Raw genomic sequence first — 288358 nt, 5'->3', positions numbered from 1 at the left:
AAAGTTACCAAGTTTCCTCAGTATACCAACAATTCTAGCTCTTCTCCTTTTGGAGAAAATCAAAGATGTGAAAGCTCTGAAAGCCTTTAGCCCAACGATCAGTCTTCAAGACCTCTGGTTACAGGATCTCCTAACAGATCGGCAACGTGTGCTCACTGGAACTCACGAAAACTAAGTAGAACATAGACTCTGTCACAGGGCTTAGTACAATCAGTTTCGAAGGCAACAGACACAGACAAAGTGTTTACATTCCAGGTTAGAAGTGATTCTATTAAACAGCGTTGTCTGAAGATGCAACAGGACTCTGCTCTATAGTATTTCTGAAAATTGCTCACAAACAAAATTTAAAAATAACATCTTTCTAGTCCTAATGCCTATCCCCTAACCGAAATGTTTGTGATTCCACAGTTCCAATGAACTCTGGAAATGCTCCCACGCCTCTACACTATGAATATTTGTCACTACCAAACCAGCTAAACCCCAACACTGGACAGACTCCAATCACTGTAAGATGATCTTGTGTGTAGTTAACTGCATGTATACAGTGTACCACAAAACTGTGAATGCAGCTTGTGCAGTAGTAGCTATGCACCAGTGTATATAATTTCTTCTCACTTTTCAACTGTTGTATGTAAGAAAGGAAAAAGTCTCAAAGCTCATGGTATCAGGCACACAACACTTCACTATAGAAGTCCAAAATTGTTACTGGACACATAACACGCGTCACATTGAAGCCAGCAACAAGAAAATAACATACCCTAACGAGGGCAAAAATGGAGAACATTTGTACTAACAGGTCATGGGAGTGCCAGAATGAATAGCTTGCCTTCACAGAAACTTCTAGCTAAGAGAAGCCACCATATTACATCACAGCAGTTACTCAAAGCCTTTTCACAGTCTGCAGAGACTCCGCAGCAAATAAAGTTAAGCATTATTTTATGTAGCAGCACTAATAGATAAGGTTTAACAGAAAGTGTTCTCTCAGCCACCAGGCTACTCGAAATCTGAATAAAGAACATCAGGTAACTCAACCAGCTGATAACTGGAAGAGATGTAGAAATGAATAAGAAAATTATTATAGTTCCCTCACCCCTGCAGATGAAGATAACCAATCTCTAGCACACACAGGGTACACAAGAAAGCTCTATATTTTTTATTTCTGGTTCTTTCAGGTTCAGATATGAGAAAACAGCTCAAGTTTGTGTCTGACTTAATGCACATACTCCCCCCTCAAAACCTCAACAGAAGGATCCGCAAATGACTTCAACGAAAAGCACACAATGAGAACACTGTTCACTGTCCTCCTTACATGTGAAAGTGAGACCTCAAAAGTGTGGTGAACAAGAGTTTTATATAACTAACACTTCAAACGGGGATGTTTCTGTCACCCCATGCAGAAAGAATACAACAGAATGGAAAGCAGTTCATGTTTATTAATGTGAAAACAGCAGCACACTATAGAAGAGGGTTCATAGTAATCTCTCCATTAGGCATCACTTCCACTTCAAAAATAAAAACTCCTAATTCTTTCCCATGATATTTTTATGGTAAAATACAGAAAACAGAACTTCAAAGAAATCCACCTCGTGTTCTACTGAGCATTTTCTGAAACTACAAACGTCAATTATGTGGATAACTTTCTGATATTATACAACTTGTAGGACCATGGTGACTACGCAAGATGTACATGCCTGTATTTATATATTGAGTAGAAAAGACAGGAAAGAAGTTGCACTCACTTTCCAGTGCAAGTCTACAATAATCACACAGACAGAACAACATTTATTAACAGGAATGGAATAAATCCACACATGAGTAAGAAAAGATCATAAATAATACAGCTGTAAAAAGGATTAAAAAAAATCTCAGACTGAGGTAGTCAAGAATGTACAATATGGATGTTTGTACAGAGCACCTGCACAGCAGTTTCTCAAAAGCAGTTTACTAGGAGAAATGTGGTAGACTAGTAGGATGGGCATGGATTATAATGGGTATGTCTTCCATTAAGAAATTAACAAAGATCACCTAGTGATATATACAATCTTTTCAGTTGAAAGTACCACTAAACAGAATCTCAGCCAAGAAGTCTATTCTACTTTGACTTCTGATCACTCCAACTTCATCCTGACAGAAGTCAGTTCCCATTTTTCCCCAAGCAGAAGAATTTTGGTAGCATGTATAGCAACTCTTTTCTGAACTCAGAACCAGATTAAAATAAAACAGGGGAAGAAAATGCTTTGAAGAAACACAAACATTTTAAACAAAAACAATCATTTTTCTAAATGGTTTTATTTACATTTTTCATATACAAGTATGTTAAATGATACATTCTGACTAGTATCCACACCAGTGTGAAATACATGAATTAAAGATACTGATGTATCGCATATGATGAAATGCAAAACAAATCAACCCTAAGCTTTGGTCCCACCCTCTGAATCCTCATACCGCATCTGGTTTGTTACTGAGACATCTAAAATTCAAAGTGTTCATATCGGATAGAAGTTATCTGAACAAATATATCTAGTTTCATTTCTTTAGAACGCGGAATAACACAGGAATCTTACTTGCAAGATTTGCAAGACGAGAAATACACATTAACAGCCAAACACTTTACACACGTTACTAGCTTTGTATTTATTGTTTCTAGACTTGGGGTATTTGTCACAACTGTCTTGTGCTTACGATTTTTATATCTTTAATTACGTCAACCTTTCAACCCCTACTAACAACAGTTCAAATTGACCAGGATATAATGCAATATGCTCAACAATAAAAAAGTTAAAAAGGTGTGGTATGAACTGGCCTGAAACATTCAGGACAATTACAGATCAAAGTTTCCAACTGGAGCAACTGGAACTAAAAAGTCTTTAGATCATTAAAAGAAATGTAGCAAACACATGAACATGGTATAATCAATATGCCTAAGAGGATTTTCAACCTGGTGATTTCTCAAAGGAAATTAGCAGGGAAAGAGGTGACAACTTCAAACTCTTGCTTCAGAACTACTGAAACATTTACAACACCGATAAAGTAAAAGTTCTTTCAGGTGCATGAAAAGCATTATCTAAAAGAAGGTTCAAACAGTCAAAGAGACAAAGAAAATAGTAATAGACAGCTGGGCCTAGTGGATCATAGGGTGTATTACATCAGAATTTATTTTTTACATTTCTGTAGCACCTCAGAGGCAGATGCCAAAAGCACTTTAATCACTGCAGTGTGCCTCACAACAACCCTGTGAGGTAGGTAGGTATCTGTTTTAATAATGACAAAGCAGGTTAAATAACTTACCCAAGAAGACACAGCAAACCAGCAGAGCAGGCTAGAATCCAGATCATGTGATCTACAAGTTTAACATTATGGCACATGTGGAAATGAGACTTATATACTCCTTTTTAAAACTGTGCAAGAGGCACTGATGTGAATTGATTCAAGCTTTCTGGAAGCAGATTTTTATGGGAAAGGTATCAAAGAGAAAAAAGTGCTTTAAGCAAACAGAGAAAATGAGAGTCTGAGTAAGAAGAGTGGCATTACTGAACCACTTTCTAAATTTTAGTAGGTGCAGAACAGCAACTGTTTTACTTCCTAAAATATGTATCAAAAAGAGACTACAGTCTGTCAAATTCAACAAATGAAACTGTGCTCACAAGTCTTGGGCATTCAAATGGTATGACCCCAAAATGCCGTGAGCTGGGAGTTATTTCTTCAAATTCTATTATTTCTATGTCCTGTAATTGCTTCTTTGGGTGTCAGAAGAAATAAGAACCAGTGTGAGAATCAAAATGTTTTGACCAATTCAAACTTTAATAGTAGAGTTCTCATTAACAAACTGGCAAAGCATGCTCTTCCCAGTTAATTTCCACATTCTAGCAACTAAGAAACCAGCCATAATAGAGACCAGAGCATATAAATTAGTGCTTGGCACATCAGAAGGAAATGTGAAGTACTTAGTTACTTCAACACAGTCTGCATATCTACAGCAGTAAGTTAGACGATATACTACATGCTGAGCACTGCTTTACACTATATTCCAGTAGGGAACAAAGTCATACACAAAAAGGAAAACAGTCAGTGAGCTGTATAAACACTGTCATAAAAACAAGAGGTAATCACAGCAGTAAGGCCTGCACGTAGAAATTTTACATCACAAAATGAACTGGCACACGCAAGGGAACAGTTTGTGTTCGTGTAGATTATAAACAATGATTTCTATTTGAAGACTGGAATGACTAAAAAGAACACACTCCTCAAGTTAGGGAAATTTAAAGATTTCTAAAAGAATACAGCCGCTAAAGGGCTAATTCAGTTTTTGTAAGGCCATAATCATAACCCTCACCCTAACTCATCTTCGAATAACAGACCACCGCTATGCAATGATATTCAGCTCAGATTTATGTTGTGCAGAGAACAAAATTCTCTAGTGAAAGACAATATGCCAGAAAACCACCCCCAATTTCTTCTCCCTTATTGTCTTTCTGTGATTACAAAGAGAAAACATTATCATGTTAAAGAGGAAAGTGATATTCTTGTTTTTACATCAGCAAAAACAGAGGACTGAAATTTAGCAATTTTCAGATTTAAATACTGAGGCAGTGAAAGTGAATCAAAAGCAATGCTAAACGAAGATTTAACCCAGGTTTAGTTTCCCAACTGAAGGCTGGAAAGATCTGTACTTCTGAACTATCCAAGAGAAACTTTCTAGCAGAAGACTACTAAGATTTCCAAGGAAAAAAGCTTTTGAAAAATACCTTCCCTATATTCCTTGTACATCTTCAGGCTGTAATGAAAGAAGCCTCAAAACAATTCCTCTACCTAAGGTAGCCTTGAAAAATTAACTCAAGCCTTAATTTATGTTCAACCATGCTGTTAAAAGAACATTTAAGAAAACACTTCAATTTGAATTTCCTCTCAGACGGGACTATACATAGGATATGCAACTTAAAACAATGCTGACAACAGTGCCCAATCGTGTGAGTATATTTTTTTAGACAGATGAATTTCGAAATAAAGTTATTTGAGCTTATAGCTATAAATGGTTACATATACTAAAAAAAGGCAGAGATGTTGCTTTTTAGTTAAATTGGTCACGATGTGAGGCTTGAGAGAAGTTACTGGAACCACGAATAAAAAGCTGAGTCATAACTGAGATTTTAAATATTTGCCTGTTAAGTTGAAAAATATTATTTTTTAAAGCAACCTCTTATATTTGTTTCCAGGATAACCACTTTCAAGTGTAACCTCTACCACAACTCTGAAGTTCATGTTTTTCCATTGTTTTGAATTACAAATTCATACATTTAATTTCTCTTGTATTTGCAGTGTAGTCATAGGCAGGCAGACACACACACACGCACGCACACAGGGGCACACATGAGCTAGTGATCTTTATGTCAGTTCTTTCCTTCTCAAATGTACTTGTGTCACTCGGTTACCATACCTGCTGGAGAGAAGCTGACCTCCCTTCCTTGAAGAAGCAGGTAAAAAAATCATACCCTAGACTGTTTTAAGTTTTGACACTGTAAATGTTTCTAAATACTAATGGATTATAAATTATTTAAAAAGGTATCACAGGAGGCAATGTCTGTCAATTCAGCTCTGAACACAGTTCAAGACAAGAAGCTTTACACTGATAATGGTACTTTCTAACGAAAGATCTACAATGTAGGCTTTCTGAGGTGGTCTTATTCACCAATTAAGTTTGAGGCATAGGAAAGATAAAGGTTTAAATAAGCACAGAAATCAGATAACTTAATGTCATCATCAAGTTAGACTAGCTTCCACAGACCAGATCCTGTAGTGAACATTGCGGGGTACAAGAGGCTAATGGATTTGGCTGCAGGGTCCCACATGGAAAAATACACATCTGTATGTGTTAGTGCATTCACAATCTCCCAAATATGTTCAATCATTGACATCCCAACCACCACTATAAACTACTGAAAACAAAATAGTGAAAATTATAATGTTTAATTAGGTAATATTAAATTTAGGTTGCACTATTTTGCACCAGAACATCTTACTATAAACTGCAATATAAAAATTTGTTAGATTCCCATTATTCCAATTTTATTTAATCTTCAAAATTTACTGCCAAAACACATTTGGGTATGGTATTTAATATCAGATCTGATCAGTAAACAATGCAGTATTGTGAGTCAGATTGCTGCTTCGCAATTTTCAAATAAAATGGAAGAAAAATTAGGCAGTTCATTTCTTATCTACAGAACACAAGTCCACACCCCTGTAGTTTAGCATATAGAAGACCCATCTCTAAAGAAAAATGTGCATCTAAAAGATACCCGCAAAAAACACATGTATTGGTGTTAACTATCAGCTACAGAAAAATGTTAAAAAAATCAATTCAGACTATAAAGTGCATTTCATAACATGTCATTAAAGATTCTTTAATCAATTAACTTAGTGGGAATTTTTATATAGTTATGTAAACAATCACAATTTTGGGGGGATTTTTAGAAACTAATGAGTTGTACTAATATATTTGCCCAGTATTTTCACTCCAGAAATCAGCTTCCAACCCACCCCCCGACCCCCAAAATACTTTTCACAGAAACACCCGATTCCCTAAGAAAGCAAAAAAATTGAAAGATCCAAACATCCACAAAGTCATTCAAATACGTCTGTACGTATAAATGAAAAAAAAAGTCCTCTAAATAAATGACACGGGAGGCAATAAATTGACACGACAAGTAAATAAAAGGCTAAAGCACTCCAATACCATTGAAACGGTTTTAATGTTGTTGCAATTCCATAATGCAACAATCATCAACTTATAAAAGACCCAATACTTTAGAATTCATTTTAATCACTCCTTTGTACCTATTTTACAAAATAAAGGCAAGGCATATTCAAAATCCCCCTTTGCCTACATTATATGTGCCTATCTTATTTATGCTTATGAAAGTGTAAACTTAAACACCTATTAAATGTTATATAAGAAAGAATGTAAAAATATTAACCTCTGCTTCAATGTACAGTTTCCAGAATCTGCCAGAACTGGGGAACTGGGCAACAAGGCGTTCATAGGTCTTCCGTGCTTTGTCTATAGGTTGATTCTAAAAATTGAAAATCAAAACAGCATTTACAATATTATGATTTATGTAAATGAATTTGTTGATTTTACTCCAGAACCAAATAGTGTGAGTGGACCATAGATAAGGAAATGTAATCCTATGTCACTAAACCTGTGCCTCTCGAATGAGAATGCTCCAAGCGTCAAGGTCATATGGATTTTCTTCTAGTTTCTTTTCAGCTTTCTTCACTTTTTCTGGGACATATTCAGCAGCCTAGAAAAATTAAAAAGAAAACATAAGAGATCACAAGTAGAGTTTGGGAAGTTCTGTCTCAGCTACAGAGTCAAGCTAACAACAACATTCTGACAACATTTCAGATCTCAGTTTTTATGCTGGAGCTACTAAATTGCAATTTTATCTGGAAAACAAGTTGTTCCAGTAAGATAACACACTCTCTTACCACAAAATGTTCTACATGTTTGGTGATCCAGCAAAAAGCTAGACTAAACTGAATAAATGTTTCTAAAGCTGTAGAACAAATTTCAGTTTGCCAGAAAATTTATTGCACTATGAATTTCAAACAGTTTTAATGAGCTGAAATTTTTAAGATGCAAAAACCAAATTCAGACCAATTTTTCCATTACAGACCTCAGCCAAACAAATTCAGGTTACTGCACGAGTCATTCTGTACATGCAGGACAGTAAGTATGTTACATCACAGGTTACAGATTTCATAAGAAAACTAGGAGATGAGAGTTCTAGTAGCAACATACACACATTATCCAAGCACAAATTTTAAATTTCTGATCTGTCAGTCAGTGTATTCTTACACTTGCCTTCCTGTAGCTTTGGCACTATTTTTTTTTTTCACTCAGATTCAAACTGGAGTTTAAAATCTCTTTTTGATACTATAAGCTTTAACAAATCCAATGTTAACATAGTTACTATTACAGTATAGGCTTAAGTGTTCTTTTAAAGACTTGTGGAAATGTTTTAAATTTATGATCTCCAGAATTTTTTTTCTAGATTTAACACTGTCAGCACAAGTAGATGAAAGAATTACAATCTGATGACCCCATACAGACAAGTCTTAAAATACATGCTTGTTCCAACCCTAAATTGTTGTTCTGACCTGTATTCCAAACAGCTTATTTACTAACTTTCCATACTTGACTCATTTTCAGGCAGATGTTAGTGGTCCCAAATCACATGATCAAGTAAATTCTTGCCTTTGTGAGATGTAACAATAACCTGTAAATTATTACTACAAGACCTTTCTTGTGAAATTTTACAAGTTAGCTACATAATTACTGTTAGAATATATAACTGTATTGTAGACCGCAGCGTGACATTTACTGTACAGAAAATTCTAAAGAATCCTGTCGGTTGCAAAAAGATTATTTCATGCAATCATTTTAATTCTTAATATTGGATCTAGGTCAATATATAGCTCTGAAGATTAAAAAGAGCAAACAGGAGAGAACACACTTATAATGGGAAGTGAACGTAACTAGACATGTAACACTACAGAGGTGTGACTTCTAGTAAAATTAACAAGCATCACTCCTGAAAGGAAGCAAACATTACAAGAACACAAATCCAAGGTATTATTAATGGATTTTATTGGAAGACCATTTACAGCGGCATTATTCGAAGATAAGCTGCCAGCGAAGCACTATACAAAACAGTGATTTAAAAAAAAATAAAAGCAGGGGCTAGCAAGTGCAGTAAGCCTGAGTTACTTAGTCACATTAACTTGATTTTCAGCAGTGCCCTGCCCCTTTGCTGTTGTCAGCTTCTGCAAACACACTACTATATAATAGTTGCTTATGTTATACAGAGCAATTCAACTTGATCATTTTAAAAAGTTACCATATTTTTGAATGTTTTTCAGCACTACCAGTTTTTGTGTCAGCCCTACCAGCAAGATAATTCAAGGCATATCCCTTAAAAGATTTTAAACTAAATTTACTTATAAAATGAACAATCAAAAATGTTGTAGAACTGTTCCACTGATATATAATAGCTGCCACGCATGAAAGGGAAACAAAAACAAAAAAAAAAAATCAGTAGAAGGGGCTTTTTGGGAGTTTAAAGACCATTATTATTTTCTATTCAGTTTTTGAGTCATTCTTAACATCAATTGATCAGTGCAAACCAATGTAGCTTGGAAGGCAAGTATCAAGTCTCACAGCAAACTAAATTATAAAACTAATTTGACTAAAAAGTTCAAGTTTAAATTTAGGAGCTCAAAGTTGTCAGCTCAAAAGTAGTACATTTATAAATGTCCACATGAATGTTTTTACATTCCTAAGTCCATCAAAATTCTGACTCTGCAATACTGCATATGTTACAGTTCAACTGATACAGCCTTGAGATGCAGAACACACTATGAAATGAACTAGAGGTTTTATTTCCTCCAAAATGACATGCATAAACATATTTCGGTTACAGAAGACAGTGCTGAACCTGAAATTTCCAAAGTTTAAAGACTATTCGTGTAAGTTGTCTCTACAGATGACCCAAAGTTGAAGTGTTGTTTATTCAAATAAAGCACTAATTAAAATTTGCCCAGATCAGTGATAAGCATTGCTTCTCATGACTTTTCATTTAAGTGAAATCTACTTGTCTCAAATATTCAACCAAGCATATATTATTTTGCATTCAATTAGATAGAAATGCCTATCAGGAGTATTATTAATGTCAGCTACAATTAAAAAAAAAATTAAAATCACCCTACAAAAATAAGGGAAGCATTTGTTGAAGCACAGGGTGCTGCACTGTAGTGACTTTCAAACAGGAAGCAGAAGAACAGGGCACTGAAGCAAACCTCAACTATTTGAGTAGTAAGCAGTTCAGTTGTACTATATCAAACCTTTCCACACGACACACAAAATAACTCAGCTGTACTGACACTCCAGTCAAACAGTTAAGGCTTCTGGGAATTTGATTTTACCAATGCAGATGTATGGCAATAAACTTAGGTTGAAACAAATTAAGCTAATGAAAAAAAAAATGCTGATAAGATGCATATTCATAGCAATGCTACATTGATTTTGTGTATGTGATACAGTACTCCTAATATGCATAAAAAGATTAATCAAATTTTCATTCTTTTATTGGAAAAAATAAAAGACTAATTTCCTAAATCAGCAAATTTCACTTAGCTGCAGCAGTTCTCCACATAATTATATAAGACAAAAATTACAGGTGCTCTACAGAATTGAAAATAACTATATGATCAGGGTTCTAAACAACTGCTTGGAATTGCTTGTACCTTATGTCATATGTAAGAAAACAATTTCTTAAGGCCAGTGAGCACTCCCTCTCCTGTCCCTAATCCTTCTCCAGGTTGGATAAGATCCATCCACATTTGAGAGGCAGACAGCACTGCAGTGTCCTGGAAATAAGGCCCTCATTACCTTGCACCTTCACAAATAATCACTCCTAATATATTGGAGAAATCAACACTTAGGATTTCCAGTTTGGATCATTTTGGCAGAACTAGGCACGTGAGCAAAGCTGCATTCAGTTACACATCAAACCTGTGAGGATTAACATCTACAGCAAGCATGCAGTGAAAGAGAACAAGGAGCCTGACAAGCTAGCTCAGCTGTAGCCTGAAAGACACTTGACCCCAGTTTTGAAAACTGCATGTTAACTGCACTCTGTGCCTAGGTCTGCTGTTACCACAGTTCAAGGGTATGTGGCTTTTGATTATGTATTTTTAATTGCACTGCTTGCACAACAGTCAGTATCCAACACTGTGAATATTTAATTCTTGGGTGTTTGTTCATTGCCAAGATCCTGTCCCTAGATAAGTATTCTCAGTCCCTCCCTGTGGTTAACAGAGGCACTTGAGCTAATCTCATCCTGTAACAAGCCAGTTCAGGGAGTTAAATCAGCAGAAAAATAATCCTATTAGAAAAGTTCTTAACTTTCTAATAGTTCGGCTCCCTAATTTCAGGATCAGATGTGATGCACAATAAAGGATGCAAAACCATACAGGACTTCAGCAGTCCCAAGTTAGATCAGCTTAAACTACCACAAAACTGCACCTAACCAGACAGATACTGGCTTTTAAATTTGCTGTCTGAAAAGAAAAAAAAAGCTGCAAAGGATTGTTGCATACAAACTGGAAAATACTTCTTTCTCTCTGCTTTCTGTGTTCCGTATACCTCCCATATAATAGGGCTCCTTTCCCACAAATAACCCTCTGAAGGTCAAGGAATTCTTTTAGCACTTAAGGCTCCATGTCCATGATTATCTGTATTATTACCATCTAGTTTGATTCACAGCTTCCTTTTATTTTTCATACATAGATAAATAACAATGGATTTTTAGTTTCATAGATAAAGAGTGTAAAATTATCTTCATGACCACAGTTTCCAAAATCTGAAAAGGCCCAAACCAAGAAGTCTAGGAGCTCCTTCCTGCAAAATACATTAAATTTGGATTTTGTGCACTTGAATTCTATAGAGTATCAGAGGGAACAAGACCAGGACAAACAAAGTTGACTTTTAGTATTTAGTAAAAGTTATTTATCAATCACCTTCAAGGAAAAAAGAATTGGTTTATACCTTACTGCTAAAAGCAACGATCAACCGGTTCCCCATGCCTCTGAGAAGGAACCCTCATGACTCTGAAGTGTGTAATAAAATACCAAACCAAAGACCTCTTTCAATTATTCGCACCACCTAATGCACCCAGGTGCTTAAAGTATCCTCCTGTTTCCACAAAAGGGTCTTCTGCTGTGAAAAGGAAATTATTTAAACAGCTGTTCCATCTGGGAAGTGGTCAGTTTAAGATGCCCTAAAAACTGCCACTAATTATGAAACAACTTCTACACAACTTCTACAAACAAGATGTATAGGCCACTGTACAAGAAAAGGCAGAAATTTTAATGGCTAGTTCAGTGAAATTGGTTCAACATTAAAGAGGAGTTTTACACCCATTAAGACAGAGGCTACTGTTTGCAGGTTTTGGCTCATTGCTGCACAGTTTAACACAGCCTGGACTGTAACACACCCAACGAATATAATTTAAACAATATTAACACGCGACTTGACAAGCACTGTTAGTTGTCCAGTTAGGTTAACTTACAGGTCTGTCTACCCCAAGGTTTTTTTAGTTATAGCTGTATGTGCATAGAAAAAGTTTTTAAAATCCTTTCTTCAGTAACACAATCCTTTACTACACTATAGTTACACCTTATCAATCCTTGCACTTTCTTAAATTTATTTTCAACGTCTTGCCTTCTTCTATTCTACCACTAAATCAATTCAACTGTGAACATAATCTTTAAAAAAGCTTTGTCCATTAAGACTAGGTCACTCTTAACAGATATAACCCAGTATATTCATCTTAAAATAATACTAAAGGATACTTTTGTAAGTACTGTCTCTCTCCCAACATAATATAGGCTGTTTTATATCTCTGAACAAATCAAGAGTTTTGGATTGGTAATGATTACCATTCTTTCCTCGTGAGACTATTTCCCAAATGTTACCATTTAGACACATTTTCTGCTTTAACCTCTTGGTATACCTGAAACATACTGACCACAGAAATGCAGCTAGAATATAGTGTTTACAACCATGTAAAAATTGAAAAAGAACCCCCACATTACTAACTTAAAAGTTCTCCTGCACCAAGGTTTATGGTAATTCTGTTTACAACCTGTTCCTACAGTAAATGTAAACAATGATAGTAAACCCAAGTTTACTATATATCATTTAAAACAATATGCTCTTAGAGGAGATTCTTTCAAATGGCTCCTCTTGACATATTAAACCCACACAATCCTGCAAGAACTTCTCCTTTCATTATTGTGCTCAATGACACCTATTTTTAAAATGTTAATCTAAAGTTAACTACAATAGCATTTACTATCACATATAGAATTCAGAAACTTACATGATGTACTACATCAAACACACACATGGCATGAATGAGAAGCAGGAGTAGGAAGGGATAAAAATACCAGTAAGAAACTGGAACAGACTGCTTTAGAGCTCTCTTCCATATTCACAGAGACAATACAGGCTTTTTTTTTTTTCCCCCACAGCTCAGTCTTGGACCAGATTCACAGCCATGTAAAGCAACACGCATCGCAGACTGGGGTGCATATCTTTGAAATAGCTGCAGAAAGTGTGAAATGTATGTTCTAGCCTTAAAAGATCAGAAGGTAACTAACGCAGGAGTAAAGCAAATCCTGCATCAAGTCTTCAGATAAAATTGATGCCTGCAAGTATATATTTACTAAGTGGATAAGAACAGTGGTTGTGCCATGGTAGAAAAAGACACAGAACAAAACAAGTTAGGTCTTACTAGAGCTCAAATGAAACTCGATGTGTATATTAAGGTTCAGAAAAATGTAAAGACATACAGAGGTGCAAGTATGTACTCTTTGTAACCTTGTCACATGAAGAGACTGGAAAGAGCTTGTCAGGGAATTTTCTGACGAACAGTGGCAGATGTAGCCTTTCAGTCTACATATGCGGATTTCTATGATACAAACAGGGCTAAGTGTTTGTTATTCTAAAAACTGACCTTGGAAATTCATGTAGACCTTGCCAGGAGTCTGTCAGGGACCTAACAGATTTTAAGGCCTGACATAGTTCAACTGGTTCTGCAGAAATTAACTTGGGTCCAGCATAGTTACCACAGTGCAAGAATTTAAAATATAATGTAACAGTGGTGGCTTCATCACATTTCCTTGTGCCCCTGCTGCAGTCTGTTCTACAATAATGATGCAAGGAGACAACCTAAATAAGGTAGCTTATGCTCCTGCTCTACACAGTAAAGCAGTCTAACAAGGCCTGGAGCTAAGCTCAGTGTAAAGGCAGTAAAAGCCACATTTCAATTGCAGTGCACCTGGTACAATAAAGCCTCAACTCCAACTGAGACTTCAACTTTACAATAGGTTTAGTCTTCCACCCTCCCTCCATCCAACTTTCCACTTTCTGTTCTTCCTTCTCACACTACTACAACTTTGTACTTGCTGGAGACGGCGTGGCAACTTGTTATTCACCTGGCTGCTTTTGGAAGTCCCCCCAAACCCTAACATCTGGGAAGCAAAATGTAGACATGCCTGCATGTCAGTGAGTCAGAATTAACAACTCTGATTTGTCAAAGATCTTTAACAGCTGCACCATACGCTATCACACATACACCTTATGCACAACGGATAGAAATTAACTGTACAGTCACCCCCTTATACTCATCTATGTGACTGTCAATGAAAATGGCATCCACAAACTCAGAAGCTGGTTGTGGAAGCAACAGATGAAACCTGGAAGAGGAAAGCCAGACCCAATCCCTGCCCAGCTTCAGCTTCTTACAAAAAGAAACATTTATAACCATAAGAATATTGCGCATGTAAAGCCAGACTGCCTTCCAGATAGCACTAGGTTACAATATATTTAGCAGCTGCACTGTAGGGAAGGGAACAAGGCACAACAGCCCCAGTCACAATACTTTCACAATACTTTACTGCTCTTCCTTACACCGACATGCAGTGAATTTAGGTCTATCACACTGACAACCACAGTCAGACTGGCATCAACACTAACTTAAGGTACACCTGCCCCACCACACGTTGGATGCATGGTAGCCTGGGGTGTGCAAAACTTCATGGTAGTATCAGTAAAAACACTGATATCAAATTATGGCCTATCTTAACATAAGGAATAAGAAACAGAAGTCTACCGGGGTAGGAAAAAAAAATGTACAAGACAACTTAGTGAAACTGAAGAAAATTGATGGGAGATAACCAACCAGAACAAAATTAGAGACTTCTAGGAAACCAGAATCCAGAGGCCTTGATAAAGAGGATGGAGTAGAATAAAATTAACCTGACCTATAATTATGAGAGTGGGTTTTTTTGTTTAAATGCACCCAATGTAAAGCCAGTAATCACAATGAGTAAAAAAGATGAATCCTAATACGGACCAAAAAAATACAAGCCATATGTTAAAATACATACTTTACACAAGCTGCAAATAATGATTTGCAATTTTTTGAATGCTAAAACCCTCTGTGACACAGAATTGTGATATTAAAGCTGTTACTGTCTGTATCCTGAAGTAAAAGCTATTCTGCAAAGTAATTAAACCTTTTGCATATTAAATTCTCCCTTGCTAAAGAAAATAAAACCTTAAGTCAGCACTGCTCTTCTTTAAGTTAAATAGTAAAGTATTACAAGCTACAGAAATACACTACTTCACCCAACAGTTTAATTATGCAATTAAACATCAATGTAATTAAAAAAAAAAAAAAAATTGAGTGGGTAGCTTAAAGGTGAAACATACTACACACATCAGGATTATCAAAATTTTATTGTAGCATATGCTTACTTCTTTGTAGCCATCCACCTTATGATGAAATAAACCATTCTGAAGAATCCCTTGCTTAAACATACTACAAGTATATTTATTAACTTAACCAGCTTTGAGCAAACGGGCTGGTAATTCATAGGATATTTTCCTAATGAAAGAGAAACTGGCTATTTTACATTCTTGAGCCCTTGTCTTTCCTACCTCCCTCAGAACCGGTGATCTTACAAAAAGTTTACATGCCACCCTTTCAGAGTACAGGCCCAGACACACAGAAACATAACCTGTTTTGTAAAGAGAGCGACATTCTACAAAGCTTCTTAAGGGAGCACTAAGACATAAGCTTAATTTTAAGTATTTTTGTAGGCTACATTGCCCACTAAGGCATGCCAGTGTTACCAACTGCTCCTCCCTCAAGTAGGAACTTCCACACTCACTCCTCCAATTAATACCGGTTTTGAACATAGCCTTAACTATTAAGAAGAACTGTTCAGAGAAATTCTGCCTGTAAGTAGGAAATAATTCAAGCTAATACAAAATTTAAAAAGCTAACATACAACATTCAGATTTTGCCTGCCTAGAAAACTAGAAGTTGTGATAAATATTTTGATATATTAAAAAACCTAAACCAAACCCAAGTGAAACAATAGTTATTTCCCCCAGCCAAACGCAAGAATGCTGTGCCAGAGATTCTGGAACATTTTTATTGGTTTTATTTTAAAGGTGTTTTAATAATGCTTTATTCTGGAGAAGAAACGTATTGTTAAGGAGCCACAAAACCTTATATGTTAAATGCATATGTTCAGCAAATGCCCACTTCACAAAACGCTTCAAATTATCGGTGTAAACGGCTTATCCGGGTTTCATTGTTCCTCCAGAGCGCGTGTATTCAACGACCACGAATAAAAGAACGCGGGGGAATAAAAACTCACCGGGGTGTCTATTGTCCACCCCGACGTGAACTCGGGTCTGCTCACCGGGAACGCGAGGGCTGACACAGACATAGTTTGGGGAGTACTACCGGTTTGACCGGGGCGGCCGCTGGGAGCGGCCCCGCGCTCCCACTCCCCCCGCGCGGCGCTTGGCTGACGGCACAAACCCGCGTTCCTCGGCAGGGGTGTGTGCGGGGCAAGGGGAAGGGAGCGCGGGGCCGCTGAGGGACCGGCAGGGCCCGGGGGGGCAGGAAGCGGCACAGGCCGCGCTCCCCTCAGCCCCGGGGCGGCCTCAGCGCGCCAGCGGCTCCGCGACCCCCACACGTTCATCCCCGCCGCTCCGCCGAGGCCTGCGTAACACGGCCGCCACCAGGGACCCCCAGGCCAGACCGCCACGGCGGCCCTGACCCCCCCACGCTGTTCCCCTCAGGGAGCGGCCTGCGACCTCACTCTCCTCCCGCTCACCTGGTCGCCCGCGGTTCCCTCTCCGGACATGGCGTGTTAAAACAGGGCTGGGGCACAGAGGCCCCAGTCAGATTAAAAACCCCTTTTTAAAAAAGCGCCCGGCGCCGCTGCCGCCGCGGGCGCCTCCCCCAGCCGCGCCAACCGCCGCTGCCCGCCTCTCCGGCAGCGACAGCGACAAGATGGCGGCGCGGCCCCGAGCTCCGGCTGCGCGCGGGGGCGGGAGGAGGAGCTGCGCCGCGCGGGGGGCGCTGGGAAGAAGCTGGGGCGGCCGCTGAGTGGCCGCCGGGTGGCTCGGCGGGGAGAAGTGCGTCACGGCAGCGCGCGGCGCCGGAAGTAGTCAGTGAGCGCGGCTCCGCTGGAGGCGCCTCAGGGAGGGTCGGGGGCGCCGGGGCCCGTCAGCCGCGCATCTGGGTCCGCGCCGTTTCCTCCCCGGTTGTGTGTGGGGCAGGCGCACTGCCCGCCGCGTAGAGGCAGGGCGAAACGCTGGAGCTCGCTCCGGAGCCGCGATCGGCGCGCTCCATGAGGGGTGGCTGCACAGGGCCCTGCGGCCCGCTACAGCCGTGCTCATGGCGCCTGTGAGAGTCGCAGTGTGGGCGTTTTCTCACAGCGCTTGGTCCTCGTTTTCTCGTGGGCCGTTTATTGTTGAAATCCCCTTTACTCTGCCCTGGTGAGACTGCATCTGGAATATTGTGTCCAGTTCTGGGCCCCTCAGTTCAAGAAGGGCAGGGAACTGCTGGAGAGAGTCCAGTGCAGAGCCACGAAGATGATGAAGGGCAATGCTCCACTCCCTTATGAGGGAAGACTGGGGGAGCTGGGTCTCTTTAGCTTGGAGGAGACTGAGGGTTGACCTTATTAATGTTTATAAATATGTAAAGGGCGAATGTCATGAGGAAGGAGCCAGGCTCTTCTCAGTGACAACCAGTGATAGGAAAGGGGCGGTGGATACAAACTGGATCACAGGAGGTTCCACTTAAATATGAGAAGAAACTTCTCAGTGAGGGTGCCAGACACTGGAACAGGCTGCCCAGGGGGGTTGTGGAGTCTCCTACTCGAGACATTCAAAACTCCCCTGGACACCTTCCTGTGTAACCTCATCTGGGTGTTCCTGCTCCAGTGGGGGGATTGGACTAGATGATCTTTTGAGGTCCCTTCCAATCCATAACATTCTATGATTCCATGAAAGTCTAAAAGACAGTGGGCAGAAATGAGGAGGTTTTGGTGACCTCTATCCTGACCCTGGGGACTCATCTTGGGTTGTTTGCTTAACGAGGTGTTGCCTCTGGGACAGTCACTTCTTGGCGGGGAGCCAGCAAAGTAATGTCAGCAACATCTGCTAGCGGTAGACCCATCTCTTCCAGCTCACAGGAGCTCTTATTACTTCAGGAGGAGGCAAATTCAAAAGACATCAAGGATGTAGAAGGCAGCTCCCCTAAAGATATTTAGTTTTATTTATGAAGTAATCACCAGTCTGCCTGTGAGAGAAGGGCTTTGAATTGGCCACTGCAGAGAAACTGCTATATGAAACGTGCATTGAAGGAGGCTTGGCAAACACCGCGTTGAAAGCTGACTTAGCTGCCTTCACAACAGCTGTGTAAGTGTTCTTAAAATTGTATAATACAGTAATATTCATTCAAAAGTACTTAAAGTAACTTGATACTAGTACTTTTCAGGTTCCTTTGCACTTCATCATCCCGAAGTTACCTAAATCACAGTACTGTGTGGACAGAGGACATAAGAAAAGCATAATATGCAACCTTTTCTTCTTAAGCTTGACCTGCTCCAGCCCCTGCAAAAAAAATGGGAGCAGATAGTCAACACTTGACCAGTCTCTGGAGTAATATTTTTCTCCTTAGTATTGAAGAATTTTGATTCTGTTATTCTTCCGAAGTGAAATACAGACATGGCTATCAATCTGTCTTGATAGATAAGCTGTCCTCAATTTCCTTGAGAATAGTGATTTTGTGATACCAGGCTGATTTGTTCTTTCTCATAGAGTATTTCTTCTGTGGCACAATAGATTGCATTTTGAAAATATTTTACACATAAATACAATTTCTAAAGAATTGCATTTCCAATTCACCAGTGCAATGTTTTTCCATTTCCTGTGTAGGAATCAATTCATTATAAGTAATTGGTGAAAGCAACACTGGCGAAACTTCCAGTTAGATAATATGTATGTTATTCTAGGTCTAAAGGATGTCAGCTTCACTAGTGGCCTGGTTGAAATTTTATTCTAGTTCTTTGGGGTTTTTTGTTCAAGTATGTTCTCATTTTAGCCGTTTCTGAATTTGTGATTGCCTTGTTCAGTTTCATAGAATTATGAAAGTGTTTTTGAATGATGACAGCACCAACATCATCTTGCTTGTCTAGCAGAATGAATTAGTAAAGAGCAAAGTGAACAATGCCTAATGTCATTTAGACTTTTGCTCCTTATCTCTTATAGCCCCTCACCCCACATAATAAATTGATGTGCGGTCTCTTAAACTGGTGTTGCTCTTGATTTCTGTAATTCCATGCAGAGGACAGACCGTGGGCAAAATCCTAGCTGCTGTCAACAGAACTATTCCCTTTCTGTCAAGTGTTGCTGTGATAACTTGCATGAACTGCAGGTCTAATACATGGTGTTAACTCTAATGTGCTAGTTGGAGAAAACTAAAAGGAGCACTAATATACAGAAATAAAATTAAATTTTAAATTCTTCTTAATATCTTGTACCTTACCAGTTCAGCCCTGATAGTTTGACTTGTTTTGCAGTTAAATGTGAACTTTTTCACAACTGTGTGGTAATGGAGATGTTTATGTTTCAGTGTGAACCTCACAAGAGGCAATATTACTTACAAAACCTGTGTGTAAATGGTAGGTTATATTTCAAAGTCACTTTGAAAATGTTTCCTTGTCTTAAATTTAGAGTTTAGATATAATAGTGTTAGCTTAACTCAAGTTTTGCCTTGCTGTAACTTAAATTTGGGTCTCATGTAGAAGTCTACTGGCTTGAGTTCAGTGGTTTTTGTGTTGACTCATTTGACAGGCTGATTTGAAGCTTTCTGGCTGATGGTACTGGGCAAATAATGGGGATGCAGCAGCTCAGCTTACATCTACTTAGCTGCTCATTCTTTGTGCATAGCTCAAATGTTGTTTTAGAATGTGGCTGTTCCTTCTCTTCCTTCTAAAGCTGTGTCATCTTGAGTGGAGTACCTCCAGGCTTCTAGCCTGAGGTAACTGGAGCAGTGAAGACATGATTACAGGGCTGTCTGCTTGGCAAGGCTGCACTTTAATTTTCGGATGATATATGATATCAAAGCAACAGGACATTGCTAATATGTACTGTGCTGTAGTGATTCATGCGTAGCTCAGTAATTGACATGAAACTTAATGGCAAGCTATGAGTTAACAAGTAAACTACTATGGATTGTACTGCTCTGTGAGTGTTGCAGAAATTGAAAACAAATCTGAAACTGGGCATTAATTGAAGACTATACCTACAGTTCAGTGGTACTTAAATAATTCTGCTTGGAAAAAAATGCATAAAAATTACATGTTGCTTAGGAAAAACAACTAGAAGAAAATGAGATCTTAAAACAAATAGGTGTTGAACCTTACAGGCTGCCAGGCTGAGATCATGGCAAAACATAAAGTGGAGCAAACTTGAAACAGCTTTTACAGAGTTGGGGCAGTGGTTATCAAATAGAGCTGACATACCTGTCTTCCAAGTGATTTTAGCTGCCGTAGCAGATTATTTTTTAATGGTAGTTATGAAATCCCAGGCTTTGCGCAACCCTTTTAGCACAACTCTATAACCACTAAAAATATTCTTCAGAAACCTTTTTTTCAAAAGGATTCACTCACAAGTGTTATTATGTCTGCTTAATGCTAGCGAAAATGTTTACAGCTCTTCGATTTTTACTGCACTATTAATTTCTATGTGTTAATGCTGAATGTCAAACTACCTGAACGCGGAGGATGGTGGAGATTGTCCTCCCCACTCTGTCATAATATGGTCAGAGGCTGTGGGCTGTGTCACCCCTCCTCTAAAATAGATTTCAGCATACGTTGACCTGAAAACAGAGCCCCTGTATTGCTACTGGCCAGGGTGAATGTGAGCCCTGTTGTTTCCTCAGCTGAGAGTTCTGCAGTATTTGGGTACCTCATAGAGCCCATAATCTGTCCTTTTATTTTTGTAAATTGACAGCACCATGGCAATTCTGTGAACTAAAAAAAGAAGGTAGTCTAAATTTCTGTTCCCATAGGCCATAATTAAGAATTAAAATCCTCTTTCTGCCAGACTGGTTTTGCTTCCCGTTTGACATCCACTCGCTGAGAGTGAGGTGTGTCTCACTAATTGGTTGCATCAACAGCAAAGATGAGGAAGGAGGCAAAACCCAAGCTTACAGGTTTTGCTGAGTTTGTTTTCCTGGGCTGTGTACTGGTACTGCTGGGGTTTGCAGTGAGGAGTGAAGGAAGCAGCTGGAGGGGATTTGGGCAGTGAGAAGGCAAGAGTGCTCAGCTGAAAATGGTATCCTATAAAGACCTTTCAGCTGACAGGAATGTCAATGTGTGAACCTATTTGCATCGGTATGTGACTGGTAGGAGCTGTGGCATCATATCTGTTGCCCAAGTAATACTCTCTGAAATAGGATTCTTTCTGGGCATTTTGTCACGCTGATCCTTGGGTTAGGTGCAGCACAGCACTATAGAGAGCCTTTCTTGTTCTAAATACATGATTTACAGGTGCTGAAGTAGGATATTGGAGTAGTGAGCTTCTTGCATAAGGCTCAGACTGATACATGCACTGTGGGATTTAGAATACAGAAGGCCTTAATACGCCAAAACAATGCCGCCCAGGTATTGGATATGTTGCTGCTTCTATGCTGCCAGCTCCAATAGTGGTCTTGTTTATCATCAGTAGTTGGGGAGGAGATGTCTTACTTCATTCTAGCTCTGCCTTCTTTCCAACTCAGGCCTTCTGTTGTCACCGTTCCGATTTGATTGCTGCAGGCAAGCGGCGCAAGAAAGCCCTGGTGGGTGTACACTGTGTGTGTGTTACTCCAGCTACCCGTGTTTGAGGTGCTGGTAATTATCATCCTGGTAGAGGTTTATCATATGGAAAATGCAGAAAGTGTCACGTGTCGTGAAAGGTAGCCAGTTCATAGGAACAGAACTATAAGTTATGTCAGCAATAGCAAAGGATGAAATTCTGTGTCTTCTGTTAGCCAGTGAATTGGGCCTCATGATCATGGTCTGCTATGAAATTAAAAAGAAGGGAATTGGTGGCATGTGGTGGTAAATGATATGGGTGTAATGCAATCTAAGGAAGTTTCTTTTTTGGAGAACTGAGAGAAATTTTTCAGGTTTTGAAATTAGTTTAAGGAGTGAAGTCAATTTAGAAATTCAGTACATAAGCAGAAAACAAAAGTGAATGGATTAGTGAATAACCAGGATGAATAGTGGAAACTAATTGTAGTGGACTGCATAGTTGCAGTAATGTATTTGAATAATGTAATAAGATGTTAAAATTATGGGTCGAATTCTAGCCTTCTCGACATGAATTAATTCACTTGAATTTGCTCTCATTTAATGCTGTTTAACAGAATATTGCCTAGTCTGTTTTTTCTAAGCAGCTTTTCAGCTCTCCAAGAAACCAGTGAATAATCCACCTTTAAACTGAACAAGTTTTTAAAGGTCTTGTTCTGGTTTTACTCTAGCATTCTTTCCCAGTATAAATATTAATAGTTGTTCTCCTTTCTATAATACTACTTGCTGTTGTATATTCGTCAACATTTATTTATAGTACCTTGTGGATTATTTGGAAAATTTACCATAATGAAATGAAATGTGCAGCTGTATCTCTGTCTCCATTTAAAACTGTATTTCAATGATGAGCCCTTAAGCAGTGAAAATAGTGCTGAAAGTTTTCTAAGCCAACAGCTGGATATCCTCAGAGGCAGGGTTAGGTTGTTTTTCTCTCAAGATTTGTGGACAGATATTTATGGATGTACCATTTATAGTCTACATACAGTGTGTCCAACATGTCCTGAATGCCTTGGGTGTGCAGATCAGTTCTTCAGTACGTGCAGTCAGTCTCGCGTGTCCAGCAGCCGTTTCTGTGGCGTTCCTGCATGCCTACCACCAGGCTGCAATAGTGTCCCCACGGGTCTGGAGATCTGCCTGGACAACTTTTCCAGGCAGAAAAACAGAAGAAATCTAGAAAAACTCAAATTGCAGAACAAGATGGTGTTGGTCATGGTGTTTGTTTATTTGGTTCTGGTGGTTTTAGGTGGGTTTTGGTTTGTTTTGGTTTTGTGTTTTGGTTTAACAACAAAACAACCCAAATAAAAACAAACTTGCAAAAAAACCCAAACCAACAACAAAAACAAACCAACCCCAAAACAAAAACAAATCCAAAATAAACACCCAAACAAGTGAAAAACCAAACCAACAAAAATCCAACTGAATAATGCTGTTTGTGAACTGGGTTAAAGTGGAGTCCAAACCAAGCCTTGCAGCTGGAGGGATAAAGTTGAAGTGATGTGTACAAATACAGCAGCACAGCTCACTAATTGCAGTGTTCTCAAATTTTGAGCATTTGACTTTGTAACCTAAGTCTTTTCAAAGTAGTTAAAATGTATTTAATGATCACTGCCATGGCCAGGTCTCTTCTCGCAGCTCGTCCCTTTTGGCTTGTGACCACCTGGTGTCCCCAGCACGGTGACTCACCCGGGAGGTGGCAGACAAACACCGCAGAGCAAGGGGACAAACATCGCTGAGCAAGGGGACAAGCAGCACGTACCTGGCAGCCACCCAGCAGCGAGCGTGGTGTGGCGGTCACTTTTGGTCTTTTTGTGTCTAAGAATACAGGACTCTCTCCTGCCACGTTGCTATTTGACGTCAGAAGTGGCTTTCTATGAATCTTGCTGTGAGTCACAGCTTGCAATGGCGAATCATTCTAGAAGTATTTTAACTCTTTTTTTAGAAAAAGTCACATGCATCCTGGTTTTAAAGGCATCATATGAAATGTAATAAAAAGGGCAGAAAGTAGAATCATATGGAAGGAAAACAGAGGCATCAAAGGATGATTGAAAATCAAAGAGGGAATTTGTATTTAGCATATCAGACATCACCCAACAAAATAGGATAACAAAGTGAGGTGGGACAGAACATACTTATTTGTAGTTGGTGTTGCATGCTTTTGCATACTAATATTCAGCCTCAGTTGTTTTCTAGTGTACACTTAACTCTGATTGTAAATATATAGACAGAGCCTTTTAAAAGCATGGTGTTGATTGCAGTTGTTTCTCACTTAGGATCAGTGATACGAATTCCAGTGTTAATCGTGATTATCTGATACAATACTGGCGTGCTTCCAAAAATGTGATTAACAGGAAATAAAAATTTATTATCTGCGCATAGTGTTGCTTGCACTCAAATAGCTTCTACTTAGCTGAATAATCCAATTATCATAAGATGAGAGTGTAAAAGTAAGTTTATAAGACATTAGATGCTATTCATGTTCGTAATTTGTTGGAATACATAAATACAGAACATGACAGGTTACCACCTCAGGCTGTTCTGGGTAGAACTCTTGTTTTCTTAAATAAAAGTTGTCCACAAATGAAGAAGTTCACCCTGCTGACATAAATCCTACCTGTTCCAGCGCTGTGTTTGTGCAGCCTAGAGAAACAGGAAAGGTGGAACTGGTCAACCAGTCCACCTGTAACACGGGGGTGGGGAGGTTGCTATGTGACTATAGTATTTGATGTTTTACATGAAAGCTGGGCTCCAGGGAACGCAGGTTTACATAAGAATCAATCTTTCTTCTTACTTGGTTTCCTTCTATTACCAAACAAAGCTTGTTTGTGTGATCCAAGTACATCGCAAACTCTCCAAAACCTGGAAGCAATGTGAAGGAAACCAAAGCCCGAGGTTGTTTCAATCTCCTTCTTTTAGACAAGTTTGATTTACAGATCTTGGAAATAGCAGTAACCTTCTGGTGCTAGGATAGCAATTGCCCTCTCCTTCCACATCCATAGTCTATGGCTTGATCCACAAAATATCCCTTGCCTCAGTTCACCGTCAAAACTTATTATGACTGTACTGTGTGTCCCACCTTAAGCTACACTTCTGTCTCTAATGCAGCTATTGTCAGCGTTTATTTTGAAGAAATAATTAATATTTCTGACTTCTGAAAATGTCCTGTACTGGTGATGTTACCTAGTCCAGACTGAGACCTGCATGCTGCACTTGGAATTACAGCTCCCTTTGAGTTTAGGCCTGTGTAAATTTACCTTGACAGATTGCATACTCTTTGAAATAAGGATTGTATTTTCATGTTTATCTCTGAAGCATCTGGGTACCATGGTGATCTGATCAGACAAGCAGACAGTTAAATATGCACCTAATGTTAACTGACAATGCCAGGGTCCTTTTTCATATGAAGCTGGGCTCCATGTTAACAGAGCTGTGTTCTCTAGTAAAAATAGTGATTTCAATTATTAGTATGTGCTGTTTTCAGTAAATTAATAGGGACACAAAGCTAAGGAGGTGCTTTTACATTTTCTTTATTACCTAAGCTTGTGTTTAGCAGTGAAGTTACTGCATTTAAACCTCGGTCATGATACCTCAGGCTCAGCCACCACATGCTGTAGTAGAATTTGCTTTGGTTTTGTATTTCTGAAATAGCATAACGCTGCAGTTTGAAATCTCAGTTAAAGGACATGTATCAGTCCAAATATAAGAAAAAAAACCCTTCAGATCAACAGTCTGAAAAGTATTGTCTCTTCTAGACATGTCTAATTACATATTGATTATACTTAAATCTTACATTGCAGTTCATTTCATCTTGCATTCATGCATTTGTTATTTTTTTTCCTTGTGTTATTTTGACAATTTTTAAATAATAATACATGGATGAGTGTTGACTCTGGAACCCGCATTTCATTTTATTAGCATATGGAGGGCAATGAGGCAGAAAAGGGAATGTCATGCTTGTTTGCTAGCTCTTGTTCCAAGTAGTAACTTTCCAAAGACTGTCTGGGGACAGTTCCTGGGGAAAATTCCTCCCTCATTATGGTGCACATCATGCCATACTGTTTGTGAGTTGCTGTCACTACACAGAGAAGCAATTAAAACCCTCAGTGATGAACTACAAAACAGACCACAAAGCAGTTCTTATATTACTACGCTTTTAGTTGCATATGTGTGTATGTATATGTAAAATTACCCCAAACGTAATAATCCTACAATGATTTAATTCAAATATGAGTATGCCATGGATTTTTATTATATTTGTTTGCCCCTTTGTTTCTCATCGTTCAGTCTTTCTCTTGCCACTCTCTTGCAATAGTTTGTCCTGGTTTTGTTCCTTGAAGCTGTAGAACAAGAGCTGCTGTGTATCAGGAGTATGCGTCCGTTCTGCTGTATGAAAACCAGAATTTCAATGCAATTTGATAGAAAGGAATGTATCCTACAAGTTTCCTGTTTATTTCTGTAATATATTAGAAATTAGGAGCTCAGAAGGATGTGTGTAACCCTGCACAATTCAGGAATGCCATCCACACAAACATGACAGTAGGTTTTGGATTATTGTCAACAGTAAATACCTTGTAAATCCAGGTGCCCATTGCAACAGCTGTAGCTTTCCCAGTTGCAAACATATTGCCAGCAGATCTGAAACTATTTAGCAGTGGTTGTTTTCACAGAATGGTAGAAACGTGCCTTTGGGCTATCATTTGGATGGTGAAAGTACTAGGGGACTTTCTCACAAAGCTGTATATGCATGAGAAGCTCTGGACCTACTGTGGTTAAACATCAAAATGCACTTTCTGCCATATGTGCTGGTGTTCCTGAGTGGAAATGGCCAAGGTAAGAATCACTGGTCTGCCAGAACAGAATCAGTTCAGTCCATGGACCTATGTCAACTGAGTCTGACAAAGTTGCTGCTAATGCTTTGGTGGACTTTGGCTCTAAAACAGCTTCTGAAACTCCCATTTCTGTCTCCTTATAGAAATGTTGCACACCTAAAGCGCAACAGGTCTCTGTCCTAGTAATGAGGGTGAACAGAATCCGTCTCTATTTTATGTAACAGCCTACCCCTCCATTAACTTGGCTATTGCTAAGAAATTAAGTTCAGGGGCCTCCTTCATCCCGTGATCCCCAAGATGAACAGAGAAGTTATTCCATAATTCCTCTTGGGTGCAAGCAAGAAATAACACAGTATGCTGTGGTCTTGTATGTCTCACAATACAGAGCCAGGCAGCACTCTTTGTCTGCGTGCTGGTGCGATCGAGGACGTGGCAGCAGCACGGAAACTGTCAGCAATGGGATGGGATTACACAGGGATATCCCAGGCTGCTTGAAAAGCGTGTGATAACTTGCTGCTTGGCTCACATACTGAGGACAAATGTTTAGGGAGTATGATAAACTAACTAATGACGGTGTGAGTATCTGATAGACGGAGGGATGGCGTGTAATAGTTTCTTCTGAGTTAATTGCTCATCCAAGGATGTAATTGTGTTTAGGAAAGCTGGAAGACAGCAGGTTTGGCTGGTTATGTTAGAGTAGTTAAAAGACAATGCATTGTGTATGTTGTCTAGCTCAGTGTGCTTTTTTTCAGTGGTATCTTTATCCTCCCACTGTGTTTTTTGTTTCTTCTTTTCCTGTATGACTCACTTTTATAATATCCTTTTGTTATAATTACTTGCTGTTTTTCATAATGAATCCTATTCCTTCCTTTTGCTACTGTCCTTTTCAGCTCTGCTTTGAGAATTCATATGTTTATAAATTCATTATCTTTTCTGCATTTTTCTAGCATAAACTAGCTCTCTGTACTAGTTACCAGTGTTAAAGAACCATGGCTAAGCTATTTACCAAGTCATTACGTGCCTCTTCTGAACATATTCAAGTCTGTAGGGGGAAACAGTGCTGGATGCACCAGGAGAGTGAGAACGCAGTAAGAAAATGCAAGTTTATACCAAGAGGTAATGAGGAAAAATGCCTCTGTTCAAGATATAGTGGGAAGCGACCCTTACAATCATGACAAGTTTTGAAAACATATTTACTCATATTTTCAAAATCCTCTGAAGAATACTATGGATTAAGGACTGTTAAGGCTTGTTTTGTCCTGTCCTTTGTACTTAAAAGTTTGAGCATCTTTAATACTCAAACAGAAGCACTGCTATCCAGGAGAAGTAACTAGTTAGATTAAGTACATTTTAGATGTGTATACAGCTTTTAAAAATACTTATCTATGTGTATATATAAAATTGAGGAAACAACTGCCATTTCTCTTTCCCAGCTGTATTTTATTTGTACTGATGTTTTTGTGCTGAATTGTTTATTTAACTTGTATTAAAAAGGAGGCCATATAGCATATGATGGTAACAACATTAAGCCATTTATGAAGCCCAGATATAAGCTGTCTGGGTAAAAAGGTAATTTCAGTCTTGAGTCTGAAAATACGTTTTTGTTTTTTCCAAAATCTGATTAAAAGATGTCATAATGTTAAAATACGTTTTGGTTAAGACATGCCTTAGGAGCTGTTTGGGTTGATGCTGTTGTTTCTGTATACTCAGGACATTGCTTATACATTTTTCTCATGTTTTGGTTACTTGACATAGGGTTATAGAAAATAAACTGAACTGTTACTAAATGTGGCACATAAGTTACATACATCTAAGGTGATCTAGCGTGTTGTCTCAGAGCCATCTGACAGCGTTCTGGTAGCACTGCCATCTATTTCAGTAAAACATCTGAGTGACAGTGAACAACAAATGACTAAGAAATTCCAATAATGTAAGAAGGAGGGATGAAATGCAGGCCACTATTTGGAGAGAAACTATTATACCTTTTACTTTAGAAATAATATTTTTTTTCTGATTTCACAAATGATTATCTGAATATATAGGATTCAATTGAGGTAGCTTCTTTTGTATTTCAGAAAGATTTCTAGTAAATACATTTTGTCATTATATTCTGAGAATAAAAAAGTAAAGAAATACCTAGGCACTTGTAAAATGATAAAAATCAGGGAAAGGTTTATGTTACTTTTCTGTGATCAGTACTTGTAAATAACTATATAACATCCTTCATAGGAGTTGACCAGATTTTTTTATTGAGCGTAAATTGGAGATTTCATTAGCTGATTTTCTGAGTAATTCTTTTTAGGGACTGATGCAGTTTGTTTCTGTTAAGAAAGGACACATACAAAAAAAAAGACTGAAATAATGTTTAGAATGCAGTGTCTAAATGTGTAAGAACAGAACCTGCCACAGGCTAAAGCAAGGGCTTGAGGGAGCATCACCAGTTTACAAAGTTATTACTGAAGGAAAGAGTAGTTGTCCCATCCACCCTCTGCCCCCTCTGCTTTCTCTTTATCCAATTTTGTAAATAAAAAGCTAAAATCTTCAATGTGTCAAATCCTGACTCTCTGTATGGGAGAAATTATCTCCTTCAAGCTGTAAGCAGTCTTGAAGCAGCACTGACGTTTACAGTCAAATCCATCTCTAATTGAAGAGTAACGAATGCCTAACATTGGAGTGTAATTTGAAAAATACTGTAAAAATGAACAACAGCCAGACCTGGAGTCACCATTACTAAAGGAAGAGAAAGTCCAAACCCAGCATCTGGAGACTTGATGCTTTCCGCATGCTGATCATTTCGCATTGACTGTTGGATCCTGATTTCTTCTCCTTAGACTGTTCTTGTCTTTGGGTTAAATTCTAATCCTGGAGAAGTTAATTGTAAAGCTCAGAGAGATATTACTAGTGGACTGCTTTAAAGAATCACTTGTGGTAATTTGCAGAGCCTTGGCTGCAAAATGAGGTTATGGCATATTTGAGGGAGCTGTCTTGTTCTGAGTGCAGTGCTGTGTTCTGCACATCAGATCTGTCAGATTCTGTCAGACTGTTACGTTTGTTCCCCAACTGCAAGAATGACATCTTGTTGCCCCTAACAATTACTATAAGAATGTGAACAGGGGCTGCAGTTGTTCCAGAGCAAATTGTATTTTTGACACCTATTGACCCTTAAAATCATTTTAGAAACTGTCTGTCTTTGTAAAAAGCACAAAGTCATTATTGAATTGGCTCTGCATTCTCTGTCTGTTTCCTAACCAGAAAAAGGAGAAGAAAGTGGGGGGGGAAGAGTGTTAAAATAAAAAAAGGCATTCAGCCCAGACTGGTATGGCACCTCTAGGCTGTTTGAGTAGGGGGAGAAGGAAACAGCTTTTATAAACAAGATTCCAATTACAAAGAGCAAAAAGGTAAGGGCAGCAGAAGACATATTAGCTTGTTTGCTTGCTATACTTCTTAAACTTTCCTTACCAGCTTTTGAGAATCCCATCGCATCCATCTCTGCTATTCATGAAGCACCTGCCTGGCTTTTTTCACTGTGTCTTTGCTACCAGTGCTATTCTTGCAGCTCACCAGTTCTTCTTTACTACAGGCAGCTCCGGTAGCAAGTCGGCATATGGAATCCAGAGTGTGGTTTGGGAACCGTAAAGCTTCTCTAGTCTAGGGGATACTGACCTGTGATATTTTCCTTGCAGGATCTTCCCTATTCTCTCTAAAGACTCACAAGACTTTTTTTTTCCTGGTTTTTGCCTTTCCCCCCCCCCCCTGCTTTATTTCATTTTCTCCGTCTTTTCTTCCTTACAGAACATTTGATTTAATAAATTGCATTCAGACAGGATTTTTTGAAAAAGTGTAGAAGATACTTAGGAAAAAACTCCAACAGTCATACTCTGGTTGTGTCTCTGGTATAATTTGTGCCAGTAGCTGTGTCACATTGCTCTGCACAGCTCTAGGATTTACACGTGTCATGGGTGACAGAGTCTACTTCATATTCTTTTTGTAGATGTCAAGGTAAGAAATAAACAGCCTCCTCCCAGACACTACTGAAGTAGCTTTAGGACTAAAGAATAGGTGCCATGGTACTCATTAAATCGTGCCCTGGTTTCCTCAAGTATCCTCGTGTAGGAGTTGTTACTGAGGCAACACAAGGCCGGCTGTGCAGCTCCCCTGGGAACAAGTCACTGGGGTGTGTCAGGTGTCTACATACACATACACAGTGGCTCTGGATTCAAAATTGCCTTTTATGTTTGTTTTACTTAAGTTAAGCAACTGAGAAAAGCAAATGGGAATGGATTTTTTTTTTTTTAAGGAGTACTTAAAAGTTTGGGTTTGTTTGTTTGTTTGTTTTTATATTTGGATTTTATGTTACTTTTCTGAGCCCTGCTTTGAGTGGCAGAGAGTAGAAATGCTGCTCATCCACTGACCTGAGCCTGCATGAAGCTGATGAGTGGGTGGCTTTGCCAAATGCCACCCTGTCAAGTCTGATAGCGAAGGCTGAGCAGAATCACACCCAGATCGAACTGGGAAGAGTGATTTATCTGTTTTGTATTGAGACATTTCTAATGGAGCACTAGTGTTTTGTCCGTGCTGGCTGCACGAAGCTGCGGAACAACGCAATGAAGGATACAACCGTGTTGTTCTGAACAGGTGCAGTTGTGATAGTTGAAGTGGTCTGCTGAGGTCACAGCTTTTACATTTGGCTGGAAATATAATAGATTAGATAGGAAGCAGAAATCATTTCAGTTTGCCCCAAATGAAAGCCCAATCCCTAGAGACAGGCAACATATGCAGTTCTTTCATATTAGGTCATAAGTTGCATATAGTTGTTTGTCTAACCTTTTTGGCATTTTGTGTCTGTACAGTAGACGTTAATGCACCTGAAAATAGAAAGTCTGAACCTTATATATTCATCCTCGTTTCATATTTTCAAGCATGTGTATATATTTATATATGTATGTATAAGAATATGCATACAAATTTGTATTACAGGCTCCTTTAGCAGTAATCCTGACTCATCCATTTGCATCATGCACAGCTGACCAGCATTTATCTGCTCTGTTCCCCAGAGTCCACTTTGTACATTAACATCCATGTCGCTCTTGCTGGTAGGATGGGCAGGGCTGGAACTGGAATTACAAGGCACCGACAGGATTCCTGCCTATTCCATCTCTTAGAAAAAAAATATTTGTTCCTGTCCTTCCTTGAAGTAGGGTGTGTGTAGAGACTCTTCTATGGTGGCTTCCATTTGAAAGTCCTCTTGAAAATCCTTTTGGAAGTGTAAAAAGCAGTCAAGCCTTGCAAAGTTGTTGCCTATAGAGATGTACTTCCAGGTGTATTTTCTGCTCACATCCTGTGTTCCCATTTATTTATAGTGGCTAAATGTTCTGATAATGGAAACCCCAGACAGGTATAGTGGGATCTTCATGCCTTGGTGCTTGTTGGGTTAGCCAGTTTCAAAATTACTTGTTTTGGCAAACTGCTGTATGTTGCCTAACACTTGTTCCACGGGTGCCACAAACAGATCCCAGAAATGAAAGGTTCTTTGTGAAGCACTCAGCTTTCTGTTAGTAGGATTTGGAGGAGTTTTGGAGTTAATTTGCCGTGGTGATGAAGTATGAGGTCATATATTAATTTAAGACCACCTTAAAAGGCCTGGGAGGAAGCATATTTCAGTGAGTGCTTTGGCTGTGGTGTGAATACCTGTTAGGAAAGGGCTCCATCCCAGGCCACTCTTCTACCTGCTGCTGGGTTTCCTTGCCAGCTTAGTCTGTCAACTCATCTCAGACTGTAGCCAGATGATAAGATGGCATATAGGCACTCTGAATGCAAAATCAAGATTAAAAAATGGAAGAAAAATAAAAGTCGAAGCACAGGAAGTGCTAGAAAAAAGGAGAGATCACTCTAAAGACTGGATTACTGCTGGTCCTAAGCTTGATTAGGCTAACAATTCGCTTCGTTATCATAACTGTATGTTTAAAATACTGAAACAAGAAGAGAGGATACTAACACATGTGGGACCATCCTTGTGACTAGAAGGATTAGTCAAAACACATGCAGAAATTGATACAATAAGGGTTTCATCTTAGTGGGGTGTCCAAGACAAGCCCCCATATCTACTGAATGATTTCTGCATGGCCTGCTGCATCCTGTGACCTCCATGCACAGGTTTTATTGTACCAGCGTGTAGGTACAGGAGAAAGATTAGCTCTGAAAAACAAGTTTTAAAATAATTACTTTACAGCAATTTTGAAAGATCTTTTTTATTCCATTTGACCATGAAATTGAAGTGTCCTGCTGATGGCTCCAGCATATTTTTTAATTGAATAATTAACATGGATAATAGGCATTCAGCAGTGTTTTTGTTGGTAATCACTGGATTTACTAATCTCCCAGAAGGTGGGATGATTCAGAATCTTTTAACGCCCAAAATAGAAGATAATTAAAACCCAACATACACAAATTGAAATAGAATTGAGTACAAATGCTGAAGACAAAAAATTAGAAAATGAGCTTGAGGGAAAAATTGAGGGGGGGAAGAAAAATAATAGTCCTAAATGGTAATGATAACAAGGATACTTATGAAATCCCATTTTAAGTATTTGGACTTTTCTGTACCCTGCCACACTTTGCAAGTGACCAAGACTTCTTTCAGAAAAATCTTGTCCTACCTTTTCGCCAGGACTTTGCTGCATGGTAGGTGGGCTTGGCTGGGCTGAGCTCAGAGCACTCACAAAAGCCACATGGCCACATGTGACGGGCCTTAGGAAAGGCTCAGGGTGGGCACACATCTTCATATAGACTGGGTCAGCTGCTGAAAATGATGGATGTAGTAACTCTGGAGAGCCGTGTCATGCTGAGAGGAAACTGTAAGGAGTTTTGTGGGAAGGTTAACTCATATAATCAGTGATATTTCATTCCTAAAGAAAGTAAAATGAACAAATCCATATCCTGGGTGTACTGCATCACACATCTATTAATGGTGACTAGGAGCTGTAGGCTCCAGGGCCACGCTAACATGTAGAGTTGCGCAGCATAGGTTAATCTTTGGTGTAACACCTTTCATTGCATTAATGCAGTTTTGGATGTAGGCCACTACTTATGTCCTGTGTGTCACTTACTACGTGTCACTTAGATTCACTCGACAACAGGGGGGCTGCCGCTTGCCCCTGGAATGAATGCTCACAGTAACAAAGAATGAACACAAAGCCGATGACTTCATCTCCCAAGTGCAAGAGGTATTCTTTTAATTAAATTATTATTGTTAACATTAACTTGTCCCTCTCTGAAGAGGGTGACAAAAGAAACTGCAGGTGGCAAATGTTAATCCTATCGTTTACTTGACCAGAAGATGACAGTCATGCTGAGGTGACCGGGCGTAGGATGGAACCCAAACAGAATAGGAAGTGAGTTACTAATCTTATTTCCAGTGTCCATGAAACAAGGCTATTAATTAAGCTGTATAATAAGTACTCTTTTTACAGAGCTATAGTGGACACTTGAGACTTCACTGTTGACTTCAAAGAGCTAGTGATCAAGTTCACATTGGCACAAGCAGGGCAGGGCTGGATTTCTTTACACTGTGCTTCTCTGCCAAATTCTGTCTACTAAAATTCATGAGTGTGTGTTTGAAACACTATTTGCATGTTTGGAAGAAGCATGCTGTACAAAGGCAAACATTTGCCAAATTGGAGCTGCTCTTTTGTTTGTGGCAAAAATCTGTCACGAAATTGGGAATCTTGACAGAAGTCTTGTCTGCTCCTGCAGAAATTGTTACAGCCCATACCACTGACAAATGGGTCCAAGGGAGATCCAGTACAGCAGCGGGCAGGATGTTCCCACCAGCATAACCTTCAATTGTTCTGACTCTTCTCAGCCTTTGATGCCTTCTGGGTAAAGACTGAACATGGACCAGTTGTTGCTCATCCGAGGAACGATGAAGGCCACCTTAGTGCCACTAAATGATTCCAGGTTAGATAAGACAATGGCTTTCATGAAATAATCCCGACACAATGAAAGGATACTTACGTTATTATGCAATATGGCAAAGCAGCATGCATGTGAGCTGGTTTGGACATTTTTCCATGTCACTATATCATGATAGCTCGGCAGTCTCTCAGTGAGTCTTCCCAGGACCTGAAAAACAGAAACGTTGCAAGTCTAATACTGTATATTGGCAGAACTTTGAGGAAACGTTAGTCTGTGTCTTTTGGGATCATGCTTGACTCTAGCCAGTACTACCATTTTCTGTCTTGTGTCAGTACTCTTCTGCAGACAAATCAACAACACAATAAAGCAGAAGTAGCTTAACAGAAAGAAAAATGGATTTGGAATGCTGGTTTTGATGAGAGGCCGGACTCTGCCTGGCTTTTGCGCATCAGGTGGTAGAAGAGCTACCAGGAGCATCGTGCGCCTTTCACACAAGTAGGTGTGAAAGAGCATATTCATTTCTCCTGCTATGTGCACCTCAGGATGAACATTGCCAGAAAAGGGGATGGGCAGGAAGACAAAGATCTCTCCCCCATTTAAATCTCCACAAGACAATGGCTGCAATGCCTTCTCATCAAAAGTGGCAAGTCTTAAAATTCTCTTCTAAGTTTCACAGCAGCTGTTTTTTTCCTAAATCTTGCTGTTCTTGAAAAACACTTGACAAGTTTAGTTTAATTATTTCTTTTTGAGCAACTGTTATAGAAGAGAGAACAAATAAGTGAATTTTAGAAACACAAAGCCTGGAATTTAAACTAACCTTTCATTTATTATTATTTTGATATCTTTTGGATGTCTGGCTAACATTTCTAGGTCTATACATGGTATCTTCCACGTACCTTTTCATATCAAGTATTTCTGGAGTGTCTTCACTACTTTTTCCTCAAAACTCCATTGAGTAGTATAGTATTTTACCACTGCAATGTCATGGTTGTGGTGGTTGTTGTTTTCCCCTTTGGTTTTGAGCGTAAATTAGCATTATGCATTAAATACTTAACAAAGGTCTGATTCTACAAACTTTTGTTCTCAGAAGATTAGACTGGGAATTCTTAGGCAGTGATTATTCATGTGACTAAGAGTTGATAATGCAAACACATTTTTACAGGACTAAAATGATATGCTCTAAATATTTTAATGTATTTGATATGCAGAGATTTGTGAATGAAAACTGTTATAATATTTAAGCTTTGTTAATAGAATGCAGATATTATCACTGTCTGAGCATTCCTGCGATCTGTCTTCTGTACATTCTCTTCCTGAATTTTCCTTCTTTTAAAAGTTATAATCCTAGAATTGATGGTTTTGAACCTGAATTTTAAATTTCAGGTCTCTATAAACTAACTGGCAGAGCCATATTACTGGCTCTGAATCTTTGGGTTGCTCTCTGTGCTCGAAAAATTCATTTGTTTACTGATTTAAAGTACGAGTGTGATCAGGGGACACAATGTAAGTGGTAATAGAACTGCATTACGTCAACATTAAGATGAATTGTGAAACAAAAATGTACAATTCAATACATTCAGTTCTAAAATAGAGAATGAATAGTGCCCATATTGAGATAATAAAAAGAATAGTTGGTTAATAATCTGTATATACAAAACTGGAAATAATAGTGTTCTATCTTATTTCAAAGATACTTTTAATATATTAATCTTAAAGCATATTGTTCATCCACACGCTGATGGAAGTATTGGAAATTCCAATCTGTGCTGCTGCACCGGAGTTCAATTTTATTGTAGTTGCAAGACATTTTTTAATGGATGAGAATCTTTGTATTTTTAAGCTAACTATTAATATGTTGAACAGCTTGTGATTTAAGAACATATTTTGGTTTCGTGTATATTTAATCTGTTTTCATTTCCATAAGCCTGCATGTCACTTGCATGGCATATTCTAGGACTGATTGATCGAATGACATTGAATTATGATCTGCTGTCTGAGCTGGCTTCATTACTCCAGTGACTTACTACTTTAGAATGCAAAAATGTCGAATTAAGGTAACGCTATCCTCTCATTTGCATATGCCAAACATGATGCTTCATTGCTTGAGAGAGAGAAGACTCTCCATGTGCATCCCAAGGATGACTGTGCCCCAACCTGCAAGAAAGGAAAAGGAATTTGTGCCTTGAAGTGTCTCATCCTCCAGCTCTGTTGGCAAAGAAGTGAGAATTTCTTCTTCTCTTGTCCTGTGGTTGGAGGAAAATATAGGATAGCCTTTAAACTCCTGTGGGAAGTAGGATAGTGAGCAGCATTTCCCTGGGCTTTGTTAAACTGTCCCTGACTTGAAGGAGAAGGGGGGAAAACCCCATCCCTGGCACCGTTAATAGAAGCTTCTTAGTACTGCTGCTTTTTTACTTTGACTGGTTTTGCTGGTGAATGGTTACCTTTGGCAGTATGCATTGGCTTGTGCTACTAGCAAACGTTGGTAAAAATATTTAGCATATAAAAATAAGAAATCACTTATTTGTGTCAGATGCAACTTAAATTCTGGATTGTCCCAAGAAGAGACTGAGTACAGGTGATGATATGCCATTAGAACTTTGCTTGCCATTAACTTTATGTACCTCCTTCCTCTTCCAAATATTAAAATTGAAGCTAATAGAATCAGTATTAAACGTTTGATATTGTTCAGTTTCCCTGGTTTATTTTGTATTTTTATATAAGTTATATATCAAGAAAAATCTATTTTAAAAGCTCTTTAAGAACTCTTTGTCTTCCATCTGGCACGAAAAGCATGTCGAGAGGGGAGGGGAAAGAAACAGAGTACTGTCTGAGATAAATTTGATAGTAGAAGATGGAATAAACCAGGAGGCACTTAGACTAATTTAATTAATGCCATGGTGAATTTAAGAATACGCTGTCCTCACAAACATAGATCAGTAGCTGAATTAAGGAGGCAGTATTAGACTGCACCTGTTGGGTTTCAAACTGAATTCAGACCTTGTTTCAGTATTGCAGTTGGGACTGGCAGTTGCTGAAGGGATTAAATTATTTAAAGCCTTCAGCTGGCTAGTGTAGGCTAGCAGTAGCTTATAAAACACTTAATCTATTTTTTTAATCTCTTCATATGTTTGCTTTACTTAGACAGTAAAACTATACATGACACACACCTGCCACATTCTGAAGCTTCTTTGTCAGATATTTTAAATTTATCAATTAGAGCAGCCTTTAAACTACAACCATTGGGTTTCTTTGACAATATACTTCTTGTTAGTCTGTACGTTTTCTTTGATGAGTTCAAACCTAAACATGAAGTATGCAAACATAAAGTTATTTTTCCATCATTTCTTTTAAAAAAGAGGTTCCCTGCTAAACGCAAATGCTGCTCTCCAGAGAGTTAGTGTTGACTGTTACCATTTGGTTTGTGATTTAAAAAAGAAACTAATTCCAAACAGTTTGGAGCTCTGGAGCTATTTTTGCAGTGCATTAGCCAACTGCTTACACAGTAGTACAGTAACCCAGTTCAAAAATAGGCAATACTGTTCAGCTTGTTATGTGACGTGACACTTGTTTCTAGAAAGCAAGCTAAGAGTAAGTAATGAGTAGTTACAATATGGATTGGATAGAAAAGCAATCTGGATAGCTGTGCAACACAGGATTAATTAGGTAAATCCTCTTAGGTTTGATTAGCTGTTGCTTAGATCTACAGTCATTGGTTGCTCCTATTAATGTCGTCTTTCTGTCAAAGTTTATTACTCTGGGTTCAGTTTTGCATTGTATCTTTTTTTGTATCAAAGTGAAGTGCCATGGAATTAATGTACAGCCTTCCAAATAATAAGCAGAGTAGCACCTGGAGTCAATTGAAATCAATGCTGCCATTCTCTTCAGAGTCTTTTTAATAATAAACTTTTTATATGGATAATTCCTGTTTATTTCAGCAAATGATGTGTTGCATCTTTTTAATTTGGCCTTCACTGTTAAGTCACAAGGTGAGTAGGCACATAGAGCTGCTAACAAGGATGAGTAAATGCTTATTCATGGAGATGAGGTGGTTCCTGCAGTACGCTCTTAATTAAAAGTGTCTGTTGTTGATATGTCTGGCCAACCTTTAAACATTGTCTTCTTTTTCATTACATCACAAAACTGATTTTATTTCTGTAATATGAGGGTTTGGTAGGGCAATCAGAACAAAATAGCTTAGATTTTTTTCTATATAGTGTAAACTTCAAAAAATTAAAGTACATATGTTGGTGTTGTTTCACTAATTAGTGTTCCCTATCTCACATTCTATCTCAATTTTTTTAACTAGAGAATATGCCATTCTTCAGGAAAAAAAAGGAAAAAACAAAGGAGAAATAAAAATTCTTACTGCCCGAAAGACACAGAAACTAACAGACAGACACTTCAGGACTGTAGCGGGTTTGGCCTCGTCAGCTAAGAGGGGAAAATATGCAAAAAGGCATGGGAGGAATTGAGCATTTCAGTGGGTAGCAATTGGAGTTTCATCAGCGCTGGATTTCATACCGTTGCACAATGCTTTGTACATGTCAGGGAAAGGCTTCACATTCAATATGATACATGTAGCACCAAATCTGGGTAACAGTGTCTCTCCGTTTTCACTCCTTCTGCAGTGCAATTTGTTGGTTAGAATTTATTGCAAATATTTGTTCAATAGTCATCTGTGTGTTGTTTCTTCTATAAAAATATGTTATGTCTGAACTTCTGTTTCACCTTGAATGACCTAGGAAACTTACCATCTTCATCTATGATCCATCTAACATCATCTATAAAAGCGGACTGGGTTAGCCACTGTCCTATCCCCAGACCAAACCAAAATAAAACTTAATTATAATAGAAATTTAACTCTGAGAATAAAATGCCCTTTAATAGAAAATCAGTTGAATATCACAGTTGTTTCTAAAACCTCAGGAAAAGACAAGTCAGAATGCTAGTTGGAAGAAGAAAGTGGGGAATGCAGATGATTAAATGGTGTCTGTGGAAGGTGAAAATGATCATATGTGATTAAATTTAACAATGTTGAATTTTTACAGGGGTGGCTGAGCTGACTGTAAAGTTTAATATCATCTCACTCAAAGAAAATAAAAACTTTGCTGATAGTACATCTTATTTTGTAATTCCTGACAAAGCACTAAGGGCACTCTGATTTCCCTTAACTGGAAAGCAAATTTACTGTAAAGCTTTCTGATGAGGAAAAAAATGGCATGATTTTTCCATTTGTTTCTCTTGGATTCCTCGGCTGGTTTTCAGCCCTGCCGTGTTGCTGCACTGCCAGGGACATAAAGCAACAGCACAGCTATTGTGGGTGCATCTGTGGGTGGTTTAGCTCTGCTTTGAAATGGCACAAATGAGAGGAAATTCTGCAGGTGACTGCAAAATCGGTCCCCATATGCCTCTGATTCCATGAATGAAGGGGACAGTTTGAAAAACATTGAAAATTTTAAGCAAAAATGGTACTATTACTACCCACCAGCTTGCTGCTAGAGAGGGAAAGAGAAGCTTAATCTCCAAAGCCTGAATATCTTCCCTTTTTGTCTGACTTCTAGATGATGGTGAGATGCAGCTCCCTACAGCCACTGTGATGGGTGAGTGTCATTCCCAACCTGCTAATAAGCATTTCAGATAATTGAGCAACATGATGAACATGTGATTGGCAGCAGCAACCTTTTCCTGAGCCACCGCTTGGTCAGAAACTGGGATCGAGGCATTTCCAGTCAGCACTCTGTGCTGTGGGATGGGATGGGATGTACTGGTCGGTCTCAGGAGACAAACTCATTTCAAGTAGTAATAGGGGAGTGACTGTCAATGGAAGAGGGAACAGCTTTAAAACAACAACAACGCAAATAAAACCAAACCCAAACCAACCAAAACCACCAAACAAACAACAAGCCATAAACTAAACCTCACAATTTGCAATACTTGAGCATTGCCATTTCTGGGGATGGGATTATATTTGTAAAGTTCTCTTACAGAATAAAATATTATGAGAGTTTTTATTTTGATTAGCACTCTAGATTAGGTTCAGCAAGTTTTGCAATATTTACCATTCTTTTTTGGGAAACACTGATTAAACCTGGTTCTCCAGTAAGAAAGACTAATTCAACTAAATGGGAAGGATTAACGTGTAGTGGTTTTGTAGATATTTGTAATAAATAATGTCAACATGTTGCAATGTAATCAAACTGTTGCATTTAAATTGTGCTTTTTTCCAATATGCTTCAGCTCAATCACTCTGAGGGCTGTCTGGATGTGTCCTAGGTAGAAGAGTCTTTCTATAGATGTCTAAAGTAAACCTTTTAGTCAATGTATTATCCACCTCAATTCTAGGTACCCATTAGCATCAACTAAGTGAGACCACTATACAGAGGACTGCAGAGAGTCAAAATTATTCGAAGGTACCTGGAAAAAAAAGGTGGACTTCTCATTGTGATTTCTGGAAATAGGAAGCTGTGAGTTTTCTGTGGACTGAAATGAATTATTATTAAGCAGCATTAGTTATATTGCCTGCTGCAGATTACTTTTAATGGTAAAAATATATGGTGTCTAGCTCAGATAAAATAATTTGCTGAGCTAATATTGATTTAGGATTAGAGTGAAAAATATATTTCACTTTCTTCTGTTAACCCAATTCCAAATAAAGATTTAAATTAAAAGGTTAGAAAGAGGTCTCATAAATAAATCATTTTGGAAGCCTCACAACTTCATTATTGTTTGTCTCATAAACGTCAAGCTTTAAATTTATACTCTGAAAAGAAACCAAATGAAAAGTATTACTCAGAAAAGAGCTTTGCCAAAGATGTTTTAAGTAGAAAGTTTGATTCCACAGTTATTTAGTGAAGGTAATAAGCTGCAGAAGGCAATGTAAAATCATTGTAAATAATGTAAAGGCAATGGATGCTAGAAATGACAGAACTGAGTCCATGAGAGCAAAAGGCATTTCTGAGGCTACTGGTGAAAGATGCACTCGCTGAAATGAAAGGGGGAAAGGAGAAATGAGCAGGTTGCTGCAATCAGGTGACTCCATCACTGATCACAAATACAGGTAGGAGCTGATTTCTTTCCTTAGGTATATAAAACAAATCAGTTAGAGGACATGAGTTAACCAGCTCATTTTTAAGCACCACTTAGTGCAAAGGCAACAGACAGTGATTAAATTAATTTTAAGTGCCTTATGCTAAGCAGTGCACTGTTAAAGAACTAGATAACTAAGCAATCTCCTCTTGTATTTTTAATTAAAAGTAATATTTTGAGCTTGGAACTGAAACATGAGAAAGTTAAAGAAGTAATTATTGAATTAAACTAGTGCTTTTCAGTATCATCTGCTGAGTGCAATGCCAACTCATATAAGCAGCTAGAGCAATCTTTCACACATGTAATAGATACAACTTTTTAATAAAAAATGAATGAAGAGTACCAATACCCTGCTGTGAAATACTTACCAGTTTCAAGTATAACACATGAATTTGTGTCTGCTAAGAAATGTGTTTAAATGGTAAAGAATGTTTGGTGACTGATAGTTACATTTCGTCTGTTAAAACAAAAATATTTACACTGCTTTGAAATTCACAAGTAAATAGCTGTCATCATGCCAGACTAGAAAAAGCTCATTTCCAAGTTTTTGTGGCATGTAATGACGAATGGAACGACTCTCACCATCAGTTTTTGTTGCTGTTGTTGTTCTTTTTTGTATGTGTTTTGCTTTGTCTTTTTTTACTTTTCTCATTAAATTTTGTTCTCCGAGTCTTGACTTTTGAGTCATGTTAATAGATGTATAATCATCACTTGAACAAATGGGAAAATTATCAGAGGAAAATCTTGATCCCATCCGTGTAACTGATGGACTTTTTTTTTGGATTTCAGTGAGACCGGTATTGTATTTCTTGGGCTTTACATGTTATAAACATTTTTACGTCTTTCAGGAGAGGGAAAATGTTGGCAGCCATACAATATCGAATAACACCGACGCTGGCAAACTTTCTTCCTTCAGGAAATCAGGACTCCTGAGGCAGGCGGGCAGCTGGCGCACTGATGTGATTCTGCCTATGTAGTGCTGGCCAACACTGTCTCCTTTTTCCCTTGTCTATCCCCTTTTTCTGTCTGAATCCATCTGGTGTCTCCTGTCTGATACTTAGATAGCCAGCTCTGTAAGACTTAATTCAGAAGCCACCATTTTATTTTATATTTTAGGTGACTCCTGACCATGAAATTCTAGCCCATAACTTGGGCTACTGTGCTATTACTGCCTCTTTGTCTACTGAAATTAATGCTAATGTTCTGCATATTTCTCCTGTTAATTAGTAATTTAATTTAAGTGTTATATGATTTTGATTTAGTTTTATGTAGTAGTTATAACACACAAAGCACCAGGACATGTTTGAATGAAAATGGAGCTTTTAGCATTATTCCATTGATCTTAATAGCTGTGTACGTAAGAAACTTGATAAATAAAATATTCAGTGTGCAAATTTCCTTCAGTAATCAATAAGCATCTGGAGCCATATTCATCCTAGAGATAATTTTACTGACCATAATGGATTTGCACCAGGAATTAGTTCAGCCAGCATTGCTTGTGTTGTGTGTAACTGTCCATTAGTTCCTTTCTGCAGTCAAATGGCAGGAAGTTTATGCCCAGCCCTGACTCAGCCCCTGATGCTGTTGATCCCCTGAATGAACAGGTGAATAAAACCAGATACAAAACTGGCTATGTGCGTGTGCACTGTGTACTTATGGCTCAATAATAAATACCCTAAAACACATTCAAGGAATTAAAACAGCGTTGCTTTTACTATATAGAAAGGTTGGTTGAAAAGTCCCTATGTCTTGATTAAGTGCTTTTTTTCTGCTCTTTTTCATGCCTTAATGTTGGAGTATTTCAGTTTGTGCCCCGACACTTGCCCTTTTAGCTATGACTTTGAGCTGCTTTTAGGTATTTTTGTGAAACATGAGTGATAGGTGATGTATTTCCTCACAGGATACACTTCTAACACATTTTGAGGTATTATCCAGAATAAGAATGCTTGTTATTAAATGTGCTACATGCACTGTGGATTACAATGCTGTCTTTAACACTTATGAAATTGAATAATAAATTCAATTGAACTGATTAACAAAGCATAATTTTAATTAAAAAATCTGGCTACTTTCAGACTTGTATTTTTTAAAAAAATATTTCATAAAAAGCAGATAGAAAAATAAGTCTACAAAGGTGCTTTTTGTCATTGAAATAAGAAAAGGATACATTAATTTATACTTATTTAATTGTATTTGTCTAGAATAGCTGTACGCCTTTTCCTTTTTAAAATATGGCACAAGATGTATGAATGGAGGTACTTTAATCCCTGGCAGATGTACTATTTATGTAACACATGCCAGTTCATTATCCCATTCTAAGAGAGATGCAGTTTCTTTTAAAAAAAATAGTCTTGAATTGCAGTGCACATATTAGAACTGTAAAAAGTGTGTTTTCTAAGTTCAAGTACAGCATTGGCAAAAATTAACCTATTTTTACAAAGATCCCCAATTTTCTGTTTTCTTGAGATCTCTAGTCTGTTTTAAGTAGCTTCGGAGGCTGATGCTGTGGCCTCTTCTTTGCCTCTGTGCCCTGATGGCAATTCTTCTATTACTTGTGATGTCCTCCAAGAAAAGCTACAGCAAGATCATTTCATCGTCATTGTGAAACTCTTGAGGATAATGATAAAACTTTTGCACGTTCAGTAGAATCTCACCACGATCTAGAAAGGCTCAGTCTTCCTGGTGTACCAATAACATTTGATGCTTTGCAGTCTCTGTCCTTTCATTTTCTCACCTGTTGTACCATCAGAGTTAATTTTAGTGTTGAACATGACATGATGACTGTGACCATGTATTTATTTATAGATACAAACTGGCCATTTTCCTTTCTGCTCCTGCTCCGTCATCTTCTTTTAAACATCAGATCATGCATGTGTACAGTTGTACTCTCTGTTCCGATAACAGAGAGTGGTAATTATATAGAAACATGATAAAGCCAGAAAAACAACCGATTTCCTGTCTGCCTTCACTCCAAACCTAATTAAAATGTTACATGGGCAGATATGTCATCTTCAAAACGGATGCTGTGATATTTTAGTGTATTTTACACATTTGTTGTTTAACCAAAAGCCTCTGTAATCTAAGTCTGAAAACAACATGAGCTTTAAGTCTTATTAACAACAGTATGCTTTAAAATATATATATATATACATATTTATAAACATTTTCCAATGATAAAAATGCTTATAAGCTTAAAACATGACAAGCTAAAGCGCCGCCAACTGCACATGCAGTCAGCCAAGTAGAAATGTTACCTTATCTTCTCCTCCATTGTTCGTGGAGAGATTGCTCAGAGGTTACAGTATTTTGTGGCCCACAGTGACGATCTGCTGCTATTGTTCTTGTGATGTGATACTTTCTGCCAAGTGTCTCATTACCAGGAGTGGACATGGTGTATTTCACTCGGTCAAAACAATTCATTAAATAACTGCTGAGCAGCACGTTTTCCTTTGGAACAGATTTTGGACTGTTACTGGTTTGGAACAGAAAAACATGAAAAAAACAAGCACAAGTTATTTTTTTTAGCACTGGGAGAAAATTCATTAGAATATTTGTATCTTAGAATAAAAACATTTATAGGAAAACATGTTCTTTGCTGAAGAAGGAAACCTTTTTTTCCTTATAATGGTTTGATCTAGTTTCATAACTCATGTAATTAAAACGTGCCTTCTCTGTTGTTCATTCCAGGATGAGGGCCTCTAATGTGGTAATTTAAATCTTTAGAAGATATTTTAACTGGTATTTCATTAATGATGTCTCATGGGGGAAAAATAAGGAAGACCTTAAGATATCTGCTTTTAAAAAGCAGGAAAACATACGGATAAGCTCTTGAAGTATTAAAGTATTAAGGGAGGGTGTAGGTGAACACTTGGAAGCCACGTGCAAATTGATTCGGGTAAAACTGCTTCTGAGGAAGGATTTGTGCCACACAGATTAGTGGCAGGACCTTATACCAGTGCAACAATAGGGGTTTTTTTGTTTGCTTTTTATTTCTAACGTGATTGGCCTCCAGCTGCTTTCCCGGTGAGGTTGAAGGCACCCAGGTAATCCCGTCTTCTAATGTTTAATTTTCAGTTAGGCTTGGATGCAGTTCAGTGCCCACCAGAGTTAAACTTGGTTTCACTCCTTTCTGCTGTGGTTTGTTGGGGAGAGTGGTATATTCTCCATTAACCTAAAGCTTCTTCTCTTTGTCATAATAAAACATCAGCCTGAACTAGGAGTCAGTTAATCAAGCTATTTACTTTAAAATCCTTTGGAATATGTCCTAAAAACACAGCCCCAGAAACCTTTATCCAAGTAAATAGTTTTGCCGGAGTCAGTAGACATGCTAATAAGCAATTGCTCACTTGAGTAATGCAGGATTGTGTTTGAATTCTGTAATCTGACTGACCGCTGATGTTTAGTGACGTTTATTTGTAGGAATGATGCATTTTGGAAAGTGAGGTCAGCTGGAACATTTGTGGTGTTCATCTGTCTGCAACCCTGGATCTTGCAATGTATAAGTCACTAAGAAAAGAAGTGATTGCTCAACTGCAAAAATGGAATGGTTGGTAATAGTAGGGGATGGTACCCTATGAATATTCTCAAGGGTGGGGTGCAGAAATGATGCTTATTTCAAGACAACAGTAAAAACGTACAATATTTTCTGTTAAAGATTTTACGAATTGTCACTATGTCATCAGAATTTTAATTTGAAATAGTTTTTTATTTAAAAAAATCATTTTTCTCCTCCATAGAAAAAGTGTTTCATGTTTCAACATGTTTTTTACTTTTATGTTAAGGAAAAAGACTTTTTCCCGATGTTTTTATACCACTAATTTGGTAATAGATTATTTTTTTCCTATTTGGCTCCAAAATCAAGTGTAGGTTTTAACGCCAGTAATTTTGAAGCTTTTTTTTGGATCTTTCAGTGTGATTCTCTGTGTTATAATCCTGACTTTTAATTGACTGCCTTTCTCAGATTATAACAGATTCTCACAGTTTTGTTGTGTACTAATCTGATATTGTAAAATATTATATTTTTCCTTGCCAAGTACCTCAAAAATAGAAACCCACTGGATTTTTGTACACATTTAGCATTTGTTAATCCTAACAATCACTTCAAATTATTTTCAAGCAGGAGAGAAGAAAAACATGAACATTAAATCTGCGAAAGAAACTCAGACACCATGTAAGCTAATAACTACATGAACATAGCTAGTTAGAATCTTGCAAGAAAATTTACCATGTCGAACTACAAATTTACATTATCATGATACATTTAGTGAAGATATACACCCTTTTCTTGTGGCTCTCCTAAAGTGTATGCATGAGGAATGATTGACTACTGTGGCTCTTAAAGAGAGGAAAAACAAACTGAAAATGAAACATATAATATCATGATACATGATCCAGTAAAGACATTTAAACTACATGGCATTGCTCTAACTCTTTGTGGTCCTCTGTAAAAATGAACAAGAACTTACCATAGTTTAAGACACAGTGATGAAGCATCTGTCAAATCTACACGTATTGATGTAATACGAACATAAGCAGAGAAATAAGCATTTCACAGCATCCCTGAATAAAATCATCTGTGACAATTAACAAGGTGCCATTTTTCTTAAATATAGTTATCCCAGTTGGTTGTTTCAACAACCATAAGGCTGAAAACAATTATTTAAAAGAAAAAAAGTTCAGCAAATCCTAAACTGAAGTAGTAATTATTCATGTAATTTCAAGCTGAACCCTTGATATTTTTCCAGTTCTGTGTATTCTCTCCTGCTTGATACATAAATGTCACTCTTCTGTAGCACAGTCATGCGGCCTTTCCATGGTGATGTGAAACACAAGGGGATTAGTGTTTTAGTTGGGATGAATCTGAAAAGATCCTCTTGTGAATCCCGACCATGGTTCAGGTGCACTGCAGAGCAACCTTTGAATGAGCAAACTTGATTCTTTTTCAGGTGAAACTAAACCAGGAGATGTGGTCCAACTGTCTGCAGGTGTTAGGTTGTGGTTAGCATGGATAGCAGGTCCTCAGCACCAACTCTGCAAATCCACTTCTGTTGGGTTGCGTCAGAGGAAAACATCAGAGGTTTCCTGCAGTTTGGTTTAATTTTCAATGAAGAAATATACCCTAACAATTCTTCAAGGCTGTTTTTTTTTTTTCCTTCGGTGAGCACTTAGAATTTCTTTGGAAAGCTGTAAGTCCTTGCACAAAATTGGCTGTTCACTGTTTTTCTTGAGGAAAGCAGTCACAGAATCACAGAATCACAGAATGTCAGAGATTGGAAGGCACATCAAAAGCTCACCCAGTCCAATCCCCCACCAGAGCACGAACACCCAGGTGAGGTTACACAGGATTCCTTACAAAGTGAGAAGAGGTAGTTCATCTCAAGTAGACTACAGCCAGCTTTCATCTATTTGATAACCAAAAAGATTTTAAAGATTCCTTCTGCGCTTCCTAAGTGTCACCATTTCAGTCACCCCATCATTATCTTCTTGTGCAGACAAGTTATTTTCCCTAGAGTTACCATTAAGACTTGGTAGAATTTGCAATAGCAATGTCAGGATGGTGTGTGAGGTTCCTTAGAACTGGCTTTTAAGGTTCTGAGGAATAAACAAGCAGAAAGACAAACAGAAGAACACTTTTTGGTCTGCTTTTCTTCTTTGGAAGAGCCACAGAAGTGGATCGCTCCTCCTGCAGACCTTAGCAGATCCCTAAGGAGCAGTGATCTCGTCATGAAAGGAGCATCGTCAAGAGCGTGTTCCTCACACAAAGCCCCACAAACCACCGCTGGCCCTCAGAAAATGTTGTCTGTCCTTTGCAGCTTTTAAATCTTATGGAGGAGCCAAGTTGTTTAACTCACAAGTTAAACAGTAAGTAATAAACAAAATGCCTACGCCTCACCCCCCTTTTTTTGGTCCTGTATTACAGCTGTTTGGGTAAAGACAGAAGTGTTTTGATGCAAAAGGAAATGAAGTGGAAAGAAAAGCTGAAATCTGTGTTTGAGTGTCTGTGCTTATTCTCAGGAATGTCTTAATGTAAACTGCATAAGGAAACCTGTGTGGTATTTTAATTGAGGAAACACAATGCTGCTCAACTGAACTTCTAGTTGTTGCGAAAAGAGCAAAGTGTATGTTTGCTTTAAATCTGAATGTCATTTTCCATTTATGCCCAGCAACAGAAGGTTGGATTTTGGATACGTCTAGAAAACAAATCTATGGAGAAGGGATCTGGGGGACTTTGAACCATGTTCAACTGGATATGATGGTAATCAGTGGAAAGTGTAAATTTAAGTTTTTATGCTTTAAAAAAAGCACTTTTTATCAGTTTAACTCTGGTCTCTTTACAAGTTTCAGCAGGAATTTTGATCTTTAAAAGTTTTTAATCCAAATGCATTACACCGAATGCTTGTTTCTCATCATACAAGTCATACTTCAATGACAGTTATGTCAGTTAAAAAAATACTTCAGATAAGGAATTGAGAGGATAAAAAAATAGTTAACTCTTTGTCCACTCTTATCTCTGTTTTGGAAGGATAAATGTTGTAAACATAAAATATTTCATAAAAAACAGCAAAGTAATACTAGAATTTGAAATCCTACCACAAACTAAATCCCTGCTTAACAGATACTGCTAAATACTGTGGGAAAGACCTTCCTTGTGTTGACCTGTACTTGCTGCTCGCAGTCTTCAGGTGAGGTGACTGCAGCCTGGACACCTTCAGTGGTCACAACAATGTGTTAACAACCAACACGCTTCTGCAGTGTTTGGATTTCATCATTTCTACCCGGGAAACTAAAGGGAAGTCTGCACAGCTCTGTGTACGAGCTGACGAGGAAAAACTCTGCTTTGTTAGCCCTGACGTTCGATGCAACTCACCCAAGGAAACCCTGTCCTTTTTAGCTGGGTGAGTTGAATCTGCTAAACGGGAGGTTCAACCCCAGCACCACTGGAGAGTTGTCACTGGATGTATGGATGTTGTAAGAGACCATTCTCTCCTTTTTAGTAGCAGTGAACTTTTAGGCTGCTCATGGTTTCATGCAACTGCACCCTATGTTATTAGTGACTGAGCAATGGGAGTGGTGGATGGAATTACAGCCCCGTGGTCTTGCTGTCCTTATCTTTGTGGTTTTGCTCTAATAGCAGAGGCGTGTTCAGGACTCCAGTTTGATCAAGAATTAAGAGTCCAGCTGATATAAACAACTCATAAGCTGATAAAAACAACTCACGCTGGCCGTAAAAAGTGTTTTGGTGATGTAGCTTGTAGCAGTTTGATGACTAAAACAAATTGTTCTAGCCAAAGCATTTTCTGTCTGTCTACACTTGGGATTTTGATAACAAAAATAGCACGAAATGTCATTGGTAGGTGTGCTGCCAAAAGCTTCTAGCCTGCATTTGTCCTCAGATCATTTCTTTTTGCTGCATAATAGAGCTGTGTCTGTTGGAAATATCTTCTTCTGTAACTTATGCTGCTTCTTTCTACTCTGAGCACTCGCACCTGACTGCTGCTTCTCCTCTGCAAAGGTGTAGAAACGAGGAGGAACAAAGAGCCTATGGAGGTGTGTGTTTCAGTGCTGCAGTTTATAAATTAATCTAAATGACATGGGCCTCCTTCCACTGGGTTACTTAAGTACTTTGAAACAAAACACTCCCCTCCAAATGGTATCAGTAGTCCCCATTACTTACAGGTGTAACAGGAGTTTCTGTATTAACCCTTCAGTCGCCTGCCAGCACAAATATACCTGCCAAGAGAAAATTGGGGCAAGGAAGTGTTTACTGTTTTACAGATAACAAAAATATCATGTGAGGGCTTCTCAGACACAGTTGTGTTTAACCTTCGATAGAAATGTTTATCAGAGTGTTTAAAACGTGTGTAGCCTTACCATGCGTTGTGGGCGGTTAAAAACTCTTCTGTGGCCCAAGTGCACCTTACGAGCAGTTAACTTCCCAGGTCCCTTCCCATCCAAACTATTCTGTTACTCTATGATTCTGTGGCTGCAGGAGGAGATTCAGCCCTTCAGTTTGCGATGGCACCAGCCAGACCTTTCATGCCCTTTGGGCCCCTTCAGTCCCGAGTGTGATGGAATTTGCGCTGAACACAAGGAAGCCTTTAATCCAAATGGCTCCCCAGAAAGGACAAATAACGGGTCTTCAGAGAGATGCTGTGCTGCACAAAAGCAACTGAAGGAGCTTCAAAGAGATTTGAGAGTTTGATTACACGCTGCTGATACTCCTGTTGCAGGCAAGTCTGGCTTGATCTAATTAACAAAAGCTGGAACGTGTGGACAGAACTGGCAGTGGTGAAATGTTTTGGGAGGCTCTGTTGTTTAGCGAACATCTGGAGAGAGACCAGTATAACGAGAGATGTTAATCACCCCAAAATCACTCCCTTCTTTTCTAAACCTACATTAAAATCTCTTTCTGAATGCTGGTGGAAATTGTGCAAGTATTTCAGTGGAGCATTGGATTAATAATTTTCTGGTTTTAGATGATCAGCGTCATTCAAGTTTACAACTATAGGAAACAATTATTTTGCAAATATAATAGGTCCAGGCAGGATCTCTCAGCAAAGCATATTTTAATAATGATTTTGCAAGACCGGGTGTTCTATCTAAAGGTAGGCACACCTAATAGGGCAAAAAGCCCCTGCTTATATCTCCCCAAAAATCACAGCTGCAATTTCCCTCCCCTGTTCCCCATCGGTTGGGTACTTCAGGGTTTACAGACTACCCTGGCGCATAAAACACCCTTCCCCTTATCAATATGTATTCCTGGTACTTTGGCTACACTTTCCCTAAATTAACTTGTAAATACAGGTATCAGTATGTATACAGGTATCAGTATATATTCCGGCCAGAGACTGTGTTTTACATTAAGGATTCATAGTCCGATGTCTCTTGGTCCTTCCCCCTAAATTAACTTGTAAATACAGGTATCAGTATATATACAGGTATCAGTATATATTCCAGAAAAAGACTGTGTTTTACATTAAGGATTCATAGTCCGATGTCTCTCAGTCCTTCCCCCCTGCTGGGGTCAAGTGCCAGGTCCTCAGTTATTTAAAAACAACAATTCTTCATTAAATGTTCCTTACACAACCATATCTGGATTGTTGTGGTTATCAAATGATAAAAAATTACATGGTGAGGAATTTTTTTCCCTGTAGATCACAAGCATTTAATTTGGGGTGATATGTATGCCAATTTATGTTTGAGGATTAAATACACTTAAAGATTGAATCTGCATATACTTAATGCTTTATATTGTTAAGTCTTTATTTAGAGTTTGTATGGTTAAGCAATCAATAATGTTTGTCAACATCTGAAATATTTTAAAATAATTATATGTTAATAAAATGTATATCTGAATAATTCTGTAGGACGTTGTTTTTAGGAGACGTGTGAAGAGAAGCTTGATTAATATTTATAAAATTAGTAAGCACAAGATGTGATGAGTGGCTCTTGAGAGCTGTAATTTACTAACATTGACACCTACCTATTTTTCCCCACCCCTAAAATGTCTGTCTCATTACTTACCAGACTCAGTATTGGTGGTGGTACAGTAGTAACTTCAATGTTACGGTTTAGTCCTTCTATACAATGACTCTTGTCTTTTCCAATTAATTAATTCAAATTCTGACTTGGCATCCTGACAATCTTTACTACAAGGATTGGACCTAAATAAAGGTTAAAATCATGCAGGCACGCGTTGAAAATACTAGAACAAGTAGCAAGAGAAAAATAGGAGAGTACGTGTAGTTGTGCAAGTAAATAAAGAAATTGTTGGTTATTTTTGGCAAGAGGTGGAGAACCACGTGATGTCCAGTTGTAGCTGTAGCCAAGGATTTATCTTGGGGCCAACTACTTCATAAGCAAACAGTAATTCCTTTTTGGCCCCACATCAGCTGAATACTATTTAGGGTCAAGAATGCTGTTTGCAGAAGTTGACCAGTCCTACAACCAACCACTAATATTTAAGTGATGTATAATATTAGGGGCATGTTGTTACTGAGGGTGTATCCTGTTATTTTGTCAAGAGTTGAGCAAGGCACAATGCTGGACTATAACGTGGGGCACAAAATGGTTATGTTTGCTCCGTCCTGTTACTCGTAGAGTGAGTGGTGTGTTTGATGGTATCTGGCTAAAGCGGCAGGGACTGCTCATCAGGGAAAGATGGCACACCAGATCTAGAAGGTTGGTGCTTCACAGTTATTTTTTCAGGGCTGGGGAGGGGTGTCTCTTTATCTTATAAAGCAAGAGCATGGATTTGGGGTTCATGTGTTCATTCTCACGTTGTCATCATCCAAACCGCAGGTCTTGAGAATCAGGTCTTTTCAGTGACATCAGTTTCCTCATCGTGCACGTTATGTGAATGTTACTGCAGTTGGCAGGCAATGAGATGGGGAAGAAGAGCTCACCGTTTGGTGTTTGATGATTAGGATTGTCAGGGGTTTTGCAGGTGCTCCTTAGAGAGCTCTCACAAAGCATGAGGTTGCGTTCTTGCAGATAATGACAGAGCGGGGCGGGCAGAGGAGAGTTAGCGCCAGGAGCATCTCAGATTGTCCCCGCACGGCTTCCCGGGGGCTGGTGCAGGGACAGGGGGTCCTGCCCGGGCTGAGCTGCTGCCGGGGAGGCGATGGCCGCTCACCTGCCTCGCCTCGTCGGGGCGAGAGGGCCGGGTAAGCGCCGGGCGTTACTCACAGCGCCGGCGGCCAGCAGCGCAGCTCCACCGCCGGGAGAGTTCGGTTTGTGCGCCCAGGGGCTGACGGAGCGCTCGGCCGCGGGGAGCGGAGCGCTCGCAGCGCCGGGAAGGCAGCGCAGGGCGGCGGCCCGGGGCGGCTCCCGGCTGCGGCGGGCGTCGCTCGGCGGGGCCGGGCGGGGGCGCTGCCGCCGAGGCGCGGGGCCGGGCCGGGCGGCGGAGCGGGCGGGCGGCGGGAGGGCCCGGCTGGCTGGGCGCGGGCCCGGGGCACGGCGGAGCGGGGCCTCGGTGCGGCGCGGCCCGCAGACCCCCTCCGCAGCACTCGGCGGGGCCTCGTCCCGGCGCTGCGGGGCGATGGGCGGCGGCGGGCGCCGCTAGGCCGCCGCGGGCAGAGCAGCGGTGGAGGCGGGAGGAGGTGGAGGAGGCGGTGGCCGGGGGCGGGCTGGGTCCCTCCCCGGGAAGATGAGGCGGAGGCCCGGGCTGCCGAGCGGGCTGAGCTGGGGCTTTTCCCTCCCAGCCGCCAGGACAAGATGGCAGCGGCCGAGGCGGCGGCGGCAGGAGCGGCGGGGGTGAGAGGCTGAGCCCGGCCGGAGCGGCGCTTCCCCGTGGCGCTCCCGGACATGCCCAGGGCGGCGGCGGCGGCGGCAGCTCCAGCTCGGACGCCAGCGCGGCCCGATCCGTGAAGGTGAGCGGCCGGGACAGCAGCGGGGCCGGTCCCGCCGGGTGGAGAGGGGCGCTGCCCGCCCTGGCGGCTTTCGCCTCCTTCCCATGGGGGGCTCCGGGGCGCGGGGCCGGGCCTGAGCTCCCCTCGCTGTCCCGCGGTGGGTGCCGCGCCGCCTGCGCTCGGTGCGCCCCTGCCCTTGCCGGAGCGGGCGGCGCCGCTTCCCCTTCCCGTCACCCTCGACGGCGCCTGCTGCGCAGCGTCCCCGAAGTTTCCCCTTCCCCGCTGCGGGGAAGCGCTCGCCCCGACCTCCCGGCGCGGCCCCAGCTGCCGGGCGAGGCCGCCGCCCGCCGGGGGGAAGGCGTGGCTGCCCGCCTCGCCCGTTACCGGCGGTGGGGCCAGGCGGGCTCCGTTCCTGCCCCACTCCCCTCCCGGGCGCGCCGCCGCCACCTCCCTGTACGGTGTGCTCGGGTCGCCCGGGCGCGGCGGCCGCTGCTCCCGTTACGGGTCGCGCTCTTCGTTGCCCGCGCCCCGGTGGCTCCTCGTAGCCCCGGCCGGACCCGAGCCGCGAGAAGAGACCAGCGGGACTCGCTCCCCTGCGCTGTAGGGGAGCAAGTGGTGCGGAGGGGCCGGGATAAATAAAAACAACTGGAAAGGAAGTTGGCGCTGTGAAATTTGGTCAGTTCCCAAGAACGAGCTCTGTAAAAACAGAGGGGGTTATTGCTGGTGGCTTTAACACAATGGTGATTGCAGCAGGGATTGTGCTGGGTTTGTTCTGGTTCTTGTTTTGTTGCGGTGTCAATTATAAAACTGGCAGATGTGTTCGCATGTGTCTAACGCTATAGGAAATAGTGGTTTTCTTTTTTTAAAATTTATTTGCATCAAGCCCTCAGTCGTCAGTGCTATGTGCTTGTATACATACAAATATCTTTCTTTTGAGGGTATACTTCAGTTACTAACTGTTGCGTCTGACTTAATACATCGGTGCCAAAACTGCGATGGTTTCCTTTTTTGTTAACTTGGTAAGTTGTTTTGAGACTCCCAGCCTTGCCTTCCCAGAAATTATGTGGCTCTCTGATGCTTTCGCATCTTCCTGCTTGCGTATAACCTTGTTTATTTCTGTTATTTTAGTATCTTTCAATTGTGGGAAAACATATTAACATGAGAGGCAATTGTATTAAGTAAAGCTGCAGTTGTTGATAACACTGCATATTTCTGTGATTATGCCCCCCCCAGTATTACCTCCCATTGCATCATTTGTGAAAAGTTTGTGCTCTGATTGATTTCACACAAAGTAGGAAAGCTTGGCTGGACTCTGAGGACTTACTTTTTGACATAGCAAATTAGCTCTGTTATGGAATTATTGTTAAAGGTTTCTATCAGCTAAGTTTAAAACTCACACAGTAACTGTCTAGTAAGTGTGGCAGCCAGCAAAGAGATTAATTAAGCATCTGGAAAATAGGTCAAGACTGTATTATGAAGTGGCATGGTGAGATCGCAAATAAATAGAGCAAAGTGTTAGCGTGGACTTACCAGGAGAAAACTGATACTGATATAACAGCGGTGGATGCTTTATCTGTGCTGCCGCAAACCATTTATGGTAGCACACAGTGAGATGGTGTTTATAATCATGTAAAACAGGAATTAGAGAGAGTTTTCGTTTAATGCGTGTATTAGCAGTGACTTCTGTTGTTGTGCGGGTTCTGCTGCTTGCTCAGGGTGTGGCATGGCTTGTGCTTGTAAATGATTTTTTCCCAGATACGTTTGCCTAGGTGTTCTAATTCAGGTTGTGGCGCTGATGTGTGGCTCTCCGGCTTTGAGGACACTTTAATCAGAGGAATTCCATCACACGGGGTGAAGTTTCATTAAAAAAATCGCTTGGGAGGCCGCCCCTAACCTGGGGTCTCTGCCGGTGCCTGTAATTTTTCTTTGTTTGAGTCTTTGTGTTTGCATGTTTCCTCCCTCCTATCTTTCAAACAACTACGTACAGAAACGGGGAAATGAGACTGGCTCCTGCATAACGAGATGCCGGAGACAAAGACAGGGTGTGGGGAGGGAGAGTTGAGCTTTCAGCTCGTCTTACAGAAGTTGACACAACTGATAGAAATATCAGAATTTGCGTGTGCTGCTTTTCTTGTTGCGTGCTTCCATTTACAGCAGTTGCTTCAAAACAAACGTTGTTTTGGAGGCGTTTTCCAAAGAACGTCTGTCGGATTGATTGTGTCTGTTAAAGGTGGTGGGAGGCAGAGGGTCAGCTTACTCAGCTCCTGGGTAGAACAGAATTAACTGTACTTAATTCTCCTGAAAATCCCAACCTAAACATGTAGGAACGTCAGGCTCCGCTTCCCCGAGCTTGTGTGTTTAGGGACGTGCCTGTCTGTACTATTTTAAGGGATTGTACTCTTGCTGTTTTTTTGAATTGTTTTCTGTTTAACAGTTTGTATTCTCTTTCTTGTATTTTCCACCCTGCCAGTGTGCTGATTGTAGCAATAAAGATCCTTTTGACAAAGCGGTGCATTTCGAAACAGGAATTTTGTAGTCGGCTTTCTTATGTGTGTCAGGGGGAAGAAAAGCATCAGTCATGGGCACAGCGCTGTCGTTCGAGGCTGAACATGTATTTTGGAAGAATGTGAAATACAGAAGGAAAACCTCTTTTAGTTGAGCTAAATGTTTCTGTTGCCGTGTGAGATCTGTGAGGTATTGTGGCATGCGACTGCTGCGCACGTATAGAATAGTTAGTTTAGGCAGTATTGCCTTTTGCACAGAACTTTGTAGAAAAAAGCAGAGAACATCTATACTTTTAAAATATATTTTGCTAGCCAGGCCTTAGCTTCGCAGAATATAACGATTTAATTCGTATGCAAAAGCATTACAGCTGAGGTGAACTGCTTCATCGACTGGCACAAGTATGAACCGGTAGCGCGGGCCTGAGAATCAACTGGTGATTCTCGATTGAGGGAAGAACCAGGGAAGTTGGGTGTCCTGGTGGCGATGCCAATGCTCCTCAATTACGTGTTCACTGCTCGGTTTTGTGAAATACTATCCGCCTTTCACACCTCGAAAAAGCTTGTTTGTACCTTTTGTGTTTCTGAATTGCTTCAATTCCGCAATGATGTTACAGGAGAATTTTGGAAGTCTTGGCATGGGATTACTTTGATGAAGAAAACATCCTTAGTGCTTCTTCATTGATGCTATGAAGCTCCTGTAGATGGGTTATGTAAACTCACAGCTGGTCAAATACTTGTATTCAGCTGGTCTAACAATTAAATTTTTTTGCCTTTGAAAATAAGGCAGGAGTTGAGCTCCATGCTGGGGAGCTTTTACTAAATTAATGTCTCTGTTCCTAAGAGTCAGTGAAATATTACTTTTACTTCTTCAGATCTCTTGACTGAAAATTGGAGATTGAGTGGAAAATACGTATTACTTTCAATCCAGGTCTTGGAAGACAAGCTCATTCTTTGGGTGGATCTGTAGGTATCTGAAACTATTTCAGAACTCTGGGTTGCACATGAACCCAGATATGAAGAATTCAGAAGGCTGAGCACGGAGCTCATTTGAGATGGCTGGTGGGTGTGCAGTGCACCTTGAATGACCATGCCAACTATATTTAAAGCAACTTTCAATAGCAAGTGCTATGAAATAGATTAGCAGTGGGTTACCTTTTGTGACTTCTGTGGGCACTGAACACCCTTTATTTGACCTGAAGTCACCTACAATGAAGCACAAAGCCTGGAAAATCCCGTTACCTGTCCTCGGCTTCCCCTGCCTCCCTCTATAGACCATTTGAAGTTAGAGCCTCTGTTTCTTGTACAGATTTCTAGAGAAAACGAAGTTATGTCTTTCTTCAGGGGCTTTAACTTTTGGATGACAGATGAACAGAGAAACAACATGTAATTGTGAACGTGGGTTTTAGTCTGTGACTTTATTTGATCGCGTAGTGTTTCCTACAGGGCAGGTCCTCTCCCCTCCCCCTTGAATTCTTCAGTTGTTTTATTTCAATTTAGCTAACTTTGGGAAAGATGGTAGGAGTTGGTGCGAGTCTTGTTTTTAGATGCAGTTTGGCAATAATCTTTTTACGGTTTTATATTACTTTTTTCATGTTATGTCACTATTTTCATACAGTGTCTTAATATTCCCCTTCAATTTTGAGAGTGGGTAACTTTTTGTCAAACTGGGATTAATCTCCAGTTTAGCAATTTTGCTTGAAAATGGAAGAAGAGCCAGATAACTGGAGTGATTTTAAGCAAGTCAGTTCAATTAGTTTAGTTCTGTTTTGTGTGGTTTTGTTTTGGTTTTTTGTCCTTATTCAGTGACTTAAAATCAGTTTAATTTCAAAATACCTCTTCCTATGTTATTAACTTTACACATTTCATAATCCCAGCATTATATAAACTTTCTTTTTAACAGTCTTTTTTCACCTTGTGTTTTCAGGAAAGGTTAGAAAATATTCCTTTTTGGGAGTATGGCAGTTTCTCCAGCTCTACAATATTTGGGTATAACAGGATGAGGCCTGGAAAAATGTTAAATTTGAGTTCCAAGACACTGTAATAAAATAACATCCAGTGAAATATCTGAAGACAAAACAGCTAAGAGAAATATTTTCCTATACATTTAGTATCATCAAAGCTACAGCAACTATATCAATATTAAAAAAGGGAAATTGATTGTTATGTACAGAGAATTATTATTGCATGTTATGAGTAACACTCCTATCAAAAAAAGTCTTTCTAAGATCAGTAATCTTAAACTCATATCTCTTTCTACTCTTACTAAAAGAATTTCTCAATTCTAGACAACTATTTGAGTGCTTTTTAAAGCATGGTACAAACTAAATACAGTTACTGCTTTTCATGTAAAAGTTCAGTTATTGCCAAATGAAGATGCCTTCATATTTGTATAAACATTACTTGCCAAATACTTACAAGACCACAGTAGCTGCCCATGCAGAGTAAGTGGTGGAAGAATTTTGGGACAAGAAAGCTCAGGTTCTAATACTTGTGCGGAGTCCAATTAAATCATCGTTAAAGGAGGAGACTGTGATGGATGCCCCATCCCTGGAGACATCCCAGGCTGGACGGGGCTCTGAGCAACCTGAGCTGGTGAAGATGTCCCTGCTCATGGCAGGGGTGGCACTGGATGAGCTTTGAAGGTCCCTTCAACCCAAACCATTCTATGATTTCTGTGCTGGAGATTGTACTTTTTTAGGTCACAACACCATATTGTCCTGCAGCTGTGTCTGTGTGTCCACCAGGACTTTTAACTTCCAAGACATGAGACTGGAGAGAATTTAAATTGCTGGGTGAGACAAGATTTTTATCACCAAGTTTAAGCTTTGCTGTTGCCTTGGGGCAAGTGGTGTCAGGTACCTGAGAAAACTTGCTTTGGGTTATTTTAGGAGTTTTGCTTCTGTTTTACTTAACTCTGGGGAAGAAGGTAAACTGTGAGATGGAAGAAGGTGAACCGTGAGATGGAATTTGGTCTCCTCACCTTGTCTTGAAGTATGATAAAGGGAGAGAGCAAAACTGCTCCCTGGGCAGGAAAACTGCCTAGAAGTACTCAATCCGGGACTGTGATGACTGGTGCAGCTGTGCTTTGTGTGTGGCTGGACTGTCTTCGTTGCAAAGATGTTTGCTGCTTTTATTAGTGTGACCAAATCCCTGCAGACCTGCTCCCTGGGGTCCTTGGATGTGAGCTGATGGCTGAACCTTTCCCCGGTGTTGACCGAAACAAGTTCCTGCCCACAGAAAGTTGCTTGCGTGGGCTCGATGTCCGAATGAGAAGGTTGTCATATAAATAAGAAAGAGCAGAGAGAAAACAAACTTCAATACTGATAATTGATACAAAGTTTATTACAAGGGAAGAAAGAAGCTTTATTTTTCTTAGTGATTATTTAAGCTCGCTCTGGAAGGTAAGAGTAACCACTAGAATCAGGTATTTGTAGAAATTATGTGTATGCACAACTTTACCTGAAACCTTGGCAATTTACTTTTACAAAAATCATTTTCATGTGTAGATACAAAACCACATTTCTTCTCACGTTTTTCGACAGTCCTCATTGTTTGCTCCTTCATTTTGGTCCTTTGTCAGTGTTTACAAAAATGGTGTCTTCACCTTTACCTTATTTCACTAGTTTGAATAAATTGTCCTCATTTTTTCCCTCTTCTGTATGGTGCCTGTATTGCTACACAACAATTGGTGGAACTTGCACAATTTCCAGAAGGCTTTTTGTTTCTTGTAAGATGTCTTTCTGCCTTTTTGACTGAAAAGCTGTTAAATGTGCATCATTGCCTTGTAAACCTCTTCCTTCCTGTGTTTTCCTAGAAACTTAGGTCATCTGCTACTTCCTACCCCTTTCCTTTCAATTATGTTGTTGTTTTGGAATGATTAGAATGCTTATTTGTCTAAAATCTGTCTGTTCTAGTTGAGAAGTTTTTCCACAGATTCTTTTTGAAGATTTAAACTATTTATAGGGGTAGAGGAGGTTCTCACAAGATCTTTATTTTTCAGCACTTGAATCTGTTTAATAAAGGAATTTTACTGTTTGGAGTCTTACTTGTGAAGGCCTTTGGAAGGAACAGGCCTTCTTAAGAGGAGACAAACAGCTTTTTTCTTATCTATTAATATCAACTTATTCTGTGAGTCAATAAATTAATTGCTATTCAGTCTAATAAGAACAGATTGCTCTCATGAGATTCTAAAGGGTTTTTTGAATACCTTTTCTTTATGGCTTTTTAAGTGATGCTGTGGGTTCACTCCTTCCCTTGACCGGCAGCTGTGGGCCCTGCAAGAGGACATGGAGTTTTTCTCAATAAATATTTTGGGAGCTCTTTGAGACTAAATGTGTTTTTAAAACTCAGTTTGAAGAGATGTCTAAACTTTGTTTTATTTATTAAAACAAGAGTGAATGTTAAAAGTGTATTCTACAAAGGTTATTAGATATGGAAGGGAACACAACAGAGGAAAAACTGTGGTACATTTATCAGTATTATTCTCTAGCTATTGGGCTCATATGCTGCCTGTAATCTTGCCTTTCCTTTTGCATGTTTTTTTGTATAGTTAAATCAGTCATTTCCTCCATGTAGGGGAGAGGGAGACATTTCTTGCACTGGTGGCTTTGGGAAACATTGTAATATGGGTTATTATAGCTATTGGTTTGTTAGGAGGCAAAAGGCTGAGCTTTCTGTGGGGGAATGTGCATTTCTAATGTGCTCATTTTTGCCCATAGGAACCGCTGCTTCCTCCACATCTTTAGAAATCTGAAAGGAATGGTAAACATCTATTTTCCCCTCCTTTCTTTCTTGTTTTATGTATGCCATGTCTAATTTATACAGCTGTTTTCAGTAAGCAACCAATGCTATCATCATGATGTTGCTTATAATGAAAGCAAAACACCTGTTACATAAAAGCAAAATACTAAAAACCCAGTTTTAAGTAAGGAATTTATATTCTAAAAAAAAAAAAAAACCCAGCTAAGACTTTGAAGAGTTTTCATTCTGTGTGTGTATATACAAAAATACATTTCAAATATGTACTTACTGGGGGTGTGTGTGTATAAATATGTATGTTTGTGTGTATATAGCTCAGTAAGTGTATGTTTGAAAGTTGTTACTGGGTGTAGCTGAGGTGACTGACCTGCCAAGTGCAGCAGAAAAAGATGCATCAAGAGAAGTGTGTTGGTTTGGGTGTCTTAATTCTTTTATAGTTAAGTCAGATTGAAAACAAAAGAAGGCTAAGGTTCTTATTTACTGTAACTTTTTTTGTTGCAGAAGAAATTTGAATATGATCTAGGTAGTAACTGCTCGATAACTAAGTTCTTGTTGGTCCTGTTGGAAGAACGATTGTGATTTTTCTTGTAAGTGGGTTAAGTTTTAACGCCGATGTTGCTTGCTGCTGGGTAATTCTCAGTGTGTAGAAAGCAGTTTCATACACCTGAACTGTGCCCTCTTGGTGTAGTAGACCCTGATTTGCAAATTTTTGCATCGCCGGTCAGACTCGATGAGCTTGACAGGTTATTTGTGTGCACCCTGTTGCAAACCTAATGTGCGAGTGCTGTGGGGAGAACGGTAATTTTGCGTCGCTGTATTGATGCGTGCTTTGTCCAGCTGAAAATCTCCTCTTATTAGAGGGTCAAAGAGAATTTTGAATGAACCTTCTCCACCTTGAGTAGTTTAGAGGACTTGATGAAGAATCACCTTGATATAAGTAGGACCCCTCCTTGGGCATGCAGTTGTTCTGGTGTACCAGCCATTCTGTGATAGGGAAGTAGCAACGAGGAAAATAGACATCTAGATTTATATTCTTATAGGAGCTGCATTTGATATTGTCTAGAGCTATTCTAAAATGAAACTGCTAAATAAATTTCTTAGCTGGGTTGGTCCGCTTCTAATTCTAACAAAAGCCCAGCAGGTTAAGAATGCAGAATTAAGCAATTAAAAAAAAAAAAAAAAAAGTAAAGTAAAATGATTGGAAATAAGAAGGAAAAATGATGTATGTATTTGTTTAGGAAGTGTTGCGGGATTTTTTTCAAGTGCAGCATTTGAACAGGTGGTTTACAAACAGACAGTTTGAGCTAAACCCCTCTATCAAATTTTATTTTTACTTTTGGTAAGGTAGTGAAATCTTCTGGAAATACGGACAGTGATGGAAAAAGCGTGGCTTTGTGTGCTGCCTCTCTACTCACCTTGATCCCTCTTAACGGCCTGAAAGAGCGACAGACAGTAGCAGTTGTTTGAATACATCCTTTGGCGCTGGACCGTCGTGTAGAACTCAGAGGTGTGGGCTCTCCTAAACACCGCTTTTAGGGACTTCTGCACTGTGTCTACTGTTTTCAGGTTCAAAAAGAATTAGTCTTTTAAAAGAAGAGATTAGGCTGGCCACGCTGCGGCTGGTTGAAATGTGCTGTTTGTGTTGATGGTGGCACATTCTGATTCGGGAAGCCCGCTCTCGTTCGGGGCTGGTGGCTGATGCTGCTTGCTTTTCAGTTGCATAACAGCTTCTTGCCCAGCAGAAAAATAAATACTTGAAGTATTGTTCCGTTTGTCTTTTTAACTGTGATTGCAGTCATATTGGCATCACAAGATTTAGCTTTTGATATTTGTGGAAAATATGAATATAGGGATTGTATTCTTCAGTACTGCTACTGGTACAAATGACAGCATTGAGTCATAAGAGTTCACTCTGATATGTTATATAAAATATGTTTGTGTTCTGTGTATGGTGTTACTTCTTTTTTCCAAGTATTAAGACAAGGGTGCCAATTGAGACTAGTTCGCATGACACTTAGATGAACTTATACTTTCAGGTTTTGGTATCAGTGCAACATTGTTAGTGTCTGATTCAAAAACTCTCAAATGTTGCACAAATCTAAAGTCAGCCTTGTAACATTTTTCTCAGGCAGGTAGTAACTGCATTCTACAGTTGCAAAATGGGATCATTTTGTTGTTTGCTTCTCACCAAGACTCTCCCCAAGCTTGGAACCAACCTCTGGCCTTTCAGCGTCAACCTTCGCCGCTGATCTCTGCAGGACTGAGGTTTCATGTCAGGCGAGGGCTGCCATCGGCTCAGCTCAATTCTGTTGGCGTATGATGGGCCAAAATTCCTGAACTCTGAAATATCTTACAGGTTTTAATCAAAGAACATAATCACTGCTTTTATCATTAATCTCCTGGTTGCTCCCCCTGGAAGGAGCCGTTGGCTGCTTTGGTGGGCGTCAGAGGTGCCTCTGCATCCCGCTGTCCTCTGTGGAGGGGTCTGTGTGCATGCAGTGTTGCCTCCGTGGGTATGTGAGAAAACAATTCATGTGGCACATGTCACTTGGGACACCCCGAGGGTTTCTCCTTTGCTCTGCTCCATCCCTCCCAGGGGTCAGAGATCTGTTTGCAGAGCTGGTTTCAAGGTGGCTGCAGGAGTGGGCTTCCCTGAGCTTGTATCTCTTGATGCTTTGTACTTTCTGTGGGTATGTTTTCCTGTATAAATTGCGAGACGCCTCGGTTGCCAGTGCTTTGTTATGAGTCGTACAGCTGGAGTAAGGGAATTCCTCAGGGTGAACAGTTCACGGGTATGAAAGCACTCACATCGGTACAGCGTGTTCAGCTGCATGTCCAAAATAAACAATAACACAGAGGTGCTGCTACTACCAGTAATAAGGCATCTTCTGGGGTGGAAAGACAGGGCAACTAATCCAGCTTTGTATTTGCTAAATAATTGGAGAAGTTGGGTGGGCAGCACCTAATATCAAAAGAAATTTATTTGTTTATTTTAACCTGAGAGAAATCACAGCAAGTGTCAACATGATGCATAATGTAAGTAAGACATTTTGTAAGTGCTACTGCTCAAATTGTGCATTTGGTGGAAGGGACTGAGCTTTTAGAAAGCCTCCCTTGATGCCCAGCTGCTCTTTGAGAACCGTGCAAGTGTGTTGAAACTGGTTCTTGCTGACTGAGGCTTGAAAGAAGTTGGAAAACAAGTTTTCTTGAGTTAAATTGTAACTATGCTATTAGGTGACTGCCACTGGCTGGGCTTTGCCTGCTGGGCATTTTGCTAGAGCAGTGTAGTGAATGTGCTTGTTGGGGCATTGAAAAGGGGCTGTTTATTTTGCAGAAGAATTAAGGGTGTAGTGTGGAAATTTCTCATCAGCTCCAGCGTGGTGGTTTTACTAACTAGTTACTCTGCTAAACCCCCCCCCCCCCCGTCCTTACTCTGTCATGAGGAAATGTCAGTGTATAGTTAATTATTAATGGTGGTCAGGCCTAGAACAGCCTGTGCCTGTCGAGGTTGTTACAGCCTGCCAAACTGATCATGTTTATGAATTCGCCTTGGACTGCGTGAGAAGGCTGGAGACGTGATTTTAAGAATCTAGTAAAGAGCATTGTTACAATTAGGTGAACATTAGCAAGACGTTACCAGAGATGCTCCATTTCACCGAGCAACATCTGCGTGGTTCTCTATTCAGTTTCTACAGAGAGAAGCTTGACTGGGAGGGGCAAACTGTGAAATGGCTCCTGTTTATAGTCAATCATTTGTGAAATTGTATTTATTTATTTAAAAGAATAAACAATGAATTTACCCATTTAAAATGTGTTTACTTCCTTACTTTGTAAGTACTTACTTTGAAAGCACAGAATTCGGTCTTAACTCTGATCAAAATTCATGCATTCTGTATAATTTAATAAGTCAAGCGCAGACTTCCCAGTTCTCTCTGCTTCAAACTTAGAGCCAAGAAGACTTGTTTCCTTTGGAGGGACCCTATCCAGAGATAATAATCATGGGTATGTGTCTTGAGCCAGGGTTTTGTTGCCACATCCCGTGCAGTGTTCACTTGCAGCACTGGGCATGTGGGGTGGGATGCAGCAATCTTGGTATTGGAGCAAAGCAAACCAGAGAACTCCAGAGCCAACTTCAACTTGTCTGTGCCGATGCCCAGGAGTGGTCAGAGGTGGTGGTCAGTTCTGATGGTTGTTTCATGCTTGGTGAAGGAGAGGGCTTTAAAAATGTGTGTGGGGACACACATTTCTCTGAGATTCAAACTGAAAATCGAATCTGAAGCTGCTCCAGTAGCCAGAGGCTGCCTGTGGTATGTCCTCTGGGCTTTGAGCTTTTCTGTCCATCTGATGGTTTTGCTTACCCCGCTTTGGTTTCCATCCTGGAGTGGGCTTGTAGTGCACACACTTGGTTTTTATTTTAAATGAACTTTAACTGGAAGATGTGCACCAGCTGCTCATGAAGGTTGAGGTTGAAGAACCTTCCCCAAAATGAACACAGAATGGGACTTTTTTTAGCACCGGCTGCTTTGCTCTGCATGTCCCTTTCTTATTGTGCTGCTGGAACTGTTAATGGAGATGTAGTCTGACAAGCTTCAGTTTGTATGAGGAAGCGGGAGCCATCTCGATATGTGCAGAAAGATGTATAAACTCAGTGAAGTGATTTGTGAGAAGGCAGGGGAAAGAAAGATCCACTCCGTGGTAGGTGAAAATGTGCAGTGCGTTATTTTCTTTTACCAGAAGACTTGATAAAACAAAACAAAACCAACCCTGCAACACAGTAACTCTTCACTGTTTCCAGTGTAGCTACACATGGGATTATATTGTAATCTGAATAGTAAAAAATAGTAAAACCAAACCAAAACTGAAAGTCCGAAACAAACCACCAACCCTAAAAAACCCAACCAACCAATCAAAATAAACAAAAACAAATGAAAAAAAAAATGTAACCCCCTCTCACAGATAAAAAAAACCCTCAACAAAACAAACCTCATACCCAATAAAAACTAACAAAAAACCAGCCCAAAAAGACTAAACCACCACCATTCCCCAACCATAAAGAAAACCCCAAACCAAAAAAGCCCCCACAACATGGCAGTGCTGTTGTAGTAGAGGGTGTTATGGTGTTTTCCCTTTTTCTTTAAGGTGTTTTGTGCAGCTCTGCTCTCAGGGTGTCGGGCTGGGTTTTCATCTGAGAGGGGGGAAAAATAAATTCTATGGAAAAACTTAGTATCTCATAGCAAAGACCTCCTGGAGCGGGTTGTATTGAATAGTTGCATGCTGTCCTGGTGTATTTAGTTGCATGTGTGTTAATGTATAGTAAAGAGTGAGCTTCGGTCTGCAATGTCTTCTGAGCACTGCAGATGAGGGCACAGCAGAGATCTTTAAGTGTCCCAGGATGCTGCAGGACTTTTATTGTTCCTTTTTCACAGGAAAACCTGTCAAAGTGTTTTATTCATTGGTTGTGTGAAGATACTGTAGTTTCTCTAAATAAGGTTGCATCTGGAAGTCCATGCTTAAGAAAAGACAAATTAATGGGTGTAAGGGAGAAGCATTTAGGAAAAGGTAAGAAATTAGATACTTGTACAAGAACTCTAAGACTGTTTTTACTTTTCGGGAGTAAACTATGACTTTTTTAGTTCAGTCTGTCGTGGTTGCATCAAAGTTTGTTCTTGCAGGGTATTTAATCTGTTGTATTTGTTTGGTTTTTAGCAACTCCATGAAAAAAATATTCTCATAATAAGTCAATAAACACATCTTATCTGAGAACAGACCTGTTAGTGTGGTTGGAGTTCAGGGTCATGTAGATAAGCCTGTAAGAAATTACACAGACCCCAGAAGACGATAGCCCAGTTTCGTACAATTGCAGTTAATGTTAAAGAGGAAGCAGGGACCGTGTCCTTCTAGTCCTTCTGGACTGGTTTGAATAGCAGGAGCTGTAGAAAACTTATAGGTTTTGGAAGCCCAGTGGTCCCGACAGGCTTGGTGGAGGATCTGAGTGGTCTTCTGGCTGTGCTAGAGGACTCTGCTCCCACCCACCGAGTTGTTGTCCTGTCTTCCGAAAAACGTCTTTCACCGCAGAGTAGGTTTATCACATGCAGTTAGGGTAAATGATCAATTTAAATAAAATCATTATAGCAGAGAGGGTAAATCCCATAGTCAGTAATATGCTTATGCTGTGCGCTGGGCACTTTGTAACGAAGTACGTTATTTAGGAGAGGACTCAAGAGCTTGGAGAGTTTTTGCCTGTGTTTTGAGGTTGAGAGTTAGCCTTAAAACCTTGGTGTGGAGCAGGAGACCAGTGACAGTCCCATAATGGTTGGTGGTGAGAGAGCCTGGCTGGTGGCGATCTCCAGCTTTCCACATATTCTGGCTCTCGGCAAACAACTTTGGAAAGGAAAAAGCTTTGAAATTTGCTGCTGGGGCAGAAACCATTATAGGATATAAACTGAGGTGATGGTATGATTATTTTAATCACTTTTAAGATGTTTAAATGCTAATTTCCATAAATCAAATCACAGCTTCAGAATAATTATGCCGTACATTTGGTTAGTTTTCGTTTGATCAGAGTCATTGCAATGTCTGGTTTAAGTTTTATGTGACTCATCTGCAATTTAAATACCTATTGCCAGAATCTTCGTGTGCTTCGTATGAAAAAGTGGTTTAATTTAAGTATTATTAGTATTGAATCCCTCTCTGAGAGCTGATGTCCTGACATGGGGTGAATTTGGGGAGGCAGTGGGACTAATCCTGTGCAGAACGGGGCTGCTGTGCTTGGGGTTTCCTGGGCTGGCAAACTGCCTCCTCTTGTGCAAAATTCTGCTTTGTGACCCATTTCTGAGGTGTGAACATTCTTTCTGAGAGGCTGCGATGGCCTTGGGGAAGGCAGAATCAATCAGGTTGAATCTCTGATCTCAGCCTTACTGGGAATTCAAAAGTTAAAATTATCCATAATCTTTTATTCTAACTTTCACCTCTCCCTTAGCAAGGAAGTAATTGTCTTGGCAGAAAAAAGTGTTCAAAAATATAGGAAAAATATACACAGAATATAGAAAACAGACATAGAAAAATATATTCTTTTTCTTCCCTTCACATTTACTTGAAAATGAATTTTCTGTGGGAAGTCTGTCCCTGTAAGATGTCTATGTACAATTATCAGTCCAGGCTTCAGAAATGATCTTGATCAGGGGCATATTTTGTAGGTCTGTAGACCATTATTCTTAGTTAATTTAACAGGTTACTTTAGACTGCATGTTTTCTGTGGCCCGACTCATGAAATTGGGATGACTGAGAGTATGAGGCTAATATTTAATTTCCAAATCTGAATTAAAGTGGGGGAAAAAAACATGGTACCTCTATGTTTCAGTGACACAGTTGTAGGGGGTGAACTGCAACAGAACAGTATATAACCTAGAGAAAGCACCTGCCTTTTGCGAATGGATTAGATTACTGTACACCTTAATTTGCCTGGAAAGTTGAACATGTGCATGCCCCTAAGGTATTTTGGGCTTCATCATAGGGCTTGATTGCTTTCACTTTCATCGCTGTGAAATTCTGCGTCATTTGTCCGTTTGTTCTCAGAAGCCTGTGGTGACAACAAGTAGGTCGGATACCTTGTGTAACAGGTAGAATTGGCTCACAATAAAGAGCTTTTAAGTTATTTTACATCATCATTGATAAATATTTGAGCTGGTTATTTAACTTACAGTACTGAATGCTATGCTAATTTTATATGTAGGAATGCTGGGGGTGTTTAACTGAAAGCTGAGCTTTTAAGAGCACAAAGTGTAGTTCCCCTGCTTGAAAAATGATGAGCAGTGGCCTGCTGCAGGCTGTCTGTCCTGCCCTGTGCCACCAGCAGAAACACTGTCACCTGCGTGCTGAAGTGTGTGTGCTGGTGACGCACAAGGACCTTGCTTTTGACCCTGGGAAACTAAATACGCAATAGCTGTAGGCTAGCTCATTTGGAAAATATACTTGTGTCCTGATGTTTTTAGAAGAGGAAGATGCTGCAAAGCTTGGAAATGTGAATGCAGGGTTCTCACTTGTTCTTTCTTTTTCTCTTCCTCTGTAGGTATGGCCTCACAAGTCTTGGTCTATCCACCATATGTTTATCAAACCCAGTCAAGTGCCTTTTGTAGTGTGAAGAAACTAAAACTAGAACCAAGCAGTTGCGTGTACCACGAAAGAACCTACCCGCAAATCTATGTGAATGGTAAAAACTTTGGAATTTCTCCCCACAGGGTTAGTACATACTTTCAGAGTAAAAACCCGTTTGACAGACCTCGAGGACAGAACTTTTTGTTGCAGTCAAATGCTGTTGCTTTAAAAAATATTGCAGGTGCTACAAAAGCGTTAGCGGCGCGGGCGCAGCAAGCTCAGTTGGAGGCACCTCGGACTGGGACGCAAGGAAGCCAGTCAGATATCCTGGAAGGACCCCAGCGATGTGGATTGAAGCGTAAGAGCGAAGAGCTGGATAATCAAAGCAGCACGATGCAGATTGTCGATGAACTGTCCATCCTGCCTGCAATGTTGCAAACCAACGTAGGAAACCCGGTCACGGTTGTGACCACGGCTGCGACTTCAAAACAAAGTGGTACAAGCGGAGATGGCGATTACCAGTTAGTACAGCATGAGGTATTGTGCTCTGTGAAAAACACTTACGAGGTTCTTGATTTCCTTGGGCGAGGGACCTTTGGACAAGTAGTGAAGTGCTGGAAAAGGGGGACAAATGAGGTTGTTGCAATCAAAATCCTGAAGAATCATCCTTCGTACGCACGCCAAGGACAAATAGAAGTGAGCATATTAGCGAGACTGAGTACTGAAAATGCTGATGAATTTAACTTTGTGAGAGCCTACGAGTGCTTTCAGCATCGTAACCATACTTGTCTGGTTTTTGAGATGTTGGAACAGAATCTATACGACTTCCTGAAACAAAACAAATTCAGCCCTCTGCAACTGAAAGTAATACGGCCTATTCTGCAACAGGTGGCCACTGCACTGAAAAAACTAAAAAGTCTGGGTTTAATCCATGCTGACCTCAAACCAGAGAACATTATGTTGGTGGATCCTGTTCGGCAGCCTTACCGGGTTAAAGTAATAGATTTTGGGTCTGCCAGCCATGTATCAAAGACTATTTGTTCAACCTACTTACAATCTCGGTATTACAGGTAGGTGTCTTTTCCTTTGTTTTTGATTTTTAATGCAACAGGGTTTTGGCATTTATTAAAGTTGATGGCTTAAATAATTACTCTTCCAGATAACTAATAATTTCGAAAACATAAGGACCATCTGAGAATGAAGGCCATACTAAGATTGTGGTTGGTTACTGGTTTAAATATGAATACTTGCTTTGAATATTTTTATACTGTTGTTTTTTTCTAGGAAGTATGTTTTGTGTTGTCCTGTGAACTCATCACTTACTGTTATTTTGAGACCTCTGAGACTTTTTAAAAGGAGAATAGAAAAAAAATTAGCTTTCGCTTGCTTGTTTGGGATGCCTTTCCTGCCTTGCTAATGTGATGAGTTTTTTTCTGTAAGCAGCTGGACAGTGTACTAGAAGTGACATATTTTTATATTCTGTTGCCAGAGATTATGTAAATGCTTCTGTTTTTTCCTCCAGCACTTGTAAATGTTTTGCCTAGTTTTTATAAACTCAGTTCTGATTAAGCGCCTTCAGCAGCTGTGGACTTCAGTGAACTTCTGGCATTAGTGATAGGATACTCACATGTTTAAGGTGATACCAGGCAGGCATTTAAAGTGATTTTGGCACATGGTTGCATTCTCCATTGGCCTCAAAATGGAGGTAGATTTCTGGTGTTCTTGAATCCTTTCTTTGTTTAGTTATCCAATTTGTATGACATGTAAATGCTATTAGTATTTAGCATCTGAGGTCCTTTTGTTTTCTTTATAAGCTGAACCTTGTCTTGATTGAAGACTTTTTTCAGTTTTACTTTGCATCATTGGCCAATAGTGCATCCTGGGTATTGCCTGTCTCTGCAAATTCAGTAAAAAGCGAATAAACTAGGACAATGAGTAATTTGAAGAAAACTGTAAATATTTTACAGCTATTCATGTTGGAAATAAAAACTTGTGCAGCACAGTTTTAGGCTTGATGGAATTAGTGATTGGGGTTCATGCCAGAAGAATCTGTTATTTGACTGTAGCTTGTAAACAAGAACATTTCATGTGTAGTGCTCATATAAAATATTCTAATTCATCACCTGCATTTCTCCATTTCTTAATTACAAACTGCAGCTAAGGGTTTAAAAACTACACAAAGTTCATCAACAGCAAACTAAATTGGGAAACCATATGGATTGATGCATATCTACATTATACAAAAATGTCTACGAGAGGAAATAAGCAATTAAGTAACTCAGGAGTAAGTAAGTAACTCATTTTGGTGTAATAGCTGTACACCACTCAAGATACAGTATTTTCGGGCCCCTCAGGACATAAACATGCAAGTCTTGAAAAGGTGGCATGAATTCTGTGAGGTTCTAGACAAATGCAAATGTCTCAGCATCACCTGTTCTGTACCATTTCTTAATTCATCAGATACTCAAGATGTGTGGTCTGAGAATACATATTTTGGCTGATTATTTATTGAAGCAATTGCAGATTATTATGAACTATTGCCATTTCTCCCTCCTGCCGCCCAGGAATGGCCACAGGGGGCAGCTGCTGAGAGCCAGGCTGGGTGGTCCTATTGTAGTACTTGGTTCTCAACTAACTAGTTTCCAATTGTATTTTCTGTTTCAGACGGCTTGTTAAACATCGTATTGCTATGCTTGTTCAGTTGCCCATATAGAAAATGTTAACTGTATTTTTGTTTTACTTGGGTTGATGTTCCTTTGCACCTATATATGGAATTTTGACATGCTTACTAGGTTGAGCAGGTCTGTATGCTGGGGAGATCAATGTGCAACTCGTTGCCACCTTGTCTGCATTTTGGGTACTTATATTACATTACATGCACTGAAGTGTGATTAAGCGAGGTTCGTTGTGGATCTAGATTAAAAAATACTATCTTTCTTTTTTTTTCCCCACCCCCAAGAATAAAACTCGTGGGTGTAAATGCTTGTCTTGGCTCAATGATGATGAATGATATTAATATAGATGCATATAATGTGCACCTAAATTTTCCTAGTTACTGAGTTGCACTTAAGTGCTTTGTAAATATTCAGGCTATTCAGTAGAAAACAATATTCTTTTATGTTGTATAGTTTTATAATCCTTCTATAAAGTAGAATATAAGTCTGTACTTTTTTGAAAGTAAAAAGGATATACAAAAAGAAAGAAGGTTAGGGTCTTACCTATATGAATAGTATTGGTGTTATATTGAAGTTAAATATTGGTTGAGATAATTTGAAACTGACTTAATTTTGGAAAAAAATACTATAGTTCATAATTATTTTCAGCAAAAAAATCACTTCTAAAAAGATTTGCTTCTGCAAAGGTTTTTAGCATACTGGATTTCATTGTGGATGCAAAGCTCCCTACCAGTTGTGCGCTCGAAGTCAACTTTGTGTAGCTTGGCATGCACTTTCTCAAACTTTAGTGCTTTGGAAGCACCTGACCAGTGTAAATAATATCAGAAAATAGGGATTTTATCCTAAAGGTCTCAAAATAGATGATGCCAGGGAAATATGAAGAGAAGAGCCTTAAAGAGGAATAAGAAGGGCCTTCAGAGAATATATTGTATTGTGGTGGAATTTATTTTGCAAGAGATTGTGCTTCTTGTCAATCAAATAAGGAGCTACTTCATAAAATATAACTGTACTTAAATGTTTTTTGTATTAGAAAAGGGTGGGAGTGCTAGTGCAGGTCTGACTTGTTTGACTATGACATGTTGAAACAAACCATTTAAATAATTGAGCAGCAGTTGGGACATTGAAAACTCTCCTTCCTTCCCCTTAAGCTCCATGGTGCTGTGTGTTTGTTTACATTATTTAGCAAGAAGACATTCATTTAGATAGATTTTTATTTAAAGCTTCAAGCTAAATTAATCCAATTAGAGTTCAGATTGGAGATGTTTTTTAAAAAATGCTTGTTCCCTACTGCACCTCTTTTATTAGCATGATCCCATCTCTATTTCTTGTATACAATCTTTGAAGATCGTTCCTGCTCAAGCTGTATATGTGTTGTCATGAGCTTTACCTGTAATGAATGAAATGCCTTGGAACGACGGTGTAGGATGAGAGTGGCTGCCAGGAAAGTGCAAGAGAAACCCTTGAAGAAGTTTTTTGGAAGTGAATAAAGAGAAAAGGATCGTGTTGATTAGTGTGGTGTGGGGTTTTTTAATTTTCTAGTCTTTTTTTTTTTTTTTTTTCCTTTTTCATGGGACTGTCCTCAGGTAATTATCGTGAGAGTGGAGAGTGCCACGAAGTCAAATGTTACGGGTTTTATTTTGAATGATAGTATCAGTATTTAACATCTGTAAGAGGAAGTGAGTAATGAAGTGGAAAAATAAGGACTAAAGGGATTAGGATTTAGGGCAGGGAATGTAGTACAGCCAGGTGGATGCATAATGGGCTGCCTTACCTTAGTCTATAGCAGAAGAAGAGGGGACATAATGATGAATATTGGAGACATTACAGTGCTTTTCTATGAGGAAAAATCATTAAAAATTAAGACTAATTGAATTTTAAAAGGGTGTAAGCAGCAGAAAAATGGAGACAAGCTGGATGGAGTGATAATAGTTTGATGTTTTCCTGTTCCTGCTTCAGCTTTGTCAAGCAAAGAGGAAGGAAGAGTATAAAAAGAGCAACAAGTATTAAAGTACTTTTTGACATTTCATTACCATTTGGAAACTCCTAGCTGTTATGTATTGCTAGAAATTAGAGTATGGATATGAATAAATACTAACCACACTGTCTTAAGTCACAGATTATTTTTTGTTTGTTTTAAAGATGAAATGTTATTCCAAACACTCCCTAAAAGACAGTGTCTGTGCTTACATGCTGTTTTTATGTTGGTCTGGATTTTAATAGCTGTGGGCTAGAGAGATCTGGTATTTGAAGCCTTTTCTCTGCTGCTGGCCTCACACGTTAGGACTGTTGACCTTTTGTGAGTGATCTAAGTAGGTAAATAACTCGGCAGTGTATACATTTTGAAAAGAAATAACTCTTACATCCGCCGGAGGTGATCAAGCTTTTGTCATATATGGAAATGGTATGATAAGTATGTCGATGGCCTTCCTTTTGCCCCAAATTGCGAAAAGGGGAGTGTTGCATCCAAAATCAAAAGCTGCCTTTCCCCTTATCACATGGCATAGGCTGTGGAGAAAGGGAATCAACATAGTTATCTCATTTCTAAGTGTGTTGTCTTGCACTCATCTGGTGAGGCAGAAAGCCTTCCCAGGGCATGGTGTTTCCTTCTGGAAGTCATTGTTCTTTGCTTTGCCTCTCTCCTGAGGTGATACGTATTTAGGGAAGTGGGTGTGAGAAGAGGGGCTTCGAAATGGCTGCTCCAAGGAGCAGTGACCTACACAAAGAGCCAAGTGATCCGAAATCATAGAATAGAATCATTTTGGTTGGAAGAGACCCTCAAAATCATCGAGTCCAACTGTTAACCCAACACTGGCATTAAACCATGTCTCTGAGAACCTCATCTACATGTCTTCTAAACCCCTCCAGGGATATGGTGACTCAACCACTTCCCTAGGCAGCCTGTTCCACTGTCTGACAGCCCTTTCTGTGAACAAATTTTTCCTAATATCCAATCTAAACCGCCCCTGGCGCAACCTGAGGACATTTCCTCTTGTCCCGTTATGGTCAAGGTTGTCCTGCCCATCTGCTTCCAAGACCCAAGTTACTTTCCTTTCTGTTGCCATGAGAAGCAATGACATCAGTGTTTTGTGTTCAGAGATAACTCTTTACGTCTGCTTTCACAGAAGACCTCCCTTCTACTACTCCCTCCTGGAGTTTTTTTCCAGAGAAACATCTGTTGAAACCTGTGTATAGTTTCCACTTTTTGAAATAGCCGTCTGTAACACCGGCAGTTAAGGAGCTTGATTTCAGAGTGGATAAAATTGTATTTAAAGGACACATAGTTCCATCTAATGGTTACATCTATGTGGCAGGGTTTGGTAATGGTGAAGCCCCAAACTTCTCCAGTGCTTTTCTTCTCCCACTTGTTGCCTGACTGTAGCACCAACTTAATTCATAAACCATTTTGCTATGTTTGCAGTGCACATTTCGCATAGATCATTAAGGGAGATCTATAGCACCGTTTGTGTGTGCTGAGCTTCACGATGTCTCGGGCTCACAGTTGCTGAGGAGGAGTTATTGCTTAATTGTTTTTCAAGTGGAATCATCTTCATATTGATTAAATTTGGGGTTGTCTTTCTAAAAGACAGGATTTTGAAAACGAGACTTCTGTAAACCTTATAAAACATCACTCAAAATCCTTCTAATACCATGGACTTAGACATAGCTATCGCAGGTGTAGGAGCGAGTGTGTTACTTCATTGTGTGCTCCTTACACGCAGCCTCCAAAGGGAGCTGAAGTCGCTGCTCTGGTTGCCTGTGTAGCTGCCCCAACAGTTACATTTCTGATATTTCGCCTCCTGTCTCCCAAGAAAACTTCTGCTTCATCACATTATACTGCTGTTAAATACAGTTGGAAATGTTACTGAAAATATATTTTGAGAAAGAGCACTCAGTTTCCTGATGGAAGGATACTTCTCTTGGCATCCAGTGGTCCATATGCTGTTGGGCAGAGGCAAATTCACTGGGAAAACAAAATGAATGGGAAGTGATAGAATTGATCTCCCTGTAAAATGGGGCACCAGCTGAGCCTGCGGTACGCTGGTGGACAACTCGAGTGATGCTGGCAGAATGGAAGGTGTCTGGTTATTAAAGGACGCTTGTGGCTTGGAAATGTTTTTCAGCTCCGCTGGTGACAGCAGTAAAATACGATCCCAGTTATTCAGCGATGTGCCCATAAGGAAAAAGCAAATGATGTGAGTAGATGTGCTCAGTGGAGTCAACTCATTCCCAAATCGGACAGTGATACCCTCCCTCCAGCCTTCCATCTAAGGATAGTTGCTAATCAACAGAGTTGTTCCAGACAAAATGCCAAATGTCACTAGTGTTGCAGCGGAGCTCAGGGAGATGGAAAAATCGCTGTTGGATGGATTCCTGTTGGACGAGAGCAGGCTCTGCCCCCTCGCCTCCTCTCGCCCTCCTTCCCATGACGGATCAGAGAGGATGGAGGAAGACTGATAATCGTTGTGTCCCGTGGTCCATTGCTTTCGCTCGCCCAGTCGGTTCTGCTGCAGCTCACAAGAGTGATTTGATCCGGTGTGGTCTCTTCTGCTTTAAATGGTTTTGGAAAAAGAACAAAGTGGTTGAGATCTGCGGCTTAATTATGGCCCATGGGCTGGGCTGCTGTGTGCGGGCTCTGAGCCTGTTGCACTAGGACAGTTTTTATTTATTACTTTTTCAGCTTCATACCTAGTTTTGGAATAAACCACCACCAATTTATGCTGTTCCGCCACCCCCCCTCACCCCGTTTCCAAATTTATGAAATTTATTTGGTCTGTTGTTCTCCCTCTTTCTTATGCACATTCCTTCAAATTATAAAGAAAATCTTGTGGCTTGGAGAGGCTTGTTTCCACACTGGCCTTTAACTTGATTAAATGTCATCCTTGTCACTCCAGGGACTCCAGAGAACACGAACTGGCAGTACCTCCCTATAGTGTTTTTGTTAAATTGAATGTTTCTTTTTGTAGGTTACAATTGTTGACAGGATGGGTTATTATGACCCATCTGTTGTAGCTGAGTAACTTGTCGATTTTTCTTCTCTTAACATCAGATCAACATACAATTTACATATGTTTAAAATAATAATAATACAGGTTAATATGAATTTTCTTTATAGGGATGGCCAAGGGGAGAAGCCATGCAAAACTGACATCTCAGGAAGCAACTGCTTTTTCAAGTCCATCCATTACTGTCACATACTTGAAGCTTTATCTGGAGTGGGATGTGTTGGTTTTCCTCCTTTCACAATGCCTAAAATTCTTGCTTTTTTTTTTAATTTCAGGGTTTAGATGTTTAAACGGGAAGCAAAGCTCTGTTCATATATTGAGTTTTCTGTCATGGAAGCGACAGAACAGGCTAAAAATGCCTCTGTAAACAACTTGCACTTCAACATGCTAGCAGATGTTATTCTATCACTTTGAACTGTGCATCACTGAAGTGTATTGGGATATCTTAAAATAGTCAGGGGTGGTGGCCAGAGACTCGAGACTACTATAGATGGTGAGGCTGTTTCGCTGTTGCGGTGAAATAAGCCAGAAGTACATGCTGCCGAGGGCAGTCGCTTGCTCAAGGTCAACGTGTTCAAAGTCAGCTGCTCTGCTTGCGAGCATGGTTACTGTCAGCAGTATGTAGTAGGAGAGAGTCCTGATAATGTAAGGAATTGCCATTACAAGTTAATTGGGACACTTAACAAATCTTTCCCCCTTTAAAGTTGCAGGGCTGTGATCGCTGGTTTATTTTCTTATCTGAGCAAACACGATGTCAGGATCAGCTTTGGTGGCTTGTGTCTGTGAACAAATTGCTTTATTGATTTGGCAAGATTTTGCTTTGCACTTCTTGCACAGTGTTCATTAATTAATTGACTGCCTATTTTAAACTTCCGTTTCACTGTTCTAGGACCTAACCAAAACCATTATAAGTACCCTCCAGGAACAGCAATCTTAGCTCTTCCTAACTTCATGTTTATATAGCTATTCGATTACAAAGGTAGTTTCAATTCTCTTATTATTTTCTAGTTAGGTTAATGTGGTCTGTAATATCTTATTATTCTCTGTTCGTAGGAGCAGAAAATAAGAGTAGATTTTTTTGGTAGTGGTGTGGGCTTTTTTTGTTGGGGATTTTTTGTACATGCTGTGGAAAGAACTGCAGGGTTACTATGAATTTGGAACTTGTTTTTTAAATTCTCTCTGAAGATGGGAGCGGATGAAATGGCGACCAGCCTTTGAGTTGGCTGTTTTTCTGAGCTAGAGATTTTCCAAGTAATGTAAGCTGGGATAACACATTATGCATTTGAAGGTACCGTGCCCCTGCTGGAGATTGTAGTAATGTCAGCCCAGATTTCAAACTAATAGTGATGATAGGATCAACAACTCAAATCAGAGTTCAGATGATGGTTCTTTTGGTCTTGCTTCAGTTTGAGCAGAAGAAGAATTCTTCCATAATCTTGAAGGTGAAAGAGCTCTTGGCTCTTGCTGTATTTCTGTATTGGCTAAAGTTTTGGGAAGCAGCTTTTATTTTTCGCACACAGAAATAGATCTACTGAAATGTGATCCTTTTTTTCACTGCATTGATATTTATGTCGCAAAGATTTGTTGATCTGTGTGTCCGTGAGTGTGGATATATCTGGTATCTTAATTGGAGAAAATATCAGCGGTAGCTACAGTGCTATGTTTGTAAATACTGTGTCTAACTGCTCCCACTGTGCCTGTTTTGAAAACATGGCTGTGTGTATTTCTGCTGTAAGAGCAGGTAGTATTAAAATGTGATTAAAACCAAAGTCTGTATATCAGCCTCTGTCTCTTCGACCTGGCATCCTTGTCTTCAAAGAAAGCCGTTTTGGGGGTCAAGGCTGCTTTCTGCACCAGCTCACGGCATCAGACATGAGTGAAGAGGATGAAGCAGACACGTGGAGGAAGAAATCTGCCTGGTTGGGTCCACAGGGATTGTCCGAGCTGCTGCTCTACTGACACAGCCTGTGAAGGGGAGAGGATGGACCAGAGCTGGGGGCTCGTCCCATCAGCTGCAGGACACAAACTGCCTCAGTTCCTCTGAAAATCCAGCGGGTTGAACAACTGCAAAGAGATAACGTGGGTGTTTTTAGAACATTTAACACATGTGCTGGTTCAGACCAAACCCAGCAATAAAATACTATCGTGATTAAAAAACAGTCCAGCAACAAGAAAAAACTCTTTTCTATATTCTGACATGAATTGGAAAGTGTTAGAAGTGTCTGACATAAAAATAAGTGTCTGGGATGTAATTAAGTAAAAACAAAATTTGTACGAAAGTAAGTTGCCCAAAATATCCTTGTCAATTTTTCTACAATATATTTTTGAAGGTACTTGGTCCTATGGTGCTAGCTAGTATTTTTGGAGGGAGTTTTGTCTGTATTGTTAATAAAATATCTTCTAACAAGTGAAATTGGATGAGGGGGTTGGGGGACTCAAGCCAAAAGCATTTCACTGGTAAGATTTTCAAGCAGTTGCTCTTTGAAACTATGTTGTTACCTTAGGAGCAAGTGAAGTGTCATTTTGCTTAAAATTCTTGGTTTGTTGGTATTTGGACAGCAGCAGCTGATTAAAGGGCAGGCAGAATGTAATTTAAACCAATTGATTCTAGAAATTGATTTGGAACAGTTTTTTCATTCTTATTACTTTCTCTCAATAAAACTTACTTTCCAGATAAGTTTGGGATATGTGCATTTCATAACGTTTTTTGAAAACTGCATGCATTACATCACTTGTGTACAAGGTTTTTGTATAAATGTAACGTTATAGGAAGCTTTCAAACTGCTTATTACTATAGTTCCATCAGCTGAAAAACTTCATGATTTATAAAATTGGTTGGAGTTGTTAGGGTGTGCTGCAGGTCACAAATTGGTAGTGGCATTTAATGATACTCACCAAAAAGGTCTGATGTCAGCAGTGTTGTTGGCAGTAACAGCACTGCATGTTGGGCCGAGTGCCTTTTTTTGAACCTCGGTAATGTTTACATTTCTGAGCTGTTAATTTTCTCGCTCTTGATAATTAATCTTTCACTTCTCACCATCCAGTACTGTTTTAGCTGAAGATCCAGCGCGTATTTCTGTATGTAAGGTATGCTATTTGGCTATGCGTGTTTTGTTAGTAGAGTTTTTAACACCTTGAAGTTTTCATCAGTGCTTCCACACACCTGTCTGCACCCCCCTCACCATAGAACAGTGTTGAGGTGCATTTAAAACATCTTCTGCATCTTCTACAAGGCCAGGTTTCTGAGTTCAGTGAAGCGGCTCTGATTCATGGGGTTTGGGCTTTGTCTTATGGTACCACGGGTCTTTGGCTTCTCTGGAGAAGTATGTGACAAATGAATTCTGCCTTGGCTGCTCCCAGTGGGTGGCAGCAGGGCTGGAGAAGACCTCCAGCTGCTCCTCTCTTTCTGGCCGTAGCACAAGAGGTTGCAGGATGGTGTCTGTGCACTAACGCGCTCTCTGTTCCCATCATGAGACAAACACTGGGCACAGTGTTGTGTGGAGTTGCAGCTGGTTTTGGACACTTTACCTCTCTGGAAGAGTAGCTAAAAGTAGAGCAGGGAGTCGCAGCATTTTTTGGTAACAAGAGCTGTGGAAAGTAGAGCAGGAGGATATAATTTGTAGATTATACAGAGTGGCTTCTGACTATACTTTTGTTTTCATCTAGCCTTGAATTGTTTCAACAATTTCCACTGAGAAAGTGTTCTTAAATCAAAAGCTTTCCTGTACATGGAAAGTAGCTGTGAAAGCTCTGTAGTTAAAGTCTCTGTCCCTCTGATTACGCTGAGTAATTTCTGTAGAGACTGGCACTACCGAAAGTCAAGTGTTGAACTGATGTTGCAGTTTGTTTATTTATTGCTCTTTCTTTACTGGTCTCTCTGTGTTACAAGTAGATGAACTGTACAAGTTGCTTCTCTTGTTGAGTTGTCACATAGTCCCGTTTTCTCATGACCAGTGTCACTTATGTCCCTAGTGTTGTCTTGCTTAGTGTAATTTTCCAGTGTAGCACAGCATTTAATACAGGCAGCAGTTGCTTAGTTGTTAAAAAACCTATTAAAAAAGTTAGGAAAATGGCAGATATTTAACTAGGGAAAAAACTGCAACACTGTAGGGTGTTACATAGAAGGGAAATCTGGAATTAGTGTGTGTCCTTAGTGCCCAAGTACTCCACCCCACGTGCTGTTTGGGGAACTCGGTTGGTAAGCCCGGCAGTTGCCTTCCTGAAATAACAGCTTCAGGATTACCTACACCTAATTAGCACTAATTTTATTTTGCTTCGTCTCTGGTTCTTCTGAGGTTATGCTGGCTATGTTTATTAAGCATTTTACATATGAGAAGCACCTTTGTGTTTCTATCTGTAGCATCATTATTAGCCTGTGTACAAATTATATCAAATTATTTTCTGACCCCGCTCCCTGTTCTAATGTAGCAGTATGTGGTGTAAAATTAAAAGAGAAACCTCACATCTTAGGCTGATGTTTGATGTAGATTTACTATATTGGATAGAGGTGATGCTTATATGCGTCTTCCCGCTTTGTATGGTTTTTTTGACACGTCAGCATTTTCATTTTGCGTACACAGAGGTTTGAGTTTACCTGAGACCACTCTTGAAGACTCATATGAAAAAATGCTGTTATAATACCTGTTAAAACATTTAGTTAACAACTAGCGTATAGAATCATAGAATCATTTCAGTTGGAAGAGACCCTCAGGATCATTGAGTCCAACCATAACCTAACCTAACTCTGGCACTAAACCTAAGAACCTTCTCTAAACGCCTTTTAAACCCCTCCAGGGATGGTGACTCCACCACTTCCCTGGACAGCCTGTTCCAATGCCTGACAATCCCTTCTGTGGAGAATTTTTTCCTGATATCCAATCTAAACCTCCCTGGCGCAACTTGAGGCCATTTCCTCTTGTCCTATCACTTGCCACTTGGGAGAAGAGACCAACACCCTCCATGCGAGCATATTCCCCCAAGATAAATAATCTGTATCAATTTTAACCATTTCACAGAAGACAGTGTTACATGAATCAGGAATACCCAATTCAGAACAGTAACCTCAGCCTTTCCTCTCCCTTACTGGCAGAATGAAACTTCTACTAAAAGTTAATTACTTTGTGATCAGCACTGTTCCCCTTCCCCATCCTGGGCACGTAACAAAACGTATCTCTTAGAAAGCTAGTGGGTTAATATCTAGTTGCTTAAATTACGGGAAACGCTGTACACAGAGTAATGTGTGTTAGCATATTCCATAGTTTAATGGTAGTCATCTGAGCGAATTCATTCTTCAGTTCGTAAGTTATAGTGATGTAGCCTAATTTTTCTTCTGCACAAGGCTGCGTCAGTGTAGTTCCTCTTAAAGATTCTTTGAATGGTTTCTTTCACTTCTTCATTAATCTTTAGAGGGTGTTTACAGACAAATCGTTCAAGTTTCTCTGTGTGTGTTGCATCTGTAACTTTCCAGTGGTGAGCTGTGGAGGCAAGCGAAAGGACCTGATTTGGAGACAGACCATGACCAGTTTGGAGGGGACATTTGGTTGCCTCCAGTCACAGTTCTGAAATGAGTAATGCAAGTCCTGCAATAAGCAATAAGGTGGTTGCTGGGCTGGCCTGATTTAGTGGGGATTTTTGAAAAAACTTCAGACCTGACTTCAGAGCTTTTTTGGGTGACTTCTTCATGTGTGTAAGTGTGCATTTGTCCCAATACCATCATAAGTACTTCAAGTACTTCAAACCAAATCTGACAGCAGGTAAAAGCCTTGAAGGTGTCACTACCAGTGGTACAAACAGCAGCTGTGGAGCAGAGGAAAGATTCAAACTAGCGATTCCTGCAAGGCGAAAAGGAAGAAATTGTTTGTTATCTTTGCTGGTTTACAGTACCTGTCTGGCTAGTCAGCATGTGTGTAGCTCTGGACCGACTGTTTGCTGCCCTTGCATGTTGCAGAAGGCATAACAGAGATATCTAGGTTTGTTCATTCTTGTTTGGGAGAAGTGGCACAAATCTGAAAAAAACAGCAACAACAAAGTATAATTAAGTCCAGTGGTTGTTGATATACTTGCTCACATTTGTGTGGCATGACAGCAGATTGTCTTCTTCAGCAGAATCTGGCATGAAGACCTGTAGAGAAATGTGTGAAAAGCTTCCTGACTTCTAAAATGGAAATCATTTCCTGATGTTTACTAAGAGCCTGTGTTCTTAGTTCTTCCTCCAGCTCGTTGCTCAATGTTTGCTTCTCATGGCCGGCACTGCCACTGCAAGAAGAACAGAAAACTATGCGGGCAGAGAACTTTATTTAAAAAAAAAAAAGGACAACACAAAAAAAATCACACTCCTAAGCACTCCCCCCCAAACAAACAAAAATCCAACAAAAAATCTCCACCCAACAACCAAAACAAACAAAGAGCCTAAAACCCCCAAAAGCAAAAGACATCCCCACCCAAAAATGTACTGGGGGACGGGAGGAGAGTGCGTGTCCTGATATGTCAGGAGAGCTGTAGCTGTATGTACCTGTACTTTTAGGACTGCCTTCTCAGAGCAGGGTGTTGCTGTATTTAATTTTTCTCCTGTTGTGTGGTTTTGTTTTGGACTTTTACCCTCCTTGTAGGTGAAAATATTTTGCAATGCCTCACTTGCTTTAAGTAGTCTGTAGTATTTTGTGCCCAACTTCTCTAGGTCCGACCCTATGAGAAAGTATCTGAAACATGAAAATTGTTCTGAAATACACTCTAGTGCTTGACATCTGAAGGCCCACCATGTGGGATCCTTCACATATTTCCCTGCGCACTGTCCTGTAGCCCCACAGCATCTCGAGAAGATGCCTCTTTGGAGATACCAGCACTGCCAGGTATCCTGAGGAGCTCAAGTTCCTGCTGTTCCACTCTGAAGGAAAAATACTTTATGCTTGTAAATTAACTGGTTTTGGAGGGCCGTATTTACCTTATTGATATACCATAATCAGTGCAGTGCAGTGATTTGGGAATCCTCCCATCACTTGGAAGCGTGTGGGTGTACCAGGGTAAATACCCGGGGCTCAGCATCTCCCCTGTCAGCCCTGGGAACCGCTCCTTGTTACACTACAGGTGGGCAGCTCTCCCATCCCAGAGTCGTTGGCTAATCTGTGTAATTATTCTGAGTATTTAAGTGTCTTCAGTTTAAGTAGCCAGCTTTGCTGCCTTAATAACATCTTACGCAACCGGGCCCTTCCCACGCTCCTTGCTGGCTCAAGGCGACGTGGCACAGTGGGATTTTTAGCTGCAAAAGAGGTAGGAATGCAAAGGGAGCAGTTGAAAAGAGACTATGTGCAATTAAGTGTATTTTGTTTTGCAATTCCAAAAATATAGGGTTTTTTATTCTATTTACAGCTTTTTTTTTTCTTGCATTGGATGGACCGTTACATGCTACTAGAAAACTGGTAGCTGAAAGGGATTAATACCCATTTCCTTGGGTATTAATCTATGATGTGGTTAAACACAGTCTGTTTGTATTCTTTATGAAAATTAACTTTTAAACTGCATTTTAAAGAAAAAAAAATACCCTTAATTTATAGTCAAACTACATTTCCAATGTTATTTTTTTTCCATTAGTCATAGTATTTTTTTCTTCATTGGGGTCACATGTGACTTGCCTAAGAAAAATGTGAAAACTTGTTGTTTGTGGAATTTGCGTGACTGACAGATGCACACTCACAAGTAAGGTTTTTGATACATTTTAGGAAAATAATAATAACTAGTAGACATACGTTCATATGAAACTATAAACATATTTCAAGTAAATCTAAATGTCAGTACAATATCCTTCCCTTTGTAAAGGGGGATTCTTCCTTTGCTTAATCTCATTATTTCTCCTATAGCAAACATAACCCATTCAGTGAAAGGCAGGATGAGGCAAAGGGCTGCAGAATACAGGTGTGAGCCTCTAATAACCTTCTGGAGAACATAAAACCAGCTCTAGATGATCCAAAGTCCAGTCGCTATCTGGGCTCTGATAGTAACTAAAAGCCTAAATAAAGCCAAAGCAGCAAAGAAGGTGCATTTATGTTGATAGTTCCTAGTATTAATATTGATATACTCTCCTAGCTGTTGGTTATTTGAGCTCCTTAGCTTCAGCAGGGTGGACCTTTTGTGTCTTAATAGCACATTAGGGGTTGTTTTGTTTTACAGAGGTGGTTTTGGGGGGGGTTAAGATGCAGACTTTTGGCATGGCCGAATCCAGCAGCACAGCTCCACAAGTGGGTCGTGTTTTATCAAACAGATTTTGTATTTGTTGTATAAATTGCCCTGATCTGGAGCTTCTCTGTGGCACGGCTGGCAGTTGTACTGCATGGGTGACCAACGCTTCAAAATGAGATCGCTGACATTGCCAAGCCAGGCAAGAGCCCAGGAAGATAGGGTAAATTGTGTCAGAAAGGTGGTTTAATGAAATTTCGTATGCAGCTGTGTTGGAGTACAGTAGAGCAGTACTTTTTGCTGGTACAGAATCAGGGAACTGTAACTTGTTTTCTGAGTCCTTTGTCTGCAGCCAGCACATCAGCCTGTCCTGTCCCTAGCGAAAATGTTTTCTTTGGATTGTGTTCCTCCTGTAGTTTAACCTCTTTGGTTATTCCCCTTTGGCCCTTCATAGGGACATTATGGGACCCTTCATTAGAAATGCCTGTGCTGTGTCTCCCAGCCGCTGTTGTTAAAATCAGGAAACTGAGTGTTGCTGGGAGAGGGGGAAGGAAGTAAACTTCAAAATTCCCCAATTTGGAACAAGTTGGGGTTTTTGTTATTGTTGGTTTTTGGTTTTTTTTTTTTGTTTTGTTTTTTTTTTTTTTGTTCCTGTTATAAAATGTAACATTAAAACAGATTATTTTTTCTGTGAAGCGTAGTAGGAGTGAACTATGACTCCACTTTTAAGTTTGCTTCTTTATGATTTTAGTTAGATGCTACGAATAGGAATGAGATTAAAAAAATAGAAAAGAGGGCTCTACTTGTATTGATGTGGCTTTTGGTGATTGCATGAAAGTGGAGGGCTCAGGAGTTCCTGCGTTACCATCTCGCGGACATGGGAAGGGTCAGGGAAGATTCTGTAAAGCACAGTCCGGGGTGTGGTTTTATGCAAGAAATGTTATTCTGAGGTTCGGTTACTTAGAAGGGGGGTGGTTAGTTGGTCGAGAGAGGTTTTCCTGCCCCTCTACTCTGCCCTGGTGAGACCACACCTGGCATATTGTGTCCAGTTCTGGGCCCCTCAGTTCCAGAAGGACAGGGAACTGCTGGAGAGAGTCCAGCGCAGGGCAACAAAGATGATGGAGTGGAGCATCTCCCTTATGAGGAAAGGCTGAGGGAGCTGGGGCTCTTGAGCTTGGAGAAGAGGAGACTGAGGGGTGACCTCATTAATGTTTACAGATATGTAAAGGGTGAGTGTCACGAGGATGGAGCCAGGCTCTTCTCGGTGACAACCAATGATAGGACAAGGGGTAATGGGTACAAACTGGAACACAAAAGGTTCCACTTAAATTTGAGAAGGAACTTCTTCTCAGTGAGGGTGACAGACACTGGAACAGGCTGCCCAGGGAGGTTATGGAGTCTCCTACTCTGCAGACATTCAAAACCCGCCTGGACACCTTCCTGTGTAACCTCATCTGGGTGTTCCTGCTCTGGCAAGTGGATTGGACTGGATGATCTTTCGAGGTCCCTTCCAATCCCTGACATTCTCTGATTCTGTTCTCTCCTGGCACACTCCTCCATGTATTAATAAATCTCCTACGTATCACGTGTGTGAAGAAGTGGGTGGAGAAAATGAGCGTACGTACCTGGGAGTGTTGCTTTTGACAGGGAAAATGTAAACAATTTTTGTGACAAATGTTTGCTGAAAATGCAGAGCTGGGTTTGCTTTCCCCAAAAGAGGTCTGGGAATTGAGTTCTAGATGGTAGCAAATTTTCACCGCATCAAAATTGAATCATCTTTAAACTAAAAAAATAAAATAAAAATTTGAAAAATTAGATGTTAGTTTCTTGGTTAGCTGCAGAATGTATTTAGCCTCCCAACCTGTGACTGATGTACGGTCTGATTTCATTAGAACAGGTAATCCCGTGTCATGCATCTCTTGAATGTTCTTTGCAGCAGTTTTTTTTAGAGCTCTTTGGAAGCAAATTCGTGATGAGCTTGTTGTAATAGTCGCACACAGGATAAAGAAATAGCTTATAGGTTTGTTCTGGAAATGATGACTTGACAGTAGCCTCCGGCAGTGGAATTTAGCTATCAATAGTGTGTTAATCCAGTTAAGTAGAGAGCCTTTCATAGGGAAATACAAGTCATGTGTTCCAGCTAAATAATTACCTCTAAAGTGATCATGCAACTTGTAAACATTGCCTCGATATTTTTGTGATTTCTTTTTTTTGACACAGTTATGACACAGCAATAACTCCTTATTAAAGCAGTAGCACATGTAGTGGCTCCGAGTAGTATTTATTTCAGAACATTCTTATCTGAAGCCGTGTTGACATGTGTGAGCATTGACTTAGTCAGCTGGTTTTTGCCTGTTCCTGTGAACTGTTTAGAAAACACTAAATGTTATGACAATTGTAATTATGTTTGCATTTATAGACCGCTTTTTAAATCATAGCAAGCTTGTGTGGAGACACACTGATGATTTGGAGACACACTGATGATTTGGAGAAGTGTATGAAGCCAGCGCTCCGTCCTTTACCTGCCTGATAAGTTGGTGTCCCCAGGGGTCTGGTGTCACCGAAGAGCTCCGCAGGACACAGTCCAGCCCTGTCCCCTTCCCCTCCTGAGGGTATGGGCAGTGGTTCCACAGTTAAGCAGTGCTTCAAATCGACTAGAAGGAAGAAGATAGCTCGTTAAATGCATGATGACTTACATCAGTTAACCCCTGTTGTAACGTCAATCTGTCATTTCATATATTTTTAACATAGGTTATTTGTTTTTTTTCTACTCTGAACAGTGAAACAAAGAAACTATGATTTCGCTTGTCTCTCATTTCAGTGGGTATACTGGCACCAGTGGGGGATAAGAAATGCACAACACAGTGAGGTATGTGCTTATTCTGTAGAACAAAGCCTGTTTTCGGTAGCTCTCTTGACGTTGGTAGAGCTGGTAACAGCATGCCTTGTTAATATTGCCATGCCATTCTTTATTAAAAGATGCTGCTATGGATTCCTTAAAGCTTCCAGATGTAAAACATTTGAGCCCCATCTTTTTGTTTCAGATGTTTCAGGATGACTGTATTTTTTTGGTTCCTTCTTTTTCCCCTGACGAAACTAATCAACCAAAGTTGTACATGGCCTCCTCCCAGCCTTGGCAGATAAAATCTGATGATGCTTGTTAGGTTGGTTGGCAGTTGATAGGGATTCTACTTTTGTCGTGGTTAAAATAATAAAAGAGATTTAGAAATGGCATCTTTGAGAAGCCTTCACACCTATGGTTTTATAAGTCACGTAAACCTGTTTGCATCGGGTTTAACTGCAGTGGGTCCAGAAATAGACTCCACTGTTATGGTTGTAACTTGCAAAAATGTATATGATCACTTATTCTAAGGAACTGTAACCACCTGGGCGAAAAAAAACTTACTAATCGTAATGCACTTTATTGCTAATTGATGCTTATTAAGACTTAAAGTGAACACTGTAATATTACATCCTTGGAGAACATAAAGTATTAGCAGTAGTAAGCCTCTGGAGCAGGACCAGTGTGCCTTGTATTTCAGAAGACAGTTGCCTGCGGTGTCCAAGTGTGGGTGAAGACCTCTTTCCTTCGGACTTCACCAAAGCAGCTTTTTAGGTACCTGCAGTACCGTACCAAGACTTGATATCATAAAGCATTGACATACTTTTGGTAGGCTATAGTGATTTTTGTCTTCACATTAAAAATTCTTTCAAAAAATGCAGTTTTGGGGGTTTTTTTGGATGCCTGCTGGGTTTGGTTATTTTTCAGTTACTTATGTTTGAAAAAATAATCTTTCATCTTGAATCACAGAATAATCTGATTTACCTAAGGGCATTTACAGCCTCAGAGCCAGAAAATAATAATGAAAAAGTTTGTCACTGTCATCTAGTTTAGTTTTAAAATGACTAATGACAATATGCTTATTTATCTTTATGCTCTAATGGTCCCCCTTCCTTGTAAGGTTATGTTAGTAGCCTCTAAGTCTCTTCTATTTTGATGTAGATTTGATGCTGTTCTTGTTTCTAACTATTTATTCTCAAGAGGTTATTTCTGTATAAGCCTTCAAGTATTCAAGCATCTCTGCAATTATTTTATAATGGATAATTTTGCACTCGTGTCCCAGCAGCATCATTAACCTGTATGTTGTTTATAGAGCCTTTTCGAGGCTGGTTGACAGCAGTTCTTCCTGGGTAATTCTAAATAAATTTATAGGTCTGTCTTGGTAGTGGGATTACTGCCAAGGTTTTCTTTAGGTATATTGCTCTGCTTGTGATAGTTTATCCTACCCTATCCATGGATAATGTAATTTCTTATTCATGTCCAGTCAATAAAAAATTGACTCTTTACTGCCATCAATCTTAAAGATTTCACAAGGAGAACATTCCAACAAACTGACTTTGAGGAAATTCAGGTTATGCAACAGTCCCACAGAGCTAATGATAATGATCCTGTCTGATTTCACCTATAAACTTTGGCCAAAAAGAGGTACAGGAACTTCATGAATATAGAGGAAAACCACCAAAATTTCCCCCACTGATAGAAGCATCTGTGTGTGTAGGGACTGTTCAGGGTGTCTTTGCCCAGTTTTAACATATGCAGGCTACACTTACATTTCTACGTTGCATTTTTTCACTTTTAGGAAGCAGTCAATGTGAAACTCCCAGAAAACTTAATGAACTTGACTCAAGAAGAAACATTAACTCTGTTAGCGAAGGGACAGCAAGGCCAGTGTTGGGAGCCTTAGTAAAAAGCGATGATGTAACGCAGGGCTGGCCTCTGAAAGCTTGTCCTATCAATTTGTGGTATGACAACACAATCCAAAAATAGTTCTTGAGGCTAAGAAAAGGCAGCACTTTGATTTGAGGGTTCTTTTATTTTTTTTCCCTTGGAAAATTCATACATGCTGGAAACAAAACAAGCACTAATTCCCTGCATCTCCAAGGAAATCACAAATACCTTTTTAGAAGAAATTTGCTAACTGGACTTGAGCTTTCATCTTTTCAGAGAGCAGGAGGTCCCAGTTAAAACTCCTACCATGTGGACTCTAATAATACGTTAGCCTTTAGGGCAGTGTTCAGGGTTTGAGCAAAGGTTATGTTACATGCAAAATAGTCAGGCTTCCCAATGGTTTTATTTTTTCAGTTTTTGTTAGTAGTTGGCATGTTTTGGTTTTGTACTTCGGTGCAAGTCATTTGAAAGTTGAAAGTAGAATATATTCTTGATTTAGTGTTGTACTTAGATGGATTATGGATTTTGTGTGATATATATGTCAGTTCTCAGTTTAGGTGATACTTGAGAGTGCTTCATAATCTTTATTGGTATTATATTAATGCATTTTTAATAGTTCAAATGAAAGGATGGTTGTGTTCTTTGAAGTAACTACTGCTATTTTTGAAGTTCAGGAAATGTTTATTGCTTCTTTATTTTTTATTGCCATCAGACTTTCTTGCAGAGTCTTGTGAAATTCTGTGCACTGTTTTCTCTGTACATTGAGAAGAGCAGGCAGTGGAGGTAGCTTACCTTTCATTTACTCTTGGAGACAAAAATGACTATACGATACCAACTCACGGCACTGAGCAGTCAGCATTCTGCAGCCCTATTTGAGCAGGAGCACGTCTGTAAATGAGGGGAAAGTTCCCTGTCTGTTTGATCCTTGCTGCTTCTGATAATATTGTCAACAAGTGTGCCTTTTCCCAATGTGGATATCTGTCTATACTGGGAACAAAATGGAATTTTTAGCCATAAATAACAAGCTGCTCGCATTATTAGTGTCCTGGACGGGACTCAAAGGGTTTACTCAGATGAAAGGCTGCCATTATTATCCAATTATTATCTGCATCCCCCTATTATCTTTTTTCATTAAACTGCACTACCTGTTTTTAACTCTTACTTGCTCCGACAGCAAAATTATAACATTCTGCTTGATTTAAAAGAATTCCCAGTATAATTCGGTTGTCCTGATTTCCTCCTCTTTTGTGTGGTGGTGGAGGGTCTGGTTGTAATATTAGATACCAAGCACTAACTGCCTTGAAAAGACTATCAACATTTATGTAGTGAGAAGAATAAATGGGGGAAAAAAACCACCCTATGTGTTTGAATAAAGTCTGGTAGGTTGTTACATGTGATGTTGCTTTGAAAACCTTTGCAAAGCGAAGCTTGCAGAAATGCTGGTTCTTTGCTGTAGTCACATTCCTGTTGCAGCGTGTTGTCGGGGTCTAATATGTGACATCAATCTAGATGTAATAGATACATAGATAAGCAGGCTATTTTAGGCTCTGAAGCTCCTCTAAGAATAGAGTGGCTCACCTTCCAACAGGAAAGGACAAATAAATTAAAATGGGATACCAGGGAGGGAAAAATAGGAAAAACAGAGAGGAAAAAGTATCTAAGGAGAACAAAACCGGGAAAAACCAGCGGGCTGGTGGGGTTCAAGGCTGGGGTGATACACGTGGAGGGACTGTTGCATATGGATTCTTTAAGCAGGCTGCAGCAGCAGTGGCAAGCAGGTGATGTGACATGCTGGAAGGCTGAAGTCTCACTGTCTGGTCTACCAAAATAGACTTGTGGAATTTTCCTCACCAGCAGTCCATAGGTTCAGTTCAGTGGGGAGGAAAAAAATAACCTTCTACGTTTTCTAATGTAATTTCTTAGTTTTGTCAGAACATCGACAGATGGTTTTCCATAGCGCCCCAAAGCTTATGTTCTTTGCATTTCCCCATGGTTATGTTAGTGGGGTCACTAAACCCTGGGTATGAATGTGACTTGTTCTGCTGGTGTCACATTTTAGACCAGGGATCAAATCACAGAAATTTGTATGGGAAGAACTCACTAGGTCAGCCAGTCAAGTTCACTTACCAGTGCGCCATAAATTACTATAGCAGTATATGAATTAAAATTAAGGTAGTTGAACATCAGTGGATATTGTATGCTGAGTGGTTTTCTGTATGGAAGCAACAGGTCCCAGTAAAACATGGTGCCAGACGTGTATTTGTTGGGTGTGAATCTAACAGTAGATTTAGAACCTAGAAGTGTTTAAATCATTTTATTCACCAAGAATGCTCTACTAGTGTAACCTTGAGAAAGCAGATTTAATTTCATGTATGTTAACCTACTTTCCCCAGTTGCTGCTCTATAGGTTTTCTGTCATAACCTTCTTGTAGTGTTTCTATTATTTATTTTTTTCAATTTAGCAGCTGACATAGCTATTCAGTGACTATGTAATATTTTATGTAGGGGAATATCCAAAGTGAAGTGGATTCTGGTGTTCCATTAATGTAGTGAGGAGGACATGGATCTCCTATGTGGAGCTGTGGCATTAGTACTGGACTTTTTGCTAGACGCTGCATTTTTTTTTAATTGTATATGCTTTGAATATTTGAATTTTAAGTGATAAAATGTCACTGTTAATCTAATTTAAAAAAAAAAATTTAATTTCTCCCACAAGTCTTTTGCTTCTTTGTCTTTTAAAATACAACAACTTTAACAAGCCTGTCTCTATTTATCCTGATATCATGTTGTCAGTGTTTGATTCTTGACTTGGCAATGTTTTTTATAATCCAGTATCACTACATAAATTTTCTGTAATGAAAATATTAACGTGAAAATATTGACATTTTTCTAAAATTACTTTTTTGTTTTTGTTTTGACAGTTTTTTTCTTGGAGGGCAGGATTGTGTCATGGACAACCACCTTCAGTCTAGAAGTCAGGGTAGCAGACTATGAAAGCCTTATTCCAGTACTATGTAGAACATTCTTAGGAAGGTAAAGATAAACATACTGGTTCGTGCGAATGATCTGGAGGTCTGAGAGAGGTGAATGACATGGCATCACTCCGATCAGGAACATTTGTGTTGATTTTTGGTGAGCTTTCTATAACTGAAACAATGTAATTTTACATCAAAGTTTATTGGTTTGAGTTGCAAAATTTCATGAGAATATAGTTGCATGTCATCCAGATGGGCGCACATCAGGAGTAAAAAAAAAAAAATAAGAATTTTTTTTCATGATGGACAAGGATGTGAGCAGATTTTCTTTCCTTCTCAGGTGTCCTGGGGTGTACTAGAAGGGGGGTGGTTAGTAGGTCTAGAGAGGTTCTCCTTCCCTTCTACTCTGCCCTGGTGAGACCACATCTGGAATATTGTGTCCAGTTCTGTGTCTCAGTTCAAGAGAGACAGGGAACTGCTGGAGAGAGTCCAGCATAGGGCAACGAAGATGCTGAAGGGAGTGGAGCATCTCCCTTATGAGGAAAGGCTGAGGGAGCTGGGGCTCTTGAGCTTGGAGAAGAGGAGACTGAGGGGTGACCTCATTAATGTTTACAAATATATAAAGGGCGAGTGTCATTAGGATGGAGCCAGGCTCTTCTCGGTGACAACCAGTGGTAGGACAAGGGGTAATGGGTTCAAACTGGAACACAAGAAGTTCCACTTAAATTTGAGAAGAAACTTCTTCTCAGTGAGGGTGACAGACACTGGAACAGGCTGCCCAGGGGGGTTGTGGAGTCTCCTTCTCTGGAGACATTCAAAACCCGCCTGGACACCTTCCTGTGTAACCTCATCTGGGTGTTCCTGCTCCGGCAGGGGGATTGGACCAGATGATTTTTTGAGGTCCCTTCCAATCCCTGACATTCTGTGATTCTGTGTGTGTCTATATGTTGTGTTCATTTCCAGTGAAGCCGTGCCTACCTGAACAACTGTTGTGCAACAGGTGTATGCTAGAAAATTATTTCAAATGGTTGCATGGTTTGTTGGGTTCTTGGGCTGAGCTGCAGCCCTGCCAGCAGGCTGGTGTGTCATTGCCCTGTGGTGGAGGGAAAATACTTTTGCAAGTGTTGCTGCAGAATGAAAGAAGTTTTCCTTTGTGTCTTCAGGGTATATTTCCCTTTAGTCTTGTTTTGTTTTTCTTTTCTTTTTCCTAATAGCTTGGGTTTTTGTTTTGAATGTTTTCCTTTCTATGGTGTTGTTCCTTTTCCCTTCCCTTCACCCTGTGAAGCTGGTGAAGGGTTAGGGGGGAAGCCGTATGAGGAGCAGCTAAAGTCATTTGGTCTGTTCAGCCTGGAGAAGAGGAAACTGAGGGGAGACCTCATCATGGTCTACAGCTTCCTCACAAGGGGAGGAGGAGGAGCAGGCACCGAACTCTTCTCTCTGATGACCAACGATAGAACCCGAGGGAATGGCAGAAAGATGTGCTAAGGGAGGTTTAGGTTGGACATTAGGAAAAGGTTCTTCACCCAAAGGGTGGTGGAGCACTGGAACAGACTCCCCAGGGAGATGTCACGGCCCCAAGCCTGACAGTGCTGAAGAAGAGACTGGAAAATGCCCTCAGACACATGGTGTGAACTGTGGGGTTGTCATGTGCAGGGACAGGAGTTGGACTCGATGATCCTTCTGAGTCCCTTCCAACTCAGGACGTTCTGTGATTCTTCACATCCTTCCTTTCCCTCTGCCCCAGTAAAAAGAAAGCAAAGAAAAGAGAAAAAAACCCCACACCTACCCAAATATGATTGTAGCACGTAGGGAGGCGTGTCAGAAAGAACGTGCTGTACGATAGACTCTCTCGTTTAATTAGATGTGTAGGCTGTTATTGCAGCTTAGGAAGTTTGTATGACTGCTTGTAAAACTGCAGAAGAGAAGGTGTCTATGTCTGTCTAATAAGAGACATGCAAAAGAAGAATTTAAAGATCTTGCTCTAATAAAAAGAAATGAAAATATACCCTGGAACTATCACTTGTCCTGTGTGACTTGGGTGTGCCATCCCACATGTCCCGACATGTCCCGATGCTGAAGGAGCAGAGCATGGCGTGCAGGTGAGGGTGGAGGCAACACTTGTGCCACCTCGTTTGCAATCACCAGCTCTTTCAAGGATAAAGCGCTGAAGATGGTTTCACAGTTAACTATCAAGCACACAAGCAAAATACAGGAAAGATGTTGTCAAAAGACAGATATTGGTAAGTAACCTCATTTGATGCTTTGGATATTGACACTTTGCTATCCAAAGTGTAAATAAAATGTATTAAATTGCAGACTTTATTTACCAATAAAGCACCTGAAGAGTTTCTCTCTATACGATTTTCTTCATTATATTGCTATGTCAGTATCTGCTTTGCTTAATTTTCATGTAATACAAAAACTGCTTAGCATTTCAAGTACGTAAATAAATCACTTGGTAAGCTGTAGTCTTTCTGAGGAAAAATACAATTATGAAAAGGCAGAAGCATAAACATCTTCTGGTTTTAATAAAATCAGCATCTCATTTCACCAGAAATAGTGAAGAAGTGGAAAAGAATCTGTTGAAATCACTTCTTATTTTATTATTCTCAGCTGAAAAAAAAATCAAAAAGGAATAACTAAGTGTTTGTTATCTTTAGTACTTCTGCTAAGTAGGAAGATAAGGTATATTAGGTTAAAATTTTGATGGCTCTTTCAAAACGAAATTCTTTTCCAATATCAGGAAGGAGCTCTAGGATATTTTGCTTGTAATTTTGTTTTATTTAATGAAATTACCTAAGATCGATTTGTTATTTGTCTGGTTTGATTTCCTGTTGCCTTTCCCCACCTTCTTCAGTTGTGAGCCCTGTGTTCAAATGAACTTCTTTTGCAGTGATTGCTTCTTTTTGTAAGTAGTTACATATTTTGGCTGGTCTCTATGTAAGTTTTTTAAATCCTGTCTTCTTCAGATCAGATCAGGGTTCAAAGTTGAAATGACATGTCAGTCTTGTACGTTACACACAAGGGTGGAAGGCTGTGATGTTGAGAAGGTCTGTTCCAGCTGTTGAACATTGCATAGTTCTATGAAAAAGTTTTATGATGCTAAAATGAAGTTTTTTCTACCAGGAAATGAGAATTCCTTTCACACAGCACTGCGGACGCCACCAGGGCAATACCACAACCGTAGAGGTTGACAGGAGATACGGTGCCTCATTTCCCCCTGTCCTCACCCTCACTTGCCACGTGAGGGTCTGGTAGCTCACCAAGCTCCTTCAAAGCAGGAATGAAGTTATGAATGAGGGGATAACTTCTCATATCTTCTTGAACGTATTTGTTCTCCCTGTGTTTTGTGATATATGGTGACATAGCCCTACACTGCAAAGTGGTATTTTTGATTCTTTCCTGACGCCTCAAAGACACAGATGCACCTATCCAGCTTAACTAACGTTTCCAGACTCTACTTCTGAGCACTTACAATTGTGCTTTCAGTTTAAATCCTCTTACCTTCTTAGAGCTTAAAAAAACCCCCAGAATTTACTAGTTATGTACTTGCTAATGCCTAATAATAGCAAAGTTGAAAGAACACTAGAAAACTGTACAAGAAAAGCCAAGATTTTGAATGTAAATCTATAATGCAGTTTTGCATGAGGAGGAGAGCTGCTTGTCTGGCATAGTGTACCATACTTGCATTTCAAATACCAAATAGAAGTTAAGACATGACACTCCTAATCTGTATTCTAATATCTCAATGTGCTTAAAAGCAAGACACAATTCAACTATGAAAGTATTCTTAAAAAAAAAATCACCCAAGTGAACATCCTGTCTGTAATGACTTTTGTTAACGAATCCTATAAATTTTATTTACATAATTCTTATTCTAATAAAATGACATTATGAATAAAAAATATTTTGACCATGAAGAAGATTTCAGAGACTTTTTAGTCCGGCTCAAGGGATTTGCTTGAGTAACTGTCGCCTTTGTACAATAATAGTGATTTTAATATGTAGGAAGTGAGATAAATATATGTTGTCAGATTGGTGCTATTTTGTTGCTGGAGAAAATTTACCATAGTATAAGGTTGCACTTCTGATGCAAGTTTCTTCCAACTCTACACAGTTGATGGTTGTTTTTATTGTACATTATATGAACCTTTATAATGTAGAGCAGTTGTGGATGTTTTTTCTGTTGATCCATTCTTCAATACTCTTAGTATTTTTAACCTCAGCAGTGGCCCATGATTGAAAGGATGATTGTATTCTGGCTTAAAAAAAACCCCAAACTTTTATACTTGCATCAGTCTTTAATCTCAAAGGGGAGAGGACAATTCCTTAGTCTATAATGAGGCAGGGCATTAGAAACATGTGCCTGCTTTTCTTCCATTATTTCGTATGTAATTTGAGTAATGTTACTGCTCATTCATTCTTTCCTGAAACTCTGTAGTTCTAACCAGTGTTTCTTCTTGTACCTAAGTCTCTTCAAGTCTTTAATTTATATTGTCCTTCTCTGCATCTTTTCTATTTGATGTATCCTTTTTCAGATGGGGGTGACCAAAACTGAACACAGAATTCAAAAGTGAACACACACTATTCAAGGTGAGGGAATGTCACTAGTTTTGTATAAGGCATAATAATTTTGGTATATCTTTGCCCTTTAAAAATAAATACTGATGTCCTGATTATTTTTGTTCCCAATTATAAGAGATTTTTCTCCAGTAATCTGTAAAGTTGTCTAGATGGGTTGGTTTAAAACCTATTAATTCTTGTGGGTAATGAATGAACAATGTACATTGATTTTCACTATGGTTTACTGTACATCATATATGTTCTACTGCTCATCATTGTGTTGATCTAATTGCATATTTGAAATTCCTTCTGAAGTCCATCACAAATGTGCTAGAGAGCCAACTGTTCTTTATATCCTTCATCACCCACAGATTTTGTCATGACATCGTTCATTCCCATCTCATCCTTCAGATTATTGAAGTGCACTTGCCTGTGGGTTTTTTTCTGGGTATTGCCACCTTGATTTGGGTCCCTCTAGCCTGGAGTCTTCCCGGTGTTCTTGCACGTCTCATGGAAAGCTTTGCAGCCTTTACATTCATGGTAAAGATTGGTAGTTGAAGAAAGGGGATTGTACTTGAAAACACTCATAGAATGCTCATTACCATCTCTCATTTACTTCTTCACTGCACCTGATCCTTCTCTTAGACCTGCTTTCTTTAGAAGAATGACACATCTCACAACCCATATCTGGTGATTCCTTTCATAAAGTATAGGCTTGCATTATGCTAGTGATAGTAATGGTAGTGGGGTAATGTTCTCAGCTTTGCATCTGTTTTAACTCCTACGAATTGGATTTGTTTACATGAGTTCCCTTGATCCATAGGATGACCTTGAAGAGGTCATTAATTAAAAAAGATAAACATCCTACCCTTCTGATGACTTTTTTGCATTAGTATTAGTTATAATGAAGACAGCGTGTTGTATTCAGAACAGATAATTATTAGGTATTGTCACAACCAACAGTGGTAAATAAGGGTAGTAATATTTGCCTTATATGAGGACAGTATAAATTCTGTGTTGTATGCTTAAAATAGAAATGTTATCTCTATTTAACTTCAACTATATTAATATATAGAAGCCAAAATTTATGGAGGGCCAGTATTAAAGTTCATATTCAGTATGTTTGAAATTGCAGAGTTAAAATGGCTTGATAACAGGCTTATATGCTTATTTGGAAAGAATTTTACTGCAAAACGTGTAATGAAGAGGTAAGACTGCCAAGGCTCTACCAGCATTCCCAGTGTCCAGCGTCTTTGGAGTAGGCAGGAGCATGTGGGGAGAGGGAGCAGCTCCATGTTCCTCACACGGCACTGTTGTCTTCAGCTTCTAGAGTGAAGTTGGTATGGGTGGTGGCTGAAGGGTTTGGTCTTGGAAAGAAATCGCATAGATGTGTTGAAAGGAGTGGGAGACATGAGGGGAGAAAGGCTATTTATATCGCCTTCGCTCATCTGGTGGTCAATAAAAAAAACAACAGTGGCATGTGGTAGACAATGGATACATTGACCCTTCCATACTGCCAGAAGAGAGAAATAAAAGTTTTTCAATCATTAATCTCCCTTAATTTCCTTGATATGTGAGGAGGTATGTGTAGTGTGTATATAAGACCCTCAGTGGGAACATATTTGGGGAATTATTTATGCATTCAGTAGCATTTTTCATAAAATTAGCAGTTCTGGGAAGCTGCTGGTTTCATTCTTTCATACTGTTCTTCAGTTTTTACTATGTACATTAACATTTTTAGCTTTTTCGTTTAACTTTTGTTCTAAATTTGATTTCTAACTGAAAACTTCTAGGTAATGATCTTTTGAAATGGCTCGACTTCTTACAGTTTTTGTCATGAGATTTTTTTTTATTTTGGCTATTTCTTGCTCTTTATTCCTTGTTTCCCAGGTGTAAAGGTTGGAAGAACTTTTCTGTTACTATGCTAATATTTTGATTTTTATTTAGTTTTTACCTTTTAAAAATTTTCCCTTCAGGAATTATTTCACTTTTTCTTTTTCAAATTTGTTTATTATTGTTGCTTTGTTCTAAACTGACTAACATGCTGAAGCTAAATTATTTTATGAAATGTTCTGGTCTTTAAGCAAGTTGACAGAACAAATTGTATGGTTTCTTTCCTCATGAGCTTACAAAAACATCTAGGGTAATATATATATTCATGGTCTGCGATGTAATAAATAGAAATGTGCCTATCAAAACAACCAGCTGAAGCAAATAAACATTTCATCTTATTAGATATTTCCAATTGAAAAATCTACTTCAAGAGTTGAGCTCTGCTATGTCAAGAGAAAGGAAGATTTCAGATATGTTAGGCTAGGAATTGTTGCTTAACAAAGTGAATCTTTGCAGTGTAGTAATATTGCATTTTAACTTCTAAATGAGGTTTTCTGTTAATGTTTGTAGTTAATATTTAATAACATTGATAAGAAATTAACATTGATAAGAAGGAAATAGATGCTCTATCTGTAAAATTGTGCTTTTAATCTAAGTACATTTAAGTAAGATTTGGTATCCTAGAGAATTCTGGTGTTCTCCTTGTTGATGTCTTGGCGTGGGGTAGCAGATGCTGTTTACTGAGTTGGGGACCACAGTAGCTTCTGGTGCATTGAACTCCGTGTTATCTGCAGTAAATGCCAAGCTGTGGGGTGTGTGTGTGTTGTTTTCAGAAAGGGAAGTACTAAGTTACACTCTTTTTTGAATAATCTGGTGCTAAAGCAACTCAGTTTAATGTCTCTGGTTGTAGTTAGGAAAGGGAATATCTTAGTTTTAAACTACATGTCAAAATATTTCTTGTATGAAAAAAGAGCTGTGGTCATCTGAAAAAAAAATAATTAAGAATGACTCCCTCCTGTTTAACCCTTTCCTCCCCAATAGATTTTAACGGCAAGTTTGAAAGAAGAGAGAGAGAAAAAGATGCTTTTGAGCATGACATTAACAAAATGTTTATCAAAAATGTTTGAGCTTGTTAAGACCAATCTAAACATAATCAACCCCCAGTACAAGTTCTCCTTTAACTTTACCTGCTGTGGGAGATGTGCTCCATTTTAAGGTCCGGCATGAGGCCATGGTAGGAGAAGTTGAACCTGAAAACCAGCAAACGTGGCATTTCTGTGGAGCAGCAGCTTTTCATCTTCCTCACTCCAAGCCAGCCTGAAAATGGTTTTTGTTCACAGTGCTGTAGTAAGGTGCGGGTAGCCCTGCTTGGGAGCACATTTATTTCCTTGTCTGTTCTAGATGGTAGATCTGGTGTTGGGAATCAAGGAGAACCGGTTTTGCCTCCCCTTAAATATGTCACTTTTCCTTAAACTTATTAGCGCTTCTGTTGGTGTTGCAGAACTACTTGGTGCCCATGAAAAACTAACAGATTACTATATTTGGAAATACAGTAAATATTATATATTTTTTATTTTGTCATCATATCTACCCTTATCCTCCTGTTATTTGCAGTCCCGTCCCTCAAAAGAGACAAGCGACAGACTGACCGACTGGAGCTATTTTTATACGGTGCACATATTAACTGTAGAGTAAATGTAAGAGGTTTTAAAGAGCTTATTTTAGCAGAAGCATTTGTTAAAGCCCCTATATCCATAGGCTGTGTGTATATTCATTAACTATTCAGGGCTGTAACATAATACAACAAAAGGAAGCGCGTTTCAACAGAGATCTGTAACAACCGTTCGCGGGCTGGCCCCCAGCCAGCGGCTGAAGGCAGACGTTTCTTACGGCTATTTCTAGCCTTGCAGCATCTAGATATATTAAATTTATTTCTCGGATAACGAAACCAGCTAATACTTACTGCAGTGTCATGATCCCGCATTACAAAAATACGTTAATGTTTGATCCCTAGAAGTTTATTGTAATCAAATCTTCGAAGGCAGTGGAAAACTGAGCTGCTCCAGTTTCACCGCCGGTGTGACAAGATTTATCCTTCACATAATTGCATCCAAAACGGTTTGTGATAAGGATGGGAAGAACCGAAGCACTGGCGTGAACGGCAAGTGCATAAATATGTAACAGAATATCCTGTCCTGTAGACTTTCTTATCTGTGGAAAGTCTGGAATTTTCCCTGTGGCAGAAGCGCGGGTGGTTTCACTGGTCAGGGATGTGGGTCCTTCCCCGGTGGTCATGGTGCATCTTTGGAGCTTCAGCTCTTGGTCTACTATATACCTACAAAATAGCTTCGCTGTCCCAGTGTAGCATGAAAATAGGAATTTGGTCCCAATCTAGTACATGTTGGTGAATTAAAGAATACTTTGATAAAAGGAAATGCTAGAGGAGAAGGTAAATGAGATATGTAGGAATTTTCTGTGGTCAGAATTTCTGTTTTGTATGTGGAATATCAGCATGATACACTTCAGCCCATGATGGTGTAAGATGTTTTTAAGCTTTTAAACAGATGAGACATCATAGTTTTCCCCATGAGCATGTTGCCTGCTCAGCTGAATGCTACTGTTCTACCCAACTGCAATGGGAATTACCCCAATAATTTTTACCCCTTCCCTACTGTTCCATGACATGTTAAGCTAACAACAAATTGTCTATTTTAAAAGTAAATAAATCACTTTATAGTGTAATGCTTTAAATAATACTTTATATCTCTAGGCATCTTTCTACATTAGCATGCAGATATGTTTTAATTATTTTTCATTTTGTTAATAGCTTGAATGAACTGGAAGGGAAGTTTTGAAAAGAGCAAATGCAATTAAAGTGGATATCTGTGAAATACTTGAGTTTTGTTCCACAGGAACCAAAATGTTAAAAGCCCCTTTAGCAGCTCTGTCAATACCAATTTTTATGTTTCTTTAGTACAGAAATAAGTTCAAATGCTGTTGGTTAAATAATTCATATTTGGTTTAGCTGAAAAATACAACCTGGTCTCTTTAGCAAGTACAATGATTTTATTTAAGTGATTTTAAAATTGATGACATTGAACTGATTTGAGTGCATTAAGGGATTTGCAGTTATGTAATTAAATTGATATTTTAAATAGCTTTAAGTGTACTGTCCAGTTGGGAAGCGTGCAAGTGGATTTTCAGATAAAACTTTGTTTGTTTTTAAGATAAATGACTGTATTGCTTTTAGAATATAGTTGCAGACATATGACATTGAGTGGACGAATCATTCGGGACATACTGGAGGAAAGGCAAAAGTGTTGAATCAGTGATGTTCTGTTTTTCAGGCATATCAATTATTTTCATGTACATAACCCACTGGTACTTGTAGAAAAAAAATCTCAGAGCTGCAAAAGTTTACCATGGATTATCTAGATGAAGAAAAATTCAATTTCTGATTGTGTGGTTTTACTGAAATAACTAGCCTGTATTTTCAAGTGACAGATTTTTTGTTTGTTTGTTTTTATCATGTTGATTGTTGAATTACCTTTTTTCCCTAAAGAAAAAAATTCAGTAACCATGTTTCATTTGCAGAGCACCAGAGATCATACTGGGATTGCCGTTTTGTGAAGCCATAGACATGTGGTCCTTAGGGTGTGTGATTGCAGAGCTGTTTCTTGGATGGCCGCTGTACCCAGGAGCACTGGAATATGACCAGGTAGTAGAATACATTTCACAAGCATATGCACATTTTCTGCAACTTAAGAATTTCAGGTCATTAAATAATGGATTTAAAATGTTGATAACAGCCCATATTAAGTAGTATTTCTTCAAATCCGTTCAGTGCTTTTGATTAAGTCTTACTGATTGTCCTAGAAACATACATCCTGTTTCTAAACCAAACCATATATTGTGTTCCTTTTCTGAATTAAAGTTCAATTTGTCTTTTTTTTTTTCCTTTCATTTTTCTATCTTGCAAAATAAATGTTAGCATTGAAGCTGCGTTTTCTGATGGAAGCCAAAGTTTGTGGCCACTCTCATTGCATTGTAATCTCTCTTTCACTTCCCATGAGCGGGGTTGACTCTGGAATGTCTGTTCGGATTAGTTGCCTTCTGAATACTCCCTGATGCTTTCTGGAAATCCAGCACAGCTCGAAGATTTGAGAGCCACTGATTCACAAGGAACAAGAATTGCTGTTGCAATAATACTGTATATATGGAATGGTAAATCTTGAAGCTGTTGAAGTTGTAACTTTGCTTTGTTGCAGTTTTCAGCATTGGCATTAGTGAGCTGATTAAAAACAGAAAAAAAGTTTCTAATGAAAGATGTAGCATGTTTTCTATTTAAGACACTTAGAGAAGTGTCTAATTTTCTAGCATAATGTGGAAAATTGGGAGGAAGATAATCAGCATTCTGACTGTCCCCGCATGGTTTTGGACTTTGAAAGTGAAGAAATCTCCTGAAAATCCCAGATGTGACAGTGCTGGCTCGTTACTAACTTGTACATCTTTAGTTCAACATTCAGATTAGGAGCAGTTCCTCCAGCATGTTGTGAGGTTATTCAAATCCTGATCTTCGTGTCATGGGCTTTTGGCTGCCTGTGCTTACACATCAGACCTATTTTTCTAAAAATCCTTTTGCTAAAACCACTGTCGGGATATATTGATTTTTGTGTTGATTGTGGTAACATTTGATATTACAGCTTCTTTCATTCACACAAAATTCAGTGGTTTGTGGCTAGAAGTAGGCTGTGAGTGGAACATGGCTTGAGGCCTTGATGCATTTTGAAGACCTTTGTGCAAGGTATTGCTTTTAAAATGGAGAACAAAAGAGGAAACAACTATGTCGTTCATTATGTTCTTTAAGAAAAAATCAACGTATTGTTTTTGGAATCTGTATAATGTCTCAAAAACTTCTAAGAACTTGGCAAATTTATTTAGCTCTTATTTTGAAAGAAACCGTGAGAGAAGATCTGGACTTTCAAAACAAAAGTGCCAAAATATGTAATTTCCAGAATTACTTTCACTTTTGCCCCTGTGCCGCTGCATTCTGAATGTGGAACGCGGCTTTGAACCACATCTTCAGTCACTTACGATGCAGTAGGGATTTGAATGGCAGAGAATGCTGCCCGTGCCCTGATTCTTTCCTCAAATTAACTCATGATTCATCATGGTGGCAGCAGCCCGGACTGTGAATGTGTGCTAGCGCGCTTACGTAGCTGTCAGCCTTTGACTTCTGTGCAGAGAGCAGTAACAGTGGAGAGCTCAATCTCATGATTATGGGGATGTTTTTTTCAGAATAATATAGAGTCTCATTTGAAAAGAAAAGACCTTTTTTCCCCCACTGCCGTCTTGTCGTGTACAAAGCCCAGGCGGACGAAGGCAGTTTAATACGCTGCGGAGGGCGCCGACCTTCACTGTGAACGTTGGTTCATCTTTTCTCAGGTTTAGACAGCTGGGTCCTTGTGACAGCGTATTCCTGTCACTTGTTTCTTGCCATTGTAGGCCCAGGGCCAACATGGCTCAACCTCTAAACACTGCCAGACAGTTCAAGTAAACAGCATTGTCGCCCATGACAGCCACCTTCCACGACACTGTACTTCATGCAGAGGGCTACAAGGAATTAGGGGCTAATCTTGATGTCCTTAAGATTTTCTGCTTGCTTTATGAGTGAGTGCTGAGTTTAAAAGGCATCTAGTTAAAGACAGATCATTCAGGTTTGCTGGAAGCGTCAGTTAATAACTCATCCATCAACTTGTCTGGTCTTCATGTCCGAGAAGTCGTGTTGGATGAGGAGCTGTAACCTTCTCAGCACCAGCAGGAATTACCTAATTTTAGTCAGGCTTGTCATTGAACTCAAGCAGGCCTGCAAAACTTGCTTCAGAGACATTTGATTCAAGGTTTTCATCAGCGTACGTGAGTACAGCAGTCGTAGGAGATGGCTTCCAAGGAAATTCCTTTCCTCCTGCTTTGTGGTGCGTGTCACTGAGTAAACGAACAGGCAGGGGCTTTGTGCTACATTTCCCCCTGTCCCCGTGGCATGTGGCAACCAACACGCTACCCTTGAAAGGAAGCCCTTTGTTATTATATTCATTTGTGATTATATCCAGTAACAGCTGTACTCAGTGGAAAACAGCCATGTCTTCTGAGCTGTAATACTCATTAAAAACAGGCACAGGTGCTTAACTGCTGAATTATTGAATAAATGCATTGTCTTCCCCCCAGTTTCTAAGTCTTTATAATATCCTTATAAAACAACTAAATGATCTAGAAAGAGTTCTGGTCAGAGTGGGATTCTCTTTATTCTCTGCTGTAGGGAATTCTGGAGGATACCAAATATCAAAAGTTGGTAGCATTGCATTTAGTTCCTCCCTGCTTTGGTCTGTCACTTATTTTTTTGGCAGAAGCCTCACATGTACCTTTCTAATACGTCTCGTTTGTTTCCATTCTCAGGTGCTCATAGCTCTTGAGTTCTCTGTCTTCCATTGAATTCGTCTTATCTCCCAGTTTCTGGTTCAGTGTATTTCACTGTTCTCTTCTGACTTTTTTTTTTTTTCCCTTTTTTTCCAATCTCTCTTATTCCCTGGCTGCTCCACCTTTTCCAGGGTTCTGGCCCACACCAGCACCTCCTCCATGGAGACATGTGGTGTGGGACCTTGCCCAGCACCTTCAGCCCTCGCACCCCTCTGACCTTCAGCCCTGGATGCTGGAACCTGTACTCCCTCCATCCTGAACTGCAACAAGCTCAGTTTTCAGTTATTGCCAATTATTCTTCCAATTCCTCTTTCTTGAAGGTGGTTTTTTAATTTTTAAAGAAGTATTACTTCTGGGGTAACTCCCCACTTGTACAGTGAGTTAACATTGCATGCATAGTAATTAAAAACACATTGCAATATGCTGTTTCAATAGATTTCTGTTGAAGCCCTGAGTCTTAACTATTTTAGGTAATAATTTGTATCACCAACTGTGACAAAGGTAATGAAAAATGCGTAGTAAATTGTCTTCTACAATAAATATGTGTTAATCATTTAAGTGGAAAACAGCATCTGACCATTTCAGCCATAAAACTAGTCCATTCCCATCATGTTCTACAGTAGGTTTTCTGAGATGAGGACAGTGTCTGTTGCTGGAGGACTAGAGGTTATACATGCACTTCTTTTTCAAGTGGAACATTTGCTTGAAATGCGGATTTGTCAGACGTGTAAAAGACTGAAACATTGGCAACAGCAAATAGGAAGGATTTTTATTGAGTTGTGTAATGAGAGTATGCCAAAAAAATCATCAAACTCTGGAAGCAAAGCACTGCTACTAATTTTCCTGTTTAGAATGAAAACATTACATTTAGGATTTGAATGGGTTGAGGAGGTAATGACAGCCACCCTCCCCAGCTCCTCATTTCTGTGGCCGAACTTTAAAAGCTTGCTTATATAGGTCACTTCAGAGGTATATTTATGTATGGCTTTCTCAGATAGATGAGAGAGCAGTATCAAGCGCTCCGTGTTAGGTTTCTCCCCTGTGTAAGATGTAGTTTTCAAACTACAGTGCTCTGAGGGTGGCTCATTTTGCCACTTTTTTAGATGAAATAACAAGTGTTTAACTGTATGGATCAGGTTTTGAAAATCAGAGGTAAATTATTCCCCGTGTTGGTGTTTGTTTTTTTTTCCTTCCTCAGATTCGGTACATTTCACAGACTCAAGGTTTGCCAGGAGAGCAGTTGTTAAACATGGGGACGAAAACTGCAAGATTTTTCTGTAAAGAAACGGATGCACCATATTCTAGTTGGAGACTAAAGGTAAACAGTATAATGCAGTAAAAAAAAGGCATGTTATTTTGTAAGCAGAGGAACCAGAGAGGCCAAGATTCACTATGATACTGTTAGCTCCCTTTTGCATCCCCTGTGATTTTTATCAGTTCCTGCTCTGTATCTCTTCCCTTTCACAGAATGGTTGGGTTGGAAAGCACCTCTGGAGATCATCTAGTCCAACCCACATTTGTTCACCTCCCCACCCCATTTCCCAAAACTAGCACTCCAAGCTCATGCCCACGTTGTCTCCTACTGGTTGTGTGGTGGCCAGTGAATGGGTGCCAGATGGAGAATTCAAATTAAGCCTCCTAAGTACTAAATGATTTTGTGGTTGTGGGGGTTTTTTTTGTTTGTTGTTTTTTTCCTTGCTCAGTCACTGCTTTTCACTTCACTTTAAATAATTTGTCTCCGAGGCACGAACCGCTCTGTCAAAATTTGTTCAAAACTGGCTTCAGGATCAGAAGTTCCTAGGAGAAAAAGGGGATTGAGAAACAGAACAACTGCATACAGCTCATTTACTTCAGATCTGCTAAAACGGTCTTTGTTGGCTGAAAGCTGCAATACAATGAAAGCAGACAAAATTTTTAAAATGTACTTTTACGGCCTGCACACCTTGCTTCTCTCTAGGGAACGTTATTGCACACTGGCCGTAAGCAGAGCTTTAACTTCCTATGCAAATAGATCTATATTATTTTTTTTTTCCCCAAATTGTATTGGTTCATGGTGCTTCACTGAATTTACAGCAGACTTGGGGAGTCAGGAGGCAGTTGCTGTTGACAGAAAACTTCTGCAGTGATAAACAGCTGAGGAGCTCAAAGCACAAATTGCATAACTCTCCACAGCAAGTCGGTAAATCCCCGGAGCGCTGGGCTGAGCGGCTGGGGCTGGTGCTGCCCGAACGCTGCCAGGTCGGCTTATATAAGGATTCTCCAATTACACCATCCTGATTATTCCAGTTTTCTGGGTTTTTTTTTCAGGTGTTTGATCATTAGGTGCAAGTTTACATCTGGCTTCTCCATATCAGAGAACCTAAACAACTTCTTGATGCAAACAGCCTGCCCTGTTTCCAGAGGCTGGCGCCTTGCAGAGGTTAATTGTCTTACAGAATCACAGAATTGACGGGGTTGGAAAAGACCTCAGAGATCATCGAGTCCAACCCTTGGTCCAACTCTAGTCCGTTTATTAGATCATGGCACTAAGTGCCATGTCCAATCTCAGTTTAAAAACCTCCAGGGACGGCGAGTCCACCACCTCCCTGGGCAGCCATTCCAATGCCTGACCACTCTCTCTGTAAAGAATTTCTTTCTAATATCCAGCCTAAATTTCCCCTGGCAGAGTTTAAGCCCATGCCCCCTTGTCCTATTGCTCACTGCCTGGGAGAAGAGACCAATCCCCACCTGGCTAGAACTGCCCTTCAGGTAGTTATAGAGAGTGATGAGCTCACCTCTAAGCCTCCTCTTCTCTAGACTAAACCACCCCAGCTCCCTCAGCCTCTCCCCATAGGTCTTATGTTCAAGTCCCTTCACCAGTCGTGTTGCTCATCTCTGGACCCCCTCCAGCACTTCAATGCTGTTTTGGGGGAAGAACACGAGTTTTGGTATGGACTATTGGCCATTACTTGCAATTTTTGTCAAAGTTAATTTTGGAAAGTTTTTTTATAACTGTATGTTAAAAGGCCTTTTCCCTGCCTTGCCTCCTGCAACACGAACTCTTAAAACCAAACCTGCCTCCTGGTGCTGTCTGTGCTGAAGGAGGAAAATTGTAACGGAAAGTGGTATTCCAGCTCATAAATCACTGTTGGGTGATCACATTCATTCTCTAGGATTTAACTGTTTGTTTTGTACATCAGTATTTAAAATACTTACACCAACTGTTGTGTATGTGAAGGAACAGAAGTATCAAAATAACAAAAGAGAAAGCAAAGAGAAATCAATCAGAGTCTCTCTGGATTTTGGTTTGTTTTTTTACAGTGATATGATGTTGCCTCTGTTGAGAGTTAAAGGTCTGAGTTTGAGGAAATGTGTAAAATACAAGTAATAGAAAACCTGTGATATATAAAAATATGAGCACACAAGAGAGTTTCATTATATAACTTTTTGCTGGGCTTTCAGCACTTACTGTGTGATTTAGAAACCACCTGTTGTAATCCAGTACTGTGATCACTCACATGTGAAATTCAGTAGTTTTTGTCTTTTGATTTAGAAAATGAAAGTGGTCAGCAAAGCAGCATACAAATATACAATTGAAATATTAATATTTTTAATGGGTTTATTAGGCCATTAAATACAAAAAGTTACTTTATAGTTGTACGTATCCTTTAGTGTCAACTTCTAAACTCAGCTTTCCTTTTCTCTTTTGAGACATTGGAAGAGCACGAGGCAGAGACAGGTATGAAGTCTAAAGAGGCCAGAAAGTATATTTTCAACAGTTTGGATGATATAGTGCATGTGAGTATTAAAGCGTTCTTCCTTTGCAAATGAAATGTGTGATTTTAAAACATTTTACTAGTTTGAAATAAACACCTTTTAGAATATTATTTGTTATCAGTCACATCTCTTCTTCTTTGTGTATGTTGCTGAGGAAAATGTCTGGCTATGTCAGTCCTTTGGGCTTTTAATAAAGATCTTCCTTTGTCATTGCTAGTTTTAAACAATGGTACTTGTCTTTGTGGCGGGGGGACACCCTTTAATTTTAAGTATAATGTATACTTTCTCTTCTACCTTATCTGCCATTCTGGGAAAAAAAAAAAGAACACGTATGGATCCTGCAATCTTAACTAGAATAACTTCCAATATAATTCTGCTATCTTAAGAAGATAATTCTCAGTACAATTATTGTTTTCTCACTTTTCTTTAGCTTTATAACTCTCCAGTCAATAGCAAAAGGAAATTGTTAATTCTCTTCCATATCCTGGAAATATTTTTACAAGATTGGCATTAACACATTTGAAATTCTTTTTTTTGAAGATTACTTCTGTAGTTTAAGTTAGATCACATAAAGGTCTTTATCCCAAATCTTTTTAAATTGCAAGTCCCAGACTGGAATGAAGCCTTTATGGGTTTTTAGCTGAGCGGGGAGCCGTGTTTGTGAAGAACGAAGTCACTGATGCCAAGCAGGCTGCACTGGGATAAGCTGGCAAATGCGCTGTGCCCCAAACATGATTGAATATTAGTATTTTATAGCAGGAAGCAGTAACAGGAAGAGTTAAACCAACATGCACTGTTTTGTTCAACGCCAGGTGAACATGGTGATGGACTTGGAAGGAAGTGACCTGTTGGCGGAGAAGGCGGATAGGAGGGAGTTTGTCAGTCTGTTGAAGAAAATGTTGCTGATCGACGCTGATTTAAGAATCGCTCCAGCTGAGGCCCTGAACCATTCTTTTGTTACCATGAAGCACCTCCTTGATTTTCCTCATAGCAACCAGTATGTAACACACAAAAATTATTTTTTTTAAAATCTCCGTTGTAGTGATTCATATGTATAATAGTGTTGTTTCATCTGCTACCAGAGATAAAAGTGTTTTGTCATTTTTTAACATCTTAAAAAATTCTTCCAAGTGCTTGCGATATTAGATGCATCTACTTGCTCAAGGAAACAGAGTAACTTTTCTTTCTTTTCTGGAAAGTAATATGTAGAGCAATAGTTTTTTAAGGTATCATATGCCCAATTGATAAAATTCCAACACTGCAGAAACTTGGGCTTGATTTTTAGGAGTATGAGAGCTAGGGGTGGCATTTCCTCTTGAGGTAAATGTCTCAAATACCTTCTTTTATGCATTGGTTAGTATGGAATATATTGAAAGTTTAGTTCTGGAATTGTGTATTTCACTGTGGGTTTTCTAAAGTGAAAGCATTTCAGTGGAAGAAAGAGCTGTCCATCCATTTAATTTATTATCTTTCCTGTTTCTATGCAGCTGTTAGAAAATTGTATTAGATGCAAGGGGCAGGAAAAGGTATTTTTCTTGATTTTAATGTATATCATAACAAAAGCTTGACATGAACATAGTAATAGCGATATTTCTTTTTTCCGCTTCTGTGTATGATGCCATTCTGTGAAACTGGAAACTGCGGTCTTCAACCTTTTTTTTCCTTTTCTTGTTTTGTGGAATTGATTTACACATTTAGCAACATGAAATTCTAATTAAACCAAGTTATTTTCTGTTTTTTTTTATAGAGTGAAGTCCTGTTTTCATATCATGGATGTTTGCAAATGCAGATCAAATTTATACGACTCAAGTAATCGCAATAAAATGTCACTTATGAGACCAGTTGCCTCAGGCAGTGCAGCTAATCTGACTGCGAGTTTTACCAAAATCGGCCCAGTTAGAAGTCAGGTAAAACCTACTTTTTAAACTATAAATTCATTTAATGCAGTTTCTCTAATTAATTTCATAATTGAAAAGTATGGTAAGTGACAAGATCTTGTGTCCTTTACTCTCATTTTTTCCTATTGGTTTCATAAACAAACAGTTTAGAATTCCATATGTTTCAAGATGAAGTTACAAGCTGGGATTACCCTAGCAAAGCACTGCTGTGTTAGAGTGCCCTCCGGTGGCCAAATGGGATTGTTTCCTGTGAAATATATTTAAAATTTTAATTTTTATTAGTTATTTTAGCAGTTTATTATATAAGCTGGTGAGACAAGTGTGTGAGGGATTGATTCGTGGTTATAATATGTTATAATATGATATTGAATCTGTTCCCATAGGCGTTAACTGCATCTGCCCACTCAGTTTTGCACCAAGGGATCCCGCTGCAGGCAGGAACAGCTCAGTTTGGTTGTGGTGATATTTTCCAACAGGCTTTGATCATATGTCCTCCGACTATTCAAGGTATGTAATGGTTACAGTTCCTGAAATATAAGCATTTATGTCTGGTAGCGGTATTTGAGTTTTCCATTATATCCACTTAAGCTATACATATTAAAGAACTTAATTATGTCATTAAAAAAAATTGTGTGTGAGTCATATTCAGATACATAGCACCTTTCTGAAAGAAATAGTAAATCAGCATCTGCAGAAAATGATTTAAGCAATCCAGAGCCCAGCTGCATATACCACACACACATAAATATGTGTGTATATATATATATCTGATAAAATAGAGGGAAACAATATGGAAGCTGAAGCAAGAAATGAGGATATTCTGAAATGAAATCTGAGAGGTAAAAAGAGAGATGAGGGGAATGTGATGGGTTTTTTGGTTGTGCATTTTATTTGTTTCTTTTGGTGTGGTAGGGTTTTTTTTTGGTTTTTTGGGGGGTTTGTTTGTTTGTTTTGGGGTTTTTGTTTGTTTTGTTTTGGGTTTGTTGGTTTGTTTTTTTGTTTTGTGTGTGTGTGTGTATGTGTGTTTGTTTGTTTGTTTCCCGAGCTATGTCCTTAGGTATCCTAGGGATGAGCATAAGAAAATATAACAGCTCTTGTGATAAATCTGTTTGCATAATAAAGTTGGGTTTTTTTTAATTGGACATCCAAGTGAATGTTTCGGAAGACATCTGGAAATTTGGAGCTTAATTTAAGGATGTAGCTGCCCTAGGTAAACAGTGTCACATTTACTGTTCTATGGTTACAATGAAGCAGGAGAGCTAGGTAGAATTGCCACAGCTTTCTGATGGCTGAAAAACACCTAAGTCTTTGAGAATGTTGTTTGCATTGTGCTATGAGGAGGAAAGGGCAGCTTGGCTGAATTCTCCTGTATTACAAAGAATAAGATGGGTTTAACTTTTGTATTTATGGAAAGAAGTAATTGTCAGATGGTTTGGTTATCACAAACATCTGGAAGACTGTGAGGTGGAAATGCTGGCACAGAAGTATTTCTGCAGTGTAGGAAATGACCAAGTAAGGATATGCATCTCAAAAAGGACACATGGTAATGCAGTTGACTTCTGTTTCCGTAAACAAATGCATTTGCATCAGACAAACGTAGGTCTTATTTTTTGAGGAGTCTTTAAATCCTCAGTTCGGTCTCAGACCTTAGGAAGCAAAACTTGTTTTTCTGTTATAATGAGCTTATCAGAGAGGAGCTGATGAAAAACAGCCTTTCTCATCCTAGTGATAGTCATTTATAGAGAGAGACAAGTAGTTTGTATCATTTGCTTATTAAATTAGCCAGATTATAGTCTTAATCTCCAAAGATGCAATTTATCTGTCTTGGTGATGTTCAGATTTATGTTGCAGAGATAAGATCTTGAAATGATGGAGTTTATAGGAAGTAGGCTTTTTGTAAAGAATTATTTTCAAAGTTCTCTTTAGTTCTCACTCCACAATTAGAAGTTATAGAAATCACACTGGATTCACTCTGGGGGGGAAAAAAATCCCCACCGCACTTTTAACCTAAACTTAGAGCCCAGGAAGTCTGTATCTCTTTAGAGTAAGACAGATGCAGCAGACTTTATCAGTAGTGTTATTTGTGGTGGCTGCATCTGCCTTGGGTCCCAGACACTCGTGAAAGCTCAGAGTATTGACTGATTTAAATGTGTAGCTTCATACACATTTCCTTCTGAGTTCCTAGTATGGCTAAGTGATTTCTGATTATAATTGTATCTATGCTTTATACACTGACATACTTCATAGCATAAAAACCCTACTGTTTTGATTATACCCAGATGAATAAACTGATGACAGGGAAGGAAACAGTACAGGCAAATACTTTATCTGTGATCTGTATACTCTATTCTTATTATGATGATATATTTCCAAATTTAAGTTCTGTTACAGCTTGAATGAAGGAAATATATTGTTTTAATCATGAGGTAACAAGTTGCGTTGCTGGCATGGAGGGAAAGGGATATTAATGGTATCTGGCACTGCTTCAAGGTTTCCGTGCTTGGCTGCTTAGTCGAATATCTGAAGTTCTGAAGCTCGCTTCTTCTGCCAGAGTTAAGATGTTGCTGTTCTGGTTGGATGCATGGAAAAAATTAGTCAACAGCATTTCAAAATTAAAATCTTTGGACTGCGTGGTTACAACTTAGTATTGTGTTATGACATGAGAGAATTACATCAGATGAAGATTTCCTTTCATCCTTTATTGTAAAGATTAAAAAAAACCCCAACACAACAACAAAACCAAAATCAAACACTTTAATCTTTAGTTCAGTAGTTCTTTAGTAGTTACCTCTGAACACCCATTGCTTAGTCTTGACTAAAGCACAAGATGCAAAATGTATTAGGAGATGAAATTAGTATATTTGCCTAGTCAGTATGTTCTTCTAGCATAGCTGTTCGTTGCAATATTGGATGAAAAAATTTCCTCTTTCACTTTAGTTTAACATTTTTATCTTAAAATGTTTTTGTTGGTAGTAAACATTGCAGTGTTGCTATAAATTCCTGTGACAATAGAATCTCTATAAAGCATGAAATTTGTCATTTTCCTATTATGCTCTTGTGGTAATATTCCGGTGATGCTCTGGTTTGCATTATTTTAATGAAAGGAGGAATGGGATTATGGATTCTACCAAAACAATTTTATGGCATACATGGAAAATTTTACATTGTTTCCCACAAAAGAGATGGTAACAAATAGGGGCATTATGTATGTGGCATTGCCAGCTATCAGAGCTATAAGGAATGGATTTCAGCTGGCTGGAAACACAGAGCATGAGATGTGCAGAAGTCAGTTGTGAGAAGCTTTGAAATTCAGCTCTGCTTACTTTTGTCTGCTTCTTTTCAAATGCTTTTAATGTAATTTGTGATAAAGACTAGAATGCTTAGCTTTGCAGAACTTTCTGCCAAAGTTGTTCCGCTTTCTAGTAGTCCTTTTCCAAACAGCAGCTATTGGCAGTTCTTTCTGGAAATTACACCATCAAATATTTGTGCAGATATGTAATGGCACAAAAATATTTTAGGTGTTGATTTATTTGGTTTGAAAGTCTGAATTATGGAATTAGATCATAGACACATCATGAAAAAAATAGCCAAATGTTATAAAATTATCCTTCATCACAGAATCACAGAATGTTAGGGATTGGAAGGGATCATCTAGTCCAGTCCCATGTTTGAATTTTGCTTAGAAAATACATGCAAGTCTCACGTTTTGCTTAAAGCCTTAGGTGTGTGTTTTTCTCCCTGCCAGGAATTCCTACAAACCATAGTAAACCCGCCAGTTTCTCCCTGAGGGTGGACAATGCAGTTCCACTGGTGACCCAAGCTCACGCAGTTCAGCCACTACAGATTCGAGCAGGAATCCTTTCTCAGGTTGGCTTACTTTAAAGTAAAAATCTCTTCTGTTTTATTATTAGTTATGAAAAGCTTTTGCCCTGTAGAGTCCTACTGCAGCCCCCCTTCTGTTTTGTGCTGAGCTACAGCAGCTCATGTAAACTGAATTATTCCCTGTGTCACGAAATCTTCTCTGCGTCACAACAGACGTGGTCAAATCAGACCCAGCAAATCCTGGTTCCGGCGTGGCAGCAAGTAGCGCCGGTGGCAGCTCCGGCGACATCTCTGGCTTCTGATCCTGTGGCTGGCCCACAGAGGCTTGGGGATTGGGGGTAAGTCCACGTATTTTTGGGCAATACCTTAATGGCTTTGGTTTAGCAAGATCTGTGGATGCTGATGCAAACAATTTGCAATTGAAACCTTCCTTTATTTTTCCTCAGGAAGATGATTACCCAGGGCACGCATTACAGTTCGATGATACCGCAGCCTGTTTTAACACATCAGATAACCTTGTCAGCCCCTCAGCCGATTAGCGTGGGCATCGCGCACGTCGTCTGGCCTCAGCCTGCAGCGACCAAGAGGAACAAACTCTGTCAGAACAGGTCGGTAGAATATTACTGACCTTCAGATACAGTGGATCTGTAGTTATCCTTCAGTGGGCGGGAGAACAGGCTGTCAAAGTGGCGTGTTTGTTAGCGACAATTGTACTTAAATAGTCTTTGGGAAAATTTGGTCTTTGTGCCCTAAGTTTTCAGTGTTGTTTTGGTAATAAAGAGCAGATGGAAAAATACTTGTTACAGTAAGAGGTTTTAATTCCTGTTGATTGGCACGTGCCTGTCATGACATTTAAGTTGTCGTTATAGCCTTTGGGAAGGTATAAGGATATATTGAGGTAGCTCTGATGGGATATTCCTAAGCTTATGTGCATGAGGATATATCACCTTTAGACAACTGAAAATAAAGAGGTAATATATAACAGGGTTGCAGTAGGCCTTGCAAACACCTTAAGAATAGTCTATCTTTCACTGGTGGCCAAAAATACTTTAGCTGCTTGCTGAAGAAAATATACCCCACTGCCATAAGAACTATTTTCAAAGGTGCGGGATGCTCAATAAAGGGGAAGGACAGGCCTACAGAGGGCAATTGCAGCAGTCTTGTTTTACATGAGGATTTTACCTGGATGCTACCAGCTTTTATTTTCAGAGAGAATCTTTGCAGGAAATCTGGCCAAGTTTAGTTGGCTTGTTTTTCACCCCAAAGGTGTGACAGGTGTTTATTAGAAAAAAAAAATTATGAGAAAGTAGGATTTTCAATGTATTGTATTCAATGTTGTTGCAAGTTTCAGTATTATGTATTACATAGGTTGGATGTGGCAACATAGCTTCTTTTTAGCATGTTTCTTTTTTTTAAAAAATTAATGTCTGAAATCATGTATGTGAAGTATTTATGACTATGTTTCCTGTTTTATGTTTTGCTTTGTATTAGTTTTGAAAATTAGTGGTTTAACCTACATTGCTTTCTTTGTTTTTTTTTTTTTTTTTAAATAGGACAGTTTTCAGGTCTGTTGGTAGAGGGGTCACTAAATGTCAAACGGTGTGTTTTCTTCACAGGAGCAATGTGTTACAAAATACCAATATCCAAAATTCAGCCTTTATATCTCCAAAGATACTTAACCTGAAGGCTGTAAAGAGAATAAGTTGTATAGAAGCACAGGACAATCATAACTCAGAAGGACAGGAAAGTAACTGTTGCGAAGCATCGGTCAGGCTGGACCCTGATTCATCTCTTTCAACCAAACAGCGCCAGGCGATCTTCATTGCCGGTTCCCCCAGCCCAGCGGTCAGCGTCATCACCATCAGCAGTGACACGGATGACGACGACATAGGACAACCACATTCACTGAGAGAGTAAGAATCGATGTTTATTTTTAGTAAGGTGTTACTTAAATATAGAAGTCTTAGCACAGCTAATGTATTAAATGAATATGAATTTAAAAAAAAAAAGACAAAGAATGCACTTTAATCAAATTTCACTAATAAGTTAACTCTGGAGCGGTGTATTATATGAAAGTGAAAACCACTTCAAAAGCACCTCATTCATCTATATACATCAGGCATTTTCAAACCAGATTCCTTTTAGGTCCAGCATCCTCTTTTTTTCTTGGTACTGTCATATCCCATCTCTTTGTTGAAGATTAGTTTTCTGGCTTTCTATAATCAATGTTATCATTCTAACAGTAGCACCCAGTAGATAGTATTACTTACATACAGGTAAAAAATACTTCTCTAACAGCATTTGGATATAAAAGCAGATGCTGAGCATTGTCTCTCAGAGGAGTGTTCTTTCTCGAAGCCATCAAAGCAGCATGTGTCATTTTAGATGAGGGCTTAAAAGTTTAATGTTTTACTTTATTTTTACTTCTGATGATTTTGAACTGGAGGAACTTGTGTTTTAAATCTAAATATTGTCAAATGTTTCAAGGCTCTGAACTGTCGTAGTAGAATTGTTTATCTGCTTGTTTTAGTATTGATTCAGTTAAAAAAAATAATTTAGAGGGTTTCAAAAAAAATGCATGTTTAGCCTAGAATTCCCAGAAGAACTCTGGAAAGATTTAAGACCTGCTTTGGAAGTAAAAGAAGCGATGTTGATTTGCATTTAAGGGACTTCTAATATTCGATCCCTTTTTATTCCGTAATTACACCTAAGTCAGTGGTGTACGGAGAATGAGTGAGCGGTGGTAAGTTTGCTGACGCTGTGTGTGTGTGGCAGGTGCAAAGGCAGCCTGGAGTGCGAAGCCTGCCAGAACACCCTCAACATCGACCGCGTCTGCTCCCTCAGCAGCCCCGACAGCACGCTCAGCACCAGCTCCTCGGGACAGTCCAGTCCGTCTCCTTGCAAGAGATCCAACAGGTAAAAAGCCGTGCTCCTTTCAGTGAAAAGAAGGATGCAGCAGGCTCAGTTTATGATAAAAAATGCGAAGGTTTTGTTATGTTGCCATCTGGTGATGCTAAATGATGTATTTAAAAATTATTTGCCTACCGATGCACAGCATAGACTGTTCTTTTACTGTTCCTAACAGATCCGTCTTGTTACCCTGGAAGTTTTCAGGTTACTGAATTAATGGTGTTTACTCAGAAAAGATAAACACATTGTATGCAACTTCCTTTACAACAAAATTCTTCTAAGGTTGCAAAATTAAGTAAGCCAAAGCAGAATGTGACAAATTTGAAGTTACCAGAATATCTTTAGTTTTTGCATCCTCTTGTTCTCCCATTGTGTATTTTGTTTTGTAATCTTTAATGAACATTGCTGCCCTTTTTATTCTACTAAACCCTCTATTCCCTAACATAATCATAAGCTTCCCTTATGTGAGTTCATATGAGCAGCTTTTAAATATTTTTATCTTCACTGCTTGATGTCTAGATTAAGCCTTTGCTTTCACACTTTATTTAAAATTCACTCTTAGAAAAACATTCAACATAACTCTGAAAATAAGTGGCGTTTTTGCTACAGTACCTGATAGTAAAGCATCTGTCTGTGTGACACTCACAAGATATGGACCTGTGACACAGTCAGAAGGTCCCACTGACTTGGGATGTTCTGGTTGGGGCTTTTCCTCTTATTTCAGTCCCTTCCCTTCTGGTCCTTATATGTTGAACCTTTAGTTGTAGCTGTGGGTATGTCACGCTTCTACAAATCAGGTTCCTGGCTACGATTTTGGGGACCAAGAAGCATTTGGAATACATAGTTGCTGGTATTGGTGAAAGGTTTGAGTTAATATGATTTACCCATTGGTTTTATTTATATTGTCTTAGTTTAATCACCATGCTATAAGGACCTGTTACACTAGCTATAAAATCACCAGAGGACTTCACTATATAGAATCATTTTTATCCACCTCTGAGTGGTTTCACTTCCATAAATTTTATGTGGTAATTTAATAAAATGCATCTGTATTACAAAAATGTGTTTTTTCAATGCAATGCTTTTGTTTTTCGATAGTATATCAGATGACGAACAGGAAAGTGGATGTGATACGGTGGATGGTTCCCCAACTTCAGACTCTTCAGGACATGACAGCCCATTTGTGGAAAATGGCTTTGTAGCTAATACCAATAAAAACAAGGAAGCAAGAGCATCAGTTAATCCTGAAACCAAATCAGCTGTTTGCACAGTAGTTGTACCACCAATGAGAATTGGGAACAGGTTACGTTTTGATGGACAGATGGTGAATGCAGGTAAGTTAGTTCAGGTGGTTTTTTTTTCTTTCTATGCCAGTAATTAAGAACAGAAATTTGAAAATTTATTCAATAGCTGTACATATGAAGATTCTGACTTACTCATATATCTGTTAATCGGTAATAAACACTTCTAAATTGTGCGGGGTTTAAGACTTTAATTAGTGTATTATTTTATTATTTCTCCCTGTGTGCTGAAGCAAATGAAACTTTGTCTAACTTTTGTTAGAAGAGAATAATGACAACAAAAACATAACATTGTTCATTTATATCTTGGAAGATGGTACGTGCCAGCCACTGAAAAAGGGTCGGTCTGTCCTGGGAAGAATAAACCACTCTTCTATAGTAGGAAACCGTCAGCAAAAACTGACATCAGCATTCCATCAGCAACACATAAACTTCAGTCAGGTATGTGTACTTACCTCTAAGAAGTATTTTTTTCTGCCTTGAGGTTCCAAACATGCTGAATGCTCACAATTTCAGTTGCTGTAAATGGCAACTGCAGGTTTTCCACACCTTGATTGCAGAAGTGTTCAAATCTTGAAAATGGATTTCGACTTATTGGGCAAGTCATAAGTATCTTTCACTTTTGGTCATTTTCTTTTAAGCAGCTGACTTTATTTTTTAAAATGATAGAAAAGCCATACTGGGAAAATTATCAATGCCTTCACAAAATCAAAGCACGAGACACAATGAAAAATGTGTTAGCATGTTTTTTTTTACCCTACATCCAAATGCTGAAATGCTCATAGTGTGCAGTTAAACTAGGGTTTTATTTCAGTCTTGTTCTTTTAGTAGTGTGCGGAAAATACTTGTAATTTGAGGACTGAGAGATGAGATAGAGCTTAAGAGAGCCAACTGTTTCTTACCCTTGCTGCTGGGTAGTGAAGCTGGAGGGGGAAGAGGTGGTGATTGTACTTCAATCCAATGTTGGAAGATACCCAAAGCTGATATAAAAGCTACTTCTATCATTACTCAAAAATATAGTAAATGTCTACTGTGGCTGGGAACTGAAGTTGACACATGACATCAAGTTTAAGCCCTGTTCAATTAATCAGTTTTGAGCTGTAGCTGCATTGAGCTTTTGATTAGATATGTGGAAGTACATTTAATACAAGAGCAGCACCTGTTTGTATAAGTCTTGCAGAGTAACTGTGAATAGTAAATTCTGAGTTAAATACTAAACGCAAGCATGCTATATGTAGATAAGAGGATTTCCCAATAATGACTTCAATATTTTAGATTGAAAGAAACATTTGGGTGAGTGACACCATGTCCCCTTCAGCATAATTATGCAGAAGGATTGGTTTAATTAATTCTAAGCAAACCTTAATATGATCAGTGTAGTATTAATTTTTAATCTCCTCAATGACTGCAACTCCTCAGCCTCTTGGCAGAAAATGTTGAACGTTATTTTCATTACAAAAATTTATGCTGATCCTTCCTTCTTTGGTAGATGCCCCATGTAGTTTGAAGTCTGCATCATTTAATGGGAGTAATTGATTCTTAGTCTTTCTCTTTGTAACTGTTAATGATTGCCGCATCTTCCTGTGATCATAGCCCTAGACTTCTGTTTGCCTAGTTGTCTCAGATATTTTCAATCCGTTTATTATTTTTTCTGCTCTCCTCTAAAATTTCTCTCCTATTTGTCCTCTTTGTGCCTCATTATGGTGCCCAAACTGAATGCAGCACTTCCCATTGATGCCAAGCCAGTGCTGAGTAGAGTGGAATAAGCACCTTGCTCATGTGATACATGGTATTTCTGTTAAAACAGCCCAGCATGGCATTTTATCCTTTTTCTTTTTTTTTGCAAGAGCATTAAAATAACTTGTGTTCTGTTTATCATCTCTTTTTGTCAGATTTCCTGTCTGTGCTACTATCTAAATAGCTAATATTTTTTTGGTTTTGTTTCAACATTTAATTATTCCTGTCTCTATATTCCTTTTGATTTTAAGTTGATTAGTTTTAGTGCATTTTTTTTCCATTTTCCAAACCCGCTTTATACTTAGAAATATCAAGACCTCCCCGTTTCTGTGTGTGGACAGGTTCAGCACTTCGGATCTGGGCCGCAGGAATGGAACGGAAACTACGCTCACCGGAGGCAGCAGGCGTACATCCCAGCCAGCATCGCCGGTCACGCTTTCTCCCTTCCGCAAGGAAGCCCAAATCCCACCGCCGTGCACACCCATCTCCCTGGAAGCACCCACCTTGGAGGACAACCTGCAATTCTCCCGTACCCGTCGTCGGCACCCCTGAGCACCGCTGCGCCTGTTGCCCACCTCCTCGCCTCGCCATGTACCTCGAGACCCTTGTTACAGCATCCGACGTACAACATCTCTCATCCCAGCGGTATAGTACACCAGGTCCCAGTTGGCATAAACCCCCGTCTCTTGCCTTCCCCGACCATTCATCAGACTCAGTACAAACCGATTTTCCCACCGCATTCGTACATCGCAGCGTCTCCTGCTTACACGGGATTTCCATTGAGTCCAACAAAACTCAGCCAGTATCCATTTATGTGAGAACTCAAACGCGGTATATTGAGGAAGCTCAATGATACAGAAGTTTGATTTAAGAAGAAACATGGTATTTATTAAATATTAGCCATGGCACAACAGGAAAATTATTTTTTTGAATCATGTAGACTTGGGTGCAATTTAAACAACTCTGAGCTTTAAAAAAACTCACTTTTAATGTGTTTTGCACATTTGGTATAACTTGTCTTTGGTCATGTTATCTTCTTATATAGTAACTCTAGACAGGTGACTTATGGGAGCAGAAATCTGGTTTTGCTCCTGCTATTTTTTATAAAATTGCCTTCTAACTAGTGCAAGACACGTCTACATTTGGGAAGCCATTCAGTGTACAGGCCTAGAGCAACAGATGCACATACGTCAGCAGTACAGTGTAGAAGTAACTTGTTTGTATTGCGTATCTTGGTGTTTAAATGTTGAGTCACTTATCTGAAAGTTGAGCTGTTGTTCTTCACATTGCATGTGTCTTTTGCATGGGCGAGAAAGAAAAAAAGCCTAAACATTGCTCTTAAATGTTGTTGTCCTAATAATCTCAGCTGCATTGTAAACTGTTCCCACACATAGTGCCTTAAATATTTGAGGTTGTTAATGTTATTACTTATATATAAATGTTGAGGACTGCAGCACTTAAAAATTCAGATCTGCTGATTTTTGATAGCGTAATGCTCATTTTGGGTTTTGTGTGGTATGATTTTAGTATTGGGTGTGTTTTCCTTATTGAGAAGGCAGCATGTTTTGCTGTAGCTGAATTTTGCTGTCTCTTTTTTTCCCCCCAGAATGATCTAGCTTCAAGACAAGACTTTAGTAGTGCTTAGGAGAAGTTGTTTCAGTTTCTATTGAGTAGTGACACACAGCACAGTATTTCATACTGGTAAATGGAACTGCAATACAACCTAAGTAGTTTATTTTAAAAGTGTTTGTCTAATTGGATATAATAAAATGTTTAGAGGTGCGATAGGCATGACTGACTAGCTAATGAGAGAAAAAGCCAAATGCTCATTGATCCATGGTGTGGTTTCATCTTAGCTTGAGCAAACCATGCAGTATTTAATAACTAGTAGCAGAATATTTACTATTGAAGCTTGAAAAGATGTGAGTTCTTTGTGTGCAATCTTTCATTTATGCATGGGAGAGATTTTAGTCTTTTTACATTATAGTATTTGTTTTAGCCTGTTGCGGGTGTTTGCTTATTTAATACATTCCGTCAGGGACGTAAATTACATGCTTTTTTGCATTTTTTTTTTTTTTTCCTTAGGAAGTGTGTCTTTTTGTTTTTTGTTTTGTTCAAATGAAGTTGCTTTTGCAGCACCAAAGACTTAATCATCCATTTCCTATACAAGGTAGCTACTTTTTCATAGACCTCAAGTATACTGTAGTGTAGAGATGGGATTTACGGAAGGTATTAAGCTGAGGCTGTGTTTTAGCTTATGGGCAAGTAATAAATCGTATCATTTATCTTGAATGTATCATAGATAAGCTGCTATATAATGATTGCCACTTCAGATAGCTGTGAAATTAGGTGATTAACTAGTTCTTTCTTAGCCTTCTGATTTCTGTACAAGTCTAATTACATGAAATAGGAGCCGGGTTTTGGGTTTGGATTTTTTGTTTTAAATTTTGTTTTCATGTTTGAAGTGTCGTAACTACTATACTGTAAATGATGGAAGATGATTGCATATGTTTTTTTGGGGTGTGTTATTTGCATCAGTATTTTATCTCCATTAACTTTGAGCTCATCACTGCATATAAGTGGATGTATTGATGTAACTTAATTTTTTTATGTTTTCATATTGGCATTGTGTAGACACGTAAGAAGCTGCATCTTGCAGGCTTGACTTAACTTTTTTTTAAAACAAAATCTGGAATACAATCCTTGCAATGTTGACTGGAATAAGAGTGCAAAGCATTTGAGTTTAACTCTGTCAATAAGCTAATAACTGGTAATCTTATTCTTTACTCCACTAACACAAGCAGTGTTTTATTTAATGAATGTCTGAATGAAATAAATGTGCCTACATTTGATTTATTTTTTAAGTAATAACTAAAATACAACAGTATTAGATCATAAAAAATAATAAAAGTACCAGCAGTACATTTTTAATCACACTGAAAATTAAGAAACCTAACTCCTCCCCAAAGTTTCAGTGTTTTTAGTAATCAACTCTATGCATTTTGTACAAGTGTGTGTATATAAAGTATACATTAGAAACTAGGAGTATCCTGATGAATTTGAAATCAACACATATATAAAGTTAAGAAAACGCTCGAATTGGCTGTCCACCTCACCGCTTCAAACATGCGCAACACGGTCCAGCAGATGGTTTTCTGTTCACTCCCCTGTGTTGGGAAGCGACGTTTTTTTGGTGCTTACTCCATTGCAGGCAATGGACACACCAAGAATCCCCAGTGCAAATGGAGTAAATGAATTTTGTATGGTGATAACAAAAAAATACTGCATTTTTTTTTTTCCTGGGGCCATGGGGATCTTCATGGGTCTAATATATTTACTGTACTTTCTTTTTACTGTGCTTAAGGTTTTAAGCTAACGTGCTTGTTAAATTGATACGATTATCTGTATATCACAACAGTATCCTCTCATATGCAGGAAAAAGTTGCTGTAAATGCGCCCCAAATTAGATCCGCTGCTCTTTCTGTGTGTAGGAATGTTAGAAATGTCTGCATTTCAAATAATGAAATGTTTGGGATCCTGCCACACCTTAAATTCGATATACACGGTGTGACTTTTCCCTCATCCTGCAATACACTCGGAGAGAACGGGCTCTGGTCACTGCCAGTGTCCCAGTCCCACCTGCAGAAAACAAAGCTCCCAGGGTGAGGGCCTTTTCTGTGAAAAAAGTCGTCCTCTGAGAAGCGTTTATACATGTTACCGTTTTAATGCCTTTTTTAAATAAAACACTGCATGACTACAGGATTGCATATCTGCATATTACTTTAATTTGCAAGATTTTATGTTAATTTCTTGTGTTCGGTTTTTAACTACTTCAGGGTGTTTTATTGGTCAAATATGCTACTGTATTAACTTTTTTTTTCTTTTAATTTTTCTGTTTTTACTGCTAATTAACTTGATTTGTGTTAAGTAAAAGTTAAATCACACTGCAAGCTGTAGGAAGACTTGTTCTAGAAATACCCAGTGATAGAGACTTGATTAATAAGTTTGAACTGTTACTGTTTAACAATTTGTAGACTTGTGGCTTTTTTTTTGCTTTGGATTTCTATGCTACACTAGTTCGCCATGTAGCAATTGCACTGTGCAATATTACAATATGAGGACTGGGAAAATTTTTTATGGATGTAATGTCTCTTACAGTTTGCGATAGTATTTCTTTCTAGTTCTCAGTGATTTAAATGTGACCAAGCCTTCTGTACTTTGTCACAAAAAGCGGGTTTTCCAGGTGACTATTTTGGTGAGTGTCAAAATAAGAATTTATGGTGTATTACTGTCGAGATTCACTTTGAATTAAAATATATATTGCAGCAGATGACTTTTGGTGCCTTTCATTTTTTGGCTGTGTTGCATTAAGGCTGGATTAAGATAAAGGCAATGAAAGTTCACGGGGAGGGCTCTGAAGTTCTGATAAAATCATTTCACTAAGCTGCTCTTCTGTCTGAAATGTTAAATTTTATTAACTTTCAAGGGTTGCTTAAGAGGATCTTGAGAATCTTCTATTCATGTAGCCAAACCTTAAAGGTTCTTTGTTCTGGATGTCCCACATTTCCAACCCTAGGCAAAGGCTCTCTGGCCCAGATACCAGCGGATACGTGGCTGCTGCTGAAGTTGGCCCCACGCCGGTGGCAGCCGCAGGTGGCCCCACATGGTCCCTGGTTCCAGATGGCCCCTGGTATGGACCAGGCGCCCATGGAAAGTGCATTTGTTGGTGCTGCTGTCAGCCAAACGTGCTCATTCTGCCAGAGGGTTACGGTGCTTTCTGGAGTCTGCCGGTTTGGGATCTGTCACGCATGTAAAAGACTGAAATGGCAGTGCAATATATTTTTGATACCAAGCTCTTTCAGAACTGACAGCTTTACTTTGAATACAAGGTGCTTCTGTTACTGATCTTTTACAGTTGTTTGCTCTTCAGTGCAAGTTGGTCAGACTGCAAAGCTTTTCCTGCCACGCTGCACCTCAGGCTGCATGAAAACGCATCCCTGTCCAGATTCCACAGTCACCTCTGTTGCTATGAACGCTGCTTCCATTTCATTCTTTGCAGTTACACTTGTTGGCTTTTAAATGTGCATTGGTGTTGGTATCTATATCCCACATTTCCCTTAGCAAATAGGGCCGCTGCCTTGGTGTATCTTATGCTCTCAATTTTGGCAGCGTCTAGCAAACAAGGAAAGGCTGCCTGAGCCCGTCAGAGGGAATACGATGCCTGTGAAGTCTTCTCTGTTCTTCCTTTTTATTAGTAACAGTGTCCAGCTGTCCCCCATGCTCTTTCCCATCCTGTGGAAGGATAGGAGTAGGACAGAGTAAGTTATCTTCCTCTCAACTCCCTTTAGGATGACTCATACTGGTTTAAAATTTGGTGAGTACTTTCCCTGTCACTTAAATGCAAAGGACAGATTTATACCACAGTTGTGATAGCAGATTCATTCAAGGAAAAGCTTTCAGAGTCAATGGGACTGTCACATGCTGCTCATCCGTAGTGGGACGAACTGGCTGAGGATGATGCAATGAATTTCTCAATGAATTAGCTGCGGTTTTCAGCTGGAGGGAGATGGTCAGTCTCCGGGAGGCAACAAAGAAGCTACTGTTGGTGTCACTCACAAGGCAGCACAGTCCTGACGATCATGGGAGATTCACATTAATCGCTGCAACTCGCGCATAGAGTGTCTTCAGCTGCTGTAATGAATGGAGACAGCGTGAGCTGAAGTTTCGTTAGGGTTGTGAACCCCTTCTGCTCCCTGCTTGAAGAGCTGGGACTTCCCTACAGGCCTGTAGTGCCTGTCTTGTGTGGCGCAGAGCTCTGGGCAACACCGGAGAAATGCTATAGCCCTTCCCTCCTCCCACACCAAATGCCACGGTGACTGGAATGGTCAGTCTGACATCCTGCGGGGCAGGTGGGTGTAGTAAATCATGGGTAAGGTTTGACAGTGATTGATCTTAGTTATATCTTCCTACCTTTGACCTGTAAGAACGTGCGTTTTATCTCTCAGGAGAGTTGGGTGCATGCTCTAAGCACGTTCTGATAATTTTAACTGCCCTTGTCTTGGGGAACAGCACTGACCATTCTTTGTTACAATGATGAAGCTTTGTGCTGAGAGGCTGAAATACACATTATAATGGATTCTTCTCCTTAAATCCTGGAGTGGCAGATTAGGAGCATCCATAGTCTGTTGGCAGAAGTGCCTGGAGACTAGAATCGATTCTATGGTCATATTTGTGGACTGACATGTTAATAAATTCGACATATTTATTCATCAAAATGAAAAATGCCAACTGTTCTGTTGCAATGATGGAGACCCTGGCCTGCAGCCTGCTTCACTGAGAAGTCGCTGCATGGCCACTAGTCTCCTCATTGATGGATGAGATTCTTCTATGGATGAGACTCTATTCTATGGGTTCCTTCATAAAGGCAAGCAAGAATCAAAGTGACTATGGTAGGTCTACCGTGAGCAAGGCAAGTTTGGATTTAGGTTTTACTCATCATTTCAACCAAGGTCATGCAGATGTGTCAACCTGTCCTTCCTGGGCAAAGGTAGAAAAATCCATGCAAACATGAATTTCGGTGTCAGTGTGTGTGGTTTATTGTTACGTAGCATGGTAGAGTAGTATTCTTCCCCAGCAAGAGACATACTGGTCCTATAGAGAAACATTCAATACATCTCTTCAGCCAACTAGAGTAGATCTTCGCTAGCATGGAGAATCTCGATTCTTTATCTACAATGAGGCATATCTTCCAGAACCTGGACTACTTTCTAGCATTAAGGATTCCATAGCTGTGAGGAAAGCAGGTTACAAGTGCGTACACTTCACGTCCCTGTTCCACACGTGTAACCGTCCAAGGGAATATATGGGCAACACTTGGTGCTTGCAAAAAAAAGTATCTGGTATCAAGTATACAGAGCACGTGCACACTCCAGGAGAACATGTATGTAGGAAAGCAAATCGTGGCACCAAGTGTGGATGCACAGATACCCCCTGGAGGTTAAAATTACCTTTTTGGAAAATGGAGACAAATAGGACTGGCAAATGTAAGTTTAGGAAGTAGTTAGCTGCAGTCACTTGGTAAAACTTCAGTGTTTTTTTCACTAGCTGTAAGAGATCTTACCCAGTCAGCATTCTGGAAAACATGCATTTTTAAAATCCTTTGAAATAACAACTAAATCTGCTGGGAAAAAAAAAAACAAAACAAAACTTGTATTTCATACATAATACAAAACCATACACATATATACCGTATAATGGAAAAGTAAGAAAATACTGTAATGGCTAAGAGCTAGATTGGGAAAAAGTACTCTAAAAATTAACTTATTGATGGATCTATTACAAAGATTTTGTTATGACAAAACCTAGAAAAAGATGAAAATTATGACATGGGTTTTACACAGGACTCCATACAATTAACAAAAGGTACCAGCAGAGGGCCCTGCACTAAATACATTGGCTCTAAATAATAGGAGTGCTGAGTAAGCTATCCATTTTACTATAATACTCATACAACTGCCATCTTTCCTCTGTGGACAGTTATTAGTAGTCATCATGTGGAAGCTAATCTTGTGTAGAATGGATTAGTGATTTGAGGAAAAAGTGAGTAAAATAGCACAAATGGGATGTATTAGTGGCTGAGTAACTGTATTGGTGACATTTGTAGTATGCAAGCTAGTCAGATAAATATGTAACTACGGGTCATCAGGACTTGGGTGATACTGTGAGTAGCTGGGCAGCAGGAAGTTAAGCTGGGCTTGCCCTACCTCACGCCTGGCTTCTAAGTTTTTGTCAGAAAGATGATGACTGGTGGAACTGCTGGGAGGCCGGGACTGCTTTCCCACACATAAACGACTCTGCACCCTTTCAGAATCGACTCTCAGGGTCCTGGAGCACGTTCTGTCCTGAGTCCACCTTTGCTCCTCCTCCCACCGTCACTGTCTGTTGCACACAGACATGATCTAGGAACTAAAAGAACTCAAGGAAGCACTACCAGGAGAGAGAATGACATTAGAATAAAGAATTCATATTATGTCTGCTGAAAATACTAATTGTAGAAAACACTAAATGAATTGCTGCAATGTTTGGTCTGACTTTGACTGAGGCAGCTTCTCCTTCTTGCTGGAGCTCAACTTCTCTGATGTCCGTAATACATTTTAAGTGCTGTTTTGCCTCCTGGTGTACCATTATGCACCAGAGAGGCAAATCTCTGTCCTTGGAAGCTCCCCTTTCAGACTGAAGGTCTGAGCGTGGTCATGGGCAGGGTTGGAGGGGCCAAATGAGTGAATGCAGGAGGGGTATGACATGAGAAGACCTTTCCCCTGTTGGCACACTGGGTGGCTGAGGATGTAGTGACCATTTGCTCAATCCCAGTGATATCCCCCTGCTTGTTTATTGTCAGAGCTGTTTCTGCACTTGCAGAACTGCTGCCAGTGATGCTCTGCATGGTGGTAATGCTTGGGCTGCTTCCCAAGAAGTCCTCACCGGCCCCTCAGATAATGAAGGCCATCTTTGGCAGTGCCTTTGCCCAGAGACTCACAGGTACATCAGCTGGCAACGAAAGGCTCCCAAGGTGAGCAGAGAAGGAATTCTGGTCTTGCCAGGTCACAGGACCACTTTAAGCAGGCACAGCTTTATTTACACCTCAACGGAGGTGCTGGGTGCAATTGATTTACAAAATTAGAGGGGGTGGGGATGAGACCACAGAGCTGACAGTGCATTCAAAGTGCCCTCGAAGGCACAGAGCGGGGAGGGTTTCCCCCACCACCCGTCTCCCCTCGGCCACGGCGGCCGCTGCCCTGGAGCCGGTGTGTGCTGGACAGCGCCCTCGGCCCCTCTCGCTGCCCCGGGAGCGCTGGGGAGCGGCCGCGGCTCGGCCGCGGGGCGGAGCGGGCGGCGGGGGCGCGGGGGGCCGGGCGCCCCGCGGAGCGGTGGAGGGGGGTCCCCGCAGCCCCGGCAGCGCCGCCTCCGCTCCCCGCCTCCCCGCGCTCGGAGGGCGGGGAGCGGGGCCGGGACTGGCGGCGACGTGAGCCCTTTGTCGATGCGAAGCTCCCTTCCGAGGCGCTCTCCGCGCCGGAGGCGGAGGGGCCGCACCGGCACCTCGTCCTCCGACCGCGGCGGACTCCGGGCAGAGCCGCCGGCAGCATGCGGCGCCCCCCGCTCCTCCTCCTCCTCCGCCGCCTCCCCGCACAGCCGCTGCTCTAGAGCCCGGCGGGGCGATGGGCAGCGCTGCCCGCTGAGCCGCGGCGGGGCCGTGCGAGGCGCGGGGATGTGGCGGCGGGCGGCAGGCGGCGGGCGGAGCGGGGCGCGCCCCGCGGGGCCCGGCGGAGCGCCCGGCACCGCTCCCCCGCGCAGCGCCCGGCCGTCGGGCGGCGGAACGGGCCTGGCCGGGGCCGTCGTGCTGCTGGGGGTGATCGTCGCCCTCCTGCCGAGCGCCCTGGCCGAGCCGGGTAAGGAGCGCGGCGGGGGCGCGGGGGGCTGGGGGCGGGCGGCCGGGGCGGCCCGGCGGCGGAGAGCAGCTGTCACCGGGCACCGCTGTCACCCGGCACCTCTGTCACCGCCCTGCCCGCGGAGAAGGCGCCGCTGGCGCGGAACGCGCAGCTCTGCGGGGAGGCTCGGGCTTCCCTGCACGGAGGAAGTTGCCGCCGCCTGCAGAACAGCCTCACCTGCTGCAATGGCAGAGGGTCTCCCGCCTGTCTAAGCCGTGATTTCAAAGGCGAGGGGTTGAAAACGTGAAATCTACCTTGTGCCGTGTAATACTCTAAGTGTCGGGGGGGCGGGGGGAAATCCAGGCTCTTCCTCATTGTCTTCCGCATCTTTTTTACCCATTCTTTGAGCAGAGGCTCATCCGTGAAAAGGGGTTTTCTGCCTTATCCTGTGGGCAGCCTGTGCTGCATTTGTCCGTCTTGGCTAACGCAAAAATAACAGCTTTTCCTATGGGACAGACTGGTTGGATTAGCCCTTGTTTCTTGCAGAGAAAGAGGTACAGGCAGAGGCTTTTGTTAAACCAAAGGATCGTTTCTAGTGATTGTCCGTTGTGTGTGCCGGGGAGGAGGGGAAGATAAGGAGGGGTTAGGAGAGGGCAAGCTCTGCTGAGATCTGAGCACTACATCTCAAATGCAGCTGAGAGCTCCGACAATTTCTGGATTATATTTTTGCTGTTTCCCTTGACTTTTTGAGTCAGGCAGTGTTCTGTGCTCTCCCGACTTCTTACGGCAGTCGATATATTCAGTGACCTCAATGCAGAAATAATGACTGTTGCTAGTAGTTATTCTGTGTGCCAGATACAGATGCCAAATATAATTCTAAGGCTATGCTAAAATAATAGAAAGAGGCTAAATTTGATATATGGCTAGATTAATCCCATGGATTTAAGAAAAGAGCAGGGATGTCGATCCACATTTTGAAGCTGTTAACATGAATGTACAGTAATCATACACAATTGATGTCAGTTTTATAGCCATAACACAATAAGGGTTCTCATTTGCAGGTTGTAGGTTGGTGGAACAGTGCCTCAAACTTCATTACTTCTCCGAACATGTAAATACCATGGTTTGATTTATCTCTATAAGATAAACTGACTTGTGATCAGAGAAATGGCTAATTTTTCACCTGTGCTTGGCAATTCAGTCTGGATTTCATATGAACTCTTGTGCCATGTCTAAATTATGAATTGTACCTTCACTTGGAAGTAGCCAGGCTTTTACAGATTAATTTTAAAAGCTGAGGTATTTCTGACAATGCAACAAGACATCTCTTTACACTCAATCACTAGATTCAAGAGTAGAATGAAAAGTATCTCCAGTGAGAACATATGAAACACTGTCTGCTATTGAAGGTGGGGCAAAATGTGTAGTAGAGCTAGGTTTTCAAACAAGAACATTAGTTTTGTCTAAGAAGGTTAACCTCTATATGTTTACATAGAGTTTACTACCTGTAGTTCTGGATTTCTGTTAAGCAAACACACTTACTGATTCGTGTGATTATTACTGTAATGTGTATGGTTCATAGAGCAGGTCTACTGCCATGAAGTCCAACTGGCATTACATGATGCGTTAAACACTGGGAACAATATTTGTCATGCTGTTTTTACTACAGCTTTCTCCACTGGGGAATATTTGCGTCAATGGAAAAATTACATACATATGTATGTACATACGTACACATTCACAGATAATTATTTGGTTCTTTTCTTGGGCTTATGAGCAACACATGGCATTGCTGTGTGTGAAGACCAAACAGAGAACCTGGGGCATGTAGGATAAAGAGTGAAGTTTTATTCTGGTCCTAATGCTTCAGAAGACACCTGATCCCTGAGATGATATCTGTAGTAACAATATTTCCTTTAACCTCACTAAAAATTCAACACAAAGGGGAGAGATCTCCCTGAAAAGAGATCTTGACATGATGGAGCACTGGGCTACCAGGCACTGGGAGCTGAGAGGTTGGTTATCTCTGTGTTGGGGCTCAGAACCAGACCTCAGTGCTGGCCAGTGCCTCGGGACATGTTCACCATGGACTACAGAGTGATTAGGATTCAAACAGCAGATGAGAAGCTTTATTTTTAATTTTAGAAGTATTTTATGCTTCTTCAGCTGGATAAATACCAAACTGCTCAGTGAGATGCAGAGTTAATCATTAATTTCCACAGTATGTCAACCCCAGGACCGCCACTTGAATTCGGGTTGAAAATAAAATTACATTGTCCACCATGATCAGAAGTATATAACTGTGGTTTCTGAGGCATTATAGAATAACAAGTGCAAAAATTCAGTCAAACTACATATATCTGTCAAGAAAGGAAAAAGTAATGAGGCAGAAATGAATGAGCAAATGTGTGGTTTTGGACTGACTCCTACCATCCTCCTGCCTCGTGAACCAGAGGCAGGAACTGTGGGAAGCCATTTTCCTTGGGGGAAGAAGAGAGGGGCAGTTTCTGAAATGAATGTAACTTTGAAATGCAGCTGTTGAAAGCTGGTCTGGTCTCGGTGGACTGTCTCAGCCGGTAAACACATGTGGCACTATTGCTTGAGTAAAACAGGGCTAAAGGCACGATGCTCACAGTTGTGTTGCCCGTGAGCTTAATCAACTGATTAAGGCTGCGGGAGGTGGGGGGGCTGGGGAAATAAAGTTTTAAGAAACATTAAAATATACCTTTTACATTTTCCATCATCCCTTATGGTTGTTTATGTAGGCTGTTTGAATGATAAACTTGTCAGGGAAAGGTCCATTTCTTCCTGCGTTTGCTGGCTAGCACAGTGAGATCTCACCTTAATTAACAATGATTTCAAAACCAATAACAACGCCTCCAGCAGAGTGGTGGCTTCTCGCAGCTGGAACTTTGATAGAACAACTCAGAGAGTGCTCCTTGCCAGCTGCTAAATTGCCAGTCCCACTTCCTACAAACGGCTGCTGTCCCCGGATTGCAGCTACTTCAGCACTGACTCAGTGCCTCTCAGCTCCTCAAACTCCACAAAAAGAGCCAGAATTGGCACATCTGGAAGTGTACGGGTTGGTGTTCCCGTTGCCAAAGGGGCTGCTACAGAGGTGAGAACTGTGAGAGTATCAGAGTGTGGTGTCGTTCCCTGGATCCAGCTCTGCATTGAGGAAATTGGTAAGGGTGTAGAGAAAGGTACCTCTACACCTCCTGTGGTTGATCTCCAGGGTTACCAATCCAGTATTTTAGAAAATCAATAGTTTCAGGTTTGTCACATCTCTCTTTTGATATTCTGATTATCTCAACAGAATAAAATACATGCAGATATCTACCCTGTGATAGAATAGTGAAGCCTTCAAATTCTGACTCATTTTAATCAAAATCAAACAGGAATCTGCAGCATGGGCTGAAATAATTAGGCTACCAGGAACATTAAAAGTATGCTTCTGTGTGTGGATTTGAAGATTTGATGGGTACACTTGGTATAGATCCACCAGTCATGAGTTTTCTTCTTCCACTAGATTCCAGGGCCAGAGTTATTCTCCACATTAGCTGATAAAAATTATTTCTGGTTTTAGTATTCATACAGATACGAGATATTTTAAAGTCACATCTACTGAAACAACTGTTCTCTATAGATTAAGGAACTGGTATCTTGGATGAGGTTGACAAGTGTCTGTGCTTTGCCTGTAAGGAATACTGACTGGCTGTTTGAGACCTATGGATAGAAAAGAACTTTTAAATCTTATTTGCCATCATGTTCGGTCACCCAGTAGTATACTGAATATCTTGCATCCTCCTGATCTTTACTGTACTATTTTACACTTGCTTGAGGCCAGGTTGATGAACAAGAGGAAGGGGACTGTGAGTAATTTTCTGTTTATGGCATTTTCTTAGTCATGTGGGAATGGTTGTTTCTGCTGAAGTAAATACTGATGGTATTTGCATATGAATTTAGGCTTGAATGTCCAAACATGTCAACATTTCATTTAAAAAGAATGAGCATTTCAGTGCTTATTTACTGTTTAACTCCGTTCTGCTGAGTCCAAGGAAGGAACTACTGCACTTACTGAACTAATTGCATTTTACTGCTAATCCTGAGGGTGGGACATGCCTTCCTACTAAGAAGGTGGGATAGCACTGGTGGGCTTTGGACATAGGGCATTGTGCTGGTTTGACTGAAAATTATTTCCTTTTCTTCATGCAGTTAGAAAGCTTTCTTTTCCATAGCTAGCATGGTCATTATTTGGACTTTGAGAACAAGGAGACAACATCCCAGGACAGAGTTAATGTTTTCAGTTGCTCTGGTCTGAGAACCAAGGACATTGTGAGCACTCTTCCCACAGGTGTGAGGCATTGTCATCTTCATGGTTCGAGGCAAGGCTGGCAGCTCCAAGAGGAGTTGAGCAGAAGATGGGCAACTTCTTTGAGCTTTCTGCCTTTCAAATGTTGGTCAAGTCTAAACCTTCACACCCATGAATTCCTTGGTAATACCTTGCTTACTGTCTTCATGTCCTACCTAAGACCCAAATACACAAAAGACAGGGATCCACAGCAAAGATTTTCAGATTCCATAAACTAAACCTCAGAGTTTATCAAGAGAGTAATAAAATATCGCTTTGAAAAAAAACACCAGGGTCTTCCCTTCTCCCTCCTTAAACATAACTTTCAATAGTTTCAGATTTGGGAAGGTCTATGACAGAAGATCTAGGATTGAAAAAGAAGAGCAAAGTCCAGGCTTTGAAGTGACATTTTAGTGGCAGTCCTGCGTACATGCAGAAGGATATAAAGGGAACATCTGCATCTCATAATTTTTGTCACAAGAAGAAAGGGCAGTTACATTCTTAAAATCTGAAATGGAAATATGGTGCTGATGGGTGTCTGAAGTGCAACTTTGAACACTGATGATGCTTTTAAGCGCCTCTCAACAGCAGCTATAAGTGACTCAGTTTGACTACTCCTTTTTAAAAAGAGGAGTTATTGCAGAAAATGGGAAATCTGAAGATATAAGTACTATGGGCCACTCTTGGATGAAAAGAAATTATTATGTTATTAATGTTTAAATAACAATTACCTTTGCAGGTATGAGGTATATACAGTGTATAGCAAAATGTAACGCGTACAATATTTCTACTCAATCTTAAGGTTAAACTAGGGAAAATTCCTTTCTGAATTCTGGGAGTAGGAGGAAGGAGGGAAAAATGTAGGAACTTTCAAAGATGGAAAAAACAGAAATTCAAACTTAGAAGACAGTTCCTGTTTTCAGATTTTCTCCACCACACATTGCTGAGGGTTTGAAACTATCTACAATGCCTTGTCTAACATTCTGTCACCTATTAGCAATATACCAGTGTTGCTCTTTTAAGGGAAATGCCTGGGTTGATTCCTACTGACTTTGAACAGGAAGAATATATGGGAGAAAGTAGAGAAAAAACTATGTAAGACTCTAAACATTAACTGTTCTGGGAATATTCTTCAATTTTCAGGTATAATTATCAGGTTTGATGCATCAGTTGAGGAAGCAGCAGTAGCTCTTCATTTGAAATGTCTCCTGTATTGCCTGCATGTGTGTACATTTTCTTTATTATGACTAAAAATCCTGTACAGAGTGTTTCAAAAAGATGGACCCAATTTCAAAGGAGTAGTCATTTCAAATTGGGTCCATCTTTTTGAAACACCCCGCACGTTGAATGTAGTGATTTTGGTTGCTCTCTAGGAAAGTCTTTCTACACGATATACGTGCTGATCATGTGCAGTATTTTCCTAAGTGCTCATGCAGATGGGTGGTGATAAAAAATTCCTGAAGCAAGCCAATATAAATTAAAATCCATCTGTATACCAGTTAATAAAAAAGCAGCAGAAGTCTCCTGCATCACTCAACTGTTTAGTGGTATGACAATCTCACTGCAGTGTCTTTGGCTGAATATAAACAGAAAAAAAAAAAAAAAAATTGTTGCCCTGTGTTTGAGAGGTATGGATTTTGTAAATTAAACCCCATCTGGTTACTAGCTAGGGTAACACAAGAAGGTTGTTATATAAATATGAGTAACTCACAATGCTAAGAGACAGAGTTTGTTAGTAAGTCAAAAGAAAGGCTAAACATTTAAATGCATTGAAATTAGAATGTCAAAAAGCACATTCCAAAGGAACGTAAAACAAAGACGCAATTCTTTTCCTTGGTATCTCTTAAACAATGAAATAACTGAGGCCAGTAAAATATGTTGGCAACCAATGTAAAAATGGTAAGACAAAAGGTGAAAAACTGAAGTGTATCCTTGGGAACAGTTTGTTCCCAAGTACTTCTTTGTTTTGAGAAGAATATAAATGACTTACATTATGTGATGTTGCTCATTACTGAAATTCTGAAAAGGTGATTTAGAAGAAACCATTACAGACTTGTTCTTTCTTTATGTAGTTTTCTTTTAAATCTGATGAGTAGCTTGGGCAGATCAATGTGTCAGTGATGAATAAATGGATTTTTATAAGGGCCATGGATGGTTAAGAAAGGGAACACATCTTTACAGTTTTCTATCATTGTAGTATGCCCTCAAAGCGAGGTCTTTAAGCCAAATTTTTTAGGAATATTTTAAAAAAATTGTAAAACCTTTTTTATTTGTTTGTTTGATTGTTTGTTCTAGCATCCTCTAATTACATGATACTGTAATTTTTGAAATGCTTTTCTGATCTTGTCCTAAAACATCTTGGCTGGGTGATTTTCAGACCAATATGGGCTTGATTCTTGTGGCAGTTCAGTATTCTCAGCTGGGTTTGTCTGAAGTTCTTGATGCTCAGCAGCTTTGAAAGTCTCGAAGTGTGTAGCTGCTGAAGTAGATACTCATGTAAAAGCAGCCTTGAAAAACTTTCCATTGTTGACTGGCAGCCCACAAACATGCTTGAAATTGCCCAGCTTTTGCCCACAGATGTTGGTAACAGAGATGTTTTCAGACCTGCAACCTGCTGAATTTATCAATATATTTTCCTATGCAAGGTTCGGTATCCAAAATTCATTACTATTTCAAAACAAAAGTTTGACTTAGTGGAGAATTAGAGCTTGGGCTCTAAATTGACTACAGGCAGTGATCTTCTGCTGGGCAAACAAGCAAGGGTGTTGCTTGGAGAGTTTATGGGGTGCTGTTTGTGGCTCCACTGCTATAAAAAAAAGCATTGTTTTCTGTACCTACATTTTTGTACCTACCTACTTTACCTACAATTTTCATTGACTAGTGAAACACCTATAAAAAGCTTATGTAGTCCTGTCACATAGTTAATATGAAAATATTGAGTTGCTTTCAAAAGGAATTTTACCAGATTGTCACCTACCAAGAACTGTGAGACACCTTTATATATTACTGAGAAATCATATACAAAAATCTTGTTGACCAGCTAGGGTTGGTCCTGAACATGTACAGAATTTCCTCTGGTCATCTCACATCCAAAAGTATAGTGCAGATTGGAAAAGAGTAGTCATCAGCCATAAGAAGGAGTACAGAACATGGAAAAAATGTATTGGTAAGAGATTTTTAGATGTTTAGGTCACAAAGAAGTCACTGACATTGGATTTGTCTTCTGTATAAGGTGGACCATCAGACTTCTCTTTGTTTTAGTGACTGATAAAAGTGTGGTCGCTCTGGAGAGAGAATAACTTTTAAAAGGCCATGAAGTCCTAATTAGAATTTTTCAGGGACTGGGCAGTTCAACACAACTATTGGCACGCGTGTTATTATCATGTTTAGAAATATATATAATTTCCAAACTGAATTTGTCCCACTGCATTTCCTAACCACCCTATCTACCAGACACAATAGTGCTGGAATCCCTTGTCCATGCATAGCTATGCATACACTATGATCAAGTCATGCCTTTCGCTTTGAGTTCTCGGATGGTTCAATCCAAGGCATATTTTCCATGTCTTTTGTCATTCTTTCAAGTCCCCTTTGAAGTCTTTCCAGTTTGATGTCCCCCTGGAACTGCAGCTTTCAGAGCTGGTCTGGTAGTCCTGGTTCATCAGGAACAGACATCGGCAACAGTGTTGTATGTAATATAGTTTTTTGTTGTAGTGCTGACCTCCCCGTATGTAAGGACTGAATTAAGGCTACTTCTGTAGGAGTTCCCATTGATGTGATTACTCACCTCTGCTTCCAAGATTTATTTTTTTAGAGTAAGTCTACTCTGCAGGCTTTAGCATAATTGAGAGAAGCAAGATTAACGATCCCTGAAGCTTCAATGCTTCTCCTACTTGTGGAAGCTGCAGTCTGCTCAGTAGACTTAACCCTTCATCATTGTTCCCCTCTGTAGTTACTCTTATCCCATGAAACTGATCTACAGTCTTTATTTCCAGATGTGTGATTTGATACTTAACTGCATCTGCCTGCCTCCTTTATTGTTCATCACCTTCCCCATCATCATCCGAGAGCTTTTATCAGAGACAGTTTTGACTTCCTCTGGGTAGATAAAATTGTTGAGGAGTGCAAGGCTGAGAATCTGTCCCCATGAGAATCTATTAGAAACATTGCTGCTCAATTTAATTATTTAAAACCTATTGCATATGCACCATATTCATTTTATATTTTATTAATCAAAATGTGAGATATAAAGTCAAATGCCTCATTGAAATATAAGAATATTGGATCAAATTTGTAGTCTGATAGAAATATAAAATTAATTTAAAGTGATTCATTGTCTGTAAAAATTCGTTCCTGGACATTAATTATTCCATCCTCTTTTTGTTCGTCATTAATCAAATCCTTTCTCTACTAATCCAGTCCATCAGCAGCAGCAATATCAAAAATCTCTATTTGACAGTTCCCATTTACCCTGTTTAAATGTCACAATATTCTAGAACAAAGATAAATACTGTTCTTTGTTTGCTTTGTCTCCTAGCACTAGGACTAAGGGGACAATCAGCAACTGAGAAAAAAAAATCATCTAATTCAAAACCAGTCAATGCTGCTTCATGCTTCCTCCTGCTGTAGGACTTGCTGCCATGAAAATGGGTGCTTAAGAACCCCCAAAATGTAGGTCTGGAGTGCTCTGTAGTAGTGCCTGGCTGCACTGGCTAACAGAGACTGCATGGATCCCGTTTGGTTCAGAGTGGCATTTCCCGTGTTCCTGTATGGACAAGAGACTATCCAAAATTTGAATAACTGGCACTAAAAGAACATGAACTGTAAGCTCCTGGAAAACCAAACACTGCTTGGGCATAGGGGACACTTCTCCTGAGGGCTGGTTTGTGAACCACCATGGAGATACCTGGAAGTCACCATGTGTCCATGTGTCCCTGGTTTCTCTGTACCCAGCCGGTGCTCAGGGCTGCCCCATCTTCCCAGCAGCACCCTTGAGGCCAGTTCATCAAGCCAAGTGCTGAGAGCTGTGTGTAGAGCTGAGTTTAAGAGAGGTGGGGATTAGGGATTGCCTAAAGAGAAGAGGACAAGCATGCTGAGTCCAATGGTCTTTCCAGTAGCAAACTGTGTAAAATTATTTTCTTTGTAGGTACTTTAGGCAGAGCTAAAGGGATGCTAGGTGAACACTGTTAAGACTTTATTCCTCAAATGCAACTAAAGAGTTGGGGTGTCAGAACTGTATTAGATGGAGCTTGACCTCTTGTGCTTCTTGCAATAATTTATTTGGGAGCTGGAAATACACTTGTGGAAATCCTGGCTCGGGTGGAGGCTGCAGAAACTTTGCTGCTGGTTTTCATGTGGGTGAGATTTCAGTCAGTTTGTTTTCCTTTTGTGATGACTGTGGCTTCCTTCTTTTTGCAGCGTGGGTCTCAGTGTCCTAGCTAGGAGACTGGAATGGCATTTTCATATTAATCTCCTTTTTGTCCTCTAAAAGACTCCTGGCCAGCCACTGCAATTAATGAACTCTTGGAATGCTTGTAGGGAAGCACATATAATGCTTATCTGAAATTAAACTGCAGTCCTCCACCACACTGCAGAATGCTGATCCCTATTAGATTAACTGGCTGGGCAGTGTATGTTTTGTTGGAAGGCCAACAGCTTGTTTGAAAGATCAGTGATAAATTAGAAGTAATAGATAAGGAGAATAGTGCTGAGATAACAAAGGATGGAATATTCAATGTTTATCAGATATTTTAATATCTCCAATATTTTCAGTGAATGCAGATAATTAAAGAAATAATCTTCCCAAAGAAATAATCTTACAGGAACACATTTCGGGAATGTGATTTGTTTTCAACAATGTTAACTGTAGGCTACAATGATGTAGTGTATTATGCAGAGTATATGTACAATAGATTTCTGTAGCTATCATTACAACTGTCCAATCAAAGAAATCTCTGTATAATTTCTACAATTACTTAACTGCTAAATTGATTCTAAAATTGTCTTTTATGCAATTATTGCTGAAACCAATGCTATCTACTCATGCACACGGAAAATTTCTTAGCATCATTGTAGCCAGCCTAAATTCACCGTAATTATGTTGACTTCTTTAAACTATTTGGGTATTTCCATGACTAGTTAGGCCTAGACATGGGTATCTTGGCTTTCAGAGCTGGTCTGGTCCTGCTCACCTGGGAAGCAAAAGGAGGAATCACACAGACCTCAGTCGATGTGGATGGAGACTCTGATCTGCGAGTTGGACAGACGGTTTCTCTTGTGAAATATAAGTTTATAGAGATACCTCTGGGAAAGGTATTTTCAGAAGGGGGAATATTTCCTGTTTGTACTATAGTAATGACCAAGGAAATAGGCAAAACTGTTATGGAGGGCAGTAAGTATACAGGATGAGAGTAATGCTTTCCTAAAGAAGTACATGCTTATACAAATTACAATTCCCATTTTAAGGTGCCCAGCATGTCATACTGCTAATCTGTTGAGCCCTTCAGTGACTAGGACAATGTCAGTAAAATACAGTAAGGAATAATCTGGAAGCTAAATATGTGTAGTATGATATTTGAGTTATCTACGCCTTCTTAAAATCAGTTTTCCCCTTTAAATAAATGATGGGTTGTTTCAGTAGATATGATGACTAGCCTGAGAGCAGAGTACAAAACCTACCTGTATTAGTTAAACTGATGAAGTCCTGAGACGTCTGTGGATATGACATTTTCAGGAATACCATGAACTTTATTTCAGTTCAGACTGGCATGTAATTGTTATTTTGTTATTGTTGATGTCTCTTTCTAGAACGAAGGAAGAGAAAAATACAGTGATATGTGTATTTTAAGTCTTAGTCATGCTTTTTTTGTTTTTAGATCCAAATACGCTTTGGTTGAGAATTAAGACAGGTGTATTAAATAATGTGTCTCCCTATGGTCTCTCTTGGTTTCTTTGCTTTTGTAGAAAAATAGTTTGGGAGTAATTAACTTCAAAAATGTATATGTCTTACCTTACATCACCCTCTAGTAAAATACTGGGTTCTTACAACAGTAAGTCAATTTTTGTGTGTGAAAGCTGCTGTGAGCAGCAAATTCCACCTTTTCGGTATCTGTGTGTATATCTGGGTGTTCCAGCATATCTTGGTAGAAATAACATTGTTTTGCCTTTTAAGCACTGAATGTGTACTTCTGCAAACAAAGATTTATTAATTACAGAGCACCTTCCTCCTTTACAGTCTTTTTAATATCAGAAGAATGTTATTCTTTCTTGTCAATGCTATTTAAACATATGAAAAGTTAAAAAAAATGATAGCAATTATCTAATGAAAAGTAATGCACTTTTATTACCCTGTTCCTGTATGAAGACTTACTCCCATCAGAGTAACACTTATAACCCTTTTATTGTATCAATATCCTTCTCAATGATAATATTGGCAATTATTCTTGTAAACAATTGAAGGATTGCCATTTTATCTGATGCCACAGTCTCCTTAGGGAACCTATTTTTTTCAAATGAATTTTACCACTTGATAATTTCCATGACTAGAAGGGAAACATAATCTCACTTAGAAGCAAAGAATGTGCTTTATTTGCTTTGTATTTAATACAAGTAGATTCTTATAACTGAGGTGGCAATATGATTTGGAAAACTTAGATTAAATGGAGTTTTATGCACAAGGTCTTTTTCTTTTTTTCTTAAAATACGTGCTGACAGTGTTGCTAGACTTATTTTAATGAGGTTTCTGGTGCATGTTTTTGTCAATGGGGTATAATAAGGATTATTTTTAAGTACTTGCCAATGTGTACGTATCCCGTTGTGTGGTAAAAATTGTTCTTAGGAGTATTTTTAGGCTCGCTGGTTAAGCTATCTTTGCTAGGGAAAACATAGTAATATTCAAGAAAAGAGAGCGAAGTCACTTAAACATTCTGGCGTGGCTTTACAAACATCTCCTGTGGCTCCCCCAGCCCTTAAAGGGGGTTTTGTATTCTCTCAACTGGGAAAACAGGGGTGTTCTTCAACTTCTTGGAGAAACAGTAAATATTCTATCAATATTTTGCAAGAAAAGAAATTGACGCAAGGAGAATTTGCAGGCTGGCATCTCGTATTCATACTGGGCCTCACGTTTAGACCTGCAGTTCACACGTTCATTGTCTAATTGTCATTGTGTGGTACCAACACATAGTGTCATTGAGTGAGCCTGTCTGCTGCCGGAGCAAACCTCTGAGGGGAGATGGGGCCAGTGATCGAGTCCCAGGTAGAGCCCCAGCAAGTCCCAGGTAAAACCCTCATCAGCCTCAGGTGATGCACCAGCAAGTCCCAGGTAGAAAAACCCTTGCAAGTCCCAGGCAAAGCACCAGCAGATACAGACACTGTTGGCAGGAGGGTTGATGTCCCCCACTCTGTGCCGATGTGTCCTCTGCCTGCTGGGTTCGGCGCTGATGTGCCAGGTCTGCAACCAAGCAATAGCCAGTGTCAGTGGTTTATTGATTCATCTGGAGTTTTTCAATTTTTCTGCAATGTTTCTATGCTGGAAATTGTGCCATATATGCTATGCATTTGGCTTTGTGGGGATTCTGTATAGTAAATGCTTTCTGTATGGACTGTCTGCTCACTGTTTCCCAAGTGCTCTATTGGCACGTGTCAAATACTTCATGGTTTTTACTAGAGTGTGCAAGTGGCTGAAAGATATCGGTTACACAGCTGCTGGTGTCTGCTTGGGCTTTGATGCACAGCTCCTGATTACAGAGGCTCTAAGAGATAAAATTATATACAGTAATTCATATCATCAGCTTTAAAGAATTAATTTACTTTAACTAGCATTTGCATTCGCTACGTTGACAGCAGTGTTTACATTCAGTGAACTCGTGCTTTTAAAACCCATGCTATTGCACATTTTGCTTCCAAAGCTTCATGAAGTGTAGGAGCACCACCAATGCTGAGTTAGTAATATGTTCATAGAACTTGCTGTATTGAGAATAATTTATTTTCTTTATGTATTTATTGTCTAACAGTTATCCTGGGATAGTTCTCACACTGTAAATCCAGAGAAGAGAGGAGACACCCATCCATTTTACTGTGACTTATTTCTCTACCCACAGTTGCTTTTGCTGAGTTAATCTCGGTGTAAAACATAAATTTTTCATCTCCACTTTATGTTAACTATGGTTGACTCAGTTTAGACAATCAGTGTAGTCCCAGTGCTATATCCCTGCTGCAAGTTTACATTGTTAGCCATCTCAGTGTAACAGCACTTTTGGGGAGGTTTTGCAGGCTATATAGATCTGAATGTATTTCTCCCCAGAGCCACTGGCAAGCAGTGATGCTCTGTGAGGGCAGCGGGCCACCGAGACCTGGCCACCAGCACAGAGTGTCAAACATCCCCGTAAGACCCTGAGTGGCTGCTCCTTTCTTGGGATCACGAGTCTCCATTTCGGCTTTGTACACTCACTCAGGCAGAAACATGTTACACATTTCTAAACTGACATATTTACCTAATTGTGTTTAATAGCTGCTTCTTTTTTTTTTTTTTTTTTTTTCCCCAGGCCAGCTGATTCGTATACTTTCCTGAACATTTAATGTTTTCTACTTTATTCTGTATCAGGGAGTAATTAGAATAGGCAAAGAAAGAATAAGTAGGACTTAAGTTATGAAACTGCCACGTGAATTTTTTGCCTGTGGTTCTTTGGGACCCAGTCATCTGCTACAACTTCTTTTAATAGCTCCTTCTGACTCTAATGTGATCAAAACAAATGTAGCGTTTTGTTCTTGAGTTAGATTTGGATTCTGCTGTTTAGTTGTTGGCACAAAACCCGTTGAAAAAGGGCGAGAGCGCTAACCCTGAAGCTTGGTCTACCCAAACCACCGGGGATGTGTTGCAGAGCCTGCCTAAAGCCCTCTGATGTGCGCTTATCTTCCCCTAGTCCGTTCACTAAGTTATGGTGCTGGCAGAAGTCTTTAACAAAAAGATTATTGGTTTCTATGGGATGTTGTTAATGCATCAATTTTCAATGCAATTTGAAAGGTAACATGCAAGAAACACTAAGATTTTGTAATATTTTTCTTGCTTTCCTAGGGAAACAAAACTAAAGCTAATGGATTTTACCTTCCTTTCTCTTCTCAATCCATTTGAAAGACTGACGAAAGTGCAACCCTTCTCAGTAACTTTTTCATCCTTTGGCTGATTTTTGAGTCTTGCTGTGATGCTGGGTGGGGAATCATGAGCTGTGTCTGGGCTTAGGGACAGAAAGAGATGACAAACATCTGCCATCACTTCCATGGAACCAGCTGCCTTAAGTGCAGCTCGACAAACATTGTAAACACAGTTGTCGATTCTTTCAGCCAACAGAAGGTACCAAGAAATACAAATCAGCTCGTAAAAGGTCTGGCCTATATCTCCAGGCTTTTCTTATTTGAAACAAAAATTCTGTCAGCATACAGTCTTATTTTATACAAACACGTATACACATGCAAGAGTCTCCTCTTATTCCACGTGCGTTGTCCTGCTGATTGCCCACTTGCAGCTCTAGGTCTTGTATTTATCAGTGTGTCAGTAATTGAAACTTTTCATCAGTTTTCCACAATCTATCGACATTCTATTGGAAAGAGGAAAAAACCCACAAAACCCCCGCTTAGCACACATTTTTAGAAAAGACACAAAATTATATTCTGTCTTCTAAGACATCTTGCAGTGTCAGACAACATCTGATTTTTTTTTTCCCCTCTCTGAGGGATTACTCATAAATTGCTAACTAGTATCAGGTTTGTGGGTTAATCTCATAACCAGGTGATGCAGATCACTGGTGCTCAGCCTTTTCTCTGGAGAGGGAAAAAAAGAGGACATAGTCCAATCTGGAGTTTTCAGATTAGTGATTTACATTATAACAAAGCATGGTTTAAGATTTTATAGTGAAAGAAGATGAAATGAGCATATACTTTGGTGCAAAAAGAGCAATATGCTGCAGTTGGAGCTTACAGAAATTGCTGGAAAGTAAATAGCAAGTCAGACTGTTGGAAGATTCTGTCCCTCGCTCATCCCAGGTGCTGCCTCTTGGAATGAAATTAAGACCTGCTGATTAGTGCTTGGTAGCTTGGTCAGGGTTTGTGAAGGAAGGTGCTCTCGTGGCTACAAGACAGACGAGGTAGGATGCCTGTGAGAACTCACTCCTTTTTTGAATTGCTGGAATGTCCTTGTAATTCTCTTGATGCGACAAACTGATGTGGCAACTTGTAGTGTTACTCACTGTGTCCTGATACTGGACACTTTAGGTACTGGAGTAATACTGCACATTAGAGGGTATAATATTACAACTAAGATTTTTATCGAGGCTTTCATGAGCCATAAGCTGAGGTTTTACAAGATCTTGTTTCTTCCCACATTTGTCCTTTTTGGCCTTTTGCCAAAGGAGAAGATACTCGAAAGTACCTGAAACTCTTGAAGACTGTTTTATTAATAAAAGTACCATAGGTACTTCAGGCAGTGGCACTCAGTAATTTTCAGTGAGACAGGAGGTGCTAGACCACCAACTGCTGAGAATTACAAAGGCCTTTAGGTGCCTATGGTTGCAAATGGGAGCCTGCAAGATCGCTGGAGTAAATTAGGCACAGAAATATTTCTTGCCTTTTCAAGGGGCTGGTGACTTCTCAAGTGAGTAGGTGTCAGGCAGCTCTCAGAGCTGGCAGCTCCTGCAAGTCTTACCAGGCACTTACATGCACCATTTGTAAAGCTGCCCCTGAGGCACCTGTGATGAATTGTTCCAAGTGCTGTATTAGTTTCGTGCTTCTTTTGTCATCCGTGCAGGCACTGGCTCCTCTGATCTTGTTTGCAAGGTTATGTATTGCAGGTTATTCTTTTAGCAGGTTTTTTTCAGCTCAAAGTGTCTATATCTGCCCTTAGTGTTAAATACCAAAAGCATGAGCCCTTCATGTTGCTAATACTGAAGAATTAAAAACAGTTGGCACAAAATCGTGTTCATTTTGCAGTGGTTAAGCAGTGTTGACACAATATGCGTGGGTTATTCAGTACTGCTTATGAGCAAAGACTGCTGCTCACTTCTCTGACCTACAGCTCTTGAGATGGTGCACAAACACCCCCTTAATAGGTGAGAAGAATCTGCCCCATGTATGTGCCCATGTGTATTTCTTGCTCTTTCATATGGCGATGAATGTTTTGGTAGCTATGACAGACTGGCATGTTAAGTAAATACAAGTATTTGTTTGTATGTGAATGTATTGCTTCTATGAAAATGTGTGTATTTCTAAGTCCCTTCTTTTTTTCTGGTATTTCTGTAAGGCCAGAGTTAGTTGATCTGAAAGTAATAGCTTTAAAATTGTTGTTTTCATGAATATTTGATCTGATATAAGGTGCCCAGCTCTGTGATTTATATGTTAATATATTAACAAGCTCCAATTTCAGAATATATGAAAGAAATGTATACTAGCTCTTTCCTTGTCTTTATTTCCTCAAATTTGTATTCACTTATGATTTGCATTTGACTCCAGAGCCACCCACGTTGCTTCCCATGGGTGGGTTACACTGAGATCGCTGCTGTAAGTGGGGATGACTGTGCAGCAGCCATGCACCACGCACTGTTTCCTCCCTGTTCTCTGTGCATGGATGCAAGTTCACCTTTCACCCCGCAATGAGAAGCCAGGCTGCTTTCCCAGTGGATGCTAAAGGGTCACACCTCTGCAAAACACCAATTCGGTACATTAAATTGAACTGTGTGTAGGATTTCTTCGTGTTGTTGGTGTATTTAACCTCATACTGCTCCTTTTCTAGAAGTTGCCTTTCTTTCACACTACCCTGTGTTTCCTCCATGCACAATTGCATTAGGCATCTGGGCAGAATACCTGGAAATAATCACTCTGGTTTGCCCCCCCTCACAAAATTATTTTGCATAGCTTGAAAGACTGAAGGAAACCTTCTAGCTGCAGCTCCCTGCATGCTGGCTGCAGCAGGCGCTGCATGCACAGACACACGCAGCCGGAGCTGGTGTTGCTCTGAGCATGGGCTGCTCCTGCGTGTGGAATAAAGAGCAGCGTGCTGAAGATGCTGCAGTATTTCATACCCAAGGTGTCACGCGTGCTTTGCATGTATGCTTTAACTAATATTGCGTTGTGTGTTTACCTGGTAGTTCCCTGTGCCTCCCAATGCCTCTTTCCCGGTGCTCAGTAATGGAGCTACTGTGACAGGAACGTGGGAACAGTGACGTGTTTGTTAGAGGAGATAGGTGAATGCTTCTATTTATCCTGTGTGCTCAACTCTGTGTGTTTCCCATCACTGTCATTCTTGGGTGATGGCCTTTGCTTCATGAAGAAGAAACGTATTAAAATTCTTCAGACAGAAAAAAGGTCAGTGAAGGGAGATTTTTTGAAATAACGAATTATCGTTCAGGGAAGTGATCATGGTAGTGAATAGGGACTAATTACTGACTATATTAATTTATTTTGTATTTGTTTGTTATATATCTCTCTAAACCTGGGCTTCTTACCACTAATTGCCGTACACATGCCAGAACAAAAGATTGTCCTTCTCCAATGTCCAGTAACACTTCTGTGTCCTGTTCAGTCTCCTGCTGCTGATGGTGCAAAGCTTTATTTGCTTCTTTGAGTTTGATCTGGAGTAGCTTTCCTCTTCAGCTCAGATTCCCAAATGACACTATAGGTATTTGGTACCACCCAGCTAATGTATTTCCTAAATCAAGTGTTCAGGAATAAAATGTGAACATCTTCTGGCACCACAAAACTGATTTCTTTTTTCTTCTCCGTTTCCCCACTGATGCTTGCTTCGGTGATGACAGCATTTGCAAGTGAGAAAATGTCTGTCTTTCACTTTTCCTAGCTGAAAGTACAGCCAATTTATTTTAGGGAACTGCACGGGACATTTTTTTAATTAATCTTTTTTCATAAAAGTTGAAATTGCATTACATGATTGAGATCATGGGAACTAAACTCAATGGCTTTGGGTTGTTCTCCAGTTATCGTTGTGCAAACATAAAGAAGAGATAGTATAGGAACGTTCTCTAAAAATAACTTCTGTTCTGCCAAGCTAATATTTTTTTAATCAAACCTTTTTTAATTTATTCCATAAACTCTATTTTTCTGGCATCCCTAATTCTTGGGAGACTCCTGAATTCTGAATAGATGCTGTAAAACATGACATGAAGGTAGACTGCTACTTACCCTTAGGAAACGTATTCAATTCTGCTGGATTAGGGCTTTTGGAGCTTTTAAACTGTATAAGCGTAGTTTAAATCTTGATAGTGAACAAAATACATTGAGCAGTGTCTGTCAGTCAGCAGTGAAAATGGAGTCAGCATTTTATTACTTATAGCACTGAAGCTACTTTAATGAAATTAACAGGAAAAAATTATATCAAATTGCTATGACAGTTATCTGAACTGTAAGTGCAGTATAATAAACTCAGATCCATATCAAAATGAAAAAATCATATGTAGTGTAGCACTAATCATTATTTTTCTTTTTTTTGTCCTTAATGAGTTCATTTCTAAATACAGTTGTGGAATCTCTTACAGGTTTCCTTGCAGCCTTTTTCTCACTTTCAATGTACTCACTGAAGTGTACACTTATTAGTGTCATTTAGGATACAAGTTGTTTACACTAATGCCTCACAGTGTGCACTGATAGTGTTACTATTTTTAATGTTTTTTTTGAATGAGAAAATCTGAAGTGGATACACACCTAGTAAATTTTCATTTTAGCATCTGCTACCTGTTTTTGCACTGTTTCTTTGAACCCCTCGGACAGCTGTTTTCTCCTGGCAGCATCTGGATGGATGTGGAGGGAGTGAGTAAGTGGGTGAGGAATGCAAAGCACCTTCTGTGCATCTTCTCCCCAGCTGAAGTGTTCCCAGCATGGAGTATTTCTGCATCGCAAGCAGAATTAATCTGCTATTAATTTACTGAAACCTGCTAAATATAGCTGATTCAGATAGAAGCCTCCATGTTACTGTTTTTATTGAATTGCAGTTGACAGCTCTCCAGTTTGCTCCCAGCACTACAATGATACATCATGATTTACTAACTGTCTTTACATATTTAGCAGATTTCCCTGTTATAGAAATTAGGATAGGTGAGCTATTATGAAACTATGTATGTTGATAATTAAGTGGTGAGGTGACTTGTATTTTAAGTTGCAAATGTAATCAGTAGAATTTACAGCTCACACTAAACCGCACTAATTGTAGGCAAGGTAAGGCATTTCTAATAGTTCCTTGGATAGCTATTTTTTTTTTTCTTGCTTGCATAGTATTACCAGGTAGCATTTCAGATTGTGAGGTAAAGTCATTTAAGTAAATCTGTCTTAAAGGTTTTTGTTTCTTGTTTCTAGAAATTAGTGTTTTATTTAATGTGAAATTAGTATTGTATTTGGTGTTATGTGTGGAAGTAAATAAGGATTGTGCTATAGCTAATAGTTGAAAATAGGTTTATTTGTTTAGTAGATGGCTTATAATATGTATTTCCTATGCAATTTGTAGTGACCTGACCAGTAGGGTTGTAAAATGTAAAGTGGTATATTAATGCATTACAACTGTACTATCAATTTTTATCCTTGTATGATTCACCTGCCCCTTTATGGTCATATATTTGGAGAGAACAAATGCTGTTACTTTAATGCACAAGATTCAGACTTGAGAACCTGGTTTTGCTGCTGTTTGTTGGTGTGTAACCAGAGTAATGGCACTGACATAGCACTGAGGTTGCAAAGAAGGTGCAGAAGCCTGGAAATATGTAGGCTAAGGTTGCCTTTTGAATGCTTATACATAATAGAGTAGTCTTTAATTTGATAGTCTCTTATTTATTTTTTTTTTTTAAGCCTTTGAAGTCTTTTATCTGTTTCAGTAAAGAGTGGACCAAGGGCTAGGAAAAAAACCAGGGTTGTGAAACAACGGTTGCTATCTGTGAGACCACTGCCTCGGTTGTAGGATTTGGAAGATATTTTCTGCTGTGAACAATGAACTGCAGAAAGGGAATGGCCTCTCGGGATGAGGCAGTCGAGATAGGCTTTGAGCTTTAGAAAGTAGAGTGAACACAAGAGAGTTTGTTCGTGATGGTAATGCAAATAATTTAAACCAAAGTTGACGCTTCTCTTTTTCTGAGAGTCTAGTTTGAGAAACCTAAGGCCTGATTTTGAGGTATGTGTTGAGTTTTGACAATGCTGCCAAATTCTAACATGTCTTTAGAATGAACAAACTGTCATTTTTCAGAGTCTTGTAATGAGTCGATTTGGCTGGATAGTCATAGGGATAGTAAACGACACATTTCTGACAGTAAGATAATTCCATTTCTGTATTTCACACCCCTGCTCTGAAGCTTCTGTATGCTTATATTTCTCAAATAAAAAGCTGCAGTAATTTTTGAGAGGATGAAATAGCACATTGGCTCCCTAATTTTGTTTTCTTAAAAAACTTAACCTGTTTTATTGAAATGCCACATGCTTACGCCTCCAAATTAAATTTAAGAATGTTCTATGTATAAAAACCTCCTCTTGAATATTCTGGTTTATCAAACATACAAGGAAGTGAAAGCAGGGCATTATGGAAAGGATTCAGTACGCTCAGCTACAGGAGTCCCCACCAGTGATGCCTCAGATACGGCACAGCCTGTCACGTTGAGTGGGGAAGATCAAAGCTGTAGATGAGACCTGGGAGTTGAACTCAGATGTCCTGAGACTCAGTCCAGTACATCAGCTGTGGGGTATTTCCTGCCTTTCCTTCATTTTAAGTCTTCTATAAGTTTAGGTTCATGATGCTTTATAAAAAGGATTTCAAAATGTCAGCTCTTCTTCTTCGAGAGAAATTTTCGTTCCCCTCTGAATGAGCTGCCAAAGAGGTTACCTGGCAGGATGCGCTGTGGGAGAAGTATTTCAATCTTGAAATGGTAATAAATATTTTCAGCTATTTTTCCAGAGCTCTTTAGTATTGTTAGAACTAACAACTCTAATTACAGAATATTTGTTGAGGCTGTGATGACTCAGCCACTGATACAATAAACAGAGGAACAGAAACATCCCATCTTGGAAAGTCTTCCTCCTGTGTTTATTGTGGCATGAGTGACTGGAATTAGCACCTCAAATGCAGCTGGGATTTTGGCTGCCCCTGACCGATCAAGCTTCCTGTTGCATAAAAAGCTTGCATTGGCCATTTTTGAAAGTCTATTAATATGCAGCAAAAAATAAGTATTCAACTTTATGTCTATTTGGAAAATGACTAGTTTGTAGTGAAAAATTCTACAAGTGGCAGTTTGCTATGCTCCCATTAGATCGTTTTCGTCCATTATTGAAACAAAAAACCTGAGTGTCACCTGCAGTGCCTGCAGCAGCAGCCCTACTGCCCATCAGGGCACCTGTTGAACTGCAGAATATGCTGTGGAGGAGCATGCAATTTGCAGACATTACGTAGTACCTATTCCCACTAGTTTTGAGGTTTGGAGTGAGTGGTAGATGAGCAGTGCTGCTCTTGACCTGGATTTCTGGGATAATGAACCCTGGGAGAATAGGCCTGTAGAATTTTAGAATGGTGGAATTGGTGGGTTTTACAGAAATTAAACTTCTTTTAAAAAACCTCTGCAGCTCAGCAGAGAGCACTCTGTGGATTCCTGTAGTGTCATTTAAGAGTTCTATAGAAAACAGATCATTCTCTGTTGAATTTCATAGCATCTTACCATAAAAGAATAATTTAGAACCTCATTGTGCCAAAGTGTCGTTCTCTTTGCCAGAAAAACATTTTTTACTGTAATGGTGGTAAAATGCTTTAACTTTGCTCATGGAAGCTGTGGAGTCTCCATCCTTGGAGATGTTTAAAATCTGACTGGACATGGCTCTGAGCAACCTGTTCTGGCTGATCCTGCTTTGATGGGGGGTGCTGGACTCGGTGACCTCTAGAGGTACCTGCCAGCCTCATCCGTTCTGTACGGCTTTCTCTAAGGTGCTGCCCTTCCAGCTACCTCACAAGTACACAACTGGAACCATAGTAAGGGAATAAAGTCCCAAGGTCAGTTCTACAGGATCTGCAGAGACCCGTGGTTACTCTTGGACCCAAATGCCTTCATAACAACCATATGTCTGTCAGGACAGGTCTGGTTCACAACGTCATTCTCCTTGAGAACAAGCCCCTCTCTCAAGGGCTCCAAAGAATGAATATTAGTACTTAAATAATGATTAAAGATAATCTATGGGGTCACTGCAATGATGTACAATTCCAGGTCTTGTCCATGCAGATCCAAGGATGGCCTGTTCCCCTTACCAGCCTCCTCCTGCAAGGTACTTCATCGTGCAGAGCAGGATCCCAGTGTACCATGCTCCAATGAGCAAGACCTAAATCCTGGTGTACCATGCTCCAATGAGCAAGACCCATGTGTGGAAGGTGATCTGTTGCTCGTAGGGGTCATAGACTTGATCTGGGACAGCGTCACTTTTCCAGCTTTTGACCAACAGGTAGAGAAGAGTGTCCCCTGCATCATAATTTCTATATGTACAGTGGCACAGTTAGTGCTGTATCTGTGTATGACTTCAGAGTTGTCCTTCACATGCTAATATTGACCTTTTAACACTACTTCTTTAAAAATACACTAAAATGAAAATGAGCTGTACTCTTTCCTATTTCATTTCTATTGCCAAGGATAACAAACCTCCACTTTAACTCTGTCCTGCAACATCGCAGAGTCTGAGGCAATGATTTACAAAACGTCTTTGGGAAAGAAAAACTTAATCATGCTATCAGCGATGTTCTCAGCCATGAACATCCTGCAGGGTCCTGGGACCTGTTCTCATCTGCAATAGCCGTGACTTCTGTTGCTTTGCTTGGAAGAAAGCATTAGTGAAGAGACAGCTTCTAAAAGGCTTAAGAAAACAGTAGATAGCAGGAGGCAGAGGTGGAAAAAATATGACAGTGATAAAAGAAGCTTTTGGCCAAGATGGTGTCCTCTACAGAAGGTTGCATCTGCCAGAAAGAAAGAGCTGAACTAAAGATTGTTCAGAAACATATGGACCACCTACTCATTTTTTCCTTCCCTACCAGGCGCCAACCTCTGTGCTGTGCAAGTGAACGTTACTCCTTCTCCAGCCTTTTCCACCATTTTTTGAAGACCTGAGATTTCCAAATACATTTTTTTTGCTCCAAAGTGTAGGGACAGAGACTGAAATGTTTCCAGGAAGGTATCAGGAAAATAGAAAAGCAAGATTTCCACTAAATGAATGGAACTGTGGGAAATAGGCGTTGTAAATGTGGCCAAATTGTGCAGATTTTTTTTAACAGCATTATAAATTGCAGTTTGTGTTTAGATATCTCTGTTGTAGCCATGAGAAATCAGGGTCCTTTTATAGGAAAATAAAGAAGCACTAAATTGTTTCATTAAACTCATACAAGTTTCTATTATTATGGACTTAGCTGTTACATGTGATTAACACAAAGAAAAGCAGTGTTTTATAGAACAACTCCAAAAATAATAAGTGGATGCATTAAAATTCAGCCCTTGAACACCACTTCCAGTGGTTTGCATCAAGTTGCCTTGCATCCTGTGCAGGTGCATGGAGGTAAAATTTGGCCTTCATTTTCAGGATCCATATGCATAGCAGAATTATTCCACAAAACAATTAAGTAGGTTTCTAATTCACACTGGAAGTAACCCCATGCGATTTGACTAAGGCCATTAGAAATAAAGGTAGTGAAAAATAAACACATTTCTGGAAATTTACATATATAAGCTCTGACTATGGAACAGTTAAATAAGACACCGTTTATTGTGTCAGTCATTAGTGTAGAAAAACCTGAACTATTTCCTAATGATTTCAACATGGGTCATTATATAGAGTGATCCAGTAGTGCATAAAAGCTACTATCAGCAAACCTGAGCGGGGATGGGAGGAAGGTAGATGTTTTTACTGCCTTGCAGCAAAATGCTTTGCAGTAAATTGGCTCTGCACAGCTCCAGTGTTTTGTGATGCTGCTCATAGGATTCAGCCCACACCTGCCTCCAGGCTCCATCTCTGAAAGGTCTCCAAAGTTTTGGTGTTAAATACAATGCAGAATTGTATTGCTAATGAGAGTCATCTTCTCAGGAGGTAAAGCATCTGTGTGTTGGTGTTTTTTTGTTTTTTTTTGTTGGTTGGTTGTTTTTTGTAATTATTTTTTTTTTTAATGTTTTGCAGTTTCCTGAAACCATTGTTTCCAGTGTCAGTAGTGAGTGAAATCTTACATATGTTGTCAATGCCACAAACTCTTACGCTTGCTCTGGTAGCTTAGCTTTGCTCCACTGAAAGGCAGTGGCCTATTTGGTCAAAATATGTTCTTTACTGATACGGGACTGATTGAAGGTCTACATTTTTATTGGCATTTTTCTTGGCTTCCATATATTTTTATCTCCTGCTACTGTCCTTGGGATACCAAGTGATCTCCAGGCCTGCACCCACAGGCCTCCCTGCTCCAGGGGCACTGAAGTAATGTCCCTCTGGTACCTTGCTTGCAGTTTTGACTTTCCTCAAGAGGCAAGAGCTCTTTGACAAGATAAAATATGTCAGTTGTAATTCTTAAATCAACCAAAACATTGGATAAGTTGGTATACAGGAACAAAATTATGTGAATTATCAGAAGAAATCCAGTAGACGAGAGAAACCATCAGATGATGCTGACCATGCGTGCGTGGTCCTGGAGTCTGATGAGGATGTCCATTCCAAGCTGAAACAAGACTTTGTCCAGCTAGACTTATTCTGAAAAGATGACGTGATACTGTGGGCTTCATTAATACTTAAGATTCAACAGGGTTTTTCATTGTCTACATCTAAAAGGTTCCAATTTCATATTAGAAATAAAATACGGCTATTAGCCAGAGACAGCTGATGGTATTATTACTGGCCAGGACTGATTATACTGCAGTCAGGCACAGTGCAAAAATCTTGATATAGCCTTGTCATGCTCTGTTTCTTACAAGCATACTCCTTTGCTGCTTTAGTCCTACTGTGAATTAGACCTGACTGTGTCAGTCCATCTGCTGATCGTGTAAATATCACTGGGACTCTAAGTTGAGACCGTCACCGTAACTCTTCTTTCTCCCATTTTCTGCCTCACTCTGTCAATAGCTACTGTAATGCTTCAGTTTTAGTTAGAGTTGGCTGAGTCACACCTGTCACTTGTTATTTACTTGTTCCAAAATGGTGTGTTCTTAGATGAACTGCTGGCAGCAGGAAAATTCAGCTAACACAGTTGTGGGAAGAAACATGGAAACTTTCAATAGACTTAACAAAATGTTCCCTGAAATGACTGATCAAACTTGTTAACTGTTTCACTCAACCCAATGTTACTTATTTGCCAGGTAATTTACTTTTCCACAGTATTTGCTGACTGTTTAGTGTGAGGTTGGAGATGTGTGACATACATTTTATAGCTTATTTAGAGCTTGAATATCCTTGATTGTCCTTGTCTGTCCTTTACCAGTGGTGGAAAATCTTCTTTAACTGCAGTTATGAGTATTTATAGACAGTGTATATAGGGCCATGGTTTAGTGCTAGAGTTAGGTTGTGATTGGACTTGATGATCCTGAGGGTCTCTTCCAAGAAAAATGGTTCTATTTGAGTTGGTGGTGTCTTCTGGGAGTGAATCAGTACAGAACCTCAAGCTTCCTTCTCTGGGGTATGCAAGAAGTGGTAATGGATTCTCATTTTGTTTTTGTGAAATGTCCTGTAGACTCTATAGTCTGATTCAGTATCAGTTACTGTCAGAGCATTGTAGGGGAGGTAGCAGATGCTACTGGAAAATGCTTATTGACAAAGGAAATCCTAAGTTGATCATTTGTTGTCACCCTTAACTTCTATAGAGAATCCTTTCCAGTTAGTATAGGTACATTTGTGCTCAAATATGTCAAATCTTTGCAGATTTTGTTATAAGGAATACAAATTGCAAGAAAATCTGATGCATTTAAGCGAGAAATGGAACAGTATGGCACATAAGTGATCGTGCAGTTGTGGAAGAACAATAAACTTCTAAGAAATTCTGTGTTGCAAACACTTTATGTGAAATGTATTAATCCAGTGCTGGAAGTGGTACAGGAAAAATGTATACGGCTTGGACCTTCACAATTAAGCTGAACCGTGTTTAATAATCCCATTAAACCAGACTATAGGAATAGTCAACTATGATCTTAGCACAGGCTTTTTGCTTCTATGTAAATACTCATTATACTCTGGATTAGCTTAGCTGTTAAATTGCTTGGCCTCATTTTTTTTAAATTTTATTTTTATTTATTTATTTATTTATTTTTTAATTTTAAACATATTTGTATTTGTTTCCAGTGCAGCCATGGTAAGGGTGTCTGAGTCAGTGGAAACAGTGAGCATGTCCATTCAAAGCACTTGCTGAGTCCTAAGCTTTGTCTAGGTACTAAAAAAACAAAGTGTCCTGTTTACTGCTTTTTTTTGGGTGGCAGTAATTAGATTTACTAAAAATCATTTGCCATCTAAAGAATCATCTTCTAGACCAGCTGTTCTCATACCTTATGAACTGAGAGAAGCAGTGGATTTTCTGTCAGCTAACCCAGAAGTTATCTGGAAAGCGCATCTGATTGTGATATGGACAGTCCTTGAAATCTGTCCTGCAAACGCTTCACAATGTGAAAAGAATAGAGATGGGGGCGTGGGGGGGTGTGTGGAAAATTCTTTGGAGGTAATGGAAAAGCAGCCAAAGGAACTGTTGTAAGAAAGTTGGGCTGTAAAGAAAAGCATAGAGTTGCTGATACACCTCTGGCATGCCTGACAAATTCACTGCTCTGGACAAAAAAATTGAGTTTCTCCTGCCACCAACTCATGATGAGAAAGCTACAGTATTATAGTGCCTGAGAGGGTATTTGCCTAATGCTTTGTCTGCATTTGTTGCCTCTAGGAGTCATTTTGATAATATAGAGAGGTTTAGAAGAATGAATCAGTGTTAGGTACCAGAATGACCATTTTAGGCTCCTAACTCATGAATCCTTTCACAACTTTTATCTTACAGATGCATTTTCTGCAGTATGACTAACATAGGTTTCTCCATCCCCCTGTGGATACACGCCAGTACACCACATAATGCAGGTTTTCTGACAGGTTAATAATTATGTACTAGCCTGGGGACAGAAAAGGAGCTATAAGGCCTTTGAGAAATACTGACAAAATGTAACCAATATCTTACCTTTTCACTGTAGAGTTGCTGATACAGCTTTAGTGAAACATCTACCAACTCTTGCTGTTGCCTATTAGGCAGCCTCCCACTTACCAGCTGCCCTTGTGGTAATCTGTGCTCACGGGAAGTAGTAAATCTGTGTTAGCACACTTATTTGTCTTTAATGTCTTTTATTGTTGTCTTTTTTTTTTTTTTTTCCCCCCCACAGAACAGAGAAGAATGATTTAATTTATCTGTTATCATACTTAGTATTGTTTTGTGATGTACATGCGATCAGTAATTTTCAGACAATAATTACCAATAGTGAGACCTCATGAGTAGAAGGACAGCCAAAAAGAGTCATGTGGTATCGTAAAACTTCCATTAATCCATGGACTACTTCTGTACAAGCTTTAAGTTGCAAGATAGTTTAAAGGAATTACTGACTTCAATTCCTTTCTTACATCTTTGAAATAATGTCTTATGAGCATTCTGAATGATTGAAAGTATGGACAAATTAGAGTTCATCGACTGTCCAAATGGGAAAATCCTGCTGCAGAACTGACCTTATGGTTGATAGGGTCCACACTCATAAATGACTTTTTTTCATTGCCATCTGTAAGACTTGCTTGTGCTCGAAGGGGAGAAGATTCAGAGCTTTTTGCCCAGGACATCTTACTTAATAAAAATGTTTTCTTCATCATGGGATTAGAGGGAAACATGAAGGTCTACATTTTCTCAACAGGGATCTTGACTCCATCTCTTGTCAGTAGCATCAACACTTCTCATTCAGGAGCATTTACATTGCAGCAGACCCAAAGAGCATCCATTTGGGACTTGCTTTGAAAATAAAACATAAAACTTCAGTTATTCAATATTTAATTTTTTAAGGCCATAAAATAAACTATCATGGTTTTGTTTAGATCCTGTGTACTATAAAATGGTCCTTCCATGCTTTCCAATAATAAATTACTACTTTCTTTTATCCAGTGCAATGAATACTGTTGCCTCAGTCACAGCATCAAGGGTCTAACTAAATGCTGATTTTTAATTTTTTTTTTTTTTTGTGTGTTCCAGTTTCTATACCCTTTGGTTAAAAAACAGTGAGTTTCATTATAGGAAGGCCACTTCAAAGACGCAATTTAAATTTTGTGATGCTACAAATGTTCTGAGCAACGAATCGGACAGAAAAGCTCTGGGTTGTTAATCCCATCACGATAGACCTCCTGTAGCCTCTTGCAAATTCCAGATGCTTTGGGCAGGTTCTTTTTGGCTGGTGGGAGGTTTGACTGTTTGCAATGGATTTATAATAGCAGCTCTAAATCTGTGTGTGATGCAAATGAAATTCCTACAATATATGTTTATCTTATACCTTATTTATTACCGTGAGCTGTTTTCTAGGGGAATGCTAGAGTGTTTGCTATACTAACTGATCATTTGGGTTGTTTTGGTAAATAGAAACCTTCCAGAATAACTGATTCATGTTCTGAATTTTGTGCTGGTGAGTTTTTACACATCAGTGTTTTCTACAGTAACATTGAAAGCTAATTATTCTACAGATTTAGAATTTTCTCTTTTAGCTCTTTCTGATTTGCTATGTTGCACTATCACAACCCTCATTGGAATGGTCTCTAATTCACAAGGCGGTTAGCCTAGTTGGCAGATTCACTATCCCAACAAGAAACCCCGCTCTTCTCATATCTGAAATACCTCACTTTCCCACCTATTCAGGTAAAGCTTTTCTACAATGGTGTGCCAGGCACCTTGCAGTTTTCTTAGGAAGGGAAATAGTGATAGCATTTCTTTTTCTAGTTGTCCTCCCCATATTCAAGAATTTCACTGAACTTCTGTAAACATTAATTCAGATGAAACCACTGACTCTCATATGATCACTTTTTAACACATAATGCAAGTGGGGCACAAAAGTGCAGAGAGATGAAATACCTTCCAGAGGCTCACACAGTGAATTATTGCCCAAACCTGAGCCCTGGAATCCTGAATCCACTTCAGAGTTGCAGAGAAACCTCACTCGATTCCCTCAGGGGATGAATATACAGGATACACAAAATGCAAGTACCTTTGATCTCTGATTAAACTACTGTGTGCTTAATTAAAGACTACTTGTAGTTTGTAGAGAAGATACCAGATTTTTGATTTATGATTCTCAGGTTTGTAGGAGCTGATATAACAGCGTGGCAAGGTTATATATTTGCAGAGGCTTTTGCTGTACTGAAGCATTCTTTGACTTTGATGCAAGCAAGTGAGTTTCTAAGACATCCATTTAACAAATGCCTTTCCAACTGGAATATAATTGCAACACATGTATTTTTAGCTGGTAACATTCAGGTGAATATCTGCTTGCTCTGGCTGTCAAAATGCAACCCAAGCTACTGCTCTGAAAAATCTTCATTTTACAGCTTCAATTTCAGAGGAAGTGCTGAGTCTCTTCACGTTCTGATTTAGCTTATATTTCTATAATGGGTATTTCAATAGAATCATAGAATGTCATGAGTTGGAAGTGACCCACAAGAATTATCAAATCGAACTCCTGTCCCTACTTATGACAACCCCAAAATTCACACAATGTCTGAGGGCTTGGTCAAATGCTTTTATTTTATATTTTTTTTGTATTATGCCTAGGCATTTTGTGAAAAGGTCTACTTGCCTCTGAGGCGGTCTTAAAAATAGATCCTAGTCTTTTTTGCCTCCACTGTCAACTGCTTTTTTTAAGTTGCATTCATTTGATCCTTTCAGTTAATAATAAATCTATCGTCCGATGACAGGCAGCACTACAGTCCTTTCTCAGCTTGCGAATTTAAGTCTAAAAATGTATTCATATTTCATCATTGTCCACACAGTAAGATTGGTTGTAGGGCTCATTGGTAAGTAAGAAAGATTGGCTTTAGGGCTCATATGTCTCATTGGATATATAAAGCATTACTTCAACTAGTACTTTGTATAAAATGTGTGTATGCATAATTGTCACTTTTATGATCCCACCACATCAATTCTCTTCTCACACTCTTCCTGCTGGCACACACCACCCACGTCCTACCCATCTCCTTCTGGCCCGTTTTACCCGCTCTCCCCTGCTCTGGCTCGGGAGAACTCCCTTTGGCTGGGCACCGGCTCTGCCTTCTTTTTGTGGAAGCTCTTTTTTCTGTTCTGAAGGTAGAAAGGGACCATAACCACACTGGACACGCTGCTGGTGCTGCTCGACAGTCGGTATTTACTCTGAAGGGTTCACTTTTCTTTTTCCAAGCATTTAAATCTATTCCAAAGAGAAATCGCAAATTCTCTCTTGCAGGTAATACTTTCCAAGCAAGCTGATCAGAAATAACAAAATCATTAAAATGCTAAGTAATCGCAAGAGTGATTATGCACTTGCTTCCATTAGGAATATGTACTTCCTTAAGCGATTATGAAACAATATTAAAGTGGACAGATCTTCCCTTGGCGTGTGATTTGACTGTTACATTAGTGGATTTACATTGATTTACAACAGATAAAAATCTGACCAGTTTGGCTTAATGTAATTGATTAATACATATTTCAGTGCAGCGTTCACCCTGGTCCTGACTCTTGGTTTCAGTGGGTGAATCAGAGGTAACTCTACATTTGATTTAATGGTATCCAGTATGCTGTTGGCTTGCATTATAAGCAAACTACTTGATAAACACTTTGTAGTATTATTTAAATGAAAGTATTGCTTTCATTTATACAGTCTTTTGAAGAGAAAGATAACAATCATGCCTCCTTATTTAATGCTGAATGGTATAAAAAAAATGGAGCATACGTATCAAGTCAGCCTCCTCTAGAAAAGCACTGATCTCTCTGTAACTAGGGGCAAGCCAGAAATACAGATAATCGGAGGCACATCAAAACCCATTCTGTAAATTAAAAGCATTTGTTAAAAATATGCCATTTGTCTGATTTTCTTCTGCAGAGAAATAATCTCTTAACCATAAATATTTCTGCTAAATGAGGTATTTATTGCATTGAACAGGAACAAAGGAAAATACAAATCCTAATGATTTTTTTAATGACTTCATTCAGTTATTTTTAACCCCTTGCAATCAATAGCTGATTTTTTCCCAATTCAGCAGAAATGATTACACCTTCTCATCTAGCACCAACTCCACTGGAAATGGCTATAGAGCATATTGCTCTCCATATTGATGGTTTTAAGACTTTTTTAAAAGAATGCAAATCCTAGGATTATTTCAATAGGACTTCAGTGTTTTGTAACTTACAGTGCTAGTGTGAAGGGTCTATGGCTTTGTTGTCTCTACAGATCTGGATAAATATGAGTTCAGACACCACCCCATGTGTCTTTGGCTTATTAAGGTGTAGTGTCTGCACATATTCTGCTTATAATTTAGTGCCTAGCACATATGCAAAACTTCTGACAGGGAAGCATGAGAAAATACCACCTCACAGAGATCTTCAACAGAGAAGTGAATTCAAGATTCATTTTTTCCTCTGTAACGAGCTTCGTACTTTTTCAACTCACCTTGTTAACCTCATTGCTGTAACTGCGATGGTCTGGGGATATAAACAGGATGACATTTATAGGAGGAGATGAGATGTTTTATAAGGAACAACTTGCAGAGTTGGCAAAATTGCATGTTTTAGATGCACAAACCTTTCTTCATCTTTCAAGTATATGCAAAAAAAAGCAGCTTTCAAAGCTAAATGCATGAATACAGGTGCTCAGAGTATAGTTAAAGAACTAGGGATTAAAATATCTTTGGGGACATTCCAGAGAAGAGAGAGAAAGACACAGATTGCTTTGTAAGGATGTGAAAAATGAATGACTAGTACAGGCTTTGAGTCCTTTTCGTTTCCTAATATTGTGAGCTTGCAGATATGTCAGTTATCTATTTATGTTTTTCCGTCTATCAGAATATACTTATTGCCCTCAGAAGACAGCACAGAAAATGAAGTAATTACTATCTGTTTTGGACTCTGACATCCCAAGTGCAATATATTCTGAAAAAATCAGGTTCTTGGGATTTTATGTTTATATCCAGAAGCAGATTCCTATATGTGAAAACTCTCTTAAATTTGGGGAGTGGATGAAATAATTGAGTTTTCTTAGGGATGGTATCCTCAGTGATAAACATGAAACAGCATCTCATGACTAAAATCTGATGCATGCAGCAAATATGGGAAATATATGGTATGAAGAGAATTATTAAAAAAAAAAAAAAAGGTGAACAGACATCTGAATTCCTGATTGCTCTCCAGTCCTGCTGAATAAGGGGAGGAACGGGTGGCATGTCTGTGTGCAATCAAAGCCTGTTGTAGAGGAACATTTTCTAATTTTGGAATACTTGACTTTCCAATTTGAGTAACGTTTATAAGATCAGGTTTTAGTTTTTGATTAAATGTGATATTCAGCACTGTTGTGCAAAATCTTCATGTCAGTAAAAATAACAGAAAGGGAGAACATGATGTTGAGATTCTCAAACTCAGGACTCTGAGGGTTTCTGACTTTGATGTTGCACGTGTCCTCTGACTTTTTGTGAGACCCTCGAAGTTACCCTTCCAGCTGTGCCCCAGCTGCACTGAGGCAAGTGTCTCTGTAAAACAGGGCAGATAATGCATCATTAAGTAACAGGATATTGTAATGGTAGCTTCTAGTTGAAAATTTCAGCTTATGAAATGATCAGCATTGCACTGCATGTGAATGATTTGCATAAAACATAATTCAAGAAATGGTGAATTCAGTAATTTCTTTATGAAATATCATTACAGATATGTAAAAAATAAAAGAACACTTAGATACTAATTATGGAATCATTCCTATTAGGATGTTGAAGTTTCATTCAATTTTTCACCTACCTAAATGTCATTATTCAATTTTTTTCGTCTGTATGAAGATCACTGTATATTTTCATCACATTTATCTGAGAAAAATATTTTTGGAACATGTAAACTAAATCTATTGCTTTATAATTTTCTATGTGCTAAGGCTGGGAGGGTTTTTTTTTTTGCCACTGAATGGCTGGTTTACCCTCATTCACTCTTCCAATGTACTAAAGTTATTGTCAGGTAACATACTATGTATCTTGGAGAGAAGCTAGTCAGACTTATTAGTACTTTTACTTTAGATTGCCATTAATTTTGCTTAAACAAAAGTATCCATTTTCATAGTTATAATTGTCTTGAAGCTGCCAGATGAGAGTAAAGATCCTTTTTCTATCCATGAGGAGAATGCCGTGGTTAAGCTCTCTGTTGTGTTGCAGAGCCTTGGGTGTCAGGATGGCAGCCTCTTCATGAAGGCCAGGAACACTCCAAGGACATTCTTCAAGGCAGCATTTTTTCACTGTAAACCTGCCTTTGTATGGCCTGTAAGTCTGGCAGACTGTTAACAGAGTGATAATTGAGGAAAATCTGTAAAGTCCAGTTTATTTTCACCTGACAGTCCATTCATAAGACTATTATCACTTCATCCTTCTCCAACGAGTTGTTCACTTGAGTTATGTTATCAGTCCTCGCTCATGCTGATCTTGCTGACAGGGTAATTATTAAAGTACGTCATGCTATTAGTAAAGATGGTATATTTCATAATGTGTGTTTTCATGTCATATGGGGATTGAAAAGCAGTTCTTTTTAATGATATAGGAATCACTGTTGTAGGTGAAACACCTACGTGAAATCTTCCGCTTGTTTAGCGTTTCCTTGCTTTTTAGGATTTAGATTGTAAAAAGTATTAAGTGACCCCAAGCAAAATGTGTTATGGAATATTGTGTAATGGATGTCACAGTCAAAACTGGGAAACATGGAGAACACATTTCCATGTTGCGGAGTGGTTTGGTGGGGTTGGTGAGAGAGCGAGCGGGTATGTCTGGATGCAGAAGGAACGGAAGGAATGGCAGAAAAGGGGTGTAGGATCAAAACACATCTTGGGACACACCAACCAGGAGGAGCCTGCACTCAGGCTAAAATGAAGGACAAACTGCAAACGGGGAATCACATTGAGAGGTGATTGCAGAAAGATGAAGAGCAAGGCTGGAGCTCATGGAGAGGCAGAAGTGATAGCCCCGTGTCAGCTCACCCAAGCCCAGCACCGGGCTGCGAGTCTGGGGAGATGCTGGGGATGTGATGGGGCTTTTCCCCAGCATCGCTGTGGGGAGCGCTCGTCTTTGTGCCAGAGTGGGAGAGAGAGAAAAATCAGTTTTGTTTCTGAAATACAGGGTGTTTCAAAAAGATGGACCAAATGTCAAAGTAGTAGTGATTTCAAACTGGGTTCGTTTTTTTGAAATGCCCCGTAAAACCATCTTAAAAACATCCCCAAACCTCACGTTGAACTATATTAAACCATGGCTTCAGCATGGCAAGTGTATTTGCTGTGCTGTGACCTTGAAGTGTCTATATGGGTAAGTGTAGCATGGCCAATAAAGCACGGTGTTTTTCACGTTTAGGGCTGTTCCCTGTAGAAGCAGCTGTCTGAAAAGAATTAATGGGAGTGGGTCAGGGCTGTGAGGGGAGAGGGAGTAATTAAAATGTTTGGCAGGAGATCAGGGGTGGGTATGAGTCACATTTCCAGCATGGTACATATTTTTTAGCATGTACTCCTTATGCTGTATCTTTTCTAATTTTAGGATGAATACATATGAACCCTGTGTGTGCCTTGGTAGTATTGATCGTCTTCTTTGCCTCTAGCAAAGCTGTTGTGGAGAGGTGGTGGTCTTGGGAGTAGGACCTGCCCGGTCTCTGTGTTTGGTGGAGAAGGGCAGTGACCATTTATTAGCCTCATAGATCTTCAGTTTCTCTGTCCTGCCCAGAAAGCCCTTTCTGATAATTCCCTTCTCTCTCCAACTATTAAATGAAAATGTGAGATGCAATCACTGAGATGTGAAGCTCTGGTTTCTCCAGGCTCCTGAAAGTTAGACCAAAGGAGTGGACTACCTTTGTGTGCACATAACAGTCAATCAGTTGGTCCAAAATGGAACTACTTCTCTCTAGAAGGAGTTTCCAAAGTATATTCTGCTTCCTTACATTGTTTTGCCAATACAAGTAGCAGGTAATTTTAAAAATTACTTTTAATTTGCCAAGGAATCATGCAGATGTATTAATGATAATGGGAAAAAAAGTCTACTTTTGCCTAATGAATTGCCATGCATTATGCCTGGTAAACTGAAAAGAAAGAACAAAATTTTAATCAGTTTTGATTTGTCACATGCTTTACTCTTCTTGCATTTTTTGAGGAATTTGAGGTGTCTTTCTCAGGACTTATCAATATGTAATTCTCTGTGGATTCATAGTAATGATACATGCAAGAAATGTGTGCTTTATATATTCTTTTGAAATAAGTTACAAAAATAGTACTTTCATTTAGAAGAAGATATGGTAAGCGTGTGTTATATCACTTTGCTCTTCAACTGATAAAAGCAACACCTAGTTTACCATGAGTAAACAGGGAATGGGAGGTGATAAATATAAATGTGCTTGACCTTCTAAGTGCCTAGAGGTTTGAGCTGTAAATTTTCTTCATCTTGAATCAGAGCAAAATGGGCATCTGTCTCCCTTTCATATCACTTTGGTGTACTGATTGTGTAGGGTACTGCTGTGGGATGTGCTGTAGAAGCAACTGTGTGAGCATAAATGAATCATTTAATGCATATTTTTATATGCAGCTTGAAAAATAATTGCAAAAATGTGTTTTCTGTGTCTTGGGACTGTGGATTATAAAGAAAATCCCTCACACAGAAAATTTTTTTCAATGATAACCTACTAAACCTATTAGTCAGCTTAATCAAGGCAAGAAGGTCAGTTGCCCTCTGAGGATGATTTGCCTCCTCTTTCACCACTCCCATAATTAGTTTGCCACCAGTAATTGCAGGCAGGGCTATTTAGCAGGAGCAGGTGCTGTGGCTTGCAAGGGCTTGTTTCAAGGTTACAGCAGCACTGCTTATGGGTACCTGGTCCCTGGGGCTGTTGCAGTGATGGGCTGAAAAGTCAGCCGCTCTATCTGTAGCTACCTGGTGCCACGCTCTCAACTTCTATCCCTGAAATGAATGGTCTGTTTTCAGTAAAGGCTGATTTTTCTGCTAGATTGAAGATGGCAGATTGCATACACCAGATCTGAAATAAAAGTAACTATTTGTTTTATTGGTATAACCTGATTTTCCTCACTGTCTTCACTCCTGGCTGATTTATACCTGCTGGGAGTGTTGGACCCATAGATTTTGGCCAATCTGACAGCTTGCTAAAGGGCTTATGCTGGTACTTTGGGAGCATATGTAGCATTTCAGACTGGAAAAGTATCTGTCCTAGAGGAGAAATTTGTTTTGCATCGTGAACTAGCAGGAGAAAAATGGTCATTGTAGTGTGAAGCAGCTGCTTTGAGGACGCTGGCTTGCTCAGCTAGGGAACACCAAAACGCTCCTCTCCTGAGCTGTGCAAATCATCCAGCAGTGATTTCACTCATGGCACAGTATTGGCTTTAACACTAATGAAAACATGCACTGGAGAGCAGATGGATGAGAGCACGCCACAGAAAACCAGTATGAACTCTGTTGCACCCCAGGCAGAGTTTAGGGAGCGGATTGCCAGAGGGATGCTGTGCTGTGTGAAAAGGCGGGTGTGTGTCTGGTCTCTTCTGGGACTTTCATGGGAACATCTCTGAGTACTGGGTGGGCATGCAGGACTCTACCTGTGATATAAAGAAGATTTTTTTTTTTTTTTTCCCTTCTGGGTAAAACAGTTATTAAATTAGAAAAAATAAGTACTGAGTGGATGAGCAGGGAAATTGTCTCCCTTCCCTTGCTGAATGGCCAGCAGGTTTGTCCATGGCTACTTAATCCAGCCCAGGACTTGGTGCAGCCACCAACATCAAACTGATGAGGCTGATGCAGGTTTGCATGGCTTCAGCAATTTGAAAAGAAATCTTGTCTTATTTGTCTTCTAGTTGTAACTCTTTTTCTCCTTATTGAGATCCTGAGGGGCATTTTCTCATCTGCTGGCATTTGAAGAACTTAGGAAAATGTGTATTTTATGCCCTGTCTCTTAATGCTATGATATTTTAATGAGAAGCCACTGGGAGTTAGCACTGTGACATTAGTTCTGGGAGAGTACTTTGTAAAGTCTTGCCCCTCTGGGTGCGGAAAAGGTTGTTCTTGGTCTCATTGGACATGCAGTGACTTTGTTCCATTATTGTTAGAAGAAAATATTTGTTTTCTCTCAGCCTAATGCCTTTCTAAGAATGATCTATATTTATTTCTGGTGTACAAACACATCTGATTTGTTAGTTTGTGTTTTTTTAAATAAAGGGTATCAGAAATGAGCATCCAAGTCAGAGAAATTATATACAAAAATTTGTAACTGCCATACTTTGAGTCTATTTAGGTGTCAACAAGCTGCCTATAAACTCCATTTATAACAATTAGGCAATTTGCACATTGTTGACTAGAAGCTGTTGCTGCAAGAGGATCAAAGGTTGGGCTTGTTTGTGTTGCAGTTAACATGCACAGCCAAGTGTAGCGAGTACATTCTCCAGCGAGGAGGGATAGGAGAACATCTTATTAACTGAGAGGCTGGGGGGTCAGTGGGGGCTGCTGAAGGGTGCTTGGCCATGGGCACTGAACACTGCTGGCAGGCTGGGGGATTTGACATGGATGGTCCCAAAGCTCTGCCTACTGTGCTACACGACATTGTAGTCATGTGGCGGTAAGTCTGTCATGTCTTTGGGTGACTATGATTTAATGATGGCCACAGTGGTGATAGTGGATCTATGCCTTCCTTTAACTTGGACTGATACTTTTTGTTGTGTTTGAAAACATTGCGCTCAAAACCTTCACATGTAATAGGGAGTTAACCTAACGGTCTGTTAATTGTGTATCTCACCCCATTAACAATATTAAGTACTCTTTCTTATCGCTATTTCAAATTCACTACGATGTTTAGCATTGGGCACTGCAGTTTGAATTTACTTGGGGCATAGTCTGGTTTCTTCAAACTCTGTTGGATCCATGGGCTGACTTGAGACACCAATCACGAGCCCTTATCTTCCCTTGCTGTGGGAAGCAAATATTCTGGAAGAGCAGAAATACTTTGTAAGGTGGTGTAGGACAGAGAGTGCTTTAAGGGCCAGGCTCTCAGGGGAGCTGTGCATCCTCTCGGCTGAGGACAGAATCACAGAACGTAAGGGATTGGAAGGGACCTCAAAAGATCATCTAGCCCAATCCCCCTGCCAGAGCAGGAACACCCAGATGAGGCTACAGAGAAATGTGTCCAGGTGGGTTTTGAATGTCTCCAGAGAAGGAGACTCCACAACCCCCCGGGCAGCCTGTTCCAGTGTCTGTCACCCACACTGAGAAGAAGTTTCTTCTTAAATTTAAGTGGAACCTCTTGTGTTCCAGCTTGAACCCATTACCCCTTGTCACCTAGAAGAGCCTGGCTCCATCCTCGTGACATTCACCTTTTATATATTTGTAAACATTAATGAGGTCACTCCTCAGTCTTCTCTTCTCCAAGCTCAAGAGCCCCAGCTCCCTCAGCCTTTCCTCACACAGGAGATGCTCCACTCCCTTCATCATCTTTGTTGCCTTGCGCTGGACTTTCCCCAGCAGTTCCCTGTCCTTCTGGAACTGAGGGGCCCAGAACTGGACACAATATTCCACACCAAGAAGTGAGAAGTCTTCCAGGAGATGTTGCTGTGCAGGTCTCTGGACCACCGAGAAGGTGCTGAGGTCTGAGCTAAGGCCAGAACAAGGTTTTGGTTACAAATGCTGAGTGGTTTTAAGCCAGGACATTTTGGAAGTCTGGCCACAGGTGTATGGCCTTTTGTTCCCTGGCTGGTACTTCTCTTCCATATTTGTGATGCTACAAGTGAGATCTAATAGCAACAACAACCCAACGTTTGACCTTTTGAATAAATACTGTTTACAGCAAAATGCAGCTCTCTTCTCAGATTGATTATTTTAATTGGCTTTACCTAGTGAGAAATATACAACATGTTGTAAGACAGCAAACAATCTAATCAAAGTGCCTTAGAAGAGTAATGGGCCCTTTTCTTTTTTCCTGCCAAACCAGGAAAAACAGAGATGTTGAGGAAGTTAATCAGCCCTCTTAGAAATGTTTCCGATTGGCATGCAACAGAATATTTAATTAAATCTTCACATTTTTACCTTCAGATTACTTTCTGAGCATGTCTAAAAAAGGAATGTTTTATTTAAAAATGAAAATATGAAATGGTTTATTTTCAGAAATATTTCTTTATGAGGTTTTTGTATCAAAATGCTTCAATAGATTAAATAATACCTGCCTTTTAAATGGAATTATTTAAAATAATTGCTTGGAAATCAAGTGTATGTATTCTCACAAGCTGGTATAACTTCAGTGTTAACTATTTTTGAGAAAGGTGAAATTTATCTACTCAAAGCAGCAATATACTCAGGACATTTTTTTTAGTTAAAAAAATATTAGAACTTGAAATGGCTAGCACAATATGTAAATTTTGTGTGTGTGTCATTTTTAATTTATTTTTAGTTTATTAGTATTTTTGAAAGGGCAGATCATAGAGGGCGAATGTCCATACTCCGCATGCAAATGTTGATCACTGTGTGCCTGGCCATTTGTAAATGCCAAGTACTTATTAGATGTTTATAAAATTATTTTCAGGCACTTCAGCTGATGAGTGGCTTGCAAATTGAGCCTCTCTTTTGAAGAATATATGAAGTGTAGGCATGTAATTGCTATTCCTGCACTTACAAAGTCAGTGAGCCAGGTTTCAAGACACCAAGATTGATTAGTGAAGCTTTCTAGTTCTATGCCTGTTTTATGTTGCCAGAAGCCCCCCAGGCACTTTGCTGTTTCTTCAGATGATGGACATGTGTCACCTGATGTGCCCCATCCCCTGCCTGTATCACTGGGTGCTCCCTCTCCTGTGCCTTCACCTTGCTCCTCATTGCCTTCCAGCTGTTGTCATCTCAACCCTCTTCCACAGATTCTGTATTTTGGTATTTCTTGCCTGGCCTTTAATCATGGCATGATGGCATTTTCCTTGAGAGTTGGTCTGCACTTTCCCTCTGAAGTACCACAGGGCTCCAGCCCCATTGGTAGTAACTGGGATTTCAAGCTCTTCTGGGTTTTGTGACACGGCGAGGGAAAAATAAAAAACGCCTTCAAAACCCCTAGAACACTGTGATAAATCTCTGAGAATCCTTCATATTCCGTTAATGTATTTATGTATTTCAGAAGCTGGGGACCAAGCTACCACATAAATCTTTAATGTTATGTACATGCATACAATTTTAAATTACTGTTTAGTGTCTTCATTGTAGAGGCATGATGAGAAGAAATCCCACAGGAGTACAACAATATTCTAAATTCTGGGTTTCTCTGTTTATGTTTTCTTAGAAATTAATTTGTCTGTGTTCAGCAACAAATATACTTTAGACCAAATAGCTGAAAGGCATGTATTTGGGGTTCTTAATTTTGTGACAGGAATTCCAAAGTTAGCTATCTTTGTAGAAACAGCTTGTCTTTCAAGTGTTGAGCATCCTCGGGCCACTGTGTATTTGGTGGACGTTGCTCAGCATGAGCAGCTCAGGAAATCAGGTCACTCCTGTTTTGGTGACTGAGTCGGGAATTTAGTCCATCAGGTTTGTAAATGTTGCCATAACTAAATAAATAATAAATAATACTGCTGGCCTGGCAGGCTTTGGACAGTGTTACTTTGACATATAAAGTGACACTGTCACTCTGTTTTCCAGGCTGATCCCCACGTACGTTAGAAATATAGAAGGGAGGCTGGCAGACCACACATTCACAAATGCTTTTGTATAACCTTTATTCTTCCCATGGAGAGGATTAATGTCTTCCTGGAAAATACCCCACAGGACAGATCGACGTGTCTGTGCTCAGTGCATCCTTCTTAAGCGAACGGGTTCACAAACCATTAGTTGTGGATGAGTGCGGAGGTGGGATTTGCCCCAGCAGGGAGATTATTCCCAAGAAAAGTGGGTTTGGTGTGGGTGGGCTGTCCACAGGGTCCAAACCACCCCTTGAGATGGGTGCCCCTGTGAGGTTTGTGGTTCATGACAGTTTGGCTCAGATGCCTGGCATGTGAGGCTGGCTCTGAAACCCTTCTAGTGGCAGTGGAGAGTGTAAAGGGGGGAAATCAGCACACCACAAGAAAGTAAACTTAATGTACCTGACTTAAAAAGATTAAAAATAGTGCTCAAGTAAGGTGGATACTTGGTATTTTGGATAGAAACTTTCTTGATGTTGCTTTATGACTTATTTGTATGTTGAAGTTCTTGTTGTATTCCAGTTTACCTAAGCATTTTTATGTATACAATTCAATATATAATAAAATATAGGAAGAAACATTATCAATTAACTACCTGAAAATGCAGTGGTGGGGTTTTGTTTGTTTGTTTAAGAAATAGCTTGCCTGCAGGCAAGCCTGCTTGTTGAATTGTGAGCTAGCCCATAGCCAAACAGCAGGTTATTTCTTAGAGGTCACTGATTGCTGAACACTGATTCCTCCTCTGCTGCCTCTTCTAGGGGAATGGTATTATCCTTGAGTTATTTGTCTAAATGGTGCCTTTTTTTTTAAATTTTGGCATTATATCTTATAAGTAGGGAGCAATGTTATTCTTATAATTTATGCAAATCTTATGCAGTCATTCATTTGTCTTTGCTTAAAGAAAGCACATTTCCCTGAAGGAACCATAGGCCAGCAAGGACTAATTTTGCTGGAGTTTGAGAAAAGTAGTTGTTAAATCACCTGGGACTGTTCCTCTAACCCCCCCACAGCAAACATGGCTTGGCTGCAGGTTGGCTTGGAGGTTGAACCAGCACAGAATGCCTGAACTGCTATGGAAGACTGAACATACTAATTTATTTTTAATCTTGGAGCCCTTCACCACACTGAGGGGACCCACTGAATGATATTTGTTGCCTCCCAAATGTTGTTTTCACTTAGCTCATTATGATATTTCACAAATAACTGAAATGCATACCTCTAGGCACGTTGTGTGATACCAGGCACAGTGTGACAGCATGACTAATGCACATCTACAATTAAATAAAGTTCCTGAAGATTTCTTTTTTTATATGATAGTGCCAAGAGATTTCAAAGACTTTGATGTTGACAGTTACAGTAATTGCGCTGCATCCATTATGTTGTTCTTGGTAAATTAGATTTTCTGCGTTGGCCTGAGCAGAGGTTCAGTGCCTCCCATTTTAACCTTCTGTCTGTAATCTGCACAGTGTTTTGTTTACATGTTGTATTTTCATCTGCAGAGTAACAAATTAAAATCTGGGAATTTTTTTTGACACCTAGATCACAATAGTACAATTGTCACTGATTCTTAATGTGTTTCTTTCCACCTGGTGGTCATACTTGGAGAATGAGGGTGACTGACATAATGGCTTACAGGAAAAAAGCTAAAGCCAGGAACTTAGTAAACAAATAATTACATTTAATGTATTTCTTCTTGGAATCCAGAACTTATAACTTGCCTGTAGTCATATCCAGGAACTACTTTCTATTACTTTCACACCTGGCCTGACTTATGTGCTGCTGGATGATTTCTCATATTTCTCATTTAGGCTTTCCCCTTTCTCATTAGTCTGGAGTCCCTGGGAAAGCTGGTGACCAAAACAAAACAAGGTAAAAGTAATAAAACAAATAAAAACGGTCAGTGGTTTCTGAGGTGTTTTATGAGGTTTTAAAAAATACCACAAATTTTCAGGAGCAAATCCTGCCTCTTCCTCTCTGGCTTTGAGATGCAGTGAGTTGCTGAAGCACGTACAGTTGCAGTGGGCCTGATTCATCCCTGCCTTACTGCTCGTGCAGCTGTTTGCAGCTGTGCAAAGCAAGCTCAAAATGCTGTCACATCAAAAGTCAAGTATTTATTCTTACTTACTTTAAATCTGATTTATACAATCAGAAAGAGTGGGCTTTAAAATAGGAGCCTGTGCTTTCGATCCCCTCCTGTGACGAGATGGCATTAAGTGACCTCAGTTTAGATGAGCTCTATGCTTATTTTGCAAAAATGCAAGTGATAACAGTAGGTTCATGGTGGTGGGGATTTGATTTACTATGCAAACAACAGGTCAGAATGTATTTCTGTAATTAATTAAAAAAAAATTGAGAAGAAAGCAGGTCATATTTCAGTTGAAAAGGTTCTCATAAACGAATTGACAGGTTGGACCAACTCATGCTTTTTTTCCCCTCTCCTGCTGTGCAAAACGTTACTCAGATGATAAGAAAATTATACTTTCATGGTAGAACACAACTAGTCACACACAGGGAGACAGAATTTAAACACATCCTGGCTCGCCCTCTTGTATAGGCTCCCTTTTTAATCCGCTGTTATTCTACAGCATTGTTTCTCTATCATAGAGATAAATGTGTAGTATTAATTTTTTAGCTTCAAGCTGAATTTTGCACGGCCAACAAACCGTCTTATTTCATCGCAGTTCAGCCTCATGATAGTTGCAAACTGAGACCCTGTGATTGATGCTATTAAGTAATGTAATATACTCTGTTGTCAAAATTTATTTCTGTTATTGTCAACATTTTAATATGACTAGGCAGAGTTTTAAATAATTGCTGCAATAAAAGAAGCTTTTGGGTAAGAAACATGGTGCCTGGTGGTTTGCAGAAAGGGGATGTGACTGAAGTGTATTTATCACTTTGAAATTACAATTTCTGAGATGACAGATCTTTGATTCATGCAGAAAATTGTTATCATTTATATTTTTAATTGGAATTCTGGATACATTCCTTGTACTATTTTAAGAATTACCTGTTAATGAAAAAGTAGGAGTCAGTGAAGAATGAAATTAATTATTAGTCTTTATTTAAGATTCAAATCAGTCTTAGTAAAAAAATGGAAAAGAAATTAAAGTGAAAGTCAACAAGACAAACCTTTAGACTGTGACCAGAATTTACAATCTCATTTCTGCCTTCTCCTGCAAATAAAGCGTTTGCCTTCAGTTCAAGGTAATTCAAAATAGCACCCACCTGTTAGCCTAGACACCAAGGTAGAGGGTGTCTCATGTGTCCCTCTCCTTGTGGGTCCAGAGGAGCTTCCAGCAGGTTGAGGAACTGCCCTGAGAGTGGTGTTCACCTTCTCCTGCTCTTGTTACACAGGTGCCATGGAGCATTTTGGGCATTCCTTGAGGATCCATTGCTGCTGCTCACTCTGAGCTGGTGTTGAGCACAGATGATCATGAAGCTAGAACTTGTCTTGAGCTGTTGGGGGGCAGGGTGGGTCCCACAGCTCATGTTATGTTCCTCTGGGGGCTTGCAGGGAAGGACAAAACCTGAGGGGGTGGTGACAAAGCAGCACCATTCATTGAGAGCACTTAAATCACAAGGTAGATGTATCTGAACCAAATGGATATTTGAAAAAATAAGTTACAGGTTTTTTTTACTGCTTGTGCAAGAGTCATGAGTCATTTAATGGTGGCTCATCCACAAAGTCACCAGTTTACAGTAACAGTGTCCTGATTGATGAAAGAACAGAGCAGTGGTCTTTGAATGAATGTTACTTTCCATAAGAGTGACAAGTCACCTCTGTGGCTGTGATTCTGCTCGTGGTTCCCCATTTTCCAGGCATCCATAAAATCTTGACAGTGAGGAAGAGTGTGTGTTGAAAATGTGCCTGGAGGTGGCATAAATCTCACTTAAGGAATGTTTTTAAGCACTCCCCTGATCTGTGCAGTAACTCATCTGTCAGGAAGGTCGTAGGAATAAACTTTCACCTTGCACTTCCGATTTTACCTGGAGCAAAACCTCAGATAATTAGGATTTCTTTTTGGTAGCACTAGGGACTCAGATCTTAACACTGGTTCTTTTGACACCTGAGCAGCTCTTAATTGGTAATAAGAGTGACAAATGGCTGCACAACCTGGCAGTTTTAGCACCTTCTTACTTCGTGCCTTTTCTCTACATATATTGTTCTTTCATTAAAAAACAAAATGAAACAACAAACCACAACAAACTCTGTGTTCATTAGTTTCCCCCAGTTATCCCCATCTCATTTGAATTATCTAATTTCAAGAGCGATACCAGTATAGAGCAAGTTAATGAAAAACCATCTTTAATGCTATATAGTGCATGAATTTGACAGTGTGGCAGTAATGCTCCTAAAATCATGATTAGCCTGAGAGCTTTAAGATCCGGATAATCAGTTATATAAATGCAAAATGTTTCCATAGTGTATGCACAAAGGAAAAGCCTGTCTGAGTAAAGCATCGTCTTTCTCTTTTTGTTAAAAGTGACCAGGCGTGTCTCTAAAGATTAACGGAGTGGTTGGGAAGGAATTAGGGTCTGGTTTGGTTAGAGGCTGTTTTTGGAAATAGCTTCCAGAAATTTTATCAGAACAAAAATCTCTTGAAACTTCAGCAAAAAGGGGCAGCAATCAAGTGACAAGAAGTATCGTGGCTGTACCCAAGGTGGGTCACAGAGCCAGGTGTCTTCTGGGTTTAGTTCTGAGATGAATTAGGAGTGAGAAAGCTAGTTTTCAGTTGGGATCCAAAGGGGAAGTGTTTTCAATTGCTTTCTTACCAGAGCCATTTTACTATTCTGTAAGGTGCAATGTGATGGAACACATGAGTCCCATGAACTAAAGCACAGCAGAAGACAGCGAAGAAAACCAGGCTACTACAGAAGAGAAAATATATCTTATTTGGCTTCTTCTATCTCATCAGAGGAAATATTTTAATCATTTTCTATCATGAACACCAAACCTTTCTGTAGGACACTGGAGATTTAAATTAGGAGGTCCAGCAACTAGTATAGCACTGTTCAGGCACCATCTGGAAATAGCAGCATCTTTTCTTTCTAATAATGCCCTTTGCTCCAGATAGTGTGTCTTATTTTTGAGAACCAGATGCTCACTTTGATAACTGTTAACTATTTACTGGTTTTACAATTAAAAGTGATTTCAGCTATTACTCAAATGTGATCATGCCTGTAGCAGTGCTGCTTCTGTTTTTTTTGTATGATTTTTTTAGGGTTCCTGGCAGTGTGCTCATTTCCCAGGGAAAATGCTGCCGCCTAATTACTTGACAGAAAATGCGAATACCTTTATCTTAGGGAAAAGAATTAACCTTTTAATAGCACATCACTGATTAATACTGACATTTTTCATGTTTAGGCAGCCAATGCAAGCTAGTGTTAAAGAGCAGAGCTACAGTTTGTAAATGCAATTACCTGCTTTATCTCTGTGTGTTGATTCTTTGCGAGCTTTGTGTTTCACAGAATGGTTGGGGTTGGAAGGGACCTCTGGAGATCATCCAGTCCATCCCACCTGCTAAAGCAGGTTCACCAGAGCAGATCACACAGCAATGTATTCAGGCAGGTCTTGAATATCTCCAGAGAAGGAGACTTCCCAGCCTCTCTGGGCAGCCTGTTCCAGGGCTCTGGCACCCTCAAAATAAAGAAGAGTCTCCTTATATTCACATGAAACCTCCTGTGCTTTCATTCTGTGCCCTTTGTCCCTCATCCTATTGTTGGGCAGTGCTGAAAGGAGTCTGGTCCCATCCTCTCAGCACCTACCCTTGAGATATTTATAAGCATTGATAAGATCCCCTCTCAGCTTCTCTTCTCTGGGCTGAACAGACCCAACTCTCTTTCCTCATAAGAAAGGTGCTCCAGACCCCTCATCATCTTTGTAATCCACCGCTTCCAGTAATTCCTTGTCCTTCTTAAACTAGGGAGCCCAGAACTGCAGAGACACAGCCCATGTGGGTCCAAGCTCTCTGTCTGAGGGATGTGGCTTCCCAAGAGGTCCCTTGCCTTTGCAGGGAGATGCGTGATGAGCAGGTGCAGGCACCTGCATCCTAGTGATGGTCTGGGTATGCATTGCTCACGGGGGACCCTGGAGCTGGGCTGGGCACTCAGGTATTTCTCCAGCATTCTTGGGAACCCCACAGTCTGCCAATGTTACCATTTATTTTTCAAATTCAGAAGCAAATGTCATATATTTGCATTTCATTGAATAACATTTCTTCTGCATTTTAATTCATGACTGAAAAGTTAGATTTGACCAGGCAGTTATTTAACCTTTTTACTGCCATAGACCAGACTCCCCCTTTGTACTTTTACCCTCTTGTACTCTGCCAATGGCTGTGGATGATTTTTTTCTATTGCTTACAGTAGCAGTGTCCTGTCAGAGAAGTATTTGCAGCAATTTCCAAGAGGTGAGAAAGTGAAATGAGGCGACATATTGCTATAAACTTGAGCTACTGCCACGTTTATGCAGCAAAGGAAAAAGAAAATCCTGCAAATAAAGACTAATGAGCTGTGCAAAGCACAGTGAAAGTAATAGAAAATGGAAATAATTTTTAAACATTTGCATGATAGTTTCTAACCTGAGCCAAGTTCTCATCTACTGTAGAGCAGACAAGGGGCTTAAGAATTAATTACCTAGTTGATATGCATTGTTCATTAAGATGTAATTTTAAATTGTAATGTATATTGCACTTCATGTTGGAAATCCATGGCAGGTCATAGCAAAGTTGCAGATTGATTTGTTGTTCAGAACTTAGTTGCTGCTCTGTTATCCTGACTTGACCTCAGGAAGTTCCCTGACAGATCCCTGGAAGCTGAAAGTTTCATTCACAGGAAAGTATTTTCCTCCTCTTGAGATAGGGCCCTTGCTACATTTGTAAAAGGTAGGAATCAAAGGGTAGTATTGAATAACAAGTATTTTTGTAAGTGATTTCATTTAAGTTGATAATTCCTGAAAAGTCAATACATAAGAAAGGACAACAAATTGAGATTATGTGTATAGGGTTTTCTTCCTCGTTTCTGTCCTTGAAGTGGAGAGAGAAGAAAATACCCCAGCCTTAAAAAGCAGCTCTCTGTGCTGTCCCTTATCTTGAGTGCTGTCAAGCCTGCTCAGGAAAATTTTTTTTCTAATATAAGAAAAAAACCTATCCATTTTATTTGAAAGCTTTCTCAGCGATAGCTTTTGTTTTAGTCTCATTCACTGACATAAAGGAGTCCTCTCCAAAGAAAGGTGTGCTACATTTCAACTCAGTATTTATCTCTTGGCTCATTCATGGTAGTGGTTATTATACATTCACCGATTTACCCCTGGTGTGCACTGGGACTAAGTAATAGACTTTGCTTTTTTGGATTCAGAAAATGCATTGTATACCAGGATGGATAAATACCGGTTATTTGGTGCAAATCTTGGAGAGAATAGAATTTGGACTTGATTATTTTTTTGTTACTTTTTTTTTTTTTTTTAAACTATGTGATTTACTCCAAATGTCAAATGATCTTTTTGGACACTTTCTTCCCATCTAAAAATCAATAAGATATTGACTTTAAAAAAGTATTTTATTTTACTCTTTTTAGCAGTGACTTCCATACTTTGAGGCATTATCAGTGGAGCAATATTTGAATGCTGTGCAGACGGAGAAGGCAAGATGCTTCTTTGCATGATCTACATTTCTTTCCTGGTCTTTGCATCTTTGTCCTTCATTAGTCAGAGGCCACAAGCAGTAGAAAGAGCTTGAGAGCAGCAGAAGTCACTGTGGAAACCTGTGCCCTTGTATTGATTCTGTATACGTAGCACCTCTGAGACTGTATCTCTCCTTGGAGAGGATTAACCCCTGATTATCTTGCTGGGATCCCAAAGAGGGTCTGGCTCCATGTCGTCTGGGGCAAGCGTGGGGGTACCTGTGGTGCGGCCTCCCTGTCTGCCCTTCATGTCTTGGCCTGAAATAATCACTGGAAAACACAGAGAGCTCACCCTTCTCAGCCTTGGCATTTGCATGTGTGTTGCATCTAGTAACTGTAACTTCAAAGCTCTAAAATGGATGAAATAAGTTGAAATTGAGCAGTTTTAGGGGTGTCTGGGCAGCGTGTCTGGCATTTGGGTGGCACACTGCTTAGCTGCAGCCACATAATGTACCTTTCACAGCTTATGCTTCTAGCACATCCGTGTATTGGGTAGAGCCAATGTTGTGATAATCAGCAATTCTCGGATTTAATTTTCTCCTCTGGAACTGTTTTGGTCTATAACGTGGAGCAATCCATGTGCTCTCTGTTCCTGGGTGTGCTCTCTGTTCCTGGCTTTGCTCATCTGTAGAACAAGCAGCACTCAAAGGATTAACACTCCTGTGCTAAGTTAACAGCAGCCATGGCCAAAGATGCTGGTGCCACCAACCTGTTTGGTACCGTCTCTCTGCTGGAGGCTCTCACACATGAGGAATATGCATCTGCATGCTGGTGTTTTGGCACCTCACATTTTGGCTTGAAGCACAACGTGGGTGTCTTTCCTCTGTTGGAGGGGCTGAGGTTCTGGCAGGGTGGCAGAAGCTGTTGGAGGAGATTGAGTTGCTGTCCTAGCACTGGTAGAACATAGTCCAGAGGGTCTTCTCTGCTCATGGGTTACAGCCTCAAATATTATGTGCAAAAAAAAAATTCCCTTGAAAGACATGCTTGGTTTGGTGAGCAGAAAGCTTTTTGGCTCAAAGGAACATTCACAATTACCCACCCAGCATGTCAAAATATATCGTATTATGTAATTTGGTGCACAGTTTAACCTTTAGGAAGCACTATAATTTCTTTTAAAAAGTTCCGGAGACAATTTTTTTTCTTTGTAGAATTATCTATGTGGCTTTTAGCAGGGATTCTCTTCAGTCTCCTCTTGCTTTGATTTTGCAGGGAGACTTTAAACTCTGAAATCTTTATTAAAGGAATAGCTCGTAGTTAAGAAAATGCACTTTCATTGCATATGAGAAAGCTGCACTATCCCTGACTTGTAACTACTAGTAGAAAAAACTAACCGGTCTGGAGTTTGGACCTAAACTCTTCTTGTGCTCATTCAGAACTTGGTATCATCCTTACAGTCTGTCCCAGCTCCAGAAATTTAAAAAACAAACCATGTCATTTGCATAAAAATCATGAGACTTTAAAACATTTTAATTTTCTTTTATCCTACAATCATGAGAATTCAGAATTTTCATGTAAAGAATGAAAGTTGAAACAGTAAGAGTCTCAAATATTCTAAGATGCAAGGTAAAATCATGCAGACTGACAGCTTTGGTATTGCATGTTCCCAAATGACCTTGAATTTCTTTTGCTACGTCGTTCGTTAACTCACTTATTATGCTGATGCTAGTGGTGTCTACATAACCTTCCCTGAATAAACACAGTTTCTTTACAAAAGTTTGCATAAGTGTGTGTTTACAAATAAATAGATAAGCAGTGTGCTAAAGCAGGCTGTCAGACTCACAAAAGCATTGATCAATAAGCAATAAAAATTAACGTGAAAATAAATGTCATTCATTCATTTAAATGTCATTCATTCATTTGTGTCATTCTGTGAATAATCTGATAAGCTCGAGCAGAAATGGCAACAGGCACATTCAGCAGGTGCAAGGACAGTAGCACCTATAGCACATTCTGGTTTCTATATGATTATGAGCAGTCATCCTGCAGCACTATGTGCTGATGAGCTCCTCCTGTGCCACGCTCCTCTTTCCTGCATTTCTTGATCATCCAGCTGAGCATCTGCTCCATGAATAGAACACACAGGCGATGCAGCTGGAATTGCTGGGGGCCAAGCTGTTTCCTCAATGACAGGAACATGTTATTTTATCCCCGATAATCTATTGTCTCTTATACTGCTCTTCGTCTCCATCCCTGTTTGCTGGACAGGATTAAAGCATCCCGGCAGAGCTGCCTGTGTGGCCAAGGAGACACATGTCACCCCCGGGCAAGGCTGGCGCTGGGTACAAGTCACACCAGCCTGTCAGTTCCTGCAGCAATGTTGGTGACAGCCGTGAAGCATTTGCAGGCTCTGCTCTCCCAAATCCCAGCCAGCTTACACTTGGTCTGGGTTAGCGAAGGAGGCAGGGTGTATTGGAAGTGGGAGAGAAATACGACTTCATTGCAGCTCTATATATTTAATTTCATAGCTAAAAGTTTGCCTTTGATGCAAAGCTTTTTGTCTCGTGCGTTTCCCTCACTACCCAAAGGGAAATCTGTCTGTGAGAGAGGGGCAGATGCACAAACCTTCCCAACAGAAGAGACTGCTGCTTTGATTTTGACGTGAACAAAAATATGACCATGCAATTGAGATGACATAATACTGTGTCCCAACATTTTTCTGTGATTTATTATGAAGTTCGAACTGGTTTTGGTTGAGAAGACTTTGTGTAGAATGATATTTCCTCATACAGTTTTTCTCTCTGAAGCTCTTTAGTTTAAACAAATTCTGGTAGCTTAGGGACAAAATATTTTTTTCTGGTTATAAAAATAAATTAATAACAGTATTTTGGTGTCATTTTCTAAGATCACTGGGAAAAGAGCTTTTTGGAGGGCAGACGATGTTAGTTTTTAATGACTGCCTCTTGTAGCTGTTGACTATTTCAGATAAATAGGATGTGAACAAGCTCGCATGGGCTGTTAAGAAATTCTGTGTTTTAATGCTCCAGATCAGAATTTTGAGTCTGGAAGGTCAGTATCTAAGTTGGGAAAAGTTACAACTGAAACAAATGTTGATAATCAGTCTGTAAAATTTTCTCACAATCTGCATTAAAAAATGATATTGAGGAGATCAAAGACCAGGATTTATTTGGCTAGTTTATTTGCCTGCTTTTGCGTAAGTTTGTGCAATCCCAAGGAAGCAGTTTTCTCCACCTTTCCACCATCCATTCCTGCCATAATAGCTGTGGGTTTGCAGCCACCAAAAACGTGTGTGTGTGTGTGTGCTGCCCCTGCCAGGGACCTGCCTGAGCCCGGCGATCCCTCTGGGCTGGTTCTTCTGGGGTCTGACCCAAACCGCACCGACTGCAGAACCAGGGCTCAGTACGTGTATTTGTAGGTAAGCTTTTGGACATGGGTACAAATCGCTTAGAGGTTAAACATTATGCAAAAGGTGTGAAATTAAGCTGCAAATGTCTTTGTGGGATGGTGCCAAAAGTGAGAGGTATGGGATGCATATGTTGTGATGTAGTAATTTCATCAATGTAAGCCTGGAAAAACAGATATTATGAAGGCATAATGAAATTTTGTTATTCTGCACAGTGAGTAACAGTAAAATTTTGGTATGTTACATAGCTATTTTTATAAATGCTGAGCATTTTTGTCCTTTGTTGGTAGTATATTTCATATCCTTTGACCTGTGAAATCTGTGTTCCTTGTGCCATTTTTTTCTATTGTAAACTCTTCAGGAGTAAAAAAACAAAACCAAAACAACAAAAAAAAACATTTTGGGAAACTCTGAGGTGGCTCAGATAACATGTACATCGTACTATGTAGACTTATTATCCTTCAACAGCAGAAGTAAATCTTATTATCCTTTGGGTAGGGTGGTGCCTTTTTTCCACTGGTGTAACAGTTCTGCTTCTGCTTCTTTCCCTATTGTATCCCATATTGGTCACATCAGACCTTGGGCCACTCAGTCCCTCATGAAAAAACAATAATAAGTAGGAAACTTCCTACTTGTGAGAAGGAAAAAACAAGCAAACAGACCCTCAACAAAACACAACATTTTTTTGATAATAGTGGCCTTGTTTTTAAGAGGTGATGCAGCCCTAGGATAGTGCAATCTGTTACTGGGTAGACTGGGGTAAAGTGATAAATGCTCTCTTTCAGCAGTACTTATCTTGTAAGTAAATTGTCATTTTTATGTATGTTTGTAAGTAATTGTGTTTCTTGCAAGATTTTTTTTTTTTTAGATTATCTTTAGAATTGCTTTTGCCTTAAGGCTGGTTGATTTAGACCTGTATAAAGTCTAGATTGCTTTTATAATTTAATGTTTGGGTTTCCGCTGTGCTTTATATGGTATTATTAATGTTTAGCCTTTACAATAGTTAATACTAGTTGGGAATGACTTTTAGTTGTTTGTTTTGGTTTTTTTTGGTCTCAAATTAGTAACTCAAGCAAATTCATCTGAAAATTGAAATCCTGTCTTTCAATATGCTGAAGGTTACAAAAAGATATATACCTGACATATAACGGGAAGATGTCTTGGCCAGTCATACAATAAAATTTCAAAATGTCCTCTTCATCAGCTTCACTCTTAAATGTTGCTAATCCAGATGATCTGTGATTAATGAAATGTAAGTCAAGGCAACAAAAATAATCTGTGATTCTATTATTCTGTGAAACATAGATCCTCTGGGCATGGCAAATAGACAGGCATCTTCATTAGCCACTACTTTTTCTAGGGGAGGTTTGCTTAGCAACTATAATAGTGGTCTCACTAGAAATAACCAAACCTGTGTGAAGAATAACAAATGACTGTGGTGTCTCGGAGGTGTGTAACTTCATTATCCTATTTTACTGTTGCACATTAATTAGATGTATGCATAATCTTCAACCTTTGGATAGGCACTGAGTGCCCATGCTAATGGGCTTCCCTTTGCTATCCTTTTTACTTTATTAGAGGGGAGATAGGAGAGGATGTTGGTCTTCCTCTTGATTGCCTGTATGTTCTTCTTTGGTCCCTGTTACTCCTTTAGGTGTGCGCAAAAGGGTTCAGAAATTATAAAGCCATTATTTTCTCTAAACTGGATCAATTTTTAACTTCCTGCCATGGCATATTGGAGGCATTTCTCATTATTGTAAACTAAAAGATCCCTAATCAGTGACGGTTGTTGTAATGAGGTTACTGCTAAATGGATTGTTGGAGGTGGTGGTTAGTCCATAGCCCAAAGTATGAAAGAATAACAGGAGATCTTGAGACATGAGAAACAGCTGCTGCTATGTACAAGCAATGGCTCGGCGCACAATGTATGCAGGTTGAAGTTCTTATTGCAACTTTCCTGTTGGTTTGAATTGATTGTCTTCTTTCATCAAGTGCTTTCAGTTCTTGGTAGGGATAAAAGTGAAATATCCATCCCTATCCTCCCTTTTTCCATTATAAAGTCTTTGGGCAGTATTTGATGAGGATCTGTAGTTGTTAATATCATCCTACCAAGTAAAAGGGTCAAGTAAAGAGTATATACTTCAGTTTAAACTCCAGGTATTGAGAAGATAATTTCACCTTTTGCATGCTGCATCCAGTCACCACCAGGTTGTTGAATTAATGGCAGAAGTTTGAAATGGGTACTGATGGTCAGTGTCTTTCTGTAAAGGTAGAATAAAACAAAAATTCTGGCAGTAGAATACCAGCATTGTATTTTGGCTGCAGAATATTAAATAATGTTTTTTAACCTTCAGTTACTCAAAAGCTTTACTGCATTAATGGAAGTAAACAGAAAAGTTGCCAGTTGATATGGAATGGAAGAAGCAAGAACTGAAGGACTATAATTAAGCAGTGGTTAGAGGACATTTTTGTTCAGTGTTTTATCTTTTACTGTTTGAGCTTTCCTTTATTTCTTGTCAAAATGTGGTAACATCAATTCAACACTTTTTTTTTTTTTTCCAGGTTTATATTGTCTCTTTGCTCATAATCATTCTCATTAAACCAAAGTGTGAACAAATGTATGGTGCAGACTGTGCAGATTGATGTTGATGGATTTTGCAGTTTTAGAAAGCAAGAACACATTGACTTGTTTCCTTCCCCTTTAGGATTCATGTTTGCTAAGTGCTAGATGAAATCCCACATGAAGGTTTTACACTCACTGTTCAGTATGGCCTTTCAGTTCAGAGGTGAAACAAGACAGTTTGATGTCTAACAGCTTGGGTAATGATGACTTCATCAGCTGAGATGACCTCACAGAAATTTAAGGTGCAGGTTGCCTAATGCCTGATTTTGCAAAGCTCATAATCTAGTTCTTAATTTCAAGCATATGTTTGAGTCCATTCTAGCTGAGCAAAATACGTTGGCTTTTTCCTACCTTCTGTTAAAAAGCTGTCTGACTGTAACAGGGAAGGAAAAACCACCTGTTTCACAGTCTAAAACACAGCCTAAATCATAGTGTGCCTCTCAACATATGGTGAAATATGTAGAATATCAGGAATTAGGCCATACCAGTCTTTTAGTTCTCAGGTCCCCTAATGACACATTGGTAGCCACAGTCCAAACACAGAAGTATTACTTTTGTGCTGCAAAACTCTCCTGGTGGGTCAGGTTCTCTCGTAGACTCATTTCTGTCCAGTCTGATGATCTTCTGATGCAGTTTCATAAAGGCTAATTGGGTTTCCCCTTAGCCTGCTTCTCTCTCGTTGCTCTAGGTAGCCCTGTGTCTGCCTACCTTTGCTTTCCTCCAAAATGCTAGTGTACAAGTTAGCCCATGTTAAACAAGAGGTCTGGGGACTTTTTTAGTTGCTAAAAGGGCAGAGCTCTGTTCTGCCACCCATTCTAGAGCTGCTCCTCTGAAACAACCTGTTTCTAGGTTCTGTATTCATTCTTGTGTTTCAATGGAGGAAAGATAATAATGGTCCTTCTTCACCATGGCTTTATAAAACTCTTAGATACAGGGATAAAATGGAAGGTCTGTTGTTTCGGGTTTTTTGTGGGTTGTTTTTTGTTTATGGAGTGAAAATGCTACATTGAACATAATTCCAACACGTTCCTGTTGAATGCACACAGGAGCCTGAAGGAGCTAGTCTGATCATCTACCTTGACCTGCACATATGGATGATGGGCAGTGTAGTACAAGGGCATCACAACAAAGAAACTTAGCTTTAAATAGGTGCTGTGTGACCCAGTTTCCTCTCTTCTGCTGTATGGTGTTCTGTTGCTGGCTCCTGTCCTTGCCAGCTGATCCCCTTTGGTGCCATTGGCTCTGTTGACCCTTGAACCGTGTATCTCGAGGTCTGCCCTTGCTTACTCCTCCATGCAATTATGGGTATGGAGGAGGTTGGCGTCCCCGTTGTCTGAGCCAGATGTGCTGGAGCTGGAAGGCAGGGACTGGCTCTGCATTGTTTCTCTGTTCAGCTGTGCAAGGGGCACAGCTTGACATGGTAGCAAGTGCCAGTACTCGGTTTTGATCTATTGTCTTGGCAGAGGGGTAGGGGAAAAAAAAACACCTTAAATTTTACTCTTGAGTGAATCTTAATTTTTAAATTAGTAAGAATGTGAGATTTCCCATGCTATGATTTTAGAATAACTGTAATCATTTTAAGAAAACAAAGCCTAGGAACATTATGGTGTTGAATGTAGAGCAAACTGGTATTTGAAATGATGCGTTGTACATCTGCACACATCAAAAAAGGATTTTAATTTCCTAATTGTTTTGGATCTTACCCCCCTTTCCTCATGTTCATTCCCTTTTTATTTTCTTCCTTTTGTGTCTATTATTGCATGCATTATTAGAACTGGCAAGATGAGCACCTCCAGATGCATCCTGCAGGAACACAGCCAATGCTGACTCTGTTCCCATGTCAGAGTGCATGACGAGTCAGTGAAGCTTGGTTGTCAAAATCTATTCCCTCTCTACATTGCTTCTAAACCCATCTTCTCACATAATATTTTGACACAGGGTGGCTGATAACCTCAAGAATTGTCCCCAGCTTAAAAATGTGTCTTTTAGTGTGTTGAACCGTGGTAGTTAAAAGTAGTGTTTTGAAACAATATGGTCGAGGAAGCTTTCCTTATTTTTCTGTCAGGTGTCTTGAGTGGTTTATAATATCTGCCACATTGTACCTTTCACTGTTGTTGTTTTTTATTTTGTTTTTGGTGGGGGGGATGTGGATTATTTGTTTGGGTTTTTTTGTTCCTTTTTTGTTTGGTTGATTTGTATGTTTTCATTTTTTCAAAAAACTTTCTCTGAATTTTTAGGCCCTTAAAATACAAAAATAAGCTCACTAATTTTACTAAACATAAAGCATTTTGTTTTGTGATTTGTTGCAGCAAGACAACATCTCCTCTTCCTTTTGGGAAAGAACGTACTCATTTTACTTATTATTTTACAGGCATTAGGCAACAGCATATCAACGTTGCTCCTTCTACAGGATCTTTTCCTAATTGGAGATCTATACTATCACCAACACGGCCTTCCACAGAAACTAAGACTTCCTCAGTAGCTGAAATTTCTATGGGACAGACTTTGGAGAATGCAAACTTGCTTCAGATGATAAAAACAACACTGAGTGGCACACGTACCAGGACTTCAGATCAAACTCACCTGTTGCCCACCCTTTATCAAGGCAGTGGAAACAGCGCATCCCAGGAACCCGCTGAAGTTTCAGCTGAGTCACCTCTGAGGTCATCATCTCAAGATGCAGATGAAACAGCTGCTGTATCAGGTTTGCCTCAACTTGGTATGTTTGCCACATTGTCCACTACACCATCAGTGACACATTTGAGTACAGCTGTGCCATTTCAGCTGATGCCATTAGAAACACCCTCCATTTCAAAAGAAAGCACTTCAGGACCAGACATGCTTGCTGTTGTTCCATCACCATCATTCTCCTCATTGGTAATTCAATCACCTCATACCATTAACTTTTCTAAACCAGCTGTACTGCCCATCAAAGTGCCTTTGTCTGCAGATCCTGAAGGTTTCTTCAACACAGATTCAGCCAGCTTGCAGGTTAGTGAAAGCAGAAATAGTCCTGTAAGCATGGTCACTGTAGTACGTTCCAGTATGGTGAATCACAGAAAGGGTCCCGAGCTGTTTACGGGTACCCCACCTTTCCATCTCTTTGGATCAACAAGAGTGCATTTCACAGAAACAGTGGGAAAAGGGTCTCCTTCAGAAAGGACCTCTTTTTTGTCAGTATACTCTAATAGTCCTGTGTCGAAAACATATCAGTCTTCCCTGCCAGCAACTTCCAGAAGCCTGTCAAAGTTTCCTAATGAGAGTCCGTATAACGTGTCTTCTGCTGGCATAAAACCAAACAGTCAGCCATTTAAGTCAGTGTTGACTGACAGAAGCAGTGATATCGCTCCTCTGTCATTGCCAGTTTTTCAGGGTAAAGCAGAGGTTCCTACATCAGTCTCCCGTCCTTTGGGTACTCCACATCTAATACCCCGAATGAGTCATCCTCAGTCTTCCACAGCACAGACTAATTGCACCACAGGTCCTCTCAGTGCACCTTTCATGTCATCGGCTTCCAAGAGCCTCGCTGAGGTCTTCAGCTCAACAGAGAGCACATCTTCCCTTTCATTGCCAAAATCACTAATTCCAGATGCAAAGCACGCTCGCAGCGCGGTGCTGCCAGCACGAGCGTTTAGAAGTGAAACAGATTTTCCCTTTAGAAATGCAACACACTCCTCTTCAATGAGCCCAAGGTCTCTCTTGCTAACTGAGACAAATGACACCTTTGCTGGGATGGCACGCAAAAACAGTCCCCGTGCAGCGGCAGCTAATGAGGATACTTTGCAAATGCCTTCGACTGTTTCCTCGCGGCACTCGGTGGTGGCTCAGAATCAGACCTTTGCAGGAGACCTGACTGATGGTGCTTCTCAGGTGAATGACATGCGATTGCTGACTGCTTCTGCACGTACCCTCTCAACTTCTGATGGCTTTTCTGTGGCAAGAACAAGTCAACAGCCTTTCACAAGAGGAGTGACAGCAAAGATATCCACAAACTTTAATGCTAATAATGTTCTGCCTTATGGATCTCAGCTTTCCAAAGTTTCTCCAGATACCCAAACTAGTATACTCCCCAAAGGATCAAAAACACAAGGCACTGTTTTGGAAACAGGCATGACTAGTCCTGATCTAGCTACAGTACTGTTAATTACTTCTGCTACAGGCCTTTCAAACCGTGAACCTGTTATCAGAAATACACCTGCTACTAGTATCTTTGTGACTGCACGTCTTCCACCTGGTGCTGCAGAAAGTCCAGACGTAACTGCAAATGAGGACAGAAATGTTGTGACCCCATATGTGGAATATTCACCTCCAAGAGCGTTAAATCATTTTACCTCTGGTCAGACTTCACGTTCAGTTGATAGAAAGCATCTTGCTGCTGTCATGCCTCTAGCATGGGGAAGGCAGCCATCGCTGGTTTCCATGGCAACAGTGACGGACAGCCACGGCTCCAGCTTTTCTAGGATTTTGAGTGCGGACTCTGAAAGCAATTTAGATCCTGTCAGCTCTCATGAAATCACAACTCTGACTTCTGCATGGACCAATACAGCATGGCTGTCTTCAGATGGCATTAGTATTCCTTCTGTGAAAACTTCAGTCAAAATGGCAATAAGAGAAGTTTCTCCAACTAGTTCTCCATTGGAAACTGGGTATCATGTACCATACTCAGTAGTTTCAAGTCTGCAAAAGAAAACGAATACAAATAAGCAGTCACTCTTCTCCATGCCCTCGGCAAACTATACATATGCAAACTCTAGTCAAAACACTTCAAATTTCAACTTTGTTCCAGCAACGGGTAATAGTTTTTCAGAATTTGGTGTAGATTCATTTGCACTGAAAACATCTCCTGTTCAGTATTCAACCCTTGCTACCACTTTGACAATGCCTGATCCCCTGCAAAACAATCATGGAAGCACAGCTGAAAATGTTGCTAATGTCTTCACTGTTGGAGATGCTAATATCAGTATACACCATGGAGCACCTCTCTATTTACATGTGCCTCCTGTTAATGATGCAGCTGTTTTCCCTAGCTCTCTAGAATCACAAACAGCTGATGCTGGAAAGATTGCTTTATTGACAAAAACCTTAGACACAACACCAATGTTGGATTTTCAGCTCACTGACAACTTGACTTTTTTGGCCAGCTATAAAAATAGTGCCATCCCCAGTATACTGCCAACAGAGCCCACCTTTCCCATAACCAGGCCTTTTAGCTCAACTCTCTTGCATAGTTTTATTACAGAAGAAGACATTGGCTCTGGAAACTTGCTAGAATTTGCAGACGACCAGTTAGAGTCCTCTGGTTATTTGGTTTCGGCTGATAAAAATCCAGCTACATTTAGTGTGGAGGAGTGGGACACAAGTGCTACAGGACATAGTCTAGTTCCCAGTAATATATCTAATAAAGCTATGCAGGGCAACCCATTGCAAACCCCTACCACCAGTGCTCTGCAGTCAGTCATCATAACTTCTGTCCATGCATCACCAACACCACTAACTTCTCCTTTTTTATCAACAACCAACTTTACCCATTCTGTCATTACAGTGTTAACTGGAGTATCTTCTGGTGAAATACCTACAGTAGGAACTTCAGAAGCAAAACCACTAACAAGAAAATCATCTCCAGCTTCACCAGTGCCAGCTTCTTCCTTCTTTTCTCTGGGCACTGAGAACACACCTTTGCCATCTGTGATGGCTTTAAGCACACCAATACTGACACTAACAGAAAATAACACGGCCACAAAATTGGCATTGGATCTAAGCTCAGTAGGAACACATACAGATTTTGCTTCTGCAACAAGAAACACGACTGCATCACCCGTGGTTGTGTCAGCTATGCTCGTAACCCCTAAAAGTAGTACAGGCACAGCCTCCATGCTTGCACCCACAGCACATGTACCAAGGCAGATAGAAACAACAGTAGCTGACACCCAGAAGTTTCCAAGCTCAGAAATCACCAAAACGTCAACCCTGTATCCACTGACAATTACAGCAGCTTTGACATCTATTACAGCATCAGCGAAAACAACTAGGCTTCCCCCTACTCCTGTGGAAATCACCTCTGCTCCTCCCGAAACCACAGCAGCAGCCGCTTTCGCTAACATGACGGCAGCTCCTCCCTTGGATTGCCGACTCTCCAGGAACCTTATGGTTAAAACAGGTATGTGAAGCCACTAAATTTGCTGAAAGGACATGGCTTGTCTATGAGGGGCACCTGGTGATGAGGGGGAAATACACTCAAGTGTCAAAGAACATGGGGGCTTAATCTGAGGATGAGGCTGCTGCACTGAGAAACCAGATGGATAAAAGCATGATTGCTAGTATAGGGGTGGCATTTGCTTTATTTGTAGTTCGGATTTTACAACAAGTGTGTCAAATGAAGCAGTGAGATCAGGGGCTCACATGTTCAGTAGGTCACTGCAGGGATCCAGCAGAACCACGTCTGTGGAGGGACAACTCCATATGATGTGACGGTTTGGTCTCTGCTTTGCAGTAAGGGGTGTGTGTCACTGGAGAAGACAGTGCAGTAACCTGCCTTGGTCTTTGGCATATGAGTATCTACTTCTGTTTTTATATGAGCTACTAATTCTATCATTAAAGACACATTTGAAAAATGATGTTTAGTATTTAGAGCTGTATGCTTCAAAATGAGAGGATTTTGAGCTTTTTATGTGAACAGTGCCACTTCTGGCTCTAGGTGTTTTGTTTTTTACAGATAGATTTTCCTTAACTATAAGAACTCTAAACTAAAGGGACCTAGAGAGTTCCCTTGCCCAGGCTTCACATAGACTCCTTACAGTAGTACAGTGCAGCACTGGAAGATGTGTGTCTTGGAGATCTCAGCAAAGAAGAATAGCTTTGTAAAAGGGTTTATGACACTGTACAGACCTGAATAGTACTGGGGACAATGAAATAAGCAGCTTCTGGACCTAATGTGTGTTTAGTAGCTGCTAAATATCAGCATCTATTTCTGAAGATAGAAGTACCTTGTATACAGTATATGATTGAAAGTACTTAAATGCAGTTATGAAAGTTTCTGTAAATAATAAGAGAAAAAGAAAAACCTAGTGATAATAAAGAAAATGTACAGACACTTCCTAAATGAAAAAGAATTGTAGTAGTGGAGTAACACGTTTCTTTGTTTATTTAATTCTTGCCATGAAGGTGTGAAGCACATGTCATTTACATAGTCCTGCCTGTGCAGCACCAGCTCAGTCCCCTGGGAATGCTGCACCAGTCTGTCTGTGGGCAACCCTGTGGCATCAAACTTCCCTCGCAAAAAGCGGCATGCAAAGACTTGTTGTTGCTAAAGAGATTGCATTTGTTAGCCATCAGTCTGGAAGCAATGGGCTATTGCCATGGGATGAACAGGGAATGTGGAGATGCTACTGAGACCCTGCAGTTCTTGCTGCCACTGGAGCTGCTGCAAATCCCAATTGCTTTGATGATCTCCATCTAGGCAGACCAACAAAAAACAACTTAAAAATGCAAGTAATAGTATGGTAATGTCTCAAACTGATATGTGGCTTTTGTTGTTCCACAGTTCTCTTTCTGAACACAAGGAGGATGCTAATCAGCAATCCCTTCAAGGAGAGTGTCAGAAAAGGACTCAACCAAGTGCTGAGACAAGCTTTCAACCAAAATGTCAGTGCTCAGGTAAGCATGCGTGGCTTGCCTGCATGATCTCACCAAAACAGCTCTCCCACTAAGAGAATCCCGGCCGGCTGCAGCTCCAGTGCTGTCTCTGGATGCAGGAGGCCTCTTGGAAGTGAGTATGGAGCTTTTCCTATGGAAAGCAGGCATACATGGCACCCACTCCAGGCTCTAAAAATAGAAGGACAACTCAAAAGCTTTTGCCATTTTATTTGATGAAGCAGAAGGGAGAAATGCATCTTTCTTTTTGGTATGTTCTGGGAAATGCCTACTGACAGCGGTTTCCTCATCCCGCTGCAGTTCAGGACTGACTCCTGTTCACCGTCAGCCAAGTGCTGCTGAGCTCAGCCTGGATCAATTGCAAGAGTAGAGCTGGTAAATGGGGTGTCACTGCTGTCAGTTTTCTCCCTGGCTTGAAAACCCAGTACCTGACAAGTGCATTTCTATAGGGAAGAAACTCCTGAGCAAGGAGAGAGCACGTTGTATTGAAAATAAATGAGGGAGGTGTGTTCGTCACTTTGCAGCTAAATTGCACGAACTTCTCTGTATTGCTGGGTGTAAGAGCAGGCTGAGGTGGGCTGCTAGGACACTCTCATCTGCCATGCAGGTTCCTATGCACTTAGGCAAGGGTTTGTGCAGAGCCCAAGGCTGTTATGAGTTATAGTCACCAAGCTACTAGGAAAGAAAAATGTTATTTTGCTCAAAATAGAGGGCATCAGGTTGACTTCTGTTCCCACACTCTATTGCTGCAAGTTCCGATGATGTTTGTCAGTTTGAGAATTGCATATTCCTGAGTGTCAGGAGCAGCGATGGAAATTCTCAGACATATTCTCTCACCTTCTTGTAAATCTGAGAGAAGCTGCCTTTTCCTGATGGAGGAAACCAGGTAAAATTTAGTGTGGAGGGCTTGTTTCAGGGCTTAAATATTTTGGAAAATGCAGAAATTTGATGTAAAACTCAACAGCTATTCTGGTTCACATTGTGTTCATTTTTGTGGTTTGTCGTTGCTACTGATATTGGCGATAGCTTAACCTTTTGGGACAGTATGGGAAAAATAGTATAGAAGAGACAGTTGAGGTTGAAGAATCAAATATTGGAAACTTTTGTCTTTCGAAAACTTGTCTCCAAACCTGCAATGACAGACACGTGCACAAAGTCAGAGAACTGCAGGTATGAAGTAGAAGCTGGATGTTCTCTGTATTCTCTATATTTTTACATCCATAAGGAAAATGTCCCAGTATCCATATGTGAATTAAGTCCCAGCTTAAATTAGAGGTATGTGAGCTCTGGTAGCAACACTGCACTGCTTCAGTTTGGAGCACATGCTGCATGGGCTGGGTCTAAAGCGCTCTGAGCTGTTCTGCTATTATAATACCATGTCTGATGTGACACTAACTGATCCTGTAGGGTTTATAGGGGATTACAGGATAGAAAACCCTGCAAGGGGGCCATATTCACAGTGAGAAGTCCCATCAAATAGTGGTTGAACTGCCAACAAAATTAAAAAGAAGTGTTTCCCTGTGTGTTTTAGGTTGAAATCCTGGAGCAATCGCACAACGTAACAGTTGGTTACTACGTTACACGGGGGAGACTGGTTTTTATACCGGCCGCTGTAATTGAAAGGCTTCTTGCGTATGGCATTAGCAACGCCACAGCAGACATAAAGCAGCACGTACCACATCTCCAGTCTGTGGCGGCGCTGGCCTTGCCGTGGAAGCCCCTTCCCGCCTACCGCTTCCAGCTGAAAACAGGTGAGCGAGATCCTGCCCACCCGGGGTTGTGTGGTAACCTGTGTGTTGCTTATATATATGTATATATATTTTTTTTCTCTATATTTTTTATTTCTGGACCCATTGGTTATGACTTATTTCCTAGCAGTCTAACCCAGGGTCATTGCTTAACCTCTCTGTACCATTACAAGCATCAATGCAGAGCAGTTGCAGTGCAGCAGAACAGTATAAGCTGCAAAAGGGCAGAGAATGCTGTGCAACAGCATATTCAATTGTAAAAAAGATTTCTTATGCGTCCTTCGTGTTTATAGACACATACTAACTGGGTAATTGCAATAAGTATCTTTTTTTCATAGCATTAACAGAATGAGAATCAATATTATGATTGATTATATCTTGTAAAAGCCAATGACCTGCAAGATTTAAGAGTATAACTTGTGTTTTAGAATGATTTCACTTACTGCCTGGCTCTGAGTAAGTATTTGACCAGTAAACTGCTCGTATGATCTTATGTATCACAGCAGAAACAATTTCCATTTGTTTGTGGAGAGTATCAGCTCTAATAATGCAATTTATTTTTTATCTTAATTTAGGCTGGTTTAGAATGGTGCTTAAATGACACAAACTGATCCTCTGTGCCACTATTTTCACCTGCTTAGTTTGCAAATTGGTCATTTTGCTGCCAGACTTTACAGGAGTTATGCGACCAAGAGTATTTTGTCCACATACAAATAAGTTGTTCTTTTTCCAGAGCTGCAGTTTGTGGGTCAAACAGACAATATACAGTCATGCAAGTTTGTTCAGACCATGGAGCAACGATTACAGAGAGCGTTTCAGGATGCTGAAAGAAAGGTCTTAAATACCAGCAACAACTTAACAGTTCAGGTACAATGTTGGTGCTTTGCCAGTGCCTGTTGCAAAACTCTCTGGGTTATTCTTTCTTATGTGCACGCTTGTATTTCAACATGATATCTCTGATAAGCCACTATGGAATTAAGTTTATGCTTTCATCTGAAATAAGGGTGTTTTGTTTGTTGCAGGAAAAATTTTAAACACATGATTTATAGAAGGCCGTTACTGTTATTTTAATGAATTTGAATTTTACTCTTTGAAGTTAAGTAATTTAACTGTAATTCAAATAAAATTACATAAAATATTCTTGAAAAATGTGTATTTTTCCTGAATATGTTATTTTGACACATGAATTGCTTTCAGTGAGGCTATTCAGGTATAAAGACAGTGACATGCATAGCCGTTTGTAAGATCAGAACTATTAAAATATATAGATGTTGTGTTGTGTGTGTTTTTCTGTTTTGGTTTGGTTTTTTTTTTGGTGTGTACCTTCCAGTTCCATACAGATCCAAAATCACTGTTAAGGGCCTGATTTTTGCAGACCTTTATATGTATAGTGGGCCAACACCCTTATGCTCTGTGCAATACTTCAGGAATAAAGAAATTATCCTCAGGGTGATATTATGATATGCATTTGAGTTAGCATAAAACTCTATGTATGGACCTGTGCTCCTCGGAATATTTTGTATGCAGCTTACCAGAAGGAGAAAATTGGTCATCAGGGCTCTGCTTAGTTACTTTGGCATTGCCTCTTGTGAGCTTGTGCTCAAACTGGAGGAGCTCGGAGGGGCAGAAAAGTGCATGACAAGAGGTGACCTACTGCAGCAGGTTATTAAGCTTTTCAATAGCTGTGTCTGTGACGCTGCAGGGAACTTCATGGTGGCTAATTTACTTAGGCAGAAGTGCTAGATCTCACAAAGCGCCTAGGCAATTTTGTAAAGAGCTCTACAAGAAGGTAGTAGTTGTGGTTTTTGTGGGCATTGCCAACTTAGGAAGTGATGGAATGAAGGTCTTGGAGGTAAGATATAAACTGGGAAGGAAGGGGCTCAAGGGTGTGATCTTCATGATAATTTTTTCTGAAATTATTTTGGTACCATGCAAAGGACTATATCAGTGCAACAGGAAATAATATGAGAGTTTTAGATGAATTACAAATGGAGGGCAAGTTCTGGAGCAGATGGAACCGATTCAGAGAAGGCGTTGCTGCACTGCAAGAGTAGAGGGAAGGACAGCAAGATGGGTAAAAGGCACGAAACAACTTCCACACAAGGAGAAATTAAATTTGCCGTGGCTCTCCAACCACAAGTGGTGTAGTGAACCAGGAGTGATTGTTTGGAGTTTCCCATAACAGAACTACTCAGGTTTAAATAAAAAGAAGAATCCTTTCACACAGTGGGTAATAAAATCTCTAGGATTTCCAGAGTTAACTGGAAAAAAGCAATTGGCTAAACTTACAGAACAAAAAGTCATCAAATGTTTTTAAACCCCATCATATCATTTATGGCTCAGGCCATACCTTACACTGTGGAAGAGAGTCCTCTCCTCTTGGCTTGTGCTCATTGTCCAACCATCTACTCTTGGCTGCTTGTAAGTGGACGTCAGCTAAGCAGACCTTTGGTCTGACCTTGAACTCTTCTTCTGATGCTTTCATTATACCATATTTTATGTTTTTACTTAGTGATCCAAATAATAAAAATGGGGTATTTAAATAACATTCCTGAATGCTGTTGGTTCTACCTATAGCATCAGTTGCCAAAAAAATCCCTCTTGTCCTATGGCATGAGACTTCTGAGAAAACATATTTTTTCCATTCCTGCCCCACCTTTGCCTCTCTGCTTCCTGCAGAAAACTGGTGTTTAAGGATCTGATCCAGTACTTGCTAAATAGAATTTGTCCTTAAATGCATTCATCAGATTTGGGCTCAGAAAGAGACTGTCAAAGAGCTAAAGTGGGGATGACAGCAGGTAATCATATGATGCCAGGAACAGAAGAGACATGATATCCCTTTATTTCATATGGAAAAGACGTAGATCTAGAAAACTGCACTAGGAAGGCACAAAGAGAGCAAGTCATACAGGCCTAATTCTTCTGCATCAAACATTGGACAGTTTTGTTGATAAGCATCCTCTTCCTCACCTTACATTTCCTGGTAAAATCAGGGAAAAATATTTGCAGTCCACTTTTTCTGCCTACTGCTGCCCTCCAGTAACTCTGTGTGATGAAGTAGGAATTAAAGTATCAGACAAGTAAAGTTTTACACAATCATGTTGAGTGAGCTGTATATAATTCATCGCTTGAGCTGACATTTCTCTAGTTTGATTGGTTTTTTTGTTGTTGTGTTTTAAACTGAGCTGAAACACAGCTACAACTTATTTCTTTACCTTTGTTTCAGATTTTGAACACCTCCAATGTCTCCCAAGCTGTCACTCTGTTTTATGTAGTGAACAATCAAAGCACAACTCTAAATGGCACTATTTCCAGCAACCTTCTTAATCAACTGTCAGCTGAGCTGGTGGGTTTCTACCTGACCTACCCACCTCTCACCATTGCAGAATGTAAGTACGTGCTTCCCAGCACACAGCTCCTTAAGATTAACCAGTACTGGACTTGTGTTTTGCAAGTGCCATAAGCTTTGTTGTCAAGCTCACAGATTGTAGCTGTGTTTGCTGATTACTTTTGAACTTTTTTAAAGTGGGGGGGATTAGGTGGGTGGGATTTCTGGGTTTCAGTGTTTGCTTTGGCTGCTAGACACACTGGCAGATAGTTGAGAAAAATGCATATATGCTGTCATAAATGAAAAAAAGGCCTGTGCCAGGTTCCAAATAAAGTAAATTTGTAGTTTTATGTAAAACGAAACACAGAACGTGCCCAGTTCTCCATTTTAGGAAAACCTAGTGCAGCACACGAAGTTCATCTTCAGCATAGCCCTTTACTCCAGTGAAAGACTCAGCATTTGCTGAACTTCGCCCTCAGTTTAAAATGTGGTCTAAGAACTTTAGTGTCAATAATTTGCTTGAGTTCCAATTGTTTTGAGGAGTCAGAGGTACAGAGAGCGAGAGAAAGTTGTGTGTCTGAGCAGCCTATGTGACATATATGCTCTCTGACTGCATGGTAATTTTTTTTTTTATTATGGGGATTTCTGTTTAATCTGCTTGTTAAACTTGGTATGTGACATTAAGCTCACTGTGGAGCTGGATTACCTCTTCACTGGAGATCAGTGTTCACTGAAAGTGAGAGGAGATTTGGACATGGTAAGTACATTGATACGTAGTGATGGACTCTGGTTAAGGAAGAACAGGTTTCAGCTGATCTCACTGTATGTTAATCTTCATGAGATGCTTGTTAAATTTGAAATACTGTGCGCAAACACCAGTTCTGGTTAAGCTTCTGGTAACTATCAAGCTCATTCATAAGGCTAAACCAGTGATGGAGTAGTTAATAATTTTTCATTTCACAAGAACTGAAATAATTTGGCACTTAAGGATGGAGCCAAATATGTCTTTGTGATCAGACTACAGAACTAAGTGGATTTTCAGCTTTAAGCAAAATTATTAATGTGCTTGTCCACTTTCTGATTCTAAGAAAAAGCAGAACCAGGATGCTGGAAAGCAAGCACTGGGGAAAACACAAGTTACCTTTTTTTGTCAATCCATCTTATTTGCAAACAGCCCAGCAGCAGAGCAATTGCCTTGTACTATGCTTCATCAGTTACTTGCACAATGAGCTGTCTGGGGGGTAAATGGGTCAGGAATCACAAGTATTATAGCTCTGGTGATCATGCAAATTCTTGAAAAAGAGAGAGGGTCTATTCTTGAGGCATTACCTGTCTGAATCAGATACTTGGAAACAAATAAGTGAAACTGCCAGATGATGAGCACTGCATTGGTGTGTGCTTTTAAACCAGACCTTCCATCACAGGGTGAGCGATGTCTCAGGGCAGGCCTGCATTTTCATCAGGTCTTTCCACAGGGGATGTAGAGGGAGGCCACTGGCAAATGGTGTGCACAGACACCTGGAGAAGGATGTGGACCTTTCATCATCAGACAGGCTCCTTCCTTTCTGTGACTGAGGGGTGAGCCTGTCACAAGAGCGCCCCATGTGGAGGACTCATCTTCATGGGGCATCCAGGAGCTCAAAGACAAAGCCTGAGCTGGTTTTAATGATGGTGACTGCACTTGGCTTGAGCTTTTGGCCTCCCAAATAGGCCTATTGTGCGGGAAAAGGACAATGGTGCTTCTCGCAAAGGCAGTACAGGAGTGTGCTTGGTAGACAGGAGCTGTGGAAGGCATTTGTCACACAGTAAGAGTCTCGTGTGGTATTGCGGCTGTCTGCTGATCCCTGCACATGATGAACTGACCTGATAAAGTCTTTAGCTACTAATAGCTTATATTTCATTCTGGAGTTCTTGGTTTTATTCCCCACACAGCAGGTATGCTGCAAGCTCATGAACTTGATGTGCGTGTCGTATTTATGGCTTCAGACGGGTAGAGAGTCTTGAGAAAATGTTTACTTTGAGAAGTGTTTGATGCTCATTCATGTGGCAGTGCAGTCATTTCAGTTTATCAAACAAATATCGCTGCTGTTCTCAGAGCATGTTATTTCCCAGTAGACTCCGGCGGCTCCTCCAGAGCCTCCGCAGTCTGTGGTGGAAACGCACAGCGCAGGACACCTCCTCAAAAGTAGTTACTGTGTGTAACCAGATCCTTTACTATGTTTACTGTTCCAAGCCACTTTGGAGTTTATAAATCAAGGTAACTCAATAGCAGTGTATCAACATGCAAAACACCGATATTTTCTGAATTAAGTTCCAAGTATTAATGCTTTCCGTGTTGCATAAATCTATTGGAAGAAATGCTGAGCTGTATAATGAATTAGCAGCATATTGAACTTTACAGCCTAATGCACTTTGGAGACGGAAAAGCTAACAAAGAGCATCAAAATGGCAAACGTCACTTTCTCACGGGTCTAAACGCCAATGGTAGTAATTAAATGGTGCAGAGTGAGAGAGTGACAATACCACACCTAAGGTGTGTTCACACTTTTGTGAATCTCATTTGTAATTCATGTGGAATGCACTCTGTGATTGGTGGAATCTGATCCTGGTTTATTTTAATATTATTTTAGGTTGAAATGGTGGTCTAGGTTAAGTAAGGATTAAATCACAGCATCACCATAGAATGTCACCTTGTTTTCCCCAGGAGATTACTCACAGAGAGAAAGCAGCAGAAACGTATATAACAGACACATGCACATTGCATATAATTTTCAGTAATGGGCAATCCTTGGCTTTGCCCCAGACAGTGTACCAGCCAATATTTTGGTGACAGAAAATATATGTTCTACTTTGTATGGCAGCGCTTTTGATGTCCTTTTTCAGACAGAAGAGAAATTGTAATCCTGAAAAATATGCCTTAGGTTTCCTCCTGACCCATAGTTCAATTTTATTTATCGGTGTCTGGTTAACCAAATAGTTTTGGGACATATAAAGTTTAGGATGTTGGAATATTATGACATAATTTCAACTTTTATTTTAAAGCTTTGGAGTATCCAAACCTTGATATTTCAGAGTCAACTAGAGACTACTGGGTGATAACAGGTACTTTTTAATCTCCTTCTCTTCTCTATGGACTTCAGATAATAATTTTTAGTGTATGATTATATAAACACATTGGTGCAGTAATTTTACAGAAAAATAGTGGCTGCCCAGTGAACCTTCCTGTTACGTTAAACTGGGCAAATGTATTCAAAGCTACTTTGGAGCATTGCTGTGATTTGTCATCTTGAACAGAGGTGTCTCCTGTGTCCAACACCAACCTTAGAATTTATGCCACTTTAGTAACAGCACTCCTGAGAGTAGCATTATCTTATCAGTTTTAAAACACAAACAAACTTTAAAAAAAATTATTTTAATTTTCTAGGACTTGGATTTAAATTTGAAAACAAAAGAGGCTTGTAGACATAATCTAGAAAGAAAGGTGATGTGTTAAACCAAGGAAGTTCTGATTTGCTGACTCTGGCTGGGTCCAGAAATATTTGCATATTTCACCTGAAGCATTAAGCACATAACTTTTTGTTGATGTAAAAGGAGGTGCAGAGAATGCTGTTAGGCTTCAAAATACTTGTTTTACCAGTTATTTCACTGGTATCAGATTCTCATTGACAATCATTTTGACTTTAGAAGTGATAACTGGACAAGAAAGAGATACTTTTCCCCAGACGTCTTTGAGTGACTTGATACCAAAGCCTTTCTAATCAGTTTGTCTATACCTGGAATTGTTTAATGCTCAGGAGAAAAAAAGAAAAGGAGCCTGACATGAAAGAGATTAAATTCTACATTCTGCTTCCAAAAGCTGATGTGATTCGGTACCTGAGAGAGAGATCTTGAGATTAAAAATAAGTATATGTGAAATTATGATCCTCTGAAGGGAGTGGTACAGCTCCTCCCCCTTTGGACTCCATGAACCTGATGTGCCATTTCTGACCTTTGTGCACTTTCTATAGTGGAGTGTTACTGGTATTACAATGGAAACACCATTTTCAAAAATCTCATGGTGATCCCAAAAGATTTTTTTTAAATAATATTGAAAGCCCATACATTTGTATGAGTTAATTTAACACGCAATATCACTTATTTGAACTTCATGTAAATTCAGAGTCTTTTAATTTTACATTAATTTTTATTTAGGAAATGTTTATTAGCTTTGAGTGCTCTCATACATGTAGTGTTTTGTTTCAAACAGACTTGTACAAAATTCTGACTTCAGATTTCAAAACTACTGGATGAAAACCTGTTGTTTAGTTAACAGGTGCATCTGGCGATAAGTATAAAAACAGACAACTTTGATAGTTTTTTACTTTCTATGTTGAAGATCATAGATTAGGTGCTTCCGAGAGCCATTTTGGTAAACCAAAGGCATAAGAAAATTTTGGGAGGGTTTTATTCTCTGAAACATGGTTGACATTATCTGAGAAGAACTGTCCAGGGACTGAAATAGAAGCATGTTATAAACCATTGGGAGTTACTGAGGGGGGGCGGTTAACAGCGTCCAGTTATTTTCCTTTTAAGCTAGTTAGTATACCCCTGTCCCAAACTGTCTTGCAGACCACATTACTTACTTAATCTGTCTATCTAAAATGTGTTGATCTGTGATTTTTCTCCATTCCCACAGTTATTCAAGGGGTTGATATTGCATTACTGGGGCTGAACAACCAGAGCTTTGCAAGATTAATGGAGCAGCGTTTGGCCCCACTCTTCATGATGTCTCATCAGCAAGGACGACGGTTCAGACGTGCCACCACTGTGGGCAGCTACACTGTGCAGGTGGTCAACGCGACATCGGTTGCACCTAGATATGTGTGGAAAAAAGGGATTTGTTTGCATGTGTTCTGCCTCAGTTGTCTGCAGAACTGTGTAAATGGGTTGAGATTTTCTATCTTTTTTTTTTTGTTGTTGTTAAAACCCAAGCAGCGAGTGCAAAATGCATGGCATTACTAATGGGTTTATTTTTCTGAAGTCACCCATGTTTGCCTGCTTCTCATCTTAGGTAATTAGTGTTAATAAATATTTTCTCTTTGGTTGCTAAGTTGATGAGGTCAATGTATATATTTCAATGTACTCAGCATAATGAAGATTTCTGGGGCTTTGTTCTTAAATTAAAAGATGTTTCTTAGCTCTTTCATTATTCAGTTAACTTACTAAAGCTAGAACTTGTTTTTTCTTTTTGTTGTAAAACATGTGTGTACAGGGTTAGTCATCAAACCATGTGGCCACATATCACATTATGAAGTAGAGATTTCAGTCCTGAGTAATTTATTAATCATCTTTCTCTTATTTGCCAACACTTCTCATTCAGTTTTTTAAAATGATCTTATTTTGTTTCTCACTAATTTAGCCAACTGATGCCAGTTATTGGGTGTTCAAAGAGGATCTGTCTTCAAAAATTGCACAAGAACTTATTGACTTTTTTTTCCAATTACATGATGATTTTCATGAATTGTTTGTTGTGAGATATAAAACCAAATTGCTAGTTTTCTCATTTGCCCACAATTCTTTGTGTTTTCCCACTGAAAGAATTTAAAACAAGAAATGTGCTTTTACTTGCCAAAAGTGTGAACCTTTGTAAAATTTTCCATGAGAACTTGACATATTTTAGTCTATAACATAATACACAAAACTCCTTTTGCATGTCATCATTAGAGGTATTTGACACTTCATCTACTCTTGGGAAAGATGGAGGTACAATGTAAAAATTCTGCTAGTGTTCTGCAGAATTAAATGGTAAAAGCATGGTTCTCTTTATTGTCAGCCTGGGATCAAAAATAATGAGTATACAAGCAAAATGTGAGAGAATTTTTCAACTGCAATATGCCAGCAAAGTATGATTTTCAATCTTATGAGAGATTTTAAGAATTCCCTCTTTACAGAGAACTGTAATGTCCAAACATTTGATCCTCTCCTCATTTTTACTGCATGCTTTTCTTAGTATAGGTTTTCACCTTAGGATTACGTTTAAAAATTATTAAGAAAGCAGTCAGTCCTCACTAATCTTAATAGCCTAGGCTACGAAGAGAGGAAGCCCTGATCCTGTAAGAATATTTGCATGGAGCTTATGCTTATGTAGGGTCTTGAAGGAGCTCCCTCTGTGCATGGCCTTCAAGTAGCTTCTGGTACATTGCATAATAGTATAATACAAACAGATCTTATTTCTCTTTCTCTCCATTTTATTTTTATTTTGCTGAAAGATGGTAAAAATCCAGCGCATTCCAGGACCCAAGGAGCCAGCTGAACTGACATACTATACATTATACAACGGGAAACCTTTGCTGGGCACTGCAGCTGCCAAAATTTTGAGTACTGTTGACTCCCAGCGGATGGCCTTGACACTGGGTTATGTTATTCAAGTTCAAGCTGATCGTAAGAGTTGATTTTTTTTTTTTTATCTCTGCTTTATTTATTTATAGTATTTATTTGTTTATTGTTTGTTTGTTTGTTTGTGAGAACACCAGTGTAGGTGTGGGAATCCTCCATTGATCACACAGGGAAATTTCTGCTGGACTTTTGAGCAGCTGCTAAAGTCAGGCTGCTCTTTTTCATATGTAAGACAGATTAATCTTTTATCATAGAAAATCAAAACTATATACTGACTTTTATTTAGCCAATCACTGTAAACTCTATTGTACAACTAATTTTGCACATAGAGTTCTATGAGCTGAACAACTTCATGGAACTGTAAAGTCAGAATTAATTCTGATGCTAACAAAACCATGGCACCACAGGCTAATGACTGATGGGGCTAAATTGCCATTCAAGTAACTTGACCTAAAGTAAAATGGAACTGTATGTAGGGACTATCAAGATGTCCCTTATTTTTGGCTTGTTCATAATAACATATATTGTTTCTATCTTGAAGGGTTATATTTTAAAAATAATTATTTTCACCAAGAACCATGTGATTGTTAAAGTTATTGTTTAGACACAAATCAGAAAAGTTGTGCAGAACTACTGATGTGTATGGACACTTTTCAGATTCAAGATATGGTAGCATCATTCAGAATAACATGGCCAAAAAAGTAATCCATTCTTGAAAAGTAAAGTGGTTTTGAAGAAGTGGTTTTGAATTTCTCAGTTTTGAGATTTTCGCAGTTTGAATTGTGTCAGTTACTGACTGTGGGCACAGGTTGGTTTGTGGTGGTGGTGTTGTTTGTTTGTTTGTTTGTTTGTATTCCTGTATAGTTGACCTACAGTCATAAACCTGTCTGTGGTGGAGCTTGGAGGGTTTTTTTTGTGCAATAACAGCTTACTGTATGAATTTATGCCTTAGCTGACTGAATCTTTCCAGTTTGCTAAGGTATTTATCCAGATGGAACGCAAATTATATGGTGGATTTCAGTACTGGATCTCCTCACTGGCTAAACAGCATATAAAATGGGACTCCTTGGTGACATTATTTCTGCCTGAAAGAGCAGTGATATTGAAATAATTACATGTAATAGTGACAGGAAAAGAAGGAACCACTGTAATAAGTAATTGACATATCATCCCATAAACATATGACTGAGTTAGAAGACTAAAGTCTGATAGCGTTTTCAGAGACTGCACTATATACTGTACCTGCGCCTTGATCTGATCGTGGTCTGTTACTGACCTTAACCGGACTGAAACCAGGGATCTCCATTCCTGCTTCCACAAAAGTCCAGCATTTAAATTCTGAACAACTTTGTTTTCCATGATAATATTTCTTTAATGTAATTTTTACCAAAGCAGCTATAGGTAACATACAGCAATTCCGAGCTTTGTGATTTATATGACCATTTAGGTAATTATATGGAACCTTCTGCTTGTGATTTAACTTTGTACTTCCATAGTCTCATAAGGCAGCCTTATTCATCTGTAGATTTTCATACAAGTCAAATAAGCACAGACTATTGTAAGAAGAGAATATACAGAAATTGAAATTATGACCCCAGGTAACTGAGATTCTGAAGCTAGAGTGTTTGAAATGTAGGAGATAGTTCTATCTTTATACCTTATTACAGAAAAAAATAATTTCTTTCATTTTGGACATACTATTTGTAAGCTGTCTTTGTATTCCCAAAGAAAATAATTTGTGTGCACTTAATTTTTACTCATTATAACTTCTCTCATAGATGAATAAAAAGTTCTGTACCAAAATGCAGTAAGAAAAGACATCTGCCCTCAGGAACTCATAGTCTGGTTAGACAAGACAGACGAATAATAAAAAAAATACGGATGTTCCTGTTTTATAAGCAAGGGACTCAGTTATAGCAAAATGAAAGGCTTGCTTCAAAATCCACTGAAGTCTTATTCTGTTGAATGAACTGTGGATTGACTTAGTCAAGGTCACATTGGAAGCTGGTAATTGAATTAAATATATAAACCAGGATTCCTAAATGTCTGTCTTAGTAGCCATAAGGTCACCTAGAAAGAATAATTATGATTTTTCACCAATTGTTTGCTGCTTCCACAACAGCAGTCTATAATTTAAAATTACTGTTATCTGATAAAATTCAGATACACTTTCCTCCTCCACAGCACTTTAACTCACAGACTATGTATTCAGAGTCAGTAAGTGAGAATTATGCAAGTGCAGAAGATACATACCTAATGGTGATGTTCCTACATCACCCAACAAACTACATTGCCCTTGCAAAAAGTTGTAGGTCTACAAAGAAATGAGACTCAAGCACACTTTCAGCTGGCTCTCATAACCGCTGCTGAACAAGACGGTACGTGTTTGAAGTCTGATTCTAAGAGATGCTGAGTGCCTCTGACAGCTAATAAGCTCAATGACATTTGAAAGCACTAGTCCCCTGGGAAATAGGAAAGGCTGCTTTACGCTGGGATTCTCGCAATTGCCTGTCCACGCCAGCAACCAGTGGCGCAGGAAAATAAATAGATGTAGCATAAGGAAGCCCACAAAATATTTCACTAAACCAAAATTCAGCATTATGAGATTATGTGGTGTATTTTTTCTAGAAAGAAATAGAATGAGAGAACTGGGGATGTGTCACAGAAAGGTCTCTTATGGATGTACAAGTTGAAGATTCGTATGAGGAGACTTTATTCTGATCAAATGGAAACTGAAAGCTTTTGGCACCACTGCGTTTCTGAAATGTACCCTTTTCCTAGTGCCCTTATTAATACATCTGCGAGTAGCTCTTTCCAGCCTCATAATTTCCCCTCCTTCAGAAATGATGGATTCATTTTGACCTTAACTATGATAAAGTATTTCTAGAGCACAAGAGAAGCATTTTCTTGTTGCTCTATTAATATCAATAATAATGATTAGCATGCTTAACTTCATTGTTTTTGAAAGCTCTGCCAGTTTTCTCTTGCTGAGCCAGTATGTCTTTGACATCAGGTATGGACTCCATGTCTATACTTTTAACACATATGTTGCCTTATTGTAAGCTGTTTTGGTGTTTGAAAAATTCAGGATGTATCACTTGCACCTTGTTTGTTTATTCTGTAAAAGAGCCATTGGAGTGATATCTAACATGGTATCTAGCTTGACTTTGGTGTTGATGGCTGCTTTTGTAGCTGGCTATAAATATTTTGCAGCTGGCTATAATAAGAGAATAGAGCCCAGGGATTTGTGAATTGAACAGTGTTGCTGATTCATTTTTTTCACTTAAGGAATATGAAGGTATAACTAAATTACTAACATCCTTTGATACTAATTGTTATAGTGAGACAGTTGAAGACTGTGTTGGAAGCAATTTAGATTTTGTCTTTGCACAGTAAAACTTATCAATGTTGGTTTGCAATTTTCTGTAGCTGTGGTGAAGAACCCCCCAAACAACCTGTGGATCATTGCAGCGGTGCTGGCTCCCATTGCTGTGGTTACAGTTATCATCATCATCATCACAGCGGTTCTCTGCAGAAAGAACAAGAACGACTTCAAACCAGACACCATGATGAACCTGCCTCAGAGAGCTAAAGTGAGTGACCCATCTCCAGACCCAAGATATTCATTTGCTTTCTGAGGTTTTAACTGTGTTTCTCTGCTAGATGTAGTTGAAGGATGTTTGGAATTGAAATGGTTATTATTCACAGGCTGGATCTTCGTGCTGCTTCTCTGTCCTTGATACCACTGGTCACAGCAATTACCTTTCTGTTTTACTTAGGGCTCATCAACTTCCTTTGCAGCTCATCCCTTGCCGCGTAGGTAGCAGTGACTGAATAACCATTACACAATCATGTAAGGCACTGAGCCATTAGGGCTGAGTAGGATTTATTCAGGGTAGTTGTTTCCTTCATGAAGCTGGGGAAAGGGACTATCACCCTTAGGTCTTGCCAGCAGCACATCTCCTGTAGGACCTCATTCTGAAACCCATAGCCTGAGCTGCTCCTACCTGCTCCAGGTGGCCATGGCTGAAGCTCTGTGCTTTGGCAGTGGTTCAGACCTGGTCCAAACCAGAAGTTCTTAACCCAGCTGCTAATCCAGAAAATACATTATTTTATTTTTTTTCAGAAAACTTTTCCCACTGCTATTTTTCTTTTAGAGATTTTGAACTTTCTAATTTATTTGTGGATGCTGTTCGCTGGGCTCAAACAGTTATATTTTCCTTGAAGTTACTAACCCGTATCAGTTACAAGTTGTTGGTTGTTTTTTTTTCCTCAAATCAAATGTTTCAAGTTTCCTTCTCTGTCTCTAACAGAAAAATGCCACAAAATACTGATTTGTTTCCATAGTGAAAAAAGTCTGTGATAAGAGGAACAAAAGTCTTTTAGAAATCCCTAGGTCTAATGTAACAAGACTAGGCCTAATGTAACAGGAACTTAATACAGAAACAATATCTATATAGAGACTGGACTTGAGGCAAAGCGGGATGTCCTTGGTTTGCAAGCTAGGAAAGCAGAATGTTCCACTAAATGAAGAAAGAGCTACGTGACTTTTGCTGTGTAGTAGCACAAAAAGAAAACATGCATCCTCAAGAAATTAGGTCAAGAAGCCAACCAGTCTGCAAAGACCATCGGGGGCCACTAGGGACCCTTGATGAAGACCCTTGAATACCAAAGATGGACTTTTGGCAAAGGGCGGGATTATGTAAATAATTTATGTTTAACGCATGAACTAAATGGCAGAAATAAATGAATGTGCAATTGGTGCGTGTAATAAAACTCCAAGAGGTGCGAGTCATGCGCACATGTGATTAGAAGAATGAGCATCCAGCACGCTGCAATAAAAGTGCTGGCTTTTTAACACTTTCAAAACAGTGTTAAGGAGTCTTTTTGCTGACTTTCTGGTATCATCTGCCTTCCCAATACTGCTATGAAATGGCTTTTAAACAGGGCCACCCAAAGTTAAGAGTTTTTAGCCTATAGAACCCATGTGTAAGTCATACTGTTCCTTCGCCCTTCGAGCTGGCTTTGTTCTTCTCCATTGGCATGGGATTGAAATGATACATTTTTTCTTTCATTTCTTAATGCTGCAGACAACAGGATTATTGTGATTTCAGCTCTGTTGCTTCTGCTGAAAAATGTAGATTGGAGGGAGAGTTGAAGGAAGGCATGCTGCATATGACAGCTCTTTTCTCCTCATCTGAGGTTAGTTGCAGATGGGTGCAGCTGGTGCCAGCTGGAAAAAAGACATTTGTATCAAAAATGATGCGAAAAAGACATTTCCATTTTGTTTCCAGTGTGCCCATCTACTTATCTACTGTTATTTGCAAAAGAGAAACAAGCAGAATAACAAACACAAACAAAAATTAATACCACTGCACTGATATCATATATTGTAACCTCTGAAGTGCAAATCATGCTTTATTACAGGCTGTTGCAAATACTATGCACCATTTGATTCTTCTTGTATGTAATCTTAGTTCTAGCTAAGGGACAAAATGAGACTAAATCTGTGCATTGTTTTGAGCTGGACATTGTTATGGGATACTTTACAGCTGAAGAAAGTTGCTATTTGAAAAAAGTCCCACAACACTGCTGGTTGAAGGTACAGCACAGAAAAAAACTTGAAAGTATTTTAGTATTTTAATCCATAATTGTCATTCCAAAAAGGAAGAGAAAGTTGAATTTTTACTTCTCCTGAGAAACCAGTTTCAATCAGGCTGTAAAATATGTGGTCAGGTTGAAATCTATTCAGTGGGATTATGTTTGCATCAGCAGTCAATGTGGTGAGACAGGAGCTGGATGTGCAGAGCAAAACAATAAGTGCTGAGCTCCAAGCATCTGCACTACACTTGTTTCAGGAGATTTTCCTGCAGACTTGCTCACATTTGCAGCTGGAATGCATGAGTTCACTTCTAGAGTGCATTTCCCCTTTTTGGTATTTTTTGAGACTCCATAAAATTCAATTGAATTAATTATCTAAAAAATCAAGCATTTAGAAATGAAAGCTCAATTGATTTCTGCTTAGTTTCACAATGATGGCTCCATCAAAATGGTTCAGCCAGGTCTAGTTTAGGGTATACGCTGCTTTATGGACTGTGGAAGATAAATTCTGCAGCAGGCTTGGGAATAAACTGGTTTTAACATTCCTGATTTCAATGTCTTTAATTAGAATAAGACTAAGACATGAATTTTGGGAAGGTAATGAAATAAGGTCATTTTGAAAGGAACAGTTTTAGTTTTATTTTTTAAATCCAGTGTAAGAAATATCAGGAATAGTGGTAATTACTAAAACTGTATTTGCTACTTGTCATGCAGTTTAGCAATACAAATAGCTGATGAACACATATCTATATCACATTTAAAATGAGTATATTACATTTCATGGCTTAGAAAAGTGGCTGAGACTGCTTGATTAATGCTGAATCTGTTCTGTAAGTGGAGTCACAGCAGAGTGATTTTTTTTAGTTTAAGCAGCAGCTTCAGTATTTTGTTTCTGTGCATCTGAGATTTGTTGTTCAATCACCGGAGCAGCTTTTTGATACCTTCTGCATACCCAGCAAACTGTATAGAGTGGAAAAGAGACCGTTACGGGATACCCGCAACCTTGGGTTTCAGCCGGTTTTGTTTTCAGTGGTGCCGTTTTATGTGTCTGGATTTCAAAAGTCCTGTTTCAAGGGGCTGTCGGAGTGGAGCTGCCTGTTCCTCGCTGCAGCCCGATGGCTCCCGGGGGAGCAGGAGCTGCTGCCGCGTCCCCCGCCAGCAGCATTGGAAGCGTGAACGCAGCATGGAGGGGTAATGAATGAACGGAACATTTAGCGCTAAATATCCTTCTGTAGCTGGGGGAAGTGATGTAGCAGAACAGCAGGATTGCTGCCTGTGATTGGTAATTTAGGAATGACTTTTATTGTTGTAATAGACTGAAGGCTAAATAAATGAAGTTTAAAAAATGACCTCTCATATGGAGTGCAGTTCGTAGTATCTTCCTTAGGAACTGTGTTGCTGTTCTGAATTGCCTTAGCAGTCAGGGACATCTAGACTGAGTTTCAGGGAAAAGGGACTGTTACCATGTTTTTTCAATTGGCTCTCCAGTTGTCAAATTAAAAGAAGTATAAATTTGAATTGGTGAAATTCTGATGGGAATTTATTTTAATGTTCTTTCAATGCTGATTTTATTTTGAGCAACTGTTTTTACTTTGAGGTTTTGGGTAGATGTCAGCTTTTACCTCCCTTGCTTTCTAATTCACAGCATGCTTTTTTTAAGGCTGTAATCTGATTTGTCACCTTTCTTTTAGAGCAGGAAAGAATAAGCTTTAGGTAAACAAAGATAAGATCTACAGTCTAAGACCCAGAAACAAAAGCAAATACTGCAGGCCATGAGAAAACAACCTCTATCAATTTGATAAAGGGCAGGAAAAAAAAAAGAAGATTAGAGAAACTGTGTACCTGGGTATATATGTAGGGGGGAGGGGACAATCATCCTTTTTTTTTTTTCTTTTTCTTTTTTGTGATCATTACAAGGAAAACCGTCCCAGAAACAACTCCCTGGATTCAGTCTGCCCTTTGCCAGACAATGTAATTTAATGGTCTCATAATTCATTTATTATTTCCTAAGCAACATTCAAATCTCAGTCCCTCGGTCTTTCTCAGTGTTGTGGCCGTATTGGACATCTCTGCCTGCAGTGCTTCAGCAGTGCCTGATCATGATTTAGTCTTGCCAGTTCCCTTCAGGGGTGGTAAAGCCATCTGCTCCTGTGGGCTTTTACAGAGCAGGGTTCCAAGATCAAATTTTATTTAACGCAATATGTCTGCTGATGAGGATGGCTTTTTCAGCTCTTCTTTTAATGCAATTTGTTGCTAGACATGGTGGTAAGTACAACTCAGACTAAAATAATTCTTCATTTTCTCCTTTGTCTTCCATTGGCAGATCCAGGCTGGGACTCTGCAGATTTCTGTAGAAATGCTCATGTTTTGCTGCTTCTGGTTTAGTTTTGTTTGGTTTTTATTATTATTCTTTTTTAAATAAGGTATGAAGTATAAGTTGTCACTTCTCTTTCAAAGACATGGAGGGAGAAATAACTGATTTAATTAGCTATTCCCTTTTGTTGCCTTTTTTGCAGAATAACTAGCATGGTCTTGACTAACAGTTAATATAGATAACAAAGTTGGAAAATATTATTTTGGTTAAAAATATTACTGTCTAGGATGGTGTGCAGTAGTTCTTCCTAGCTGTCCTTCTCAGAGCTTCTGTTTCCCCTTTCTTCATTCCCTTCCCTTTCTTAATTTCCTCCCTTCACAGCTAATTCGGTGGATGCTTTTGTGGTACCCTGCCTTGGGAGGAGGGCAAGCAGAAGGCTGTAAGGGCAATTTCGTCATGACTTGCCATGGGGTGGTGATGGTGAATTGGCATTTTTCTGATATATTGCAAGTTCTATTGTGGTAATGTGCAGAGACGCCTGCTCTCCCAAATCAGCATTAGCCCAGTTAATGTCTCCTTAATGCACTTACCAGAGGAATATTGAAGTACACGAGCACATCACAAATCATCAGCCTCAGTTCAAACAGGAGATTAGGAATGCAACGTAGATACCCATAAACAAAAAGCATGTTTTGGTTTGGTTTAAAAAACAGAAAACAGCCCCTTTTTTTTTCGGACTGAGATTGCCTATGAAATTTATTTGTATTTATAGCTATAGCCCAGATTTAGGAAGAGACAGAACAAGAGAAAATGTATTTTGCAGAGCTCATCCTTTTCCTGTGCCATCAGCAAATTTTTTTTCATCCAGCTGTTTTCCTTCTGGAACTAAAATATTCAATGGCAACATGACAGGAACCCAAGAGAGACTATTCAGGTACTATCTGTCTATGATGTGTTTCCTGAAATATGTTTGAGGATTAAAATCACCTATGGTGTGTTTTATGGTGCTTTTTTAGCATTCTGTTAATAGTCATTCTACTTCAGGAAGAGTATCTTTCCAGTTTTTGGTCAATTAATTAAATTTAGTGTAGCAAGAACATTTTTTGTGTTTTTTATATATATATATATATATTTTTTTTTTTTTTTTTCTGGACATGGTCAAGAATTTCTGCGAGTGATTAATTTTTCTTTTTTTTTCTTTCTCTTTTTTTTTTTTTTTTTTTCCAATGGGAAATTCAGTTAGTAAACTGAAGTTTTACTTAAATGCTTTAGTTTTCTGTTAAGAGAATTGACCTTTCGGTGGGTGCTTTACCCAGAAGCCATGTGTCAGTTCTGCTTGTTCCTTGCAGAAGCAGCAGGGAAAGCGTGTGCAGACTTTGGGGCAGGAGAGCCCGGGCACCACATGGCCCTGGGCTGCCTTGCTGCAAGGATCTTGCAAACGCTCCTTCCCAAGAGAAACAAGTGAAGTCAATAACAACCTTCCCAGTAGGCAACTGGCAAGCCAGGGGAAATAAAATTTCACTGATCTGAAAAAGATATTTTTCTGGAAAATGTCGCCCATGAAACTTTTATGTGTGCCTTTTTTTGCTTTTTCTTGATTTGGAATAAATTACTCCCACCACCCTCTTCGGAAACAGAAGACTTGTTTTATATAGAAAGTTTTCTGTTTTCTGTATGGGCTTATTTTTCTTCCTCCTATTTTATTCTTCCATGTATTCATTGTCCATTAAAGGAATTTCTGGGGGTGCTATGGCAGGGTAAGAAAGGTTAGCCAAGATGAACATTATACTAACTAATCATGTTTGAAATATGTGGAATGGAGATCTCATCAGAAAATTGCTTTGTTGGGCGTTCAAATGGCAATCTGCATATTTTTTACCCGTTGTTTATGTAATTAAAGAAGTTAAGGGGTAGTGGAAAACTTTATGTTAATATAAAATTTCCACTTCCATATATGACACATGCTGGAAATCTTTTTTTTTTCTCTCACTTTTTTTGCAGCCAGTACAAGGCTTTGACTATGCTAAGCAACACCTAGGTCAGCAGGGAGCTGAAGATGAGGTTTTACCTGTAACTCAGGAGACTGTTGTACTTCCACTTCCAGTTAGAGATGCTCCTGCTTCCCAGGAGAGAGAAATTACTCAGGATGGGAGCACGATCAAAACTGCCCAGTCCAATGAAACAAGGAAAAGGTAGGAACTGGCATGTTTCCACAGAGGGGTGGAGTGGGGTACGTGCTGCTGGTTGCTTAGGAAAAACCTGTAAGGTTTGGCACCCCAGCTCTGCATGTGGCAGATGGTTCCTCCATGGTATATTCTTGGCATAACACTCGTCTGCACTGGATGTGTAAGATTGCTGCAAAATACAAGATAAAGTGAAGACTTCCTCTACACATGTGCAATCTGAGAAGTAAAAGGCTCTCCTATGAATGCTGGTTTTGTTACAAGGGATGAACCCAAATGAAACATGCGATCTGGAGCATGAACACTGATCACTTCTCAAATGAACCAAAAGATGGGACCTCAGCCACTGGAAGCTCCACTTATAGACTGTCACTCCAGAATTGGACCCAATGTCTTCATTAGCAGAAGGGAAAACCATAAACATACACGATATTATGGAAAACCTCTAGATCCAAAGCATCTACAGCAGGACAAAATGTTTGAGAGTGTAAGAATAGACTAGATAACATCAGTGTCTAGGGTGAAGTGTCTCTGGTTTGCAGTTTCTTCATAGTAAGTCTACAGGGTTGTAGGATCACCGATGAGAAGGTCCCCAGGAAGCTATCTGGCTCTTCCTCTTATCCACTGCAGGGTCAAATACACCACTAACTCAACTTTATCTACCTTTTTTTGAACTCTTCCAGTGATGGGATGATCACAGCCTCTTCAGGCAATCTGTACTTTGCTATCTTTCCCATTAGGAGATTTTACCTCACGTCTACTACCCTCAATTATCATCAGAATATCTGAATGTCATTATTTCTTCTCTTGTTCATCTCAGGGAAGGAAAGCAGATTATCCCTTCATCCTAGCTGTTTTGCATGTGTCAAGTCCATTTTTCCTTGATCCATTCTCCTTGAAATTAATTTAGAGTGGAAGATCATTAATTTTTTATTGCTAAAGAATGATACTGAAGGGAGCAGAGGAAAATAAAACCGTTCAGTTAACAGCCTGAATAGAGATAACAGCTGTTGTCTAGTTCAATGGCCTGAGAGTGTGGCTCACTGTCTAGTTCAGTCCTTGCTTCCTGAAGGAACTTGATGGCATAAAAGCTAAGTATCTGGGTAGTGAAGAGAAATTCTATAGAAAATCAAATGTTCATAGTTGTCACCTCGTCTTGTACTTGTCAATGCACAGTGATATTTGCCCCTTTGGAGTGGTGGAAAAGCTTGGAAGACTCTGCCCAATATTGCTGTAGGCAGTGACAGGATGCACTGAAGGGATCTGCAGCCACAGGAGGTCCCGCACTGGAAGGTGTCACCCCACGCGGCACAGGGCTGGAGGACCTGGTGCTGCTGCTCTTCATGGGGATAGACCTCTCCATTGGACAGAAGTTGAGGTTTTCCCTACAGAAAACTGGAAACAGGAGGATCCTGAGCTGGTGTCTGATTTGGCATACTTCTCTGGTTGTGTAGTAAATCACCTGGAATACAGAGAGAGCTGTCCGCAGGGAGCACCAATAGACAGAGAAGAGTAAATCAGCTGAAAACTCCCCTGGTTCCTGAGATTTCTTTGCTGGCTTTGGGCATAAACTGTTATTATGCCCTTTACTGTCAGCAATGTGTTGTTCACACCATAAATCACTTGAAAAATTGGAATCAGGTTATACAGTCTGTGTGAACCAAACAGCATTTTTCCCTTGTGGAGTCTTCCATCCTCTGATGAAATGACAAATGGAAGATGACCACGACACTGGCTGTGGTTGCTGGTGCTGGGCTACCACAGGTTAAGTCTTTGCTGGAACTGTTCTTTAAAATGTTTTGAAGCATCCTGAAAGCCATGTCTAAATACACACAAAAAATGTAAGCCACCCATATTAATTAATCCTCTAACAAAAGCGATGAAGCACTTCACTCAGTCATTTGAATGAGTGCAGAAATCCCCCTCTATTTAATCTGCACAGTTTTAAACAAATGTTGATAAACCAACTTCATCCAGAAATTCACAGGAAAATTATTATCAAATGTCTTGAACCTCACTGCCTTTCTATGCAAATAACGAAGAGTTAGTTTTGCATCCTTCAGGGTGATTACTTGAGTAAGTGAGAACATGCAGAATTTTAGTCTTTTTTCATTCCCAGGAGCTGTGCCTGGGGATGGAATTTAATAGCTTCTGAAGATGAAGAAATATTTCTTGACCTTTATGTATTTGTTCTTTCATCCAGGCTACTTTGCAGCCTGGAAAGGTCGATTTAAATCAGACTGCTATGAAGTGGCTGGTAATTGATCAGAATATCTTCTCTGATATTACCACTGGAGGAAACTTCACAGTTAATAATACGATGACCACTTAAAAGGATGAATATTTAGATTAGAGGCAGCAGAAATCACGGTGCAAGTTATCCATGCTTGCTTCTTTTCCTTGTTCCCAAGTGGAACATATTTCCTTCAGGTGTTGGTCTGTCCCTGTATGAATTTTTTTTACTGGGCTGAGATTATTAAATACATTATTTTATATATATATATATATATATATATATATATATTATTTTTTATATATATATATATATATATTTTTCCACCTAAGCAATTTTCAAAACAGAGTCCATAAGAATTACCTTTCTTATAACTTCTCCCTTCCTGTTCTGACCACAGTATATGCTTTCCGCTTATACCAGACAGGGTGGTCAGAACTGCAGGTAAATGAATGTTTCAAGCTTGAAATATAGTATTTGCAAAAATTTTTGGAATGCTTTTTACAGTTGTTTTGCTTCAGTATTGGTTTCTGGATATAAAGCCATTGTGACAGGAATAGAACTTGATTTGATTTTTGTTCTCTGTAAATGGAAGTCCTTGTGACTAAGTCTTTTTTTTCCCCCTTTGTCCCTCTGATGTAAGCTCTTTACATTATGGTGTTGTTTGCCGTGACAATTTATTGATAGCTTGCAGATAGGTGCATAAGTAACTGTACAGGTCATGTAGATAGTTTGCATACCCATTGTGGCAAGTTTCACGTGTAGAAACAACATGACACCGTGTCTGGATGTGGAGTAGCACCAAATTTAACGTTTTCTACTTTGCTCTGTTTTTCCCAACTTGTGCATTAGGATTTGAGTAATTTACCCACCCCAAAAAGAAGAGCTTGCTCCCAGTGCAGCCTGGAGTTACACTGCTCATTTATTTATTGCTCCTTGTTGGGACTGAACACTCACAGGGGTTCTACTCTGCCCTCCTCTCTCAGGGAACAGTTTCAGGGCAAGGATATGCAACGGCTGAGTAAAACAAGCATTTTCTTAAGAGTTTCAGCAAATAATGGTGCTGGTTAAGCCAGGTTATGGGCAAAAAGGAAAAGGAGAATTTTCTCATCACATTGTGTGTGCATACATGCAAAGTGAGTGAATGTTGCATTGTGGCTGACAAAACAGTTGAGTGTAAATGCAGGATAAATAATAAAGGAATTACTTTAGCCATAAATATAAAAACAAAGGGCTGCTTTATTTTAGCTGTATAAATGACACTGAATGAATAACAGGATTTTTTTGTCCTCTGCAGTGCTGCTTCTGTCATTGTGGGTGTTGTGCATTTTGATGTTGTTTGCTTTCCATGCTGCTAAGATGCCCATCAGCTCTGAGCTAATTGAGAAGTTGTGTTCTCCAACCATCACCCTGTTCCTGCCTTTACTGTGTTTCTGTGTGTGGTTTATATTCTCCTTTTGGTACAAAATCAGACTTGAAAACTCAGTGATGCAAACTGTGTGAATGGAATAACCTTGAAAGGAGGTTTATCAGGAAGAGCTCACAGCCGCCCTTGTTGCTATGGTTACTTGCAGCCGGTCCCCGAGTCAGAACGGCTCCATCATCAGCAACGGGTCGGGAAAGCCCAGCTCCAGCCGGAGCTCCCTCCAGAAAGTAATGGCACCGCAAAAAGTGACAAAAGACGAAGGAAGGAAAAGAAACGGTGAGAAGTGTTTCTTGATGAAAACTGCTTGTGGTCGCCCCTGTAGCTGTACCCACGCAGGCACCATCTTCCTATGCCTTCAGCAGTACTTGGGCATTTTCTGTTTGTAGCTTTTTTATTTTCCCTTTATCGCTGCAACCATTTCTCAACCTTGCACAAAACAGTGTGATGTTTATGCTTTGTGTGGGCCTTTGCAAAGTTTCTTCCTTTCTTTTTTTTTCTTCTTTTTTATTCTTTTTCAGTACTAGTAAAGTAATGAAGCCATGATGCTGTGTAGTAGGTGGATAGGGTTTACAGCTTGTCCTTTTTCTGTGTAGAACCCTAAGATACTAATTTCCATTACTGCTGAAGTATTTTTAAGGGTGGTTTTTTTTTTTTTGCGTAGAGCCCTAAGATATTAATTTCCATTACTGCTGTTGCTGAGCTGGCCCAGATATGATGAAGATGAATTAATTAGGTAGAAATTAATTTCAGAAAGTGAGAGACATCAGAGCTTTAACTTTTCATCTCTTATCATCTTCATCATACCTTTTTGTTATTGACACCTACTGACAGCTTTTTCTGATGCACATGTGATGTTACACTAGATGTTTTTTACCAGCCCTTGGTTGATGGTGGTGACCTTGTGACTTGAGATGTACCAGGAACATCTGAAGAGAGTAGAATGCAATCCCCTTTCTTCCTTGCTTTTGTTTTGTCTGTCTCTCTCTTTATTTCTCCTGAGTTATAGCTTTGCTTCTATAGCTATATTTTACATGTGAATAGAAAACACATTGGCTGAACCATTTGATCACTTCCCTCTAAAGGGAGGTAATTAAATTGTACGTGCTGTCATCAGATTTTGTCGTGTACACAAGCTCATAATTCTTCTTTGTTAAAAATGTGAGTGTGGATGGAAGGACTTTGGTAAAGAGAAAATCCTAGTGTTGATCTCTTCTCCTTCCTCCAGTAATTCACCTGAGTAATTTCTCTGGAGCATTCTGATGGCAACCCTGGTATCACATCGTGGCACCTCTTGATGATCATGATGCCTAATACCAAAATGTCACACAAAGGCTTTGCTGCTTTAGCAGGAATACAGAGTGATATAGAAACAGATACAAAGCACCAGAGGTGGCCTGTTCTGTACAGCAAAGTCATACTGTGTTTTTTAAGTGTCCTCTGTTTTTTCCATTCATGTGCCATAATGCACCGCATCTTGTGGGGACCATATAATTGATATAACTGTAGCACTTCATTTTAAAATCAGCTTCATTGAGATTTATGCACATTTGCAAGTTCACACAAAGAAGTCAAGTTGTTAATTTCCTGTTGTTATGTGTTTGTCACCTGTACTGCCTTCCTCTGACAGACCTGTGACTTGTCTGATTACTTCAGACCTGTAATAATAAGTATTCTGACTAGTCTTGCTCAAAGAGGCATTTTTTTCTTATAGGCAGCATAACAGTATTTCATTGTTCTATGTTTCAAAGGTCATAATTATTTTTTTCACTGTTTCAAATGTAGCTCATTTTCTGAGACAACAACATTTATCGTTTCCAGTGTTAAAAGCTGTAATTTGTGTTGTTTTTTTTTCTTCCTTACCCAGGAAGGTCAATATTCAAAAACAGTGTCAGGTGATGTTTACACATGTAGGCAAAATAATTTAGTGAAGGTATTGTATTGTTTTGTTTTGTTAGGTTTTAAATCTTCAAAGAAAATGGGTAAGAACTTTCAGTTTCTTTGTTAAAAAATTGACTAACACCTGACATCTTCTCATCTGTTTTGGACTGTAGTGCATTTCTAGAGCATATCCGTGCTACTTAAAGAAACCTTTCAATGTAGTATAAGGGAATACTGACCCTTTATTTTAAATCTCATTTTCATTATAATTCTAGCTTCAACTTTACTTCATAACAATAACTGGGCAGTTTTCAAATGATGGAGAAAAATAATAACTGCTTTATTTACATGTTTATTTTACCTTATCTCTTCTGAAAACAAAAGCCTGAATAGCATTATTATTTAACGTGGTCTATGTTGTTATTTAACATGGTCAAGGTGCTCCTTGTTAGGAGCAGCAAAGGAGCTAAATAATGATTTATAGGAAAACATCTTTGGTGTATAATCCATTCATAGTATGGGTACTTGTCGTTTGTTCATGGCAGCAGGATCTTGAGCTTCTGTGACAGAAAGGAAAAGCTGGGTTTGTCTGTTTAAAAGTGATAGTATAGCATATATAGAAAATGTGAAATAGATGGGCTGTTTCCATCTCACTGTTCTGGCTTTGAAGGGACCTGTGCATGTGACATCTTGTCTGCAGAACCCTCCTTCTGGTAGAGGCTTCAGCTACTCGTAGAGGAACTTCACTCAAATACCATGGCCCTACAAAGGGTCACCTGACACTTTCCAAGCACAGATATGAAAGGGAATAAATACATTATTCCATGGTAAAGAGATGAAGACTTATTAGCTGTATGCATATCTTTTAATATATCTTCAAGAGAGTTTCCTGACACAGCCTTTTCAGAACAGCTCCTGAGATGGAATATGTGGCCATGGGAAATGAAATGGCCTCTGCTTTACCAGAATTATGGACCTGGCCCCACATTTATTTTTCTAGGCACGTGCAGATGTGGTTTTAACTTTTCAGTTGTGTGATCTCAAATGCCTATTGAAGTTGAAATTAAAATAGCAAAAATCATGGCACTCGTTACTTTTCATCACAGAGCTTACACTTTGTTCCCCCCAGCACTATGATTACAAACACCATTGTTATCTGAGATATTTTGTTCTTTTTGCAGGGCTTTATCTTTATCCAGCATGATTAGCATCAATTGAACGTCTTGGCTGTGTTTTCCTTCCAGTTTAAGAAAGAAGCTGCTTTTCTTCTTGTTGTTTGTCTGAACCTGCTCCAGCTCTCTAGCCTGGCTCTAGGCTGACGCCTCTAATGCACATGTCTGCAAAAGCAGCAGCATATTTTCTCTGAAAAACAGTATCTTAGAACTGGAATGAATCCCTTGATGGTCACATGTTTGATTTGGGGACTCCAAGTTAGAATGGCTCATTAGTTGCCATAGTTACAGACCAATTTTAGATTCTATTTCTTGCTGACATTTAGTTACATGGGAAAATGACAGTACTGGATGTTACTTCAGTACATAAAGTCTATATGGCTTGTATAAAAATTGACTCCAAATTGAGTGTGTCAGGGCTGAGAGTGAACAATGTGAAACCAGCATAGACTGACAGGCTTGGTTTACGGACCTGATGTTTTGGAGGATCTGGAGAACTCTTAAGCCGAGTGTTATTTCTACAGAAAACACAAATAAAATATCTATTTGGATTACTATAGTGATAAATTTTGGTAAGATAATTTCATTTTTTCCCTTTTCTTGGAAAACATTTATTAGTATTTCATTTGGAAGTTTCCTTTCTAAAAGTTGAGTTGTGTTTTCATTTACTTTGGGCACTTGGTAGTGGGGTGGGGAAAGTAAGTATTAAATCCTTTTTTAAAAAGTGCCCAATTGTACATGTTAGAGGCCTGAGAGATGAATGAATCGGCCAGCAGAGGTACTGGCAATTTCTGAGATAGGTTTGTATGAGTGTGGAAAAGAACAACAGGATATTAGCACTTTCACCTATCGTTTTATCAGGCTTCATATCATTCAGAGAGAAGTGAATGATTGAATGCACAATAACTTAAAGAACTATAGTAGCCAATAGCCTACAATACCAAGTTTCCTTTCACCAGCTCCTTACAAAATGAAGGCAGTAAAAGTTATCAAGGTAATTTTTTTTCTTTTTAATTTTTTTCTTCTGTAACCTTTAAGTGTAACCTTCTGTAACCTCTTACAACCTTCCTATTGTATCATCAATAGAGCATGATTTCTTGTTTGTTTTGAGAAAAACAAAAGCTTTCATTTACTAGCAGTTCTTAACAAAGCACATGACTCCATAATTGCTCCATAAATTTGGGGCTGAGAACAACTCATATAGTGGAGCCCAGTTTTGTGCTTGAACTTCATCATCCCGAAAGGACACACATCACAGGTGAATATTTGCAAAGAGTTGAACTTGTGTAAGAAACCTTCTTTTCCTCTGCCTAGGAATCCCAGCTGGAATGCTTCTTCTCATCTTTCAAGCATTTGGATATTGTCTTTAAAAATAGATGTAACTTTTTGGAAGTCCTTCAGTCAAGGACCACACTCCTTTTTAAAATATTAGACTCTAACACTACGATTTTCTCTGTCCAGGCGGAAGCTGTCATAAATTTTTAATTCTTTTATTTCCATCTGTTCTTTGTAGAGATATCTGAAAATCAGGTGTCTGCAAGAAGAAAGTACTGAGGAGGAAAACTTGGCTGTATTATTGGCTTAACTAAAATCAAAGGAATTTTTTGATGTAACTCAGCCAAGCTACAATATACTGCTTCCTTTATTCTACAAAAGTGTGGGCCACCAGTGTTCACAGTGTCGGATGTGGCAGATCAGTGTCAGAGCCAGCTTTTCTGAATTTCTGAGCAGTTGTCTGTAGTGACTCAAATGAAATATGGCAGCAGCAAATGAATCCAGTAGCAGCGATGTAGCTGTCTGCTTTGACACAGGGGTAGCTGGAGGATCTGGTGTGCTCTAGCAAACATCCACCACCCTTCATCTGCCTTTTCTGTGATGGGGATGAAATACAATTCACAGTGGGAAGGGCTTCATCTTGCTAAATTTTGGTCCTTCAAAACTGGCTTCCTAATGTAACCTAACCAGGCAGGCTCTCTGTTGATTCCAGAGGTTCCACGGCTCATTGAGACAGATCTCCCTGCTCCAGAGGTACTTGCTTTTCTCTTTCCAGTATGGAAGCTGCATTAGAGCATATGCACAGATATTGAGAGGATTCCCTTTCATGATGCCTGTGTCTCTGAAAGGCTGAGAAATCATGGTGCTAGGAAGAATTTATGGTGTAGAGAGATGAGTCTATTCTTTTTGTCATTCGTTCCCCCATCCTGAAGCATGAGCTTCATTTGCCCCAGAAAGAGTGTCAGTGGGGATCTTCATCTCACTCTTTACACCCTCCCGGTAAACTCCTAGGTTTTTCAGGAGTCATTCCAGACATTTAATAAAATTCACTTGTTCAGCTGTGATCACTCATACCGGCACCAGTTAGTATTCTCCTTGAGCCTCCCAGAAACAATATACGTGGCTTTTTTCTTTTTTCTTTTTTTTTCCCCAAAGATTTCAGCTTGTGTGACATAGCCTGATATTTCCCCCTACTGTTTCCATTTTTTCCACTGTCTTTTTTTTGTGTGTTTGATTTAAATATAGAGAGCGCTGTGACCCTGCCTTCATCCTCCTGGTGACAGTGAACCCTTTATTTCTTCAGATATAGCCAATGCCAATTCCCACTGCTTTCTCCACTGGTTTTGGTTTGCAAGAGGCAGTAAATTATTGTAACCTATTTTGTGACATTCTGAGCCACATTTCTGAGCCTCTTCACACTCCTGCACAAGCAAAAGGTGATGATGCTCCACTGCCTCTTTTCCCAGAGAGTGAATGGGAGATAAGAACCTCCAAGCTGCCCATGCTGCATGAGTGGGGACACCCTGATGCTATATTCACAGGCATGGTAGAACTTACATAGAATAAATAAAAAATACTTTCTGCTCGGCCTTTTTTTATTGAGAAAATCTTTTTGACTGCTTTTTTAATGGCAAGAAAATACCTCATCCTATATTGCTAAGGTCCCTGTTACAGCAAACCTGTGGGGGAACTGGGATCTGCAGGTGGTTGTGCAATAGTATTTCTTAATTCACGTCTGCTTTCTCTCTGGTTGAGCTTTACTCTGCCACTTGATTGAGTCTGACAGCAGTTGTCATCCAAGCAACAGTGTGAAGAGTGTGTTGATGTTCATGCCATCAGATCCAGTGGCAGGCTGGATGGTTGTAATCTTTCACTAGTACGTCAGCATTACATGAACAGAAAACCATTTCTGCAAAGCTTTTTAAAGCTCAAAGAGCTTCTTAAAGAAGCAGCTCCTCTGTAAGTTCTCATGCTTTCCTATCTTCTTTGTATAGTCATCATCCTTGTCACTTATTTTTTTTTTTTAATTATTAAACATGCCTAGGATGGTATTCTAGAATTGCCAGCCAAGAAAAAGGTCTGATGTATTCCATACAAACATTATGAAATACATGTTCTCTTTCTGAAAGACTTTGATAAACAGATGAAGCAGATATGATTGGATGAGAATTAACCACAGGGAAAAATATCTTTGCTTCTGCTTATAAGGACAAGTATGTTCATAGCAAGTGAATGCAACAAGCAGCTAATAGAAGAGTAGACATCCCATGCATACAATTTCATAAAAAAACTGCAAATGTCAGATCAGAGATCTCAAACAACCTGCTCAGGTGACTCCTATTTCAGGATCCCAGGCAAACCCAGGTCTGCCTGCCTCAGATATGGCCTGACATTTAGCAGGCTTTGCATATGAAAAAATAATATCCAGGAGGAATAATGAGCTTCTTCTATTAGTCTGTAAGCTGTCTGCTTCTATGAAAATATAATATTTGTGCTGTTCATGAAGGACTTAGAATCACACTGTCTCACGGTTGGGTGTAATTTGGAAAGGGTGTGTGACAGTGTCTGTGTTTTCTGTTGAACTGCAGTATCTTATAGAGAGATATTGTAGTCCTGAATAGGTTCAAATACTGATGTATTTGCTTGTATTTTACTTTATAAGCTTATAAACTTGTTCAGAAGCGTATGTTTCTTAATGGCTAAGAGCTCTTGTCCATACCTTTCTGGAGATAGTCAGCTGACAAATGGAATTATTTAAATTATGTAGAATTCTTTTTTTTTATTTTTTCTATATAGACACTTTCCCTAAAATGTAAACTATTTCCTCATTGTTAATTTACATTCAGGAGTCAGGATTTCTGTTTGGTTTGTTTTTTAAGGTTTAGAAGTTGCTGTGGTTTGTTCGTGTTATAAACGCTTGCTGTAAATTCTCTCAGAAAGAGAGGGATAGGAGCAAATATTAAAATCCCCACAGTATTTGTTTCTGGTTCTCTGCCAATACAAAATATAGCAGCATGCCAATAAATGCAGATCACAGACTCTCTTTATTGCTCATTGGTGAAAAAAAGGGCAATGGAAAAACTGCTTTTATATAATAAATGCCAGTTAATGAACAAATGCTAAGCTAAGGTGGAATAGACTTTCCAATTTCTAGTCCTGTTTGGCTGTTATTTCCATGCCAATAGCACTACACTAGATGCAGAAGATGTGATCACGTTAACGAACCACATCAGAAATAGCTGTCATCTGTGATTTCTGATTCTCTTTATCCTTAATTTTTCTTTAATGAGTCTTTGAACCAGAGGATTTCTGTTTAATTAAGTAAAACTCTAGGTTTCTGAGCCTGAAATGAGGTCTGAGGAGACAACCCACACATCTGTAGCTAGTCATGCTCTCTGTGGGTGCCTGGAGATCACTGCTGAGCTCTCTTCTGAAACACTGGTGTGGAACTGCAGCTGCACTTCTTGGTGCTTTCTGCTTGAAGCAGGATACACAGAGGGTGTTTGGAAGGAATGATGTTTTGCAAGTTGATGCGTAGCAAAGGTTTTTGAGCATGTCTAGCTCAGGTGAATGCTGAGACAGGCAGCCAAGGAGAATGGATTCCGCAACTTCTTGGTACTTGGACATCTGATGAGCTACTATCCAGGCTCACCTGAGCTCTAATCATCACCAGAGACCATTTTTGTTGGTGTAAAATACAATTCAGACCAACTTTTTCTCTCTTGGAGATAGTCGTGTCACAACGAAGACACTTTGTTAGGGTAGTGTGGAAGTTTCAGCAGTGAATTACAGACAGCACCTGTCTTCCAGAACCACATCTGGTGACTTACATGAGAGCTGAACTGACTCAAAATGCCCCCAGGGAAGAACATCCATGGTTCACTTTTATCCTCGTTGCAATGTAAATGCCTTCCTGTTCAAGTGCTGTCTGTGACAGGCAAGTGTCTCTTCGTTCACCTGGTTTTGCTGATGTGATGTCCTGGTGGCACGGTCATCAGTGGGAGCCCAGCAGTTCATTTCAGTGAGCCAAGCTGGTGATCCGCTTGCTCTGGTGAGCATTCATATTCAGAGTGTTTGAACAACCCCGGGAGGGATGAGAGGATTTCAGACCCACTAAAGACTCTGTCATATTTGGACAGTTCTGTGGAGCCAGAGGGACAATATTTAATGACAGAGTGATTGAACCCATATATTTCTCAAAAGTTCAAGTAGTGTCAGCTCCAGTCCACACTGACTACAGACAGAAAGATGTGAAGTTACTCAGTGGTTCATATTTTATGACTGTCAAATATTTTCTTAACAAAATCACTGGCTGTCTAATTTATACAAGTCCATTGTAATTTGTGCAGTGATTAAATATTAAAACAGAGTGTATTTTCAGAGGAAATAAATTTAGAGCAGACCACTTTGTTCTTTAGCAGAGGATCTCTGCTCCTGTCAGTTAGGAGATGGAGCGAACATTCTTCCCTCTAATAGCATAATTATTCAAAAATGTTTGCAAGAATCTCTTTGTAGAATTTGTGATCATGCTTTAGAATCATTCTTTTATTCCAAAATGAGGATAAAAGGTTTAAGATTCAACAGCTGCCAAGGTGATGCAGATTTACAAACAAAATCTGGGGGAGGAAGGACCCAACTATATGTGAAAAAGTTATCCGTTTATATAGAAATCTAAAACTAACAATGCTTCACCATGCCATTTACTTTTAAAGATTTTCAGAAGCCTTCTCCTGTGTCTTAAGAAATCTTGATGGTTTCACTTTACGGTCACTTGAGGTACTGCTTTGCAAATTAAAAATAACAAACTTGGACACCATCAGTTCCTTAAGCGTATTTTAAAACACAACAGTAATGCTTTCATTTTAACAGATGGCATTTTTAGCATTAATAACTTTTGCTAAAATCAGTAGGTTTATTTTTCAGATTTTGAGAATGCTCATGCTTTTGCAGCATGAGACAAAAAATCTGCAGTCTTGGGTTAGATCAGATGTAATTACTGATGCCTTGGCACGTGGAGGCTCGTGTGTCTTTGTATGTATAATGTCTTTTCCACATGAAACCTAGGAAGATATGTACTTTGACTTCCATTGTCATTTTCATACCATTGTCCGTCATTGTTTTTCTCTCTCTCTTTTCCCACCCCCCTCCCCGTCTTATTAGTGCAGACTGGAAATCAAGCTTCTTTGAGGGAGTTCCAGATAATCCTTTGAATACATAATGTTATCTAATCTAATGGGATTTTTTTCCAGTGTAAAGGTCTCCCAGGTCTGCTCCTCGAGTACTAAGCACATCATTAACCTAAAGTATGTGCTTGCTGAATTTCACCTTGAACATACAGTACAAATATCTGTGTCTTTATGCTGAATAAGTTTGATGTGCTTTAGTGGCTGTAAGTGATGAAGAGGAAGGAGGCATTCTCTTTGATAACATTGCCAAATCTACCATTGACCCCTTCGACACCTCTTCTGGATCGGTACAGCTGATTGCTATCAAACCCGTGGCTCTACCTGCTGTTCACGCTGCATCAGATAGGAGCCAGGAATCCGCCATCATTAATGGAGAGGTAAGGACTGTCTGATAATGTCTCCAGCAGTTTCCTTGGCTACATCCACAGATGGAACAATCTTAAGGCTGTTAGAGTTGAGGATTCGTAGGAGCTTTTCACTCTGATGCTATATAAAGTCCTATTAACATTGTGGGTTCAAAGGTCTGAGAATTTAAAATCTGCTCTTTCACAATGCAGCTGTAAATGTACGGGACTTCAGAGGGGCAATTTTTCTATATTCCTACCTTCCATATATTCTTCTATTGCATTCATTTTAACAAAACGAATAATGAAGCCAGAGAGCAGAATAAGATCTTTGTCTACGTGAATTCTGTGGCTGAGCATGGAAATGTATAGATCATCTGGGTGCCAAGCTGATGTTTCTATACTGAGCAATACATGTCATTGAGAGCAAGAAGGGATGCAACAGGACCATGGCTTTGCTCAGTCTGCACTCCAGTTGTTTCCTGGGAGCAAAACAGGATGGCACAAAGCGTCTGATTCAGGTGCTGGCCAAAACCTATACTTTAGCTCCAACTCTTGTGTCAGTATTCATATTTTCATGTAGATTAGATCAAGACTGATCCATTTACAAAGGACTGAGGCTTTTATACAGTTGTTAAACATGATGGGGACAAATCAGAGTTTGCAAACTCACACTGCAAGTCATTTAAAGATCAGCCAGGATCTCCCTGGTGTTGTTTAAAAGCAAGAGGGACGGCTGCTGCCAGAGACACAGTAAAAGAGGTGTCATCAGGCTTCTGGTATGGGCCTGGATTAGTGCTGTCTGTTGTGCTCCATTTCATACCTGTATTTTAAGCCCTGATGTGCCACATAGTTTCCAAACTTGGAAAAAGGCTTATTTAGATTTCAGCATCCATTTTCTGTAAGTCAACAGGCTAACACTCCGAGTGCTATGTGCTTTTTTGTCCATGCATTTCTTGACATTTGTGAGAAGACTGTAGTATTTGACTCTGGAAGAAGAAGGCCCAAGTAAATTGTTCATTTCCATGTAACTGACAATTTGAAGCAGGAGGGAAGTTTTTTCTCAATACTTAGGAGCATCTATGGGACCTGACCTGTAGCAGGTCAGGCCAAGCATGTTTATTTAAGGATCCTGTCTCTGACAGGGGCTCATAACAGATTTATAGGGAAGCATATAAATAAGAGGAATATATGACGATATTTCCCTGTAATTCTTCCCCAGCCATCAGCGATGACTTATTTAAGTTTTTGTGTAGTGAGGGGCGATGTCTCTATACTTTAGGGACCCTACAGAAGAGTTTTCATTGGTGGGTTCTCCCCGTGCTGCCCAAAAGCAAGCATGGTGTTGGGTCATGCCAACTGGCTAACATCATTGGTGTTTTTCTTCAGTGGGTGTATCTGAGTCACTGTTGTGATGGTACATAGTTTTTAGGCTAAAATTATTTAACCATCTGCCAAGCCATAAAAATGCAGCGACTCTGTTCACTTGCAGTTCCTCGCTGCTTACAGATGGCACGGTGTGGGACAAGAAGCGCTCTGTAAGATGACACATGCGGCGTATCAAACACACTAACAATACTGTTTGGAAGTAGCTAGCCCAGCACCAGCCTTTAAACGTCTTCTTGCATTTTAGGTGAACAAGGCTTTGAAGCAGAAGTCCGATATAGAACATTACCGCAACAAGCTGCGCTTGAAAGCCAAGAGGAAAGGGTACTATGATTTCCCACAGGTTGATAACAACAAGGGGCTGACAGAGAGAAAAAGGATGTATGAAAAAAACCAAAAAGAACTTGACCACATTTTGGATCCAGATGCAGATGTCTCATCTCCATTTGCTGAGCCTAAGAGCAGGTAAGACTTTTTAGATGTAGTTCTTCATCTGGGAGGAAAGTTGATGTCCAGGGTTTGTAGGGAATCAAAGGCGCCATTCTTAATGAGCCAACTGTTTGCTGTATGGTCAGCTGGTCCCTCCTACGTTATGAAGAAAATTCACATAACCCATGGTTATTTATTAAAGTGTGTTATCTGGTAAAACTGCAATGTGGTTAGAAAGAAATGGAAAGACAAAAAAATAAGGGGACTGTTGCAAGATCTTGTGAGTTATTTTCAAAATAAGATAGAAAAAGTGGTAGTAATTTTTTTAGTAATACTGAGAGTGGACTTAAGCTAGGAATTTAGCACCTGAATTTGTCCTTTTCCGAAGTTCAGTGGTGTTATTATTTTGTCATTATATATAACTATTGCTGTAGGCATAAGTTAACACAACTAGTATATTGTCTATGTACTTCGGTAAGTCTTGCAGGGTTATCTGTAAGGATGTATGTGCATACCTGTTATTGGTGATCTTCCCGTGCCTTTAACAGAGAAAGTCATAATTTGCTTATCTCTGCTGTGAAGCTGTCGTATTGTATAACGGCACTAATGTTTCATTAACACTTCATGGACTCTTGAAGATGGCACACCAGCAGTACTCCTCTCCCTCTTTTAGAAACGAGAAGGGAGTGTACATGCTGCTTCTGCCTTAGCCTACAGTGGGTGGCTCGGTGGATCTGCTCCATTGCTGGTGCTCTCTAAAGCACAAGGTCACACATTGACAAGAGGCGATCATGCCAGTCCTGCTTCAGGAATGGCACAGTGTGTAGATTGCTCTTCCTTAGGGGTGGTGGAGGTGTGAAGGACCATGAGAGAGCGTGTTTGCCATTGCACCTCACACCTTGAAGGCTCTGGTTCTTACTGTGATTATCGGCCAGCAGCAGCTGGTCCATGAGAGAAAAAGGGATATTGAAGTAGCTTTCCTCTGAAAATGGCCCTCATGCCTGGTGGTATAATCTTGCATCCCATCTCCTGGAAAGTTCAGACCAAAGTTTTCCTATGAGCATAAATCATGACTGCAATTTAAGCATTGGTTGTGACACAGTCTTTGCACACAGTGCAACTTCAGCAATTACCCTTGAAGCACAGAGATGAAAGAGACTGTAATGGCAAATATAAAAGCAGTGTGGCTCAGAATATGGGCAAAAGCTCTGATCAGAAGAACTTCTATAGGTCTCGAGTTAAACAACTGTGGGATACTGCCCTTGATGGGCCATTTCCCAGGGTTGCACTGGTCAATGAAGAAAAAAAGGTGCTGACTTAACTGTATATTACATCCTTGCTGTGGAAGGTCTGGGGCATCATTTCCTTGTGCAGCTTTCCAGTGAGGGAGGAATAAATTGCTCCAGGTGCACTGAAAAGGTAAGATACCAAAAACTCTGTACAGAGCAGTCCTGCTCTGTCTGCACAATCTGTCCTGAAGATATAGATGAAACAGTAGAAACTTTAAGATGTGTGCTGTATGTATAGTGCAGGACTGAGGCATTACTTTGGATATTTGTTACGTGTCATGTACCACGCTGGAAATGTTTAAAACATTGCACACGAAGCTTTAATGCTAGCCATCTGCATTTTGTTAAATATACTGATGTTTGTTTGTTCATGTGCCAATGTGCTGAAAGGTCCTGATACACATTTGTTTTCTGCGTCTTTTCTGATGTGTTGTGTAAACCTGTCATAGTGTATTTGAGATAGTGATCACTGGCATGATATAAACTGCTTGAAGGCAGGTATACTGCTATAGAGGAATGATTTCATTGTGTAGCTAAACCATAAAAGGCTGACTGCTGCATCTACTTGTTAAATATATAGTCTGCATCCCTACATGGGAAGAGAGAAGAACCATTTCTGCAGTTTCTGTAAAGACATGAAGCATTTAATGAACTTCACAGATGTTGCAGATGTTTCCAAGCAAACCAATTCCAAAATCTATGCTAAAATTTCCATACAAATACCCAGAAATGGGCTTGATACACTGCAACACACATGACACCATTATTTGCTTCATTTTTTGAATTAATAATAACATTGCTAATATGGCGCACTGCTGGAGGAAAACCTTGAATAATACTACAAGGTAACATGGGGTTTGGTTATTTTTAAATGAATCAATACAATTGTATTTCCATAATGAAATAAAATTGATTTTAAAGCGATCTAGGTTAGCATAAAATTTAAAAGATTTTATTTCTAACTTTTTCTGCTGTGTATCATTGTTGGTATCATTACAGTTACAGCAATTAAAATCTCAAAAATTGTCTTTTTTTAAAATAATATCACTTAGGAGTAAGTCTAAGATTTTGAAGTTTCTGGGGAGAAGGTCTATTCCACTCTTTTCTGTTTTGCATATATTCCATTAACTTAAATCACATTATTAGACCATTTCCAAAATCTATGAGAAAAAAAGATGCAGTTGATTACATTGTTCAGGATCATCTTTACATTTTGGATTTGTGCTAAATTATATTTTAAAGTGATTTACAAAACATCACCACTAAATAATGTTATTTGTTCAAGAACAAACAGCTTTGTGCTCTTAGTACCTTTGAGTCTTCTGTATGGTAAAATTCATGTTTTAAAATGTTCTAGTTGTGTTCCCAGAAGGCACTTGCTAACCCATTTGAATGCCAGTTGTTAGCGTTCATACCTCCTTTCTCATTAGTAAAAGTTTCTTAAATGAGCTAATTGGCAATCTCAAGGCAATTTTTAAGAGTCTACTGATGATACACGCTATTCTGGGGTTTGCTTTAGTAGTTTCTAATGAGGTCAAGAATCTGCATGTATTAGAGAGCTGTATATTTGAATCCCTCAGAAAATATATCACAACTGCATCAACTAAGTTATGGACCTATTGTAAAATGTGTATGAAATTTTAGAGACCTTTAATATAGGAACATAAAGATTGTCAGATCTGATTAGCCTTAGCATAACCTAGTTCCCCATGTTTTCTGGCAATACTGACACTATAGTCTTGAAAGAAAAAAAGATAAGGCACTTTAATTTATTCAGGATTATATATAGAGGGGAAATTTGTTCTAAAACCCCTGCTTTTGCTCTGCTTTGGCAGTGCAATTGGGACTTTCAAACATGAGCATGGAGATTTGTGATTAAAAGTCACGCAGAAGTTTTTGAAAGTTGCTTGAAAATTAAGTATATGCTTAAGTACTTTTTCGTTTGTTTTGTTTGTTTGTTTTTGTTTGCTTGCTTATTTGTTTTTTAGTTGATTCTGATAAGGTAGATGTCTGTCTTCCTGGATTACTGCAAATCAGTTTCTATTGCTCTAATCTGTCAAGGCATAAAGTTCTGTTGACCAAATCTGTAATATCTGAAGAATTATTTCTTCTTATTACTGAAATCATTTGGACTGCATTGTCTTTTTATTTCATTGATGGCTCTTGAGAGGTTAAACCATGAAGTCTTTGTAACTGCTGAATGGAACAGAAGCTACTTAATGTGTTTTCCTCTTATGTCACTTACAGAAATGGTCTTAGGCTTTTAAGTATCTCAAATATTGTAGTAGATGTCTTTGTAATCAGTTCAGAAAATCTCAAGCATTTCCAAATCTGGATACCCTATTTTTACCCCACTTATTAACTGAAATAGATCTCTCAGCCACAGGCTCACTTAACTTTAATACAAGCATTTTCTTTGCCCTTCTGTCAAACCTTAGCACAAGACTGTATTTTTCTCTCAAGTTACCTGGCAAGCATAAGAGAATGTTGGAAGAGTCACCCAAGTCTTCTCCTTTTGGCAGCCCCTTTCAGATTTCTGCTTTTGACTCTTCTTTGATTCCCAAAATTTATCAATCATGGCAGAAAGTCTGTTGTGCTCTGGCTGATGTTTATTGCCTTGCTGTAGCCTCCAAATCATCCTAGCGCTGCGTTGAACCCCCTACCACAGCAGCAATCTTGTGCTAAGATTTGATTGAAGGGCAAAAAATGCCCTTTTAAAACTTGTCTAATGTAAGAGTGTCCTTGGATGAATGCGATACACTAAGGTTGTTTTTACTTTCTCAGGAATAGGTGAGCAAAATAATGTTGTGGACACACAACATTGCTGCAACATCGCTACTTGGGTAGTACTACCTACCCAAGACAACCTTGTGGAAAAAAGGAATAAGTGTACGTTTCCAGTCAGTCTGTGAGGGTTAGTTGAGAACTGCTGGCTTCAGTTGCCAGAGGAAGGGACAGTTTATCCTGGCAGGTGTGGATAGCCATCCATCTGACCTAAGTGCAGACACTGAAGAAGCAGGTCGCTTCCAAATCTGTATTGTTGCACCTTTGCTATATCTCTTACTATTTTTGCTAAGCATAGTGACCAGGGCTGGTCCAGTGGCCCCCAGCTTGTGTTGGGGATCCATCTGATAGCACAATGCAAGTATTCAGGTGTAACTCTTACCTTACAAACAGAGATTGAAAGTGTGAATTCAGATTTAATAGTGCAACTTCTCTTACTTTACTATGAATGTCATCAGGTCCCCTATGCAAAATGAGCAACACATGGACATGTTAGATGACCTGATCTACTTGTAATATTTTGGATAGAATAATTGCACAAAGCAGAAAAAGAGCATGACTTGGCAAAGATAACTTTGTGTCAGGCTTTAACAACAGTGTAGTCACTGTGTTAATAAATGAAGCTGGCATGTCATTATTTGATTTGTCACAGATCTCCAATGGGAAGATTGCTTCCCTGGGAAAATTACTAATGGCCAGATACACTATGAGAACAGCATGTCCTGAACTTCTTTGGTTTAGATGTAGACTTCTTAAAAGATGCAGCTTGATGAAGCATGAATTTTCTGTATCACGACTTGGCAACCACTCCTGAAGAGTTTATGTACAGATATGTTCTGTGTCTTACATAGAAATGCTATATAACAATAACAAGGAAAGAAATGGTTGCATTGGAAAGATGACAGGATATTTTGACTATTGAGGTATATGCCATCTTTCAAAGACCTTTGCAGCTGAGCTCACAGTGGTGAAAGCTCAGTGCCTGGGGATGCCTGTGCCCCAGTGCTGCTCCAAAGCGGTTTAATCCCAGGGAACACAGCTCTCTGGTAAAGTTGTGGCCAGCTACCAAACCGTCTGTTTAAAAACAGCATCTTGCAAGCAGTTCCCTCCCACTCCCATCTCTCTTCATGTTGGCTTTGCTGGGTGTTTGTTTCAGTGGAGCGTTATTCTGCTTCTCTCTTGTTGCTCAGGATCAGCAACCAAAATCTTTGCTCCCTGTCTGAGTGTATGGGAGGTCCTATTATTTTTTAATAATAGCATCTATTTATTTTTTACTAATTTGAATCATATCAGCTAAGGTTAAAAGGGTTCTGATATCTTTTTGGGTCATATTTCATCTGATAAGCTCCCACATATGATGTCCATGTGTTTTCCTTGATTTATTTTTCTTAACAATAAACAAAATTAATGATCTCTTAAATAATGTCACTGATTTCTAGCACTTCCATATACATAGAAAGTATATCCTGTAATAAAGTGGCATTTTTATGAACCTTGTCATTTTAGAGTAAAGGTGAGTATTGAAAACTGCTGCCAATAACTTCTTTTGTTTTCTTTTTTTACTGTTTTCTTGTTTCATATTTTCTAGGCAACCGATAAAGAACTCAGTGTACAGAAGCAGACAGTCATTGAACAGTCCTAGCCCAGGAGAAACTGAGATGGATCTTCTAGTGACTCGAGAAAGACCTAGACGTGGAATCCGTAACAGTGGATATGACGTAAGTTTATCAGATATATGCAGTGAAATTTGCTCAGCAAAGTCTTAACTTGTTCCTAAAACCAGGAAACTACTGATAAGCTACAAGCCAGAGTGCCACTGGACATTTAATGTTATAGTACGTTATGTGCTCTCAGCATTCTGGAAAAGGCTCAGGATACTCAGAACACAGACTCTTTCATGTACTTTGTCACTGTACATCTTTTTACAGTCTGACCTTGAAAAAAAACATTTGGCCCAAAACTCATTATTTGCCAAAGTATTAGATTTGGAATTTATATACTTCTTCAAGGTATGCAGCCACTTAAATGATACTGAGCTTATTTTCATTGCAATTAAAATCATCTGTTCTGTACCCCTGATGCTGCTGTCTTGATTCAGAGGAATGGACAATCAACTTCTGGGAATTTCAGTAAAGTCCAGATGTCAGTGTTCTGTGGAAATCCCCTAGGAACGATATTATCTTCTTACAACAGCAGAACTGGGAAAGTTTTAAATAGGTGAATGTCAAAACCGGCCAGAGGAGATGCTGGTCTATGTTCCAAGGAACTTGCGCGGCCAACACAAAACTAGGTTAGTTGTCCTGTGCAGTCTGAACATGTACTGGGTACAAGTTGGCGCTGTATGGACCCAGAATGAGGATAAAAATAGTCACCACAATGGGGTAATGTAAAATGTCTCAGTCCTTTGTCACGTGTACAAAAAGTGTAGCTCAGCCATCCCTGAAGATTAGTCTAAACTATTCTGGAAAATAAAGTTCATCTGGTGGTTGTTCATCCTCTAAGTTCTATAGAGGACAAGCATTTTGTGTGGGGCTTAATTGTCAACTCTCTCAGCTGCCAGAGAGGGATGCGTTTTTAGCAAGGTGAAGGAATGTACCAAGGTCAGGGAATGTGTTCAGGGAAGTTTAAATCTTTTACAGAATTCTTTGGGGCATGTTGTAGGTGTCACATTTCTTAAACGATTTCCTGCATGTGGACACTTCCCATCAGATTGCATGAGTCATGTTGTGCCATGTAACCAGGATGACTGGTTCACTGCTTCCTGAGGCATTAGAATACACTGCTCTAGCCTGAAAAAGAACAGTATAACCCTTTAAAAATAGGTGTTACATTTTGCAAGAAAAAAGTTTTTCTTCTTTTATCCCATTTAAATGTTTCCTTTATTATTGGTGCTTTCTTAGGTAATAAAAACATTGCCAAGCCATCCTTTCCACTGCATCCTGAGAATTGTATGTTTCTAGAAAGCAAGGGATTTTTTTAACATGCTAATAAAAGGTAGTGTTTCATAGGTGGTATCTTCCTGAAATGAATGTTGAAAACATTCTGGGAGCAGGCATGGCCTCCTGCTATTAGTTCAAAATATTTAAAAAATATATTTTAATATATTGTGTTTGTTATATATAAAATATAATTTAAAGAAAAATTGTTAAAAAGCTTGAAAGTAGATTAATGAGCTTATGCAGGTTCTGAAATGTCCTAAAAATAATTACAACTCTGAGATCTGTGCACATCACAAACAAGTCTGCTTTTGCCTTTCTTTTAACATTCCAGTTGAGCAAGTTGTCCATGGCATAGCCTTTTTTACTGATAAGTTATATAAAATCCCTTTTGCTCAATGTGCTGCAGATTCACTGCAGTGCACCTCTTCTAACTCTGAATGTGTTTCCTGCCTGAAAGCAGAGAAATACCAGGGGAAAATGGGACAGGATATCGAAATTTAGTTCCCAAGCCTCAGCTTGCAGCGTGGGCTGGTTTCCCTCGCTCCCGTTTGAGGCTCCTCAAAGCTGTGCTGAGCGTCTGACAGGCTCGGTCTCCCTGGATACCCATGGATGGGCACTTATGTCTATATTTATGGAGGGAATTCATATGGAACTCACCAGTGGTGCAACTAAACATCTCTGTAAATCTGATCTCTGCAAATGTGTGAAAAAGGGCTGATTTGTATGCTGAATCTCGTGTCCTTTCTTTTTTATACAGTAACATCCAATACCATTTTTTGACATCTAATTTGTTCTTCTAGAGGTTCCAGCCTTCTCAGAGTCCTGCTAACAACTTCCTCCAGTATGTTGTTTAGCAGCAAGTCCTGCCAAAGAATAGTGAAACTTGTGTTTTATAAGCAGTTCCAAATAATTAAATTCATGAATCAAATAGCTCATATTATCTTCAAGTCATGAGGATTTTTTATAGAATAACAAATTACTTTTATTTTCTTTTTTGAGATGTTGCCAGTATGCCCAGATTATGTGTTGAGGTTTCTCTTCCCAAATGTGTTGTGAGTTTATTTATTTTTATTTTTTTTTAAGAAAAGAGACTAAGATCCCCCAGATTCTTTAAAAAAACTCTTAAGAACTGCCAGATTCATATGCACAACCAAATAATGAGAATTTTTGATCTGCATGATTTTGCTTTGTCCTTTAAATGGGAGAGAGAAGTAAGAGCTCAGAAATCTGCCATTCCATACTACTGATTTTTTTTGTGTGTCTTTTTGGTTCCCCTTACATAAAATATTTCTAATATTTCAATTATAGTTTTCTAAAAAATATTTCATTCCTTATAAGTATTTTTTGTGATATTTCTCTGAATTGTGGTTCTGTTTCTCAGAGCTAAAATCTGGTAATGATATAAGGTCAATAATTACAATCCTTTCTGTATATAATATGTAGCTTTTGCATTATTTTGGAGTGCACGTTCTGCTGTTTGATATTTTGAGTGTATTACTTGCCCTTATAGCACCATTTGTAGGTGGATTATTATTGAACAATTCTATCTTTCAATTTTAAATAATCCCAACAGATTTTAGTATCATCACCTTCACCTAGAAAGTAGATTAAGTGAACTTTATTAACATGTTTATTATGTCCAACACACTTACAGACAATGGTGGGTACAGTAAATGCTATAAGGAAAGGGTCTAGAACCACTAGACTGCCAATGAGATCTGTGCTAGGGCAGAAAATATTTAGGCTGTTTTAGGTGTGTAAAATCAATAAAATTATCTCATTATACACGTTTAAGAGATCAATATGCAAAAGAATTTACTGGTATAATTTTAGAGATATAGTTAAATGAATGCAGCTCCTCAAAAAGCTTACAGATAATTGCTCACTTGAAGAATTTTACAGAAATAGTAGCAGCAGCAGTTATGCCAGTAGTATATAAAGTTTGTCTCTCAATACGGGACTTTATTTGCCTTCTTCATGTAATTCCAGTTCCTTGTATTACATAGTAACTGTGTTTGAGCAATATCCAGATTTTTATAATGACAATGTTAACTTATAATGGCATCTATTTATGATACTTATGTATTTCAACTGATAGGAGAGCAAATGATATACATCAGAAAGTGACAGGATGAATTCAAATAAATTTTAGAACTTGAGGAAAAGTAATGGCCACCAGTCTCCTCCAAAATCTTCATGCCAACTTTTGTATTCATAAATCAAAGCTGACTAAATGTTGACTGCTAGTATGCATCATTTATTCACGTAATATATTTTAGACATTCTGTAGAGGTCTAAAGGCTTCACCAAGGAGTTGTAGTAGATAATCTGATTTATTTCAGCATTGGGTACTAGTAGGTCTCTTGTGGGATTCCACTCACTGACATTTGTACAGTCATAAAGACATAGAAGAATCATGGTTCTTAATCACCCAGCTTGGACACTATGATTTCAGAGATTCTTGGTTTGCACTTCTACAAACTGCCTTTGCATTTTATAGCCAGACTTCTAAAATCTACCTGATTTTCATTTACCCTACCCTATAACAACACAAATAACAATGGAATGAAAATGCAGGAAGAAAATGAAGGGAAGCTATTTATTTGAATATTTCCTACAAAGTTTTTCAGTTTAAGATAACTTTTGGTTGTTCCTCCCCTAATCTGATGTGTGTACCACTTAGGAAGCCTGAAGTTAGGTTTGTGGTTTTGAATTTGGATAACATGCCATATAACTATATAAATTATGGTTTAATTCTAATATGCAAATGATTCATTATTGTATTGATTTTCCCTTTTTATTGCTGTGTTTTCATTAAGTACAAAATTTAGCTATAGTTATACCAGCTAAGAGAGAAAACAAATTAAGATTTTTGTTTAAATTTATTGTCAAGAAAAAAAATTCAGTTAGGTAATTTCCTCTGCAAATGAAGAAACATCTGCTGTGATTGTCCTATAGCACATACAATGATACATAGCTTGCAAAAGGTTGGGGGCACAGTTGCTTGTCTGGTTGGGTATAGAGAAGCACTATTATGTGGGAAAAAAAACCCCAACACACTAGGAGTTACAGAGCATAGAAATAATTTCTTAGAAGAGTGCTGGAGCTTTAATTAAGACCATCCTATTTTATTCTTTTATTTGTGGCTATTTAAAATGTTAACACAATTCTAAACACATGCTATATGTAGAAGGAGTTACATATCCTATTCTTCATTCCATTTATCCTAGCATCTTAAATGCATTTTATTGGTAGTTCAAGAATTATAAGCAATTGTTTGCTTTTTCAGGTTGCCTGTTTGAAGTATATTTTTTTAAAACTATAGTCTGTAAAACTGCTCTTACAGTAGTAAGTACTGTAGTAGAACACAGACAAACTTAGGTATTTCACTGTCAAGTTTTTAAAATGTGATGTTGTTTTCTGTCTTGGAGTTACAGCCAAAAAAATCAGGGGGGTGATTTCTGTCTGTACTTATCCATACAGAAGGAGTTACCCTAGGAGTAGCCCTTTAAGTTAAGCCGTACGAATACTATCTGCTCATTACAGTATGTGCTTCATTCACTGTTCTCACATCGGTTTTGGATAAATATCTGTGTAACTCCTGTTCAGTGGCTACGTAAGACAACTGAGTTGGGTCAGGATATTTTCTGCAAGGGACAGGACCTAGTTTGTAGTGTCATTTTTAGTGGTCCTCACTGGATTAGAAAGTTCAGGAACACTCTTGAACTTGAATTCTTCTGCAATTTTAACATGTGAGAATGGACAAAAGAATTTCAGTCACTGTAGCTGTAATAAGTGATCCCTTGTAGGGGGTCCTTCATAGCGATGGTACTATTTAGAGAACCATACTCCTCCTGGCACAGTTGTACTCTTGTTGATAATAACAACTAAGAAAAGAATTTCAACGTTAATTCTAATTGGTTTTAAGTGAGTCATTGACAATTTAATCTGCTACAGAATGACCCTGCTAGTTTTCACAGCAAAAACAATATAGGATATGAAAGTGTCTTTGAGTCCCTGGTTATTATACTTGTCTGTGTCATATCACTCCTTTCCAATATTTGTCATGTGTCTATATTGTCACGATTCCTGACTTTGTATACGTTACATCTGTGTTGGAGAATGTTTTGCATAAAGCAGCACAAATACTGTCTTGTAAAACTTTTTACATATACATGCTTTTATTCCGTCCAACAGACTGAGCCTGAAATTATAGAAGAAACAAATGTTGACCGTGTCAACGAGCCTCGGAGTTACGCCAGGTCCCGTCAGGCCAAAGGCCACTCGGAGACCTCAACTTTAAGTTCTCAGCCCTCCATTGATGAGGTTCGACAGCAGATGCATATGCTCTTGGAAGAGGCCTTCAGCCTGGCCTCTGCGGGCCATGGAGGACAGAGCAGGCAGGAGGCCTACAGCTCGGCCCCACACCTGCCCTACTCAGAGGTTGTGACCAGCGCTCCTGGTACCATGACCCGACCTAGAGCGGGGGTACAGTGGGTACCCACATACAGACCAGAAATGTATCAGTACAGTTTACCACGACCAGTAAGTGAAACTTCTTTGATATCTTGTAATATCAGAAGGATATTTCTACTCTGAGACACATTTTTTTAAAAGAAGTAGCCCCATTTACATGCTTAAAACCAGAAGTAAAGCCATGCTTAGAGTAAATAGCTATAAGTAGTGGGGTGTATGTATGCTTGCCATACCCATTTCTTGCAAGAAGACTCAGTATCCATTTTACCCACAGGGTTGTCTTGTCTAAATTGTGCTTGAAGTAACGGGCTACACTAAGCTCCAGGCTGTTCAACAGATCAAGAACTTGTTTGTGCGTCATAGAATCATTTATGTTAGAAAAGACAGTTAAGATCATCATGTCCAGCTGTTAACCTAACACTGCCATATCCACCACTAAGCCATGTCCCTAAGCACCACATCTAAGTGTCTTTTAAATATCTTCAGGGATGGTGACTCAACCACTTCCCTGGATAGCCCATTCCAGTGCTTAAGTGAAGAATTTTTCCTAATATCCAATCTAAACCTTCCCTGGCACTTGAGGCTGTTTCCTCTTGTCCTATCTCTTGTTACTTGGGAGAAGAGACCAACAGGCACCTCACTACATTTCAGGTGGTTGTAGAGAGTGATAAGGTCTCCCCTCAGCCCCCTTTTCTCCAAACTAAACAGCGCCAGTTCCCTCAGCTGCTCCTCATAAGTGTAAGTCATGAGATCATGAGCATGAATTATGCATTTTGTCTCCTCCTATTCACTGAATGCACATTAAGAAGGAATCTGGTTTTGCAGAACGGCTCTGTAGGCAGCTGGGTATGAAGTATTCAACACTTCTACATGAGGTCCATCACTGAAGAGCATCAAATATAATAATCAGAGTGACCTTTAATGAAATCTTGTAGTTACAGCTATTGGCTTGGGACTCTAGAGATGGTTTAATTCCCCAGGCCTCTTGGTTTACCTTATGTAAGTGGCTCTTTATCCCTCATTTTCTAGCCTTAAATCTTGGCTAATATGTCCTTACTTCATAAAAGTAATAAATAAATAAATAAGGAACTGAAACCCATGGATGGAAAGTGTTAATGGAATACTAAATGTATCTAGACAGCCATTGCAGTAGCACTGTGCATACCCTTGGCATGTTAAACTATCCCTGAATTCCCAGCAAGGTATTCTGAAACTCAGAAAAATAGCTAAACCAGAGATGACTGCTTCCAGATCTATCAAAATGAGTGAAAAGTTGTTAATTTTTTTTTTGTCAGAAAGGAATATCTTTTTGAAAGAATGCATTTCAGTTTGAGAGCCTTATTTGAGCTAGAATAAGAGAATAATGCATAAAAATGTCCTCAGTTCAAAACAACTACTACTATGACTTCCTTCCATGACAATAAAAAAATACATTAAGGGATGCTGCTTCTGAACTATTGTGAACATATTTGAAAGCAAATGGTGCTGCCTGCAAAGGTTCAGACTGGTGCTATTTAAATCATGCTAAAGGTTATTTCTGGCACTTTGAAATTGGTCCGATGAACTTCATACAGCATATAATCATATTTTATGGTTAGAATTCAATTACAAGCATAAGAGACAGCTAATGGGTAGCCAAATTACTTTGACACTTGAAACAGTCTTTCTAAAATGAAATTAAAAATATTGTATGGTGACAAATTTTTAAAAAATATAACAGCCATACTTTTTTGAATGCTTCACTGTTTTCTTTCTGAGACTCGTTACTTTTCTAAATCATTAGGACATTTAAGCATTTGCTTATCCTTCTGGCATTTTGAAGATAGTGTTAAAAAATTCCCTGAAGATAATTGATCGCCACAGATTAGGATAGTCACAGGCTACTGGAATTTGGATAAGGGCTCTTAATTCATAGTTTCCTGCGTATTAGTTTCACAAACAGGAGCTGTGCTTTAAGCCATTTACTGGTTTGTTCTCAAATGGGGCTGGAGGACAGGAATTGAAAATATCCGGCTGAGATGTGTGTGGGAAGTGATCTGTGGGTAGGAAAAACATGCAAAAATTGCTGCTCACTGAGGAGTGAGTGAGCAGCCTCCAGCAGCTTTGGGGATGAGAGTTACCTGACCACTGGGATGTTTGTGATGTGGGGGAAGATGTTACTTCTGCAAGCCAAGAATTATTTATTTTTGTGCTTTCTTAAAATTCAGTTCTTAGTGGCAATTAAAAGTCAACATTAACAATGCTGTTTTAATTTGAAATCTGTATTCAAGAGTGTTTTGCCTGCTTAGATGGAACAAATGCAGACATTGGCTTTACTGTTGGGTCTCTAGATACAATGCAAGTATAAAGATCTTCAGCCCATTGCTCTTCTGAGATCTGGCCCTTTGCAGTCCAGTTACACCAGACTCTAAACTCTTTACAAGATCTTACAGACTTTCCAGCAACTTGAGTGCACTTTCAGGTTTTATTATTGCAAAGACACTTCAGAGGTGATCCAAGTGCTGCATAAGATTTCTAGCACAAAAGTTCCATACCTTTATAAAGCAGAAATTGTATATGGATCAAGGGAAAAGAGGGAAAATCTGCATGCATATCCTCATCTTAGCATTTCCCTCCGTGCCATATGCTTTCATGTCACCAGAACCACTTCAGGTTTATTTTTCTTCGGGTGTCCTCCAAGTTACAGATCTTTGATTTTTCTGCAGTCAACTTCTTGGCTAGTCCCACCATCAAAGATTTGTGTATCTCTCCAGAGCATTCATCTTTCTTCTTTTCCCTTTTTCTTTTCTCTGTTGAGATCATCTGTGTTTTTACAAGCTAGCATTAACACTTAAATTCTCTGTAGCTCTTGTGAGGGAATGCCTGTCTGTCAAACTGCTCATGGGTGACCTGTGATAACAGGATTCCTTCATCTCGGGCTTGTGCCTTTTTCTGGCAGAGAAAAGCTAGGAAAAAACGAACTCTTAGTGTTGTTCTGGAGCCTTGAAAAATGGGATGAGCAATACTTGTCTGGGTCCTTGTCATCCAGCTGGTGTACTGGAGGATGGAGTTAAAGTGTCAAGTGTTTAACACAAGCCCGACCATTAGAGCGTTGTGCCTCAGCAGATCATGTTAATGCTTTGGAAATTCACATGCCTTATCTGAGTGGAGAGCTACAGTCGGGGGAGAAAACCCCCAGCTTTTTATTACAGGACTGGACTAGTTCACATCTTTCCACTTTAGTGCTCTGGAAAGAGGAGTGAGCGTAACAGAGCTCTTGGTCCCAAGGTGAGAACTAGCACTGTACAACAGGCACTGATGGACAGACGTACAGACTGAGTGACTGGTAATGGATCCAGGTCCTCAGCGCATCTCTTCATTTAACAGAGGGAAAGTGACAGTGTTTTACCAAAGTTCAGTTACTTTCAGTAAGTTACTAAACTAAATATGTAACAGGACAGCTAGCAAAGCAAACCCAAATCCAGCTGAAATCAATAAGTTTGTATTATTCCTGGGTTGCAATTTAATAATCAAATTAATTAAATCATTCAATGAGTAAACAAAGACGCTGCCCTTTTAATTCCTATGGTGAGATGTAAGAAGGTGATTATTCCTGTAATTAGAAGGCAACATTGAATAATTTCACAAACAAATCTGTAAATTGGAGGTGGTAAAATGTGAAATGTAGCTTTAAAGCTACCTGCAATGTTTCTCCTTTAGACTTCAGTTATTGCATGCTGATTTAACTTTTCTTTCCTGCACCCTGACAGGGGTTACCTTAGACTTTTGTCTGATCAGCACTGGTGCAGGTGTCCACTGGTGGCAGGACCTTATCTTCCAGAGGGTTGTGTTGTGTCTCTCCTGGACCCAAAGGCTGCAGTTTCCCTGCTAAACTGCACTTATTACTTTTTATACCTGCACTGTTTTGCTTTTTCAGCTTTCAGTGTTTTAGCCACAAGAGACTCTTTCACTGGCATTTCTTTTCTTCCTGAACGGGTGATGTGAGATCTATACTCTAGTACAAGTGCAGTCTGTCCTGAATCTGAAATTTGATTACTTTTGCCAGTGGTTATCATAGCTTTTGTATTATACAAGTCCTCATTTTTCAACACAATAGAGTTTGGAATCCGTGTGTTTTTTTTTTTTGGTATGGGGTTTGGGGTTTTTTTGTGAACAACAAAAGCGATGCAACATTTTTTTAAAGGATAAGCTTATTTTAAAGAATAAAATTAGAAAAATTTCCTATGAAATCAGCATCTTCATACATGCTGGTGTGGGGGGGGGGTTTTGTTTGTTTGTTTGGTTTTTAGTTGTTTTTTTTTTTCTCTTTGGATTTACAACAGTGTATGAATTTCAGTGAAGTGACCTTATTTCTATAATTATGCCAGTTATCTTAGAACCTAAGGGCTCATCTAAATCTACCACAGACAGGCCTCGTTAGTAAAACTTTGGTTTAATTTAGCCTCTGATTTTTACTATTGAAACTTTATTAGAGTTCCCTCTCATAACCATTTTGGTTTCTGTGGAAGCTCAGCACAAAGAGGACTGACTGCTGTCCCCAAGCACAGACTGTTCCTCGGCATGGATAGCAGATCTTCTAACAGGATTTTTCACCTTAATGGGATTTCTTCTGCCCAGCCATTAGCAAAATATTGCCACTTACTCAAAATGGTAAATCTCCTATATAGGCAGCAAATAAGTACTTTGGTTTTACATTTCACTTTTTTCCCCTCAAAATTTTCAGTGCAAATCACAGCACATTTGTGAACTGTTCTTTGTGATCCCTTATAACGCCTCCTTTGATGTCCGTATTCCAAAGCACAAGAGAAACCCCAAATCTACCTCTGTGTCTACCCTGTTATACTCAAACAGCATCTGAAGTCACTGACCACGCTGAAACATTATGTCACATGCTGCTCTTTTAAAACTGAGCGGGGAAAAAATATAATTTCCTACTTCGTACAGATGCATACTGAGAGCAAGATGTGGGATGAAAGGCTTGTGGAGCCAGAAGGAAGCGTTTGGTTCATCTTGAGAGAGAGTTGCCAGATTTCCAAAAGCAGAAGAAGTGTTGCAGATCATTTCAAGTCCAGCACTATTAGGAGAAATCTAATTGATGTTTTCTTTGATGCAAATAACATTTGCATTTTTCTATAGAGTTCTTTCATTAAAAATTGGTATTTCCAACCCCTGGCTAGGAAATGTGCCATTGCCTCTAGATTTTTTTTTTTCCTACCTAAATATAGAAATACTTTAAATACCATTGCAGCATGATGAAAGTAAATATTAGGAGACCTTGTAGGTGGCATGAAAAGAAAAAATGATTTTCATAGACATGGCTTTGAGGGACTCTACCCTGCTTTAAAAGGGCTGGCAGTGAGAGGCAGGAGAAAGATGCTTGGTCTGCATTGTTTTTCCCTTAGAGACACTGACACCAAAAGTCAGTATTTGATAAGTTACCCTTCCTCTGTGTTAACACAGCTTTGCAGCTTTGCAGCTATTTGAGAGAGGAGGTATTGGAACACTGTCTAAATGTGTAATTTAAAAAGATTATTACTGAAAGATAGTGGTTTTTGCTATTTAGTGTGGGATTTATATTGCCAAATTCAAACCTAAATGTAGGTGTTAAGTCTGAGCTAATAATGTAAATCCTGTAGGCTCTTTCTACAGGCAGGAGTGACTCATCCCATGGTAACATCTTTTTAGCTTTCGCTGCTGCTTGTGGAGGGAGCTTCTCTGGCTAAACCAAATACCTCTTGTCTAGAGGGCAAACTCCCACCATTGGACTTTGAACTCGCTTTTGTCAAAATACTTATGTCTTGAAACTGGACAGCTTCCTCATAATTTGTTATTTGCTATTGCTCTGATCTTATCAGAGGACTAAGTCCTGTGCATTGCTCTGAAGTATCATCAATAAAAGCATAATTAAAAACAAACAAACAAACAAACACACCCCCCCAACAAAACACAACCAAACCCACAATGTGTTGAATAAAAGTGTCAATGAAGTGCTATAGAGTTATAATCTCTCTGTATTTAAGTATATTTAGCAAAACTACGACCTCTAGTCTATAGCAGTACAAAGAAAAGAAATTTTGCCTTACATGTCGTTTCTTGGGTACCATGGGTTTCATGCATATGACTGCTTGTCCCTCACATGTATTAGTGAGGAAATCCACAATTACTACAGGCAAGTGACTTAATGGGTGGTCCTGTGTTCCTCTGAATTACTCTGCTTTTTCAGAACTGTTTGAGATCTATGTTATTGCTTTAGAAAGTTACAGAGTTTGGGGTTTTTGTGAAGAATTTGCTTTTAATCTCTTCAAGGCTGAAAGGAAGAGGTTGAAATATGCATTGCTCTCAGGCAGCTTCACTTCACTAGCGGCTGCTCTGAGGATGTTTTCTGAATCTTTAAAACACTGTGTTTCTGGAGGAAGCGAAAATGCTGAGATCTTTTTCCTGTGGGTCCAAAGCAGCTATTGAGTCTCACATAATCATAACAGATCTGCTTTGCCAGCAAGGTTACAAATGTCACAGAGACAGTGTTTAATACATTTTATTTTAATTAGACTTCATCTTGGCTCTGAAATAATTTGCTCATGTTTTCTTCTACATCCTAAAATCACCAAACACTGTAAATTCTCAAATAAAATGCAATTGCTATTCATGCTGAAAAAAGTTACCTTGCTGTTGGCTGGCACGTGAAGCGGGTATTTAATTTCTGAGGTTCTTTAGGTTTTTAATTTGACTGAGACCTATTTTTTTAACTCCTTTTCAGGCTTACAGATTTTCTCAGCTTCCTGAGATGGTAATGGGCTCTCCTCCTCCTCCTGTCCCTCCCAGAACAGGTCCTGTGGCTGTTGCCTCTCTCAGGAGGTATTTATCTATTCTTTTATTTTAGGTATGATCTCTAAAAACCACTCTTGTAATAAGAACTGGGGCAAACCCTGAAGGGGCAATTATAAGCCACTTATAAAGACACGTTCATGAAATCAGAAACTTGTTGTTTTTAGTTCATTTTGTCATGAAGAGGAAAGGAACAGCAATGAATTTTCTATTTGCCAATCAGTTCCGAGAAAATTAGGAAATCCAGGCTCTGATTTCTTTAAAAACATGCTTTGCCTTGACTTGCATAATGGCGTATTGTATTGCAGATGTGTGGTAGATAATTCGCACTGTCATTCTCCCTGCTTTTCTCTATTGTAAGCACTTGCAACAGGATATGGATGAATTGTAAGATGTTTCTCAGTACCTCAGGCCCGGGGATTTCTGCCTAGCTTTCAGATATCTCACACCTGCATTTCCGAAGCCAAATACGTGCAAAAATCCTGATTGCCTCAGCATAGTGCACGTATTTTACCTCTTCCTCACAGTAAGGCACTCTATAAAATGCATTTCAAGGAATTTTTGCACTTCTGTGGTGGCTGGACTCATTTAGCCCTCAGTGCCTGGTGCCAGCTGCGACTGGGGGCACCGCAGGGCTGCTGCGAGCGGCTGTGGAGCTCCGAGGCCAAAGGAAACTTTTCGGAGTGGCTGCCAGTAATATCAGAACTGCATCCAAATGTTCAGGATGCGGACACTGTCGACATATTCTTGTTCATCCATTACATTTTAGCTCTAAAGCAAGTGGGGAAACACCATTTCCAAAGATGTTAGTAGTTCCCAAGTGCAATTGACACTACTTACCATAGTATTGTCCTACTATTACCATGCCACATATACTGTAGAAATATGGTATTGTCTACAGTCTTGGGTTGATGAACTATGGTAAAGCTCTGCTTTTTGTATTGCATATCACAAGCATTTGTTTGAAGCAGCAAGCAAAGGCTCTATGCAATGGTAATAACATTCTTCGGGAAAGAAGTGACCAGGGTAAAGAAGTTGTTCTCAGACTTGTCCAGGCTTCTTGTTTTCCAGTGGTTCTCCAAACTTCTGTCATGCCAGAGCAAAATCAGATAGCTCTTTCCTAGCTAGCTTGTCATACTGTAGCTGATAGGCATGTATATGGCTATGAATCTCATCTCTCAGTCAGAATGACAAAAGTTTCTATTTTTTTCTTTCTTAATGAACAGGTCTACATCAGATATTGGCAGCAAAGTGCGAATACCTGAGTCCAGTGGTGCAGATCAGGCGCAGCATCATGATCAGGCATCTTTTGCACCTGGTTCGAGAGCTCCGATGTCAGTTGGCCCACTTGATCAAACAGCTTTTCACTCAGGTGAAAAAAGAGTGCAGACACAACTTGCAGCTTTGAGAGCCACACAATTTATTTTGCTTATAAATGAATATATGGGATATAGCAAATGCAGATGATTATTTGGAGAAAGAGTGTATCAAGTGTGTTTTTCTGCAACTTAAGGAGAACCTACAAAGGATTTCTCCTCCATAAATGCAGCATCAGCTGCAATGTAAAATACTACTCAGCCTGTAGAAGCACCATGTCATTTCGGAAGGTAAGACCCAGCAGTTATGTACCAGATGGTTCAAGTATGGCATTCTGCTGGCTCACTGGTAAGGACTCTGAATTATTAATGTCCAGTAAAACAGTTTATCCATACCACAAAATCCTGTGGAATTTGTAGGGCTGATACAGAAGGTGTTGGGTGGCACAAGCAGCAGTTGTGGTACTGGGATTGCAGTGTGACTTGCGTGTTGTGTTGCACTATGTACAGAAACAACCAAAATGGGAGAGACAGGTAGCGGAGTTCTGAAGGGTATGGAGAAATGAGATGGATCCTTCCATAATTTTTTGAGTTAAGAATATCAAGCCAAGTGCTTAAAAACAGAGTATGTACAATGGAGCTGTAAGCAGTACTGCAGAAGGAGGCTTAATGGCATTTAGCTCTCCTTGGTTCATAAGGAAAGGGAGGAAAAACAGGTGGACATGAAGAATAATGTGTGCAAGATTGAGGTTTTCCAGCCTGACTGTGGGATGAGGTTTATGACTCCCTGTTTCGTCCTGAGAAACTTAACCTCCTAGTCTTGTCACAACACTGGGCTGCTGAGGGGGATAATTTGAAGATATGTGCCCCCTCCCATTCAAAGTACAAGGCAGCAGTGCTTTTGCACAGTCAAAGGTAATCTGTTAGTTTGTCTCCTCTCCTGTTTTGGAAAAGGTAGTTTTTGCTCAAATGCAGAACTTGTTTTGGGTCTAAATGTCCCAGTTTTAAAGGCCTAGCAAGTTCCCGGTCTTTTTGATATGAATTTTATTTACTAATGAATTGATTTAATCATGAGATTAAGCTGAAACACTATTTTGATGGTATTCGGATATCATTTAGCTGGGAAATATTTGAAATAGCTTCTCATTGGCAAAATGTTTTCTTGAAGAGCTATAGAAAAGAGCTTACAAGGTGAAAAAAAATTTTACATTGCCAATTCAAAGTTTTGAAATTAGTAGGTGTATTAAACATCGCTCTGTTAATCTGCCAGAAAAAAATTCTTTCTTGGTTTCCTCAGAAGTAATAGAGAGTTATCTGCACTGTATTCAACAGCTTTTGCTGAGAATAATAATGGGGATATGCAAATCTGTTGTCAGTTAATTAAATATAGTAGGTTTGAAAGATCCATTCTACTCTCACTTCTAGTCATACCTTCTGCAAATGGTGACTGTGAATCTGAAAAGAGCAGATGCTCACCCTGTCATTTTTAAAGCATTTCGAGCTATGAAATTTGCCACGCTACCAAGAGCTCTTTCTTCGTGTCTGCGGTAATGTGTTCTGTGTGATAGACTTTTTTATAACATACAGCTATGTGGAGATTTTATTGCTGGATGTTAAAAGCAGGTATACTGTGTTACCACTGCAGAGTGGCCGCATTTCAGAAAAGAGAAATGACCTCTGTGTACATTGTGGAGCTTGCCTGAATTTTTCATTATGTAGTTGGGGGGAACTTTCTTACATGACAGAGACTACAAATGGCTACAATACAGGGAAAGACAAGGAGAGTTGCAAGAATCCTGCAACTGTAATACAAACAAGGATTTCTAAAGTTCTGATAGGAAAATAAATTCTTCTTGCCCCAGCAGATGAAGAAACATTGCTTCAGGTGCTGATTTGGCATGAAACAGCCTAAGGATGGCTTATGGAACCCATCAACAGCACCTTTAAGATAATAATGTTGCAGTACAAATTGGGATAAGTATTATATCAGCTGAGTATTCTTTTTGAATAGTAGCTCATTTTGCTGTGGTTAAATTAAAAGAGCATTTTGGTGTAGAAGCCATGTGTCATTTACTGGAGCAGCACTTTCTTCTCTGTACGTGTCCAAAGAATATATATTTCCAGCCTTGCTAACACATTTAAAATAGCAACCCCTGCGCTGTTTGTGACCTGGGAAGAACAAAGATCACCCACACCTCTTCTCTTAGCCCACCTCCTTGCAAATGGAGGGGCTGGAGGAACTGGGGTAGAGGTGCTGTGATTTACCCTGTGGTTACCTGTTGTGCATCCTAGATCCCACTGGTCCATAGCAATTCCAGAGTGACTGGTTCTCCGAGGGCTGGGTGACTCCAGCATCCTCCTCGATGTAATGACTTTTCACCTACAACCCAATGTCAAAATGAAAGCTGGGACTTAGTCCCTAACAATAGAAAACACTGTGTAACTGTAAAGAGTTTTAAGCCATTTTTTTTTCCTTCCTTTTTTTGGTTGTTGTTATTTTTTGTTTGTTTTTTTTTTGCTGTTTGTTTGTTTGGAGGGCTTTGTGTGTGTATGTGTGTGTTTGTTTGTTTGTTTTTGAGACAGTGTTGAAACACATGATATGTTTCTACTCTGGACACAATTGTTCTACAAAATATATATATTTCTGCTCTTTGCATGCCCTGATTACATCCACAGCCCTTCTAGCCTAGGACTGCATGGGGGGTCATTAAGAACCTATAAATTGCTGGTTTTGTGGAGACTGCTTTGGGAATGAGTGTCACTGTTCTAGTCTTTCCATCTCTATGTCCAAGCCCATGCAGCGTTCCTGGTATCATCAAAGTAGCAGCATAATCCTCGCCGAGTGCTCAGAAGCAAGGATGTGCTAGGACTATAAATTACTTTCTAGGGGGGCAGATGAAGCAGCCAGTAAGCGATGCTAATTTCTATCAATTATTCTCTGTTCGAAGTTTAGGGGAATGCCAATGTCTTGCCATTTTGTCAGCACCTCTTACACAGTGGTGTCATATCTACTGAGGGCAGTTAGTGGCAAGATTCAAATGATGGGAAGTTGAAGGGGAGAGGAATTGCATTTTCTTTGCATTGACTCTAGTACAGAGCTGGTTTGTATCTATCCAACATTACTGTGCTTCCATTCCTCAGTGAAAAGGAGTTGTACTTTATCGTGTTCCTATGGGGTTTACTGGCTCTTCTGCTTTCACATAAATGACGTTGGTTTTGCTATATTCTGTGAATGTGAAAAGTAAAATGCACGTCCATGTACTATAACTGAGTACTCAAGGACCACCATCCACACGCTTTATTTAGTACCCGATAAAGATGATGCAGAATGTTACCAACCAGGATTTAGGAATGAGGATTTTATGACCATAGTGTAGCAGCGGTGCACTGCTGATGTCTATCATCAAATGCAACTAGACACTAGAGGAAAGAAGTCTTACTGGACAAGCAAGTTTATATTTTATTCTAAACTTGGTAAATACATGGAGTTATGATGGTTTCTCTCAAGCGAAATAGTAGAAGCACATGATAAGATGCTGGTCTTCCAGACATCCTAGTTATATCCTGTGGTTAATGTGAGGAATTGCAGCAAGAACCACATTGTTCCATGCACCTCTGCGAGCTCCAGGAATAAACCCTACCTGAAAGAGCAGGTGGAACCACATCCAGAGATTTGGCTGAACCTCATACTAGGAAGGCTGCTTTTTCCCACCCAACTTGGAACTTGATAGTGGAATTTTAGTAGAAAGGTTCCTGGACACCCCTATGCATATGTCTTGATCAAGACATGATAAAACACATCTGTTGTCAACAAGTTCCCTTGAGAATATTTAATAAATAGCTGCGTAATTTATTGCAGTCACAGACTGTTCCTGGAAAAGGAATTGAGCTGGTAGAACCTTGGTGGTTTTTTTTTATGGAAGCACTGAAGTTTTATGAGGGGGCTGTTGAGATTACAGCCTTTGAAATGTATCATTCACTCATTTTTGGAGGTTTTTTGCCTACAGATATTAAGACAGTTTTACTGTATAAACTGAATGCTCTATAACCTGCTTTTGAAAAGAAAGGTGCGCTACTCTGGAACCCATGGTAACAACATTTCAAAATTGAATATAAGGAAGCAAAAGAAAGAGGAAAAAAACAACCTTTTTTTTTTTTTTTCCTAATGATTCAAAGCTCTGATCAAGATCAGTTGTTACAAGGATCAAGTCCTAAGGGCTGAGTCGTCATATCTTTATCTGAAGGCTATGCATGATTATGCAGACAACTGCAAATCTTGCTTTCTCTAGTATTTCCCAGCATTATAGAGATGTTCTAGTCAGATGGTGGGAGCCTTACATTCAGCTGACAGTGATCACATTCTCACCAATACAAGCAAAAATTTAAAAAAGTGACTGAGGCCAGTTACTTCATAAGCATTATCTTCTAATTTATAATTGAAAATGTCAGCCATTAATTATATCTCTTCTCTTTCTTAATAGGAAATACTGTACCAGCAGTGTTTGCCATACCAGCAGCAAACCGACCTGGCTTCACAGGCTATTTCATCCCAACACCACCCACCGCATACAGGAATCAAGCCTGGATGCCCTATGCTGGGGAGAATGAATTACCAGGGCAGTGGGCAGACTCTGTAAGCATCCTTGCTTTTCTAACTACATATATTTTCTGTGATTTATAGAGGAGGAGTTTTAAGCAATGCTAAGTGATCAGCAAAGAATCTGAGCAAGATAATTCTTCCTTGAATGGTAATAATCTCTAGTAGTGAAAAGTTATGAGAAGGGGCATAGATACTTTAGCTGTCCATACCATGAATTGTAAATAAGGTCTTTTAAAGGGTTAAATCAATCACTAGGTTACAGCCTGGCACCCATTCAAAGTTAGTACATTAGGTACCTTTTTTATTTCCTAAGACGGAGGTTAAATATTCAGATAGGCACATGGCAGGAGGGGGCGATGCTGCCTCTCAGGGTGGCTTTGTGATGTTTGGAAGCTGGGGAGCATCTTTCCCACCTGGAGGCTTCTTTCCATACAGCCCTGGCTCCCGAATCCCATCTCCCAGTGCTGCCACAGCCCCACTGTGCAAGTGTTTCAAGTCCTCCTGCAGGCTGCAGTGACAGGTCATAAATTAAATAATTAATTGCACAATCCTAGTCTGGGACAGATGTAATTTTTTAGCCCGAAGAATCAAAGAAATGTCAAAGAAATGTCAAAGGAATCAAGATGAGACACCCTAAATGAATTGCAGTAGTTTATTATGTTTGAAACAAATTCTAAAGTTTAGGGCGCTTTTTCCACTAGGAAAGAAAATATCAATTCTGCTGCTTGAGCTCACATCTGGTATTTATGCAGAACCAATTCAGCTAAACAAACTGGGAGATGAATTCTATTTCCTTGTGCATATCATCCACAGAATATTTTAGAGAATTGCAGTTGGAGTCTAACAGTTGGCTTTGAGCAGCTAAACAAGAGACAACACTGTCATATAAATGTTCCTGGGGCGCATATTTGTTGCTAAATCTTTATTACTGATCCTGATGCCTGTGAGGAAAAGAATTCAGTTTGACTGTCAGATGTAAGTCTGAATTTGTAGGCTGAACTGTCAAGACAAAAGGAGTATGTTTATCTGTAAACTGAGCACATCTGCTGATGTGCCCCTGACACCTGGAGGTTTTTTTTGCCATTGTACAGATTGCCTCCCCAGACCTGCCCTTTAAAGCATGGAAATCCCTTTTAATTTTCATCGTTTTATTTATTTGTTTGTGTGCTTGTTTGTTTGGCCTTTTAAAGTTGTTTTTAACCTTACTGACATTTTAAATCCATGAGGCCCATTGTGTCTGAGCAATCATTTAAAACTTTTTCTTTAAGAAGAAGAAACAAACAAAAAAGACACAAAACAAATCAGGGAAGGAATTTTACTTGTCTTCCATTCTTCTTCCCTTTTGTATCCCTACTTCTTGGCTGCAGTCCCATGAAAAGAGAATCAGATATCACTTGTCAAAAAGGGGACTGAAAATAAACTGGACAAGACTGGAACTCAAGTCTCCAGCCCGCAGGTCCTTCCTCTGGAAGGAGGAGGTTGGAACCATGTTGTGGGTTTCCCTGTCTTCAGGGAAATAGGTGAGAAGAGCAGTTAGTGCTGGTGGACCGTACATAGAGGAATGGAGAGGGATGCAAGGAGCTGTCTGAAAAATAACTGTGGCAACATAGAATTCAAAGGAAACAAATATTTATTTAAATTTCACTTACCCATTACAGAGCTTGAACAACAACTTGTTACTCAGGCTTTCAGCCCTCCTATGACTTTTCAGGAGAAAAGAAAAAAATGTAAAATCAGAACACTTCAGTTTCTATAATGAATTTGCACTCCCAATGACTGCAAATCTGTCAAGAAGCTGCATTTGAAAATCATTACTAGAGGAACTAGTAATAGTGTTAGCAACATAACACAGTCAGAAAGCCCGACTAAAACTGCAAAAAATAAAGAAGTGAAGTAACACTCAGTTTGAGTTGCTGGATGCTTTCTGGTTTCTGAACCTCTAGATTATAGCTTGGTCAAGGTTTTCATGACAATTAATAAGAACAGAGGCTTAATATCTGCAAGGTGAAAATTGAAATTCTTTACTGTTCATGCATTTCTACTAGTGGGACTGTAAACAAGATAACATGGGAAACAGGAGATCTGACTACAAAGAATGAGTTTATAAGCTCAGTTTACTGTAATGTACTATTTTCTCAGTTTAAAGTATTGAAGCCCTGTTTTGTGGGAGAAGGGAACTATCTGATAAAGCATTTCTTTTCCATATTAGCTAGATGCTGCCTGGTGAAAGTAGTAACCTGGTGGCCTCTAGTGGTGTGTTCATATGTTGTACTACTAAAATGTTTGTCTTTTGAATAATCTATTGTAAACTAAACAGATGCAAAGGCATTTAATGATCCTTTTCATACCGTGCCTGCTTCCTTTGTTTGTCTCATTGCACCATTCTGAACATGTGTGACATTCTCTTCATCACTTGATGGATATTTAAGATTGCATAGAGCATGTGTAAATTCTAGTGGTCAGGTTTTCATAGGTTCTTAAATGCCTGAAGTGCCAAAAGCACCCAAGGGGTTATTAAACTCTCACAGGGCCAGAGCCAAAATGGGATTTAAGCAAAATTCCCAAGCTTTCGTTCTGAAGCACATGCTGAGGTCCCATGTTCCCCAGAAGGTATGTAAAACTGGCAGATGTTTCACATCCTGACATTTCAGTCTGCTTGAAGACACCTACAATTCTGAAATTCTGCTTCTGGCACACCCACCAAAGCCTTAGCCCTGGTGGGTGAAGCACCTCATACCTCAGCCTGACTGAAATCCAAAAATAGCTGACATATCTGCCTGGCTGCCTCTATTATAAACTTACATACAACCTTGATGTATTTGGAAAGTGAAAACTGTTGTTCTCATTTAAGGCAAAAAGAATTACAAAGTAACTTTTTAGTTGATTAAACATTGTGGAAATTTACCAGTTAACTTCAAAGTGTAGCGTTCTGAGTATAGTGCATATAAGTGTAGTTTTCCAAGTTACACAGTTCATTTAAAAAAAAAAATAAAATCACTGAACTTTCCTTATTTGTCATTGGCATGGACTAGAATGATCAGCTGGTAAGCTTTTTCTCAAGGAGAAGTTATTCTGTCCTAGTAACAGGTTATGGGTTGCCTTCTGTAGTACTGTAAAGCCTTCTTCAAAATGAAGTGCTGTAGATTCTTGTTTTAGAGACTTTTGCAAAACATAAAAAAATACTATTTTTATTTGATGCATTAAAAACTTCCAAGGACTGTAAATGCTGATATCATGGTTCTATCAGTGAAGTGACAACGGAGTAAAATTGTGAATCCCCAATGTAATTCTGTTAAATGTGGCCAGAAATCCTGATACATTTGAGAAGCCAGCGTTGAGTTTCCAGGCTGGCATAGCTGAGCTTATCCCTGTTGTCTGGATCTATTGAGTTTTTGTTCGGAACAGTAAGTCCAGAGAGTTGGCTGACTTGGATTAGACACTGGCTGTAAATCAGCGAGCTCAGCTTCTCTGTTCTAGGCTTTTTGGTGTCCTGAAACACAGTGATGCTGTCAGTTTGAAACTGAAATGCTTAGGAGGAACAGTAAGCAGAGGACACAGTTTCAGAAAAGGCTTCTCTCTTTGACTTCTTGCACTGATGATTAATTAGGACATGCAATATTTCCCCTACTAGGTGTTTTTGCTGCCACAGGCTGGGGAGTTGAGTACCTGAAATGTTGACATATGTGCGTAAATGGCGCATGCCAAGACAGACTTTTGGAAATTGATGCTTAGGAGTATGAGGTTTACATTCTCTTCATATGGGTCTACTTGTTATGTCTTATTCTGCCCTGGGGAGGTTTCTGTTACCTGGCAGGTGGCGCTATGGATCAACTGTTCTGTATAATTTTCTGTAATTGCAATGCTCCACAGGTACCACTACCTGGGTACATCGAGGCTTATCCACGGCCCCGCTACCAACATAATTCTCCTTCGCGGCTTCCTCGGCAGTACAGCCAGCAGGCGAGCATGCATCCCAGCCTGGAACAGGCTCCTCTGCCCTCCACCGCAGCTTCCCAGCAGAGCCTGACGGAAAACGACCCGTCTGATGCTCCTCTCACCAACATTTCTACAGCTGCCCTTGTAAAGGCAATAAGAGAAGAAGTTGCTAAACTGGCCAAGAAGCAAACAGATATGTTTGAATTCCAGGTTTAACATCTTTTGTGCACGGTATTTCTGTCATGCAACCTGAGGTAGCCAAGAAAGTGACTCCTTTCATTTTCAGTTACAAGCTTGCAGTGAATTGTGCCCAAGTGATGGCACTTTCCTGTCTGAAAAATCAACACTATGAAATGACTTGAAGTAGAGCAACAGGACTCTGAAGATACATAATTCTGCTTGCCAGCTAAAGAAATGCTGCCAGGTAACTGTTCAATATGGATAAGATTGACAATATGCAATTGTTTGTCACTGCGCTCTTGTACTATGACCCATCGTCACTAGAGATGCTGCTGAATGTGTTTGTTCCACACCATGTTTCATTTGCAGGCCCAAAGGTAGAGCTGCTGAAAATAACTTCTGCATGTCAAAACTTTGATTAAAGAAGAAAATACAGTAGAACACGGTTAGCTAAAGGCCACAGAGGGTGTGGTAGCCACGTTAATTGTTTGCTGCAGGATATTGTCAATGCAGAGTCATTCAGCCTTTTCATTCTAAAGGCTGTATTCAAACCAAAAGAATTCGAGATGAGTAAGTAATACAAATAAATGTCCTGTAAATAGCCCTGATTCTCCTCATCCTATTAGCGGTACAAAGAAGTGAAAGAAGAGAAGGCTGTGAAGAAGGTGAATGATATTTTGATAATCAGTGGCTACCTTGTCCCTGAATAAAACTGATGAGTTATGGAAGAGATTTTTTTTTCAGCGTGAGAGAACACAATGCCCGGAAAGCAAACAAAGGATATTGGTGCTAGAAGCTTCTAGGAGAAATGAAAAAAAGTTATTTGCGTTTTCTGTATTCAGCCTTTTGACTCTGAATGCATGTGAAGCTGGTAAACCTGAGACCTTCGAGCGAGTCTTTCCAACCTGGAATAATGAATACACCTGCTTGGACAAGAAAACCTCTGTTTAACACAGTGCTTTTTTCTCTTTCTTAAACAATGATATCTACTAAAGCAATGCCAGAAAGTGCTACCTGAAGCTGCAGTTGATTTTGATTACACTGGAACAGTGAATACACACCCAGGAAGTTCTGAATGTAAAGGACCTGATTGTTATATTAACATGTAAATAAGTAAATGGTTGCGTGAATTAACAAAAATACTAATGTTCTGTGAAAAAGAGAGTATTTCCAGAAATTATGCTGACTTTATATTGTGCAAGATAAAGGTCACTAATTGTTAAACTGCATTGTTGAATGAATCTACCCCCAAAAGAAAATCAAACCAGTTGAATGGGACAATAGTTCATCTTTTGCAGTTGTACAAAACAGTTGGAGATCATGAACAATTGTTTTCAGTTCCTTCAGCAATCAGCTTCAGGAACTGAAGTTGTTCCAAAATTTGTTGTGGTGGGCATGTTTGATGTCAACTGGAGTCAAAGGTAATGTCCTTCATTTCAGTAAGTTGTTTAGTTATCCAAAATTGCTTATGCTATTTTGTCTGATTATTTCATTCCCTCGAGTTTCTTTGGTCTTTGCTGAGGTGAGAAAGGGAACTTGGTTTGGCTTTTTGGCCTTCAGTAAAATGAGAGGAGAAGGGGAAGGGAACTAGAACAGGGGATAGAAGAAGAAATTGATGAAGCACAAACTTTTAAAGCAGAGCTATTTTTTCCCAAAAATAATTATATTATAAACCCTGACTGAGATTGTGATACATAGTTATTCTAGAATATACAGATATCTTCTGCTCCAGTACCTTAAATATTGCAGAAGCTGTTGGAATGCTAGTTAATCTTTAAACAAATGTGACATTTCATTTTTATTATTTAAAAATCAAATATAAATAAAATGTATTTTTGTAATTTCTATGTATATATATGCTGTATATTTATATGTGACTAGTCTGCTATAGTCAGAAAATTTCCATAAACCAAGTGAAAAAAAAAAAAATTAATGATCAGTATAAACATGCTATGTCTGGAATACACAAATATACATTTGGGTGACTTGGATACTAAACAACCAAAGAAATTCAGTCTTTCATATAAATAGAAGTCTAGTAAAGACAGACTGCTGTCTCAGTTACCTATCAGCTAAGTAATACCGATCTTATGAGTGTAATACAATACATCCAAATGTCTTTTTGTGTTGAATTAATAGCTGCCTAAGAATATCACACTTTAAAATAACAACTTAAAAATACTGGCCCAAACCCAGTATGCCCTAAAAAGACTAGTTCTGGTTGGCTTTAGTGGGAAGTTTACTTGCTGACAGCAAGGCTGAATTTCTTCTCTATTTGGTTTTGTCTACATGTGCAAGTTTCACTAGAATGACTAGAACAATATTCTGCTTATTTTTCAGATGTTTAAATCACTCTAATAAAAGTGCAGGCATAATTTAAGAGGGATTTATTTTTTTTTCAGCCCAAGCTGGTTCATAACTGGCTTAAGCCAACTTGCTAAGCAAAATGTACACTAAATTGTTCCAGCCACAATTTGCATCAGCTTTATTGCCTCAGTTTTTAAATGATTGTTCTATTTAGCCTGGTGAAATCTGGCAAATAGATAAGCCCCTCTATGCAATGGGAGTAAAATGTGCTGTGAAATAAATCTCTGTATCTTAGATCACAGTTTTGCAGAGTTATCCTAAAGCTGCAAGTGTGGAAGCAGCAGCGATCGCGCGGATGGGAGTGCTAAAGCCATGTGGCTGGGAACAGTGATGTTACGATATCCTCCCAAAAGAGTCACAGGAGGTAGGAAGTGCCAGATTTAAACTGCATCTTTGGGACACTTAGCTCTGTTTGTAAATCTCTATCCATTCTTAAATGTAAGTGACTTAATAGTGCTATCAAGAAATGTGTGACGGTAAAGCCTCATATATCTTATATGATGAAATATGTATCTTGCCATTCTGGAAATTAAAAAGTTTGGAAATTACGTTTACGTAGAGGGTTTGAATGCCTATGTCCAAACAAAAGGAACAAATAGAAAAAGCCCAACTAAAAACATTGAAATGGATTTCTAGAAAGAAAAATCATTTCAGTAAAGTTAAACAAAGTACTCTTCATACTACTGAGGAAGACCTGTTAGACTTTCAGAATTAATTTTGTTTGGTATTGTGTCGATGATGTACAGTCTATTGAATATTCCCTCAACCATCACTCTGAAACCATTGTGGTGCACTTTATTCACAAAGACATTTTACATTCTTCATTCATAATGGCTTTTTATCTTGTTTGTAATATGTTTCTGTATTTTTTTGTTAAGTACAAAGTAAGATTATATCATGACAGTAAGGACATTTCTGGGAAAGAAAAATCATGCTGTACTATTTATACTGTTTGAGCACAAAGCAATGATAAAGTGAAAATATAGTGTACAAATAATTTGTAATATAATAAACATTTTGTATGACTACAATTACAATATAGTTTTTCAATGTTGATTTCAAAGAAGAAAGCATACCTGTTTAAAGTTATAACCTCATAAATATATATTAATCCAATTTTTACTGATAAAAACTTACTCATTAAGGTTTTTCTACTAAATGCCCCTCTTTTCTTTAAAATGATGTCAAATGTTTAGGTGAAACTATTGTTTTCTGTGTACAAAAATGTTGATATTCTGACCATTATTTGTCTTCAGATTTGTAAACCGTCAGTAGAAATGTCTCAAATGAAATGTACATGAAATTACTTCTCAGTATGTGTGTAATGACCACTTTCAGGAGGAGTGACAGTTCTTAACATCAGCGGAACAGTAACTTTAAGAGGATAAGAGGGTATTCTTTGACAGTCATTGTTTTGCGAAAAACATATCTGGATTTGAGAGAAGCTCTACACTCAGTACAGAAATATGAAGGATGTTTGTGTCTAGTAATAACATGGATAGAACTTGATAACAAGCACACATAAATCCTCTATATGGAAATGGGGAAATTATCATAAGTAATGATCATTTCTTTTTCAGACTAACTGAAGAGGTGAGACATGGAAGAAAGAAAATGTCAGATAAAAATGCAAAGCAGGTAGAACTGAGTGGCAGAACTGAAGTGAGGCCTCTGTCTTGTTTAAGGGACGACGCATACGAAGCAAATTACAGTTTGTTATATTTCAAGATGTCCAACTCTAAAGAATGAATTACATTTTAACGCACATTTTTAGTCCCGCATTGCAAACAGCTGGCAGTTAGACCTTGTAAAAGTCTGAGGAAACTTGAAAACAGCAAGTTTTCTGAGCCAGCAGGAGAAGTCACTTCATTTTGCTGACCTTGGTCACCTTTCACACACCTGAGCAGCTCTGAGTACTGTGTCCAAGAGTCCAGTAAATCAGTTACAGTCCTGACCTTGTGTTTCTTGTACATAAACAAATCTCAGTGGCTTCCCATACCTCATTGATATGAAAGGGGGTAGGAAGAAAACAAGTGTGAAGATAATATGAAGGATATTAACAGGTCAGGAGTACCTTAATAGACTGGAAGCCATGGATCTTCTGTTGCATGTTCACTCATGCCTACTAGAAAATGGTTGTGTTTGGCAGCTTTCCTCGTCATTTCCTTTCATTGCCAATGACTGATATCTATAAATTAAGACTCAGTCCTATCAGAGGAGAGCGTATCAATTCACAGTTCCTCTCCTTTGTGTAAGCCATGTGAATCCTCTGTGCAGCTTCACATAAGAGAGTCGCATAGTTAATACGAGTTGTTTCCAGCTACGCAGAGTAATCTCTCGTAATAAAGCACCAAGTTGTATGGCACCTTATTTTACTACATCATTGGGAAAAAAAAAAAAGGAAGACATGGTCAATACATTATATTAGCATATTAATACCATTAGCCTTTTTGTTTTTACAGGCTTTGTGAAAAAGGGAAAGTTTGGTCTGCTAAGATCAAGATTGCCCACTAGTCAGAGTGTGCGGGGCAGCAGCTGCCTTCTGCTTGGTATCTTCTTGTGGCTGATGGAACAGACCTCTTCTCTCGCCACTTACTGCTCCTTCATGAAAGTGCACAAGCACACAGCTTTTTGGAGTAAGAGAGACAGACATCATTTTAAAAATAAGTATATGGAGTAAATTACATCTACTTAGTTCTCTGTGATGGCTCCATATGCATTGCTGGTCTGCTAGGCAATTTTTTCAAAGTAGTGTGTGTTCAAAGAGAAATGAATCAGCTCAAGCTTGTTTAACATCATTTAGACATAGCACTGTAGACTTTGTAACAGTGCTATATGGAATCAGTGTGTCAAGTGGTAACTTTATGTGCGAGACTTCCCTTTCATGGGTTATTTTTTTAGCCGTAACTCCAGGACAGAGTAAGATTTTTTTGCTTATCAAAATACTTCAAAGTTATATTTTGTATTTTGAAGGGTAGGCGTGCAAAAGAAGGATAAGAGTACTCATTTAGAATGCTTTTTTTTTTTTTTTGAACTCTTGCCTTTCTCTCATAAATAATGTAAAACTCAACTCAAGGAAATGAGATTTATATAGGTCAGTAAATGAATTTGGTACTGACTAGCTCTTTGAAATAGAGTTTCAAGATGGCCAAGTCATAAAGGCATACCTGGTTAATACCACAGAATCTCTACTGAGACTAACTGCATAGCACACCCTTGATCAAAAATGTTTTGCTGTGCACGGTGAGTGAAAAGCAATCAGAAAACTGCACATTTGGGAATTCCTGTTATGTAGGAAAAGTTTTGCTTGGGCTGTGTACAAGACATGAGACAAGGATTTTTATGAGGCTCTGAGGTGGATAGACCCACCTATGTAACATATTGGCCCTTTGGACGGCCCTTAATACCAACAGATGTAAAAAATACAGAAAGGTGGCTTAGGCCCTAATTTTTAAACCTGTTGAGATGCTCCAGAATCATGTAATATTTCATGGTTTTTAAATCAACTTGATACCATATTCCTATTGAAAATCCTTGAGGATTTATATATATTTTATTTTTTTATATATATATATATATATATATATATAAATAAATATAATATGCAACTACCTGAAAGGAGCTTGTAGCATGGAGAGTGTTGGTCTCTTCTCCCAAGTAGCAAGTGACAGGATGAGAGGAAATGGCCTCAAGTTGCACCAGGAGAGGTTTAGATTGGATATTAGGAAAAATTTCTTCACAGAAAGGGCTGTGAATCACTGGAACAGGCTGCCCAGGGAAGCGGTGGAGTCACCGTCCCTGGAAGGGTTTAAAAGATGCATAGATTATACTCTTAGGAACATGGTTTAGTGCCAGAGTTAGGTTATGGTTGGACTCAATGATCTTGAGGGTGTCTTCCAACAAAAATGGTTCTATGATTCTATGATAGATGTCCAAAAATACTGTTTGAAAAGTAGTTCTTCAATCCATAGATTTGTCTCAATATATTTCAGGTCCCTTAAGCTGTACAGAGGCAGTAATGGAAAGTCAGGGATTCACCAGGATCTAAAAAGCAAGTGACTGTAGCCTAAGAACAGGTGATAAACCTTCTGTTTCAGCAGTGGATGGACACTAAGTAATTGTGAATTGATTACTGTGGCAGGTCAAAGAATCTTGAAGTTAACTGCTTGGAATCGATTTTATTTATTTGGCTAACTTTGGATTTCTTCATTTGTTAAAACAGTGCAAAAATAGCAACATTAACAGCATATTCTGTTTCCCAGTTATAAACATGAGACATCTGAATGTAAGTAAAGTTGAAGCTAATTCTTTGTCCTTGCCTTTATCTACTGCTTTCAACACTGCAAATAGGGAAAAGAACCCAAATGACTTTATCCTCCATCAAATTAATTTTAATATTTCTTTCTATGATAGATTGGAAAGGCTTTTTTTCATGTCGTGTTGGGTTCTTCAAACTGTATTCAAGGTCATATTTGATAGAAAAAAATACAGTGAAGCCAAAAATTTTCGAAAATGAGATGGAATCCAGGACCAAATTTTGGTTTAGGATTTAGCAACCCAGCAGAAAGAGCCCAGACTCAACAAAGGGTCTGTTTTGGGCAGTTGTTTGGGTTTCGTTAGGAAGGACACGTGTATAGCAAAGATATTCCTATGTCTTTGGTCTTTTAATTTCCATTTAATATCTTTGCCATTGCTGTGAATTCTGAATTTGACTTCTACGTTGTTGTACACAAAGAGGTGCACTGTTTGCTGACGTGACAGAAGTAGTAACCAACATATGTGATATAATTTTTACTTAGCTATGGCACTGCGTGGCTTTGGCCCATGTATTGCACTTAGAGCTGTCATATTAGTATTAAGGCAAAACCTGAATATAGATATCTTCCACTGAAGCTATTGACAAGACACCATTCCCTTAGTGAATCAGCCATCACAAGTATCTTAAAACTGTGCAAAGAGAGAAAGGATGCTATCTGGTTATGGGTAGCTGGAAATTAGTAGATTGGAGGTCAGTTGACCCTTCTTCAGAATTTTGGGTGGGTCCTGGGCAAGGCACTTAATGTGACTATGCCTCAGTGTCTGTGAAGCAGGGTGAAGGGACTGCCCCTCCTCACACCCCTGGGGAGAGGCTGAACTAACTGAAAGTATAATATTAGAAACACTGAAACCCCGGAGTGCAAGTTGATATTTTAGTATGAAGTGCTGTTTGTTATTTCATGGAGCTTGGTAATTGTTCAAGGCTATAAATTACCTGTTCCTCTGGTAGTATTTCTACATATTTGAACTTACAAGGAAAAACCCACCTCCTGATACTATTTCAGTATGTTCTAGGAAGCATTTCCAATAACAGCTTCTACACTTTTTTACAGGGATGTTATATCAATAAATTGTCTCACTTCCCATAAAACAGATTTCACTTTCTGATGAAATGAGCCTTTCTTATGTCTTTGAATTATGGAAAGGACTAGCTCTGCATGATTACAAATATCTATGTCATCTTTGCTCACAGCTTGATTCAACTAAACTGTAATGGCTGTGTCTGTGAAAATTGTTTCAGCTGTAAATGGGAAAATTTGTTTTCTGAAGCCAGTTAGGGCTGCAAAATTGAGAGTGATTTGTAAAGCCAATCTAGGGATTAAACTGAAAGAGGATGAAAATAATTAATTAAAATTTTATACTATGCAATCAGAAGGGAAATCTCCAAGAACTGGTTCTGTTTGCAATTACAAATGCAAAACCATACCAATGGTAGAATTTTGTATCTCACTGAAAAGGAGGTATTTAAAATGTTCTGTGTCATTACCAAACAGCTGTGTTTTTACACTGAAATGCGGGGTGGTTCTAGAAATGAAGCTTAAAAGTACACAGAACAGTTTCTTTCATGTTAGTGGCTACAGCTTAGTTGAAGTTGTACATGTTTTTTTCTTGGCGATTTTGCACATTAAATAAAATGTGTCTTAAAATATATGTTGCTACTTATAGGTTATTCCTTTTCTTTAGATCAGCCACTTTAACGCATGAGCAGGCTTCTCCCTTGGAGCCGCCAGGCTCCTGGGCTGCGCAGGGGTCCTGCTGCTCATGCTCTCAAGGCAGAACCTGGCAAAGGACACGAAAGGAGTTTTTAAGAACTCCATGAATTAAAAACACGTATTTCAGCGGTGGCGTTCCCTCTGAAGAAAGGCATTTGCTGCCTTACCTTACAGAGGTAAGCAAGACAGTAACCAGCAAACCTGGTCTTTTTTTTGAGGACATCTTGTGATCTTGTGTTTCCTTTGTGAATTTTTTTCACCTGATGTCCGCTATGCCTTGCCCTCTTAGTCACTATGTTCTTAATTGCTATTTACTCAGTCCTAAGTTTACTGCTGTCACTCTTGAAGTGAAAAGGAAAACACAGGTATGTGCTTTTGACAGTGCTGCTTTTGTATAATTTGTGATGAAGGAAATTCGCAGTTAAAAGTTCATCTAACTATAAGGGACTGATCTAACCCTTCCTCCCTCTCTTTGTAGTTTCAGAGAAAAGAAAGAGGCAGGAAAGGATCTTCCCAAAATAGAGGATAAATGAACTTCCTAGTGTATGTATCACTAAGGTTCTGAACAGATGGTGTACTTAAGTTACAGTTATATATAAAAGTTGTGTCTGTGAGTGCTTAAATTGCCTCAAGGGGTCGTTCTGGCTTTTCTTAAGATATACCAAAATCTCAGCCCACTTCACAAATGTATCATTTTAGTGTGTGACATCAAACAACTGACTATTGTTATTAGTAATTTTATGTTTCCTTAGAGAAGCCAAATGCACCACTTACTGACTGCTTCCCAATTAGCACCTCTTATGGCACCTCTTTGATTCGGTATCTAGATGTCAGTGATCTTAAGAAATACTATCTCCCCAAAAAACAAAAGAGGACAATCCTAGAGTTAAATGCCGCTCTTGGTTTCTCTACTTCATGTTGAGATATTAGCTCTGAATTTTCAGGACAGGTGAATCTATCATGCAGTGTTCACTGCTGAAAACAGAAAAATAATTTTATGATAGCTTAGTGCTTTTGGATTTCCTTTGTAATCTGTCCCTGAGCTAATTAAGGCAGCTTTACTTGAAGATTAATTTATATTCTAATGAACCATTGTAATAAGGCTGAGTATCTATTTGGAGAATTTTAATGTAGCAAACTCAAAAAAAAAAAAAAAGCCACTCTGAAATTAGATGGACCCAACCGTTTGGTATAAAAGACTTTAAAGCTTAAATGCATTCTTGTTTTCAAATGGCTTTGTATCTAATTTTTCCCATCATAAAGCAGCCAAGGCGGCTTCAGGTTTCAGAAGTGTAAGACCTGAGGGTCCTCCTTGGGGAACACGAGTATCACGGTAGGTGTAGACACAGCTCTTTCAGCAAGGCAGCTGTCACTGCTCAGCCCTCGGGCTGCCTGAGATGATGTGACACTCTGCTTTTTGAGAAGCCTTCTTTGTTAAGAATTGGAAATGGGAGCAACCTACTGATGTTTTGAGATCTCTGCCCATAAATCAAAATTGTAGCCTGAAGTTTCTTACTTGAATGCAATAGGGATAGATTTGTTGAGTCACAAGGTAGCTGTATGAAAGAGATCTGAGCTGTGCCAGCATCGAAATCTCAGGTTTAGTCTTCCCTAGGCAGCCTAAGAGAACAGAAACAATAACCAAAAAATGAATGACATATACTTTGTGAATATAAAAAACTGCAGTAAGAATGTTAATTGTTTTGTTTAATATACATTTACTTTTTACAAAGGAAACAATAAATAGATCACTTTTGAGATTCACCCATAAGCCTACAGAGATGAGAGCTAGTTACTGGATGTAACAAGGTCATGTGGAAACAGAGAAGAAAAATAAAGGTTAATAAAATGTTCATGGGCAAATAAGAATCAACATATGCACCATTATGTTTAACTGATTGTTTGTCCAGGCTATTAATACAAGCTTATTACTCTCTTGCCAATTTCACGTGCATTAAGGTGTATATATTTGCAACTGAAATTACAAACAGGGATTCTTTCCAGGCAGAAATACTTCATCGCATGTCCCATTTCCTTTACAGTCTCTAAGTTACTTTTATAGGTGCTACTTTGCACACAGAAGGCCAAATTGTCTTTCCAGTGAAGACAGCCAGCATCTTTTAATGATATTCTTGGAACACTGAGATGCTTCAGTAAAAGCACTTTGATCAAAGCATCCTGATAGCAGGGTGACCTGACTGACACTGGCCAAGAGAAACCATTCTGCCTTGTTTTGGCATGCAAACCAAATGATTTTTTCAGTAGATGTGTGTTCCCATGCAACTTTAATTGAGGTTACATATTAACTGATATTATTCCTCCCAGTATCACCCAGTAATTAAACACAAAGTGTTGTTTTAACATAAAGGCCATACGACAGAGACTAAGTAACAGATAGAAAAAGATTTAAACTGTGTGCTGGGAAAAGTAGCTCTGTTTAAGCCAAGAAAACAAGAGTGAATAATGGCTGATGAGAGCTGGATATAAAGTGACGGTAAAAGGTGAGGGGAAGTGGTAGTTAGGAAGGAGTGATTATATGCAATGGAAATGCTTGTAAGCCCTTGTATTAACCATGGGAAACTTAGAGTAGTTTAGGAGTGAAATTCAGAATATTCTAGAGATTTGGGAAAATGAAGATAACTCCTCTGCTACTTGACTTGATTGCACAAAGCCTTTGAAAGCCCCTGTATATTTGCCCTTTTTGTCCTGCCCAATTTTAACTTCTGGTATTTAGTTTAGGCACTAATACAGTTCCTATTTTCATAGTAATTAACCATTTCAGTATCTATTTGTAGGTTTAGCCTAAAATCTCTTTGAGAGACGTTTTATCCTTGTTGTGCAGAGGGAGCTGTTAAACACTGAAGCCCAGATTTCCAAGGTATTGTGGTTATAATTTTGTCCTCTAGGCACCTGGATCAACCTTTTGCATATATACTGCCTCAGCCCCTAAGACATGGTTGGAAAGAGAGATAAATCATCTCATGATTATGTGAGAGTTTCCTCAGCAGGTATAAAAATACCTTCTTTAAGAAGTCTACTTCGGAAGTTACTTGTGTCTGGAGTAAAACAGCTTAAAATATGCCAACAAGTGAAAACAGAACTATTTAGCCAGAAGCACAATGTCATTAATTAGGCTTTCAAGAGCTAAGCAGCAATTAAATGGTGCCAAGGTGGGCTTAAAGAGTAGATTAAAGAAAGCTGAAGGGGGGTGGATTGGGGTGAATAATGCAGTTGTAGCGTAAAGGGGGAAGCTCATGGCAGTTACTATTGCTCTGTGTACATCTGACCAGCCTCCCTGGGCCCTCCACAACATCCCAGTTTTAGTTCAGGACCTGGCTTCCACCCTCCTGCGAGTGGGCTTTAGGTTTTAGGGCTGCCCTGGTGAGACCCACCAGGGACCTCAGATACAGGTAATCTTGTCACCCGTCCTGCCCCTGGGGATTTCTGCACGGGTCCAGGGCACCTTGCCCTGCCTGAGGCACAGAATTAGACAAAACCTGGCTCCCCCAGCCCTGCTGAGGCTTCATTTCATTAAACAGCGTATTGATTAGCAGATGAAAGCAAGAATTGGCAGAGACACGCGGCTGACAACAGCAATTACGGGTGGTAAGATTCTGTTTAAGATCTCCTAGCTGCCCTGATAAAATGCAATTACAGTGTGCTTGTTAACAAATGGGAGTTTTAAACTAGTTTTTTTTTTTTTTTTTTTTTAATATAACCTCTGTGTAGGGTAGATCAAAATCTGGCTGGAAAGATTAAGATAGTAAAAGAGTGAATGCTGTAAGAAGCAGTAATAGGAAATAAAATTTTGATATCGTATTGTGTTAAAATGCTTCACAGTTGAGCAACTTGAACACAATTAAAAACAAAAATCAAAATACTACTTTAAAAAAAAAAGCTGCCTGCCAAAATATGATAAGTTGAGGGTTGGTAACTTTATTATTTCATGCTGCCACCTACTGTTTTTGAATTAGAACAGGAAAAAATAATTGGTATCTTTTAATCAGTCTGATGAGACTATTTACTGCTTAGTTAGGTTATTCTCAATGCCATCTATGGCATTACTTTTTTAATGGCAAATGTTCTCCAGATCTTCAATCTGTGATCACTGCTTTTGTCCATTTTATATCATGAAAGCACATGCCTTTCAAAGACAAGGATGTTGTCACTCAAAAAATTGCCAGGGGCTTTAGCCTAAACACAATTAGTCCTAATATAATGGTATAATATTAGCTTAAAGTCAATGTTATATGACTATTCTGTTAAAAACTAACTCAAGTAATAATTTCTGTAATTTTAATGGTACACTAAAGACAACAAAAGAATACATTGTGATTGTAACAAAGATTTTTATGCTAACATGAAAGTAGTTTTCTAAAGCTTGTTTAGAAGCATAGGGCATTTGACCATATATTTTTGCACTCAGTTGCATTTACTTAACGTACTTGGAATTAAAACCAAAAAACCCCTGTATTTTGTACTGGAATTACTGTGTTTCCCTGCTGCATGTATCTTGAACATCACCAATGGGCTGCTAGGAATGCTGACATCAGCAGTGTTAATTTCTTAGTGTTTTTGAAGAAAATACTATCCATCCTGTTTGCCTATAGTAATTGGAGAAAAAAATGTTAAAGTACACAGCAGTGTTATCAGTAACTAGCACCAGACAAATAATACACCAAAAGTCAAGAAAAAAATATACTGTACATTTTAATTTGGTAGTAAAATAGCATATAATAAGTAGAAAAATAAAGATCCATTAAAATTCTCTACAGTGACAGAATATCTAGGTGAAATAATCTTCATCATGTTGGTAGCTATTTCTTCAGCTTCTGTCTTGCTTGCATGACTTGTATCTTTTCTTCTTTCAGTGCATTCAGTAGTTTGTCTAAAGAAGAGTGAAACATAATTTGTCATTAATTTTGCCATTGATACTTTAAGAGAATCAAATAGTGTTAAGCAAACTAGTAATATTCCTTACAATTTCTTGTCTAGCAAATATCTGAAAGCTAGTTTCTCACATGTAATGAAAGCATTAGGTATTAAAATGGAAAAAGGTATGTATTGCTATAACAAAGGAAAAAACCTATTCATTTCCTGCTCTGAGAAGTAAACGTATACAAACTACCTATCGCAACTTCTTTGGGATTTTGCTTTGAATGTGTATATCTGATGGACATATTTTCTGTGTTCTTCTAAATTTTGCACTCCAGAAAGTTTCCTGACTGGCAGCCTGTGGCTCTGATGAGCATCACATCCTCACGCTTCCTGGCTTCCCTGCTGGAATTCTCAGGAATCACTTTCTGCTGAACTATTTTATTTCTGGTATTTCCCACATGGCCAGTAGGTTTTTAAATTCAAATGCCAAAGTAATTTAACTTTTTTGTTTTGTTTTTGTTTCTTTTCATACCTCCAACTATCTGGGGTCATCGGAAGCCTTTCTTTTACATCAGCTCTGGTTTACAACCTCAGGAACTCAGTAGCAGTGGATAAATTTTGCATGTACAAACTCCCTCTGATCTGAGCAGCGTCTGAATTGTTTTTTTTGCTAACACCGAATGACTTTGAGGGTTTTGTGACTTTTTTTTTTTTGTGTGTGTGTGTGTGCAAAAGTAAACAGATACATAATTCTGCGCTTCCTTTAATTTCTGCCCTCAGCAGGTCGTCCATGCCCAGTGACCGGGGCAGGTGACACCGCACAGCGCCTTTGCTCCCTGCAAACCCCGCGCTCCCCCCGGCCGGGAGCAGGTGCATGCGGAGCACCCAAGCGCACAGAGGCCCCGCTTTGCACCCGTGCACAGATACCCAAGGCTGCTGCGCACACCGCGGTTCAGGGCGTTATTGATGGCGGAGCCCCGACTCCACCGGCCAGGGTCGGCAGCGGTGGCTGCGCAACGGGCGCGGCGCGGGGGGACCCCCGGGCGGGACGCACACTGCTGGGCGTCGAAGCCGTCGCCGACCAGCGCCAGCAGCTCCAGCTCCTTGAGGCGGATGCCCAGCTCGCAGATCTCGCCCTCCAGCTGTGGCTGCTCCCCGGGCCGCCACGCCGCGCCGCCGCCCTCCTCCGCGCCCGCCGCCGGGCAGAAGAAGCGCAGCGGCTCGTAGGCGATGGGCGCCAGCGCCGCTGCCCAGCGGGGCGGCCCGGCGGCGGGCGGCGGGGGCTGGCGCGGCCCGCACACGGCTGCGAAGAGCGTCCGCAGCCCGCCGCCGTCGGGCAGGGGTGCGATGGGCTCGGCGAGGTCGTGGAAGTGGGGGAAGTAGAGCGGGCGCGGTGGGCGCTGCTCAGCCATGGCTCCGCCCGGCAGCCCCCGCCGCCAACGGCGGTTGTCGTGGCGACGGGCCGCGCTCGAACGGGTGCGCTGCGCTCGGGGCCTCCGTGCGGGCCCCTCCAGGCCGGGCAGCACGGCCGGGGTTGCCCCTTTTTCCCCGACCGCGCCCCGGGGCTGCAGCCGCCTCCCCGCAGCGGGACGGTGGATGAATGTTGAATTTCCCGAAGTCTAACACGACAGGTATAGAGCGCAACTGTGGGTGATGTTTCCAGCGTTGCTGAGTTTTCATAGAATAGAATCATTTTGGTTGGAAGAGGCGCTCAGGATCACTGACTCCAACCATAACCTAACTCTAGCACTAAACCAGGTCCCTAAGAACCGTATCTACATGTCTTTTAAACACCTTTCAAGACACTTGTTATACATTTGACCACCTAACTATTTAAAACCCATTCCTCATCTTTTATGAGCTTTATAACAGAAAAAATTTGTGAACTGGCTTTCCATTACTGCCTCTGTACAGCCTGAGGGATCTGAAATATATTGAGACAAATCTATAGATTGAAGAACTACTTTTCAAACAATATTTTTGGACATCTATCATAGAATCATAGAACTATTTTTGTTGGAAGACACCCTCAAGATCATTGAGTCCAACCATAACCTGACTGGCACTAAACCATGTTCCTAAGAGTATAATCTATGCATCTTTTAAACCCTTCCAGGGATGGTGACTCCACCACTTCCCTGGACAGCCTGTTCCAGTGATACACAACCCTTTCTGTGAAGAAATTTTTCCTAATATCCAATCTGAACCTCCCCTGGCGCAACTTGATGGCATTTCCTCTCATCCTATCACTTGCTACTTGGGAAACCAGCACTCTCCATGCTACAACCTCCATTCAGGTGGTTGTAGACAGCAATAAGGTTTCCCCTCAGCCTCCTTTTCTCTAGGCTGAACAGCCCCAGTTCTATCAGCTGCTTCTCATAAGACTTGTTTTCCAGACCCCTCACCAGCTTTGTTGTCCTTCTCTGAACTCTCTCCAGCACCCCAATGTCTTTCCTGTAGTGAGGGGCTCAGAACTGAATGCAGGATTCAAGCTGCGGTCTCATAAGCGCTGAATACAGGGGATGGTCACTGCCCTGGTCCTGCTGGCCACGCTATTCCTGATACAAGTCAGGATGCTGTTGGCCCTGTTTTACTGTGGAAGGGCAGGTGTTTCGCTCAGTGGTTTTATTTCTGGGTTGGGGATGTGGTATTTCAGGGGTGTGTTAAGCCCCAAAACTAGTGTTTGTGAATAGAAATGAGGAAGGTGTTGTCCTAAAAGTTATTATTTAGCAGTTCATCCTCAGGCTACATGTGATACAAAGGAATGAGGTACTGAGAATGGAAGGATGGTGGTAAGGGAAAATTTCATCTCCAGGTGGTTGCTCACAGGTAGCTAAGGCTCAGCGTATCTGACATTCAGGGTTATAAAACGGGGCTTTTAAGGGGGCTGGGTGTTCTTCTCCTCCCCCAAAAACCTTCCATGACTTTATTTGGATTTGAGGATGGGACCTGGCATTAATACAGGCTGACTGGTTGCTATTTCTTTTAGCCTTGGCTGTTTCCATGAAACATGACAATCTCCCTCCAGCCCCAGGCAGCTGTCGGGCCATTGCTGATTATTTCTGTGGAGCTCAAAACAGGCCAGAAAGACCCTCTTGGGCTTCCAGCAGGAGGACTTCTGGGATGGATTTAAGGTGATTTGAGGTGTTCTGCACAACCCTGATAAGAGATGTGCTCTACCAGTGCTGTTGGTAGAGGATTGATGACTGCAGGGGCTGTGGAGGTTGGTTACGATCAGTAAATTCACTTAAAATGAGGTGAAAAGCCCACTAATGCAGGCTTGAGCAGACTTCAACAATACACAGCCCCTAAGGGACTGCCATGTGCTCTAGAGTAAATTCAATTTTTAAAGCTTTAACTTGAATAAATGAGAAATTTGGTATTGCCTTTTTCCAGAAGCAGAATTCTGTGTACTTAGGTGCAGTGCTCTGTGCTGTGAGCCAATACAGATGTGAATGTTTGTTTGTTTGTTTGTTTGTTAAATGTAGAAGATCGGCAGACATCAGCTGTCACAAGAGAGACAGTGCTTGAAAAGCGGCAGGAGCAGAGAGATAGTGGCAGGAGTCATTCAGTATTTTATTTCCATGTGCGCTGTTTAGGGAATGTGCTCTAACTTAGAGTCAAAACTGATTGTGTTATACGCGGTGTGCTTACATTATTAAAATTCCAGTACCAGTGTAACACTAGTACAGGTTACGTATTTTGTGAGTGGAACACACATATTTGAAATAAGCACTGATCAGATGGGAGGTCTGATAATAAGATTTGCTTTCCCCAGTTCTTCATAGATCAGGTAAGAACCATCAACATGCTTGATTCTATATGACAATGTGAGGAGACTCCAAGCATTAGGTGGACACCAGTACCTGCAAGTGTCTCTCTTTTTTTTATTTCCATGATCATTTGGGAATGTATAGTAAAAGTAAATAGCCATTCCTTAATTAGGTGTTTGTGGTTTTTGAAAGCATAACAGTGCTCATGCGGAATTTGCGGGGAGCTCTACTTTTGAAACCATCAGGAACCCCAGTGCTTCCACTTATGTTTTGTAAAATTAGTTTGTTTCTTTGTGAATACACAAAACAAACAAACACATAGCTATTTCATTTGACTCTGATTCAGTGTCTCTGTTCATGCTGTAATTTAGCTTCTGTTTTATTGGTACAGTTCACTATTGGCCTAGTTTTTAATTACTGATACTTCGAATAACTGGATTTGGACTTCATTTCTCTGAGCCTTTTCTATCACTACAGTAACTACTGTCTTGCTGTTGCACTGTTAAGCACACACTTGCTTTCTCACCTCTTAACTATTAAAGAAGATTAGGTGAAATATTATTAGTTAATATTCAGTAGGGTAACCCAAAATGTAGGTATATTATGGTGTGTGTAAGTATGTATGTAAGTGGAAGATAATGGGTATTAGAAAACCAGTAAGGTTCTCATGACTTTAAAGCCCAATCTTAAATTTGTCTAGTGTATTCCTTATAAGTGATAAGGAAAAGCATTTCCTTTCACAATAATTGAGAAATAGAAAAAGGTTAGATCTTTAAAGTGTTTATTTTATGAAATAGCACTTATGACTAATATATGTCTTTTTAGTGAAGTGGCATTAACAGTCCTAACCATTGTTCTTCAGTAGATGCATGCTTGATACTATTCTAGAGTGTCCTAGAGATACTCTAAATAATATTTTTATATAGGTGATGCACAAGGATCTCTGCCATATAAATTACAGTTTTAAGGATACTTGTAGGGAAAATAAGGATAGCCTATAGATAAACATTTTGATGGGGTTATTAATGTAATTTTTTAGAATTAAAGCCAGTGCATTTACTTAATTTGAGAGAGATTAAATGTAGATATTCATTAACACCTGTGTATATTGTGAAGTTTTAGTCATTTATTACAACTAGCAGGAATAGGATGCCAGGAGATGTCAAGGTCACTCTTAGCCCTGGTCCATTACAGCACTTCTAAGTTTCTGGAGATTGATCTCAGTGAAAAGAGGAAGACAACTCTTTTGGAACACAGAGAGTAGAGATTTTCAGCTGGAAAGGGCAAAATGGGAGAAAAATGTGCTGAAGAAATAAGGGGAAGGCACTTGCATTCACCAAAGAAGAACATTTTTGAAGGAGGGAGCATAATACCAGTGTCGTAATTTCACAGGTACTGATAATACTTCTGGTGTTTTTCTGTTATCATTTGGTGTCAGTCAAATACACAGTTTATAAACACTTCTGTTTCCATAAAATGTGCACTAGTGCATCACAGCAATACATGGCTTTACATACTAGATGCTAAAAGTGTGAACCTGAAGGTTCCTTTTGTTAATTCTTACAGCAAAAGAAGTGTTCAATATTAATGCTGAAGTAGTGGGTCACGTTGTCTTTAGGTGCCATCTGGTGGAGTTCTTACAGCATGTGGAAAGTGCTGCTTTTTCTTCTTGATGGCATTAGTCATACAGATAAGTATTTGCTGAGCACAGAAGAGGTTGCTGCAAGAACCAGAAGTTAGAGGTACAGAAATTAGATGAAGATGATGGCCGTGAGTGCAAAGGCTGCAGCAGCATGAGTTAGTTAGGTTTTAATGCACATCTTTATGGGTTTTGGAGATTTCCAGTTCTCATAACTTATAATTTTCTCCTTCATTTAATATATAATTAGTGATAGCCTCTATACTGTGAAGCAAATCATGTTCTTGGTAGTGATATTTTGAAATTAACATGAAGAAATTCCAGAGTTACAGTCTAACCTTTTCTGAGGGGAATGCTGTCAAGATATTTTAGGGTTTGTTTTTGTAACTGTACAGGTATCTTGAGGGGATGCATTGCTATTAATATAAACCCAAAGATCATATTAAATAGCAAAAGGGTTTATGTAAATTTTATAGTAGAATAGTCGCTGGATACATTGTTGTTAGATGTCTTCAGGACTTGAATCAATTATATGAGTTACAATAGGACTTGCCCCATGAGAGAAAGTACTTATTCTTTTGCTTAACCAAAGAGTTTCAAAGTATGTTATTTTCTACTTAGGTCTCAGGAATAAGGTCCTTTTCACATATCTATACAGGTCCCACCTAAAGCATGAGCCACTGCATGATAAAGCAGGATTGCATTTTGGATGCTGCCTCCTGCAAGTGAGTGAGACAGCTGGGAATGGAGGGGAAATAATTCTGTCTACCTGCCAGGAAGGATAGTTCTGTGAGGTGGAGAAGGGATGTCATGCTGAGAGACATGAGAAAAACTCCACCTTTAAGAAAGATCTGTACATTTGCCATGTTCATAGCGTGTGTGTGTGCTTTGTAGGCCAGCAATTGCAGCGTGGATGATAACTATACAGATTTGATCCAATAGAGGGAGCAATATACATACACTTGTTAGTGCGTTATAATTTGATAAACTTAGCACATTCATCTCTGTGTATTTAAGTGTTGATGTTTGAAGTGCTTATGAAAATGTGAATTTTGGAGAAGCAAATCTTTTACTTTTCTAGCCACCACAGACAGTAGTGACAGTATTCCAGCCACCACTCCTGTACAATATGTAAAACCTTTTTGAAAGGCTTTTCTGTTGGGAGAAGTTAAGGATAGTCAATTAAAGTTATGAAGTCATAAGGGCAGCTGAAATTTCTCACATTAAGGACAGCAGATAATGTAATATCAGTGACAATATCTTCATGTGAAATGGTGGGAGTGGTAACCTATGCTGCTAACTGCTCATGTCACCATCTAAGTTATATAGACTTTTTATTTTGCATTTTATATGCACGTTCATTCATACTTAAATTCAGTGATATGCGTGAGAGTGTCTTCCATTGGCTTGATATTTACAGTTTGAAAATTTACAGCTGCTGGCAACATACACAGTGTACATTCTGGTACTTGGAAGGGTTGTGTGTGCATATGTGTGAATTCATGTTTTCACACAGATTGCTCTAAGAATCTGTAAAAGCCACAGGCGCTACAACTCTTCCACTTTTACAATGGATTTTGTATGACATTTAAAAAGAAAAAAACAGATTTTCATCATGGATATACCCTGAAAAGTTAGGATAAAAAGCTGGATTTAACTTCTACCATATTATTTAAAGGATATACTAATACATATAATTTTTTTCACTCAGTTGAGAGTTGTGTTGATCTTCCAGTATGGATATTCTGCCACATCTCTTTTTTTTTTTTTTTTTTTTACTTTAGTTTTTTAGTTCAGTCATCCTTTTTTCTGCCTCTTTTAGTCGATCTCATTATACCGATGCTCCTAGCTGGTCCAGTAATGTAATTTTACATCAGCTTCCCAACTTCATTACCCAGATTCCCAGCCTTTATTGCTTGTCATTCAGATTCTCCACCAAAAATGACCAGATTTTTTCATTTCTAGGGCAAAAGCCTCTAAAATCTATACAGGAGCTGCTGTACTTCAGGTGCGTGGGCTTGCAGGCTATGAGCTGTGACTCTTCTGCTCCCTGTGTTCCTTTCTGCTCCTTGTGCACCCTGTCACATTTGTGCCATTTGTTATGCTGTTTCTTAATGAGAAGCAGAAGAGTCCCACTGTGGTTGTGAGCTATTGTACTGCATCTCATTTGTCACTTGCTTCTGTTCCTTTCTGTTTTCGGTCCCTTCCAGAAGGCCTTTCTGTACTTGAGAAGACGTTGGTGCTGCTTGGCTCAATCCTGATTTAGACATGTGACTACAGCCAGGGTGCATTAATATAAATTGTAATAATTTGAATAAATATATTTGGTTTACATGGCCAGGTTTTGGTCGTGGGGAGGCTACAGGGGCGGCTTCTGTGAGAGAAAGTCAGAAGCTTCCCCCATGTCTGACACAACTTGTGCTACACAGCTCCAAGACAGACCTGCTGCTGTCTGAGGCTGAGCCAATGATGTTGCTAGTGCCTCTGTGATAGTGTATTTAAGAGGGGGTAAAAACTGCTGCTCAACAGCAGGTGGGAGAGAGGTGTGAGAATGTGTGAGAGAAACAGCCCTGCAGGCACCAGGGCCAGTGGAGAAGGAGGAGCAGGAGGTGCTCCAGGTGCTGGAGCAGAGATTGCTCTGCAGCCCATGGTGGGGCTGCTGTCCCCTGCAGCCCATGGAGGTCCATGGTGGAGCAGATCTCCACCTGCAGCACAGGGAGGACCCCACGCCGGAGCAGGTGCATGTGTCCAAAGGCTGTGACCCCATGGGAAGCCCGTGCTGGAGCAGCTCCTGGCAGGACCTGTGGCCTCATGGGGAGAGGAGCCCACACTGGAGCAGGTTTGCTGGCAGGACTTGTGACCCCATTGGGGACCCACACTGGAGCAGTCTGTTCCTGAAGGGCTGTACCCTGTGAAAGGGGCCCACACTGGAGTGGTTTGAGACTGTCTCCTGTTGGAGCGGACCCACACTGGAGCAGAGGAAGACGGTGAGGAGGAAGGAGCAACAGAGACAAGGTGTGATGAACTGACTGTAACCATCATTCCCCCCGGGGGAAAGAGATAGAGAAATTGGGAGTAATGCTCAGCCCAGGAAGACAAAAGGGGCAAAGGGAAGGTGCTTTAAGTTTGTTCTTATTTCTCATTATTCTGCTCTGATGCATTATAGATTGGCAATAAATTAAATTAATTTCCCTAGGTTGAGTCTGTTTTGCCTGTGGTGGTAATTGCTGAGTGATGTCCCTGGTCTTATCTCAACCTGCATCCTTTAGTCAGACTTTCTCTCCCCTGTCCACTTGAGGAGGAAGAGTGACAGAGCAACTTGATGGCCACCTGGCAGCCAGCCACAGTCAACCCACCACAATAAGTTAGTCTTTATTATTTGCTATTAATAAAATAATTTTTACTGAATTTCTACTGGTTTCAGTTTATAATCTGTAGGATTTATTAGTGAAATTGATTTCAGAAGTATGACTCTCCCTCCCTGATGCGTGTCTGAGCTGCTAGATTTGTCACATTACAATACAAACCAATATGCAGAGCGCTATTTATAATGTCTCAAAGCACTATGCCAGCAAACTTAAAATTAACACCGAGCAACTAATTAACAATTATACAACTTGAAAGAAGTGCTAATTAAAAAGTTTTTACGAGATGAGTTTTCAATTGAAATACAAAATTAGTCAGAGACTTAGTGCCTCAAATAGAAATTTGGACTGATTAGCTGAAATGCAAAAGGCACTAGCTGTGTAAGAAATGCATTTTTAATTTTCTCTTCAGGTAAGTCACTGCCAATCTTTAGGATCAGATGAAGATACAGCGTTTTGGATAGACAATATAAATCAAACTATTTTTCAGTGTTGCTGTTTGTCTTACATATGTTTATGGTGTCTTCAATCACAGAGGCTGGAGGTTTTGGCAGAGAGATCGTGACTCTGCATCTCTCTGATTATTTCTATGCTATTGAGTTTAAAATGCCTGCCTTATTCCAAAAGAACAAAATACAGCAAGAAACAAGAAGATATAATAAAAGTTGTCTGGGATACGTAGAGTTGCTTGTTTAAAGGCATTCAACTCTGGTAACTGGGGGAGCTTTGTATGAGGTTTTTTTTTTTTTCCTCTTTGCCGTTACGTCTTGTTCTTCTATGAAATGTTTGGAACAGGAATGCAGTGGCTTCTGCAGTGTATTAGATACTACATTTTTACAAGACAAAGTGGTGAAGCGTCCATAAATGGAATAAAAGTAGCATTAAAAACTGATCTACCTGCAGACTCTCTGAAAATATCTTTTGAGGTTTCCTGGTTTTCTGTGTTTTATGCATGAGTATGTGTAGGGTGATGGAGAAGGAATGAGATTATTTTGATAGAGCAGAGTAATGTCTGCATGTTAATTCTGCAGATAAGTACTTTGATTAGCTGTGTTGGTGTCTGAATTAATGACGGGTGCTTTGCCTTTAAACATGAATCTTTGCCAAACCTGCATGTTGCCACCTAGGATGACCTCCTTTTTGAAAAGTTATTTTTGATAGTCTACCTATTTTTCTGGAAATTTTATTGTTTTAGGAGTATCCTTGGCAATCTAAAGGAAGTTAATGAGACCTCCTGTGGAGTGGGAAAGCTGAATTCCCCTGAGCATTAGACTAGAGATCTGGGTTTGGTGCTACCTCACACATACATGAAATGAGTCATCACAGCAGATGAGGTTACACGAAAAAGGGACAGTTTGCCACATAAGAAATTAAAGGGAGGCCAATCCATGCCAGCTTCGAAATAGTAGAACTCATGAATAATCCTGAAGGCAGTCTGCCATCCTCCAAACACCTTTTAAAATTCCTATTGTAGAACCATTTCATCTCAGCCAAATAAACACTAACAGGTTTGACAATAATAGAGTTTATTTAATAGTACTGGAATGGATCGCATATTTTGGTTTTCTCCTGTTGTGAAATGAAAGAGGTTGGAAGAGAGTCTCCACATCACTTAAATATTTTTCTTTGCATGCTGGGAGTTGACACTGTCACAAACCTGTGCATTTTCAGATGATGATTTAGTCTATAGATCTTAAAATTTATTTGGGAGATTTTATGCAAAGTCTCTAAAATTCATATGGATTTTACTGTGAATATGCATATGCTCGTAACATAATTCAGATAGGCATTAACAGAAAAAAGCCTTTGTATGGATCTGTAAGATTTGTTCTTTACTAGTTTACACTAGACTTGGGGGCAAAGCACTGTACTAAAAACCTGTTAAGGGTTAGCATTGTGTAAGATATTTTCAGAACTGTGTGAATATTTTTGGCATATAAAGTAAGTTTTTTATTCATACTTGCCAATAATTACTGTAAAAGATAGGCTCCAGTTATCCTCAGGATCAGAATTGTCACAATTTGGAGATGCAGATGGTTTCTAATTATAGCAGCATTGAAATGTGAGTGGTCTCTGACTCAGTAATAATTTTCTTCAGAGCTGCAGCCCATCCTGTCAAGGAATGTGAAATCATATCAGCGAGTACAATCTGCGCTACTTACGTTAACTACTTAGAATAATGGAGACTGGCTAACGCCAAACATAAAAGTACAATGATTGCAGGGAAAATGTATTCTAATGGTACATTGAGTTTCATTAAGAGGCATTTTCATCATACAGCATAGCTGATTCAGAGCAAAGATATCATTCAAGTATTTCAGTCCAATGTGCCTTTGCTCACTGTTACTAGCACAATGCATTGATGAACAGAAGTTATGATAAAGATAACATTTTATTTGAAGCTACTTAAGCCCGATTTTTTTAAGTGTATGAACAAGATATGTATTTCTTAAACAGGAAAAGCAGCTTGTGTGTGTTAGATGATTATTTAACTTTCCTCTTTTGTTTCATATATAGCTTAAATTAGATGACTCTCAAACAGATTTACAGTTAGGCCATTATTTTTCTCAGGAAAAGTCATGACCTTGTGTTTCAGGCATGTCTTAGGCTATTGGGATGTTTATCGTATCTTGTTGATTTTTTTTTTTTTTTTTTCCTTTGCAAGATATGTCAGTTAAAGTATTTGGAAGACTTATGGAATGTATCGATAGTATATCATGGTTTAAATGGATTCCATGTAGGTCTTCAGCTGCTGTGACCTCGTTCCCTCTGCTGGAAGATAACTTTACGGCCAGCTGGTTGCCACAACCGTGCTTTTGGCTGTTCTTTCTGTAGTTTATCATGAAAAAACAAATGATGCAGCAGAGAGGTTAACCCTACCTATAAAAAATCTGGCGGAGAAAACAGAATATACTAAATCAGTAACAAAATAACTTCTTTTTATTTTTTTCTCTCTTTTTTTTTTTTTTTTTTTTTTAAGGAAGTGCCCATCCATCGTCATGCCAAGCCAGTTCTGATTAATAAACCTAAGAGTCTGAAAAGATTACCAAGTACTGCTGTCTATAAGAGCAGATGTAAGATGACCTTAATAATTAGCTCCTTGAGAACCACCTACATGCTTGATTGAAGCTTCAGTCTCTCAGTAGTGGGCAGAGTGTAATCCAGGCATTTAAATTTAGTGTGTTTCAGACAATACCTGTAACTCTAGGCATCGACACACTCAAAAATACAGGTAAGGTAAAGCGATAAGTATTCCTGTCAGAAACAGTAATTCTGGTGGATAGCCTGTCGTCATGTAAAATGGTCACTTCAGCAAACAACTTTTAGATAAGCCTGGTTGCTGTAGTGTGGATCACAGTGGATGGAAGTAACTGGAGTAACTATGGAAATGGAGAGTGGAGCCAATTAGGAGTTAAAGAATCTCCTAACCTGGGAGATGACAAGAGATAGGAGTTGGCTTCTCATGATAAGAAGACTGAATTAGAAAGGAAGCCTAAGAAGGAATCTTGCAGTTATCTACATAGAAGTGTTGTTTTTTTTTCTTTATTGGTTGGCATGGCTGTTGCTTATGGATACCTTCTCCACTTGGCTGGGAAAAGAGGACTGGAAAATTTAAAAAGTAAGTGGAATAAAGTACATGGCAGCTGTATCAGCAATATTACACTAGCAATAGCTAATTCAGTGCCTCACTGTTTCTTTGAAATATTGTCTGATGGACAGTCAGAACTGTTTCGACACCTGTGGCACATTTTCCTCCTTGGCTCTTGACAAAGTTCTAGATATGAATACTAAACCAGAAGCTTAACCAAACCAAGCTAACAAGGCTGTGGCTAAGTGTCATTCTAAGACATTGGCTGAGGAGGTTTTTTCCTTCATAGCCCACATGAAAGCTGTCAAAAAATAGTCTTTGGCTCGATTATAGCAAAATAGCTTCAGCACTGGAGGACTGACTGGAATCTCATCTCAGTGGTGCTATGCTAATGGTTGTACTGTCCCTGATGTCAATGCCATTGCTGTGGATGACATTAATTAAAGTATCATCAAAGCTTGATTGTTTACTATTAATTGATATGTATTAATTAGTTATTGGATGTCATCCTGTCGTTTATTTGTTAAAATTACAGGACTCATATCTATAAAATACCTTGCACTCAGAGCACGTATTCAAACCAGATGTGTGATCCTTTTAGTAAATAAATGCCACTTGTATTAAGCTGCATCCATCCCACTGACAACATTTGTGAAGCAGTGTAATGTAGCAAATCATATCCAACATAAACAGATGAAATGCATCATAAATTAAACAGGATGCATCTGGAAAATGGCATAATGAAAAAGTAAATGTATGATTTCAGCAGACTGGGTATTTCTAATTAGTCCTGAATAGTTCATTTTTGTGGATAAGTGTATATCCGCATAATTAAGTGCGTAGTGCTTTCATGATCGCTCATGATGGGTGCGCTTTCGCTTTATTGCCAGCAGATGTCTCTCTTGAATATCGTATAGCATGACAATTGATAAGCTTAACTCTGATTTAAGGTCGGTGGGAGGTTGTACAGCTGTTAAGTGCCTCATTCTAGCGGGTTCCCAATTAACTGAAATTCTCTTCCGCTCTGTGCAGCAATGTGGCTTTGCACACAGACATCTAGAAATATATCGAGATAATGGTATCCAAGAATGAATATGCACGAATGTCATCCAAATGTGCTTCAGTTCCATAAAAAATAATAATGGAATGATGCACCGCGGGAAAGACAATTTGAAAAATATCTCATTTGATTTTGCTGGTGAAGAGCATTACAAAAACAAAGTGATGGCTCAGATAAGGCTTGAATAATATAGCAGAAAAAATCTCTTACCTAAAGGTTAGAGAAAACACCTTTGGTATAATCACAAAATTACTCAAGTGTCATTTTGATTCCTATTCCCCAATTCATATTCTGAGCTGAAATAAGAAAGTAGTCTAAGTAGGGGTGGCAAATGGGAGTGTAACCTTGTTTAATTTTACCATTGCCAATACCGAAGTAGGATTTTGAATGAGAAGGTGGAATTTGAGGAGAAGTTTGAGCAGGGTGGAATATGAGCGAGTCCAGGGTACAGTAATGGGAAAGCGGGGGGCAGCTGCTGCTGTAAGGAACAAGCTGGTGGAATTTCAGGGGCAGAAAGCTGAATGTCGATGAGATATTGAAAAGATGGAAGCAAGGCTTAAGTTGTCTTGTTATCAGTAGTGGGATGGGTCAAAGATGTAATGTAGTTGAAACACCAGCTGCTGTGTTAAGTGGCAGAAATTTAGACATGCTAAAAACAAATGGGTACATACTGTAGAAGTCCACAGAGAGAGAGAAGTCACAGTGGAGGTTCACTCATTACGAAATAGAGTTTGGTGAGTAATTGTGGAAATTAATTAATTAGTATATGTTGCAGAATAAGTGGTCTGAAAATGAGGATTAAAGCAGACATAGATTCACCAGGGACTTTTTCCTTATTAGCAGAGCCCGGTGCTTCAGCCTGCTTCTTAGATAAAGGTTCGCAAGAAAGATAAGAAACTTCAGAAAAGAGAGAGGTTATTGAGTAGTGAAAAATGGGATAATGGAAAGGTTCCAGTTTGTACGTGCCTTATGTAAATGGAGGTGGTGTGCAGCATTAGCATGTGCTTAAAAATGCGTGTCGCTGAAATGCAAATACGTTTTACATACAGGTCACTCGATAATGATTGAGAAGGAGGGGGCTGTGAGGGCAAAGATTAATTTGTCTAACAGTCGAGCCAAGTTGTTTTCCCCACTGAATACTCTTCAGGTGCAACATGAGTGGAGTGCTAGAGTGGAGGGTCTCGTCTGCTACCTGACATTAGTGCCTAGTGTAGCAGGAGTTTTTTTTCTATTAAAATATACTCTTCTGGAAAATCAATTAGAAATGAAGTCTGATAGAATCCCTAAAGAAACCTGCTGTTTATTTTTAAAGTGGTTTTTAATACAAACCCTTAGGAAACTGTGACACATCTCCAAAAAGATAGCTACTTCAGAAATACACTGTGAGAAATAAATTCTTTTATTGTGTTTTGTATTACTTTTCAAGTTCTTTTAGTTTCTTTTATGAAAAGCCATTTCTCTTTCACTGTGAGAGGGTTTCTGTGGGAAATGAGTATCTGATATCAACAGATTCCGCATAGGGTTGTTTCAGGGATATGTGTAGTTTCTGAGGGCACAACTTCCATTGTAAGAAAAATGAAAGCTCTCCTTTTTTAATGAACCACGCAATGTAAGAACAAAGAGGCCCTTGATAACTTTGCAACAAAGAAAAGGGAAGAGAGTCTTATTTCCAAGCCTGTAACCAGCAATTTTATGAGTGCAGAATTCTAGATATGCAGAAAGAAGAAAAATACCTGGATGGCAAATTACCTTCAAAATGGATGCAAAATGGGCATCCATTTTTCTAGCTGGTTTTGCAAATGTCAGTCATGGATTTTTCCTTACAAATTTGAGCTTAAAGAGAGGCTGCTTCAGATTGCTGTCCTGCTGCATCCCGCTGCTCTGCACACTCCAGGACACAGTGGAACATCCTTCTCTAGATTAACACAAATTAATTTGTAGGAAGCTGTATTTCTGCACAGGTCAGACCTTACTTTGTGAATATTGCACAAAATACTGATTGTGGGTTTTGCTGATTTGAAAGAATAAGTAATTGCTGATAAGGAATTTGGTTAAATTGCTGATCATAACATTAACATTGATTTACTGAACTGCTGTTCTTTACTGAGAAGGGATCGAAAAGTGCTGCAGGGAGAAACTTCTTGCTTTTACTATCTACTGTGGAAATCCAAGTCATTTGACTTTAAGTAGTAATCCATCTCTGGAATTAAGGCAAGAGAATAAGGACACTTCATTCATAACATCCATGTTGTGTCAACCTTGCCCCAATCTTGTGTCATTTCCCCCTCTCTGAATAGAAGTAATCCAGATTAACGCGTGTTCATTACTGTCAGGGATTGTCAGACACAGGAAGTGATGTCTGGGCTTGAAAAGATGAATGGTCAATTAGTTTATGACTTAACAGCACTGCAATTTGCAAAGGTGGAGAAAAATATGGATCAAATAATGCTCAGAATCTCTGCTGGTTGCCTCTGATTCAAAAAATGAATGTTATTGTTTTTATGTAGTGCTGCACAACAGGTACCACACATCTTTTGTTTCATCTTCTGATGTGGTCAGTGTTGGATGGAGGAAAGGTCTCACCTGATGCACACATTTGTTACTCTGTGCACCCTGCTCTGAGCAGGCAGGCAGGCTGTGTGGCCTCTGGTGCCACCTAAATTGTTCTGTGGGTATATTCTGTGATAAGGAACAACTTTCTATACCATTTCTAGTGACGACAACTATGTGAACAAGTTACGCAACATTGGTGGTCCTTTGCTGCTTCATTGGTTAACAAATAAAAATTAAAATGAAAAAAAAACAGCTTAGATAATCAGTCCAAATATTCTACTCCATGAGCCTTCTGAAGTGAATGAGAATGTCTTCATTTGCAGCAAGAAGGGTTAGGTCAGAATTTTTACACATAAATTTTCACTTACTGTAAACATGTTAAATTTTTCTCAATTTTTAGGTAATTGCAGTCTTCCAAAATAATTCCTTTTCTAGGATTACTCTTTCTTGGGGGGGGAGGTGCTAGAAAATAGTATAAAAACCACATTTAATGTGAAATGTCTAATAAAATCAGTTTTAGAAGCTACTTAAGATAGTTTAAGTTATTAATACTGATTGATATATGGTGAAACACATACTGCTTTTTAATGAGATTTTGTTTTCATTTTATATTTCAGTTATGAAGTTAAAGTAGATATGCATCTGCATACAGACACCTAAAAGAAATATTTTTAACATTGCAATATTTTTTTGCAGCCTTGCAGAAAAATAG

The 288358-nt window shown here is 39.5% G+C and overlaps 3 protein-coding genes and 1 long non-coding RNA gene across 7 annotated transcripts in view; 3 read left to right on the top strand and 1 right to left on the bottom strand.

The window, feature by feature from the left end:
* The window catches only part of CSTF3 (cleavage stimulation factor subunit 3), a 49327-nt gene extending 32316 nt beyond the window's left edge, over positions 1–17011 (bottom strand). Inside the window, exons 1-3 of one of the 2 annotated variants that reach the window (XM_082058919.1) lie at positions 16765–17011; positions 7203–7304; positions 6978–7073 (exon numbers count right to left, since the gene is read on the bottom strand). In XM_082058919.1, the coding sequence (XP_081915045.1) occupies positions 6978–7073; positions 7203–7304; positions 16765–16794 (228 nt within the window). In that variant the 5' untranslated portion in view covers positions 16795–17011. The remainder of the gene's footprint in view (positions 1–6977; positions 7074–7202; positions 7305–16764) is intronic. The other variant, XM_082058918.1, reaches the window with a different exon arrangement.
* Positions 17012–36545: 19534 nt separating this feature from the next.
* On the top strand, positions 36546–40998 carry LOC309442271. Its single transcript, XR_014184577.1, has 3 exons — positions 36546–36754; positions 40097–40135; positions 40878–40998. It is a non-coding gene; the product is annotated as an uncharacterized lncRNA (long non-coding RNA).
* An 11277-nt stretch (positions 40999–52275) lies between these two features.
* HIPK3 (homeodomain interacting protein kinase 3) lies at positions 52276–125505 on the top strand. Of its 3 annotated transcripts, none has more exons than XM_082057953.1 (16): positions 52276–52802; positions 69302–70397; positions 102869–102992; positions 106947–107066; positions 109439–109525; positions 110317–110501; positions 111252–111411; positions 111786–111909; positions 115148–115269; positions 115438–115562; positions 115671–115832; positions 116841–117137; positions 118000–118140; positions 119233–119468; positions 119749–119876; positions 121514–125505. In XM_082057953.1, the coding sequence occupies exons 2-16, from the start codon at positions 69304–69306 to the stop codon at positions 121988–121990; spliced, it is 3582 nt and encodes a 1193-aa protein (XP_081914079.1). In that variant the 5' UTR covers positions 52276–52802; positions 69302–69303; the 3' UTR covers positions 121991–125505. The 3 variants fall into 3 exon arrangements, with proteins under 3 accessions (XP_081914079.1, XP_081914078.1, XP_081914080.1); XM_082057952.1 differs by lacking the exon at positions 52276–52802 and adding an exon at positions 53736–53992; XM_082057954.1 differs by lacking the exon at positions 52276–52802 and adding an exon at positions 54043–54646.
* Positions 125506–130437: 4932 nt separating this feature from the next.
* On the top strand, positions 130438–258429 carry KIAA1549L (KIAA1549 like; the record flags this gene model as incomplete). Its single annotated transcript, XM_082057864.1, has 21 exons — positions 130438–130618; positions 187892–188239; positions 191063–191677; positions 193061–193173; positions 194702–194921; positions 195652–195785; positions 198145–198307; positions 201289–201348; positions 202922–203073; positions 204495–204666; positions 208051–208214; positions 214538–214728; positions 218527–218654; positions 228088–228266; positions 229867–230084; positions 235710–235839; positions 241258–241605; positions 248294–248391; positions 249588–249733; positions 254159–254310; positions 258148–258429. The coding sequence occupies 21 exons, from the start codon at positions 130438–130440 to the stop codon at positions 258427–258429; spliced, it is 4194 nt and encodes a 1397-aa protein (XP_081913990.1).
* Between the last annotated feature and the right edge of the window lie 29929 nt (positions 258430–288358).

The sequence above is a fragment of the Streptopelia decaocto genome (genome assembly GCF_964273445.1).
Source record: "Streptopelia decaocto genome assembly, chromosome: 7".
Taxonomy (NCBI): domain Eukaryota; kingdom Metazoa; phylum Chordata; class Aves; order Columbiformes; family Columbidae; genus Streptopelia; species Streptopelia decaocto.
This window is presented reverse-complemented; position numbering and strand designations above follow the sequence as displayed.

Bases quoted from the DNA above. Each gene is read 5' to 3' on its own strand.
- HIPK3 (XM_082057953.1), top strand. From the start codon at position 69,304: ATGGCCTCACAAGTCTTGGTCTATCCACCATATGTTTATCAAACCCAG. The intron at 111,412-111,785 runs GTAAAACCTACT...CTGTTCCCATAG, and splicing joins TCGGCCCAGTTAGAAGTCAG to GCGTTAACTGCATCTGCCCA. The intron at 115,563-115,670 runs GTAAGTCCACGT...ATTTTTCCTCAG, and splicing joins CAGAGGCTTGGGGATTGGGG to GAAGATGATTACCCAGGGCA.